Source organism: Microcebus murinus, unplaced genomic scaffold (genome assembly GCF_040939455.1).
Source record: "Microcebus murinus isolate Inina unplaced genomic scaffold, M.murinus_Inina_mat1.0 scaf014_hap2_Mmur4.0, whole genome shotgun sequence".
NCBI lineage: Eukaryota > Metazoa > Chordata > Mammalia > Primates > Cheirogaleidae > Microcebus > Microcebus murinus.
In genome coordinates, this window is record NW_027438960.1 from 160474 (window position 1) to 431045 (window position 270572).

The 270572-nt window shown below is 63.7% G+C and overlaps 77 pseudogenes; all 77 read left to right on the forward strand.

Moving 5' to 3' along the window:
• Positions 1–3091: 3091 nt before the first annotated feature.
• On the forward strand, positions 3092–3210 carry LOC142867189 (uncharacterized; annotated as a pseudogene).
• Positions 3211–6581: 3371 nt separating this feature from the next.
• Positions 6582–6700, forward strand: LOC142867190 (uncharacterized; annotated as a pseudogene).
• A 3370-nt stretch (positions 6701–10070) lies between these two features.
• Positions 10071–10189, forward strand: LOC142867191 (uncharacterized; annotated as a pseudogene).
• Positions 10190–13561: 3372 nt separating this feature from the next.
• On the forward strand, positions 13562–13680 carry LOC142867192 (uncharacterized; annotated as a pseudogene).
• A 3370-nt stretch (positions 13681–17050) lies between these two features.
• On the forward strand, positions 17051–17169 carry LOC142867193 (uncharacterized; annotated as a pseudogene).
• A 3372-nt stretch (positions 17170–20541) lies between these two features.
• On the forward strand, positions 20542–20660 carry LOC142867194 (uncharacterized; annotated as a pseudogene).
• A 3370-nt stretch (positions 20661–24030) lies between these two features.
• LOC142867195 (uncharacterized) lies at positions 24031–24149 on the forward strand (annotated as a pseudogene).
• A 3372-nt stretch (positions 24150–27521) lies between these two features.
• Positions 27522–27640, forward strand: LOC142867196 (uncharacterized; annotated as a pseudogene).
• A 3370-nt stretch (positions 27641–31010) lies between these two features.
• Positions 31011–31129, forward strand: LOC142867197 (uncharacterized; annotated as a pseudogene).
• A 3372-nt stretch (positions 31130–34501) lies between these two features.
• Positions 34502–34620, forward strand: LOC142867199 (uncharacterized; annotated as a pseudogene).
• A 3373-nt stretch (positions 34621–37993) lies between these two features.
• LOC142867200 (uncharacterized) lies at positions 37994–38112 on the forward strand (annotated as a pseudogene).
• Positions 38113–41484: 3372 nt separating this feature from the next.
• On the forward strand, positions 41485–41603 carry LOC142867201 (uncharacterized; annotated as a pseudogene).
• A 3372-nt stretch (positions 41604–44975) lies between these two features.
• Positions 44976–45094, forward strand: LOC142867202 (uncharacterized; annotated as a pseudogene).
• A 3366-nt stretch (positions 45095–48460) lies between these two features.
• LOC142867203 (uncharacterized) lies at positions 48461–48579 on the forward strand (annotated as a pseudogene).
• Positions 48580–51950: 3371 nt separating this feature from the next.
• On the forward strand, positions 51951–52069 carry LOC142867204 (uncharacterized; annotated as a pseudogene).
• Positions 52070–55448: 3379 nt separating this feature from the next.
• Positions 55449–55567, forward strand: LOC142867205 (uncharacterized; annotated as a pseudogene).
• Positions 55568–58939: 3372 nt separating this feature from the next.
• On the forward strand, positions 58940–59058 carry LOC142867206 (uncharacterized; annotated as a pseudogene).
• Positions 59059–62437: 3379 nt separating this feature from the next.
• LOC142867207 (uncharacterized) lies at positions 62438–62556 on the forward strand (annotated as a pseudogene).
• A 3372-nt stretch (positions 62557–65928) lies between these two features.
• Positions 65929–66047, forward strand: LOC142867208 (uncharacterized; annotated as a pseudogene).
• Positions 66048–69426: 3379 nt separating this feature from the next.
• On the forward strand, positions 69427–69545 carry LOC142867210 (uncharacterized; annotated as a pseudogene).
• Positions 69546–72916: 3371 nt separating this feature from the next.
• On the forward strand, positions 72917–73035 carry LOC142867211 (uncharacterized; annotated as a pseudogene).
• Positions 73036–76406: 3371 nt separating this feature from the next.
• On the forward strand, positions 76407–76525 carry LOC142867212 (uncharacterized; annotated as a pseudogene).
• Positions 76526–79896: 3371 nt separating this feature from the next.
• On the forward strand, positions 79897–80015 carry LOC142867213 (uncharacterized; annotated as a pseudogene).
• Positions 80016–83385: 3370 nt separating this feature from the next.
• Positions 83386–83503, forward strand: LOC142867283 (uncharacterized; annotated as a pseudogene).
• A 3372-nt stretch (positions 83504–86875) lies between these two features.
• Positions 86876–86994, forward strand: LOC142867214 (uncharacterized; annotated as a pseudogene).
• Positions 86995–90364: 3370 nt separating this feature from the next.
• On the forward strand, positions 90365–90482 carry LOC142867284 (uncharacterized; annotated as a pseudogene).
• Positions 90483–93852: 3370 nt separating this feature from the next.
• On the forward strand, positions 93853–93971 carry LOC142867215 (uncharacterized; annotated as a pseudogene).
• Positions 93972–97341: 3370 nt separating this feature from the next.
• LOC142867216 (uncharacterized) lies at positions 97342–97460 on the forward strand (annotated as a pseudogene).
• A 3370-nt stretch (positions 97461–100830) lies between these two features.
• On the forward strand, positions 100831–100949 carry LOC142867217 (uncharacterized; annotated as a pseudogene).
• Positions 100950–104319: 3370 nt separating this feature from the next.
• LOC142867285 (uncharacterized) lies at positions 104320–104437 on the forward strand (annotated as a pseudogene).
• Positions 104438–107807: 3370 nt separating this feature from the next.
• Positions 107808–107926, forward strand: LOC142867218 (uncharacterized; annotated as a pseudogene).
• Positions 107927–111296: 3370 nt separating this feature from the next.
• Positions 111297–111415, forward strand: LOC142867273 (uncharacterized; annotated as a pseudogene).
• A 3370-nt stretch (positions 111416–114785) lies between these two features.
• LOC142867219 (uncharacterized) lies at positions 114786–114904 on the forward strand (annotated as a pseudogene).
• A 3370-nt stretch (positions 114905–118274) lies between these two features.
• LOC142867221 (uncharacterized) lies at positions 118275–118393 on the forward strand (annotated as a pseudogene).
• A 3370-nt stretch (positions 118394–121763) lies between these two features.
• On the forward strand, positions 121764–121882 carry LOC142867274 (uncharacterized; annotated as a pseudogene).
• A 3370-nt stretch (positions 121883–125252) lies between these two features.
• LOC142867276 (uncharacterized) lies at positions 125253–125371 on the forward strand (annotated as a pseudogene).
• A 3370-nt stretch (positions 125372–128741) lies between these two features.
• Positions 128742–128860, forward strand: LOC142867222 (uncharacterized; annotated as a pseudogene).
• A 3370-nt stretch (positions 128861–132230) lies between these two features.
• Positions 132231–132349, forward strand: LOC142867277 (uncharacterized; annotated as a pseudogene).
• Positions 132350–135719: 3370 nt separating this feature from the next.
• On the forward strand, positions 135720–135838 carry LOC142867278 (uncharacterized; annotated as a pseudogene).
• A 3370-nt stretch (positions 135839–139208) lies between these two features.
• Positions 139209–139327, forward strand: LOC142867223 (uncharacterized; annotated as a pseudogene).
• A 3370-nt stretch (positions 139328–142697) lies between these two features.
• LOC142867224 (uncharacterized) lies at positions 142698–142816 on the forward strand (annotated as a pseudogene).
• A 3372-nt stretch (positions 142817–146188) lies between these two features.
• On the forward strand, positions 146189–146307 carry LOC142867225 (uncharacterized; annotated as a pseudogene).
• Positions 146308–149677: 3370 nt separating this feature from the next.
• On the forward strand, positions 149678–149795 carry LOC142867287 (uncharacterized; annotated as a pseudogene).
• A 3370-nt stretch (positions 149796–153165) lies between these two features.
• LOC142867226 (uncharacterized) lies at positions 153166–153284 on the forward strand (annotated as a pseudogene).
• Positions 153285–156654: 3370 nt separating this feature from the next.
• Positions 156655–156773, forward strand: LOC142867279 (uncharacterized; annotated as a pseudogene).
• Positions 156774–160143: 3370 nt separating this feature from the next.
• Positions 160144–160262, forward strand: LOC142867280 (uncharacterized; annotated as a pseudogene).
• Positions 160263–163632: 3370 nt separating this feature from the next.
• LOC142867227 (uncharacterized) lies at positions 163633–163751 on the forward strand (annotated as a pseudogene).
• Positions 163752–167123: 3372 nt separating this feature from the next.
• Positions 167124–167242, forward strand: LOC142867228 (uncharacterized; annotated as a pseudogene).
• Positions 167243–170612: 3370 nt separating this feature from the next.
• On the forward strand, positions 170613–170731 carry LOC142867229 (uncharacterized; annotated as a pseudogene).
• Positions 170732–174101: 3370 nt separating this feature from the next.
• Positions 174102–174220, forward strand: LOC142867230 (uncharacterized; annotated as a pseudogene).
• Positions 174221–177584: 3364 nt separating this feature from the next.
• Positions 177585–177703, forward strand: LOC142867232 (uncharacterized; annotated as a pseudogene).
• A 3370-nt stretch (positions 177704–181073) lies between these two features.
• Positions 181074–181192, forward strand: LOC142867233 (uncharacterized; annotated as a pseudogene).
• A 3364-nt stretch (positions 181193–184556) lies between these two features.
• On the forward strand, positions 184557–184675 carry LOC142867234 (uncharacterized; annotated as a pseudogene).
• Positions 184676–188045: 3370 nt separating this feature from the next.
• LOC142867235 (uncharacterized) lies at positions 188046–188164 on the forward strand (annotated as a pseudogene).
• Positions 188165–191534: 3370 nt separating this feature from the next.
• On the forward strand, positions 191535–191653 carry LOC142867236 (uncharacterized; annotated as a pseudogene).
• A 3370-nt stretch (positions 191654–195023) lies between these two features.
• On the forward strand, positions 195024–195141 carry LOC142867288 (uncharacterized; annotated as a pseudogene).
• A 3370-nt stretch (positions 195142–198511) lies between these two features.
• Positions 198512–198630, forward strand: LOC142867237 (uncharacterized; annotated as a pseudogene).
• A 3370-nt stretch (positions 198631–202000) lies between these two features.
• LOC142867238 (uncharacterized) lies at positions 202001–202119 on the forward strand (annotated as a pseudogene).
• Positions 202120–205489: 3370 nt separating this feature from the next.
• LOC142867289 (uncharacterized) lies at positions 205490–205607 on the forward strand (annotated as a pseudogene).
• Positions 205608–208977: 3370 nt separating this feature from the next.
• Positions 208978–209096, forward strand: LOC142867239 (uncharacterized; annotated as a pseudogene).
• A 3370-nt stretch (positions 209097–212466) lies between these two features.
• LOC142867290 (uncharacterized) lies at positions 212467–212584 on the forward strand (annotated as a pseudogene).
• Positions 212585–215954: 3370 nt separating this feature from the next.
• LOC142867240 (uncharacterized) lies at positions 215955–216073 on the forward strand (annotated as a pseudogene).
• Positions 216074–219443: 3370 nt separating this feature from the next.
• LOC142867241 (uncharacterized) lies at positions 219444–219562 on the forward strand (annotated as a pseudogene).
• A 3370-nt stretch (positions 219563–222932) lies between these two features.
• Positions 222933–223051, forward strand: LOC142867243 (uncharacterized; annotated as a pseudogene).
• A 3370-nt stretch (positions 223052–226421) lies between these two features.
• Positions 226422–226540, forward strand: LOC142867281 (uncharacterized; annotated as a pseudogene).
• A 3371-nt stretch (positions 226541–229911) lies between these two features.
• Positions 229912–230030, forward strand: LOC142867244 (uncharacterized; annotated as a pseudogene).
• Positions 230031–233402: 3372 nt separating this feature from the next.
• LOC142867245 (uncharacterized) lies at positions 233403–233521 on the forward strand (annotated as a pseudogene).
• Positions 233522–236891: 3370 nt separating this feature from the next.
• Positions 236892–237010, forward strand: LOC142867246 (uncharacterized; annotated as a pseudogene).
• A 3371-nt stretch (positions 237011–240381) lies between these two features.
• On the forward strand, positions 240382–240500 carry LOC142867247 (uncharacterized; annotated as a pseudogene).
• Positions 240501–243872: 3372 nt separating this feature from the next.
• On the forward strand, positions 243873–243991 carry LOC142867248 (uncharacterized; annotated as a pseudogene).
• Positions 243992–247361: 3370 nt separating this feature from the next.
• Positions 247362–247480, forward strand: LOC142867249 (uncharacterized; annotated as a pseudogene).
• Positions 247481–250851: 3371 nt separating this feature from the next.
• Positions 250852–250970, forward strand: LOC142867250 (uncharacterized; annotated as a pseudogene).
• A 3370-nt stretch (positions 250971–254340) lies between these two features.
• On the forward strand, positions 254341–254459 carry LOC142867251 (uncharacterized; annotated as a pseudogene).
• A 3371-nt stretch (positions 254460–257830) lies between these two features.
• LOC142867252 (uncharacterized) lies at positions 257831–257949 on the forward strand (annotated as a pseudogene).
• A 3370-nt stretch (positions 257950–261319) lies between these two features.
• Positions 261320–261438, forward strand: LOC142867254 (uncharacterized; annotated as a pseudogene).
• A 3371-nt stretch (positions 261439–264809) lies between these two features.
• Positions 264810–264928, forward strand: LOC142867255 (uncharacterized; annotated as a pseudogene).
• A 3370-nt stretch (positions 264929–268298) lies between these two features.
• On the forward strand, positions 268299–268417 carry LOC142867256 (uncharacterized; annotated as a pseudogene).
• Positions 268418–270572: the final 2155 nt, after the last annotated feature.

Sequence of the window (270572 nt, forward strand, 5' to 3'; positions counted from 1 at the left end):
AGGCCAGGATGTCATTTTGAGGGAGTATGTGACCAGAACTCGTCCCGTTGCTTTGGGGTACTATGGGCTACACGCAGGAATCTTTGGTGGTGGCACCTGATGTTGGGGGATCCGGAGTCACACCCAGACCTGCTCCACAGGCCTCCTTTTACTTTTCTCTTCGGATTCATTATTTTTAAAAAGTGTCTCTTACCTCTATTATTGCATTTCCTTTCCTCTCTCTTTTCAAGCAGATGATGGGAGTACAAGTATTCAGGTGACATGTGTTGCCCGTGCCCCCCTCCCCCCTGTGTTCTTATTCATATACCTCTCATGTTGTTCCAGCGTATTGTGGGGGTACCAATGTTAAGGTCGGGTACGTTGCCCTCTCCAAGCCTCCCCCCTCGGGTCAGAGCTTCAAGTGCGCCCATCCCCCAGTCGGTGCGCACCCACCCCATGCCTAATGGATGTGTATGCCCCTCCCCTCCCCCCACCCGCCCGACACCCACCCGATGAAGGTGATTCCTCTCTGTCCACTTAGGTGTCCATCCGTTCCTACCAGTTTGCTGGTGAGCGCGCTCACGTGGTGCTCGTGTGTCCATTCTTGGGATACTTGGCCTACTGGAACGGGTTCCAGCTCTGGCCAGGAGAACACGAGAGGTGCCCTCTCACCGCTGCTCCTCACAGCCGAATGGCACTCCGTGGTGTCCACGCGCCACATTTTATTAATGCACTCCTGGATGGATGGGCACTCGGGTCGCTTCCACGTCTTTGCGATTGTGAATTGTGCCCTAACTGTCACCCTAACCCTTACCCAGCCCGTCTCCTCTGCCCCTGCCTGACGCACTCCTCCCCGGCCAGGCCCGTCACTGTCCTGGGCCCCCGCCTGACCGGCTCCTCCCCGCCCGGCCTGTCACCGTCCTCTGCCCCTGCCTGACATGCTCCTTCCCGCCCGGCCTCTCACCGTCCTCGGCCCCTGCCTGACCGGCTCCTCCGTCGCCTGGGCCTTCCAAGGGCTTGGTGTGGACGCTGCTTCCAGGAAGCCCTCCAGAAACCCGGCAGCAGGGTGGCCGCAGCAGTCTCCAGCAGCCGTCCCTAAGTCGCGTGAGTGCGGGGGACGTGCCCCCGCTGTGCCCCCGCGGGGGCCCAGCCTGGTGTCTTCCCTGAGGCCCTGCGGCTGCCGGCTGCCGCTCCCGGCAAGGGGAGAGCCGCGGAGGTGGGGACCGCCTCCTCATGGGGACGTACACGCAGCTCTCCACGTCGGATTCCGGGGCTCTCTGTCCTGCCCGAAGGCCCAGCTGGCCTGCGGGTCCTTAGAGTGGCAAAAACATCCGAAAACTGAGACTGAGGGTCCGGTGGGTGTCTGCACTTTTGTGCTGGGCACCCCAGGGAGGCCCGGGGGCTGGCTGGACAACGTGGTCTGCTGGGCGGGGGGGTTGGAGGAGCAACTGATGCCCTTTGCACTTTGGGTAGCAAGAGTCTGAGGTGTCTCTGAGCCCTGTGCCATGTCGGGGGGGGGGCGGGGGGGGCGGGGGGGAGGAGGAGGAGGAGGAGGAGGAGGTGGGAAGGGCCGGGGCCTGCAGTCCTGTTCCCGGGGTGGCACGGCAAGTGGCTTCTTGCACAGGCTGCTTGGCCTGGGCTCCCCGCACCTGGGCCTTTGGAGGACTGGCCCTGTGCTTGCCAACACTTCCTGCAGGGACCCAGAGCTGGGAGGTTGCATCTCTCAGCCCTGGGTCGGGCAGAGCCCCAGCGGGCCATGCCCACCACCTCTCTCAGCACCGGTCCCCCAGAAGGCTCCTTTGGGACCAGGATTCTCTTGCGGTGACTCTTTAAGGTCTGGCCCCTGGATGGAGGGGCACCAGGAGTAGAGGAGCAGGAAGGGGAAGGGGGTGGCCATGCGAGGGGACACTTTGAGGCCAAGTCCCAGCTTCAGCCTGATCCTCCTGGGAACCCCGCTCTGAGACAAGGAGCCGGGCTTCGCATTCCCACAGCAGCCAGTCGTGGGCTGAGGACACCTGGGGCGTTGGGAACTCCCTGGCTTCTCCTTGGTTTAACATCTAGAGCTGCTTGGGAATCGCGCCGCCACACACACCCGAGTGCAGGTGTCTTCCGCACAGACTGCGGGCCTCGCTCTTCTGAAGGCCGCTAGCTCGCCACCCACCCACGGGTGAACCTGGTCAGGGTGCTTTCTCTAAGGGGCAGACTCTTTTCCGGGCGGGCTACCGGTGTCTCTGTTTGCTCGTTTCTTTCTTCCATTTCGGGAAAGTCTTCCTTGCTGGGTGTGGAAATCTCCTATGCCTTCCCTCGCCTATTCTGTCAGCTTGAAAATTCTCTTTCAGTTGCCACCCTCACAGATGGATTAGGAAACTCTTTCCGGTGCACTCATTAGTGAAATGACCTCAATGAAGCTGGAATCCAATATCTAATGGCCGATTTTTAGCGAGTCCACACGCCAGGGTGGTTGGGGGGCAATGCAGCCCCGGCCAGGCCCAGGCCCCTTGGACTGGGCCACAGGAGGACACAGAGGAGGGTCCCGGCCCCCACGAAGCGGTGCCGGCAGTTCTCCACGGGGTTGGGCGTTTTCCAGAGGTAGGAGATGGAGGGGACTGATTTCTTCAGCGCCCCCCAAACCACGCCACCCCACCCCACCCATGGGACACATCCCCAGAGAGAGACGCCCCATACACTGGCTGTGCCCCAGCCCTGGCCCGGGGGAATAGGCGGCAGCCCACCCACAGGGCGAGGGGGGGGGCGCAGCTGAAAGGGGTTGTGGGGGAGGGCGGCCCCTGGCTGGGGTCAAAGGGCGAGCGCCCCGCGCGTGCGCAGTCAGCGGCAGCGACGCGCCGGGGGTGGGCAGCGGGTAGGTGAAGGAGGCCGGGCGAGGAGACGAGGGGGGCTGGGAGGGCTCCACCTTGGCGAGTCCAGCCGTGGAGGCGTATCTTGTGTGAGTGAGTGTGAGTGTGTGTGTGTGTGTATAGAGAGACAGCCCCCCGCCCCGCCCCGCCCCGCCCCGCCCATCACCCCCGTCCCTGGGAGCCCGCGGGACCCGGCCGGCGAACTCAACAGGCCCGGCCCGCCGCGGGGCCTGGGGCGGGAGGCGGCGGCGGCCGCCGTCTAGGGCCACACCACCCTGAACGCCCCCGATCTCGTCTGGTCTCGGAAGCTAAGCAGGGTCGGGCCTGGCTAGTGCTTGGATGGGAGACCGCCTGGGAATACCGGGTGCCACAGGCTGCTTCTTTTTTTTTTTTTTTTGCCTCTTGTTCTGTCCCCTTTCTGGGAGCGCGGCGGCGGCCCGGGGTGGGGGTGACCCCAACCCTCAGCGCCCGCCGCGGTGCCTGGCGCCCCAGCCCGCACCGTGGGGCCTCCTCTTGTCCCAAGCCGCGACACCGCCGCCACGCGGCAGCATGCGTGGCATCTGGACTGTCAGGTCTCAGACCAAAGGTCTGCTCTGTGGGAACCGACACGCTGGAGGAAACCTTGAGAGTCTGAGAGGGGAGGGAGTTCCAGAAGAAGGCCAGGATGTCATTTTGAGGGAGTATGTGACCAGAACTCGTCCCGTTGCTTTGGGGTACTATGGGCTACACGCAGGAATCTTTGGTGGTGGCACCTGATGTTGGGGGATCCGGAGTCACACCCAGACCTGCTCCACAGGCCTCCTTTTACTTTTCTCTTCGGATTCATTATTTTTAAAAAGTGTCTCTTACCTCTATTATTGCATTTCCTTTCCTCTCTCTTTTCAAGCAGATGATGGGAGTACAAGTATTCAGGTGACATGTGTTGCCCGTGCCCCCCTCCCCCCTGTGTTCTTATTCATATACCTCTCATGTTGTTCCAGCGTATTGTGGGGGTACCAATGTTAAGGTCGGGTACGTTGCCCTCTCCAAGCCTCCCCCCTCGGGTCAGAGCTTCAAGTGCGCCCATCCCCCAGTCGGTGCGCACCCACCCCATGCCTAATGGATGTGTATGCCCCTCCCCTCCCCCCACCCGCCCGACACCCACCCGATGAAGGTGATTCCTCTCTGTCCACTTAGGTGTCCATCCGTTCCTACCAGTTTGCTGGTGAGCGCGCTCACGTGGTGCTCGTGTGTCCATTCTTGGGATACTTGGCCTACTGGAACGGGTTCCAGCTCTGGCCAGGAGAACACGAGAGGTGCCCTCTCACCGCTGCTCCTCACAGCCGAATGGCACTCCGTGGTGTCCACGCGCCACATTTTATTAATGCACTCCTGGATGGATGGGCACTCGGGTCGCTTCCACGTCTTTGCGATTGTGAATTGTGCCCTAACTGTCACCCTAACCCTTACCCAGCCCGTCTCCTCTGCCCCTGCCTGACGCACTCCTCCCCGGCCAGGCCCGTCACTGTCCTGGGCCCCCGCCTGACCGGCTCCTCCCCGCCCGGCCTGTCACCGTCCTCTGCCCCTGCCTGACATGCTCCTTCCCGCCCGGCCTCTCACCGTCCTCGGCCCCTGCCTGACCGGCTCCTCCGTCGCCTGGGCCTTCCAAGGGCTTGGTGTGGACGCTGCTTCCAGGAAGCCCTCCAGAAACCCGGCAGCAGGGTGGCCGCAGCAGTCTCCAGCAGCCGTCCCTAAGTCGCGTGAGTGCGGGGGACGTGCCCCCGCTGTGCCCCCGCGGGGGCCCAGCCTGGTGTCTTCCCTGAGGCCCTGCGGCTGCCGGCTGCCGCTCCCGGCAAGGGGAGAGCCGCGGAGGTGGGGACCGCCTCCTCATGGGGACGTACACGCAGCTCTCCACGTCGGATTCCGGGGCTCTCTGTCCTGCCCGAAGGCCCAGCTGGCCTGCGGGTCCTTAGAGTGGCAAAAACATCCGAAAACTGAGACTGAGGGTCCGGTGGGTGTCTGCACTTTTGTGCTGGGCACCCCAGGGAGGCCCGGGGGCTGGCTGGACAACGTGGTCTGCTGGGCGGGGGGGTTGGAGGAGCAACTGATGCCCTTTGCACTTTGGGTAGCAAGAGTCTGAGGTGTCTCTGAGCCCTGTGCCATGTCGGGGGGGGGCGGGGGGGGGCGGGGGGGAGGAGGAGGAGGAGGAGGAGGAGGTGGGAAGGGCCGGGGCCTGCAGTCCTGTTCCCGGGGTGGCACGGCAAGTGGCTTCTTGCACAGGCTGCTTGGCCTGGGCTCCCCGCACCTGGGCCTTTGGAGGACTGGCCCTGTGCTTGCCAACACTTCCTGCAGGGACCCAGAGCTGGGAGGTTGCATCTCTCAGCCCTGGGTCGGGCAGAGCCCCAGCGGGCCATGCCCACCACCTCTCTCAGCACCGGTCCCCCAGAAGGCTCCTTTGGGACCAGGATTCTCTTGCGGTGACTCTTTAAGGTCTGGCCCCTGGATGGAGGGGCACCAGGAGTAGAGGAGCAGGAAGGGGAAGGGGGTGGCCATGCGAGGGGACACTTTGAGGCCAAGTCCCAGCTTCAGCCTGATCCTCCTGGGAACCCCGCTCTGAGACAAGGAGCCGGGCTTCGCATTCCCACAGCAGCCAGTCGTGGGCTGAGGACACCTGGGGCGTTGGGAACTCCCTGGCTTCTCCTTGGTTTAACATCTAGAGCTGCTTGGGAATCGCGCCGCCACACACACCCGAGTGCAGGTGTCTTCCGCACAGACTGCGGGCCTCGCTCTTCTGAAGGCCGCTAGCTCGCCACCCACCCACGGGTGAACCTGGTCAGGGTGCTTTCTCTAAGGGGCAGACTCTTTTCCGGGCGGGCTACCGGTGTCTCTGTTTGCTCGTTTCTTTCTTCCATTTCGGGAAAGTCTTCCTTGCTGGGTGTGGAAATCTCCTATGCCTTCCCTCGCCTATTCTGTCAGCTTGAAAATTCTCTTTCAGTTGCCACCCTCACAGATGGATTAGGAAACTCTTTCCGGTGCACTCATTAGTGAAATGACCTCAATGAAGCTGGAATCCAATATCTAATGGCCGATTTTTAGCGAGTCCACACGCCAGGGTGGTTGGGGGGCAATGCAGCCCCGGCCAGGCCCAGGCCCCTTGGACTGGGCCACAGGAGGACACAGAGGAGGGTCCCGGCCCCCACGAAGCGGTGCCGGCAGTTCTCCACGGGGTTGGGCGTTTTCCAGAGGTAGGAGATGGAGGGGACTGATTTCTTCAGCGCCCCCCAAACCACGCCACCCCACCCCACCCATGGGACACATCCCCAGAGAGAGACGCCCCATACACTGGCTGTGCCCCAGCCCTGGCCCGGGGGAATAGGCGGCAGCCCACCCACAGGGCGAGGGGGGGGGCGCAGCTGAAAGGGGTTGTGGGGGAGGGCGGCCCCTGGCTGGGGTCAAAGGGCGAGCGCCCCGCGCGTGCGCAGTCAGCGGCAGCGACGCGCCGGGGGTGGGCAGCGGGTAGGTGAAGGAGGCCGGGCGAGGAGACGAGGGGGGCTGGGAGGGCTCCACCTTGGCGAGTCCAGCCGTGGAGGCGTATCTTGTGTGAGTGAGTGTGAGTGTGTGTGTGTGTGTATAGAGAGACAGCCCCCCGCCCCGCCCCGCCCCGCCCCGCCCATCACCCCCGTCCCTGGGAGCCCGCGGGACCCGGCCGGCGAACTCAACAGGCCCGGCCCGCCGCGGGGCCTGGGGCGGGAGGCGGCGGCGGCCGCCGTCTAGGGCCACACCACCCTGAACGCCCCCGATCTCGTCTGGTCTCGGAAGCTAAGCAGGGTCGGGCCTGGCTAGTGCTTGGATGGGAGACCGCCTGGGAATACCGGGTGCCACAGGCTGCTTCTTTTTTTTTTTTTTTTTGCCTCTTGTTCTGTCCCCTTTCTGGGAGCGCGGCGGCGGCCCGGGGTGGGGGTGACCCCAACCCTCAGCGCCCGCCGCGGTGCCTGGCGCCCCAGCCCGCACCGTGGGGCCTCCTCTTGTCCCAAGCCGCGACACCGCCGCCACGCGGCAGCATGCGTGGCATCTGGACTGTCAGGTCTCAGACCAAAGGTCTGCTCTGTGGGAACCGACACGCTGGAGGAAACCTTGAGAGTCTGAGAGGGGAGGGAGTTCCAGAAGAAGGCCAGGATGTCATTTTGAGGGAGTATGTGACCAGAACTCGTCCCGTTGCTTTGGGGTACTATGGGCTACACGCAGGAATCTTTGGTGGTGGCACCTGATGTTGGGGGATCCGGAGTCACACCCAGACCTGCTCCACAGGCCTCCTTTTACTTTTCTCTTCGGATTCATTATTTTTAAAAAGTGTCTCTTACCTCTATTATTGCATTTCCTTTCCTCTCTCTTTTCAAGCAGATGATGGGAGTACAAGTATTCAGGTGACATGTGTTGCCCGTGCCCCCCTCCCCCCTGTGTTCTTATTCATATACCTCTCATGTTGTTCCAGCGTATTGTGGGGGTACCAATGTTAAGGTCGGGTACGTTGCCCTCTCCAAGCCTCCCCCCTCGGGTCAGAGCTTCAAGTGCGCCCATCCCCCAGTCGGTGCGCACCCACCCCATGCCTAATGGATGTGTATGCCCCTCCCCTCCCCCCACCCGCCCGACACCCACCCGATGAAGGTGATTCCTCTCTGTCCACTTAGGTGTCCATCCGTTCCTACCAGTTTGCTGGTGAGCGCGCTCACGTGGTGCTCGTGTGTCCATTCTTGGGATACTTGGCCTACTGGAACGGGTTCCAGCTCTGGCCAGGAGAACACGAGAGGTGCCCTCTCACCGCTGCTCCTCACAGCCGAATGGCACTCCGTGGTGTCCACGCGCCACATTTTATTAATGCACTCCTGGATGGATGGGCACTCGGGTCGCTTCCACGTCTTTGCGATTGTGAATTGTGCCCTAACTGTCACCCTAACCCTTACCCAGCCCGTCTCCTCTGCCCCTGCCTGACGCACTCCTCCCCGGCCAGGCCCGTCACTGTCCTGGGCCCCCGCCTGACCGGCTCCTCCCCGCCCGGCCTGTCACCGTCCTCTGCCCCTGCCTGACATGCTCCTTCCCGCCCGGCCTCTCACCGTCCTCGGCCCCTGCCTGACCGGCTCCTCCGTCGCCTGGGCCTTCCAAGGGCTTGGTGTGGACGCTGCTTCCAGGAAGCCCTCCAGAAACCCGGCAGCAGGGTGGCCGCAGCAGTCTCCAGCAGCCGTCCCTAAGTCGCGTGAGTGCGGGGGACGTGCCCCCGCTGTGCCCCCGCGGGGGCCCAGCCTGGTGTCTTCCCTGAGGCCCTGCGGCTGCCGGCTGCCGCTCCCGGCAAGGGGAGAGCCGCGGAGGTGGGGACCGCCTCCTCATGGGGACGTACACGCAGCTCTCCACGTCGGATTCCGGGGCTCTCTGTCCTGCCCGAAGGCCCAGCTGGCCTGCGGGTCCTTAGAGTGGCAAAAACATCCGAAAACTGAGACTGAGGGTCCGGTGGGTGTCTGCACTTTTGTGCTGGGCACCCCAGGGAGGCCCGGGGGCTGGCTGGACAACGTGGTCTGCTGGGCGGGGGGGTTGGAGGAGCAACTGATGCCCTTTGCACTTTGGGTAGCAAGAGTCTGAGGTGTCTCTGAGCCCTGTGCCATGTCGGGGGGGGGCGGGGGGGGCGGGGGGGAGGAGGAGGAGGAGGAGGAGGAGGTGGGAAGGGCCGGGGCCTGCAGTCCTGTTCCCGGGGTGGCACGGCAAGTGGCTTCTTGCACAGGCTGCTTGGCCTGGGCTCCCCGCACCTGGGCCTTTGGAGGACTGGCCCTGTGCTTGCCAACACTTCCTGCAGGGACCCAGAGCTGGGAGGTTGCATCTCTCAGCCCTGGGTCGGGCAGAGCCCCAGCGGGCCATGCCCACCACCTCTCTCAGCACCGGTCCCCCAGAAGGCTCCTTTGGGACCAGGATTCTCTTGCGGTGACTCTTTAAGGTCTGGCCCCTGGATGGAGGGGCACCAGGAGTAGAGGAGCAGGAAGGGGAAGGGGGTGGCCATGCGAGGGGACACTTTGAGGCCAAGTCCCAGCTTCAGCCTGATCCTCCTGGGAACCCCGCTCTGAGACAAGGAGCCGGGCTTCGCATTCCCACAGCAGCCAGTCGTGGGCTGAGGACACCTGGGGCGTTGGGAACTCCCTGGCTTCTCCTTGGTTTAACATCTAGAGCTGCTTGGGAATCGCGCCGCCACACACACCCGAGTGCAGGTGTCTTCCGCACAGACTGCGGGCCTCGCTCTTCTGAAGGCCGCTAGCTCGCCACCCACCCACGGGTGAACCTGGTCAGGGTGCTTTCTCTAAGGGGCAGACTCTTTTCCGGGCGGGCTACCGGTGTCTCTGTTTGCTCGTTTCTTTCTTCCATTTCGGGAAAGTCTTCCTTGCTGGGTGTGGAAATCTCCTATGCCTTCCCTCGCCTATTCTGTCAGCTTGAAAATTCTCTTTCAGTTGCCACCCTCACAGATGGATTAGGAAACTCTTTCCGGTGCACTCATTAGTGAAATGACCTCAATGAAGCTGGAATCCAATATCTAATGGCCGATTTTTAGCGAGTCCACACGCCAGGGTGGTTGGGGGGCAATGCAGCCCCGGCCAGGCCCAGGCCCCTTGGACTGGGCCACAGGAGGACACAGAGGAGGGTCCCGGCCCCCACGAAGCGGTGCCGGCAGTTCTCCACGGGGTTGGGCGTTTTCCAGAGGTAGGAGATGGAGGGGACTGATTTCTTCAGCGCCCCCCAAACCACGCCACCCCACCCCACCCATGGGACACATCCCCAGAGAGAGACGCCCCATACACTGGCTGTGCCCCAGCCCTGGCCCGGGGGAATAGGCGGCAGCCCACCCACAGGGCGAGGGGGGGGGCGCAGCTGAAAGGGGTTGTGGGGGAGGGCGGCCCCTGGCTGGGGTCAAAGGGCGAGCGCCCCGCGCGTGCGCAGTCAGCGGCAGCGACGCGCCGGGGGTGGGCAGCGGGTAGGTGAAGGAGGCCGGGCGAGGAGACGAGGGGGGCTGGGAGGGCTCCACCTTGGCGAGTCCAGCCGTGGAGGCGTATCTTGTGTGAGTGAGTGTGAGTGTGTGTGTGTGTGTGTGTATAGAGAGACAGCCCCCCGCCCCGCCCCGCCCCGCCCATCACCCCCGTCCCTGGGAGCCCGCGGGACCCGGCCGGCGAACTCAACAGGCCCGGCCCGCCGCGGGGCCTGGGGCGGGAGGCGGCGGCGGCCGCCGTCTAGGGCCACACCACCCTGAACGCCCCCGATCTCGTCTGGTCTCGGAAGCTAAGCAGGGTCGGGCCTGGCTAGTGCTTGGATGGGAGACCGCCTGGGAATACCGGGTGCCACAGGCTGCTTCTTTTTTTTTTTTTTTTTGCCTCTTGTTCTGTCCCCTTTCTGGGAGCGCGGCGGCGGCCCGGGGTGGGGGTGACCCCAACCCTCAGCGCCCGCCGCGGTGCCTGGCGCCCCAGCCCGCACCGTGGGGCCTCCTCTTGTCCCAAGCCGCGACACCGCCGCCACGCGGCAGCATGCGTGGCATCTGGACTGTCAGGTCTCAGACCAAAGGTCTGCTCTGTGGGAACCGACACGCTGGAGGAAACCTTGAGAGTCTGAGAGGGGAGGGAGTTCCAGAAGAAGGCCAGGATGTCATTTTGAGGGAGTATGTGACCAGAACTCGTCCCGTTGCTTTTGGGGTACTATGGGCTACACGCAGGAATCTTTGGTGGTGGCACCTGATGTTGGGGGATCCGGAGTCACACCCAGACCTGCTCCACAGGCCTCCTTTTACTTTTCTCTTCGGATTCATTATTTTTAAAAAGTGTCTCTTACCTCTATTATTGCATTTCCTTTCCTCTCTCTTTTCAAGCAGATGATGGGAGTACAAGTATTCAGGTGACATGTGTTGCCCGTGCCCCCCTCCCCCCTGTGTTCTTATTCATATACCTCTCATGTTGTTCCAGCGTATTGTGGGGGTACCAATGTTAAGGTCGGGTACGTTGCCCTCTCCAAGCCTCCCCCCTCGGGTCAGAGCTTCAAGTGCGCCCATCCCCCAGTCGGTGCGCACCCACCCCATGCCTAATGGATGTGTATGCCCCTCCCCTCCCCCCACCCGCCCGACACCCACCCGATGAAGGTGATTCCTCTCTGTCCACTTAGGTGTCCATCCGTTCCTACCAGTTTGCTGGTGAGCGCGCTCACGTGGTGCTCGTGTGTCCATTCTTGGGATACTTGGCCTACTGGAACGGGTTCCAGCTCTGGCCAGGAGAACACGAGAGGTGCCCTCTCACCGCTGCTCCTCACAGCCGAATGGCACTCCGTGGTGTCCACGCGCCACATTTTATTAATGCACTCCTGGATGGATGGGCACTCGGGTCGCTTCCACGTCTTTGCGATTGTGAATTGTGCCCTAACTGTCACCCTAACCCTTACCCAGCCCGTCTCCTCTGCCCCTGCCTGACGCACTCCTCCCCGGCCAGGCCCGTCACTGTCCTGGGCCCCCGCCTGACCGGCTCCTCCCCGCCCGGCCTGTCACCGTCCTCTGCCCCTGCCTGACATGCTCCTTCCCGCCCGGCCTCTCACCGTCCTCGGCCCCTGCCTGACCGGCTCCTCCGTCGCCTGGGCCTTCCAAGGGCTTGGTGTGGACGCTGCTTCCAGGAAGCCCTCCAGAAACCCGGCAGCAGGGTGGCCGCAGCAGTCTCCAGCAGCCGTCCCTAAGTCGCGTGAGTGCGGGGGACGTGCCCCCGCTGTGCCCCCGCGGGGGCCCAGCCTGGTGTCTTCCCTGAGGCCCTGCGGCTGCCGGCTGCCGCTCCCCGCAAGGGGAGAGCCGCGGAGGTGGGGACCGCCTCCTCATGGGGACGTACACGCAGCTCTCCACGTCGGATTCCGGGGCTCTCTGTCCTGCCCGAAGGCCCAGCTGGCCTGCGGGTCCTTAGAGTGGCAAAAACATCCGAAAACTGAGACTGAGGGTCCGGTGGGTGTCTGCACTTTTGTGCTGGGCACCCCAGGGAGGCCCGGGGGCTGGCTGGACAACGTGGTCTGCTGGGCGGGGGGGTTGGAGGAGCAACTGATGCCCTTTGCACTTTGGGTAGCAAGAGTCTGAGGTGTCTCTGAGCCCTGTGCCATGTCGGGGGGGGGCGGGGGGGGCGGGGGGGAGGAGGAGGAGGAGGAGGAGGAGGTGGGAAGGGCCGGGGCCTGCAGTCCTGTTCCCGGGGTGGCACGGCAAGTGGCTTCTTGCACAGGCTGCTTGGCCTGGGCTCCCCGCACCTGGGCCTTTGGAGGACTGGCCCTGTGCTTGCCAACACTTCCTGCAGGGACCCAGAGCTGGGAGGTTGCATCTCTCAGCCCTGGGTCGGGCAGAGCCCCAGCGGGCCATGCCCACCACCTCTCTCAGCACCGGTCCCCCAGAAGGCTCCTTTGGGACCAGGATTCTCTTGCGGTGACTCTTTAAGGTCTGGCCCCTGGATGGAGGGGCACCAGGAGTAGAGGAGCAGGAAGGGGAAGGGGGTGGCCATGCGAGGGGACACTTTGAGGCCAAGTCCCAGCTTCAGCCTGATCCTCCTGGGAACCCCGCTCTGAGACAAGGAGCCGGGCTTCGCATTCCCACAGCAGCCAGTCGTGGGCTGAGGACACCTGGGGCGTTGGGAACTCCCTGGCTTCTCCTTGGTTTAACATCTAGAGCTGCTTGGGAATCGCGCCGCCACACACACCCGAGTGCAGGTGTCTTCCGCACAGACTGCGGGCCTCGCTCTTCTGAAGGCCGCTAGCTCGCCACCCACCCACGGGTGAACCTGGTCAGGGTGCTTTCTCTAAGGGGCAGACTCTTTTCCGGGCGGGCTACCGGTGTCTCTGTTTGCTCGTTTCTTTCTTCCATTTCGGGAAAGTCTTCCTTGCTGGGTGTGGAAATCTCCTATGCCTTCCCTCGCCTATTCTGTCAGCTTGAAAATTCTCTTTCAGTTGCCACCCTCACAGATGGATTAGGAAACTCTTTCCGGTGCACTCATTAGTGAAATGACCTCAATGAAGCTGGAATCCAATATCTAATGGCCGATTTTTAGCGAGTCCACACGCCAGGGTGGTTGGGGGGCAATGCAGCCCCGGCCAGGCCCAGGCCCCTTGGACTGGGCCACAGGAGGACACAGAGGAGGGTCCCGGCCCCCACGAAGCGGTGCCGGCAGTTCTCCACGGGGTTGGGCGTTTTCCAGAGGTAGGAGATGGAGGGGACTGATTTCTTCAGCGCCCCCCAAACCACGCCACCCCACCCCACCCATGGGACACATCCCCAGAGAGAGACGCCCCATACACTGGCTGTGCCCCAGCCCTGGCCCGGGGGAATAGGCGGCAGCCCACCCACAGGGCGAGGGGGGGGGCGCAGCTGAAAGGGGTTGTGGGGGAGGGCGGCCCCTGGCTGGGGTCAAAGGGCGAGCGCCCCGCGCGTGCGCAGTCAGCGGCAGCGACGCGCCGGGGGTGGGCAGCGGGTAGGTGAAGGAGGCCGGGCGAGGAGACGAGGGGGGCTGGGAGGGCTCCACCTTGGCGAGTCCAGCCGTGGAGGCGTATCTTGTGTGAGTGAGTGTGAGTGTGTGTGTGTGTGTATAGAGAGACAGCCCCCCGCCCCGCCCCGCCCCGCCCCGCCCATCACCCCCGTCCCTGGGAGCCCGCGGGACCCGGCCGGCGAACTCAACAGGCCCGGCCCGCCGCGGGGCCTGGGGCGGGAGGCGGCGGCGGCCGCCGTCTAGGGCCACACCACCCTGAACGCCCCCGATCTCGTCTGGTCTCGGAAGCTAAGCAGGGTCGGGCCTGGCTAGTGCTTGGATGGGAGACCGCCTGGGAATACCGGGTGCCACAGGCTGCTTCTTTTTTTTTTTTTTTTGCCTCTTGTTCTGTCCCCTTTCTGGGAGCGCGGCGGCGGCCCGGGGTGGGGGTGACCCCAACCCTCAGCGCCCGCCGCGGTGCCTGGCGCCCCAGCCCGCACCGTGGGGCCTCCTCTTGTCCCAAGCCGCGACACCGCCGCCACGCGGCAGCATGCGTGGCATCTGGACTGTCAGGTCTCAGACCAAAGGTCTGCTCTGTGGGAACCGACACGCTGGAGGAAACCTTGAGAGTCTGAGAGGGGAGGGAGTTCCAGAAGAAGGCCAGGATGTCATTTTGAGGGAGTATGTGACCAGAACTCGTCCCGTTGCTTTGGGGTACTATGGGCTACACGCAGGAATCTTTGGTGGTGGCACCTGATGTTGGGGGATCCGGAGTCACACCCAGACCTGCTCCACAGGCCTCCTTTTACTTTTCTCTTCGGATTCATTATTTTTAAAAAGTGTCTCTTACCTCTATTATTGCATTTCCTTTCCTCTCTCTTTTCAAGCAGATGATGGGAGTACAAGTATTCAGGTGACATGTGTTGCCCGTGCCCCCCTCCCCCCTGTGTTCTTATTCATATACCTCTCATGTTGTTCCAGCGTATTGTGGGGGTACCAATGTTAAGGTCGGGTACGTTGCCCTCTCCAAGCCTCCCCCCTCGGGTCAGAGCTTCAAGTGCGCCCATCCCCCAGTCGGTGCGCACCCACCCCATGCCTAATGGATGTGTATGCCCCTCCCCTCCCCCCACCCGCCCGACACCCACCCGATGAAGGTGATTCCTCTCTGTCCACTTAGGTGTCCATCCGTTCCTACCAGTTTGCTGGTGAGCGCGCTCACGTGGTGCTCGTGTGTCCATTCTTGGGATACTTGGCCTACTGGAACGGGTTCCAGCTCTGGCCAGGAGAACACGAGAGGTGCCCTCTCACCGCTGCTCCTCACAGCCGAATGGCACTCCGTGGTGTCCACGCGCCACATTTTATTAATGCACTCCTGGATGGATGGGCACTCGGGTCGCTTCCACGTCTTTGCGATTGTGAATTGTGCCCTAACTGTCACCCTAACCCTTACCCAGCCCGTCTCCTCTGCCCCTGCCTGACGCACTCCTCCCCGGCCAGGCCCGTCACTGTCCTGGGCCCCCGCCTGACCGGCTCCTCCCCGCCCGGCCTGTCACCGTCCTCTGCCCCTGCCTGACATGCTCCTTCCCGCCCGGCCTCTCACCGTCCTCGGCCCCTGCCTGACCGGCTCCTCCGTCGCCTGGGCCTTCCAAGGGCTTGGTGTGGACGCTGCTTCCAGGAAGCCCTCCAGAAACCCGGCAGCAGGGTGGCCGCAGCAGTCTCCAGCAGCCGTCCCTAAGTCGCGTGAGTGCGGGGGACGTGCCCCCGCTGTGCCCCCGCGGGGGCCCAGCCTGGTGTCTTCCCTGAGGCCCTGCGGCTGCCGGCTGCCGCTCCCCGCAAGGGGAGAGCCGCGGAGGTGGGGACCGCCTCCTCATGGGGACGTACACGCAGCTCTCCACGTCGGATTCCGGGGCTCTCTGTCCTGCCCGAAGGCCCAGCTGGCCTGCGGGTCCTTAGAGTGGCAAAAACATCCGAAAACTGAGACTGAGGGTCCGGTGGGTGTCTGCACTTTTGTGCTGGGCACCCCAGGGAGGCCCGGGGGCTGGCTGGACAACGTGGTCTGCTGGGCGGGGGGGTTGGAGGAGCAACTGATGCCCTTTGCACTTTGGGTAGCAAGAGTCTGAGGTGTCTCTGAGCCCTGTGCCATGTCGGGGGGGGGGCGGGGGGGGCGGGGGGGAGGAGGAGGAGGAGGAGGAGGAGGTGGGAAGGGCCGGGGCCTGCAGTCCTGTTCCCGGGGTGGCACGGCAAGTGGCTTCTTGCACAGGCTGCTTGGCCTGGGCTCCCCGCACCTGGGCCTTTGGAGGACTGGCCCTGTGCTTGCCAACACTTCCTGCAGGGACCCAGAGCTGGGAGGTTGCATCTCTCAGCCCTGGGTCGGGCAGAGCCCCAGCGGGCCATGCCCACCACCTCTCTCAGCACCGGTCCCCCAGAAGGCTCCTTTGGGACCAGGATTCTCTTGCGGTGACTCTTTAAGGTCTGGCCCCTGGATGGAGGGGCACCAGGAGTAGAGGAGCAGGAAGGGGAAGGGGGTGGCCATGCGAGGGGACACTTTGAGGCCAAGTCCCAGCTTCAGCCTGATCCTCCTGGGAACCCCGCTCTGAGACAAGGAGCCGGGCTTCGCATTCCCACAGCAGCCAGTCGTGGGCTGAGGACACCTGGGGCGTTGGGAACTCCCTGGCTTCTCCTTGGTTTAACATCTAGAGCTGCTTGGGAATCGCGCCGCCACACACACCCGAGTGCAGGTGTCTTCCGCACAGACTGCGGGCCTCGCTCTTCTGAAGGCCGCTAGCTCGCCACCCACCCACGGGTGAACCTGGTCAGGGTGCTTTCTCTAAGGGGCAGACTCTTTTCCGGGCGGGCTACCGGTGTCTCTGTTTGCTCGTTTCTTTCTTCCATTTCGGGAAAGTCTTCCTTGCTGGGTGTGGAAATCTCCTATGCCTTCCCTCGCCTATTCTGTCAGCTTGAAAATTCTCTTTCAGTTGCCACCCTCACAGATGGATTAGGAAACTCTTTCCGGTGCACTCATTAGTGAAATGACCTCAATGAAGCTGGAATCCAATATCTAATGGCCGATTTTTAGCGAGTCCACACGCCAGGGTGGTTGGGGGGCAATGCAGCCCCGGCCAGGCCCAGGCCCCTTGGACTGGGCCACAGGAGGACACAGAGGAGGGTCCCGGCCCCCACGAAGCGGTGCCGGCAGTTCTCCACGGGGTTGGGCGTTTTCCAGAGGTAGGAGATGGAGGGGACTGATTTCTTCAGCGCCCCCCAAACCACGCCACCCCACCCCACCCATGGGACACATCCCCAGAGAGAGACGCCCCATACACTGGCTGTGCCCCAGCCCTGGCCCGGGGGAATAGGCGGCAGCCCACCCACAGGGCGAGGGGGGGGGCGCAGCTGAAAGGGGTTGTGGGGGAGGGCGGCCCCTGGCTGGGGTCAAAGGGCGAGCGCCCCGCGCGTGCGCAGTCAGCGGCAGCGACGCGCCGGGGGTGGGCAGCGGGTAGGTGAAGGAGGCCGGGCGAGGAGACGAGGGGGGCTGGGAGGGCTCCACCTTGGCGAGTCCAGCCGTGGAGGCGTATCTTGTGTGAGTGAGTGTGAGTGTGTGTGTGTGTGTGTGTATAGAGAGACAGCCCCCCGCCCCGCCCCGCCCCGCCCATCACCCCCGTCCCTGGGAGCCCGCGGGACCCGGCCGGCGAACTCAACAGGCCCGGCCCGCCGCGGGGCCTGGGGCGGGAGGCGGCGGCGGCCGCCGTCTAGGGCCACACCACCCTGAACGCCCCCGATCTCGTCTGGTCTCGGAAGCTAAGCAGGGTCGGGCCTGGCTAGTGCTTGGATGGGAGACCGCCTGGGAATACCGGGTGCCACAGGCTGCTTCTTTTTTTTTTTTTTTTTGCCTCTTGTTCTGTCCCCTTTCTGGGAGCGCGGCGGCGGCCCGGGGTGGGGGTGACCCCAACCCTCAGCGCCCGCCGCGGTGCCTGGCGCCCCAGCCCGCACCGTGGGGCCTCCTCTTGTCCCAAGCCGCGACACCGCCGCCACGCGGCAGCATGCGTGGCATCTGGACTGTCAGGTCTCAGACCAAAGGTCTGCTCTGTGGGAACCGACACGCTGGAGGAAACCTTGAGAGTCTGAGAGGGGAGGGAGTTCCAGAAGAAGGCCAGGATGTCATTTTGAGGGAGTATGTGACCAGAACTCGTCCCGTTGCTTTTGGGGTACTATGGGCTACACGCAGGAATCTTTGGTGGTGGCACCTGATGTTGGGGGATCCGGAGTCACACCCAGACCTGCTCCACAGGCCTCCTTTTACTTTTCTCTTCGGATTCATTATTTTTAAAAAGTGTCTCTTACCTCTATTATTGCATTTCCTTTCCTCTCTCTTTTCAAGCAGATGATGGGAGTACAAGTATTCAGGTGACATGTGTTGCCCGTGCCCCCCTCCCCCCTGTGTTCTTATTCATATACCTCTCATGTTGTTCCAGCGTATTGTGGGGGTACCAATGTTAAGGTCGGGTACGTTGCCCTCTCCAAGCCTCCCCCCTCGGGTCAGAGCTTCAAGTGCGCCCATCCCCCAGTCGGTGCGCACCCACCCCATGCCTAATGGATGTGTATGCCCCTCCCCTCCCCCCACCCGCCCGACACCCACCCGATGAAGGTGATTCCTCTCTGTCCACTTAGGTGTCCATCCGTTCCTACCAGTTTGCTGGTGAGCGCGCTCACGTGGTGCTCGTGTGTCCATTCTTGGGATACTTGGCCTACTGGAACGGGTTCCAGCTCTGGCCAGGAGAACACGAGAGGTGCCCTCTCACCGCTGCTCCTCACAGCCGAATGGCACTCCGTGGTGTCCACGCGCCACATTTTATTAATGCACTCCTGGATGGATGGGCACTCGGGTCGCTTCCACGTCTTTGCGATTGTGAATTGTGCCCTAACTGTCACCCTAACCCTTACCCAGCCCGTCTCCTCTGCCCCTGCCTGACGCACTCCTCCCCGGCCAGGCCCGTCACTGTCCTGGGCCCCCGCCTGACCGGCTCCTCCCCGCCCGGCCTGTCACCGTCCTCTGCCCCTGCCTGACATGCTCCTTCCCGCCCGGCCTCTCACCGTCCTCGGCCCCTGCCTGACCGGCTCCTCCGTCGCCTGGGCCTTCCAAGGGCTTGGTGTGGACGCTGCTTCCAGGAAGCCCTCCAGAAACCCGGCAGCAGGGTGGCCGCAGCAGTCTCCAGCAGCCGTCCCTAAGTCGCGTGAGTGCGGGGGACGTGCCCCCGCTGTGCCCCCGCGGGGGCCCAGCCTGGTGTCTTCCCTGAGGCCCTGCGGCTGCCGGCTGCCGCTCCCCGCAAGGGGAGAGCCGCGGAGGTGGGGACCGCCTCCTCATGGGGACGTACACGCAGCTCTCCACGTCGGATTCCGGGGCTCTCTGTCCTGCCCGAAGGCCCAGCTGGCCTGCGGGTCCTTAGAGTGGCAAAAACATCCGAAAACTGAGACTGAGGGTCCGGTGGGTGTCTGCACTTTTGTGCTGGGCACCCCAGGGAGGCCCGGGGGCTGGCTGGACAACGTGGTCTGCTGGGCGGGGGGGTTGGAGGAGCAACTGATGCCCTTTGCACTTTGGGTAGCAAGAGTCTGAGGTGTCTCTGAGCCCTGTGCCATGTCGGGGGGGGGCGGGGGGGGCGGGGGGGAGGAGGAGGAGGAGGAGGAGGAGGTGGGAAGGGCCGGGGCCTGCAGTCCTGTTCCCGGGGTGGCACGGCAAGTGGCTTCTTGCACAGGCTGCTTGGCCTGGGCTCCCCGCACCTGGGCCTTTGGAGGACTGGCCCTGTGCTTGCCAACACTTCCTGCAGGGACCCAGAGCTGGGAGGTTGCATCTCTCAGCCCTGGGTCGGGCAGAGCCCCAGCGGGCCATGCCCACCACCTCTCTCAGCACCGGTCCCCCAGAAGGCTCCTTTGGGACCAGGATTCTCTTGCGGTGACTCTTTAAGGTCTGGCCCCTGGATGGAGGGGCACCAGGAGTAGAGGAGCAGGAAGGGGAAGGGGGTGGCCATGCGAGGGGACACTTTGAGGCCAAGTCCCAGCTTCAGCCTGATCCTCCTGGGAACCCCGCTCTGAGACAAGGAGCCGGGCTTCGCATTCCCACAGCAGCCAGTCGTGGGCTGAGGACACCTGGGGCGTTGGGAACTCCCTGGCTTCTCCTTGGTTTAACATCTAGAGCTGCTTGGGAATCGCGCCGCCACACACACCCGAGTGCAGGTGTCTTCCGCACAGACTGCGGGCCTCGCTCTTCTGAAGGCCGCTAGCTCGCCACCCACCCACGGGTGAACCTGGTCAGGGTGCTTTCTCTAAGGGGCAGACTCTTTTCCGGGCGGGCTACCGGTGTCTCTGTTTGCTCGTTTCTTTCTTCCATTTCGGGAAAGTCTTCCTTGCTGGGTGTGGAAATCTCCTATGCCTTCCCTCGCCTATTCTGTCAGCTTGAAAATTCTCTTTCAGTTGCCACCCTCACAGATGGATTAGGAAACTCTTTCCGGTGCACTCATTAGTGAAATGACCTCAATGAAGCTGGAATCCAATATCTAATGGCCGATTTTTAGCGAGTCCACACGCCAGGGTGGTTGGGGGGCAATGCAGCCCCGGCCAGGCCCAGGCCCCTTGGACTGGGCCACAGGAGGACACAGAGGAGGGTCCCGGCCCCCACGAAGCGGTGCCGGCAGTTCTCCACGGGGTTGGGCGTTTTCCAGAGGTAGGAGATGGAGGGGACTGATTTCTTCAGCGCCCCCCAAACCACGCCACCCCACCCCACCCATGGGACACATCCCCAGAGAGAGACGCCCCATACACTGGCTGTGCCCCAGCCCTGGCCCGGGGGAATAGGCGGCAGCCCACCCACAGGGCGAGGGGGGGGGCGCAGCTGAAAGGGGTTGTGGGGGAGGGCGGCCCCTGGCTGGGGTCAAAGGGCGAGCGCCCCGCGCGTGCGCAGTCAGCGGCAGCGACGCGCCGGGGGTGGGCAGCGGGTAGGTGAAGGAGGCCGGGCGAGGAGACGAGGGGGGCTGGGAGGGCTCCACCTTGGCGAGTCCAGCCGTGGAGGCGTATCTTGTGTGAGTGAGTGTGAGTGTGTGTGTGTGTGTATAGAGAGACAGCCCCCCGCCCCGCCCCGCCCCGCCCCGCCCATCACCCCCGTCCCTGGGAGCCCGCGGGACCCGGCCGGCGAACTCAACAGGCCCGGCCCGCCGCGGGGCCTGGGGCGGGAGGCGGCGGCGGCCGCCGTCTAGGGCCACACCACCCTGAACGCCCCCGATCTCGTCTGGTCTCGGAAGCTAAGCAGGGTCGGGCCTGGCTAGTGCTTGGATGGGAGACCGCCTGGGAATACCGGGTGCCACAGGCTGCTTCTTTTTTTTTTTTTTTTTGCCTCTTGTTCTGTCCCCTTTCTGGGAGCGCGGCGGCGGCCCGGGGTGGGGGTGACCCCAACCCTCAGCGCCCGCCGCGGTGCCTGGCGCCCCAGCCCGCACCGTGGGGCCTCCTCTTGTCCCAAGCCGCGACACCGCCGCCACGCGGCAGCATGCGTGGCATCTGGACTGTCAGGTCTCAGACCAAAGGTCTGCTCTGTGGGAACCGACACGCTGGAGGAAACCTTGAGAGTCTGAGAGGGGAGGGAGTTCCAGAAGAAGGCCAGGATGTCATTTTGAGGGAGTATGTGACCAGAACTCGTCCCGTTGCTTTGGGGTACTATGGGCTACACGCAGGAATCTTTGGTGGTGGCACCTGATGTTGGGGGATCCGGAGTCACACCCAGACCTGCTCCACAGGCCTCCTTTTACTTTTCTCTTCGGATTCATTATTTTTAAAAAGTGTCTCTTACCTCTATTATTGCATTTCCTTTCCTCTCTCTTTTCAAGCAGATGATGGGAGTACAAGTATTCAGGTGACATGTGTTGCCCGTGCCCCCCTCCCCCCTGTGTTCTTATTCATATACCTCTCATGTTGTTCCAGCGTATTGTGGGGGTACCAATGTTAAGGTCGGGTACGTTGCCCTCTCCAAGCCTCCCCCCTCGGGTCAGAGCTTCAAGTGCGCCCATCCCCCAGTCGGTGCGCACCCACCCCATGCCTAATGGATGTGTATGCCCCTCCCCTCCCCCCACCCGCCCGACACCCACCCGATGAAGGTGATTCCTCTCTGTCCACTTAGGTGTCCATCCGTTCCTACCAGTTTGCTGGTGAGCGCGCTCACGTGGTGCTCGTGTGTCCATTCTTGGGATACTTGGCCTACTGGAACGGGTTCCAGCTCTGGCCAGGAGAACACGAGAGGTGCCCTCTCACCGCTGCTCCTCACAGCCGAATGGCACTCCGTGGTGTCCACGCGCCACATTTTATTAATGCACTCCTGGATGGATGGGCACTCGGGTCGCTTCCACGTCTTTGCGATTGTGAATTGTGCCCTAACTGTCACCCTAACCCTTACCCAGCCCGTCTCCTCTGCCCCTGCCTGACGCACTCCTCCCCGGCCAGGCCCGTCACTGTCCTGGGCCCCCGCCTGACCGGCTCCTCCCCGCCCGGCCTGTCACCGTCCTCTGCCCCTGCCTGACATGCTCCTTCCCGCCCGGCCTCTCACCGTCCTCGGCCCCTGCCTGACCGGCTCCTCCGTCGCCTGGGCCTTCCAAGGGCTTGGTGTGGACGCTGCTTCCAGGAAGCCCTCCAGAAACCCGGCAGCAGGGTGGCCGCAGCAGTCTCCAGCAGCCGTCCCTAAGTCGCGTGAGTGCGGGGGACGTGCCCCCGCTGTGCCCCCGCGGGGGCCCAGCCTGGTGTCTTCCCTGAGGCCCTGCGGCTGCCGGCTGCCGCTCCCGGCAAGGGGAGAGCCGCGGAGGTGGGGACCGCCTCCTCATGGGGACGTACACGCAGCTCTCCACGTCGGATTCCGGGGCTCTCTGTCCTGCCCGAAGGCCCAGCTGGCCTGCGGGTCCTTAGAGTGGCAAAAACATCCGAAAACTGAGACTGAGGGTCCGGTGGGTGTCTGCACTTTTGTGCTGGGCACCCCAGGGAGGCCCGGGGGCTGGCTGGACAACGTGGTCTGCTGGGCGGGGGGGTTGGAGGAGCAACTGATGCCCTTTGCACTTTGGGTAGCAAGAGTCTGAGGTGTCTCTGAGCCCTGTGCCATGTCGGGGGGGGGCGGGGGGGGCGGGGGGGAGGAGGAGGAGGAGGAGGAGGAGGTGGGAAGGGCCGGGGCCTGCAGTCCTGTTCCCGGGGTGGCACGGCAAGTGGCTTCTTGCACAGGCTGCTTGGCCTGGGCTCCCCGCACCTGGGCCTTTGGAGGACTGGCCCTGTGCTTGCCAACACTTCCTGCAGGGACCCAGAGCTGGGAGGTTGCATCTCTCAGCCCTGGGTCGGGCAGAGCCCCAGCGGGCCATGCCCACCACCTCTCTCAGCACCGGTCCCCCAGAAGGCTCCTTTGGGACCAGGATTCTCTTGCGGTGACTCTTTAAGGTCTGGCCCCTGGATGGAGGGGCACCAGGAGTAGAGGAGCAGGAAGGGGAAGGGGGTGGCCATGCGAGGGGACACTTTGAGGCCAAGTCCCAGCTTCAGCCTGATCCTCCTGGGAACCCCGCTCTGAGACAAGGAGCCGGGCTTCGCATTCCCACAGCAGCCAGTCGTGGGCTGAGGACACCTGGGGCGTTGGGAACTCCCTGGCTTCTCCTTGGTTTAACATCTAGAGCTGCTTGGGAATCGCGCCGCCACACACACCCGAGTGCAGGTGTCTTCCGCACAGACTGCGGGCCTCGCTCTTCTGAAGGCCGCTAGCTCGCCACCCACCCACGGGTGAACCTGGTCAGGGTGCTTTCTCTAAGGGGCAGACTCTTTTCCGGGCGGGCTACCGGTGTCTCTGTTTGCTCGTTTCTTTCTTCCATTTCGGGAAAGTCTTCCTTGCTGGGTGTGGAAATCTCCTATGCCTTCCCTCGCCTATTCTGTCAGCTTGAAAATTCTCTTTCAGTTGCCACCCTCACAGATGGATTAGGAAACTCTTTCCGGTGCACTCATTAGTGAAATGACCTCAATGAAGCTGGAATCCAATATCTAATGGCCGATTTTTAGCGAGTCCACACGCCAGGGTGGTTGGGGGGCAATGCAGCCCCGGCCAGGCCCAGGCCCCTTGGACTGGGCCACAGGAGGACACAGAGGAGGGTCCCGGCCCCCACGAAGCGGTGCCGGCAGTTCTCCACGGGGTTGGGCGTTTTCCAGAGGTAGGAGATGGAGGGGACTGATTTCTTCAGCGCCCCCCAAACCACGCCACCCCACCCCACCCATGGGACACATCCCCAGAGAGAGACGCCCCATACACTGGCTGTGCCCCAGCCCTGGCCCGGGGGAATAGGCGGCAGCCCACCCACAGGGCGAGGGGGGGGGCGCAGCTGAAAGGGGTTGTGGGGGAGGGCGGCCCCTGGCTGGGGTCAAAGGGCGAGCGCCCCGCGCGTGCGCAGTCAGCGGCAGCGACGCGCCGGGGGTGGGCAGCGGGTAGGTGAAGGAGGCCGGGCGAGGAGACGAGGGGGGCTGGGAGGGCTCCACCTTGGCGAGTCCAGCCGTGGAGGCGTATCTTGTGTGAGTGAGTGTGAGTGTGTGTGTGTGTGTGTGTATAGAGAGACAGCCCCCCGCCCCGCCCCGCCCCGCCCATCACCCCCGTCCCTGGGAGCCCGCGGGACCCGGCCGGCGAACTCAACAGGCCCGGCCCGCCGCGGGGCCTGGGGCGGGAGGCGGCGGCGGCCGCCGTCTAGGGCCACACCACCCTGAACGCCCCCGATCTCGTCTGGTCTCGGAAGCTAAGCAGGGTCGGGCCTGGCTAGTGCTTGGATGGGAGACCGCCTGGGAATACCGGGTGCCACAGGCTGCTTCTTTTTTTTTTTTTTTTTGCCTCTTGTTCTGTCCCCTTTCTGGGAGCGCGGCGGCGGCCCGGGGTGGGGGTGACCCCAACCCTCAGCGCCCGCCGCGGTGCCTGGCGCCCCAGCCCGCACCGTGGGGCCTCCTCTTGTCCCAAGCCGCGACACCGCCGCCACGCGGCAGCATGCGTGGCATCTGGACTGTCAGGTCTCAGACCAAAGGTCTGCTCTGTGGGAACCGACACGCTGGAGGAAACCTTGAGAGTCTGAGAGGGGAGGGAGTTCCAGAAGAAGGCCAGGATGTCATTTTGAGGGAGTATGTGACCAGAACTCGTCCCGTTGCTTTTGGGGTACTATGGGCTACACGCAGGAATCTTTGGTGGTGGCACCTGATGTTGGGGGATCCGGAGTCACACCCAGACCTGCTCCACAGGCCTCCTTTTACTTTTCTCTTCGGATTCATTATTTTTAAAAAGTGTCTCTTACCTCTATTATTGCATTTCCTTTCCTCTCTCTTTTCAAGCAGATGATGGGAGTACAAGTATTCAGGTGACATGTGTTGCCCGTGCCCCCCTCCCCCCTGTGTTCTTATTCATATACCTCTCATGTTGTTCCAGCGTATTGTGGGGGTACCAATGTTAAGGTCGGGTACGTTGCCCTCTCCAAGCCTCCCCCCTCGGGTCAGAGCTTCAAGTGCGCCCATCCCCCAGTCGGTGCGCACCCACCCCATGCCTAATGGATGTGTATGCCCCTCCCCTCCCCCCACCCGCCCGACACCCACCCGATGAAGGTGATTCCTCTCTGTCCACTTAGGTGTCCATCCGTTCCTACCAGTTTGCTGGTGAGCGCGCTCACGTGGTGCTCGTGTGTCCATTCTTGGGATACTTGGCCTACTGGAACGGGTTCCAGCTCTGGCCAGGAGAACACGAGAGGTGCCCTCTCACCGCTGCTCCTCACAGCCGAATGGCACTCCGTGGTGTCCACGCGCCACATTTTATTAATGCACTCCTGGATGGATGGGCACTCGGGTCGCTTCCACGTCTTTGCGATTGTGAATTGTGCCCTAACTGTCACCCTAACCCTTACCCAGCCCGTCTCCTCTGCCCCTGCCTGACGCACTCCTCCCCGGCCAGGCCCGTCACTGTCCTGGGCCCCCGCCTGACCGGCTCCTCCCCGCCCGGCCTGTCACCGTCCTCTGCCCCTGCCTGACATGCTCCTTCCCGCCCGGCCTCTCACCGTCCTCGGCCCCTGCCTGACCGGCTCCTCCGTCGCCTGGGCCTTCCAAGGGCTTGGTGTGGACGCTGCTTCCAGGAAGCCCTCCAGAAACCCGGCAGCAGGGTGGCCGCAGCAGTCTCCAGCAGCCGTCCCTAAGTCGCGTGAGTGCGGGGGACGTGCCCCCGCTGTGCCCCCGCGGGGGCCCAGCCTGGTGTCTTCCCTGAGGCCCTGCGGCTGCCGGCTGCCGCTCCCCGCAAGGGGAGAGCCGCGGAGGTGGGGACCGCCTCCTCATGGGGACGTACACGCAGCTCTCCACGTCGGATTCCGGGGCTCTCTGTCCTGCCCGAAGGCCCAGCTGGCCTGCGGGTCCTTAGAGTGGCAAAAACATCCGAAAACTGAGACTGAGGGTCCGGTGGGTGTCTGCACTTTTGTGCTGGGCACCCCAGGGAGGCCCGGGGGCTGGCTGGACAACGTGGTCTGCTGGGCGGGGGGGTTGGAGGAGCAACTGATGCCCTTTGCACTTTGGGTAGCAAGAGTCTGAGGTGTCTCTGAGCCCTGTGCCATGTCGGGGGGGGGCGGGGGGGGCGGGGGGGAGGAGGAGGAGGAGGAGGAGGAGGTGGGAAGGGCCGGGGCCTGCAGTCCTGTTCCCGGGGTGGCACGGCAAGTGGCTTCTTGCACAGGCTGCTTGGCCTGGGCTCCCCGCACCTGGGCCTTTGGAGGACTGGCCCTGTGCTTGCCAACACTTCCTGCAGGGACCCAGAGCTGGGAGGTTGCATCTCTCAGCCCTGGGTCGGGCAGAGCCCCAGCGGGCCATGCCCACCACCTCTCTCAGCACCGGTCCCCCAGAAGGCTCCTTTGGGACCAGGATTCTCTTGCGGTGACTCTTTAAGGTCTGGCCCCTGGATGGAGGGGCACCAGGAGTAGAGGAGCAGGAAGGGGAAGGGGGTGGCCATGCGAGGGGACACTTTGAGGCCAAGTCCCAGCTTCAGCCTGATCCTCCTGGGAACCCCGCTCTGAGACAAGGAGCCGGGCTTCGCATTCCCACAGCAGCCAGTCGTGGGCTGAGGACACCTGGGGCGTTGGGAACTCCCTGGCTTCTCCTTGGTTTAACATCTAGAGCTGCTTGGGAATCGCGCCGCCACACACACCCGAGTGCAGGTGTCTTCCGCACAGACTGCGGGCCTCGCTCTTCTGAAGGCCGCTAGCTCGCCACCCACCCACGGGTGAACCTGGTCAGGGTGCTTTCTCTAAGGGGCAGACTCTTTTCCGGGCGGGCTACCGGTGTCTCTGTTTGCTCGTTTCTTTCTTCCATTTCGGGAAAGTCTTCCTTGCTGGGTGTGGAAATCTCCTATGCCTTCCCTCGCCTATTCTGTCAGCTTGAAAATTCTCTTTCAGTTGCCACCCTCACAGATGGATTAGGAAACTCTTTCCGGTGCACTCATTAGTGAAATGACCTCAATGAAGCTGGAATCCAATATCTAATGGCCGATTTTTAGCGAGTCCACACGCCAGGGTGGTTGGGGGGCAATGCAGCCCCGGCCAGGCCCAGGCCCCTTGGACTGGGCCACAGGAGGACACAGAGGAGGGTCCCGGCCCCCACGAAGCGGTGCCGGCAGTTCTCCACGGGGTTGGGCGTTTTCCAGAGGTAGGAGATGGAGGGGACTGATTTCTTCAGCGCCCCCCAAACCACGCCACCCCACCCCACCCATGGGACACATCCCCAGAGAGAGACGCCCCATACACTGGCTGTGCCCCAGCCCTGGCCCGGGGGAATAGGCGGCAGCCCACCCACAGGGCGAGGGGGGGGGCGCAGCTGAAAGGGGTTGTGGGGGAGGGCGGCCCCTGGCTGGGGTCAAAGGGCGAGCGCCCCGCGCGTGCGCAGTCAGCGGCAGCGACGCGCCGGGGGTGGGCAGCGGGTAGGTGAAGGAGGCCGGGCGAGGAGACGAGGGGGGCTGGGAGGGCTCCACCTTGGCGAGTCCAGCCGTGGAGGCGTATCTTGTGTGAGTGAGTGTGAGTGTGTGTGTGTGTGTATAGAGAGACAGCCCCCCGCCCCGCCCCGCCCCGCCCCGCCCATCACCCCCGTCCCTGGGAGCCCGCGGGACCCGGCCGGCGAACTCAACAGGCCCGGCCCGCCGCGGGGCCTGGGGCGGGAGGCGGCGGCGGCCGCCGTCTAGGGCCACACCACCCTGAACGCCCCCGATCTCGTCTGGTCTCGGAAGCTAAGCAGGGTCGGGCCTGGCTAGTGCTTGGATGGGAGACCGCCTGGGAATACCGGGTGCCACAGGCTGCTTCTTTTTTTTTTTTTTTTGCCTCTTGTTCTGTCCCCTTTCTGGGAGCGCGGCGGCGGCCCGGGGTGGGGGTGACCCCAACCCTCAGCGCCCGCCGCGGTGCCTGGCGCCCCAGCCCGCACCGTGGGGCCTCCTCTTGTCCCAAGCCGCGACACCGCCGCCACGCGGCAGCATGCGTGGCATCTGGACTGTCAGGTCTCAGACCAAAGGTCTGCTCTGTGGGAACCGACACGCTGGAGGAAACCTTGAGAGTCTGAGAGGGGAGGGAGTTCCAGAAGAAGGCCAGGATGTCATTTTGAGGGAGTATGTGACCAGAACTCGTCCCGTTGCTTTGGGGTACTATGGGCTACACGCAGGAATCTTTGGTGGTGGCACCTGATGTTGGGGGATCCGGAGTCACACCCAGACCTGCTCCACAGGCCTCCTTTTACTTTTCTCTTCGGATTCATTATTTTTAAAAAGTGTCTCTTACCTCTATTATTGCATTTCCTTTCCTCTCTCTTTTCAAGCAGATGATGGGAGTACAAGTATTCAGGTGACATGTGTTGCCCGTGCCCCCCTCCCCCCTGTGTTCTTATTCATATACCTCTCATGTTGTTCCAGCGTATTGTGGGGGTACCAATGTTAAGGTCGGGTACGTTGCCCTCTCCAAGCCTCCCCCCTCGGGTCAGAGCTTCAAGTGCGCCCATCCCCCAGTCGGTGCGCACCCACCCCATGCCTAATGGATGTGTATGCCCCTCCCCTCCCCCCACCCGCCCGACACCCACCCGATGAAGGTGATTCCTCTCTGTCCACTTAGGTGTCCATCCGTTCCTACCAGTTTGCTGGTGAGCGCGCTCACGTGGTGCTCGTGTGTCCATTCTTGGGATACTTGGCCTACTGGAACGGGTTCCAGCTCTGGCCAGGAGAACACGAGAGGTGCCCTCTCACCGCTGCTCCTCACAGCCGAATGGCACTCCGTGGTGTCCACGCGCCACATTTTATTAATGCACTCCTGGATGGATGGGCACTCGGGTCGCTTCCACGTCTTTGCGATTGTGAATTGTGCCCTAACTGTCACCCTAACCCTTACCCAGCCCGTCTCCTCTGCCCCTGCCTGACGCACTCCTCCCCGGCCAGGCCCGTCACTGTCCTGGGCCCCCGCCTGACCGGCTCCTCCCCGCCCGGCCTGTCACCGTCCTCTGCCCCTGCCTGACATGCTCCTTCCCGCCCGGCCTCTCACCGTCCTCGGCCCCTGCCTGACCGGCTCCTCCGTCGCCTGGGCCTTCCAAGGGCTTGGTGTGGACGCTGCTTCCAGGAAGCCCTCCAGAAACCCGGCAGCAGGGTGGCCGCAGCAGTCTCCAGCAGCCGTCCCTAAGTCGCGTGAGTGCGGGGGACGTGCCCCCGCTGTGCCCCCGCGGGGGCCCAGCCTGGTGTCTTCCCTGAGGCCCTGCGGCTGCCGGCTGCCGCTCCCCGCAAGGGGAGAGCCGCGGAGGTGGGGACCGCCTCCTCATGGGGACGTACACGCAGCTCTCCACGTCGGATTCCGGGGCTCTCTGTCCTGCCCGAAGGCCCAGCTGGCCTGCGGGTCCTTAGAGTGGCAAAAACATCCGAAAACTGAGACTGAGGGTCCGGTGGGTGTCTGCACTTTTGTGCTGGGCACCCCAGGGAGGCCCGGGGGCTGGCTGGACAACGTGGTCTGCTGGGCGGGGGGGTTGGAGGAGCAACTGATGCCCTTTGCACTTTGGGTAGCAAGAGTCTGAGGTGTCTCTGAGCCCTGTGCCATGTCGGGGGGGGGGCGGGGGGGGCGGGGGGGAGGAGGAGGAGGAGGAGGAGGAGGTGGGAAGGGCCGGGGCCTGCAGTCCTGTTCCCGGGGTGGCACGGCAAGTGGCTTCTTGCACAGGCTGCTTGGCCTGGGCTCCCCGCACCTGGGCCTTTGGAGGACTGGCCCTGTGCTTGCCAACACTTCCTGCAGGGACCCAGAGCTGGGAGGTTGCATCTCTCAGCCCTGGGTCGGGCAGAGCCCCAGCGGGCCATGCCCACCACCTCTCTCAGCACCGGTCCCCCAGAAGGCTCCTTTGGGACCAGGATTCTCTTGCGGTGACTCTTTAAGGTCTGGCCCCTGGATGGAGGGGCACCAGGAGTAGAGGAGCAGGAAGGGGAAGGGGGTGGCCATGCGAGGGGACACTTTGAGGCCAAGTCCCAGCTTCAGCCTGATCCTCCTGGGAACCCCGCTCTGAGACAAGGAGCCGGGCTTCGCATTCCCACAGCAGCCAGTCGTGGGCTGAGGACACCTGGGGCGTTGGGAACTCCCTGGCTTCTCCTTGGTTTAACATCTAGAGCTGCTTGGGAATCGCGCCGCCACACACACCCGAGTGCAGGTGTCTTCCGCACAGACTGCGGGCCTCGCTCTTCTGAAGGCCGCTAGCTCGCCACCCACCCACGGGTGAACCTGGTCAGGGTGCTTTCTCTAAGGGGCAGACTCTTTTCCGGGCGGGCTACCGGTGTCTCTGTTTGCTCGTTTCTTTCTTCCATTTCGGGAAAGTCTTCCTTGCTGGGTGTGGAAATCTCCTATGCCTTCCCTCGCCTATTCTGTCAGCTTGAAAATTCTCTTTCAGTTGCCACCCTCACAGATGGATTAGGAAACTCTTTCCGGTGCACTCATTAGTGAAATGACCTCAATGAAGCTGGAATCCAATATCTAATGGCCGATTTTTAGCGAGTCCACACGCCAGGGTGGTTGGGGGGCAATGCAGCCCCGGCCAGGCCCAGGCCCCTTGGACTGGGCCACAGGAGGACACAGAGGAGGGTCCCGGCCCCCACGAAGCGGTGCCGGCAGTTCTCCACGGGGTTGGGCGTTTTCCAGAGGTAGGAGATGGAGGGGACTGATTTCTTCAGCGCCCCCCAAACCACGCCACCCCACCCCACCCATGGGACACATCCCCAGAGAGAGACGCCCCATACACTGGCTGTGCCCCAGCCCTGGCCCGGGGGAATAGGCGGCAGCCCACCCACAGGGCGAGGGGGGGGGCGCAGCTGAAAGGGGTTGTGGGGGAGGGCGGCCCCTGGCTGGGGTCAAAGGGCGAGCGCCCCGCGCGTGCGCAGTCAGCGGCAGCGACGCGCCGGGGGTGGGCAGCGGGTAGGTGAAGGAGGCCGGGCGAGGAGACGAGGGGGGCTGGGAGGGCTCCACCTTGGCGAGTCCAGCCGTGGAGGCGTATCTTGTGTGAGTGAGTGTGAGTGTGTGTGTGTGTGTGTGTATAGAGAGACAGCCCCCCGCCCCGCCCCGCCCCGCCCATCACCCCCGTCCCTGGGAGCCCGCGGGACCCGGCCGGCGAACTCAACAGGCCCGGCCCGCCGCGGGGCCTGGGGCGGGAGGCGGCGGCGGCCGCCGTCTAGGGCCACACCACCCTGAACGCCCCCGATCTCGTCTGGTCTCGGAAGCTAAGCAGGGTCGGGCCTGGCTAGTGCTTGGATGGGAGACCGCCTGGGAATACCGGGTGCCACAGGCTGCTTCTTTTTTTTTTTTTTTTTGCCTCTTGTTCTGTCCCCTTTCTGGGAGCGCGGCGGCGGCCCGGGGTGGGGGTGACCCCAACCCTCAGCGCCCGCCGCGGTGCCTGGCGCCCCAGCCCGCACCGTGGGGCCTCCTCTTGTCCCAAGCCGCGACACCGCCGCCACGCGGCAGCATGCGTGGCATCTGGACTGTCAGGTCTCAGACCAAAGGTCTGCTCTGTGGGAACCGACACGCTGGAGGAAACCTTGAGAGTCTGAGAGGGGAGGGAGTTCCAGAAGAAGGCCAGGATGTCATTTTGAGGGAGTATGTGACCAGAACTCGTCCCGTTGCTTTTGGGGTACTATGGGCTACACGCAGGAATCTTTGGTGGTGGCACCTGATGTTGGGGGATCCGGAGTCACACCCAGACCTGCTCCACAGGCCTCCTTTTACTTTTCTCTTCGGATTCATTATTTTTAAAAAGTGTCTCTTACCTCTATTATTGCATTTCCTTTCCTCTCTCTTTTCAAGCAGATGATGGGAGTACAAGTATTCAGGTGACATGTGTTGCCCGTGCCCCCCTCCCCCCTGTGTTCTTATTCATATACCTCTCATGTTGTTCCAGCGTATTGTGGGGGTACCAATGTTAAGGTCGGGTACGTTGCCCTCTCCAAGCCTCCCCCCTCGGGTCAGAGCTTCAAGTGCGCCCATCCCCCAGTCGGTGCGCACCCACCCCATGCCTAATGGATGTGTATGCCCCTCCCCTCCCCCCACCCGCCCGACACCCACCCGATGAAGGTGATTCCTCTCTGTCCACTTAGGTGTCCATCCGTTCCTACCAGTTTGCTGGTGAGCGCGCTCACGTGGTGCTCGTGTGTCCATTCTTGGGATACTTGGCCTACTGGAACGGGTTCCAGCTCTGGCCAGGAGAACACGAGAGGTGCCCTCTCACCGCTGCTCCTCACAGCCGAATGGCACTCCGTGGTGTCCACGCGCCACATTTTATTAATGCACTCCTGGATGGATGGGCACTCGGGTCGCTTCCACGTCTTTGCGATTGTGAATTGTGCCCTAACTGTCACCCTAACCCTTACCCAGCCCGTCTCCTCTGCCCCTGCCTGACGCACTCCTCCCCGGCCAGGCCCGTCACTGTCCTGGGCCCCCGCCTGACCGGCTCCTCCCCGCCCGGCCTGTCACCGTCCTCTGCCCCTGCCTGACATGCTCCTTCCCGCCCGGCCTCTCACCGTCCTCGGCCCCTGCCTGACCGGCTCCTCCGTCGCCTGGGCCTTCCAAGGGCTTGGTGTGGACGCTGCTTCCAGGAAGCCCTCCAGAAACCCGGCAGCAGGGTGGCCGCAGCAGTCTCCAGCAGCCGTCCCTAAGTCGCGTGAGTGCGGGGGACGTGCCCCCGCTGTGCCCCCGCGGGGGCCCAGCCTGGTGTCTTCCCTGAGGCCCTGCGGCTGCCGGCTGCCGCTCCCCGCAAGGGGAGAGCCGCGGAGGTGGGGACCGCCTCCTCATGGGGACGTACACGCAGCTCTCCACGTCGGATTCCGGGGCTCTCTGTCCTGCCCGAAGGCCCAGCTGGCCTGCGGGTCCTTAGAGTGGCAAAAACATCCGAAAACTGAGACTGAGGGTCCGGTGGGTGTCTGCACTTTTGTGCTGGGCACCCCAGGGAGGCCCGGGGGCTGGCTGGACAACGTGGTCTGCTGGGCGGGGGGGTTGGAGGAGCAACTGATGCCCTTTGCACTTTGGGTAGCAAGAGTCTGAGGTGTCTCTGAGCCCTGTGCCATGTCGGGGGGGGGCGGGGGGGGCGGGGGGGAGGAGGAGGAGGAGGAGGAGGAGGTGGGAAGGGCCGGGGCCTGCAGTCCTGTTCCCGGGGTGGCACGGCAAGTGGCTTCTTGCACAGGCTGCTTGGCCTGGGCTCCCCGCACCTGGGCCTTTGGAGGACTGGCCCTGTGCTTGCCAACACTTCCTGCAGGGACCCAGAGCTGGGAGGTTGCATCTCTCAGCCCTGGGTCGGGCAGAGCCCCAGCGGGCCATGCCCACCACCTCTCTCAGCACCGGTCCCCCAGAAGGCTCCTTTGGGACCAGGATTCTCTTGCGGTGACTCTTTAAGGTCTGGCCCCTGGATGGAGGGGCACCAGGAGTAGAGGAGCAGGAAGGGGAAGGGGGTGGCCATGCGAGGGGACACTTTGAGGCCAAGTCCCAGCTTCAGCCTGATCCTCCTGGGAACCCCGCTCTGAGACAAGGAGCCGGGCTTCGCATTCCCACAGCAGCCAGTCGTGGGCTGAGGACACCTGGGGCGTTGGGAACTCCCTGGCTTCTCCTTGGTTTAACATCTAGAGCTGCTTGGGAATCGCGCCGCCACACACACCCGAGTGCAGGTGTCTTCCGCACAGACTGCGGGCCTCGCTCTTCTGAAGGCCGCTAGCTCGCCACCCACCCACGGGTGAACCTGGTCAGGGTGCTTTCTCTAAGGGGCAGACTCTTTTCCGGGCGGGCTACCGGTGTCTCTGTTTGCTCGTTTCTTTCTTCCATTTCGGGAAAGTCTTCCTTGCTGGGTGTGGAAATCTCCTATGCCTTCCCTCGCCTATTCTGTCAGCTTGAAAATTCTCTTTCAGTTGCCACCCTCACAGATGGATTAGGAAACTCTTTCCGGTGCACTCATTAGTGAAATGACCTCAATGAAGCTGGAATCCAATATCTAATGGCCGATTTTTAGCGAGTCCACACGCCAGGGTGGTTGGGGGGCAATGCAGCCCCGGCCAGGCCCAGGCCCCTTGGACTGGGCCACAGGAGGACACAGAGGAGGGTCCCGGCCCCCACGAAGCGGTGCCGGCAGTTCTCCACGGGGTTGGGCGTTTTCCAGAGGTAGGAGATGGAGGGGACTGATTTCTTCAGCGCCCCCCAAACCACGCCACCCCACCCCACCCATGGGACACATCCCCAGAGAGAGACGCCCCATACACTGGCTGTGCCCCAGCCCTGGCCCGGGGGAATAGGCGGCAGCCCACCCACAGGGCGAGGGGGGGGGCGCAGCTGAAAGGGGTTGTGGGGGAGGGCGGCCCCTGGCTGGGGTCAAAGGGCGAGCGCCCCGCGCGTGCGCAGTCAGCGGCAGCGACGCGCCGGGGGTGGGCAGCGGGTAGGTGAAGGAGGCCGGGCGAGGAGACGAGGGGGGCTGGGAGGGCTCCACCTTGGCGAGTCCAGCCGTGGAGGCGTATCTTGTGTGAGTGAGTGTGAGTGTGTGTGTGTGTGTATAGAGAGACAGCCCCCCGCCCCGCCCCGCCCCGCCCCGCCCATCACCCCCGTCCCTGGGAGCCCGCGGGACCCGGCCGGCGAACTCAACAGGCCCGGCCCGCCGCGGGGCCTGGGGCGGGAGGCGGCGGCGGCCGCCGTCTAGGGCCACACCACCCTGAACGCCCCCGATCTCGTCTGGTCTCGGAAGCTAAGCAGGGTCGGGCCTGGCTAGTGCTTGGATGGGAGACCGCCTGGGAATACCGGGTGCCACAGGCTGCTTCTTTTTTTTTTTTTTTTTGCCTCTTGTTCTGTCCCCTTTCTGGGAGCGCGGCGGCGGCCCGGGGTGGGGGTGACCCCAACCCTCAGCGCCCGCCGCGGTGCCTGGCGCCCCAGCCCGCACCGTGGGGCCTCCTCTTGTCCCAAGCCGCGACACCGCCGCCACGCGGCAGCATGCGTGGCATCTGGACTGTCAGGTCTCAGACCAAAGGTCTGCTCTGTGGGAACCGACACGCTGGAGGAAACCTTGAGAGTCTGAGAGGGGAGGGAGTTCCAGAAGAAGGCCAGGATGTCATTTTGAGGGAGTATGTGACCAGAACTCGTCCCGTTGCTTTGGGGTACTATGGGCTACACGCAGGAATCTTTGGTGGTGGCACCTGATGTTGGGGGATCCGGAGTCACACCCAGACCTGCTCCACAGGCCTCCTTTTACTTTTCTCTTCGGATTCATTATTTTTAAAAAGTGTCTCTTACCTCTATTATTGCATTTCCTTTCCTCTCTCTTTTCAAGCAGATGATGGGAGTACAAGTATTCAGGTGACATGTGTTGCCCGTGCCCCCCTCCCCCCTGTGTTCTTATTCATATACCTCTCATGTTGTTCCAGCGTATTGTGGGGGTACCAATGTTAAGGTCGGGTACGTTGCCCTCTCCAAGCCTCCCCCCTCGGGTCAGAGCTTCAAGTGCGCCCATCCCCCAGTCGGTGCGCACCCACCCCATGCCTAATGGATGTGTATGCCCCTCCCCTCCCCCCACCCGCCCGACACCCACCCGATGAAGGTGATTCCTCTCTGTCCACTTAGGTGTCCATCCGTTCCTACCAGTTTGCTGGTGAGCGCGCTCACGTGGTGCTCGTGTGTCCATTCTTGGGATACTTGGCCTACTGGAACGGGTTCCAGCTCTGGCCAGGAGAACACGAGAGGTGCCCTCTCACCGCTGCTCCTCACAGCCGAATGGCACTCCGTGGTGTCCACGCGCCACATTTTATTAATGCACTCCTGGATGGATGGGCACTCGGGTCGCTTCCACGTCTTTGCGATTGTGAATTGTGCCCTAACTGTCACCCTAACCCTTACCCAGCCCGTCTCCTCTGCCCCTGCCTGACGCACTCCTCCCCGGCCAGGCCCGTCACTGTCCTGGGCCCCCGCCTGACCGGCTCCTCCCCGCCCGGCCTGTCACCGTCCTCTGCCCCTGCCTGACATGCTCCTTCCCGCCCGGCCTCTCACCGTCCTCGGCCCCTGCCTGACCGGCTCCTCCGTCGCCTGGGCCTTCCAAGGGCTTGGTGTGGACGCTGCTTCCAGGAAGCCCTCCAGAAACCCGGCAGCAGGGTGGCCGCAGCAGTCTCCAGCAGCCGTCCCTAAGTCGCGTGAGTGCGGGGGACGTGCCCCCGCTGTGCCCCCGCGGGGGCCCAGCCTGGTGTCTTCCCTGAGGCCCTGCGGCTGCCGGCTGCCGCTCCCGGCAAGGGGAGAGCCGCGGAGGTGGGGACCGCCTCCTCATGGGGACGTACACGCAGCTCTCCACGTCGGATTCCGGGGCTCTCTGTCCTGCCCGAAGGCCCAGCTGGCCTGCGGGTCCTTAGAGTGGCAAAAACATCCGAAAACTGAGACTGAGGGTCCGGTGGGTGTCTGCACTTTTGTGCTGGGCACCCCAGGGAGGCCCGGGGGCTGGCTGGACAACGTGGTCTGCTGGGCGGGGGGGTTGGAGGAGCAACTGATGCCCTTTGCACTTTGGGTAGCAAGAGTCTGAGGTGTCTCTGAGCCCTGTGCCATGTCGGGGGGGGGGCGGGGGGGGGGCGGGGGGAGGAGGAGGAGGAGGAGGAGGAGGTGGGAAGGGCCGGGGCCTGCAGTCCTGTTCCCGGGGTGGCACGGCAAGTGGCTTCTTGCACAGGCTGCTTGGCCTGGGCTCCCCGCACCTGGGCCTTTGGAGGACTGGCCCTGTGCTTGCCAACACTTCCTGCAGGGACCCAGAGCTGGGAGGTTGCATCTCTCAGCCCTGGGTCGGGCAGAGCCCCAGCGGGCCATGCCCACCACCTCTCTCAGCACCGGTCCCCCAGAAGGCTCCTTTGGGACCAGGATTCTCTTGCGGTGACTCTTTAAGGTCTGGCCCCTGGATGGAGGGGCACCAGGAGTAGAGGAGCAGGAAGGGGAAGGGGGTGGCCATGCGAGGGGACACTTTGAGGCCAAGTCCCAGCTTCAGCCTGATCCTCCTGGGAACCCCGCTCTGAGACAAGGAGCCGGGCTTCGCATTCCCACAGCAGCCAGTCGTGGGCTGAGGACACCTGGGGCGTTGGGAACTCCCTGGCTTCTCCTTGGTTTAACATCTAGAGCTGCTTGGGAATCGCGCCGCCACACACACCCGAGTGCAGGTGTCTTCCGCACAGACTGCGGGCCTCGCTCTTCTGAAGGCCGCTAGCTCGCCACCCACCCACGGGTGAACCTGGTCAGGGTGCTTTCTCTAAGGGGCAGACTCTTTTCCGGGCGGGCTACCGGTGTCTCTGTTTGCTCGTTTCTTTCTTCCATTTCGGGAAAGTCTTCCTTGCTGGGTGTGGAAATCTCCTATGCCTTCCCTCGCCTATTCTGTCAGCTTGAAAATTCTCTTTCAGTTGCCACCCTCACAGATGGATTAGGAAACTCTTTCCGGTGCACTCATTAGTGAAATGACCTCAATGAAGCTGGAATCCAATATCTAATGGCCGATTTTTAGCGAGTCCACACGCCAGGGTGGTTGGGGGGCAATGCAGCCCCGGCCAGGCCCAGGCCCCTTGGACTGGGCCACAGGAGGACACAGAGGAGGGTCCCGGCCCCCACGAAGCGGTGCCGGCAGTTCTCCACGGGGTTGGGCGTTTTCCAGAGGTAGGAGATGGAGGGGACTGATTTCTTCAGCGCCCCCCAAACCACGCCACCCCACCCCACCCATGGGACACATCCCCAGAGAGAGACGCCCCATACACTGGCTGTGCCCCAGCCCTGGCCCGGGGGAATAGGCGGCAGCCCACCCACAGGGCGAGGGGGGGGGCGCAGCTGAAAGGGGTTGTGGGGGAGGGCGGCCCCTGGCTGGGGTCAAAGGGCGAGCGCCCCGCGCGTGCGCAGTCAGCGGCAGCGACGCGCCGGGGGTGGGCAGCGGGTAGGTGAAGGAGGCCGGGCGAGGAGACGAGGGGGGCTGGGAGGGCTCCACCTTGGCGAGTCCAGCCGTGGAGGCGTATCTTGTGTGAGTGAGTGTGAGTGTGTGTGTGTGTGTATAGAGAGACAGCCCCCCGCCCCGCCCCGCCCCGCCCATCACCCCCGTCCCTGGGAGCCCGCGGGACCCGGCCGGCGAACTCAACAGGCCCGGCCCGGCCCGGCGCGGGGCCTGGGGCGGGAGGCGGCGGCGGCCGCCGTCTAGGGCCACACCACCCTGAACGCCCCCGATCTCGTCTGGTCTCGGAAGCTAAGCAGGGTCGGGCCTGGCTAGTGCTTGGATGGGAGACCGCCTGGGAATACCGGGTGCCACAGGCTGCTTCTTTTTTTTTTTTTTTTTGCCTCTTGTTCTGTCCCCTTTCTGGGAGCGCGGCGGCGGCCCGGGGTGGGGGTGACCCCAACCCTCAGCGCCCGCCGCGGTGCCTGGCGCCCCAGCCCGCACCGTGGGGCCTCCTCTTGTCCCAAGCCGCGACACCGCCGCCACGCGGCAGCATGCGTGGCATCTGGACTGTCAGGTCTCAGACCAAAGGTCTGCTCTGTGGGAACCGACACGCTGGAGGAAACCTTGAGAGTCTGAGAGGGGAGGGAGTTCCAGAAGAAGGCCAGGATGTCATTTTGAGGGAGTATGTGACCAGAACTCGTCCCGTTGCTTTGGGGTACTATGGGCTACACGCAGGAATCTTTGGTGGTGGCACCTGATGTTGGGGGATCCGGAGTCACACCCAGACCTGCTCCACAGGCCTCCTTTTACTTTTCTCTTCGGATTCATTATTTTTAAAAAGTGTCTCTTACCTCTATTATTGCATTTCCTTTCCTCTCTCTTTTCAAGCAGATGATGGGAGTACAAGTATTCAGGTGACATGTGTTGCCCGTGCCCCCCTCCCCCCTGTGTTCTTATTCATATACCTCTCATGTTGTTCCAGCGTATTGTGGGGGTACCAATGTTAAGGTCGGGTACGTTGCCCTCTCCAAGCCTCCCCCCTCGGGTCAGAGCTTCAAGTGCGCCCATCCCCCAGTCGGTGCGCACCCACCCCATGCCTAATGGATGTGTATGCCCCTCCCCTCCCCCCACCCGCCCGACACCCACCCGATGAAGGTGATTCCTCTCTGTCCACTTAGGTGTCCATCCGTTCCTACCAGTTTGCTGGTGAGCGCGCTCACGTGGTGCTCGTGTGTCCATTCTTGGGATACTTGGCCTACTGGAACGGGTTCCAGCTCTGGCCAGGAGAACACGAGAGGTGCCCTCTCACCGCTGCTCCTCACAGCCGAATGGCACTCCGTGGTGTCCACGCGCCACATTTTATTAATGCACTCCTGGATGGATGGGCACTCGGGTCGCTTCCACGTCTTTGCGATTGTGAATTGTGCCCTAACTGTCACCCTAACCCTTACCCAGCCCGTCTCCTCTGCCCCTGCCTGACGCACTCCTCCCCGGCCAGGCCCGTCACTGTCCTGGGCCCCCGCCTGACCGGCTCCTCCCCGCCCGGCCTGTCACCGTCCTCTGCCCCTGCCTGACATGCTCCTTCCCGCCCGGCCTCTCACCGTCCTCGGCCCCTGCCTGACCGGCTCCTCCGTCGCCTGGGCCTTCCAAGGGCTTGGTGTGGACGCTGCTTCCAGGAAGCCCTCCAGAAACCCGGCAGCAGGGTGGCCGCAGCAGTCTCCAGCAGCCGTCCCTAAGTCGCGTGAGTGCGGGGGACGTGCCCCCGCTGTGCCCCCGCGGGGGCCCAGCCTGGTGTCTTCCCTGAGGCCCTGCGGCTGCCGGCTGCCGCTCCCCGCAAGGGGAGAGCCGCGGAGGTGGGGACCGCCTCCTCATGGGGACGTACACGCAGCTCTCCACGTCGGATTCCGGGGCTCTCTGTCCTGCCCGAAGGCCCAGCTGGCCTGCGGGTCCTTAGAGTGGCAAAAACATCCGAAAACTGAGACTGAGGGTCCGGTGGGTGTCTGCACTTTTGTGCTGGGCACCCCAGGGAGGCCCGGGGGCTGGCTGGACAACGTGGTCTGCTGGGCGGGGGGGTTGGAGGAGCAACTGATGCCCTTTGCACTTTGGGTAGCAAGAGTCTGAGGTGTCTCTGAGCCCTGTGCCATGTCGGGGGGGGGGGCGGGGGGGGCGGGGGGGAGGAGGAGGAGGAGGAGGAGGAGGTGGGAAGGGCCGGGGCCTGCAGTCCTGTTCCCGGGGTGGCACGGCAAGTGGCTTCTTGCACAGGCTGCTTGGCCTGGGCTCCCCGCACCTGGGCCTTTGGAGGACTGGCCCTGTGCTTGCCAACACTTCCTGCAGGGACCCAGAGCTGGGAGGTTGCATCTCTCAGCCCTGGGTCGGGCAGAGCCCCAGCGGGCCATGCCCACCACCTCTCTCAGCACCGGTCCCCCAGAAGGCTCCTTTGGGACCAGGATTCTCTTGCGGTGACTCTTTAAGGTCTGGCCCCTGGATGGAGGGGCACCAGGAGTAGAGGAGCAGGAAGGGGAAGGGGGTGGCCATGCGAGGGGACACTTTGAGGCCAAGTCCCAGCTTCAGCCTGATCCTCCTGGGAACCCCGCTCTGAGACAAGGAGCCGGGCTTCGCATTCCCACAGCAGCCAGTCGTGGGCTGAGGACACCTGGGGCGTTGGGAACTCCCTGGCTTCTCCTTGGTTTAACATCTAGAGCTGCTTGGGAATCGCGCCGCCACACACACCCGAGTGCAGGTGTCTTCCGCACAGACTGCGGGCCTCGCTCTTCTGAAGGCCGCTAGCTCGCCACCCACCCACGGGTGAACCTGGTCAGGGTGCTTTCTCTAAGGGGCAGACTCTTTTCCGGGCGGGCTACCGGTGTCTCTGTTTGCTCGTTTCTTTCTTCCATTTCGGGAAAGTCTTCCTTGCTGGGTGTGGAAATCTCCTATGCCTTCCCTCGCCTATTCTGTCAGCTTGAAAATTCTCTTTCAGTTGCCACCCTCACAGATGGATTAGGAAACTCTTTCCGGTGCACTCATTAGTGAAATGACCTCAATGAAGCTGGAATCCAATATCTAATGGCCGATTTTTAGCGAGTCCACACGCCAGGGTGGTTGGGGGGCAATGCAGCCCCGGCCAGGCCCAGGCCCCTTGGACTGGGCCACAGGAGGACACAGAGGAGGGTCCCGGCCCCCACGAAGCGGTGCCGGCAGTTCTCCACGGGGTTGGGCGTTTTCCAGAGGTAGGAGATGGAGGGGACTGATTTCTTCAGCGCCCCCCAAACCACGCCACCCCACCCCACCCATGGGACACATCCCCAGAGAGAGACGCCCCATACACTGGCTGTGCCCCAGCCCTGGCCCGGGGGAATAGGCGGCAGCCCACCCACAGGGCGAGGGGGGGGGCGCAGCTGAAAGGGGTTGTGGGGGAGGGCGGCCCCTGGCTGGGGTCAAAGGGCGAGCGCCCCGCGCGTGCGCAGTCAGCGGCAGCGACGCGCCGGGGGTGGGCAGCGGGTAGGTGAAGGAGGCCGGGCGAGGAGACGAGGGGGGCTGGGAGGGCTCCACCTTGGCGAGTCCAGCCGTGGAGGCGTATCTTGTGTGAGTGAGTGTGAGTGTGTGTGTGTGTGTGTGTATAGAGAGACAGCCCCCCGCCCCGCCCCGCCCCGCCCATCACCCCCGTCCCTGGGAGCCCGCGGGACCCGGCCGGCGAACTCAACAGGCCCGGCCCGCCGCGGGGCCTGGGGCGGGAGGCGGCGGCGGCCGCCGTCTAGGGCCACACCACCCTGAACGCCCCCGATCTCGTCTGGTCTCGGAAGCTAAGCAGGGTCGGGCCTGGCTAGTGCTTGGATGGGAGACCGCCTGGGAATACCGGGTGCCACAGGCTGCTTCTTTTTTTTTTTTTTTTTGCCTCTTGTTCTGTCCCCTTTCTGGGAGCGCGGCGGCGGCCCGGGGTGGGGGTGACCCCAACCCTCAGCGCCCGCCGCGGTGCCTGGCGCCCCAGCCCGCACCGTGGGGCCTCCTCTTGTCCCAAGCCGCGACACCGCCGCCACGCGGCAGCATGCGTGGCATCTGGACTGTCAGGTCTCAGACCAAAGGTCTGCTCTGTGGGAACCGACACGCTGGAGGAAACCTTGAGAGTCTGAGAGGGGAGGGAGTTCCAGAAGAAGGCCAGGATGTCATTTTGAGGGAGTATGTGACCAGAACTCGTCCCGTTGCTTTTGGGGTACTATGGGCTACACGCAGGAATCTTTGGTGGTGGCACCTGATGTTGGGGGATCCGGAGTCACACCCAGACCTGCTCCACAGGCCTCCTTTTACTTTTCTCTTCGGATTCATTATTTTTAAAAAGTGTCTCTTACCTCTATTATTGCATTTCCTTTCCTCTCTCTTTTCAAGCAGATGATGGGAGTACAAGTATTCAGGTGACATGTGTTGCCCGTGCCCCCCTCCCCCCTGTGTTCTTATTCATATACCTCTCATGTTGTTCCAGCGTATTGTGGGGGTACCAATGTTAAGGTCGGGTACGTTGCCCTCTCCAAGCCTCCCCCCTCGGGTCAGAGCTTCAAGTGCGCCCATCCCCCAGTCGGTGCGCACCCACCCCATGCCTAATGGATGTGTATGCCCCTCCCCTCCCCCCACCCGCCCGACACCCACCCGATGAAGGTGATTCCTCTCTGTCCACTTAGGTGTCCATCCGTTCCTACCAGTTTGCTGGTGAGCGCGCTCACGTGGTGCTCGTGTGTCCATTCTTGGGATACTTGGCCTACTGGAACGGGTTCCAGCTCTGGCCAGGAGAACACGAGAGGTGCCCTCTCACCGCTGCTCCTCACAGCCGAATGGCACTCCGTGGTGTCCACGCGCCACATTTTATTAATGCACTCCTGGATGGATGGGCACTCGGGTCGCTTCCACGTCTTTGCGATTGTGAATTGTGCCCTAACTGTCACCCTAACCCTTACCCAGCCCGTCTCCTCTGCCCCTGCCTGACGCACTCCTCCCCGGCCAGGCCCGTCACTGTCCTGGGCCCCCGCCTGACCGGCTCCTCCCCGCCCGGCCTGTCACCGTCCTCTGCCCCTGCCTGACATGCTCCTTCCCGCCCGGCCTCTCACCGTCCTCGGCCCCTGCCTGACCGGCTCCTCCGTCGCCTGGGCCTTCCAAGGGCTTGGTGTGGACGCTGCTTCCAGGAAGCCCTCCAGAAACCCGGCAGCAGGGTGGCCGCAGCAGTCTCCAGCAGCCGTCCCTAAGTCGCGTGAGTGCGGGGGACGTGCCCCCGCTGTGCCCCCGCGGGGGCCCAGCCTGGTGTCTTCCCTGAGGCCCTGCGGCTGCCGGCTGCCGCTCCCCGCAAGGGGAGAGCCGCGGAGGTGGGGACCGCCTCCTCATGGGGACGTACACGCAGCTCTCCACGTCGGATTCCGGGGCTCTCTGTCCTGCCCGAAGGCCCAGCTGGCCTGCGGGTCCTTAGAGTGGCAAAAACATCCGAAAACTGAGACTGAGGGTCCGGTGGGTGTCTGCACTTTTGTGCTGGGCACCCCAGGGAGGCCCGGGGGCTGGCTGGACAACGTGGTCTGCTGGGCGGGGGGGTTGGAGGAGCAACTGATGCCCTTTGCACTTTGGGTAGCAAGAGTCTGAGGTGTCTCTGAGCCCTGTGCCATGTCGGGGGGGGGCGGGGGGGGCGGGGGGGAGGAGGAGGAGGAGGAGGAGGAGGTGGGAAGGGCCGGGGCCTGCAGTCCTGTTCCCGGGGTGGCACGGCAAGTGGCTTCTTGCACAGGCTGCTTGGCCTGGGCTCCCCGCACCTGGGCCTTTGGAGGACTGGCCCTGTGCTTGCCAACACTTCCTGCAGGGACCCAGAGCTGGGAGGTTGCATCTCTCAGCCCTGGGTCGGGCAGAGCCCCAGCGGGCCATGCCCACCACCTCTCTCAGCACCGGTCCCCCAGAAGGCTCCTTTGGGACCAGGATTCTCTTGCGGTGACTCTTTAAGGTCTGGCCCCTGGATGGAGGGGCACCAGGAGTAGAGGAGCAGGAAGGGGAAGGGGGTGGCCATGCGAGGGGACACTTTGAGGCCAAGTCCCAGCTTCAGCCTGATCCTCCTGGGAACCCCGCTCTGAGACAAGGAGCCGGGCTTCGCATTCCCACAGCAGCCAGTCGTGGGCTGAGGACACCTGGGGCGTTGGGAACTCCCTGGCTTCTCCTTGGTTTAACATCTAGAGCTGCTTGGGAATCGCGCCGCCACACACACCCGAGTGCAGGTGTCTTCCGCACAGACTGCGGGCCTCGCTCTTCTGAAGGCCGCTAGCTCGCCACCCACCCACGGGTGAACCTGGTCAGGGTGCTTTCTCTAAGGGGCAGACTCTTTTCCGGGCGGGCTACCGGTGTCTCTGTTTGCTCGTTTCTTTCTTCCATTTCGGGAAAGTCTTCCTTGCTGGGTGTGGAAATCTCCTATGCCTTCCCTCGCCTATTCTGTCAGCTTGAAAATTCTCTTTCAGTTGCCACCCTCACAGATGGATTAGGAAACTCTTTCCGGTGCACTCATTAGTGAAATGACCTCAATGAAGCTGGAATCCAATATCTAATGGCCGATTTTTAGCGAGTCCACACGCCAGGGTGGTTGGGGGGCAATGCAGCCCCGGCCAGGCCCAGGCCCCTTGGACTGGGCCACAGGAGGACACAGAGGAGGGTCCCGGCCCCCACGAAGCGGTGCCGGCAGTTCTCCACGGGGTTGGGCGTTTTCCAGAGGTAGGAGATGGAGGGGACTGATTTCTTCAGCGCCCCCCAAACCACGCCACCCCACCCCACCCATGGGACACATCCCCAGAGAGAGACGCCCCATACACTGGCTGTGCCCCAGCCCTGGCCCGGGGGAATAGGCGGCAGCCCACCCACAGGGCGAGGGGGGGGGCGCAGCTGAAAGGGGTTGTGGGGGAGGGCGGCCCCTGGCTGGGGTCAAAGGGCGAGCGCCCCGCGCGTGCGCAGTCAGCGGCAGCGACGCGCCGGGGGTGGGCAGCGGGTAGGTGAAGGAGGCCGGGCGAGGAGACGAGGGGGGCTGGGAGGGCTCCACCTTGGCGAGTCCAGCCGTGGAGGCGTATCTTGTGTGAGTGAGTGTGAGTGTGTGTGTGTGTGTATAGAGAGACAGCCCCCCGCCCCGCCCCGCCCCGCCCCGCCCATCACCCCCGTCCCTGGGAGCCCGCGGGACCCGGCCGGCGAACTCAACAGGCCCGGCCCGCCGCGGGGCCTGGGGCGGGAGGCGGCGGCGGCCGCCGTCTAGGGCCACACCACCCTGAACGCCCCCGATCTCGTCTGGTCTCGGAAGCTAAGCAGGGTCGGGCCTGGCTAGTGCTTGGATGGGAGACCGCCTGGGAATACCGGGTGCCACAGGCTGCTTCTTTTTTTTTTTTTTTTGCCTCTTGTTCTGTCCCCTTTCTGGGAGCGCGGCGGCGGCCCGGGGTGGGGGTGACCCCAACCCTCAGCGCCCGCCGCGGTGCCTGGCGCCCCAGCCCGCACCGTGGGGCCTCCTCTTGTCCCAAGCCGCGACACCGCCGCCACGCGGCAGCATGCGTGGCATCTGGACTGTCAGGTCTCAGACCAAAGGTCTGCTCTGTGGGAACCGACACGCTGGAGGAAACCTTGAGAGTCTGAGAGGGGAGGGAGTTCCAGAAGAAGGCCAGGATGTCATTTTGAGGGAGTATGTGACCAGAACTCGTCCCGTTGCTTTGGGGTACTATGGGCTACACGCAGGAATCTTTGGTGGTGGCACCTGATGTTGGGGGATCCGGAGTCACACCCAGACCTGCTCCACAGGCCTCCTTTTACTTTTCTCTTCGGATTCATTATTTTTAAAAAGTGTCTCTTACCTCTATTATTGCATTTCCTTTCCTCTCTCTTTTCAAGCAGATGATGGGAGTACAAGTATTCAGGTGACATGTGTTGCCCGTGCCCCCCTCCCCCCTGTGTTCTTATTCATATACCTCTCATGTTGTTCCAGCGTATTGTGGGGGTACCAATGTTAAGGTCGGGTACGTTGCCCTCTCCAAGCCTCCCCCCTCGGGTCAGAGCTTCAAGTGCGCCCATCCCCCAGTCGGTGCGCACCCACCCCATGCCTAATGGATGTGTATGCCCCTCCCCTCCCCCCACCCGCCCGACACCCACCCGATGAAGGTGATTCCTCTCTGTCCACTTAGGTGTCCATCCGTTCCTACCAGTTTGCTGGTGAGCGCGCTCACGTGGTGCTCGTGTGTCCATTCTTGGGATACTTGGCCTACTGGAACGGGTTCCAGCTCTGGCCAGGAGAACACGAGAGGTGCCCTCTCACCGCTGCTCCTCACAGCCGAATGGCACTCCGTGGTGTCCACGCGCCACATTTTATTAATGCACTCCTGGATGGATGGGCACTCGGGTCGCTTCCACGTCTTTGCGATTGTGAATTGTGCCCTAACTGTCACCCTAACCCTTACCCAGCCCGTCTCCTCTGCCCCTGCCTGACGCACTCCTCCCCGGCCAGGCCCGTCACTGTCCTGGGCCCCCGCCTGACCGGCTCCTCCCCGCCCGGCCTGTCACCGTCCTCTGCCCCTGCCTGACATGCTCCTTCCCGCCCGGCCTCTCACCGTCCTCGGCCCCTGCCTGACCGGCTCCTCCGTCGCCTGGGCCTTCCAAGGGCTTGGTGTGGACGCTGCTTCCAGGAAGCCCTCCAGAAACCCGGCAGCAGGGTGGCCGCAGCAGTCTCCAGCAGCCGTCCCTAAGTCGCGTGAGTGCGGGGGACGTGCCCCCGCTGTGCCCCCGCGGGGGCCCAGCCTGGTGTCTTCCCTGAGGCCCTGCGGCTGCCGGCTGCCGCTCCCGGCAAGGGGAGAGCCGCGGAGGTGGGGACCGCCTCCTCATGGGGACGTACACGCAGCTCTCCACGTCGGATTCCGGGGCTCTCTGTCCTGCCCGAAGGCCCAGCTGGCCTGCGGGTCCTTAGAGTGGCAAAAACATCCGAAAACTGAGACTGAGGGTCCGGTGGGTGTCTGCACTTTTGTGCTGGGCACCCCAGGGAGGCCCGGGGGCTGGCTGGACAACGTGGTCTGCTGGGCGGGGGGGTTGGAGGAGCAACTGATGCCCTTTGCACTTTGGGTAGCAAGAGTCTGAGGTGTCTCTGAGCCCTGTGCCATGTCGGGGGGGGGCGGGGGGGGGCGGGGGGGAGGAGGAGGAGGAGGAGGAGGAGGTGGGAAGGGCCGGGGCCTGCAGTCCTGTTCCCGGGGTGGCACGGCAAGTGGCTTCTTGCACAGGCTGCTTGGCCTGGGCTCCCCGCACCTGGGCCTTTGGAGGACTGGCCCTGTGCTTGCCAACACTTCCTGCAGGGACCCAGAGCTGGGAGGTTGCATCTCTCAGCCCTGGGTCGGGCAGAGCCCCAGCGGGCCATGCCCACCACCTCTCTCAGCACCGGTCCCCCAGAAGGCTCCTTTGGGACCAGGATTCTCTTGCGGTGACTCTTTAAGGTCTGGCCCCTGGATGGAGGGGCACCAGGAGTAGAGGAGCAGGAAGGGGAAGGGGGTGGCCATGCGAGGGGACACTTTGAGGCCAAGTCCCAGCTTCAGCCTGATCCTCCTGGGAACCCCGCTCTGAGACAAGGAGCCGGGCTTCGCATTCCCACAGCAGCCAGTCGTGGGCTGAGGACACCTGGGGCGTTGGGAACTCCCTGGCTTCTCCTTGGTTTAACATCTAGAGCTGCTTGGGAATCGCGCCGCCACACACACCCGAGTGCAGGTGTCTTCCGCACAGACTGCGGGCCTCGCTCTTCTGAAGGCCGCTAGCTCGCCACCCACCCACGGGTGAACCTGGTCAGGGTGCTTTCTCTAAGGGGCAGACTCTTTTCCGGGCGGGCTACCGGTGTCTCTGTTTGCTCGTTTCTTTCTTCCATTTCGGGAAAGTCTTCCTTGCTGGGTGTGGAAATCTCCTATGCCTTCCCTCGCCTATTCTGTCAGCTTGAAAATTCTCTTTCAGTTGCCACCCTCACAGATGGATTAGGAAACTCTTTCCGGTGCACTCATTAGTGAAATGACCTCAATGAAGCTGGAATCCAATATCTAATGGCCGATTTTTAGCGAGTCCACACGCCAGGGTGGTTGGGGGGCAATGCAGCCCCGGCCAGGCCCAGGCCCCTTGGACTGGGCCACAGGAGGACACAGAGGAGGGTCCCGGCCCCCACGAAGCGGTGCCGGCAGTTCTCCACGGGGTTGGGCGTTTTCCAGAGGTAGGAGATGGAGGGGACTGATTTCTTCAGCGCCCCCCAAACCACGCCACCCCACCCCACCCATGGGACACATCCCCAGAGAGAGACGCCCCATACACTGGCTGTGCCCCAGCCCTGGCCCGGGGGAATAGGCGGCAGCCCACCCACAGGGCGAGGGGGGGGGCGCAGCTGAAAGGGGTTGTGGGGGAGGGCGGCCCCTGGCTGGGGTCAAAGGGCGAGCGCCCCGCGCGTGCCCAGTCAGCGGCAGCGACGCGCCGGGGGTGGGCAGCGGGTAGGTGAAGGAGGCCGGGCGAGGAGACGAGGGGGGCTGGGAGGGCTCCACCTTGGCGAGTCCAGCCGTGGAGGCGTATCTTGTGTGAGTGAGTGTGAGTGTGTGTGTGTGTGTATAGAGAGACAGCCCCCCGCCCCGCCCCGCCCCGCCCATCACCCCCGTCCCTGGGAGCCCGCGGGACCCGGCCGGCGAACTCAACAGGCCCGGCCCGCCGCGGGGCCTGGGGCGGGAGGCGGCGGCGGCCGCCGTCTAGGGCCACACCACCCTGAACGCCCCCGATCTCGTCTGGTCTCGGAAGCTAAGCAGGGTCGGGCCTGGCTAGTGCTTGGATGGGAGACCGCCTGGGAATACCGGGTGCCACAGGCTGCTTCTTTTTTTTTTTTTTTTTTGCCTCTTGTTCTGTCCCCTTTCTGGGAGCGCGGCGGCGGCCCGGGGTGGGGGTGACCCCAACCCTCAGCGCCCGCCGCGGTGCCTGGCGCCCCAGCCCGCACCGTGGGGCCTCCTCTTGTCCCAAGCCGCGACACCGCCGCCACGCGGCAGCATGCGTGGCATCTGGACTGTCAGGTCTCAGACCAAAGGTCTGCTCTGTGGGAACCGACACGCTGGAGGAAACCTTGAGAGTCTGAGAGGGGAGGGAGTTCCAGAAGAAGGCCAGGATGTCATTTTGAGGGAGTATGTGACCAGAACTCGTCCCGTTGCTTTGGGGTACTATGGGCTACACGCAGGAATCTTTGGTGGTGGCACCTGATGTTGGGGGATCCGGAGTCACACCCAGACCTGCTCCACAGGCCTCCTTTTACTTTTCTCTTCGGATTCATTATTTTTAAAAAGTGTCTCTTACCTCTATTATTGCATTTCCTTTCCTCTCTCTTTTCAAGCAGATGATGGGAGTACAAGTATTCAGGTGACATGTGTTGCCCGTGCCCCCCTCCCCCCTGTGTTCTTATTCATATACCTCTCATGTTGTTCCAGCGTATTGTGGGGGTACCAATGTTAAGGTCGGGTACGTTGCCCTCTCCAAGCCTCCCCCCTCGGGTCAGAGCTTCAAGTGCGCCCATCCCCCAGTCGGTGCGCACCCACCCCATGCCTAATGGATGTGTATGCCCCTCCCCTCCCCCCACCCGCCCGACACCCACCCGATGAAGGTGATTCCTCTCTGTCCACTTAGGTGTCCATCCGTTCCTACCAGTTTGCTGGTGAGCGCGCTCACGTGGTGCTCGTGTGTCCATTCTTGGGATACTTGGCCTACTGGAACGGGTTCCAGCTCTGGCCAGGAGAACACGAGAGGTGCCCTCTCACCGCTGCTCCTCACAGCCGAATGGCACTCCGTGGTGTCCACGCGCCACATTTTATTAATGCACTCCTGGATGGATGGGCACTCGGGTCGCTTCCACGTCTTTGCGATTGTGAATTGTGCCCTAACTGTCACCCTAACCCTTACCCAGCCCGTCTCCTCTGCCCCTGCCTGACGCACTCCTCCCCGGCCAGGCCCGTCACTGTCCTGGGCCCCCGCCTGACCGGCTCCTCCCCGCCCGGCCTGTCACCGTCCTCTGCCCCTGCCTGACATGCTCCTTCCCGCCCGGCCTCTCACCGTCCTCGGCCCCTGCCTGACCGGCTCCTCCGTCGCCTGGGCCTTCCAAGGGCTTGGTGTGGACGCTGCTTCCAGGAAGCCCTCCAGAAACCCGGCAGCAGGGTGGCCGCAGCAGTCTCCAGCAGCCGTCCCTAAGTCGCGTGAGTGCGGGGGACGTGCCCCCGCTGTGCCCCCGCGGGGGCCCAGCCTGGTGTCTTCCCTGAGGCCCTGCGGCTGCCGGCTGCCGCTCCCGGCAAGGGGAGAGCCGCGGAGGTGGGGACCGCCTCCTCATGGGGACGTACACGCAGCTCTCCACGTCGGATTCCGGGGCTCTCTGTCCTGCCCGAAGGCCCAGCTGGCCTGCGGGTCCTTAGAGTGGCAAAAACATCCGAAAACTGAGACTGAGGGTCCGGTGGGTGTCTGCACTTTTGTGCTGGGCACCCCAGGGAGGCCCGGGGGCTGGCTGGACAACGTGGTCTGCTGGGCGGGGGGGTTGGAGGAGCAACTGATGCCCTTTGCACTTTGGGTAGCAAGAGTCTGAGGTGTCTCTGAGCCCTGTGCCATGTCGGGGGGGGGCGGGGGGGGCGGGGGGGAGGAGGAGGAGGAGGAGGAGGAGGTGGGAAGGGCCGGGGCCTGCAGTCCTGTTCCCGGGGTGGCACGGCAAGTGGCTTCTTGCACAGGCTGCTTGGCCTGGGCTCCCCGCACCTGGGCCTTTGGAGGACTGGCCCTGTGCTTGCCAACACTTCCTGCAGGGACCCAGAGCTGGGAGGTTGCATCTCTCAGCCCTGGGTCGGGCAGAGCCCCAGCGGGCCATGCCCACCACCTCTCTCAGCACCGGTCCCCCAGAAGGCTCCTTTGGGACCAGGATTCTCTTGCGGTGACTCTTTAAGGTCTGGCCCCTGGATGGAGGGGCACCAGGAGTAGAGGAGCAGGAAGGGGAAGGGGGTGGCCATGCGAGGGGACACTTTGAGGCCAAGTCCCAGCTTCAGCCTGATCCTCCTGGGAACCCCGCTCTGAGACAAGGAGCCGGGCTTCGCATTCCCACAGCAGCCAGTCGTGGGCTGAGGACACCTGGGGCGTTGGGAACTCCCTGGCTTCTCCTTGGTTTAACATCTAGAGCTGCTTGGGAATCGCGCCGCCACACACACCCGAGTGCAGGTGTCTTCCGCACAGACTGCGGGCCTCGCTCTTCTGAAGGCCGCTAGCTCGCCACCCACCCACGGGTGAACCTGGTCAGGGTGCTTTCTCTAAGGGGCAGACTCTTTTCCGGGCGGGCTACCGGTGTCTCTGTTTGCTCGTTTCTTTCTTCCATTTCGGGAAAGTCTTCCTTGCTGGGTGTGGAAATCTCCTATGCCTTCCCTCGCCTATTCTGTCAGCTTGAAAATTCTCTTTCAGTTGCCACCCTCACAGATGGATTAGGAAACTCTTTCCGGTGCACTCATTAGTGAAATGACCTCAATGAAGCTGGAATCCAATATCTAATGGCCGATTTTTAGCGAGTCCACACGCCAGGGTGGTTGGGGGGCAATGCAGCCCCGGCCAGGCCCAGGCCCCTTGGACTGGGCCACAGGAGGACACAGAGGAGGGTCCCGGCCCCCACGAAGCGGTGCCGGCAGTTCTCCACGGGGTTGGGCGTTTTCCAGAGGTAGGAGATGGAGGGGACTGATTTCTTCAGCGCCCCCCAAACCACGCCACCCCACCCCACCCATGGGACACATCCCCAGAGAGAGACGCCCCATACACTGGCTGTGCCCCAGCCCTGGCCCGGGGGAATAGGCGGCAGCCCACCCACAGGGCGAGGGGGGGGGCGCAGCTGAAAGGGGTTGTGGGGGAGGGCGGCCCCTGGCTGGGGTCAAAGGGCGAGCGCCCCGCGCGTGCGCAGTCAGCGGCAGCGACGCGCCGGGGGTGGGCAGCGGGTAGGTGAAGGAGGCCGGGCGAGGAGACGAGGGGGGCTGGGAGGGCTCCACCTTGGCGAGTCCAGCCGTGGAGGCGTATCTTGTGTGAGTGAGTGTGAGTGTGTGTGTGTGTGTGTGTATAGAGAGACAGCCCCCCGCCCCGCCCCGCCCCGCCCATCACCCCCGTCCCTGGGAGCCCGCGGGACCCGGCCGGCGAACTCAACAGGCCCGGCCCGCCGCGGGGCCTGGGGCGGGAGGCGGCGGCGGCCGCCGTCTAGGGCCACACCACCCTGAACGCCCCCGATCTCGTCTGGTCTCGGAAGCTAAGCAGGGTCGGGCCTGGCTAGTGCTTGGATGGGAGACCGCCTGGGAATACCGGGTGCCACAGGCTGCTTCTTTTTTTTTTTTTTTTTTTTTTTTGCCTCTTGTTCTGTCCCCTTTCTGGGAGCGCGGCGGCGGCCCGGGGTGGGGGTGACCCCAACCCTCAGCGCCCGCCGCGGTGCCTGGCGCCCCAGCCCGCACCGTGGGGCCTCCTCTTGTCCCAAGCCGCGACACCGCCGCCACGCGGCAGCATGCGTGGCATCTGGACTGTCAGGTCTCAGACCAAAGGTCTGCTCTGTGGGAACCGACACGCTGGAGGAAACCTTGAGAGTCTGAGAGGGGAGGGAGTTCCAGAAGAAGGCCAGGATGTCATTTTGAGGGAGTATGTGACCAGAACTCGTCCCGTTGCTTTTGGGGTACTATGGGCTACACGCAGGAATCTTTGGTGGTGGCACCTGATGTTGGGGGATCCGGAGTCACACCCAGACCTGCTCCACAGGCCTCCTTTTACTTTTCTCTTCGGATTCATTATTTTTAAAAAGTGTCTCTTACCTCTATTATTGCATTTCCTTTCCTCTCTCTTTTCAAGCAGATGATGGGAGTACAAGTATTCAGGTGACATGTGTTGCCCGTGCCCCCCTCCCCCCTGTGTTCTTATTCATATACCTCTCATGTTGTTCCAGCGTATTGTGGGGGTACCAATGTTAAGGTCGGGTACGTTGCCCTCTCCAAGCCTCCCCCCTCGGGTCAGAGCTTCAAGTGCGCCCATCCCCCAGTCGGTGCGCACCCACCCCATGCCTAATGGATGTGTATGCCCCTCCCCTCCCCCCACCCGCCCGACACCCACCCGATGAAGGTGATTCCTCTCTGTCCACTTAGGTGTCCATCCGTTCCTACCAGTTTGCTGGTGAGCGCGCTCACGTGGTGCTCGTGTGTCCATTCTTGGGATACTTGGCCTACTGGAACGGGTTCCAGCTCTGGCCAGGAGAACACGAGAGGTGCCCTCTCACCGCTGCTCCTCACAGCCGAATGGCACTCCGTGGTGTCCACGCGCCACATTTTATTAATGCACTCCTGGATGGATGGGCACTCGGGTCGCTTCCACGTCTTTGCGATTGTGAATTGTGCCCTAACTGTCACCCTAACCCTTACCCAGCCCGTCTCCTCTGCCCCTGCCTGACGCACTCCTCCCCGGCCAGGCCCGTCACTGTCCTGGGCCCCCGCCTGACCGGCTCCTCCCCGCCCGGCCTGTCACCGTCCTCTGCCCCTGCCTGACATGCTCCTTCCCGCCCGGCCTCTCACCGTCCTCGGCCCCTGCCTGACCGGCTCCTCCGTCGCCTGGGCCTTCCAAGGGCTTGGTGTGGACGCTGCTTCCAGGAAGCCCTCCAGAAACCCGGCAGCAGGGTGGCCGCAGCAGTCTCCAGCAGCCGTCCCTAAGTCGCGTGAGTGCGGGGGACGTGCCCCCGCTGTGCCCCCGCGGGGGCCCAGCCTGGTGTCTTCCCTGAGGCCCTGCGGCTGCCGGCTGCCGCTCCCGGCAAGGGGAGAGCCGCGGAGGTGGGGACCGCCTCCTCATGGGGACGTACACGCAGCTCTCCACGTCGGATTCCGGGGCTCTCTGTCCTGCCCGAAGGCCCAGCTGGCCTGCGGGTCCTTAGAGTGGCAAAAACATCCGAAAACTGAGACTGAGGGTCCGGTGGGTGTCTGCACTTTTGTGCTGGGCACCCCAGGGAGGCCCGGGGGCTGGCTGGACAACGTGGTCTGCTGGGCGGGGGGGTTGGAGGAGCAACTGATGCCCTTTGCACTTTGGGTAGCAAGAGTCTGAGGTGTCTCTGAGCCCTGTGCCATGTCGGGGGGGGGCGGGGGGGGCGGGGGGGAGGAGGAGGAGGAGGAGGAGGAGGTGGGAAGGGCCGGGGCCTGCAGTCCTGTTCCCGGGGTGGCACGGCAAGTGGCTTCTTGCACAGGCTGCTTGGCCTGGGCTCCCCGCACCTGGGCCTTTGGAGGACTGGCCCTGTGCTTGCCAACACTTCCTGCAGGGACCCAGAGCTGGGAGGTTGCATCTCTCAGCCCTGGGTCGGGCAGAGCCCCAGCGGGCCATGCCCACCACCTCTCTCAGCACCGGTCCCCCAGAAGGCTCCTTTGGGACCAGGATTCTCTTGCGGTGACTCTTTAAGGTCTGGCCCCTGGATGGAGGGGCACCAGGAGTAGAGGAGCAGGAAGGGGAAGGGGGTGGCCATGCGAGGGGACACTTTGAGGCCAAGTCCCAGCTTCAGCCTGATCCTCCTGGGAACCCCGCTCTGAGACAAGGAGCCGGGCTTCGCATTCCCACAGCAGCCAGTCGTGGGCTGAGGACACCTGGGGCGTTGGGAACTCCCTGGCTTCTCCTTGGTTTAACATCTAGAGCTGCTTGGGAATCGCGCCGCCACACACACCCGAGTGCAGGTGTCTTCCGCACAGACTGCGGGCCTCGCTCTTCTGAAGGCCGCTAGCTCGCCACCCACCCACGGGTGAACCTGGTCAGGGTGCTTTCTCTAAGGGGCAGACTCTTTTCCGGGCGGGCTACCGGTGTCTCTGTTTGCTCGTTTCTTTCTTCCATTTCGGGAAAGTCTTCCTTGCTGGGTGTGGAAATCTCCTATGCCTTCCCTCGCCTATTCTGTCAGCTTGAAAATTCTCTTTCAGTTGCCACCCTCACAGATGGATTAGGAAACTCTTTCCGGTGCACTCATTAGTGAAATGACCTCAATGAAGCTGGAATCCAATATCTAATGGCCGATTTTTAGCGAGTCCACACGCCAGGGTGGTTGGGGGGCAATGCAGCCCCGGCCAGGCCCAGGCCCCTTGGACTGGGCCACAGGAGGACACAGAGGAGGGTCCCGGCCCCCACGAAGCGGTGCCGGCAGTTCTCCACGGGGTTGGGCGTTTTCCAGAGGTAGGAGATGGAGGGGACTGATTTCTTCAGCGCCCCCCAAACCACGCCACCCCACCCCACCCATGGGACACATCCCCAGAGAGAGACGCCCCATACACTGGCTGTGCCCCAGCCCTGGCCCGGGGGAATAGGCGGCAGCCCACCCACAGGGCGAGGGGGGGGGCGCAGCTGAAAGGGGTTGTGGGGGAGGGCGGCCCCTGGCTGGGGTCAAAGGGCGAGCGCCCCGCGCGTGCGCAGTCAGCGGCAGCGACGCGCCGGGGGTGGGCAGCGGGTAGGTGAAGGAGGCCGGGCGAGGAGACGAGGGGGGCTGGGAGGGCTCCACCTTGGCGAGTCCAGCCGTGGAGGCGTATCTTGTGTGAGTGAGTGTGAGTGTGTGTGTGTGTGTATAGAGAGACAGCCCCCCGCCCCGCCCCGCCCCGCCCCGCCCATCACCCCCGTCCCTGGGAGCCCGCGGGACCCGGCCGGCGAACTCAACAGGCCCGGCCCGCCGCGGGGCCTGGGGCGGGAGGCGGCGGCGGCCGCCGTCTAGGGCCACACCACCCTGAACGCCCCCGATCTCGTCTGGTCTCGGAAGCTAAGCAGGGTCGGGCCTGGCTAGTGCTTGGATGGGAGACCGCCTGGGAATACCGGGTGCCACAGGCTGCTTCTTTTTTTTTTTTTTTTGCCTCTTGTTCTGTCCCCTTTCTGGGAGCGCGGCGGCGGCCCGGGGTGGGGGTGACCCCAACCCTCAGCGCCCGCCGCGGTGCCTGGCGCCCCAGCCCGCACCGTGGGGCCTCCTCTTGTCCCAAGCCGCGACACCGCCGCCACGCGGCAGCATGCGTGGCATCTGGACTGTCAGGTCTCAGACCAAAGGTCTGCTCTGTGGGAACCGACACGCTGGAGGAAACCTTGAGAGTCTGAGAGGGGAGGGAGTTCCAGAAGAAGGCCAGGATGTCATTTTGAGGGAGTATGTGACCAGAACTCGTCCCGTTGCTTTTGGGGTACTATGGGCTACACGCAGGAATCTTTGGTGGTGGCACCTGATGTTGGGGGATCCGGAGTCACACCCAGACCTGCTCCACAGGCCTCCTTTTACTTTTCTCTTCGGATTCATTATTTTTAAAAAGTGTCTCTTACCTCTATTATTGCATTTCCTTTCCTCTCTCTTTTCAAGCAGATGATGGGAGTACAAGTATTCAGGTGACATGTGTTGCCCGTGCCCCCCTCCCCCCTGTGTTCTTATTCATATACCTCTCATGTTGTTCCAGCGTATTGTGGGGGTACCAATGTTAAGGTCGGGTACGTTGCCCTCTCCAAGCCTCCCCCCTCGGGTCAGAGCTTCAAGTGCGCCCATCCCCCAGTCGGTGCGCACCCACCCCATGCCTAATGGATGTGTATGCCCCTCCCCTCCCCCCACCCGCCCGACACCCACCCGATGAAGGTGATTCCTCTCTGTCCACTTAGGTGTCCATCCGTTCCTACCAGTTTGCTGGTGAGCGCGCTCACGTGGTGCTCGTGTGTCCATTCTTGGGATACTTGGCCTACTGGAACGGGTTCCAGCTCTGGCCAGGAGAACACGAGAGGTGCCCTCTCACCGCTGCTCCTCACAGCCGAATGGCACTCCGTGGTGTCCACGCGCCACATTTTATTAATGCACTCCTGGATGGATGGGCACTCGGGTCGCTTCCACGTCTTTGCGATTGTGAATTGTGCCCTAACTGTCACCCTAACCCTTACCCAGCCCGTCTCCTCTGCCCCTGCCTGACGCACTCCTCCCCGGCCAGGCCCGTCACTGTCCTGGGCCCCCGCCTGACCGGCTCCTCCCCGCCCGGCCTGTCACCGTCCTCTGCCCCTGCCTGACATGCTCCTTCCCGCCCGGCCTCTCACCGTCCTCGGCCCCTGCCTGACCGGCTCCTCCGTCGCCTGGGCCTTCCAAGGGCTTGGTGTGGACGCTGCTTCCAGGAAGCCCTCCAGAAACCCGGCAGCAGGGTGGCCGCAGCAGTCTCCAGCAGCCGTCCCTAAGTCGCGTGAGTGCGGGGGACGTGCCCCCGCTGTGCCCCCGCGGGGGCCCAGCCTGGTGTCTTCCCTGAGGCCCTGCGGCTGCCGGCTGCCGCTCCCGGCAAGGGGAGAGCCGCGGAGGTGGGGACCGCCTCCTCATGGGGACGTACACGCAGCTCTCCACGTCGGATTCCGGGGCTCTCTGTCCTGCCCGAAGGCCCAGCTGGCCTGCGGGTCCTTAGAGTGGCAAAAACATCCGAAAACTGAGACTGAGGGTCCGGTGGGTGTCTGCACTTTTGTGCTGGGCACCCCAGGGAGGCCCGGGGGCTGGCTGGACAACGTGGTCTGCTGGGCGGGGGGGTTGGAGGAGCAACTGATGCCCTTTGCACTTTGGGTAGCAAGAGTCTGAGGTGTCTCTGAGCCCTGTGCCATGTCGGGGGGGGGCGGGGGGGGGGCGGGGGGGAGGAGGAGGAGGAGGAGGAGGAGGTGGGAAGGGCCGGGGCCTGCAGTCCTGTTCCCGGGGTGGCACGGCAAGTGGCTTCTTGCACAGGCTGCTTGGCCTGGGCTCCCCGCACCTGGGCCTTTGGAGGACTGGCCCTGTGCTTGCCAACACTTCCTGCAGGGACCCAGAGCTGGGAGGTTGCATCTCTCAGCCCTGGGTCGGGCAGAGCCCCAGCGGGCCATGCCCACCACCTCTCTCAGCACCGGTCCCCCAGAAGGCTCCTTTGGGACCAGGATTCTCTTGCGGTGACTCTTTAAGGTCTGGCCCCTGGATGGAGGGGCACCAGGAGTAGAGGAGCAGGAAGGGGAAGGGGGTGGCCATGCGAGGGGACACTTTGAGGCCAAGTCCCAGCTTCAGCCTGATCCTCCTGGGAACCCCGCTCTGAGACAAGGAGCCGGGCTTCGCATTCCCACAGCAGCCAGTCGTGGGCTGAGGACACCTGGGGCGTTGGGAACTCCCTGGCTTCTCCTTGGTTTAACATCTAGAGCTGCTTGGGAATCGCGCCGCCACACACACCCGAGTGCAGGTGTCTTCCGCACAGACTGCGGGCCTCGCTCTTCTGAAGGCCGCTAGCTCGCCACCCACCCACGGGTGAACCTGGTCAGGGTGCTTTCTCTAAGGGGCAGACTCTTTTCCGGGCGGGCTACCGGTGTCTCTGTTTGCTCGTTTCTTTCTTCCATTTCGGGAAAGTCTTCCTTGCTGGGTGTGGAAATCTCCTATGCCTTCCCTCGCCTATTCTGTCAGCTTGAAAATTCTCTTTCAGTTGCCACCCTCACAGATGGATTAGGAAACTCTTTCCGGTGCACTCATTAGTGAAATGACCTCAATGAAGCTGGAATCCAATATCTAATGGCCGATTTTTAGCGAGTCCACACGCCAGGGTGGTTGGGGGGCAATGCAGCCCCGGCCAGGCCCAGGCCCCTTGGACTGGGCCACAGGAGGACACAGAGGAGGGTCCCGGCCCCCACGAAGCGGTGCCGGCAGTTCTCCACGGGGTTGGGCGTTTTCCAGAGGTAGGAGATGGAGGGGACTGATTTCTTCAGCGCCCCCCAAACCACGCCACCCCACCCCACCCATGGGACACATCCCCAGAGAGAGACGCCCCATACACTGGCTGTGCCCCAGCCCTGGCCCGGGGGAATAGGCGGCAGCCCACCCACAGGGCGAGGGGGGGGGCGCAGCTGAAAGGGGTTGTGGGGGAGGGCGGCCCCTGGCTGGGGTCAAAGGGCGAGCGCCCCGCGCGTGCGCAGTCAGCGGCAGCGACGCGCCGGGGGTGGGCAGCGGGTAGGTGAAGGAGGCCGGGCGAGGAGACGAGGGGGGCTGGGAGGGCTCCACCTTGGCGAGTCCAGCCGTGGAGGCGTATCTTGTGTGAGTGAGTGTGAGTGTGTGTGTGTGTGTGTGTATAGAGAGACAGCCCCCCGCCCCGCCCCGCCCCGCCCATCACCCCCGTCCCTGGGAGCCCGCGGGACCCGGCCGGCGAACTCAACAGGCCCGGCCCGCCGCGGGGCCTGGGGCGGGAGGCGGCGGCGGCCGCCGTCTAGGGCCACACCACCCTGAACGCCCCCGATCTCGTCTGGTCTCGGAAGCTAAGCAGGGTCGGGCCTGGCTAGTGCTTGGATGGGAGACCGCCTGGGAATACCGGGTGCCACAGGCTGCTTCTTTTTTTTTTTTTTTTTTTTTTTTGCCTCTTGTTCTGTCCCCTTTCTGGGAGCGCGGCGGCGGCCCGGGGTGGGGGTGACCCCAACCCTCAGCGCCCGCCGCGGTGCCTGGCGCCCCAGCCCGCACCGTGGGGCCTCCTCTTGTCCCAAGCCGCGACACCGCCGCCACGCGGCAGCATGCGTGGCATCTGGACTGTCAGGTCTCAGACCAAAGGTCTGCTCTGTGGGAACCGACACGCTGGAGGAAACCTTGAGAGTCTGAGAGGGGAGGGAGTTCCAGAAGAAGGCCAGGATGTCATTTTGAGGGAGTATGTGACCAGAACTCGTCCCGTTGCTTTTGGGGTACTATGGGCTACACGCAGGAATCTTTGGTGGTGGCACCTGATGTTGGGGGATCCGGAGTCACACCCAGACCTGCTCCACAGGCCTCCTTTTACTTTTCTCTTCGGATTCATTATTTTTAAAAAGTGTCTCTTACCTCTATTATTGCATTTCCTTTCCTCTCTCTTTTCAAGCAGATGATGGGAGTACAAGTATTCAGGTGACATGTGTTGCCCGTGCCCCCCTCCCCCCTGTGTTCTTATTCATATACCTCTCATGTTGTTCCAGCGTATTGTGGGGGTACCAATGTTAAGGTCGGGTACGTTGCCCTCTCCAAGCCTCCCCCCTCGGGTCAGAGCTTCAAGTGCGCCCATCCCCCAGTCGGTGCGCACCCACCCCATGCCTAATGGATGTGTATGCCCCTCCCCTCCCCCCACCCGCCCGACACCCACCCGATGAAGGTGATTCCTCTCTGTCCACTTAGGTGTCCATCCGTTCCTACCAGTTTGCTGGTGAGCGCGCTCACGTGGTGCTCGTGTGTCCATTCTTGGGATACTTGGCCTACTGGAACGGGTTCCAGCTCTGGCCAGGAGAACACGAGAGGTGCCCTCTCACCGCTGCTCCTCACAGCCGAATGGCACTCCGTGGTGTCCACGCGCCACATTTTATTAATGCACTCCTGGATGGATGGGCACTCGGGTCGCTTCCACGTCTTTGCGATTGTGAATTGTGCCCTAACTGTCACCCTAACCCTTACCCAGCCCGTCTCCTCTGCCCCTGCCTGACGCACTCCTCCCCGGCCAGGCCCGTCACTGTCCTGGGCCCCCGCCTGACCGGCTCCTCCCCGCCCGGCCTGTCACCGTCCTCTGCCCCTGCCTGACATGCTCCTTCCCGCCCGGCCTCTCACCGTCCTCGGCCCCTGCCTGACCGGCTCCTCCGTCGCCTGGGCCTTCCAAGGGCTTGGTGTGGACGCTGCTTCCAGGAAGCCCTCCAGAAACCCGGCAGCAGGGTGGCCGCAGCAGTCTCCAGCAGCCGTCCCTAAGTCGCGTGAGTGCGGGGGACGTGCCCCCGCTGTGCCCCCGCGGGGGCCCAGCCTGGTGTCTTCCCTGAGGCCCTGCGGCTGCCGGCTGCCGCTCCCCGCAAGGGGAGAGCCGCGGAGGTGGGGACCGCCTCCTCATGGGGACGTACACGCAGCTCTCCACGTCGGATTCCGGGGCTCTCTGTCCTGCCCGAAGGCCCAGCTGGCCTGCGGGTCCTTAGAGTGGCAAAAACATCCGAAAACTGAGACTGAGGGTCCGGTGGGTGTCTGCACTTTTGTGCTGGGCACCCCAGGGAGGCCCGGGGGCTGGCTGGACAACGTGGTCTGCTGGGCGGGGGGGTTGGAGGAGCAACTGATGCCCTTTGCACTTTGGGTAGCAAGAGTCTGAGGTGTCTCTGAGCCCTGTGCCATGTCGGGGGGGGGCGGGGGGGGCGGGGGGGAGGAGGAGGAGGAGGAGGAGGAGGTGGGAAGGGCCGGGGCCTGCAGTCCTGTTCCCGGGGTGGCACGGCAAGTGGCTTCTTGCACAGGCTGCTTGGCCTGGGCTCCCCGCACCTGGGCCTTTGGAGGACTGGCCCTGTGCTTGCCAACACTTCCTGCAGGGACCCAGAGCTGGGAGGTTGCATCTCTCAGCCCTGGGTCGGGCAGAGCCCCAGCGGGCCATGCCCACCACCTCTCTCAGCACCGGTCCCCCAGAAGGCTCCTTTGGGACCAGGATTCTCTTGCGGTGACTCTTTAAGGTCTGGCCCCTGGATGGAGGGGCACCAGGAGTAGAGGAGCAGGAAGGGGAAGGGGGTGGCCATGCGAGGGGACACTTTGAGGCCAAGTCCCAGCTTCAGCCTGATCCTCCTGGGAACCCCGCTCTGAGACAAGGAGCCGGGCTTCGCATTCCCACAGCAGCCAGTCGTGGGCTGAGGACACCTGGGGCGTTGGGAACTCCCTGGCTTCTCCTTGGTTTAACATCTAGAGCTGCTTGGGAATCGCGCCGCCACACACACCCGAGTGCAGGTGTCTTCCGCACAGACTGCGGGCCTCGCTCTTCTGAAGGCCGCTAGCTCGCCACCCACCCACGGGTGAACCTGGTCAGGGTGCTTTCTCTAAGGGGCAGACTCTTTTCCGGGCGGGCTACCGGTGTCTCTGTTTGCTCGTTTCTTTCTTCCATTTCGGGAAAGTCTTCCTTGCTGGGTGTGGAAATCTCCTATGCCTTCCCTCGCCTATTCTGTCAGCTTGAAAATTCTCTTTCAGTTGCCACCCTCACAGATGGATTAGGAAACTCTTTCCGGTGCACTCATTAGTGAAATGACCTCAATGAAGCTGGAATCCAATATCTAATGGCCGATTTTTAGCGAGTCCACACGCCAGGGTGGTTGGGGGGCAATGCAGCCCCGGCCAGGCCCAGGCCCCTTGGACTGGGCCACAGGAGGACACAGAGGAGGGTCCCGGCCCCCACGAAGCGGTGCCGGCAGTTCTCCACGGGGTTGGGCGTTTTCCAGAGGTAGGAGATGGAGGGGACTGATTTCTTCAGCGCCCCCCAAACCACGCCACCCCACCCCACCCATGGGACACATCCCCAGAGAGAGACGCCCCATACACTGGCTGTGCCCCAGCCCTGGCCCGGGGGAATAGGCGGCAGCCCACCCACAGGGCGAGGGGGGGGGCGCAGCTGAAAGGGGTTGTGGGGGAGGGCGGCCCCTGGCTGGGGTCAAAGGGCGAGCGCCCCGCGCGTGCGCAGTCAGCGGCAGCGACGCGCCGGGGGTGGGCAGCGGGTAGGTGAAGGAGGCCGGGCGAGGAGACGAGGGGGGCTGGGAGGGCTCCACCTTGGCGAGTCCAGCCGTGGAGGCGTATCTTGTGTGAGTGAGTGTGAGTGTGTGTGTGTGTGTATAGAGAGACAGCCCCCCGCCCCGCCCCGCCCCGCCCCGCCCATCACCCCCGTCCCTGGGAGCCCGCGGGACCCGGCCGGCGAACTCAACAGGCCCGGCCCGCCGCGGGGCCTGGGGCGGGAGGCGGCGGCGGCCGCCGTCTAGGGCCACACCACCCTGAACGCCCCCGATCTCGTCTGGTCTCGGAAGCTAAGCAGGGTCGGGCCTGGCTAGTGCTTGGATGGGAGACCGCCTGGGAATACCGGGTGCCACAGGCTGCTTCTTTTTTTTTTTTTTTTGCCTCTTGTTCTGTCCCCTTTCTGGGAGCGCGGCGGCGGCCCGGGGTGGGGGTGACCCCAACCCTCAGCGCCCGCCGCGGTGCCTGGCGCCCCAGCCCGCACCGTGGGGCCTCCTCTTGTCCCAAGCCGCGACACCGCCGCCACGCGGCAGCATGCGTGGCATCTGGACTGTCAGGTCTCAGACCAAAGGTCTGCTCTGTGGGAACCGACACGCTGGAGGAAACCTTGAGAGTCTGAGAGGGGAGGGAGTTCCAGAAGAAGGCCAGGATGTCATTTTGAGGGAGTATGTGACCAGAACTCGTCCCGTTGCTTTTGGGGTACTATGGGCTACACGCAGGAATCTTTGGTGGTGGCACCTGATGTTGGGGGATCCGGAGTCACACCCAGACCTGCTCCACAGGCCTCCTTTTACTTTTCTCTTCGGATTCATTATTTTTAAAAAGTGTCTCTTACCTCTATTATTGCATTTCCTTTCCTCTCTCTTTTCAAGCAGATGATGGGAGTACAAGTATTCAGGTGACATGTGTTGCCCGTGCCCCCCTCCCCCCTGTGTTCTTATTCATATACCTCTCATGTTGTTCCAGCGTATTGTGGGGGTACCAATGTTAAGGTCGGGTACGTTGCCCTCTCCAAGCCTCCCCCCTCGGGTCAGAGCTTCAAGTGCGCCCATCCCCCAGTCGGTGCGCACCCACCCCATGCCTAATGGATGTGTATGCCCCTCCCCTCCCCCCACCCGCCCGACACCCACCCGATGAAGGTGATTCCTCTCTGTCCACTTAGGTGTCCATCCGTTCCTACCAGTTTGCTGGTGAGCGCGCTCACGTGGTGCTCGTGTGTCCATTCTTGGGATACTTGGCCTACTGGAACGGGTTCCAGCTCTGGCCAGGAGAACACGAGAGGTGCCCTCTCACCGCTGCTCCTCACAGCCGAATGGCACTCCGTGGTGTCCACGCGCCACATTTTATTAATGCACTCCTGGATGGATGGGCACTCGGGTCGCTTCCACGTCTTTGCGATTGTGAATTGTGCCCTAACTGTCACCCTAACCCTTACCCAGCCCGTCTCCTCTGCCCCTGCCTGACGCACTCCTCCCCGGCCAGGCCCGTCACTGTCCTGGGCCCCCGCCTGACCGGCTCCTCCCCGCCCGGCCTGTCACCGTCCTCTGCCCCTGCCTGACATGCTCCTTCCCGCCCGGCCTCTCACCGTCCTCGGCCCCTGCCTGACCGGCTCCTCCGTCGCCTGGGCCTTCCAAGGGCTTGGTGTGGACGCTGCTTCCAGGAAGCCCTCCAGAAACCCGGCAGCAGGGTGGCCGCAGCAGTCTCCAGCAGCCGTCCCTAAGTCGCGTGAGTGCGGGGGACGTGCCCCCGCTGTGCCCCCGCGGGGGCCCAGCCTGGTGTCTTCCCTGAGGCCCTGCGGCTGCCGGCTGCCGCTCCCGGCAAGGGGAGAGCCGCGGAGGTGGGGACCGCCTCCTCATGGGGACGTACACGCAGCTCTCCACGTCGGATTCCGGGGCTCTCTGTCCTGCCCGAAGGCCCAGCTGGCCTGCGGGTCCTTAGAGTGGCAAAAACATCCGAAAACTGAGACTGAGGGTCCGGTGGGTGTCTGCACTTTTGTGCTGGGCACCCCAGGGAGGCCCGGGGGCTGGCTGGACAACGTGGTCTGCTGGGCGGGGGGGTTGGAGGAGCAACTGATGCCCTTTGCACTTTGGGTAGCAAGAGTCTGAGGTGTCTCTGAGCCCTGTGCCATGTCGGGGGGGGGCGGGGGGGGGGCGGGGGGGAGGAGGAGGAGGAGGAGGAGGAGGTGGGAAGGGCCGGGGCCTGCAGTCCTGTTCCCGGGGTGGCACGGCAAGTGGCTTCTTGCACAGGCTGCTTGGCCTGGGCTCCCCGCACCTGGGCCTTTGGAGGACTGGCCCTGTGCTTGCCAACACTTCCTGCAGGGACCCAGAGCTGGGAGGTTGCATCTCTCAGCCCTGGGTCGGGCAGAGCCCCAGCGGGCCATGCCCACCACCTCTCTCAGCACCGGTCCCCCAGAAGGCTCCTTTGGGACCAGGATTCTCTTGCGGTGACTCTTTAAGGTCTGGCCCCTGGATGGAGGGGCACCAGGAGTAGAGGAGCAGGAAGGGGAAGGGGGTGGCCATGCGAGGGGACACTTTGAGGCCAAGTCCCAGCTTCAGCCTGATCCTCCTGGGAACCCCGCTCTGAGACAAGGAGCCGGGCTTCGCATTCCCACAGCAGCCAGTCGTGGGCTGAGGACACCTGGGGCGTTGGGAACTCCCTGGCTTCTCCTTGGTTTAACATCTAGAGCTGCTTGGGAATCGCGCCGCCACACACACCCGAGTGCAGGTGTCTTCCGCACAGACTGCGGGCCTCGCTCTTCTGAAGGCCGCTAGCTCGCCACCCACCCACGGGTGAACCTGGTCAGGGTGCTTTCTCTAAGGGGCAGACTCTTTTCCGGGCGGGCTACCGGTGTCTCTGTTTGCTCGTTTCTTTCTTCCATTTCGGGAAAGTCTTCCTTGCTGGGTGTGGAAATCTCCTATGCCTTCCCTCGCCTATTCTGTCAGCTTGAAAATTCTCTTTCAGTTGCCACCCTCACAGATGGATTAGGAAACTCTTTCCGGTGCACTCATTAGTGAAATGACCTCAATGAAGCTGGAATCCAATATCTAATGGCCGATTTTTAGCGAGTCCACACGCCAGGGTGGTTGGGGGGCAATGCAGCCCCGGCCAGGCCCAGGCCCCTTGGACTGGGCCACAGGAGGACACAGAGGAGGGTCCCGGCCCCCACGAAGCGGTGCCGGCAGTTCTCCACGGGGTTGGGCGTTTTCCAGAGGTAGGAGATGGAGGGGACTGATTTCTTCAGCGCCCCCCAAACCACGCCACCCCACCCCACCCATGGGACACATCCCCAGAGAGAGACGCCCCATACACTGGCTGTGCCCCAGCCCTGGCCCGGGGGAATAGGCGGCAGCCCACCCACAGGGCGAGGGGGGGGGCGCAGCTGAAAGGGGTTGTGGGGGAGGGCGGCCCCTGGCTGGGGTCAAAGGGCGAGCGCCCCGCGCGTGCGCAGTCAGCGGCAGCGACGCGCCGGGGGTGGGCAGCGGGTAGGTGAAGGAGGCCGGGCGAGGAGACGAGGGGGGCTGGGAGGGCTCCACCTTGGCGAGTCCAGCCGTGGAGGCGTATCTTGTGTGAGTGAGTGTGAGTGTGTGTGTGTGTGTGTGTATAGAGAGACAGCCCCCCGCCCCGCCCCGCCCCGCCCATCACCCCCGTCCCTGGGAGCCCGCGGGACCCGGCCGGCGAACTCAACAGGCCCGGCCCGCCGCGGGGCCTGGGGCGGGAGGCGGCGGCGGCCGCCGTCTAGGGCCACACCACCCTGAACGCCCCCGATCTCGTCTGGTCTCGGAAGCTAAGCAGGGTCGGGCCTGGCTAGTGCTTGGATGGGAGACCGCCTGGGAATACCGGGTGCCACAGGCTGCTTCTTTTTTTTTTTTTTTTTTTTTTTTGCCTCTTGTTCTGTCCCCTTTCTGGGAGCGCGGCGGCGGCCCGGGGTGGGGGTGACCCCAACCCTCAGCGCCCGCCGCGGTGCCTGGCGCCCCAGCCCGCACCGTGGGGCCTCCTCTTGTCCCAAGCCGCGACACCGCCGCCACGCGGCAGCATGCGTGGCATCTGGACTGTCAGGTCTCAGACCAAAGGTCTGCTCTGTGGGAACCGACACGCTGGAGGAAACCTTGAGAGTCTGAGAGGGGAGGGAGTTCCAGAAGAAGGCCAGGATGTCATTTTGAGGGAGTATGTGACCAGAACTCGTCCCGTTGCTTTTGGGGTACTATGGGCTACACGCAGGAATCTTTGGTGGTGGCACCTGATGTTGGGGGATCCGGAGTCACACCCAGACCTGCTCCACAGGCCTCCTTTTACTTTTCTCTTCGGATTCATTATTTTTAAAAAGTGTCTCTTACCTCTATTATTGCATTTCCTTTCCTCTCTCTTTTCAAGCAGATGATGGGAGTACAAGTATTCAGGTGACATGTGTTGCCCGTGCCCCCCTCCCCCCTGTGTTCTTATTCATATACCTCTCATGTTGTTCCAGCGTATTGTGGGGGTACCAATGTTAAGGTCGGGTACGTTGCCCTCTCCAAGCCTCCCCCCTCGGGTCAGAGCTTCAAGTGCGCCCATCCCCCAGTCGGTGCGCACCCACCCCATGCCTAATGGATGTGTATGCCCCTCCCCTCCCCCCACCCGCCCGACACCCACCCGATGAAGGTGATTCCTCTCTGTCCACTTAGGTGTCCATCCGTTCCTACCAGTTTGCTGGTGAGCGCGCTCACGTGGTGCTCGTGTGTCCATTCTTGGGATACTTGGCCTACTGGAACGGGTTCCAGCTCTGGCCAGGAGAACACGAGAGGTGCCCTCTCACCGCTGCTCCTCACAGCCGAATGGCACTCCGTGGTGTCCACGCGCCACATTTTATTAATGCACTCCTGGATGGATGGGCACTCGGGTCGCTTCCACGTCTTTGCGATTGTGAATTGTGCCCTAACTGTCACCCTAACCCTTACCCAGCCCGTCTCCTCTGCCCCTGCCTGACGCACTCCTCCCCGGCCAGGCCCGTCACTGTCCTGGGCCCCCGCCTGACCGGCTCCTCCCCGCCCGGCCTGTCACCGTCCTCTGCCCCTGCCTGACATGCTCCTTCCCGCCCGGCCTCTCACCGTCCTCGGCCCCTGCCTGACCGGCTCCTCCGTCGCCTGGGCCTTCCAAGGGCTTGGTGTGGACGCTGCTTCCAGGAAGCCCTCCAGAAACCCGGCAGCAGGGTGGCCGCAGCAGTCTCCAGCAGCCGTCCCTAAGTCGCGTGAGTGCGGGGGACGTGCCCCCGCTGTGCCCCCGCGGGGGCCCAGCCTGGTGTCTTCCCTGAGGCCCTGCGGCTGCCGGCTGCCGCTCCCCGCAAGGGGAGAGCCGCGGAGGTGGGGACCGCCTCCTCATGGGGACGTACACGCAGCTCTCCACGTCGGATTCCGGGGCTCTCTGTCCTGCCCGAAGGCCCAGCTGGCCTGCGGGTCCTTAGAGTGGCAAAAACATCCGAAAACTGAGACTGAGGGTCCGGTGGGTGTCTGCACTTTTGTGCTGGGCACCCCAGGGAGGCCCGGGGGCTGGCTGGACAACGTGGTCTGCTGGGCGGGGGGGTTGGAGGAGCAACTGATGCCCTTTGCACTTTGGGTAGCAAGAGTCTGAGGTGTCTCTGAGCCCTGTGCCATGTCGGGGGGGGGCGGGGGGGGCGGGGGGGAGGAGGAGGAGGAGGAGGAGGAGGTGGGAAGGGCCGGGGCCTGCAGTCCTGTTCCCGGGGTGGCACGGCAAGTGGCTTCTTGCACAGGCTGCTTGGCCTGGGCTCCCCGCACCTGGGCCTTTGGAGGACTGGCCCTGTGCTTGCCAACACTTCCTGCAGGGACCCAGAGCTGGGAGGTTGCATCTCTCAGCCCTGGGTCGGGCAGAGCCCCAGCGGGCCATGCCCACCACCTCTCTCAGCACCGGTCCCCCAGAAGGCTCCTTTGGGACCAGGATTCTCTTGCGGTGACTCTTTAAGGTCTGGCCCCTGGATGGAGGGGCACCAGGAGTAGAGGAGCAGGAAGGGGAAGGGGGTGGCCATGCGAGGGGACACTTTGAGGCCAAGTCCCAGCTTCAGCCTGATCCTCCTGGGAACCCCGCTCTGAGACAAGGAGCCGGGCTTCGCATTCCCACAGCAGCCAGTCGTGGGCTGAGGACACCTGGGGCGTTGGGAACTCCCTGGCTTCTCCTTGGTTTAACATCTAGAGCTGCTTGGGAATCGCGCCGCCACACACACCCGAGTGCAGGTGTCTTCCGCACAGACTGCGGGCCTCGCTCTTCTGAAGGCCGCTAGCTCGCCACCCACCCACGGGTGAACCTGGTCAGGGTGCTTTCTCTAAGGGGCAGACTCTTTTCCGGGCGGGCTACCGGTGTCTCTGTTTGCTCGTTTCTTTCTTCCATTTCGGGAAAGTCTTCCTTGCTGGGTGTGGAAATCTCCTATGCCTTCCCTCGCCTATTCTGTCAGCTTGAAAATTCTCTTTCAGTTGCCACCCTCACAGATGGATTAGGAAACTCTTTCCGGTGCACTCATTAGTGAAATGACCTCAATGAAGCTGGAATCCAATATCTAATGGCCGATTTTTAGCGAGTCCACACGCCAGGGTGGTTGGGGGGCAATGCAGCCCCGGCCAGGCCCAGGCCCCTTGGACTGGGCCACAGGAGGACACAGAGGAGGGTCCCGGCCCCCACGAAGCGGTGCCGGCAGTTCTCCACGGGGTTGGGCGTTTTCCAGAGGTAGGAGATGGAGGGGACTGATTTCTTCAGCGCCCCCCAAACCACGCCACCCCACCCCACCCATGGGACACATCCCCAGAGAGAGACGCCCCATACACTGGCTGTGCCCCAGCCCTGGCCCGGGGGAATAGGCGGCAGCCCACCCACAGGGCGAGGGGGGGGGCGCAGCTGAAAGGGGTTGTGGGGGAGGGCGGCCCCTGGCTGGGGTCAAAGGGCGAGCGCCCCGCGCGTGCGCAGTCAGCGGCAGCGACGCGCCGGGGGTGGGCAGCGGGTAGGTGAAGGAGGCCGGGCGAGGAGACGAGGGGGGCTGGGAGGGCTCCACCTTGGCGAGTCCAGCCGTGGAGGCGTATCTTGTGTGAGTGAGTGTGAGTGTGTGTGTGTGTGTATAGAGAGACAGCCCCCCGCCCCGCCCCGCCCCGCCCCGCCCATCACCCCCGTCCCTGGGAGCCCGCGGGACCCGGCCGGCGAACTCAACAGGCCCGGCCCGCCGCGGGGCCTGGGGCGGGAGGCGGCGGCGGCCGCCGTCTAGGGCCACACCACCCTGAACGCCCCCGATCTCGTCTGGTCTCGGAAGCTAAGCAGGGTCGGGCCTGGCTAGTGCTTGGATGGGAGACCGCCTGGGAATACCGGGTGCCACAGGCTGCTTCTTTTTTTTTTTTTTTTGCCTCTTGTTCTGTCCCCTTTCTGGGAGCGCGGCGGCGGCCCGGGGTGGGGGTGACCCCAACCCTCAGCGCCCGCCGCGGTGCCTGGCGCCCCAGCCCGCACCGTGGGGCCTCCTCTTGTCCCAAGCCGCGACACCGCCGCCACGCGGCAGCATGCGTGGCATCTGGACTGTCAGGTCTCAGACCAAAGGTCTGCTCTGTGGGAACCGACACGCTGGAGGAAACCTTGAGAGTCTGAGAGGGGAGGGAGTTCCAGAAGAAGGCCAGGATGTCATTTTGAGGGAGTATGTGACCAGAACTCGTCCCGTTGCTTTTGGGGTACTATGGGCTACACGCAGGAATCTTTGGTGGTGGCACCTGATGTTGGGGGATCCGGAGTCACACCCAGACCTGCTCCACAGGCCTCCTTTTACTTTTCTCTTCGGATTCATTATTTTTAAAAAGTGTCTCTTACCTCTATTATTGCATTTCCTTTCCTCTCTCTTTTCAAGCAGATGATGGGAGTACAAGTATTCAGGTGACATGTGTTGCCCGTGCCCCCCTCCCCCCTGTGTTCTTATTCATATACCTCTCATGTTGTTCCAGCGTATTGTGGGGGTACCAATGTTAAGGTCGGGTACGTTGCCCTCTCCAAGCCTCCCCCCTCGGGTCAGAGCTTCAAGTGCGCCCATCCCCCAGTCGGTGCGCACCCACCCCATGCCTAATGGATGTGTATGCCCCTCCCCTCCCCCCACCCGCCCGACACCCACCCGATGAAGGTGATTCCTCTCTGTCCACTTAGGTGTCCATCCGTTCCTACCAGTTTGCTGGTGAGCGCGCTCACGTGGTGCTCGTGTGTCCATTCTTGGGATACTTGGCCTACTGGAACGGGTTCCAGCTCTGGCCAGGAGAACACGAGAGGTGCCCTCTCACCGCTGCTCCTCACAGCCGAATGGCACTCCGTGGTGTCCACGCGCCACATTTTATTAATGCACTCCTGGATGGATGGGCACTCGGGTCGCTTCCACGTCTTTGCGATTGTGAATTGTGCCCTAACTGTCACCCTAACCCTTACCCAGCCCGTCTCCTCTGCCCCTGCCTGACGCACTCCTCCCCGGCCAGGCCCGTCACTGTCCTGGGCCCCCGCCTGACCGGCTCCTCCCCGCCCGGCCTGTCACCGTCCTCTGCCCCTGCCTGACATGCTCCTTCCCGCCCGGCCTCTCACCGTCCTCGGCCCCTGCCTGACCGGCTCCTCCGTCGCCTGGGCCTTCCAAGGGCTTGGTGTGGACGCTGCTTCCAGGAAGCCCTCCAGAAACCCGGCAGCAGGGTGGCCGCAGCAGTCTCCAGCAGCCGTCCCTAAGTCGCGTGAGTGCGGGGGACGTGCCCCCGCTGTGCCCCCGCGGGGGCCCAGCCTGGTGTCTTCCCTGAGGCCCTGCGGCTGCCGGCTGCCGCTCCCGGCAAGGGGAGAGCCGCGGAGGTGGGGACCGCCTCCTCATGGGGACGTACACGCAGCTCTCCACGTCGGATTCCGGGGCTCTCTGTCCTGCCCGAAGGCCCAGCTGGCCTGCGGGTCCTTAGAGTGGCAAAAACATCCGAAAACTGAGACTGAGGGTCCGGTGGGTGTCTGCACTTTTGTGCTGGGCACCCCAGGGAGGCCCGGGGGCTGGCTGGACAACGTGGTCTGCTGGGCGGGGGGGTTGGAGGAGCAACTGATGCCCTTTGCACTTTGGGTAGCAAGAGTCTGAGGTGTCTCTGAGCCCTGTGCCATGTCGGGGGGGGGCGGGGGGGGGCGGGGGGGAGGAGGAGGAGGAGGAGGAGGAGGTGGGAAGGGCCGGGGCCTGCAGTCCTGTTCCCGGGGTGGCACGGCAAGTGGCTTCTTGCACAGGCTGCTTGGCCTGGGCTCCCCGCACCTGGGCCTTTGGAGGACTGGCCCTGTGCTTGCCAACACTTCCTGCAGGGACCCAGAGCTGGGAGGTTGCATCTCTCAGCCCTGGGTCGGGCAGAGCCCCAGCGGGCCATGCCCACCACCTCTCTCAGCACCGGTCCCCCAGAAGGCTCCTTTGGGACCAGGATTCTCTTGCGGTGACTCTTTAAGGTCTGGCCCCTGGATGGAGGGGCACCAGGAGTAGAGGAGCAGGAAGGGGAAGGGGGTGGCCATGCGAGGGGACACTTTGAGGCCAAGTCCCAGCTTCAGCCTGATCCTCCTGGGAACCCCGCTCTGAGACAAGGAGCCGGGCTTCGCATTCCCACAGCAGCCAGTCGTGGGCTGAGGACACCTGGGGCGTTGGGAACTCCCTGGCTTCTCCTTGGTTTAACATCTAGAGCTGCTTGGGAATCGCGCCGCCACACACACCCGAGTGCAGGTGTCTTCCGCACAGACTGCGGGCCTCGCTCTTCTGAAGGCCGCTAGCTCGCCACCCACCCACGGGTGAACCTGGTCAGGGTGCTTTCTCTAAGGGGCAGACTCTTTTCCGGGCGGGCTACCGGTGTCTCTGTTTGCTCGTTTCTTTCTTCCATTTCGGGAAAGTCTTCCTTGCTGGGTGTGGAAATCTCCTATGCCTTCCCTCGCCTATTCTGTCAGCTTTCAAATTCTCTTTCAGTTGCCACCCTCACAGATGGATTAGGAAACTCTTTCCGGTGCACTCATTAGTGAAATGACCTCAATGAAGCTGGAATCCAATATCTAATGGCCGATTTTTAGCGAGTCCACACGCCAGGGTGGTTGGGGGGCAATGCAGCCCCGGCCAGGCCCAGGCCCCTTGGACTGGGCCACAGGAGGACACAGAGGAGGGTCCCGGCCCCCACGAAGCGGTGCCGGCAGTTCTCCACGGGGTTGGGCGTTTTCCAGAGGTAGGAGATGGAGGGGACTGATTTCTTCAGCGCCCCCCAAACCACGCCACCCCACCCCACCCATGGGACACATCCCCAGAGAGAGACGCCCCATACACTGGCTGTGCCCCAGCCCTGGCCCGGGGGAATAGGCGGCAGCCCACCCACAGGGCGAGGGGGGGGCGCAGCTGAAAGGGGTTGTGGGGGAGGGCGGCCCCTGGCTGGGGTCAAAGGGCGAGCGCCCCGCGCGTGCGCAGTCAGCGGCAGCGACGCGCCGGGGGTGGGCAGCGGGTAGGTGAAGGAGGCCGGGCGAGGAGACGAGGGGGGCTGGGAGGGCTCCACCTTGGCGAGTCCAGCCGTGGAGGCGTATCTTGTGTGAGTGAGTGTGAGTGTGTGTGTGTGTGTATAGAGAGACAGCCCCCCGCCCCGCCCCGCCCCGCCCCGCCCATCACCCCCGTCCCTGGGAGCCCGCGGGACCCGGCCGGCGAACTCAACAGGCCCGGCCCGCCGCGGGGCCTGGGGCGGGAGGCGGCGGCGGCCGCCGTCTAGGGCCACACCACCCTGAACGCCCCCGATCTCGTCTGGTCTCGGAAGCTAAGCAGGGTCGGGCCTGGCTAGTGCTTGGATGGGAGACCGCCTGGGAATACCGGGTGCCACAGGCTGCTTCTTTTTTTTTTTTTTTTGCCTCTTGTTCTGTCCCCTTTCTGGGAGCGCGGCGGCGGCCCGGGGTGGGGGTGACCCCAACCCTCAGCGCCCGCCGCGGTGCCTGGAGCCCCAGCCCGCACCGTGGGGCCTCCTCTTGTCCCAAGCCGCGACACCGCCGCCACGCGGCAGCATGCGTGGCATCTGGACTGTCAGGTCTCAGACCAAAGGTCTGCTCTGTGGGAACCGACACGCTGGAGGAAACCTTGAGAGTCTGAGAGGGGAGGGAGTTCCAGAAGAAGGCCAGGATGTCATTTTGAGGGAGTATGTGACCAGAACTCGTCCCGTTGCTTTTGGGGTACTATGGGCTACACGCAGGAATCTTTGGTGGTGGCACCTGATGTTGGGGGATCCGGAGTCACACCCAGACCTGCTCCACAGGCCTCCTTTTACTTTTCTCTTCGGATTCATTATTTTTAAAAAGTGTCTCTTACCTCTATTATTGCATTTCCTTTCCTCTCTCTTTTCAAGCAGATGATGGGAGTACAAGTATTCAGGTGACATGTGTTGCCCGTGCCCCCCTCCCCCCTGTGTTCTTATTCATATACCTCTCATGTTGTTCCAGCGTATTGTGGGGGTACCAATGTTAAGGTCGGGTACGTTGCCCTCTCCAAGCCTCCCCCCTCGGGTCAGAGCTTCAAGTGCGCCCATCCCCCAGTCGGTGCGCACCCACCCCATGCCTAATGGATGTGATTGCCCCTCCCCTCCCCCCACCCGCCCGACACCCACCCGATGAAGGTGATTCCTCTCTGTCCACTTAGGTGTCCATCCGTTCCTACCAGTTTGCTGGTGAGCGCGCTCACGTGGTGCTCGTGTGTCCATTCTTGGGATACTTGGCCTACTGGAACGGGTTCCAGCTCTGGCCAGGAGAACACGAGAGGTGCCCTCTCACCGCTGCTCCTCACAGCCGAATGGCACTCCGTGGTGTCCACGCGCCACATTTTATTAATGCACTCCTGGATGGATGGGCACTCGGGTCGCTTCCACGTCTTTGCGATTGTGAATTGTGCCCTAACTGTAACCCTAACCCTTACCCAGCCCGTCTCCTCTGCCCCTGCCTGACGCACTCCTCCCCGGCCAGGCCCGTCACTGTCCTGGGCCCCCGCCTGACCGGCTCCTCCCCGCCCGGCCTGTCACCGTCCTCTGCCCCTGCCTGACATGCTCCTTCCCGCCCGGCCTCTCACCGTCCTCGGCCCCTGCCTGACCGGCTCCTCCGTCGCCTGGGCCTTCCAAGGGCTTGGTGTGGACGCTGCTTCCAGGAAGCCCTCCAGAAACCCGGCAGCAGGGTGGCCGCAGCAGTCTCCAGCAGCCGTCCCTAAGTCGCGTGAGTGCGGGGGACGTGCCCCCGCTGTGCCCCCGCGGGGGCCCAGCCTGGTGTCTTCCCTGAGGCCCTGCGGCTGCCGGCTGCCGCTCCCCGCAAGGGGAGAGCCGCGGAGGTGGGGACCGCCTCCTCATGGGGACGTACACGCAGCTCTCCACGTCGGATTCCGGGGCTCTCTGTCCTGCCCGAAGGCCCAGCTGGCCTGCGGGTCCTTAGAGTGGCAAAAACATCCGAAAACTGAGACTGAGGGTCCGGTGGGTGTCTGCACTTTTGTGCTGGGCACCCCAGGGAGGCCCGGGGGCTGGCTGGACAACGTGGTCTGCTGGGCGGGGGGGTTGGAGGAGCAACTGATGCCCTTTGCACTTTGGGTAGCAAGAGTCTGAGGTGTCTCTGAGCCCTGTGCCATGTCGGGGGGGGGGCGGGGGGGGCGGGGGGGAGGAGGAGGAGGAGGAGGAGGAGGTGGGAAGGGCCGGGGCCTGCAGTCCTGTTCCCGGGGTGGCACGGCAAGTGGCTTCTTGCACAGGCTGCTTGGCCTGGGCTCCCCGCACCTGGGCCTTTGGAGGACTGGCCCTGTGCTTGCCAACACTTCCTGCAGGGACCCAGAGCTGGGAGGTTGCATCTCTCAGCCCTGGGTCGGGCAGAGCCCCAGCGGGCCATGCCCACCACCTCTCTCAGCACCGGTCCCCCAGAAGGCTCCTTTGGGACCAGGATTCTCTTGCGGTGACTCTTTAAGGTCTGGCCCCTGGATGGAGGGGCACCAGGAGTAGAGGAGCAGGAAGGGGAAGGGGGTGGCCATGCGAGGGGACACTTTGAGGCCAAGTCCCAGCTTCAGCCTGATCCTCCTGGGAACCCCGCTCTGAGACAAGGAGCCGGGCTTCGCATTCCCACAGCAGCCAGTCGTGGGCTGAGGACACCTGGGGCGTTGGGAACTCCCTGGCTTCTCCTTGGTTTAACATCTAGAGCTGCTTGGGAATCGCGCCGCCACACACACCCGAGTGCAGGTGTCTTCCGCACAGACTGCGGGCCTCGCTCTTCTGAAGGCCGCTAGCTCGCCACCCACCCACGGGTGAACCTGGTCAGGGTGCTTTCTCTAAGGGGCAGACTCTTTTCCGGGCGGGCTACCGGTGTCTCTGTTTGCTCGTTTCTTTCTTCCATTTCGGGAAAGTCTTCCTTGCTGGGTGTGGAAATCTCCTATGCCTTCCCTCGCCTATTCTGTCAGCTTTCAAATTCTCTTTCAGTTGCCACCCTCACAGATGGATTAGGAAACTCTTTCCGGTGCACTCATTAGTGAAATGACCTCAATGAAGCTGGAATCCAATATCTAATGGCCGATTTTTAGCGAGTCCACACGCCAGGGTGGTTGGGGGGCAATGCAGCCCCGGCCAGGCCCAGGCCCCTTGGACTGGGCCACAGGAGGACACAGAGGAGGGTCCCGGCCCCCACGAAGCGGTGCCGGCAGTTCTCCACGGGGTTGGGCGTTTTCCAGAGGTAGGAGATGGAGGGGACTGATTTCTTCAGCGCCCCCCAAACCACGCCACCCCACCCCACCCATGGGACACATCCCCAGAGAGAGACGCCCCATACACTGGCTGTGCCCCAGCCCTGGCCCGGGGGAATAGGCGGCAGCCCACCCACAGGGCGAGGGGGGGGCGCAGCTGAAAGGGGTTGTGGGGGAGGGCGGCCCCTGGCTGGGGTCAAAGGGCGAGCGCCCCGCGCGTGCGCAGTCAGCGGCAGCGACGCGCCGGGGGTGGGCAGCGGGTAGGTGAAGGAGGCCGGGCGAGGAGACGAGGGGGGCTGGGAGGGCTCCACCTTGGCGAGTCCAGCCGTGGAGGCGTATCTTGTGTGAGTGAGTGTGAGTGTGTGTGTGTGTGTATAGAGAGACAGCCCCCCGCCCCGCCCCGCCCCGCCCCGCCCATCACCCCCGTCCCTGGGAGCCCGCGGGACCCGGCCGGCGAACTCAACAGGCCCGGCCCGCCGCGGGGCCTGGGGCGGGAGGCGGCGGCGGCCGCCGTCTAGGGCCACACCACCCTGAACGCCCCCGATCTCGTCTGGTCTCGGAAGCTAAGCAGGGTCGGGCCTGGCTAGTGCTTGGATGGGAGACCGCCTGGGAATACCGGGTGCCACAGGCTGCTTCTTTTTTTTTTTTTTTTGCCTCTTGTTCTGTCCCCTTTCTGGGAGCGCGGCGGCGGCCCGGGGTGGGGGTGACCCCAACCCTCAGCGCCCGCCGCGGTGCCTGGAGCCCCAGCCCGCACCGTGGGGCCTCCTCTTGTCCCAAGCCGCGACACCGCCGCCACGCGGCAGCATGCGTGGCATCTGGACTGTCAGGTCTCAGACCAAAGGTCTGCTCTGTGGGAACCGACACGCTGGAGGAAACCTTGAGAGTCTGAGAGGGGAGGGAGTTCCAGAAGAAGGCCAGGATGTCATTTTGAGGGAGTATGTGACCAGAACTCGTCCCGTTGCTTTTGGGGTACTATGGGCTACACGCAGGAATCTTTGGTGGTGGCACCTGATGTTGGGGGATCCGGAGTCACACCCAGACCTGCTCCACAGGCCTCCTTTTACTTTTCTCTTCGGATTCATTATTTTTAAAAAGTGTCTCTTACCTCTATTATTGCATTTCCTTTCCTCTCTCTTTTCAAGCAGATGATGGGAGTACAAGTATTCAGGTGACATGTGTTGCCCGTGCCCCCCTCCCCCCTGTGTTCTTATTCATATACCTCTCATGTTGTTCCAGCGTATTGTGGGGGTACCAATGTTAAGGTCGGGTACGTTGCCCTCTCCAAGCCTCCCCCCTCGGGTCAGAGCTTCAAGTGCGCCCATCCCCCAGTCGGTGCGCACCCACCCCATGCCTAATGGATGTGATTGCCCCTCCCCTCCCCCCACCCGCCCGACACCCACCCGATGAAGGTGATTCCTCTCTGTCCACTTAGGTGTCCATCCGTTCCTACCAGTTTGCTGGTGAGCGCGCTCACGTGGTGCTCGTGTGTCCATTCTTGGGATACTTGGCCTACTGGAACGGGTTCCAGCTCTGGCCAGGAGAACACGAGAGGTGCCCTCTCACCGCTGCTCCTCACAGCCGAATGGCACTCCGTGGTGTCCACGCGCCACATTTTATTAATGCACTCCTGGATGGATGGGCACTCGGGTCGCTTCCACGTCTTTGCGATTGTGAATTGTGCCCTAACTGTAACCCTAACCCTTACCCAGCCCGTCTCCTCTGCCCCTGCCTGACGCACTCCTCCCCGGCCAGGCCCGTCACTGTCCTGGGCCCCCGCCTGACCGGCTCCTCCCCGCCCGGCCTGTCACCGTCCTCTGCCCCTGCCTGACATGCTCCTTCCCGCCCGGCCTCTCACCGTCCTCGGCCCCTGCCTGACCGGCTCCTCCGTCGCCTGGGCCTTCCAAGGGCTTGGTGTGGACGCTGCTTCCAGGAAGCCCTCCAGAAACCCGGCAGCAGGGTGGCCGCAGCAGTCTCCAGCAGCCGTCCCTAAGTCGCGTGAGTGCGGGGGACGTGCCCCCGCTGTGCCCCCGCGGGGGCCCAGCCTGGTGTCTTCCCTGAGGCCCTGCGGCTGCCGGCTGCCGCTCCCCGCAAGGGGAGAGCCGCGGAGGTGGGGACCGCCTCCTCATGGGGACGTACACGCAGCTCTCCACGTCGGATTCCGGGGCTCTCTGTCCTGCCCGAAGGCCCAGCTGGCCTGCGGGTCCTTAGAGTGGCAAAAACATCCGAAAACTGAGACTGAGGGTCCGGTGGGTGTCTGCACTTTTGTGCTGGGCACCCCAGGGAGGCCCGGGGGCTGGCTGGACAACGTGGTCTGCTGGGCGGGGGGGTTGGAGGAGCAACTGATGCCCTTTGCACTTTGGGTAGCAAGAGTCTGAGGTGTCTCTGAGCCCTGTGCCATGTCGGGGGGGGGGCGGGGGGGGCGGGGGGGAGGAGGAGGAGGAGGAGGAGGAGGTGGGAAGGGCCGGGGCCTGCAGTCCTGTTCCCGGGGTGGCACGGCAAGTGGCTTCTTGCACAGGCTGCTTGGCCTGGGCTCCCCGCACCTGGGCCTTTGGAGGACTGGCCCTGTGCTTGCCAACACTTCCTGCAGGGACCCAGAGCTGGGAGGTTGCATCTCTCAGCCCTGGGTCGGGCAGAGCCCCAGCGGGCCATGCCCACCACCTCTCTCAGCACCGGTCCCCCAGAAGGCTCCTTTGGGACCAGGATTCTCTTGCGGTGACTCTTTAAGGTCTGGCCCCTGGATGGAGGGGCACCAGGAGTAGAGGAGCAGGAAGGGGAAGGGGGTGGCCATGCGAGGGGACACTTTGAGGCCAAGTCCCAGCTTCAGCCTGATCCTCCTGGGAACCCCGCTCTGAGACAAGGAGCCGGGCTTCGCATTCCCACAGCAGCCAGTCGTGGGCTGAGGACACCTGGGGCGTTGGGAACTCCCTGGCTTCTCCTTGGTTTAACATCTAGAGCTGCTTGGGAATCGCGCCGCCACACACACCCGAGTGCAGGTGTCTTCCGCACAGACTGCGGGCCTCGCTCTTCTGAAGGCCGCTAGCTCGCCACCCACCCACGGGTGAACCTGGTCAGGGTGCTTTCTCTAAGGGGCAGACTCTTTTCCGGGCGGGCTACCGGTGTCTCTGTTTGCTCGTTTCTTTCTTCCATTTCGGGAAAGGCTTCCTTGCTGGGTGTGGAAATCTCCTATGCCTTCCCTCGCCTATTCTGTCAGCTTTCAAATTCTCTTTCAGTTGCCACCCTCACAGATGGATTAGGAAACTCTTTCCGGTGCACTCATTAGTGAAATGACCTCAATGAAGCTGGAATCCAATATCTAATGGCCGATTTTTAGCGAGTCCACACGCCAGGGTGGTTGGGGGGCAATGCAGCCCCGGCCAGGCCCAGGCCCCTTGGACTGGGCCACAGGAGGACACAGAGGAGGGTCCCGGCCCCCACGAAGCGGTGCCGGCAGTTCTCCACGGGGTTGGGCGTTTTCCAGAGGTAGGAGATGGAGGGGACTGATTTCTTCAGCGCCCCCCAAACCACGCCACCCCACCCCACCCATGGGACACATCCCCAGAGAGAGACGCCCCATACACTGGCTGTGCCCCAGCCCTGGCCCGGGGGAATAGGCGGCAGCCCACCCACAGGGCGAGGGGGGGGCGCAGCTGAAAGGGGTTGTGGGGGAGGGCGGCCCCTGGCTGGGGTCAAAGGGCGAGCGCCCCGCGCGTGCGCAGTCAGCGGCAGCGACGCGCCGGGGGTGGGCAGCGGGTAGGTGAAGGAGGCCGGGCGAGGAGACGAGGGGGGCTGGGAGGGCTCCACCTTGGCGAGTCCAGCCGTGGAGGCGTATCTTGTGTGAGTGAGTGTGAGTGTGTGTGTGTGTGTATAGAGAGACAGCCCCCCGCCCCGCCCCGCCCCGCCCCGCCCATCACCCCCGTCCCTGGGAGCCCGCGGGACCCGGCCGGCGAACTCAACAGGCCCGGCCCGCCGCGGGGCCTGGGGCGGGAGGCGGCGGCGGCCGCCGTCTAGGGCCACACCACCCTGAACGCCCCCGATCTCGTCTGGTCTCGGAAGCTAAGCAGGGTCGGGCCTGGCTAGTGCTTGGATGGGAGACCGCCTGGGAATACCGGGTGCCACAGGCTGCTTCTTTTTTTTTTTTTTTTGCCTCTTGTTCTGTCCCCTTTCTGGGAGCGCGGCGGCGGCCCGGGGTGGGGGTGACCCCAACCCTCAGCGCCCGCCGCGGTGCCTGGAGCCCCAGCCCGCACCGTGGGGCCTCCTCTTGTCCCAAGCCGCGACACCGCCGCCACGCGGCAGCATGCGTGGCATCTGGACTGTCAGGTCTCAGACCAAAGGTCTGCTCTGTGGGAACCGACACGCTGGAGGAAACCTTGAGAGTCTGAGAGGGGAGGGAGTTCCAGAAGAAGGCCAGGATGTCATTTTGAGGGAGTATGTGACCAGAACTCGTCCCGTTGCTTTTGGGGTACTATGGGCTACACGCAGGAATCTTTGGTGGTGGCACCTGATGTTGGGGGATCCGGAGTCACACCCAGACCTGCTCCACAGGCCTCCTTTTACTTTTCTCTTCGGATTCATTATTTTTAAAAAGTGTCTCTTACCTCTATTATTGCATTTCCTTTCCTCTCTCTTTTCAAGCAGATGATGGGAGTACAAGTATTCAGGTGACATGTGTTGCCCGTGCCCCCCTCCCCCCTGTGTTCTTATTCATATACCTCTCATGTTGTTCCAGCGTATTGTGGGGGTACCAATGTTAAGGTCGGGTACGTTGCCCTCTCCAAGCCTCCCCCCTCGGGTCAGAGCTTCAAGTGCGCCCATCCCCCAGTCGGTGCGCACCCACCCCATGCCTAATGGATGTGTATGCCCCTCCCCTCCCCCCACCCGCCCGACACCCACCCGATGAAGGTGATTCCTCTCTGTCCACTTAGGTGTCCATCCGTTCCTACCAGTTTGCTGGTGAGCGCGCTCACGTGGTGCTCGTGTGTCCATTCTTGGGATACTTGGCCTACTGGAACGGGTTCCAGCTCTGGCCAGGAGAACACGAGAGGTGCCCTCTCACCGCTGCTCCTCACAGCCGAATGGCACTCCGTGGTGTCCACGCGCCACATTTTATTAATGCACTCCTGGATGGATGGGCACTCGGGTCGCTTCCACGTCTTTGCGATTGTGAATTGTGCCCTAACTGTCACCCTAACCCTTACCCAGCCCGTCTCCTCTGCCCCTGCCTGACGCACTCCTCCCCGGCCAGGCCCGTCACTGTCCTGGGCCCCCGCCTGACCGGCTCCTCCCCGCCCGGCCTGTCACCGTCCTCTGCCCCTGCCTGACATGCTCCTTCCCGCCCGGCCTCTCACCGTCCTCGGCCCCTGCCTGACCGGCTCCTCCGTCGCCTGGGCCTTCCAAGGGCTTGGTGTGGACGCTGCTTCCAGGAAGCCCTCCAGAAACCCGGCAGCAGGGTGGCCGCAGCAGTCTCCAGCAGCCGTCCCTAAGTCGCGTGAGTGCGGGGGACGTGCCCCCGCTGTGCCCCCGCGGGGGCCCAGCCTGGTGTCTTCCCTGAGGCCCTGCGGCTGCCGGCTGCCGCTCCCCGCAAGGGGAGAGCCGCGGAGGTGGGGACCGCCTCCTCATGGGGACGTACACGCAGCTCTCCACGTCGGATTCCGGGGCTCTCTGTCCTGCCCGAAGGCCCAGCTGGCCTGCGGGTCCTTAGAGTGGCAAAAACATCCGAAAACTGAGACTGAGGGTCCGGTGGGTGTCTGCACTTTTGTGCTGGGCACCCCAGGGAGGCCCGGGGGCTGGCTGGACAACGTGGTCTGCTGGGCGGGGGGGTTGGAGGAGCAACTGATGCCCTTTGCACTTTGGGTAGCAAGAGTCTGAGGTGTCTCTGAGCCCTGTGCCATGTCGGGGGGGGGCGGGGGGTGCGGGGGGGAGGAGGAGGAGGAGGAGGAGGAGGTGGGAAGGGCCGGGGCCTGCAGTCCTGTTCCCGGGGTGGCACGGCAAGTGGCTTCTTGCACAGGCTGCTTGGCCTGGGCTCCCCGCACCTGGGCCTTTGGAGGACTGGCCCTGTGCTTGCCAACACTTCCTGCAGGGACCCAGAGCTGGGAGGTTGCATCTCTCAGCCCTGGGTCGGGCAGAGCCCCAGCGGGCCATGCCCACCACCTCTCTCAGCACCGGTCCCCCAGAAGGCTCCTTTGGGACCAGGATTCTCTTGCGGTGACTCTTTAAGGTCTGGCCCCTGGATGGAGGGGCACCAGGAGTAGAGGAGCAGGAAGGGGAAGGGGGTGGCCATGCGAGGGGACACTTTGAGGCCAAGTCCCAGCTTCAGCCTGATCCTCCTGGGAACCCCGCTCTGAGACAAGGAGCCGGGCTTCGCATTCCCACAGCAGCCAGTCGTGGGCTGAGGACACCTGGGGCGTTGGGAACTCCCTGGCTTCTCCTTGGTTTAACATCTAGAGCTGCTTGGGAATCGCGCCGCCACACACACCCGAGTGCAGGTGTCTTCCGCACAGACTGCGGGCCTCGCTCTTCTGAAGGCCGCTAGCTCGCCACCCACCCACGGGTGAACCTGGTCAGGGTGCTTTCTCTAAGGGGCAGACTCTTTTCCGGGCGGGCTACCGGTGTCTCTGTTTGCTCGTTTCTTTCTTCCATTTCGGGAAAGTCTTCCTTGCTGGGTGTGGAAATCTCCTATGCCTTCCCTCGCCTATTCTGTCAGCTTGAAAATTCTCTTTCAGTTGCCACCCTCACAGATGGATTAGGAAACTCTTTCCGGTGCACTCATTAGTGAAATGACCTCAATGAAGCTGGAATCCAATATCTAATGGCCGATTTTTAGCGAGTCCACACGCCAGGGTGGTTGGGGGGCAATGCAGCCCCGGCCAGGCCCAGGCCCCTTGGACTGGGCCACAGGAGGACACAGAGGAGGGTCCCGGCCCCCACGAAGCGGTGCCGGCAGTTCTCCACGGGGTTGGGCGTTTTCCAGAGGTAGGAGATGGAGGGGACTGATTTCTTCAGCGCCCCCCAAACCACGCCACCCCACCCCACCCATGGGACACATCCCCAGAGAGAGACGCCCCATACACTGGCTGTGCCCCAGCCCTGGCCCGGGGGAATAGGCGGCAGCCCACCCACAGGGCGAGGGGGGGGCGCAGCTGAAAGGGGTTGTGGGGGAGGGCGGCCCCTGGCTGGGGTCAAAGGGCGAGCGCCCCGCGCGTGCGCAGTCAGCGGCAGCGACGCGCCGGGGGTGGGCAGCGGGTAGGTGAAGGAGGCCGGGCGAGGAGACGAGGGGGGCTGGGAGGGCTCCACCTTGGCGAGTCCAGCCGTGGAGGCGTATCTTGTGTGAGTGAGTGTGAGTGTGTGTGTGTGTGTATAGAGAGACAGCCCCCCGCCCCGCCCCGCCCCGCCCCGCCCATCACCCCCGTCCCTGGGAGCCCGCGGGACCCGGCCGGCGAACTCAACAGGCCCGGCCCGCCGCGGGGCCTGGGGCGGGAGGCGGCGGCGGCCGCCGTCTAGGGCCACACCACCCTGAACGCCCCGATCTCGTCTGGTCTCGGAAGCTAAGCAGGGTCGGGCCTGGCTAGTGCTTGGATGGGAGACCGCCTGGGAATACCGGGTGCCACAGGCTGCTTCTTTTTTTTTTTTTTTTGCCTCTTGTTCTGTCCCCTTTCTGGGAGCGCGGCGGCGGCCCGGGGTGGGGGTGACCCCAACCCTCAGCGCCCGCCGCGGTGCCTGGAGCCCCAGCCCGCACCGTGGGGCCTCCTCTTGTCCCAAGCCGCGACACCGCCGCCACGCGGCAGCATGCGTGGCATCTGGACTGTCAGGTCTCAGACCAAAGGTCTGCTCTGTGGGAACCGACACGCTGGAGGAAACCTTGAGAGTCTGAGAGGGGAGGGAGTTCCAGAAGAAGGCCAGGATGTCATTTTGAGGGAGTATGTGACCAGAACTCGTCCCGTTGCTTTTGGGGTACTATGGGCTACACGCAGGAATCTTTGGTGGTGGCACCTGATGTTGGGGGATCCGGAGTCACACCCAGACCTGCTCCACAGGCCTCCTTTTACTTTTCTCTTCGGATTCATTATTTTTAAAAAGTGTCTCTTACCTCTATTATTGCATTTCCTTTCCTCTCTCTTTTCAAGCAGATGATGGGAGTACAAGTATTCAGGTGACATGTGTTGCCCGTGCCCCCCTCCCCCCTGTGTTCTTATTCATATACCTCTCATGTTGTTCCAGCGTATTGTGGGGGTACCAATGTTAAGGTCGGGTACGTTGCCCTCTCCAAGCCTCCCCCCTCGGGTCAGAGCTTCAAGTGCGCCCATCCCCCAGTCGGTGCGCACCCACCCCATGCCTAATGGATGTGTATGCCCCTCCCCTCCCCCCACCCGCCCGACACCCACCCGATGAAGGTGATTCCTCTCTGTCCACTTAGGTGTCCATCCGTTCCTACCAGTTTGCTGGTGAGCGCGCTCACGTGGTGCTCGTGTGTCCATTCTTGGGATACTTGGCCTACTGGAACGGGTTCCAGCTCTGGCCAGGAGAACACGAGAGGTGCCCTCTCACCGCTGCTCCTCACAGCCGAATGGCACTCCGTGGTGTCCACGCGCCACATTTTATTAATGCACTCCTGGATGGATGGGCACTCGGGTCGCTTCCACGTCTTTGCGATTGTGAATTGTGCCCTAACTGTAACCCTAACCCTTACCCAGCCCGTCTCCTCTGCCCCTGCCTGACGCACTCCTCCCCGGCCAGGCCCGTCACTGTCCTGGGCCCCCGCCTGACCGGCTCCTCCCCGCCCGGCCTGTCACCGTCCTCTGCCCCTGCCTGACATGCTCCTTCCCGCCCGGCCTCTCACCGTCCTCGGCCCCTGCCTGACCGGCTCCTCCGTCGCCTGGGCCTTCCAAGGGCTTGGTGTGGACGCTGCTTCCAGGAAGCCCTCCAGAAACCCGGCAGCAGGGTGGCCGCAGCAGTCTCCAGCAGCCGTCCCTAAGTCGCGTGAGTGCGGGGGACGTGCCCCCGCTGTGCCCCCGCGGGGGCCCAGCCTGGTGTCTTCCCTGAGGCCCTGCGGCTGCCGGCTGCCGCTCCCCGCAAGGGGAGAGCCGCGGAGGTGGGGACCGCCTCCTCATGGGGACGTACACGCAGCTCTCCACGTCGGATTCCGGGGCTCTCTGTCCTGCCCGAAGGCCCAGCTGGCCTGCGGGTCCTTAGAGTGGCAAAAACATCCGAAAACTGAGATTGAGGGTCCGGTGGGTGTCTGCACTTTTGTGCTGGGCACCCCAGGGAGGCCCGGGGGCTGGCTGGACAACGTGGTCTGCTGGGCGGGGGGGTTGGAGGAGCAACTGATGCCCTTTGCACTTTGGGTAGCAAGAGTCTGAGGTGTCTCTGAGCCCTGTGCCATGTCGGGGGGGGGGGCGGGGGGGGCGGGGGGGAGGAGGAGGAGGAGGAGGAGGAGGTGGGAAGGGCCGGGGCCTGCAGTCCTGTTCCCGGGGTGGCACGGCAAGTGGCTTCTTGCACAGGCTGCTTGGCCTGGGCTCCCCGCACCTGGGCCTTTGGAGGACTGGCCCTGTGCTTGCCAACACTTCCTGCAGGGACCCAGAGCTGGGAGGTTGCATCTCTCAGCCCTGGGTCGGGCAGAGCCCCAGCGGGCCATGCCCACCACCTCTCTCAGCACCGGTCCCCCAGAAGGCTCCTTTGGGACCAGGATTCTCTTGCGGTGACTCTTTAAGGTCTGGCCCCTGGATGGAGGGGCACCAGGAGTAGAGGAGCAGGAAGGGGAAGGGGGTGGCCATGCGAGGGGACACTTTGAGGCCAAGTCCCAGCTTCAGCCTGATCCTCCTGGGAACCCCGCTCTGAGACAAGGAGCCGGGCTTCGCATTCCCACAGCAGCCAGTCGTGGGCTGAGGACACCTGGGGCGTTGGGAACTCCCTGGCTTCTCCTTGGTTTAACATCTAGAGCTGCTTGGGAATCGCGCCGCCACACACACCCGAGTGCAGGTGTCTTCCGCACAGACTGCGGGCCTCGCTCTTCTGAAGGCCGCTAGCTCGCCACCCACCCACGGGTGAACCTGGTCAGGGTGCTTTCTCTAAGGGGCAGACTCTTTTCCGGGCGGGCTACCGGTGTCTCTGTTTGCTCGTTTCTTTCTTCCATTTCGGGAAAGGCTTCCTTGCTGGGTGTGGAAATCTCCTATGCCTTCCCTCGCCTATTCTGTCAGCTTTCAAATTCTCTTTCAGTTGCCACCCTCACAGATGGATTAGGAAACTCTTTCCGGTGCACTCATTAGTGAAATGACCTCAATGAAGCTGGAATCCAATATCTAATGGCCGATTTTTAGCGAGTCCACACGCCAGGGTGGTTGGGGGGCAATGCAGCCCCGGCCAGGCCCAGGCCCCTTGGACTGGGCCACAGGAGGACACAGAGGAGGGTCCCGGCCCCCACGAAGCGGTGCCGGCAGTTCTCCACGGGGTTGGGCGTTTTCCAGAGGTAGGAGATGGAGGGGACTGATTTCTTCAGCGCCCCCCAAACCACGCCACCCCACCCCACCCATGGGACACATCCCCAGAGAGAGACGCCCCATACACTGGCTGTGCCCCAGCCCTGGCCCGGGGGAATAGGCGGCAGCCCACCCACAGGGCGAGGGGGGGGCGCAGCTGAAAGGGGTTGTGGGGGAGGGCGGCCCCTGGCTGGGGTCAAAGGGCGAGCGCCCCGCGCGTGCGCAGTCAGCGGCAGCGACGCGCCGGGGGTGGGCAGCGGGTAGGTGAAGGAGGCCGGGCGAGGAGACGAGGGGGGCTGGGAGGGCTCCACCTTGGCGAGTCCAGCCGTGGAGGCGTATCTTGTGTGAGTGAGTGTGAGTGTGTGTGTGTGTGTATAGAGAGACAGCCCCCCGCCCCGCCCCGCCCCGCCCCGCCCATCACCCCCGTCCCTGGGAGCCCGCGGGACCCGGCCGGCGAACTCAACAGGCCCGGCCCGCCGCGGGGCCTGGGGCGGGAGGCGGCGGCGGCCGCCGTCTAGGGCCACACCACCCTGAACGCCCCCGATCTCGTCTGGTCTCGGAAGCTAAGCAGGGTCGGGCCTGGCTAGTGCTTGGATGGGAGACCGCCTGGGAATACCGGGTGCCACAGGCTGCTTCTTTTTTTTTTTTTTTTGCCTCTTGTTCTGTCCCCTTTCTGGGAGCGCGGCGGCGGCCCGGGGTGGGGGTGACCCCAACCCTCAGCGCCCGCCGCGGTGCCTGGAGCCCCAGCCCGCACCGTGGGGCCTCCTCTTGTCCCAAGCCGCGACACCGCCGCCACGCGGCAGCATGCGTGGCATCTGGACTGTCAGGTCTCAGACCAAAGGTCTGCTCTGTGGGAACCGACACGCTGGAGGAAACCTTGAGAGTCTGAGAGGGGAGGGAGTTCCAGAAGAAGGCCAGGATGTCATTTTGAGGGAGTATGTGACCAGAACTCGTCCCGTTGCTTTTGGGGTACTATGGGCTACACGCAGGAATCTTTGGTGGTGGCACCTGATGTTGGGGGATCCGGAGTCACACCCAGACCTGCTCCACAGGCCTCCTTTTACTTTTCTCTTCGGATTCATTATTTTTAAAAAGTGTCTCTTACCTCTATTATTGCATTTCCTTTCCTCTCTCTTTTCAAGCAGATGATGGGAGTACAAGTATTCAGGTGACATGTGTTGCCCGTGCCCCCCTCCCCCCTGTGTTCTTATTCATATACCTCTCATGTTGTTCCAGCGTATTGTGGGGGTACCAATGTTAAGGTCGGGTACGTTGCCCTCTCCAAGCCTCCCCCCTCGGGTCAGAGCTTCAAGTGCGCCCATCCCCCAGTCGGTGCGCACCCACCCCATGCCTAATGGATGTGTATGCCCCTCCCCTCCCCCCACCCGCCCGACACCCACCCGATGAAGGTGATTCCTCTCTGTCCACTTAGGTGTCCATCCGTTCCTACCAGTTTGCTGGTGAGCGCGCTCACGTGGTGCTCGTGTGTCCATTCTTGGGATACTTGGCCTACTGGAACGGGTTCCAGCTCTGGCCAGGAGAACACGAGAGGTGCCCTCTCACCGCTGCTCCTCACAGCCGAATGGCACTCCGTGGTGTCCACGCGCCACATTTTATTAATGCACTCCTGGATGGATGGGCACTCGGGTCGCTTCCACGTCTTTGCGATTGTGAATTGTGCCCTAACTGTCACCCTAACCCTTACCCAGCCCGTCTCCTCTGCCCCTGCCTGACGCACTCCTCCCCGGCCAGGCCCGTCACTGTCCTGGGCCCCCGCCTGACCGGCTCCTCCCCGCCCGGCCTGTCACCGTCCTCTGCCCCTGCCTGACATGCTCCTTCCCGCCCGGCCTCTCACCGTCCTCGGCCCCTGCCTGACCGGCTCCTCCGTCGCCTGGGCCTTCCAAGGGCTTGGTGTGGACGCTGCTTCCAGGAAGCCCTCCAGAAACCCGGCAGCAGGGTGGCCGCAGCAGTCTCCAGCAGCCGTCCCTAAGTCGCGTGAGTGCGGGGGACGTGCCCCCGCTGTGCCCCCGCGGGGGCCCAGCCTGGTGTCTTCCCTGAGGCCCTGCGGCTGCCGGCTGCCGCTCCCCGCAAGGGGAGAGCCGCGGAGGTGGGGACCGCCTCCTCATGGGGACGTACACGCAGCTCTCCACGTCGGATTCCGGGGCTCTCTGTCCTGCCCGAAGGCCCAGCTGGCCTGCGGGTCCTTAGAGTGGCAAAAACATCCGAAAACTGAGACTGAGGGTCCGGTGGGTGTCTGCACTTTTGTGCTGGGCACCCCAGGGAGGCCCGGGGGCTGGCTGGACAACGTGGTCTGCTGGGCGGGGGGGTTGGAGGAGCAACTGATGCCCTTTGCACTTTGGGTAGCAAGAGTCTGAGGTGTCTCTGAGCCCTGTGCCATGTCGGGGGGGGGCGGGGGGTGCGGGGGGGAGGAGGAGGAGGAGGAGGAGGAGGTGGGAAGGGCCGGGGCCTGCAGTCCTGTTCCCGGGGTGGCACGGCAAGTGGCTTCTTGCACAGGCTGCTTGGCCTGGGCTCCCCGCACCTGGGCCTTTGGAGGACTGGCCCTGTGCTTGCCAACACTTCCTGCAGGGACCCAGAGCTGGGAGGTTGCATCTCTCAGCCCTGGGTCGGGCAGAGCCCCAGCGGGCCATGCCCACCACCTCTCTCAGCACCGGTCCCCCAGAAGGCTCCTTTGGGACCAGGATTCTCTTGCGGTGACTCTTTAAGGTCTGGCCCCTGGATGGAGGGGCACCAGGAGTAGAGGAGCAGGAAGGGGAAGGGGGTGGCCATGCGAGGGGACACTTTGAGGCCAAGTCCCAGCTTCAGCCTGATCCTCCTGGGAACCCCGCTCTGAGACAAGGAGCCGGGCTTCGCATTCCCACAGCAGCCAGTCGTGGGCTGAGGACACCTGGGGCGTTGGGAACTCCCTGGCTTCTCCTTGGTTTAACATCTAGAGCTGCTTGGGAATCGCGCCGCCACACACACCCGAGTGCAGGTGTCTTCCGCACAGACTGCGGGCCTCGCTCTTCTGAAGGCCGCTAGCTCGCCACCCACCCACGGGTGAACCTGGTCAGGGTGCTTTCTCTAAGGGGCAGACTCTTTTCCGGGCGGGCTACCGGTGTCTCTGTTTGCTCGTTTCTTTCTTCCATTTCGGGAAAGTCTTCCTTGCTGGGTGTGGAAATCTCCTATGCCTTCCCTCGCCTATTCTGTCAGCTTGAAAATTCTCTTTCAGTTGCCACCCTCACAGATGGATTAGGAAACTCTTTCCGGTGCACTCATTAGTGAAATGACCTCAATGAAGCTGGAATCCAATATCTAATGGCCGATTTTTAGCGAGTCCACACGCCAGGGTGGTTGGGGGGCAATGCAGCCCCGGCCAGGCCCAGGCCCCTTGGACTGGGCCACAGGAGGACACAGAGGAGGGTCCCGGCCCCCACGAAGCGGTGCCGGCAGTTCTCCACGGGGTTGGGCGTTTTCCAGAGGTAGGAGATGGAGGGGACTGATTTCTTCAGCGCCCCCCAAACCACGCCACCCCACCCCACCCATGGGACACATCCCCAGAGAGAGACGCCCCATACACTGGCTGTGCCCCAGCCCTGGCCCGGGGGAATAGGCGGCAGCCCACCCACAGGGCGAGGGGGGGGCGCAGCTGAAAGGGGTTGTGGGGGAGGGCGGCCCCTGGCTGGGGTCAAAGGGCGAGCGCCCCGCGCGTGCGCAGTCAGCGGCAGCGACGCGCCGGGGGTGGGCAGCGGGTAGGTGAAGGAGGCCGGGCGAGGAGACGAGGGGGGCTGGGAGGGCTCCACCTTGGCGAGTCCAGCCGTGGAGGCGTATCTTGTGTGAGTGAGTGTGAGTGTGTGTGTGTGTGTATAGAGAGACAGCCCCCCGCCCCGCCCCGCCCCGCCCCGCCCATCACCCCCGTCCCTGGGAGCCCGCGGGACCCGGCCGGCGAACTCAACAGGCCCGGCCCGCCGCGGGGCCTGGGGCGGGAGGCGGCGGCGGCCGCCGTCTAGGGCCACACCACCCTGAACGCCCCGATCTCGTCTGGTCTCGGAAGCTAAGCAGGGTCGGGCCTGGCTAGTGCTTGGATGGGAGACCGCCTGGGAATACCGGGTGCCACAGGCTGCTTCTTTTTTTTTTTTTTTTGCCTCTTGTTCTGTCCCCTTTCTGGGAGCGCGGCGGCGGCCCGGGGTGGGGGTGACCCCAACCCTCAGCGCCCGCCGCGGTGCCTGGAGCCCCAGCCCGCACCGTGGGGCCTCCTCTTGTCCCAAGCCGCGACACCGCCGCCACGCGGCAGCATGCGTGGCATCTGGACTGTCAGGTCTCAGACCAAAGGTCTGCTCTGTGGGAACCGACACGCTGGAGGAAACCTTGAGAGTCTGAGAGGGGAGGGAGTTCCAGAAGAAGGCCAGGATGTCATTTTGAGGGAGTATGTGACCAGAACTCGTCCCGTTGCTTTTGGGGTACTATGGGCTACACGCAGGAATCTTTGGTGGTGGCACCTGATGTTGGGGGATCCGGAGTCACACCCAGACCTGCTCCACAGGCCTCCTTTTACTTTTCTCTTCGGATTCATTATTTTTAAAAAGTGTCTCTTACCTCTATTATTGCATTTCCTTTCCTCTCTCTTTTCAAGCAGATGATGGGAGTACAAGTATTCAGGTGACATGTGTTGCCCGTGCCCCCCTCCCCCCTGTGTTCTTATTCATATACCTCTCATGTTGTTCCAGCGTATTGTGGGGGTACCAATGTTAAGGTCGGGTACGTTGCCCTCTCCAAGCCTCCCCCCTCGGGTCAGAGCTTCAAGTGCGCCCATCCCCCAGTCGGTGCGCACCCACCCCATGCCTAATGGATGTGTATGCCCCTCCCCTCCCCCCACCCGCCCGACACCCACCCGATGAAGGTGATTCCTCTCTGTCCACTTAGGTGTCCATCCGTTCCTACCAGTTTGCTGGTGAGCGCGCTCACGTGGTGCTCGTGTGTCCATTCTTGGGATACTTGGCCTACTGGAACGGGTTCCAGCTCTGGCCAGGAGAACACGAGAGGTGCCCTCTCACCGCTGCTCCTCACAGCCGAATGGCACTCCGTGGTGTCCACGCGCCACATTTTATTAATGCACTCCTGGATGGATGGGCACTCGGGTCGCTTCCACGTCTTTGCGATTGTGAATTGTGCCCTAACTGTAACCCTAACCCTTACCCAGCCCGTCTCCTCTGCCCCTGCCTGACGCACTCCTCCCCGGCCAGGCCCGTCACTGTCCTGGGCCCCCGCCTGACCGGCTCCTCCCCGCCCGGCCTGTCACCGTCCTCTGCCCCTGCCTGACATGCTCCTTCCCGCCCGGCCTCTCACCGTCCTCGGCCCCTGCCTGACCGGCTCCTCCGTCGCCTGGGCCTTCCAAGGGCTTGGTGTGGACGCTGCTTCCAGGAAGCCCTCCAGAAACCCGGCAGCAGGGTGGCCGCAGCAGTCTCCAGCAGCCGTCCCTAAGTCGCGTGAGTGCGGGGGACGTGCCCCCGCTGTGCCCCCGCGGGGGCCCAGCCTGGTGTCTTCCCTGAGGCCCTGCGGCTGCCGGCTGCCGCTCCCCGCAAGGGGAGAGCCGCGGAGGTGGGGACCGCCTCCTCATGGGGACGTACACGCAGCTCTCCACGTCGGATTCCGGGGCTCTCTGTCCTGCCCGAAGGCCCAGCTGGCCTGCGGGTCCTTAGAGTGGCAAAAACATCCGAAAACTGAGACTGAGGGTCCGGTGGGTGTCTGCACTTTTGTGCTGGGCACCCCAGGGAGGCCCGGGGGCTGGCTGGACAACGTGGTCTGCTGGGCGGGGGGGTTGGAGGAGCAACTGATGCCCTTTGCACTTTGGGTAGCAAGAGTCTGAGGTGTCTCTGAGCCCTGTGCCATGTCGGGGGGGGGCGGGGGGGGCGGGGGGGAGGAGGAGGAGGAGGAGGAGGAGGTGGGAAGGGCCGGGGCCTGCAGTCCTGTTCCCGGGGTGGCACGGCAAGTGGCTTCTTGCACAGGCTGCTTGGCCTGGGCTCCCCGCACCTGGGCCTTTGGAGGACTGGCCCTGTGCTTGCCAACACTTCCTGCAGGGACCCAGAGCTGGGAGGTTGCATCTCTCAGCCCTGGGTCGGGCAGAGCCCCAGCGGGCCATGCCCACCACCTCTCTCAGCACCGGTCCCCCAGAAGGCTCCTTTGGGACCAGGATTCTCTTGCGGTGACTCTTTAAGGTCTGGCCCCTGGATGGAGGGGCACCAGGAGTAGAGGAGCAGGAAGGGGAAGGGGGTGGCCATGCGAGGGGACACTTTGAGGCCAAGTCCCAGCTTCAGCCTGATCCTCCTGGGAACCCCGCTCTGAGACAAGGAGCCGGGCTTCGCATTCCCACAGCAGCCAGTCGTGGGCTGAGGACACCTGGGGCGTTGGGAACTCCCTGGCTTCTCCTTGGTTTAACATCTAGAGCTGCTTGGGAATCGCGCCGCCACACACACCCGAGTGCAGGTGTCTTCCGCACAGACTGCGGGCCTCGCTCTTCTGAAGGCCGCTAGCTCGCCACCCACCCACGGGTGAACCTGGTCAGGGTGCTTTCTCTAAGGGGCAGACTCTTTTCCGGGCGGGCTACCGGTGTCTCTGTTTGCTCGTTTCTTTCTTCCATTTCGGGAAAGTCTTCCTTGCTGGGTGTGGAAATCTCCTATGCCTTCCCTCGCCTATTCTGTCAGCTTTCAAATTCTCTTTCAGTTGCCACCCTCACAGATGGATTAGGAAACTCTTTCCGGTGCACTCATTAGTGAAATGACCTCAATGAAGCTGGAATCCAATATCTAATGGCCGATTTTTAGCGAGTCCACACGCCAGGGTGGTTGGGGGGCAATGCAGCCCCGGCCAGGCCCAGGCCCCTTGGACTGGGCCACAGGAGGACACAGAGGAGGGTCCCGGCCCCCACGAAGCGGTGCCGGCAGTTCTCCACGGGGTTGGGCGTTTTCCAGAGGTAGGAGATGGAGGGGACTGATTTCTTCAGCGCCCCCCAAACCACGCCACCCCACCCCACCCATGGGACACATCCCCAGAGAGAGACGCCCCATACACTGGCTGTGCCCCAGCCCTGGCCCGGGGGAATAGGCGGCAGCCCACCCACAGGGCGAGGGGGGGGCGCAGCTGAAAGGGGTTGTGGGGGAGGGCGGCCCCTGGCTGGGGTCAAAGGGCGAGCGCCCCGCGCGTGCGCAGTCAGCGGCAGCGACGCGCCGGGGGTGGGCAGCGGGTAGGTGAAGGAGGCCGGGCGAGGAGACGAGGGGGGCTGGGAGGGCTCCACCTTGGCGAGTCCAGCCGTGGAGGCGTATCTTGTGTGAGTGAGTGTGAGTGTGTGTGTGTGTGTATAGAGAGACAGCCCCCCGCCCCGCCCCGCCCCGCCCCGCCCATCACCCCCGTCCCTGGGAGCCCGCGGGACCCGGCCGGCGAACTCAACAGGCCCGGCCCGCCGCGGGGCCTGGGGCGGGAGGCGGCGGCGGCCGCCGTCTAGGGCCACACCACCCTGAACGCCCCCGATCTCGTCTGGTCTCGGAAGCTAAGCAGGGTCGGGCCTGGCTAGTGCTTGGATGGGAGACCGCCTGGGAATACCGGGTGCCACAGGCTGCTTCTTTTTTTTTTTTTTTTGCCTCTTGTTCTGTCCCCTTTCTGGGAGCGCGGCGGCGGCCCGGGGTGGGGGTGACCCCAACCCTCAGCGCCCGCCGCGGTGCCTGGAGCCCCAGCCCGCACCGTGGGGCCTCCTCTTGTCCCAAGCCGCGACACCGCCGCCACGCGGCAGCATGCGTGGCATCTGGACTGTCAGGTCTCAGACCAAAGGTCTGCTCTGTGGGAACCGACACGCTGGAGGAAACCTTGAGAGTCTGAGAGGGGAGGGAGTTCCAGAAGAAGGCCAGGATGTCATTTTGAGGGAGTATGTGACCAGAACTCGTCCCGTTGCTTTTGGGGTACTATGGGCTACACGCAGGAATCTTTGGTGGTGGCACCTGATGTTGGGGGATCCGGAGTCACACCCAGACCTGCTCCACAGGCCTCCTTTTACTTTTCTCTTCGGATTCATTATTTTTAAAAAGTGTCTCTTACCTCTATTATTGCATTTCCTTTCCTCTCTCTTTTCAAGCAGATGATGGGAGTACAAGTATTCAGGTGACATGTGTTGCCCGTGCCCCCCTCCCCCCTGTGTTCTTATTCATATACCTCTCATGTTGTTCCAGCGTATTGTGGGGGTACCAATGTTAAGGTCGGGTACGTTGCCCTCTCCAAGCCTCCCCCCTCGGGTCAGAGCTTCAAGTGCGCCCATCCCCCAGTCGGTGCGCACCCACCCCATGCCTAATGGATGTGTATGCCCCTCCCCTCCCCCCACCCGCCCGACACCCACCCGATGAAGGTGATTCCTCTCTGTCCACTTAGGTGTCCATCCGTTCCTACCAGTTTGCTGGTGAGCGCGCTCACGTGGTGCTCGTGTGTCCATTCTTGGGATACTTGGCCTACTGGAACGGGTTCCAGCTCTGGCCAGGAGAACACGAGAGGTGCCCTCTCACCGCTGCTCCTCACAGCCGAATGGCACTCCGTGGTGTCCACGCGCCACATTTTATTAATGCACTCCTGGATGGATGGGCACTCGGGTCGCTTCCACGTCTTTGCGATTGTGAATTGTGCCCTAACTGTAACCCTAACCCTTACCCAGCCCGTCTCCTCTGCCCCTGCCTGACGCACTCCTCCCCGGCCAGGCCCGTCACTGTCCTGGGCCCCCGCCTGACCGGCTCCTCCCCGCCCGGCCTGTCACCGTCCTCTGCCCCTGCCTGACATGCTCCTTCCCGCCCGGCCTCTCACCGTCCTCGGCCCCTGCCTGACCGGCTCCTCCGTCGCCTGGGCCTTCCAAGGGCTTGGTGTGGACGCTGCTTCCAGGAAGCCCTCCAGAAACCCGGCAGCAGGGTGGCCGCAGCAGTCTCCAGCAGCCGTCCCTAAGTCGCGTGAGTGCGGGGGACGTGCCCCCGCTGTGCCCCCGCGGGGGCCCAGCCTGGTGTCTTCCCTGAGGCCCTGCGGCTGCCGGCTGCCGCTCCCCGCAAGGGGAGAGCCGCGGAGGTGGGGACCGCCTCCTCATGGGGACGTACACGCAGCTCTCCACGTCGGATTCCGGGGCTCTCTGTCCTGCCCGAAGGCCCAGCTGGCCTGCGGGTCCTTAGAGTGGCAAAAACATCCGAAAACTGAGATTGAGGGTCCGGTGGGTGTCTGCACTTTTGTGCTGGGCACCCCAGGGAGGCCCGGGGGCTGGCTGGACAACGTGGTCTGCTGGGCGGGGGGGTTGGAGGAGCAACTGATGCCCTTTGCACTTTGGGTAGCAAGAGTCTGAGGTGTCTCTGAGCCCTGTGCCATGTCGGGAGGGGGCGGGGGGTGCGGGGGGGAGGAGGAGGAGGAGGAGGAGGAGGTGGGAAGGGCCGGGGCCTGCAGTCCTGTTCCCGGGGTGGCACGGCAAGTGGCTTCTTGCACAGGCTGCTTGGCCTGGGCTCCCCGCACCTGGGCCTTTGGAGGACTGGCCCTGTGCTTGCCAACACTTCCTGCAGGGACCCAGAGCTGGGAGGTTGCATCTCTCAGCCCTGGGTCGGGCAGAGCCCCAGCGGGCCATGCCCACCACCTCTCTCAGCACCGGTCCCCCAGAAGGCTCCTTTGGGACCAGGATTCTCTTGCGGTGACTCTTTAAGGTCTGGCCCCTGGATGGAGGGGCACCAGGAGTAGAGGAGCAGGAAGGGGAAGGGGGTGGCCATGCGAGGGGACACTTTGAGGCCAAGTCCCAGCTTCAGCCTGATCCTCCTGGGAACCCCGCTCTGAGACAAGGAGCCGGGCTTCGCATTCCCACAGCAGCCAGTCGTGGGCTGAGGACACCTGGGGCGTTGGGAACTCCCTGGCTTCTCCTTGGTTTAACATCTAGAGCTGCTTGGGAATCGCGCCGCCACACACACCCGAGTGCAGGTGTCTTCCGCACAGACTGCGGGCCTCGCTCTTCTGAAGGCCGCTAGCTCGCCACCCACCCACGGGTGAACCTGGTCAGGGTGCTTTCTCTAAGGGGCAGACTCTTTTCCGGGCGGGCTACCGGTGTCTCTGTTTGCTCGTTTCTTTCTTCCATTTCGGGAAAGTCTTCCTTGCTGGGTGTGGAAATCTCCTATGCCTTCCCTCGCCTATTCTGTCAGCTTTCAAATTCTCTTTCAGTTGCCACCCTCACAGATGGATTAGGAAACTCTTTCCGGTGCACTCATTAGTGAAATGACCTCAATGAAGCTGGAATCCAATATCTAATGGCCGATTTTTAGCGAGTCCACACGCCAGGGTGGTTGGGGGGCAATGCAGCCCCGGCCAGGCCCAGGCCCCTTGGACTGGGCCACAGGAGGACACAGAGGAGGGTCCCGGCCCCCACGAAGCGGTGCCGGCAGTTCTCCACGGGGTTGGGCGTTTTCCAGAGGTAGGAGATGGAGGGGACTGATTTCTTCAGCGCCCCCCAAACCACGCCACCCCACCCCACCCATGGGACACATCCCCAGAGAGAGACGCCCCATACACTGGCTGTGCCCCAGCCCTGGCCCGGGGGAATAGGCGGCAGCCCACCCACAGGGCGAGGGGGGGGCGCAGCTGAAAGGGGTTGTGGGGGAGGGCGGCCCCTGGCTGGGGTCAAAGGGCGAGCGCCCCGCGCGTGCGCAGTCAGCGGCAGCGACGCGCCGGGGGTGGGCAGCGGGTAGGTGAAGGAGGCCGGGCGAGGAGACGAGGGGGGCTGGGAGGGCTCCACCTTGGCGAGTCCAGCCGTGGAGGCGTATCTTGTGTGAGTGAGTGTGAGTGTGTGTGTGTGTGTATAGAGAGACAGCCCCCCGCCCCGCCCCGCCCCGCCCCGCCCATCACCCCCGTCCCTGGGAGCCCGCGGGACCCGGCCGGCGAACTCAACAGGCCCGGCCCGCCGCGGGGCCTGGGGCGGGAGGCGGCGGCGGCCGCCGTCTAGGGCCACACCACCCTGAACGCCCCCGATCTCGTCTGGTCTCGGAAGCTAAGCAGGGTCGGGCCTGGCTAGTGCTTGGATGGGAGACCGCCTGGGAATACCGGGTGCCACAGGCTGCTTCTTTTTTTTTTTTTTTTGCCTCTTGTTCTGTCCCCTTTCTGGGAGCGCGGCGGCGGCCCGGGGTGGGGGTGACCCCAACCCTCAGCGCCCGCCGCGGTGCCTGGAGCCCCAGCCCGCACCGTGGGGCCTCCTCTTGTCCCAAGCCGCGACACCGCCGCCACGCGGCAGCATGCGTGGCATCTGGACTGTCAGGTCTCAGACCAAAGGTCTGCTCTGTGGGAACCGACACGCTGGAGGAAACCTTGAGAGTCTGAGAGGGGAGGGAGTTCCAGAAGAAGGCCAGGATGTCATTTTGAGGGAGTATGTGACCAGAACTCGTCCCGTTGCTTTTGGGGTACTATGGGCTACACGCAGGAATCTTTGGTGGTGGCACCTGATGTTGGGGGATCCGGAGTCACACCCAGACCTGCTCCACAGGCCTCCTTTTACTTTTCTCTTCGGATTCATTATTTTTAAAAAGTGTCTCTTACCTCTATTATTGCATTTCCTTTCCTCTCTCTTTTCAAGCAGATGATGGGAGTACAAGTATTCAGGTGACATGTGTTGCCCGTGCCCCCCTCCCCCCTGTGTTCTTATTCATATACCTCTCATGTTGTTCCAGCGTATTGTGGGGGTACCAATGTTAAGGTCGGGTACGTTGCCCTCTCCAAGCCTCCCCCCTCGGGTCAGAGCTTCAAGTGCGCCCATCCCCCAGTCGGTGCGCACCCACCCCATGCCTAATGGATGTGTATGCCCCTCCCCTCCCCCCACCCGCCCGACACCCACCCGATGAAGGTGATTCCTCTCTGTCCACTTAGGTGTCCATCCGTTCCTACCAGTTTGCTGGTGAGCGCGCTCACGTGGTGCTCGTGTGTCCATTCTTGGGATACTTGGCCTACTGGAACGGGTTCCAGCTCTGGCCAGGAGAACACGAGAGGTGCCCTCTCACCGCTGCTCCTCACAGCCGAATGGCACTCCGTGGTGTCCACGCGCCACATTTTATTAATGCACTCCTGGATGGATGGGCACTCGGGTCGCTTCCACGTCTTTGCGATTGTGAATTGTGCCCTAACTGTCACCCTAACCCTTACCCAGCCCGTCTCCTCTGCCCCTGCCTGACGCACTCCTCCCCGGCCAGGCCCGTCACTGTCCTGGGCCCCCGCCTGACCGGCTCCTCCCCGCCCGGCCTGTCACCGTCCTCTGCCCCTGCCTGACATGCTCCTTCCCGCCCGGCCTCTCACCGTCCTCGGCCCCTGCCTGACCGGCTCCTCCGTCGCCTGGGCCTTCCAAGGGCTTGGTGTGGACGCTGCTTCCAGGAAGCCCTCCAGAAACCCGGCAGCAGGGTGGCCGCAGCAGTCTCCAGCAGCCGTCCCTAAGTCGCGTGAGTGCGGGGGACGTGCCCCCGCTGTGCCCCCGCGGGGGCCCAGCCTGGTGTCTTCCCTGAGGCCCTGCGGCTGCCGGCTGCCGCTCCCCGCAAGGGGAGAGCCGCGGAGGTGGGGACCGCCTCCTCATGGGGACGTACACGCAGCTCTCCACGTCGGATTCCGGGGCTCTCTGTCCTGCCCGAAGGCCCAGCTGGCCTGCGGGTCCTTAGAGTGGCAAAAACATCCGAAAACTGAGACTGAGGGTCCGGTGGGTGTCTGCACTTTTGTGCTGGGCACCCCAGGGAGGCCCGGGGGCTGGCTGGACAACGTGGTCTGCTGGGCGGGGGGGTTGGAGGAGCAACTGATGCCCTTTGCACTTTGGGTAGCAAGAGTCTGAGGTGTCTCTGAGCCCTGTGCCATGTCGGGGGGGGGCGGGGGGGGCGGGGGGGAGGAGGAGGAGGAGGAGGAGGAGGTGGGAAGGGCCGGGGCCTGCAGTCCTGTTCCCGGGGTGGCACGGCAAGTGGCTTCTTGCACAGGCTGCTTGGCCTGGGCTCCCCGCACCTGGGCCTTTGGAGGACTGGCCCTGTGCTTGCCAACACTTCCTGCAGGGACCCAGAGCTGGGAGGTTGCATCTCTCAGCCCTGGGTCGGGCAGAGCCCCAGCGGGCCATGCCCACCACCTCTCTCAGCACCGGTCCCCCAGAAGGCTCCTTTGGGACCAGGATTCTCTTGCGGTGACTCTTTAAGGTCTGGCCCCTGGATGGAGGGGCACCAGGAGTAGAGGAGCAGGAAGGGGAAGGGGGTGGCCATGCGAGGGGACACTTTGAGGCCAAGTCCCAGCTTCAGCCTGATCCTCCTGGGAACCCCGCTCTGAGACAAGGAGCCGGGCTTCGCATTCCCACAGCAGCCAGTCGTGGGCTGAGGACACCTGGGGCGTTGGGAACTCCCTGGCTTCTCCTTGGTTTAACATCTAGAGCTGCTTGGGAATCGCGCCGCCACACACACCCGAGTGCAGGTGTCTTCCGCACAGACTGCGGGCCTCGCTCTTCTGAAGGCCGCTAGCTCGCCACCCACCCACGGGTGAACCTGGTCAGGGTGCTTTCTCTAAGGGGCAGACTCTTTTCCGGGCGGGCTACCGGTGTCTCTGTTTGCTCGTTTCTTTCTTCCATTTCGGGAAAGTCTTCCTTGCTGGGTGTGGAAATCTCCTATGCCTTCCCTCGCCTATTCTGTCAGCTTTCAAATTCTCTTTCAGTTGCCACCCTCACAGATGGATTAGGAAACTCTTTCCGGTGCACTCATTAGTGAAATGACCTCAATGAAGCTGGAATCCAATATCTAATGGCCGATTTTTAGCGAGTCCACACGCCAGGGTGGTTGGGGGGCAATGCAGCCCCGGCCAGGCCCAGGCCCCTTGGACTGGGCCACAGGAGGACACAGAGGAGGGTCCCGGCCCCCACGAAGCGGTGCCGGCAGTTCTCCACGGGGTTGGGCGTTTTCCAGAGGTAGGAGATGGAGGGGACTGATTTCTTCAGCGCCCCCCAAACCACGCCACCCCACCCCACCCATGGGACACATCCCCAGAGAGAGACGCCCCATACACTGGCTGTGCCCCAGCCCTGGCCCGGGGGAATAGGCGGCAGCCCACCCACAGGGCGAGGGGGGGGCGCAGCTGAAAGGGGTTGTGGGGGAGGGCGGCCCCTGGCTGGGGTCAAAGGGCGAGCGCCCCGCGCGTGCGCAGTCAGCGGCAGCGACGCGCCGGGGGTGGGCAGCGGGTAGGTGAAGGAGGCCGGGCGAGGAGACGAGGGGGGCTGGGAGGGCTCCACCTTGGCGAGTCCAGCCGTGGAGGCGTATCTTGTGTGAGTGAGTGTGAGTGTGTGTGTGTGTGTATAGAGAGACAGCCCCCCGCCCCGCCCCGCCCCGCCCCGCCCATCACCCCCGTCCCTGGGAGCCCGCGGGACCCGGCCGGCGAACTCAACAGGCCCGGCCCGCCGCGGGGCCTGGGGCGGGAGGCGGCGGCGGCCGCCGTCTAGGGCCACACCACCCTGAACGCCCCCGATCTCGTCTGGTCTCGGAAGCTAAGCAGGGTCGGGCCTGGCTAGTGCTTGGATGGGAGACCGCCTGGGAATACCGGGTGCCACAGGCTGCTTCTTTTTTTTTTTTTTTTGCCTCTTGTTCTGTCCCCTTTCTGGGAGCGCGGCGGCGGCCCGGGGTGGGGGTGACCCCAACCCTCAGCGCCCGCCGCGGTGCCTGGAGCCCCAGCCCGCACCGTGGGGCCTCCTCTTGTCCCAAGCCGCGACACCGCCGCCACGCGGCAGCATGCGTGGCATCTGGACTGTCAGGTCTCAGACCAAAGGTCTGCTCTGTGGGAACCGACACGCTGGAGGAAACCTTGAGAGTCTGAGAGGGGAGGGAGTTCCAGAAGAAGGCCAGGATGTCATTTTGAGGGAGTATGTGACCAGAACTCGTCCCGTTGCTTTTGGGGTACTATGGGCTACACGCAGGAATCTTTGGTGGTGGCACCTGATGTTGGGGGATCCGGAGTCACACCCAGACCTGCTCCACAGGCCTCCTTTTACTTTTCTCTTCGGATTCATTATTTTTAAAAAGTGTCTCTTACCTCTATTATTGCATTTCCTTTCCTCTCTCTTTTCAAGCAGATGATGGGAGTACAAGTATTCAGGTGACATGTGTTGCCCGTGCCCCCCTCCCCCCTGTGTTCTTATTCATATACCTCTCATGTTGTTCCAGCGTATTGTGGGGGTACCAATGTTAAGGTCGGGTACGTTGCCCTCTCCAAGCCTCCCCCCTCGGGTCAGAGCTTCAAGTGCGCCCATCCCCCAGTCGGTGCGCACCCACCCCATGCCTAATGGATGTGTATGCCCCTCCCCTCCCCCCACCCGCCCGACACCCACCCGATGAAGGTGATTCCTCTCTGTCCACTTAGGTGTCCATCCGTTCCTACCAGTTTGCTGGTGAGCGCGCTCACGTGGTGCTCGTGTGTCCATTCTTGGGATACTTGGCCTACTGGAACGGGTTCCAGCTCTGGCCAGGAGAACACGAGAGGTGCCCTCTCACCGCTGCTCCTCACAGCCGAATGGCACTCCGTGGTGTCCACGCGCCACATTTTATTAATGCACTCCTGGATGGATGGGCACTCGGGTCGCTTCCACGTCTTTGCGATTGTGAATTGTGCCCTAACTGTAACCCTAACCCTTACCCAGCCCGTCTCCTCTGCCCCTGCCTGACGCACTCCTCCCCGGCCAGGCCCGTCACTGTCCTGGGCCCCCGCCTGACCGGCTCCTCCCCGCCCGGCCTGTCACCGTCCTCTGCCCCTGCCTGACATGCTCCTTCCCGCCCGGCCTCTCACCGTCCTCGGCCCCTGCCTGACCGGCTCCTCCGTCGCCTGGGCCTTCCAAGGGCTTGGTGTGGACGCTGCTTCCAGGAAGCCCTCCAGAAACCCGGCAGCAGGGTGGCCGCAGCAGTCTCCAGCAGCCGTCCCTAAGTCGCGTGAGTGCGGGGGACGTGCCCCCGCTGTGCCCCCGCGGGGGCCCAGCCTGGTGTCTTCCCTGAGGCCCTGCGGCTGCCGGCTGCCGCTCCCCGCAAGGGGAGAGCCGCGGAGGTGGGGACCGCCTCCTCATGGGGACGTACACGCAGCTCTCCACGTCGGATTCCGGGGCTCTCTGTCCTGCCCGAAGGCCCAGCTGGCCTGCGGGTCCTTAGAGTGGCAAAAACATCCGAAAACTGAGACTGAGGGTCCGGTGGGTGTCTGCACTTTTGTGCTGGGCACCCCAGGGAGGCCCGGGGGCTGGCTGGACAACGTGGTCTGCTGGGCGGGGGGGTTGGAGGAGCAACTGATGCCCTTTGCACTTTGGGTAGCAAGAGTCTGAGGTGTCTCTGAGCCCTGTGCCATGTCGGGGGGGGGCGGGGGGGGCGGGGGGGAGGAGGAGGAGGAGGAGGAGGAGGTGGGAAGGGCCGGGGCCTGCAGTCCTGTTCCCGGGGTGGCACGGCAAGTGGCTTCTTGCACAGGCTGCTTGGCCTGGGCTCCCCGCACCTGGGCCTTTGGAGGACTGGCCCTGTGCTTGCCAACACTTCCTGCAGGGACCCAGAGCTGGGAGGTTGCATCTCTCAGCCCTGGGTCGGGCAGAGCCCCAGCGGGCCATGCCCACCACCTCTCTCAGCACCGGTCCCCCAGAAGGCTCCTTTGGGACCAGGATTCTCTTGCGGTGACTCTTTAAGGTCTGGCCCCTGGATGGAGGGGCACCAGGAGTAGAGGAGCAGGAAGGGGAAGGGGGTGGCCATGCGAGGGGACACTTTGAGGCCAAGTCCCAGCTTCAGCCTGATCCTCCTGGGAACCCCGCTCTGAGACAAGGAGCCGGGCTTCGCATTCCCACAGCAGCCAGTCGTGGGCTGAGGACACCTGGGGCGTTGGGAACTCCCTGGCTTCTCCTTGGTTTAACATCTAGAGCTGCTTGGGAATCGCGCCGCCACACACACCCGAGTGCAGGTGTCTTCCGCACAGACTGCGGGCCTCGCTCTTCTGAAGGCCGCTAGCTCGCCACCCACCCACGGGTGAACCTGGTCAGGGTGCTTTCTCTAAGGGGCAGACTCTTTTCCGGGCGGGCTACCGGTGTCTCTGTTTGCTCGTTTCTTTCTTCCATTTCGGGAAAGTCTTCCTTGCTGGGTGTGGAAATCTCCTATGCCTTCCCTCGCCTATTCTGTCAGCTTTCAAATTCTCTTTCAGTTGCCACCCTCACAGATGGATTAGGAAACTCTTTCCGGTGCACTCATTAGTGAAATGACCTCAATGAAGCTGGAATCCAATATCTAATGGCCGATTTTTAGCGAGTCCACACGCCAGGGTGGTTGGGGGGCAATGCAGCCCCGGCCAGGCCCAGGCCCCTTGGACTGGGCCACAGGAGGACACAGAGGAGGGTCCCGGCCCCCACGAAGCGGTGCCGGCAGTTCTCCACGGGGTTGGGCGTTTTCCAGAGGTAGGAGATGGAGGGGACTGATTTCTTCAGCGCCCCCCAAACCACGCCACCCCACCCCACCCATGGGACACATCCCCAGAGAGAGACGCCCCATACACTGGCTGTGCCCCAGCCCTGGCCCGGGGGAATAGGCGGCAGCCCACCCACAGGGCGAGGGGGGGGCGCAGCTGAAAGGGGTTGTGGGGGAGGGCGGCCCCTGGCTGGGGTCAAAGGGCGAGCGCCCCGCGCGTGCGCAGTCAGCGGCAGCGACGCGCCGGGGGTGGGCAGCGGGTAGGTGAAGGAGGCCGGGCGAGGAGACGAGGGGGGCTGGGAGGGCTCCACCTTGGCGAGTCCAGCCGTGGAGGCGTATCTTGTGTGAGTGAGTGTGAGTGTGTGTGTGTGTGTATAGAGAGACAGCCCCCCGCCCCGCCCCGCCCCGCCCCGCCCATCACCCCCGTCCCTGGGAGCCCGCGGGACCCGGCCGGCGAACTCAACAGGCCCGGCCCGCCGCGGGGCCTGGGGCGGGAGGCGGCGGCGGCCGCCGTCTAGGGCCACACCACCCTGAACGCCCCGATCTCGTCTGGTCTCGGAAGCTAAGCAGGGTCGGGCCTGGCTAGTGCTTGGATGGGAGACCGCCTGGGAATACCGGGTGCCACAGGCTGCTTCTTTTTTTTTTTTTTTTGCCTCTTGTTCTGTCCCCTTTCTGGGAGCGCGGCGGCGGCCCGGGGTGGGGGTGACCCCAACCCTCAGCGCCCGCCGCGGTGCCTGGAGCCCCAGCCCGCACCGTGGGGCCTCCTCTTGTCCCAAGCCGCGACACCGCCGCCACGCGGCAGCATGCGTGGCATCTGGACTGTCAGGTCTCAGACCAAAGGTCTGCTCTGTGGGAACCGACACGCTGGAGGAAACCTTGAGAGTCTGAGAGGGGAGGGAGTTCCAGAAGAAGGCCAGGATGTCATTTTGAGGGAGTATGTGACCAGAACTCGTCCCGTTGCTTTTGGGGTACTATGGGCTACACGCAGGAATCTTTGGTGGTGGCACCTGATGTTGGGGGATCCGGAGTCACACCCAGACCTGCTCCACAGGCCTCCTTTTACTTTTCTCTTCGGATTCATTATTTTTAAAAAGTGTCTCTTACCTCTATTATTGCATTTCCTTTCCTCTCTCTTTTCAAGCAGATGATGGGAGTACAAGTATTCAGGTGACATGTGTTGCCCGTGCCCCCCTCCCCCCTGTGTTCTTATTCATATACCTCTCATGTTGTTCCAGCGTATTGTGGGGGTACCAATGTTAAGGTCGGGTACGTTGCCCTCTCCAAGCCTCCCCCCTCGGGTCAGAGCTTCAAGTGCGCCCATCCCCCAGTCGGTGCGCACCCACCCCATGCCTAATGGATGTGTATGCCCCTCCCCTCCCCCCACCCGCCCGACACCCACCCGATGAAGGTGATTCCTCTCTGTCCACTTAGGTGTCCATCCGTTCCTACCAGTTTGCTGGTGAGCGCGCTCACGTGGTGCTCGTGTGTCCATTCTTGGGATACTTGGCCTACTGGAACGGGTTCCAGCTCTGGCCAGGAGAACACGAGAGGTGCCCTCTCACCGCTGCTCCTCACAGCCGAATGGCACTCCGTGGTGTCCACGCGCCACATTTTATTAATGCACTCCTGGATGGATGGGCACTCGGGTCGCTTCCACGTCTTTGCGATTGTGAATTGTGCCCTAACTGTAACCCTAACCCTTACCCAGCCCGTCTCCTCTGCCCCTGCCTGACGCACTCCTCCCCGGCCAGGCCCGTCACTGTCCTGGGCCCCCGCCTGACCGGCTCCTCCCCGCCCGGCCTGTCACCGTCCTCTGCCCCTGCCTGACATGCTCCTTCCCGCCCGGCCTCTCACCGTCCTCGGCCCCTGCCTGACCGGCTCCTCCGTCGCCTGGGCCTTCCAAGGGCTTGGTGTGGACGCTGCTTCCAGGAAGCCCTCCAGAAACCCGGCAGCAGGGTGGCCGCAGCAGTCTCCAGCAGCCGTCCCTAAGTCGCGTGAGTGCGGGGGACGTGCCCCCGCTGTGCCCCCGCGGGGGCCCAGCCTGGTGTCTTCCCTGAGGCCCTGCGGCTGCCGGCTGCCGCTCCCCGCAAGGGGAGAGCCGCGGAGGTGGGGACCGCCTCCTCATGGGGACGTACACGCAGCTCTCCACGTCGGATTCCGGGGCTCTCTGTCCTGCCCGAAGGCCCAGCTGGCCTGCGGGTCCTTAGAGTGGCAAAAACATCCGAAAACTGAGATTGAGGGTCCGGTGGGTGTCTGCACTTTTGTGCTGGGCACCCCAGGGAGGCCCGGGGGCTGGCTGGACAACGTGGTCTGCTGGGCGGGGGGGTTGGAGGAGCAACTGATGCCCTTTGCACTTTGGGTAGCAAGAGTCTGAGGTGTCTCTGAGCCCTGTGCCATGTCGGGAGGGGGCGGGGGGTGCGGGGGGGAGGAGGAGGAGGAGGAGGAGGAGGTGGGAAGGGCCGGGGCCTGCAGTCCTGTTCCCGGGGTGGCACGGCAAGTGGCTTCTTGCACAGGCTGCTTGGCCTGGGCTCCCCGCACCTGGGCCTTTGGAGGACTGGCCCTGTGCTTGCCAACACTTCCTGCAGGGACCCAGAGCTGGGAGGTTGCATCTCTCAGCCCTGGGTCGGGCAGAGCCCCAGCGGGCCATGCCCACCACCTCTCTCAGCACCGGTCCCCCAGAAGGCTCCTTTGGGACCAGGATTCTCTTGCGGTGACTCTTTAAGGTCTGGCCCCTGGATGGAGGGGCACCAGGAGTAGAGGAGCAGGAAGGGGAAGGGGGTGGCCATGCGAGGGGACACTTTGAGGCCAAGTCCCAGCTTCAGCCTGATCCTCCTGGGAACCCCGCTCTGAGACAAGGAGCCGGGCTTCGCATTCCCACAGCAGCCAGTCGTGGGCTGAGGACACCTGGGGCGTTGGGAACTCCCTGGCTTCTCCTTGGTTTAACATCTAGAGCTGCTTGGGAATCGCGCCGCCACACACACCCGAGTGCAGGTGTCTTCCGCACAGACTGCGGGCCTCGCTCTTCTGAAGGCCGCTAGCTCGCCACCCACCCACGGGTGAACCTGGTCAGGGTGCTTTCTCTAAGGGGCAGACTCTTTTCCGGGCGGGCTACCGGTGTCTCTGTTTGCTCGTTTCTTTCTTCCATTTCGGGAAAGTCTTCCTTGCTGGGTGTGGAAATCTCCTATGCCTTCCCTCGCCTATTCTGTCAGCTTTCAAATTCTCTTTCAGTTGCCACCCTCACAGATGGATTAGGAAACTCTTTCCGGTGCACTCATTAGTGAAATGACCTCAATGAAGCTGGAATCCAATATCTAATGGCCGATTTTTAGCGAGTCCACACGCCAGGGTGGTTGGGGGGCAATGCAGCCCCGGCCAGGCCCAGGCCCCTTGGACTGGGCCACAGGAGGACACAGAGGAGGGTCCCGGCCCCCACGAAGCGGTGCCGGCAGTTCTCCACGGGGTTGGGCGTTTTCCAGAGGTAGGAGATGGAGGGGACTGATTTCTTCAGCGCCCCCCAAACCACGCCACCCCACCCCACCCATGGGACACATCCCCAGAGAGAGACGCCCCATACACTGGCTGTGCCCCAGCCCTGGCCCGGGGGAATAGGCGGCAGCCCACCCACAGGGCGAGGGGGGGGCGCAGCTGAAAGGGGTTGTGGGGGAGGGCGGCCCCTGGCTGGGGTCAAAGGGCGAGCGCCCCGCGCGTGCGCAGTCAGCGGCAGCGACGCGCCGGGGGTGGGCAGCGGGTAGGTGAAGGAGGCCGGGCGAGGAGACGAGGGGGGCTGGGAGGGCTCCACCTTGGCGAGTCCAGCCGTGGAGGCGTATCTTGTGTGAGTGAGTGTGAGTGTGTGTGTGTGTGTATAGAGAGACAGCCCCCCGCCCCGCCCCGCCCCGCCCCGCCCATCACCCCCGTCCCTGGGAGCCCGCGGGACCCGGCCGGCGAACTCAACAGGCCCGGCCCGCCGCGGGGCCTGGGGCGGGAGGCGGCGGCGGCCGCCGTCTAGGGCCACACCACCCTGAACGCCCCCGATCTCGTCTGGTCTCGGAAGCTAAGCAGGGTCGGGCCTGGCTAGTGCTTGGATGGGAGACCGCCTGGGAATACCGGGTGCCACAGGCTGCTTCTTTTTTTTTTTTTTTTGCCTCTTGTTCTGTCCCCTTTCTGGGAGCGCGGCGGCGGCCCGGGGTGGGGGTGACCCCAACCCTCAGCGCCCGCCGCGGTGCCTGGAGCCCCAGCCCGCACCGTGGGGCCTCCTCTTGTCCCAAGCCGCGACACCGCCGCCACGCGGCAGCATGCGTGGCATCTGGACTGTCAGGTCTCAGACCAAAGGTCTGCTCTGTGGGAACCGACACGCTGGAGGAAACCTTGAGAGTCTGAGAGGGGAGGGAGTTCCAGAAGAAGGCCAGGATGTCATTTTGAGGGAGTATGTGACCAGAACTCGTCCCGTTGCTTTTGGGGTACTATGGGCTACACGCAGGAATCTTTGGTGGTGGCACCTGATGTTGGGGGATCCGGAGTCACACCCAGACCTGCTCCACAGGCCTCCTTTTACTTTTCTCTTCGGATTCATTATTTTTAAAAAGTGTCTCTTACCTCTATTATTGCATTTCCTTTCCTCTCTCTTTTCAAGCAGATGATGGGAGTACAAGTATTCAGGTGACATGTGTTGCCCGTGCCCCCCTCCCCCCTGTGTTCTTATTCATATACCTCTCATGTTGTTCCAGCGTATTGTGGGGGTACCAATGTTAAGGTCGGGTACGTTGCCCTCTCCAAGCCTCCCCCCTCGGGTCAGAGCTTCAAGTGCGCCCATCCCCCAGTCGGTGCGCACCCACCCCATGCCTAATGGATGTGTATGCCCCTCCCCTCCCCCCACCCGCCCGACACCCACCCGATGAAGGTGATTCCTCTCTGTCCACTTAGGTGTCCATCCGTTCCTACCAGTTTGCTGGTGAGCGCGCTCACGTGGTGCTCGTGTGTCCATTCTTGGGATACTTGGCCTACTGGAACGGGTTCCAGCTCTGGCCAGGAGAACACGAGAGGTGCCCTCTCACCGCTGCTCCTCACAGCCGAATGGCACTCCGTGGTGTCCACGCGCCACATTTTATTAATGCACTCCTGGATGGATGGGCACTCGGGTCGCTTCCACGTCTTTGCGATTGTGAATTGTGCCCTAACTGTAACCCTAACCCTTACCCAGCCCGTCTCCTCTGCCCCTGCCTGACGCACTCCTCCCCGGCCAGGCCCGTCACTGTCCTGGGCCCCCGCCTGACCGGCTCCTCCCCGCCCGGCCTGTCACCGTCCTCTGCCCCTGCCTGACATGCTCCTTCCCGCCCGGCCTCTCACCGTCCTCGGCCCCTGCCTGACCGGCTCCTCCGTCGCCTGGGCCTTCCAAGGGCTTGGTGTGGACGCTGCTTCCAGGAAGCCCTCCAGAAACCCGGCAGCAGGGTGGCCGCAGCAGTCTCCAGCAGCCGTCCCTAAGTCGCGTGAGTGCGGGGGACGTGCCCCCGCTGTGCCCCCGCGGGGGCCCAGCCTGGTGTCTTCCCTGAGGCCCTGCGGCTGCCGGCTGCCGCTCCCCGCAAGGGGAGAGCCGCGGAGGTGGGGACCGCCTCCTCATGGGGACGTACACGCAGCTCTCCACGTCGGATTCCGGGGCTCTCTGTCCTGCCCGAAGGCCCAGCTGGCCTGCGGGTCCTTAGAGTGGCAAAAACATCCGAAAACTGAGACTGAGGGTCCGGTGGGTGTCTGCACTTTTGTGCTGGGCACCCCAGGGAGGCCCGGGGGCTGGCTGGACAACGTGGTCTGCTGGGCGGGGGGGTTGGAGGAGCAACTGATGCCCTTTGCACTTTGGGTAGCAAGAGTCTGAGGTGTCTCTGAGCCCTGTGCCATGTCGGGAGGGGGCGGGGGGTGCGGGGGGGAGGAGGAGGAGGAGGAGGAGGAGGTGGGAAGGGCCGGGGCCTGCAGTCCTGTTCCCGGGGTGGCACGGCAAGTGGCTTCTTGCACAGGCTGCTTGGCCTGGGCTCCCCGCACCTGGGCCTTTGGAGGACTGGCCCTGTGCTTGCCAACACTTCCTGCAGGGACCCAGAGCTGGGAGGTTGCATCTCTCAGCCCTGGGTCGGGCAGAGCCCCAGCGGGCCATGCCCACCACCTCTCTCAGCACCGGTCCCCCAGAAGGCTCCTTTGGGACCAGGATTCTCTTGCGGTGACTCTTTAAGGTCTGGCCCCTGGATGGAGGGGCACCAGGAGTAGAGGAGCAGGAAGGGGAAGGGGGTGGCCATGCGAGGGGACACTTTGAGGCCAAGTCCCAGCTTCAGCCTGATCCTCCTGGGAACCCCGCTCTGAGACAAGGAGCCGGGCTTCGCATTCCCACAGCAGCCAGTCGTGGGCTGAGGACACCTGGGGCGTTGGGAACTCCCTGGCTTCTCCTTGGTTTAACATCTAGAGCTGCTTGGGAATCGCGCCGCCACACACACCCGAGTGCAGGTGTCTTCCGCACAGACTGCGGGCCTCGCTCTTCTGAAGGCCGCTAGCTCGCCACCCACCCACGGGTGAACCTGGTCAGGGTGCTTTCTCTAAGGGGCAGACTCTTTTCCGGGCGGGCTACCGGTGTCTCTGTTTGCTCGTTTCTTTCTTCCATTTCGGGAAAGTCTTCCTTGCTGGGTGTGGAAATCTCCTATGCCTTCCCTCGCCTATTCTGTCAGCTTTCAAATTCTCTTTCAGTTGCCACCCTCACAGATGGATTAGGAAACTCTTTCCGGTGCACTCATTAGTGAAATGACCTCAATGAAGCTGGAATCCAATATCTAATGGCCGATTTTTAGCGAGTCCACACGCCAGGGTGGTTGGGGGGCAATGCAGCCCCGGCCAGGCCCAGGCCCCTTGGACTGGGCCACAGGAGGACACAGAGGAGGGTCCCGGCCCCCACGAAGCGGTGCCGGCAGTTCTCCACGGGGTTGGGCGTTTTCCAGAGGTAGGAGATGGAGGGGACTGATTTCTTCAGCGCCCCCCAAACCACGCCACCCCACCCCACCCATGGGACACATCCCCAGAGAGAGACGCCCCATACACTGGCTGTGCCCCAGCCCTGGCCCGGGGGAATAGGCGGCAGCCCACCCACAGGGCGAGGGGGGGGCGCAGCTGAAAGGGGTTGTGGGGGAGGGCGGCCCCTGGCTGGGGTCAAAGGGCGAGCGCCCCGCGCGTGCGCAGTCAGCGGCAGCGACGCGCCGGGGGTGGGCAGCGGGTAGGTGAAGGAGGCCGGGCGAGGAGACGAGGGGGGCTGGGAGGGCTCCACCTTGGCGAGTCCAGCCGTGGAGGCGTATCTTGTGTGAGTGAGTGTGAGTGTGTGTGTGTGTGTATAGAGAGACAGCCCCCCGCCCCGCCCCGCCCCGCCCCGCCCATCACCCCCGTCCCTGGGAGCCCGCGGGACCCGGCCGGCGAACTCAACAGGCCCGGCCCGCCGCGGGGCCTGGGGCGGGAGGCGGCGGCGGCCGCCGTCTAGGGCCACACCACCCTGAACGCCCCCGATCTCGTCTGGTCTCGGAAGCTAAGCAAGGTCGGGCCTGGCTAGTGCTTGGATGGGAGACCGCCTGGGAATACCGGGTGCCACAGGCTGCTTCTTTTTTTTTTTTTTTTGCCTCTTGTTCTGTCCCCTTTCTGGGAGCGCGGCGGCGGCCCGGGGTGGGGGTGACCCCAACCCTCAGCGCCCGCCGCGGTGCCTGGAGCCCCAGCCCGCACCGTGGGGCCTCCTCTTGTCCCAAGCCGCGACACCGCCGCCACGCGGCAGCATGCGTGGCATCTGGACTGTCAGGTCTCAGACCAAAGGTCTGCTCTGTGGGAACCGACACGCTGGAGGAAACCTTGAGAGTCTGAGAGGGGAGGGAGTTCCAGAAGAAGGCCAGGATGTCATTTTGAGGGAGTATGTGACCAGAACTCGTCCCGTTGCTTTTGGGGTACTATGGGCTACACGCAGGAATCTTTGGTGGTGGCACCTGATGTTGGGGGATCCGGAGTCACACCCAGACCTGCTCCACAGGCCTCCTTTTACTTTTCTCTTCGGATTCATTATTTTTAAAAAGTGTCTCTTACCTCTATTATTGCATTTCCTTTCCTCTCTCTTTTCAAGCAGATGATGGGAGTACAAGTATTCAGGTGACATGTGTTGCCCGTGCCCCCCTCCCCCCTGTGTTCTTATTCATATACCTCTCATGTTGTTCCAGCGTATTGTGGGGGTACCAATGTTAAGGTCGGGTACGTTGCCCTCTCCAAGCCTCCCCCCTCGGGTCAGAGCTTCAAGTGCGCCCATCCCCCAGTCGGTGCGCACCCACCCCATGCCTAATGGATGTGTATGCCCCTCCCCTCCCCCCACCCGCCCGACACCCACCCGATGAAGGTGATTCCTCTCTGTCCACTTAGGTGTCCATCCGTTCCTACCAGTTTGCTGGTGAGCGCGCTCACGTGGTGCTCGTGTGTCCATTCTTGGGATACTTGGCCTACTGGAACGGGTTCCAGCTCTGGCCAGGAGAACACGAGAGGTGCCCTCTCACCGCTGCTCCTCACAGCCGAATGGCACTCCGTGGTGTCCACGCGCCACATTTTATTAATGCACTCCTGGATGGATGGGCACTCGGGTCGCTTCCACGTCTTTGCGATTGTGAATTGTGCCCTAACTGTAACCCTAACCCTTACCCAGCCCGTCTCCTCTGCCCCTGCCTGACGCACTCCTCCCCGGCCAGGCCCGTCACTGTCCTGGGCCCCCGCCTGACCGGCTCCTCCCCGCCCGGCCTGTCACCGTCCTCTGCCCCTGCCTGACATGCTCCTTCCCGCCCGGCCTCTCACCGTCCTCGGCCCCTGCCTGACCGGCTCCTCCGTCGCCTGGGCCTTCCAAGGGCTTGGTGTGGACGCTGCTTCCAGGAAGCCCTCCAGAAACCCGGCAGCAGGGTGGCCGCAGCAGTCTCCAGCAGCCGTCCCTAAGTCGCGTGAGTGCGGGGGACGTGCCCCCGCTGTGCCCCCGCGGGGGCCCAGCCTGGTGTCTTCCCTGAGGCCCTGCGGCTGCCGGCTGCCGCTCCCCGCAAGGGGAGAGCCGCGGAGGTGGGGACCGCCTCCTCATGGGGACGTACACGCAGCTCTCCACGTCGGATTCCGGGGCTCTCTGTCCTGCCCGAAGGCCCAGCTGGCCTGCGGGTCCTTAGAGTGGCAAAAACATCCGAAAACTGAGACTGAGGGTCCGGTGGGTGTCTGCACTTTTGTGCTGGGCACCCCAGGGAGGCCCGGGGGCTGGCTGGACAACGTGGTCTGCTGGGCGGGGGGGTTGGAGGAGCAACTGATGCCCTTTGCACTTTGGGTAGCAAGAGTCTGAGGTGTCTCTGAGCCCTGTGCCATGTCGGGGGGGGGCGGGGGGGGCGGGGGGGAGGAGGAGGAGGAGGAGGAGGAGGTGGGAAGGGCCGGGGCCTGCAGTCCTGTTCCCGGGGTGGCACGGCAAGTGGCTTCTTGCACAGGCTGCTTGGCCTGGGCTCCCCGCACCTGGGCCTTTGGAGGACTGGCCCTGTGCTTGCCAACACTTCCTGCAGGGACCCAGAGCTGGGAGGTTGCATCTCTCAGCCCTGGGTCGGGCAGAGCCCCAGCGGGCCATGCCCACCACCTCTCTCAGCACCGGTCCCCCAGAAGGCTCCTTTGGGACCAGGATTCTCTTGCGGTGACTCTTTAAGGTCTGGCCCCTGGATGGAGGGGCACCAGGAGTAGAGGAGCAGGAAGGGGAAGGGGGTGGCCATGCGAGGGGACACTTTGAGGCCAAGTCCCAGCTTCAGCCTGATCCTCCTGGGAACCCCGCTCTGAGACAAGGAGCCGGGCTTCGCATTCCCACAGCAGCCAGTCGTGGGCTGAGGACACCTGGGGCGTTGGGAACTCCCTGGCTTCTCCTTGGTTTAACATCTAGAGCTGCTTGGGAATCGCGCCGCCACACACACCCGAGTGCAGGTGTCTTCCGCACAGACTGCGGGCCTCGCTCTTCTGAAGGCCGCTAGCTCGCCACCCACCCACGGGTGAACCTGGTCAGGGTGCTTTCTCTAAGGGGCAGACTCTTTTCCGGGCGGGCTACCGGTGTCTCTGTTTGCTCGTTTCTTTCTTCCATTTCGGGAAAGTCTTCCTTGCTGGGTGTGGAAATCTCCTATGCCTTCCCTCGCCTATTCTGTCAGCTTTCAAATTCTCTTTCAGTTGCCACCCTCACAGATGGATTAGGAAACTCTTTCCGGTGCACTCATTAGTGAAATGACCTCAATGAAGCTGGAATCCAATATCTAATGGCCGATTTTTAGCGAGTCCACACGCCAGGGTGGTTGGGGGGCAATGCAGCCCCGGCCAGGCCCAGGCCCCTTGGACTGGGCCACAGGAGGACACAGAGGAGGGTCCCGGCCCCCACGAAGCGGTGCCGGCAGTTCTCCACGGGGTTGGGCGTTTTCCAGAGGTAGGAGATGGAGGGGACTGATTTCTTCAGCGCCCCCCAAACCACGCCACCCCACCCCACCCATGGGACACATCCCCAGAGAGAGACGCCCCATACACTGGCTGTGCCCCAGCCCTGGCCCGGGGGAATAGGCGGCAGCCCACCCACAGGGCGAGGGGGGGGCGCAGCTGAAAGGGGTTGTGGGGGAGGGCGGCCCCTGGCTGGGGTCAAAGGGCGAGCGCCCCGCGCGTGCGCAGTCAGCGGCAGCGACGCGCCGGGGGTGGGCAGCGGGTAGGTGAAGGAGGCCGGGCGAGGAGACGAGGGGGGCTGGGAGGGCTCCACCTTGGCGAGTCCAGCCGTGGAGGCGTATCTTGTGTGAGTGAGTGTGAGTGTGTGTGTGTGTGTATAGAGAGACAGCCCCCCGCCCCGCCCCGCCCCGCCCCGCCCATCACCCCCGTCCCTGGGAGCCCGCGGGACCCGGCCGGCGAACTCAACAGGCCCGGCCCGCCGCGGGGCCTGGGGCGGGAGGCGGCGGCGGCCGCCGTCTAGGGCCACACCACCCTGAACGCCCCCGATCTCGTCTGGTCTCGGAAGCTAAGCAGGGTCGGGCCTGGCTAGTGCTTGGATGGGAGACCGCCTGGGAATACCGGGTGCCACAGGCTGCTTCTTTTTTTTTTTTTTTTGCCTCTTGTTCTGTCCCCTTTCTGGGAGCGCGGCGGCGGCCCGGGGTGGGGGTGACCCCAACCCTCAGCGCCCGCCGCGGTGCCTGGAGCCCCAGCCCGCACCGTGGGGCCTCCTCTTGTCCCAAGCCGCGACACCGCCGCCACGCGGCAGCATGCGTGGCATCTGGACTGTCAGGTCTCAGACCAAAGGTCTGCTCTGTGGGAACCGACACGCTGGAGGAAACCTTGAGAGTCTGAGAGGGGAGGGAGTTCCAGAAGAAGGCCAGGATGTCATTTTGAGGGAGTATGTGACCAGAACTCGTCCCGTTGCTTTTGGGGTACTATGGGCTACACGCAGGAATCTTTGGTGGTGGCACCTGATGTTGGGGGATCCGGAGTCACACCCAGACCTGCTCCACAGGCCTCCTTTTACTTTTCTCTTCGGATTCATTATTTTTAAAAAGTGTCTCTTACCTCTATTATTGCATTTCCTTTCCTCTCTCTTTTCAAGCAGATGATGGGAGTACAAGTATTCAGGTGACATGTGTTGCCCGTGCCCCCCTCCCCCCTGTGTTCTTATTCATATACCTCTCATGTTGTTCCAGCGTATTGTGGGGGTACCAATGTTAAGGTCGGGTACGTTGCCCTCTCCAAGCCTCCCCCCTCGGGTCAGAGCTTCAAGTGCGCCCATCCCCCAGTCGGTGCGCACCCACCCCATGCCTAATGGATGTGTATGCCCCTCCCCTCCCCCCACCCGCCCGACACCCACCCGATGAAGGTGATTCCTCTCTGTCCACTTAGGTGTCCATCCGTTCCTACCAGTTTGCTGGTGAGCGCGCTCACGTGGTGCTCGTGTGTCCATTCTTGGGATACTTGGCCTACTGGAACGGGTTCCAGCTCTGGCCAGGAGAACACGAGAGGTGCCCTCTCACCGCTGCTCCTCACAGCCGAATGGCACTCCGTGGTGTCCACGCGCCACATTTTATTAATGCACTCCTGGATGGATGGGCACTCGGGTCGCTTCCACGTCTTTGCGATTGTGAATTGTGCCCTAACTGTAACCCTAACCCTTACCCAGCCCGTCTCCTCTGCCCCTGCCTGACGCACTCCTCCCCGGCCAGGCCCGTCACTGTCCTGGGCCCCCGCCTGACCGGCTCCTCCCCGCCCGGCCTGTCACCGTCCTCTGCCCCTGCCTGACATGCTCCTTCCCGCCCGGCCTCTCACCGTCCTCGGCCCCTGCCTGACCGGCTCCTCCGTCGCCTGGGCCTTCCAAGGGCTTGGTGTGGACGCTGCTTCCAGGAAGCCCTCCAGAAACCCGGCAGCAGGGTGGCCGCAGCAGTCTCCAGCAGCCGTCCCTAAGTCGCGTGAGTGCGGGGGACGTGCCCCCGCTGTGCCCCCGCGGGGGCCCAGCCTGGTGTCTTCCCTGAGGCCCTGCGGCTGCCGGCTGCCGCTCCCCGCAAGGGGAGAGCCGCGGAGGTGGGGACCGCCTCCTCATGGGGACGTACACGCAGCTCTCCACGTCGGATTCCGGGGCTCTCTGTCCTGCCCGAAGGCCCAGCTGGCCTGCGGGTCCTTAGAGTGGCAAAAACATCCGAAAACTGAGATTGAGGGTCCGGTGGGTGTCTGCACTTTTGTGCTGGGCACCCCAGGGAGGCCCGGGGGCTGGCTGGACAACGTGGTCTGCTGGGCGGGGGGGTTGGAGGAGCAACTGATGCCCTTTGCACTTTGGGTAGCAAGAGTCTGAGGTGTCTCTGAGCCCTGTGCCATGTCGGGAGGGGGCGGGGGGTGCGGGGGGGAGGAGGAGGAGGAGGAGGAGGAGGTGGGAAGGGCCGGGGCCTGCAGTCCTGTTCCCGGGGTGGCACGGCAAGTGGCTTCTTGCACAGGCTGCTTGGCCTGGGCTCCCCGCACCTGGGCCTTTGGAGGACTGGCCCTGTGCTTGCCAACACTTCCTGCAGGGACCCAGAGCTGGGAGGTTGCATCTCTCAGCCCTGGGTCGGGCAGAGCCCCAGCGGGCCATGCCCACCACCTCTCTCAGCACCGGTCCCCCAGAAGGCTCCTTTGGGACCAGGATTCTCTTGCGGTGACTCTTTAAGGTCTGGCCCCTGGATGGAGGGGCACCAGGAGTAGAGGAGCAGGAAGGGGAAGGGGGTGGCCATGCGAGGGGACACTTTGAGGCCAAGTCCCAGCTTCAGCCTGATCCTCCTGGGAACCCCGCTCTGAGACAAGGAGCCGGGCTTCGCATTCCCACAGCAGCCAGTCGTGGGCTGAGGACACCTGGGGCGTTGGGAACTCCCTGGCTTCTCCTTGGTTTAACATCTAGAGCTGCTTGGGAATCGCGCCGCCACACACACCCGAGTGCAGGTGTCTTCCGCACAGACTGCGGGCCTCGCTCTTCTGAAGGCCGCTAGCTCGCCACCCACCCACGGGTGAACCTGGTCAGGGTGCTTTCTCTAAGGGGCAGACTCTTTTCCGGGCGGGCTACCGGTGTCTCTGTTTGCTCGTTTCTTTCTTCCATTTCGGGAAAGTCTTCCTTGCTGGGTGTGGAAATCTCCTATGCCTTCCCTCGCCTATTCTGTCAGCTTTCAAATTCTCTTTCAGTTGCCACCCTCACAGATGGATTAGGAAACTCTTTCCGGTGCACTCATTAGTGAAATGACCTCAATGAAGCTGGAATCCAATATCTAATGGCCGATTTTTAGCGAGTCCACACGCCAGGGTGGTTGGGGGGCAATGCAGCCCCGGCCAGGCCCAGGCCCCTTGGACTGGGCCACAGGAGGACACAGAGGAGGGTCCCGGCCCCCACGAAGCGGTGCCGGCAGTTCTCCACGGGGTTGGGCGTTTTCCAGAGGTAGGAGATGGAGGGGACTGATTTCTTCAGCGCCCCCCAAACCACGCCACCCCACCCCACCCATGGGACACATCCCCAGAGAGAGACGCCCCATACACTGGCTGTGCCCCAGCCCTGGCCCGGGGGAATAGGCGGCAGCCCACCCACAGGGCGAGGGGGGGGCGCAGCTGAAAGGGGTTGTGGGGGAGGGCGGCCCCTGGCTGGGGTCAAAGGGCGAGCGCCCCGCGCGTGCGCAGTCAGCGGCAGCGACGCGCCGGGGGTGGGCAGCGGGTAGGTGAAGGAGGCCGGGCGAGGAGACGAGGGGGGCTGGGAGGGCTCCACCTTGGCGAGTCCAGCCGTGGAGGCGTATCTTGTGTGAGTGAGTGTGAGTGTGTGTGTGTGTGTATAGAGAGACAGCCCCCCGCCCCGCCCCGCCCCGCCCCGCCCATCACCCCCGTCCCTGGGAGCCCGCGGGACCCGGCCGGCGAACTCAACAGGCCCGGCCCGCCGCGGGGCCTGGGGCGGGAGGCGGCGGCGGCCGCCGTCTAGGGCCACACCACCCTGAACGCCCCCGATCTCGTCTGGTCTCGGAAGCTAAGCAGGGTCGGGCCTGGCTAGTGCTTGGATGGGAGACCGCCTGGGAATACCGGGTGCCACAGGCTGCTTCTTTTTTTTTTTTTTTTGCCTCTTGTTCTGTCCCCTTTCTGGGAGCGCGGCGGCGGCCCGGGGTGGGGGTGACCCCAACCCTCAGCGCCCGCCGCGGTGCCTGGAGCCCCAGCCCGCACCGTGGGGCCTCCTCTTGTCCCAAGCCGCGACACCGCCGCCACGCGGCAGCATGCGTGGCATCTGGACTGTCAGGTCTCAGACCAAAGGTCTGCTCTGTGGGAACCGACACGCTGGAGGAAACCTTGAGAGTCTGAGAGGGGAGGGAGTTCCAGAAGAAGGCCAGGATGTCATTTTGAGGGAGTATGTGACCAGAACTCGTCCCGTTGCTTTTGGGGTACTATGGGCTACACGCAGGAATCTTTGGTGGTGGCACCTGATGTTGGGGGATCCGGAGTCACACCCAGACCTGCTCCACAGGCCTCCTTTTACTTTTCTCTTCGGATTCATTATTTTTAAAAAGTGTCTCTTACCTCTATTATTGCATTTCCTTTCCTCTCTCTTTTCAAGCAGATGATGGGAGTACAAGTATTCAGGTGACATGTGTTGCCCGTGCCCCCCTCCCCCCTGTGTTCTTATTCATATACCTCTCATGTTGTTCCAGCGTATTGTGGGGGTACCAATGTTAAGGTCGGGTACGTTGCCCTCTCCAAGCCTCCCCCCTCGGGTCAGAGCTTCAAGTGCGCCCATCCCCCAGTCGGTGCGCACCCACCCCATGCCTAATGGATGTGTATGCCCCTCCCCTCCCCCCACCCGCCCGACACCCACCCGATGAAGGTGATTCCTCTCTGTCCACTTAGGTGTCCATCCGTTCCTACCAGTTTGCTGGTGAGCGCGCTCACGTGGTGCTCGTGTGTCCATTCTTGGGATACTTGGCCTACTGGAACGGGTTCCAGCTCTGGCCAGGAGAACACGAGAGGTGCCCTCTCACCGCTGCTCCTCACAGCCGAATGGCACTCCGTGGTGTCCACGCGCCACATTTTATTAATGCACTCCTGGATGGATGGGCACTCGGGTCGCTTCCACGTCTTTGCGATTGTGAATTGTGCCCTAACTGTAACCCTAACCCTTACCCAGCCCGTCTCCTCTGCCCCTGCCTGACGCACTCCTCCCCGGCCAGGCCCGTCACTGTCCTGGGCCCCCGCCTGACCGGCTCCTCCCCGCCCGGCCTGTCACCGTCCTCTGCCCCTGCCTGACATGCTCCTTCCCGCCCGGCCTCTCACCGTCCTCGGCCCCTGCCTGACCGGCTCCTCCGTCGCCTGGGCCTTCCAAGGGCTTGGTGTGGACGCTGCTTCCAGGAAGCCCTCCAGAAACCCGGCAGCAGGGTGGCCGCAGCAGTCTCCAGCAGCCGTCCCTAAGTCGCGTGAGTGCGGGGGACGTGCCCCCGCTGTGCCCCCGCGGGGGCCCAGCCTGGTGTCTTCCCTGAGGCCCTGCGGCTGCCGGCTGCCGCTCCCCGCAAGGGGAGAGCCGCGGAGGTGGGGACCGCCTCCTCATGGGGACGTACACGCAGCTCTCCACGTCGGATTCCGGGGCTCTCTGTCCTGCCCGAAGGCCCAGCTGGCCTGCGGGTCCTTAGAGTGGCAAAAACATCCGAAAACTGAGACTGAGGGTCCGGTGGGTGTCTGCACTTTTGTGCTGGGCACCCCAGGGAGGCCCGGGGGCTGGCTGGACAACGTGGTCTGCTGGGCGGGGGGGTTGGAGGAGCAACTGATGCCCTTTGCACTTTGGGTAGCAAGAGTCTGAGGTGTCTCTGAGCCCTGTGCCATGTCGGGAGGGGGCGGGGGGTGCGGGGGGGAGGAGGAGGAGGAGGAGGAGGAGGTGGGAAGGGCCGGGGCCTGCAGTCCTGTTCCCGGGGTGGCACGGCAAGTGGCTTCTTGCACAGGCTGCTTGGCCTGGGCTCCCCGCACCTGGGCCTTTGGAGGACTGGCCCTGTGCTTGCCAACACTTCCTGCAGGGACCCAGAGCTGGGAGGTTGCATCTCTCAGCCCTGGGTCGGGCAGAGCCCCAGCGGGCCATGCCCACCACCTCTCTCAGCACCGGTCCCCCAGAAGGCTCCTTTGGGACCAGGATTCTCTTGCGGTGACTCTTTAAGGTCTGGCCCCTGGATGGAGGGGCACCAGGAGTAGAGGAGCAGGAAGGGGAAGGGGGTGGCCATGCGAGGGGACACTTTGAGGCCAAGTCCCAGCTTCAGCCTGATCCTCCTGGGAACCCCGCTCTGAGACAAGGAGCCGGGCTTCGCATTCCCACAGCAGCCAGTCGTGGGCTGAGGACACCTGGGGCGTTGGGAACTCCCTGGCTTCTCCTTGGTTTAACATCTAGAGCTGCTTGGGAATCGCGCCGCCACACACACCCGAGTGCAGGTGTCTTCCGCACAGACTGCGGGCCTCGCTCTTCTGAAGGCCGCTAGCTCGCCACCCACCCACGGGTGAACCTGGTCAGGGTGCTTTCTCTAAGGGGCAGACTCTTTTCCGGGCGGGCTACCGGTGTCTCTGTTTGCTCGTTTCTTTCTTCCATTTCGGGAAAGTCTTCCTTGCTGGGTGTGGAAATCTCCTATGCCTTCCCTCGCCTATTCTGTCAGCTTTCAAATTCTCTTTCAGTTGCCACCCTCACAGATGGATTAGGAAACTCTTTCCGGTGCACTCATTAGTGAAATGACCTCAATGAAGCTGGAATCCAATATCTAATGGCCGATTTTTAGCGAGTCCACACGCCAGGGTGGTTGGGGGGCAATGCAGCCCCGGCCAGGCCCAGGCCCCTTGGACTGGGCCACAGGAGGACACAGAGGAGGGTCCCGGCCCCCACGAAGCGGTGCCGGCAGTTCTCCACGGGGTTGGGCGTTTTCCAGAGGTAGGAGATGGAGGGGACTGATTTCTTCAGCGCCCCCCAAACCACGCCACCCCACCCCACCCATGGGACACATCCCCAGAGAGAGACGCCCCATACACTGGCTGTGCCCCAGCCCTGGCCCGGGGGAATAGGCGGCAGCCCACCCACAGGGCGAGGGGGGGGCGCAGCTGAAAGGGGTTGTGGGGGAGGGCGGCCCCTGGCTGGGGTCAAAGGGCGAGCGCCCCGCGCGTGCGCAGTCAGCGGCAGCGACGCGCCGGGGGTGGGCAGCGGGTAGGTGAAGGAGGCCGGGCGAGGAGACGAGGGGGGCTGGGAGGGCTCCACCTTGGCGAGTCCAGCCGTGGAGGCGTATCTTGTGTGAGTGAGTGTGAGTGTGTGTGTGTGTGTATAGAGAGACAGCCCCCCGCCCCGCCCCGCCCCGCCCCGCCCATCACCCCCGTCCCTGGGAGCCCGCGGGACCCGGCCGGCGAACTCAACAGGCCCGGCCCGCCGCGGGGCCTGGGGCGGGAGGCGGCGGCGGCCGCCGTCTAGGGCCACACCACCCTGAACGCCCCCGATCTCGTCTGGTCTCGGAAGCTAAGCAAGGTCGGGCCTGGCTAGTGCTTGGATGGGAGACCGCCTGGGAATACCGGGTGCCACAGGCTGCTTCTTTTTTTTTTTTTTTTGCCTCTTGTTCTGTCCCCTTTCTGGGAGCGCGGCGGCGGCCCGGGGTGGGGGTGACCCCAACCCTCAGCGCCCGCCGCGGTGCCTGGAGCCCCAGCCCGCACCGTGGGGCCTCCTCTTGTCCCAAGCCGCGACACCGCCGCCACGCGGCAGCATGCGTGGCATCTGGACTGTCAGGTCTCAGACCAAAGGTCTGCTCTGTGGGAACCGACACGCTGGAGGAAACCTTGAGAGTCTGAGAGGGGAGGGAGTTCCAGAAGAAGGCCAGGATGTCATTTTGAGGGAGTATGTGACCAGAACTCGTCCCGTTGCTTTTGGGGTACTATGGGCTACACGCAGGAATCTTTGGTGGTGGCACCTGATGTTGGGGGATCCGGAGTCACACCCAGACCTGCTCCACAGGCCTCCTTTTACTTTTCTCTTCGGATTCATTATTTTTAAAAAGTGTCTCTTACCTCTATTATTGCATTTCCTTTCCTCTCTCTTTTCAAGCAGATGATGGGAGTACAAGTATTCAGGTGACATGTGTTGCCCGTGCCCCCCTCCCCCCTGTGTTCTTATTCATATACCTCTCATGTTGTTCCAGCGTATTGTGGGGGTACCAATGTTAAGGTCGGGTACGTTGCCCTCTCCAAGCCTCCCCCCTCGGGTCAGAGCTTCAAGTGCGCCCATCCCCCAGTCGGTGCGCACCCACCCCATGCCTAATGGATGTGTATGCCCCTCCCCTCCCCCCACCCGCCCGACACCCACCCGATGAAGGTGATTCCTCTCTGTCCACTTAGGTGTCCATCCGTTCCTACCAGTTTGCTGGTGAGCGCGCTCACGTGGTGCTCGTGTGTCCATTCTTGGGATACTTGGCCTACTGGAACGGGTTCCAGCTCTGGCCAGGAGAACACGAGAGGTGCCCTCTCACCGCTGCTCCTCACAGCCGAATGGCACTCCGTGGTGTCCACGCGCCACATTTTATTAATGCACTCCTGGATGGATGGGCACTCGGGTCGCTTCCACGTCTTTGCGATTGTGAATTGTGCCCTAACTGTAACCCTAACCCTTACCCAGCCCGTCTCCTCTGCCCCTGCCTGACGCACTCCTCCCCGGCCAGGCCCGTCACTGTCCTGGGCCCCCGCCTGACCGGCTCCTCCCCGCCCGGCCTGTCACCGTCCTCTGCCCCTGCCTGACATGCTCCTTCCCGCCCGGCCTCTCACCGTCCTCGGCCCCTGCCTGACCGGCTCCTCCGTCGCCTGGGCCTTCCAAGGGCTTGGTGTGGACGCTGCTTCCAGGAAGCCCTCCAGAAACCCGGCAGCAGGGTGGCCGCAGCAGTCTCCAGCAGCCGTCCCTAAGTCGCGTGAGTGCGGGGGACGTGCCCCCGCTGTGCCCCCGCGGGGGCCCAGCCTGGTGTCTTCCCTGAGGCCCTGCGGCTGCCGGCTGCCGCTCCCCGCAAGGGGAGAGCCGCGGAGGTGGGGACCGCCTCCTCATGGGGACGTACACGCAGCTCTCCACGTCGGATTCCGGGGCTCTCTGTCCTGCCCGAAGGCCCAGCTGGCCTGCGGGTCCTTAGAGTGGCAAAAACATCCGAAAACTGAGACTGAGGGTCCGGTGGGTGTCTGCACTTTTGTGCTGGGCACCCCAGGGAGGCCCGGGGGCTGGCTGGACAACGTGGTCTGCTGGGCGGGGGGGTTGGAGGAGCAACTGATGCCCTTTGCACTTTGGGTAGCAAGAGTCTGAGGTGTCTCTGAGCCCTGTGCCATGTCGGGAGGGGGCGGGGGGTGCGGGGGGGAGGAGGAGGAGGAGGAGGAGGAGGTGGGAAGGGCCGGGGCCTGCAGTCCTGTTCCCGGGGTGGCACGGCAAGTGGCTTCTTGCACAGGCTGCTTGGCCTGGGCTCCCCGCACCTGGGCCTTTGGAGGACTGGCCCTGTGCTTGCCAACACTTCCTGCAGGGACCCAGAGCTGGGAGGTTGCATCTCTCAGCCCTGGGTCGGGCAGAGCCCCAGCGGGCCATGCCCACCACCTCTCTCAGCACCGGTCCCCCAGAAGGCTCCTTTGGGACCAGGATTCTCTTGCGGTGACTCTTTAAGGTCTGGCCCCTGGATGGAGGGGCACCAGGAGTAGAGGAGCAGGAAGGGGAAGGGGGTGGCCATGCGAGGGGACACTTTGAGGCCAAGTCCCAGCTTCAGCCTGATCCTCCTGGGAACCCCGCTCTGAGACAAGGAGCCGGGCTTCGCATTCCCACAGCAGCCAGTCGTGGGCTGAGGACACCTGGGGCGTTGGGAACTCCCTGGCTTCTCCTTGGTTTAACATCTAGAGCTGCTTGGGAATCGCGCCGCCACACACACCCGAGTGCAGGTGTCTTCCGCACAGACTGCGGGCCTCGCTCTTCTGAAGGCCGCTAGCTCGCCACCCACCCACGGGTGAACCTGGTCAGGGTGCTTTCTCTAAGGGGCAGACTCTTTTCCGGGCGGGCTACCGGTGTCTCTGTTTGCTCGTTTCTTTCTTCCATTTCGGGAAAGTCTTCCTTGCTGGGTGTGGAAATCTCCTATGCCTTCCCTCGCCTATTCTGTCAGCTTTCAAATTCTCTTTCAGTTGCCACCCTCACAGATGGATTAGGAAACTCTTTCCGGTGCACTCATTAGTGAAATGACCTCAATGAAGCTGGAATCCAATATCTAATGGCCGATTTTTAGCGAGTCCACACGCCAGGGTGGTTGGGGGGCAATGCAGCCCCGGCCAGGCCCAGGCCCCTTGGACTGGGCCACAGGAGGACACAGAGGAGGGTCCCGGCCCCCACGAAGCGGTGCCGGCAGTTCTCCACGGGGTTGGGCGTTTTCCAGAGGTAGGAGATGGAGGGGACTGATTTCTTCAGCGCCCCCCAAACCACGCCACCCCACCCCACCCATGGGACACATCCCCAGAGAGAGACGCCCCATACACTGGCTGTGCCCCAGCCCTGGCCCGGGGGAATAGGCGGCAGCCCACCCACAGGGCGAGGGGGGGGCGCAGCTGAAAGGGGTTGTGGGGGAGGGCGGCCCCTGGCTGGGGTCAAAGGGCGAGCGCCCCGCGCGTGCGCAGTCAGCGGCAGCGACGCGCCGGGGGTGGGCAGCGGGTAGGTGAAGGAGGCCGGGCGAGGAGACGAGGGGGGCTGGGAGGGCTCCACCTTGGCGAGTCCAGCCGTGGAGGCGTATCTTGTGTGAGTGAGTGTGAGTGTGTGTGTGTGTGTATAGAGAGACAGCCCCCCGCCCCGCCCCGCCCCGCCCCGCCCATCACCCCCGTCCCTGGGAGCCCGCGGGACCCGGCCGGCGAACTCAACAGGCCCGGCCCGCCGCGGGGCCTGGGGCGGGAGGCGGCGGCGGCCGCCGTCTAGGGCCACACCACCCTGAACGCCCCCGATCTCGTCTGGTCTCGGAAGCTAAGCAAGGTCGGGCCTGGCTAGTGCTTGGATGGGAGACCGCCTGGGAATACCGGGTGCCACAGGCTGCTTCTTTTTTTTTTTTTTTTGCCTCTTGTTCTGTCCCCTTTCTGGGAGCGCGGCGGCGGCCCGGGGTGGGGGTGACCCCAACCCTCAGCGCCCGCCGCGGTGCCTGGAGCCCCAGCCCGCACCGTGGGGCCTCCTCTTGTCCCAAGCCGCGACACCGCCGCCACGCGGCAGCATGCGTGGCATCTGGACTGTCAGGTCTCAGACCAAAGGTCTGCTCTGTGGGAACCGACACGCTGGAGGAAACCTTGAGAGTCTGAGAGGGGAGGGAGTTCCAGAAGAAGGCCAGGATGTCATTTTGAGGGAGTATGTGACCAGAACTCGTCCCGTTGCTTTTGGGGTACTATGGGCTACACGCAGGAATCTTTGGTGGTGGCACCTGATGTTGGGGGATCCGGAGTCACACCCAGACCTGCTCCACAGGCCTCCTTTTACTTTTCTCTTCGGATTCATTATTTTTAAAAAGTGTCTCTTACCTCTATTATTGCATTTCCTTTCCTCTCTCTTTTCAAGCAGATGATGGGAGTACAAGTATTCAGGTGACATGTGTTGCCCGTGCCCCCCTCCCCCCTGTGTTCTTATTCATATACCTCTCATGTTGTTCCAGCGTATTGTGGGGGTACCAATGTTAAGGTCGGGTACGTTGCCCTCTCCAAGCCTCCCCCCTCGGGTCAGAGCTTCAAGTGCGCCCATCCCCCAGTCGGTGCGCACCCACCCCATGCCTAATGGATGTGTATGCCCCTCCCCTCCCCCCACCCGCCCGACACCCACCCGATGAAGGTGATTCCTCTCTGTCCACTTAGGTGTCCATCCGTTCCTACCAGTTTGCTGGTGAGCGCGCTCACGTGGTGCTCGTGTGTCCATTCTTGGGATACTTGGCCTACTGGAACGGGTTCCAGCTCTGGCCAGGAGAACACGAGAGGTGCCCTCTCACCGCTGCTCCTCACAGCCGAATGGCACTCCGTGGTGTCCACGCGCCACATTTTATTAATGCACTCCTGGATGGATGGGCACTCGGGTCGCTTCCACGTCTTTGCGATTGTGAATTGTGCCCTAACTGTAACCCTAACCCTTACCCAGCCCGTCTCCTCTGCCCCTGCCTGACGCACTCCTCCCCGGCCAGGCCCGTCACTGTCCTGGGCCCCCGCCTGACCGGCTCCTCCCCGCCCGGCCTGTCACCGTCCTCTGCCCCTGCCTGACATGCTCCTTCCCGCCCGGCCTCTCACCGTCCTCGGCCCCTGCCTGACCGGCTCCTCCGTCGCCTGGGCCTTCCAAGGGCTTGGTGTGGACGCTGCTTCCAGGAAGCCCTCCAGAAACCCGGCAGCAGGGTGGCCGCAGCAGTCTCCAGCAGCCGTCCCTAAGTCGCGTGAGTGCGGGGGACGTGCCCCCGCTGTGCCCCCGCGGGGGCCCAGCCTGGTGTCTTCCCTGAGGCCCTGCGGCTGCCGGCTGCCGCTCCCCGCAAGGGGAGAGCCGCGGAGGTGGGGACCGCCTCCTCATGGGGACGTACACGCAGCTCTCCACGTCGGATTCCGGGGCTCTCTGTCCTGCCCGAAGGCCCAGCTGGCCTGCGGGTCCTTAGAGTGGCAAAAACATCCGAAAACTGAGACTGAGGGTCCGGTGGGTGTCTGCACTTTTGTGCTGGGCACCCCAGGGAGGCCCGGGGGCTGGCTGGACAACGTGGTCTGCTGGGCGGGGGGGTTGGAGGAGCAACTGATGCCCTTTGCACTTTGGGTAGCAAGAGTCTGAGGTGTCTCTGAGCCCTGTGCCATGTCGGGGGGGGGCGGGGGGGGCGGGGGGGAGGAGGAGGAGGAGGAGGAGGAGGTGGGAAGGGCCGGGGCCTGCAGTCCTGTTCCCGGGGTGGCACGGCAAGTGGCTTCTTGCACAGGCTGCTTGGCCTGGGCTCCCCGCACCTGGGCCTTTGGAGGACTGGCCCTGTGCTTGCCAACACTTCCTGCAGGGACCCAGAGCTGGGAGGTTGCATCTCTCAGCCCTGGGTCGGGCAGAGCCCCAGCGGGCCATGCCCACCACCTCTCTCAGCACCGGTCCCCCAGAAGGCTCCTTTGGGACCAGGATTCTCTTGCGGTGACTCTTTAAGGTCTGGCCCCTGGATGGAGGGGCACCAGGAGTAGAGGAGCAGGAAGGGGAAGGGGGTGGCCATGCGAGGGGACACTTTGAGGCCAAGTCCCAGCTTCAGCCTGATCCTCCTGGGAACCCCGCTCTGAGACAAGGAGCCGGGCTTCGCATTCCCACAGCAGCCAGTCGTGGGCTGAGGACACCTGGGGCGTTGGGAACTCCCTGGCTTCTCCTTGGTTTAACATCTAGAGCTGCTTGGGAATCGCGCCGCCACACACACCCGAGTGCAGGTGTCTTCCGCACAGACTGCGGGCCTCGCTCTTCTGAAGGCCGCTAGCTCGCCACCCACCCACGGGTGAACCTGGTCAGGGTGCTTTCTCTAAGGGGCAGACTCTTTTCCGGGCGGGCTACCGGTGTCTCTGTTTGCTCGTTTCTTTCTTCCATTTCGGGAAAGTCTTCCTTGCTGGGTGTGGAAATCTCCTATGCCTTCCCTCGCCTATTCTGTCAGCTTTCAAATTCTCTTTCAGTTGCCACCCTCACAGATGGATTAGGAAACTCTTTCCGGTGCACTCATTAGTGAAATGACCTCAATGAAGCTGGAATCCAATATCTAATGGCCGATTTTTAGCGAGTCCACACGCCAGGGTGGTTGGGGGGCAATGCAGCCCCGGCCAGGCCCAGGCCCCTTGGACTGGGCCACAGGAGGACACAGAGGAGGGTCCCGGCCCCCACGAAGCGGTGCCGGCAGTTCTCCACGGGGTTGGGCGTTTTCCAGAGGTAGGAGATGGAGGGGACTGATTTCTTCAGCGCCCCCCAAACCACGCCACCCCACCCCACCCATGGGACACATCCCCAGAGAGAGACGCCCCATACACTGGCTGTGCCCCAGCCCTGGCCCGGGGGAATAGGCGGCAGCCCACCCACAGGGCGAGGGGGGGGCGCAGCTGAAAGGGGTTGTGGGGGAGGGCGGCCCCTGGCTGGGGTCAAAGGGCGAGCGCCCCGCGCGTGCGCAGTCAGCGGCAGCGACGCGCCGGGGGTGGGCAGCGGGTAGGTGAAGGAGGCCGGGCGAGGAGACGAGGGGGGCTGGGAGGGCTCCACCTTGGCGAGTCCAGCCGTGGAGGCGTATCTTGTGTGAGTGAGTGTGAGTGTGTGTGTGTGTGTATAGAGAGACAGCCCCCCGCCCCGCCCCGCCCCGCCCCGCCCATCACCCCCGTCCCTGGGAGCCCGCGGGACCCGGCCGGCGAACTCAACAGGCCCGGCCCGCCGCGGGGCCTGGGGCGGGAGGCGGCGGCGGCCGCCGTCTAGGGCCACACCACCCTGAACGCCCCCGATCTCGTCTGGTCTCGGAAGCTAAGCAGGGTCGGGCCTGGCTAGTGCTTGGATGGGAGACCGCCTGGGAATACCGGGTGCCACAGGCTGCTTCTTTTTTTTTTTTTTTTGCCTCTTGTTCTGTCCCCTTTCTGGGAGCGCGGCGGCGGCCCGGGGTGGGGGTGACCCCAACCCTCAGCGCCCGCCGCGGTGCCTGGAGCCCCAGCCCGCACCGTGGGGCCTCCTCTTGTCCCAAGCCGCGACACCGCCGCCACGCGGCAGCATGCGTGGCATCTGGACTGTCAGGTCTCAGACCAAAGGTCTGCTCTGTGGGAACCGACACGCTGGAGGAAACCTTGAGAGTCTGAGAGGGGAGGGAGTTCCAGAAGAAGGCCAGGATGTCATTTTGAGGGAGTATGTGACCAGAACTCGTCCCGTTGCTTTTGGGGTACTATGGGCTACACGCAGGAATCTTTGGTGGTGGCACCTGATGTTGGGGGATCCGGAGTCACACCCAGACCTGCTCCACAGGCCTCCTTTTACTTTTCTCTTCGGATTCATTATTTTTAAAAAGTGTCTCTTACCTCTATTATTGCATTTCCTTTCCTCTCTCTTTTCAAGCAGATGATGGGAGTACAAGTATTCAGGTGACATGTGTTGCCCGTGCCCCCCTCCCCCCTGTGTTCTTATTCATATACCTCTCATGTTGTTCCAGCGTATTGTGGGGGTACCAATGTTAAGGTCGGGTACGTTGCCCTCTCCAAGCCTCCCCCCTCGGGTCAGAGCTTCAAGTGCGCCCATCCCCCAGTCGGTGCGCACCCACCCCATGCCTAATGGATGTGTATGCCCCTCCCCTCCCCCCACCCGCCCGACACCCACCCGATGAAGGTGATTCCTCTCTGTCCACTTAGGTGTCCATCCGTTCCTACCAGTTTGCTGGTGAGCGCGCTCACGTGGTGCTCGTGTGTCCATTCTTGGGATACTTGGCCTACTGGAACGGGTTCCAGCTCTGGCCAGGAGAACACGAGAGGTGCCCTCTCACCGCTGCTCCTCACAGCCGAATGGCACTCCGTGGTGTCCACGCGCCACATTTTATTAATGCACTCCTGGATGGATGGGCACTCGGGTCGCTTCCACGTCTTTGCGATTGTGAATTGTGCCCTAACTGTAACCCTAACCCTTACCCAGCCCGTCTCCTCTGCCCCTGCCTGACGCACTCCTCCCCGGCCAGGCCCGTCACTGTCCTGGGCCCCCGCCTGACCGGCTCCTCCCCGCCCGGCCTGTCACCGTCCTCTGCCCCTGCCTGACATGCTCCTTCCCGCCCGGCCTCTCACCGTCCTCGGCCCCTGCCTGACCGGCTCCTCCGTCGCCTGGGCCTTCCAAGGGCTTGGTGTGGACGCTGCTTCCAGGAAGCCCTCCAGAAACCCGGCAGCAGGGTGGCCGCAGCAGTCTCCAGCAGCCGTCCCTAAGTCGCGTGAGTGCGGGGGACGTGCCCCCGCTGTGCCCCCGCGGGGGCCCAGCCTGGTGTCTTCCCTGAGGCCCTGCGGCTGCCGGCTGCCGCTCCCCGCAAGGGGAGAGCCGCGGAGGTGGGGACCGCCTCCTCATGGGGACGTACACGCAGCTCTCCACGTCGGATTCCGGGGCTCTCTGTCCTGCCCGAAGGCCCAGCTGGCCTGCGGGTCCTTAGAGTGGCAAAAACATCCGAAAACTGAGACTGAGGGTCCGGTGGGTGTCTGCACTTTTGTGCTGGGCACCCCAGGGAGGCCCGGGGGCTGGCTGGACAACGTGGTCTGCTGGGCGGGGGGGTTGGAGGAGCAACTGATGCCCTTTGCACTTTGGGTAGCAAGAGTCTGAGGTGTCTCTGAGCCCTGTGCCATGTCGGGAGGGGGCGGGGGGTGCGGGGGGGAGGAGGAGGAGGAGGAGGAGGAGGTGGGAAGGGCCGGGGCCTGCAGTCCTGTTCCCGGGGTGGCACGGCAAGTGGCTTCTTGCACAGGCTGCTTGGCCTGGGCTCCCCGCACCTGGGCCTTTGGAGGACTGGCCCTGTGCTTGCCAACACTTCCTGCAGGGACCCAGAGCTGGGAGGTTGCATCTCTCAGCCCTGGGTCGGGCAGAGCCCCAGCGGGCCATGCCCACCACCTCTCTCAGCACCGGTCCCCCAGAAGGCTCCTTTGGGACCAGGATTCTCTTGCGGTGACTCTTTAAGGTCTGGCCCCTGGATGGAGGGGCACCAGGAGTAGAGGAGCAGGAAGGGGAAGGGGGTGGCCATGCGAGGGGACACTTTGAGGCCAAGTCCCAGCTTCAGCCTGATCCTCCTGGGAACCCCGCTCTGAGACAAGGAGCCGGGCTTCGCATTCCCACAGCAGCCAGTCGTGGGCTGAGGACACCTGGGGCGTTGGGAACTCCCTGGCTTCTCCTTGGTTTAACATCTAGAGCTGCTTGGGAATCGCGCCGCCACACACACCCGAGTGCAGGTGTCTTCCGCACAGACTGCGGGCCTCGCTCTTCTGAAGGCCGCTAGCTCGCCACCCACCCACGGGTGAACCTGGTCAGGGTGCTTTCTCTAAGGGGCAGACTCTTTTCCGGGCGGGCTACCGGTGTCTCTGTTTGCTCGTTTCTTTCTTCCATTTCGGGAAAGTCTTCCTTGCTGGGTGTGGAAATCTCCTATGCCTTCCCTCGCCTATTCTGTCAGCTTTCAAATTCTCTTTCAGTTGCCACCCTCACAGATGGATTAGGAAACTCTTTCCGGTGCACTCATTAGTGAAATGACCTCAATGAAGCTGGAATCCAATATCTAATGGCCGATTTTTAGCGAGTCCACACGCCAGGGTGGTTGGGGGGCAATGCAGCCCCGGCCAGGCCCAGGCCCCTTGGACTGGGCCACAGGAGGACACAGAGGAGGGTCCCGGCCCCCACGAAGCGGTGCCGGCAGTTCTCCACGGGGTTGGGCGTTTTCCAGAGGTAGGAGATGGAGGGGACTGATTTCTTCAGCGCCCCCCAAACCACGCCACCCCACCCCACCCATGGGACACATCCCCAGAGAGAGACGCCCCATACACTGGCTGTGCCCCAGCCCTGGCCCGGGGGAATAGGCGGCAGCCCACCCACAGGGCGAGGGGGGGGCGCAGCTGAAAGGGGTTGTGGGGGAGGGCGGCCCCTGGCTGGGGTCAAAGGGCGAGCGCCCCGCGCGTGCGCAGTCAGCGGCAGCGACGCGCCGGGGGTGGGCAGCGGGTAGGTGAAGGAGGCCGGGCGAGGAGACGAGGGGGGCTGGGAGGGCTCCACCTTGGCGAGTCCAGCCGTGGAGGCGTATCTTGTGTGAGTGAGTGTGAGTGTGTGTGTGTGTGTATAGAGAGACAGCCCCCCGCCCCGCCCCGCCCCGCCCCGCCCATCACCCCCGTCCCTGGGAGCCCGCGGGACCCGGCCGGCGAACTCAACAGGCCCGGCCCGCCGCGGGGCCTGGGGCGGGAGGCGGCGGCGGCCGCCGTCTAGGGCCACACCACCCTGAACGCCCCCGATCTCGTCTGGTCTCGGAAGCTAAGCAAGGTCGGGCCTGGCTAGTGCTTGGATGGGAGACCGCCTGGGAATACCGGGTGCCACAGGCTGCTTCTTTTTTTTTTTTTTTTGCCTCTTGTTCTGTCCCCTTTCTGGGAGCGCGGCGGCGGCCCGGGGTGGGGGTGACCCCAACCCTCAGCGCCCGCCGCGGTGCCTGGAGCCCCAGCCCGCACCGTGGGGCCTCCTCTTGTCCCAAGCCGCGACACCGCCGCCACGCGGCAGCATGCGTGGCATCTGGACTGTCAGGTCTCAGACCAAAGGTCTGCTCTGTGGGAACCGACACGCTGGAGGAAACCTTGAGAGTCTGAGAGGGGAGGGAGTTCCAGAAGAAGGCCAGGATGTCATTTTGAGGGAGTATGTGACCAGAACTCGTCCCGTTGCTTTTGGGGTACTATGGGCTACACGCAGGAATCTTTGGTGGTGGCACCTGATGTTGGGGGATCCGGAGTCACACCCAGACCTGCTCCACAGGCCTCCTTTTACTTTTCTCTTCGGATTCATTATTTTTAAAAAGTGTCTCTTACCTCTATTATTGCATTTCCTTTCCTCTCTCTTTTCAAGCAGATGATGGGAGTACAAGTATTCAGGTGACATGTGTTGCCCGTGCCCCCCTCCCCCCTGTGTTCTTATTCATATACCTCTCATGTTGTTCCAGCGTATTGTGGGGGTACCAATGTTAAGGTCGGGTACGTTGCCCTCTCCAAGCCTCCCCCCTCGGGTCAGAGCTTCAAGTGCGCCCATCCCCCAGTCGGTGCGCACCCACCCCATGCCTAATGGATGTGTATGCCCCTCCCCTCCCCCCACCCGCCCGACACCCACCCGATGAAGGTGATTCCTCTCTGTCCACTTAGGTGTCCATCCGTTCCTACCAGTTTGCTGGTGAGCGCGCTCACGTGGTGCTCGTGTGTCCATTCTTGGGATACTTGGCCTACTGGAACGGGTTCCAGCTCTGGCCAGGAGAACACGAGAGGTGCCCTCTCACCGCTGCTCCTCACAGCCGAATGGCACTCCGTGGTGTCCACGCGCCACATTTTATTAATGCACTCCTGGATGGATGGGCACTCGGGTCGCTTCCACGTCTTTGCGATTGTGAATTGTGCCCTAACTGTAACCCTAACCCTTACCCAGCCCGTCTCCTCTGCCCCTGCCTGACGCACTCCTCCCCGGCCAGGCCCGTCACTGTCCTGGGCCCCCGCCTGACCGGCTCCTCCCCGCCCGGCCTGTCACCGTCCTCTGCCCCTGCCTGACATGCTCCTTCCCGCCCGGCCTCTCACCGTCCTCGGCCCCTGCCTGACCGGCTCCTCCGTCGCCTGGGCCTTCCAAGGGCTTGGTGTGGACGCTGCTTCCAGGAAGCCCTCCAGAAACCCGGCAGCAGGGTGGCCGCAGCAGTCTCCAGCAGCCGTCCCTAAGTCGCGTGAGTGCGGGGGACGTGCCCCCGCTGTGCCCCCGCGGGGGCCCAGCCTGGTGTCTTCCCTGAGGCCCTGCGGCTGCCGGCTGCCGCTCCCCGCAAGGGGAGAGCCGCGGAGGTGGGGACCGCCTCCTCATGGGGACGTACACGCAGCTCTCCACGTCGGATTCCGGGGCTCTCTGTCCTGCCCGAAGGCCCAGCTGGCCTGCGGGTCCTTAGAGTGGCAAAAACATCCGAAAACTGAGACTGAGGGTCCGGTGGGTGTCTGCACTTTTGTGCTGGGCACCCCAGGGAGGCCCGGGGGCTGGCTGGACAACGTGGTCTGCTGGGCGGGGGGGTTGGAGGAGCAACTGATGCCCTTTGCACTTTGGGTAGCAAGAGTCTGAGGTGTCTCTGAGCCCTGTGCCATGTCGGGAGGGGGCGGGGGGTGCGGGGGGGAGGAGGAGGAGGAGGAGGAGGAGGTGGGAAGGGCCGGGGCCTGCAGTCCTGTTCCCGGGGTGGCACGGCAAGTGGCTTCTTGCACAGGCTGCTTGGCCTGGGCTCCCCGCACCTGGGCCTTTGGAGGACTGGCCCTGTGCTTGCCAACACTTCCTGCAGGGACCCAGAGCTGGGAGGTTGCATCTCTCAGCCCTGGGTCGGGCAGAGCCCCAGCGGGCCATGCCCACCACCTCTCTCAGCACCGGTCCCCCAGAAGGCTCCTTTGGGACCAGGATTCTCTTGCGGTGACTCTTTAAGGTCTGGCCCCTGGATGGAGGGGCACCAGGAGTAGAGGAGCAGGAAGGGGAAGGGGGTGGCCATGCGAGGGGACACTTTGAGGCCAAGTCCCAGCTTCAGCCTGATCCTCCTGGGAACCCCGCTCTGAGACAAGGAGCCGGGCTTCGCATTCCCACAGCAGCCAGTCGTGGGCTGAGGACACCTGGGGCGTTGGGAACTCCCTGGCTTCTCCTTGGTTTAACATCTAGAGCTGCTTGGGAATCGCGCCGCCACACACACCCGAGTGCAGGTGTCTTCCGCACAGACTGCGGGCCTCGCTCTTCTGAAGGCCGCTAGCTCGCCACCCACCCACGGGTGAACCTGGTCAGGGTGCTTTCTCTAAGGGGCAGACTCTTTTCCGGGCGGGCTACCGGTGTCTCTGTTTGCTCGTTTCTTTCTTCCATTTCGGGAAAGTCTTCCTTGCTGGGTGTGGAAATCTCCTATGCCTTCCCTCGCCTATTCTGTCAGCTTTCAAATTCTCTTTCAGTTGCCACCCTCACAGATGGATTAGGAAACTCTTTCCGGTGCACTCATTAGTGAAATGACCTCAATGAAGCTGGAATCCAATATCTAATGGCCGATTTTTAGCGAGTCCACACGCCAGGGTGGTTGGGGGGCAATGCAGCCCCGGCCAGGCCCAGGCCCCTTGGACTGGGCCACAGGAGGACACAGAGGAGGGTCCCGGCCCCCACGAAGCGGTGCCGGCAGTTCTCCACGGGGTTGGGCGTTTTCCAGAGGTAGGAGATGGAGGGGACTGATTTCTTCAGCGCCCCCCAAACCACGCCACCCCACCCCACCCATGGGACACATCCCCAGAGAGAGACGCCCCATACACTGGCTGTGCCCCAGCCCTGGCCCGGGGGAATAGGCGGCAGCCCACCCACAGGGCGAGGGGGGGGCGCAGCTGAAAGGGGTTGTGGGGGAGGGCGGCCCCTGGCTGGGGTCAAAGGGCGAGCGCCCCGCGCGTGCGCAGTCAGCGGCAGCGACGCGCCGGGGGTGGGCAGCGGGTAGGTGAAGGAGGCCGGGCGAGGAGACGAGGGGGGCTGGGAGGGCTCCACCTTGGCGAGTCCAGCCGTGGAGGCGTATCTTGTGTGAGTGAGTGTGAGTGTGTGTGTGTGTGTATAGAGAGACAGCCCCCCGCCCCGCCCCGCCCCGCCCCGCCCATCACCCCCGTCCCTGGGAGCCCGCGGGACCCGGCCGGCGAACTCAACAGGCCCGGCCCGCCGCGGGGCCTGGGGCGGGAGGCGGCGGCGGCCGCCGTCTAGGGCCACACCACCCTGAACGCCCCCGATCTCGTCTGGTCTCGGAAGCTAAGCAAGGTCGGGCCTGGCTAGTGCTTGGATGGGAGACCGCCTGGGAATACCGGGTGCCACAGGCTGCTTCTTTTTTTTTTTTTTTTGCCTCTTGTTCTGTCCCCTTTCTGGGAGCGCGGCGGCGGCCCGGGGTGGGGGTGACCCCAACCCTCAGCGCCCGCCGCGGTGCCTGGAGCCCCAGCCCGCACCGTGGGGCCTCCTCTTGTCCCAAGCCGCGACACCGCCGCCACGCGGCAGCATGCGTGGCATCTGGACTGTCAGGTCTCAGACCAAAGGTCTGCTCTGTGGGAACCGACACGCTGGAGGAAACCTTGAGAGTCTGAGAGGGGAGGGAGTTCCAGAAGAAGGCCAGGATGTCATTTTGAGGGAGTATGTGACCAGAACTCGTCCCGTTGCTTTTGGGGTACTATGGGCTACACGCAGGAATCTTTGGTGGTGGCACCTGATGTTGGGGGATCCGGAGTCACACCCAGACCTGCTCCACAGGCCTCCTTTTACTTTTCTCTTCGGATTCATTATTTTTAAAAAGTGTCTCTTACCTCTATTATTGCATTTCCTTTCCTCTCTCTTTTCAAGCAGATGATGGGAGTACAAGTATTCAGGTGACATGTGTTGCCCGTGCCCCCCTCCCCCCTGTGTTCTTATTCATATACCTCTCATGTTGTTCCAGCGTATTGTGGGGGTACCAATGTTAAGGTCGGGTACGTTGCCCTCTCCAAGCCTCCCCCCTCGGGTCAGAGCTTCAAGTGCGCCCATCCCCCAGTCGGTGCGCACCCACCCCATGCCTAATGGATGTGTATGCCCCTCCCCTCCCCCCACCCGCCCGACACCCACCCGATGAAGGTGATTCCTCTCTGTCCACTTAGGTGTCCATCCGTTCCTACCAGTTTGCTGGTGAGCGCGCTCACGTGGTGCTCGTGTGTCCATTCTTGGGATACTTGGCCTACTGGAACGGGTTCCAGCTCTGGCCAGGAGAACACGAGAGGTGCCCTCTCACCGCTGCTCCTCACAGCCGAATGGCACTCCGTGGTGTCCACGCGCCACATTTTATTAATGCACTCCTGGATGGATGGGCACTCGGGTCGCTTCCACGTCTTTGCGATTGTGAATTGTGCCCTAACTGTAACCCTAACCCTTACCCAGCCCGTCTCCTCTGCCCCTGCCTGACGCACTCCTCCCCGGCCAGGCCCGTCACTGTCCTGGGCCCCCGCCTGACCGGCTCCTCCCCGCCCGGCCTGTCACCGTCCTCTGCCCCTGCCTGACATGCTCCTTCCCGCCCGGCCTCTCACCGTCCTCGGCCCCTGCCTGACCGGCTCCTCCGTCGCCTGGGCCTTCCAAGGGCTTGGTGTGGACGCTGCTTCCAGGAAGCCCTCCAGAAACCCGGCAGCAGGGTGGCCGCAGCAGTCTCCAGCAGCCGTCCCTAAGTCGCGTGAGTGCGGGGGACGTGCCCCCGCTGTGCCCCCGCGGGGGCCCAGCCTGGTGTCTTCCCTGAGGCCCTGCGGCTGCCGGCTGCCGCTCCCCGCAAGGGGAGAGCCGCGGAGGTGGGGACCGCCTCCTCATGGGGACGTACACGCAGCTCTCCACGTCGGATTCCGGGGCTCTCTGTCCTGCCCGAAGGCCCAGCTGGCCTGCGGGTCCTTAGAGTGGCAAAAACATCCGAAAACTGAGACTGAGGGTCCGGTGGGTGTCTGCACTTTTGTGCTGGGCACCCCAGGGAGGCCCGGGGGCTGGCTGGACAACGTGGTCTGCTGGGCGGGGGGGTTGGAGGAGCAACTGATGCCCTTTGCACTTTGGGTAGCAAGAGTCTGAGGTGTCTCTGAGCCCTGTGCCATGTCGGGGGGGGGCGGGGGGGGCGGGGGGGAGGAGGAGGAGGAGGAGGAGGAGGTGGGAAGGGCCGGGGCCTGCAGTCCTGTTCCCGGGGTGGCACGGCAAGTGGCTTCTTGCACAGGCTGCTTGGCCTGGGCTCCCCGCACCTGGGCCTTTGGAGGACTGGCCCTGTGCTTGCCAACACTTCCTGCAGGGACCCAGAGCTGGGAGGTTGCATCTCTCAGCCCTGGGTCGGGCAGAGCCCCAGCGGGCCATGCCCACCACCTCTCTCAGCACCGGTCCCCCAGAAGGCTCCTTTGGGACCAGGATTCTCTTGCGGTGACTCTTTAAGGTCTGGCCCCTGGATGGAGGGGCACCAGGAGTAGAGGAGCAGGAAGGGGAAGGGGGTGGCCATGCGAGGGGACACTTTGAGGCCAAGTCCCAGCTTCAGCCTGATCCTCCTGGGAACCCCGCTCTGAGACAAGGAGCCGGGCTTCGCATTCCCACAGCAGCCAGTCGTGGGCTGAGGACACCTGGGGCGTTGGGAACTCCCTGGCTTCTCCTTGGTTTAACATCTAGAGCTGCTTGGGAATCGCGCCGCCACACACACCCGAGTGCAGGTGTCTTCCGCACAGACTGCGGGCCTCGCTCTTCTGAAGGCCGCTAGCTCGCCACCCACCCACGGGTGAACCTGGTCAGGGTGCTTTCTCTAAGGGGCAGACTCTTTTCCGGGCGGGCTACCGGTGTCTCTGTTTGCTCGTTTCTTTCTTCCATTTCGGGAAAGTCTTCCTTGCTGGGTGTGGAAATCTCCTATGCCTTCCCTCGCCTATTCTGTCAGCTTTCAAATTCTCTTTCAGTTGCCACCCTCACAGATGGATTAGGAAACTCTTTCCGGTGCACTCATTAGTGAAATGACCTCAATGAAGCTGGAATCCAATATCTAATGGCCGATTTTTAGCGAGTCCACACGCCAGGGTGGTTGGGGGGCAATGCAGCCCCGGCCAGGCCCAGGCCCCTTGGACTGGGCCACAGGAGGACACAGAGGAGGGTCCCGGCCCCCACGAAGCGGTGCCGGCAGTTCTCCACGGGGTTGGGCGTTTTCCAGAGGTAGGAGATGGAGGGGACTGATTTCTTCAGCGCCCCCCAAACCACGCCACCCCACCCCACCCATGGGACACATCCCCAGAGAGAGACGCCCCATACACTGGCTGTGCCCCAGCCCTGGCCCGGGGGAATAGGCGGCAGCCCACCCACAGGGCGAGGGGGGGGCGCAGCTGAAAGGGGTTGTGGGGGAGGGCGGCCCCTGGCTGGGGTCAAAGGGCGAGCGCCCCGCGCGTGCGCAGTCAGCGGCAGCGACGCGCCGGGGGTGGGCAGCGGGTAGGTGAAGGAGGCCGGGCGAGGAGACGAGGGGGGCTGGGAGGGCTCCACCTTGGCGAGTCCAGCCGTGGAGGCGTATCTTGTGTGAGTGAGTGTGAGTGTGTGTGTGTGTGTATAGAGAGACAGCCCCCCGCCCCGCCCCGCCCCGCCCCGCCCATCACCCCCGTCCCTGGGAGCCCGCGGGACCCGGCCGGCGAACTCAACAGGCCCGGCCCGCCGCGGGGCCTGGGGCGGGAGGCGGCGGCGGCCGCCGTCTAGGGCCACACCACCCTGAACGCCCCCGATCTCGTCTGGTCTCGGAAGCTAAGCAGGGTCGGGCCTGGCTAGTGCTTGGATGGGAGACCGCCTGGGAATACCGGGTGCCACAGGCTGCTTCTTTTTTTTTTTTTTTTGCCTCTTGTTCTGTCCCCTTTCTGGGAGCGCGGCGGCGGCCCGGGGTGGGGGTGACCCCAACCCTCAGCGCCCGCCGCGGTGCCTGGAGCCCCAGCCCGCACCGTGGGGCCTCCTCTTGTCCCAAGCCGCGACACCGCCGCCACGCGGCAGCATGCGTGGCATCTGGACTGTCAGGTCTCAGACCAAAGGTCTGCTCTGTGGGAACCGACACGCTGGAGGAAACCTTGAGAGTCTGAGAGGGGAGGGAGTTCCAGAAGAAGGCCAGGATGTCATTTTGAGGGAGTATGTGACCAGAACTCGTCCCGTTGCTTTTGGGGTACTATGGGCTACACGCAGGAATCTTTGGTGGTGGCACCTGATGTTGGGGGATCCGGAGTCACACCCAGACCTGCTCCACAGGCCTCCTTTTACTTTTCTCTTCGGATTCATTATTTTTAAAAAGTGTCTCTTACCTCTATTATTGCATTTCCTTTCCTCTCTCTTTTCAAGCAGATGATGGGAGTACAAGTATTCAGGTGACATGTGTTGCCCGTGCCCCCCTCCCCCCTGTGTTCTTATTCATATACCTCTCATGTTGTTCCAGCGTATTGTGGGGGTACCAATGTTAAGGTCGGGTACGTTGCCCTCTCCAAGCCTCCCCCCTCGGGTCAGAGCTTCAAGTGCGCCCATCCCCCAGTCGGTGCGCACCCACCCCATGCCTAATGGATGTGATTGCCCCTCCCCTCCCCCCACCCGCCCGACACCCACCCGATGAAGGTGATTCCTCTCTGTCCACTTAGGTGTCCATCCGTTCCTACCAGTTTGCTGGTGAGCGCGCTCACGTGGTGCTCGTGTGTCCATTCTTGGGATACTTGGCCTACTGGAACGGGTTCCAGCTCTGGCCAGGAGAACACGAGAGGTGCCCTCTCACCGCTGCTCCTCACAGCCGAATGGCACTCCGTGGTGTCCACGCGCCACATTTTATTAATGCACTCCTGGATGGATGGGCACTCGGGTCGCTTCCACGTCTTTGCGATTGTGAATTGTGCCCTAACTGTAACCCTAACCCTTACCCAGCCCGTCTCCTCTGCCCCTGCCTGACGCACTCCTCCCCGGCCAGGCCCGTCACTGTCCTGGGCCCCCGCCTGACCGGCTCCTCCCCGCCCGGCCTGTCACCGTCCTCTGCCCCTGCCTGACATGCTCCTTCCCGCCCGGCCTCTCACCGTCCTCGGCCCCTGCCTGACCGGCTCCTCCGTCGCCTGGGCCTTCCAAGGGCTTGGTGTGGACGCTGCTTCCAGGAAGCCCTCCAGAAACCCGGCAGCAGGGTGGCCGCAGCAGTCTCCAGCAGCCGTCCCTAAGTCGCGTGAGTGCGGGGGACGTGCCCCCGCTGTGCCCCCGCGGGGGCCCAGCCTGGTGTCTTCCCTGAGGCCCTGCGGCTGCCGGCTGCCGCTCCCCGCAAGGGGAGAGCCGCGGAGGTGGGGACCGCCTCCTCATGGGGACGTACACGCAGCTCTCCACGTCGGATTCCGGGGCTCTCTGTCCTGCCCGAAGGCCCAGCTGGCCTGCGGGTCCTTAGAGTGGCAAAAACATCCGAAAACTGAGACTGAGGGTCCGGTGGGTGTCTGCACTTTTGTGCTGGGCACCCCAGGGAGGCCCGGGGGCTGGCTGGACAACGTGGTCTGCTGGGCGGGGGGGTTGGAGGAGCAACTGATGCCCTTTGCACTTTGGGTAGCAAGAGTCTGAGGTGTCTCTGAGCCCTGTGCCATGTCGGGGGGGGGCGGGGGGGGCGGGGGGGAGGAGGAGGAGGAGGAGGAGGAGGTGGGAAGGGCCGGGGCCTGCAGTCCTGTTCCCGGGGTGGCACGGCAAGTGGCTTCTTGCACAGGCTGCTTGGCCTGGGCTCCCCGCACCTGGGCCTTTGGAGGACTGGCCCTGTGCTTGCCAACACTTCCTGCAGGGACCCAGAGCTGGGAGGTTGCATCTCTCAGCCCTGGGTCGGGCAGAGCCCCAGCGGGCCATGCCCACCACCTCTCTCAGCACCGGTCCCCCAGAAGGCTCCTTTGGGACCAGGATTCTCTTGCGGTGACTCTTTAAGGTCTGGCCCCTGGATGGAGGGGCACCAGGAGTAGAGGAGCAGGAAGGGGAAGGGGGTGGCCATGCGAGGGGACACTTTGAGGCCAAGTCCCAGCTTCAGCCTGATCCTCCTGGGAACCCCGCTCTGAGACAAGGAGCCGGGCTTCGCATTCCCACAGCAGCCAGTCGTGGGCTGAGGACACCTGGGGCGTTGGGAACTCCCTGGCTTCTCCTTGGTTTAACATCTAGAGCTGCTTGGGAATCGCGCCGCCACACACACCCGAGTGCAGGTGTCTTCCGCACAGACTGCGGGCCTCGCTCTTCTGAAGGCCGCTAGCTCGCCACCCACCCACGGGTGAACCTGGTCAGGGTGCTTTCTCTAAGGGGCAGACTCTTTTCCGGGCGGGCTACCGGTGTCTCTGTTTGCTCGTTTCTTTCTTCCATTTCGGGAAAGTCTTCCTTGCTGGGTGTGGAAATCTCCTATGCCTTCCCTCGCCTATTCTGTCAGCTTTCAAATTCTCTTTCAGTTGCCACCCTCACAGATGGATTAGGAAACTCTTTCCGGTGCACTCATTAGTGAAATGACCTCAATGAAGCTGGAATCCAATATCTAATGGCCGATTTTTAGCGAGTCCACACGCCAGGGTGGTTGGGGGGCAATGCAGCCCCGGCCAGGCCCAGGCCCCTTGGACTGGGCCACAGGAGGACACAGAGGAGGGTCCCGGCCCCCACGAAGCGGTGCCGGCAGTTCTCCACGGGGTTGGGCGTTTTCCAGAGGTAGGAGATGGAGGGGACTGATTTCTTCAGCGCCCCCCAAACCACGCCACCCCACCCCACCCATGGGACACATCCCCAGAGAGAGACGCCCCATACACTGGCTGTGCCCCAGCCCTGGCCCGGGGGAATAGGCGGCAGCCCACCCACAGGGCGAGGGGGGGGCGCAGCTGAAAGGGGTTGTGGGGGAGGGCGGCCCCTGGCTGGGGTCAAAGGGCGAGCGCCCCGCGCGTGCGCAGTCAGCGGCAGCGACGCGCCGGGGGTGGGCAGCGGGTAGGTGAAGGAGGCCGGGCGAGGAGACGAGGGGGGCTGGGAGGGCTCCACCTTGGCGAGTCCAGCCGTGGAGGCGTATCTTGTGTGAGTGAGTGTGAGTGTGTGTGTGTGTGTATAGAGAGACAGCCCCCCGCCCCGCCCCGCCCCGCCCCGCCCATCACCCCCGTCCCTGGGAGCCCGCGGGACCCGGCCGGCGAACTCAACAGGCCCGGCCCGCCGCGGGGCCTGGGGCGGGAGGCGGCGGCGGCCGCCGTCTAGGGCCACACCACCCTGAACGCCCCCGATCTCGTCTGGTCTCGGAAGCTAAGCAGGGTCGGGCCTGGCTAGTGCTTGGATGGGAGACCGCCTGGGAATACCGGGTGCCACAGGCTGCTTCTTTTTTTTTTTTTTTTGCCTCTTGTTCTGTCCCCTTTCTGGGAGCGCGGCGGCGGCCCGGGGTGGGGGTGACCCCAACCCTCAGCGCCCGCCGCGGTGCCTGGAGCCCCAGCCCGCACCGTGGGGCCTCCTCTTGTCCCAAGCCGCGACACCGCCGCCACGCGGCAGCATGCGTGGCATCTGGACTGTCAGGTCTCAGACCAAAGGTCTGCTCTGTGGGAACCGACACGCTGGAGGAAACCTTGAGAGTCTGAGAGGGGAGGGAGTTCCAGAAGAAGGCCAGGATGTCATTTTGAGGGAGTATGTGACCAGAACTCGTCCCGTTGCTTTTGGGGTACTATGGGCTACACGCAGGAATCTTTGGTGGTGGCACCTGATGTTGGGGGATCCGGAGTCACACCCAGACCTGCTCCACAGGCCTCCTTTTACTTTTCTCTTCGGATTCATTATTTTTAAAAAGTGTCTCTTACCTCTATTATTGCATTTCCTTTCCTCTCTCTTTTCAAGCAGATGATGGGAGTACAAGTATTCAGGTGACATGTGTTGCCCGTGCCCCCCTCCCCCCTGTGTTCTTATTCATATACCTCTCATGTTGTTCCAGCGTATTGTGGGGGTACCAATGTTAAGGTCGGGTACGTTGCCCTCTCCAAGCCTCCCCCCTCGGGTCAGAGCTTCAAGTGCGCCCATCCCCCAGTCGGTGCGCACCCACCCCATGCCTAATGGATGTGATTGCCCCTCCCCTCCCCCCACCCGCCCGACACCCACCCGATGAAGGTGATTCCTCTCTGTCCACTTAGGTGTCCATCCGTTCCTACCAGTTTGCTGGTGAGCGCGCTCACGTGGTGCTCGTGTGTCCATTCTTGGGATACTTGGCCTACTGGAACGGGTTCCAGCTCTGGCCAGGAGAACACGAGAGGTGCCCTCTCACCGCTGCTCCTCACAGCCGAATGGCACTCCGTGGTGTCCACGCGCCACATTTTATTAATGCACTCCTGGATGGATGGGCACTCGGGTCGCTTCCACGTCTTTGCGATTGTGAATTGTGCCCTAACTGTAACCCTAACCCTTACCCAGCCCGTCTCCTCTGCCCCTGCCTGACGCACTCCTCCCCGGCCAGGCCCGTCACTGTCCTGGGCCCCCGCCTGACCGGCTCCTCCCCGCCCGGCCTGTCACCGTCCTCTGCCCCTGCCTGACATGCTCCTTCCCGCCCGGCCTCTCACCGTCCTCGGCCCCTGCCTGACCGGCTCCTCCGTCGCCTGGGCCTTCCAAGGGCTTGGTGTGGACGCTGCTTCCAGGAAGCCCTCCAGAAACCCGGCAGCAGGGTGGCCGCAGCAGTCTCCAGCAGCCGTCCCTAAGTCGCGTGAGTGCGGGGGACGTGCCCCCGCTGTGCCCCCGCGGGGGCCCAGCCTGGTGTCTTCCCTGAGGCCCTGCGGCTGCCGGCTGCCGCTCCCCGCAAGGGGAGAGCCGCGGAGGTGGGGACCGCCTCCTCATGGGGACGTACACGCAGCTCTCCACGTCGGATTCCGGGGCTCTCTGTCCTGCCCGAAGGCCCAGCTGGCCTGCGGGTCCTTAGAGTGGCAAAAACATCCGAAAACTGAGACTGAGGGTCCGGTGGGTGTCTGCACTTTTGTGCTGGGCACCCCAGGGAGGCCCGGGGGCTGGCTGGACAACGTGGTCTGCTGGGCGGGGGGGTTGGAGGAGCAACTGATGCCCTTTGCACTTTGGGTAGCAAGAGTCTGAGGTGTCTCTGAGCCCTGTGCCATGTCGGGGGGGGGGGCGGGGGGGGCGGGGGGGAGGAGGAGGAGGAGGAGGAGGAGGTGGGAAGGGCCGGGGCCTGCAGTCCTGTTCCCGGGGTGGCACGGCAAGTGGCTTCTTGCACAGGCTGCTTGGCCTGGGCTCCCCGCACCTGGGCCTTTGGAGGACTGGCCCTGTGCTTGCCAACACTTCCTGCAGGGACCCAGAGCTGGGAGGTTGCATCTCTCAGCCCTGGGTCGGGCAGAGCCCCAGCGGGCCATGCCCACCACCTCTCTCAGCACCGGTCCCCCAGAAGGCTCCTTTGGGACCAGGATTCTCTTGCGGTGACTCTTTAAGGTCTGGCCCCTGGATGGAGGGGCACCAGGAGTAGAGGAGCAGGAAGGGGAAGGGGGTGGCCATGCGAGGGGACACTTTGAGGCCAAGTCCCAGCTTCAGCCTGATCCTCCTGGGAACCCCGCTCTGAGACAAGGAGCCGGGCTTCGCATTCCCACAGCAGCCAGTCGTGGGCTGAGGACACCTGGGGCGTTGGGAACTCCCTGGCTTCTCCTTGGTTTAACATCTAGAGCTGCTTGGGAATCGCGCCGCCACACACACCCGAGTGCAGGTGTCTTCCGCACAGACTGCGGGCCTCGCTCTTCTGAAGGCCGCTAGCTCGCCACCCACCCACGGGTGAACCTGGTCAGGGTGCTTTCTCTAAGGGGCAGACTCTTTTCCGGGCGGGCTACCGGTGTCTCTGTTTGCTCGTTTCTTTCTTCCATTTCGGGAAAGGCTTCCTTGCTGGGTGTGGAAATCTCCTATGCCTTCCCTCGCCTATTCTGTCAGCTTTCAAATTCTCTTTCAGTTGCCACCCTCACAGATGGATTAGGAAACTCTTTCCGGTGCACTCATTAGTGAAATGACCTCAATGAAGCTGGAATCCAATATCTAATGGCCGATTTTTAGCGAGTCCACACGCCAGGGTGGTTGGGGGGCAATGCAGCCCCGGCCAGGCCCAGGCCCCTTGGACTGGGCCACAGGAGGACACAGAGGAGGGTCCCGGCCCCCACGAAGCGGTGCCGGCAGTTCTCCACGGGGTTGGGCGTTTTCCAGAGGTAGGAGATGGAGGGGACTGATTTCTTCAGCGCCCCCCAAACCACGCCACCCCACCCCACCCATGGGACACATCCCCAGAGAGAGACGCCCCATACACTGGCTGTGCCCCAGCCCTGGCCCGGGGGAATAGGCGGCAGCCCACCCACAGGGCGAGGGGGGGGCGCAGCTGAAAGGGGTTGTGGGGGAGGGCGGCCCCTGGCTGGGGTCAAAGGGCGAGCGCCCCGCGCGTGCGCAGTCAGCGGCAGCGACGCGCCGGGGGTGGGCAGCGGGTAGGTGAAGGAGGCCGGGCGAGGAGACGAGGGGGGCTGGGAGGGCTCCACCTTGGCGAGTCCAGCCGTGGAGGCGTATCTTGTGTGAGTGAGTGTGAGTGTGTGTGTGTGTGTATAGAGAGACAGCCCCCCGCCCCGCCCCGCCCCGCCCCGCCCATCACCCCCGTCCCTGGGAGCCCGCGGGACCCGGCCGGCGAACTCAACAGGCCCGGCCCGCCGCGGGGCCTGGGGCGGGAGGCGGCGGCGGCCGCCGTCTAGGGCCACACCACCCTGAACGCCCCCGATCTCGTCTGGTCTCGGAAGCTAAGCAGGGTCGGGCCTGGCTAGTGCTTGGATGGGAGACCGCCTGGGAATACCGGGTGCCACAGGCTGCTTCTTTTTTTTTTTTTTTTGCCTCTTGTTCTGTCCCCTTTCTGGGAGCGCGGCGGCGGCCCGGGGTGGGGGTGACCCCAACCCTCAGCGCCCGCCGCGGTGCCTGGAGCCCCAGCCCGCACCGTGGGGCCTCCTCTTGTCCCAAGCCGCGACACCGCCGCCACGCGGCAGCATGCGTGGCATCTGGACTGTCAGGTCTCAGACCAAAGGTCTGCTCTGTGGGAACCGACACGCTGGAGGAAACCTTGAGAGTCTGAGAGGGGAGGGAGTTCCAGAAGAAGGCCAGGATGTCATTTTGAGGGAGTATGTGACCAGAACTCGTCCCGTTGCTTTTGGGGTACTATGGGCTACACGCAGGAATCTTTGGTGGTGGCACCTGATGTTGGGGGATCCGGAGTCACACCCAGACCTGCTCCACAGGCCTCCTTTTACTTTTCTCTTCGGATTCATTATTTTTAAAAAGTGTCTCTTACCTCTATTATTGCATTTCCTTTCCTCTCTCTTTTCAAGCAGATGATGGGAGTACAAGTATTCAGGTGACATGTGTTGCCCGTGCCCCCCTCCCCCCTGTGTTCTTATTCATATACCTCTCATGTTGTTCCAGCGTATTGTGGGGGTACCAATGTTAAGGTCGGGTACGTTGCCCTCTCCAAGCCTCCCCCCTCGGGTCAGAGCTTCAAGTGCGCCCATCCCCCAGTCGGTGCGCACCCACCCCATGCCTAATGGATGTGTATGCCCCTCCCCTCCCCCCACCCGCCCGACACCCACCCGATGAAGGTGATTCCTCTCTGTCCACTTAGGTGTCCATCCGTTCCTACCAGTTTGCTGGTGAGCGCGCTCACGTGGTGCTCGTGTGTCCATTCTTGGGATACTTGGCCTACTGGAACGGGTTCCAGCTCTGGCCAGGAGAACACGAGAGGTGCCCTCTCACCGCTGCTCCTCACAGCCGAATGGCACTCCGTGGTGTCCACGCGCCACATTTTATTAATGCACTCCTGGATGGATGGGCACTCGGGTCGCTTCCACGTCTTTGCGATTGTGAATTGTGCCCTAACTGTAACCCTAACCCTTACCCAGCCCGTCTCCTCTGCCCCTGCCTGACGCACTCCTCCCCGGCCAGGCCCGTCACTGTCCTGGGCCCCCGCCTGACCGGCTCCTCCCCGCCCGGCCTGTCACCGTCCTCTGCCCCTGCCTGACATGCTCCTTCCCGCCCGGCCTCTCACCGTCCTCGGCCCCTGCCTGACCGGCTCCTCCGTCGCCTGGGCCTTCCAAGGGCTTGGTGTGGACGCTGCTTCCAGGAAGCCCTCCAGAAACCCGGCAGCAGGGTGGCCGCAGCAGTCTCCAGCAGCCGTCCCTAAGTCGCGTGAGTGCGGGGGACGTGCCCCCGCTGTGCCCCCGCGGGGGCCCAGCCTGGTGTCTTCCCTGAGGCCCTGCGGCTGCCGGCTGCCGCTCCCCGCAAGGGGAGAGCCGCGGAGGTGGGGACCGCCTCCTCATGGGGACGTACACGCAGCTCTCCACGTCGGATTCCGGGGCTCTCTGTCCTGCCCGAAGGCCCAGCTGGCCTGCGGGTCCTTAGAGTGGCAAAAACATCCGAAAACTGAGACTGAGGGTCCGGTGGGTGTCTGCACTTTTGTGCTGGGCACCCCAGGGAGGCCCGGGGGCTGGCTGGACAACGTGGTCTGCTGGGCGGGGGGGTTGGAGGAGCAACTGATGCCCTTTGCACTTTGGGTAGCAAGAGTCTGAGGTGTCTCTGAGCCCTGTGCCATGTCGGGGGGGGGCGGGGGGGGCGGGGGGGAGGAGGAGGAGGAGGAGGAGGAGGTGGGAAGGGCCGGGGCCTGCAGTCCTGTTCCCGGGGTGGCACGGCAAGTGGCTTCTTGCACAGGCTGCTTGGCCTGGGCTCCCCGCACCTGGGCCTTTGGAGGACTGGCCCTGTGCTTGCCAACACTTCCTGCAGGGACCCAGAGCTGGGAGGTTGCATCTCTCAGCCCTGGGTCGGGCAGAGCCCCAGCGGGCCATGCCCACCACCTCTCTCAGCACCGGTCCCCCAGAAGGCTCCTTTGGGACCAGGATTCTCTTGCGGTGACTCTTTAAGGTCTGGCCCCTGGATGGAGGGGCACCAGGAGTAGAGGAGCAGGAAGGGGAAGGGGGTGGCCATGCGAGGGGACACTTTGAGGCCAAGTCCCAGCTTCAGCCTGATCCTCCTGGGAACCCCGCTCTGAGACAAGGAGCCGGGCTTCGCATTCCCACAGCAGCCAGTCGTGGGCTGAGGACACCTGGGGCGTTGGGAACTCCCTGGCTTCTCCTTGGTTTAACATCTAGAGCTGCTTGGGAATCGCGCCGCCACACACACCCGAGTGCAGGTGTCTTCCGCACAGACTGCGGGCCTCGCTCTTCTGAAGGCCGCTAGCTCGCCACCCACCCACGGGTGAACCTGGTCAGGGTGCTTTCTCTAAGGGGCAGACTCTTTTCCGGGCGGGCTACCGGTGTCTCTGTTTGCTCGTTTCTTTCTTCCATTTCGGGAAAGTCTTCCTTGCTGGGTGTGGAAATCTCCTATGCCTTCCCTCGCCTATTCTGTCAGCTTTCAAATTCTCTTTCAGTTGCCACCCTCACAGATGGATTAGGAAACTCTTTCCGGTGCACTCATTAGTGAAATGACCTCAATGAAGCTGGAATCCAATATCTAATGGCCGATTTTTAGCGAGTCCACACGCCAGGGTGGTTGGGGGGCAATGCAGCCCCGGCCAGGCCCAGGCCCCTTGGACTGGGCCACAGGAGGACACAGAGGAGGGTCCCGGCCCCCACGAAGCGGTGCCGGCAGTTCTCCACGGGGTTGGGCGTTTTCCAGAGGTAGGAGATGGAGGGGACTGATTTCTTCAGCGCCCCCCAAACCACGCCACCCCACCCCACCCATGGGACACATCCCCAGAGAGAGACGCCCCATACACTGGCTGTGCCCCAGCCCTGGCCCGGGGGAATAGGCGGCAGCCCACCCACAGGGCGAGGGGGGGGCGCAGCTGAAAGGGGTTGTGGGGGAGGGCGGCCCCTGGCTGGGGTCAAAGGGCGAGCGCCCCGCGCGTGCGCAGTCAGCGGCAGCGACGCGCCGGGGGTGGGCAGCGGGTAGGTGAAGGAGGCCGGGCGAGGAGACGAGGGGGGCTGGGAGGGCTCCACCTTGGCGAGTCCAGCCGTGGAGGCGTATCTTGTGTGAGTGAGTGTGAGTGTGTGTGTGTGTGTATAGAGAGACAGCCCCCCGCCCCGCCCCGCCCCGCCCCGCCCATCACCCCCGTCCCTGGGAGCCCGCGGGACCCGGCCGGCGAACTCAACAGGCCCGGCCCGCCGCGGGGCCTGGGGCGGGAGGCGGCGGCGGCCGCCGTCTAGGGCCACACCACCCTGAACGCCCCGATCTCGTCTGGTCTCGGAAGCTAAGCAGGGTCGGGCCTGGCTAGTGCTTGGATGGGAGACCGCCTGGGAATACCGGGTGCCACAGGCTGCTTCTTTTTTTTTTTTTTTTGCCTCTTGTTCTGTCCCCTTTCTGGGAGCGCGGCGGCGGCCCGGGGTGGGGGTGACCCCAACCCTCAGCGCCCGCCGCGGTGCCTGGAGCCCCAGCCCGCACCGTGGGGCCTCCTCTTGTCCCAAGCCGCGACACCGCCGCCACGCGGCAGCATGCGTGGCATCTGGACTGTCAGGTCTCAGACCAAAGGTCTGCTCTGTGGGAACCGACACGCTGGAGGAAACCTTGAGAGTCTGAGAGGGGAGGGAGTTCCAGAAGAAGGCCAGGATGTCATTTTGAGGGAGTATGTGACCAGAACTCGTCCCGTTGCTTTTGGGGTACTATGGGCTACACGCAGGAATCTTTGGTGGTGGCACCTGATGTTGGGGGATCCGGAGTCACACCCAGACCTGCTCCACAGGCCTCCTTTTACTTTTCTCTTCGGATTCATTATTTTTAAAAAGTGTCTCTTACCTCTATTATTGCATTTCCTTTCCTCTCTCTTTTCAAGCAGATGATGGGAGTACAAGTATTCAGGTGACATGTGTTGCCCGTGCCCCCCTCCCCCCTGTGTTCTTATTCATATACCTCTCATGTTGTTCCAGCGTATTGTGGGGGTACCAATGTTAAGGTCGGGTACGTTGCCCTCTCCAAGCCTCCCCCCTCGGGTCAGAGCTTCAAGTGCGCCCATCCCCCAGTCGGTGCGCACCCACCCCATGCCTAATGGATGTGTATGCCCCTCCCCTCCCCCCACCCGCCCGACACCCACCCGATGAAGGTGATTCCTCTCTGTCCACTTAGGTGTCCATCCGTTCCTACCAGTTTGCTGGTGAGCGCGCTCACGTGGTGCTCGTGTGTCCATTCTTGGGATACTTGGCCTACTGGAACGGGTTCCAGCTCTGGCCAGGAGAACACGAGAGGTGCCCTCTCACCGCTGCTCCTCACAGCCGAATGGCACTCCGTGGTGTCCACGCGCCACATTTTATTAATGCACTCCTGGATGGATGGGCACTCGGGTCGCTTCCACGTCTTTGCGATTGTGAATTGTGCCCTAACTGTAACCCTAACCCTTACCCAGCCCGTCTCCTCTGCCCCTGCCTGACGCACTCCTCCCCGGCCAGGCCCGTCACTGTCCTGGGCCCCCGCCTGACCGGCTCCTCCCCGCCCGGCCTGTCACCGTCCTCTGCCCCTGCCTGACATGCTCCTTCCCGCCCGGCCTCTCACCGTCCTCGGCCCCTGCCTGACCGGCTCCTCCGTCGCCTGGGCCTTCCAAGGGCTTGGTGTGGACGCTGCTTCCAGGAAGCCCTCCAGAAACCCGGCAGCAGGGTGGCCGCAGCAGTCTCCAGCAGCCGTCCCTAAGTCGCGTGAGTGCGGGGGACGTGCCCCCGCTGTGCCCCCGCGGGGGCCCAGCCTGGTGTCTTCCCTGAGGCCCTGCGGCTGCCGGCTGCCGCTCCCCGCAAGGGGAGAGCCGCGGAGGTGGGGACCGCCTCCTCATGGGGACGTACACGCAGCTCTCCACGTCGGATTCCGGGGCTCTCTGTCCTGCCCGAAGGCCCAGCTGGCCTGCGGGTCCTTAGAGTGGCAAAAACATCCGAAAACTGAGACTGAGGGTCCGGTGGGTGTCTGCACTTTTGTGCTGGGCACCCCAGGGAGGCCCGGGGGCTGGCTGGACAACGTGGTCTGCTGGGCGGGGGGGTTGGAGGAGCAACTGATGCCCTTTGCACTTTGGGTAGCAAGAGTCTGAGGTGTCTCTGAGCCCTGTGCCATGTCGGGAGGGGGCGGGGGGTGCGGGGGGGAGGAGGAGGAGGAGGAGGAGGAGGTGGGAAGGGCCGGGGCCTGCAGTCCTGTTCCCGGGGTGGCACGGCAAGTGGCTTCTTGCACAGGCTGCTTGGCCTGGGCTCCCCGCACCTGGGCCTTTGGAGGACTGGCCCTGTGCTTGCCAACACTTCCTGCAGGGACCCAGAGCTGGGAGGTTGCATCTCTCAGCCCTGGGTCGGGCAGAGCCCCAGCGGGCCATGCCCACCACCTCTCTCAGCACCGGTCCCCCAGAAGGCTCCTTTGGGACCAGGATTCTCTTGCGGTGACTCTTTAAGGTCTGGCCCCTGGATGGAGGGGCACCAGGAGTAGAGGAGCAGGAAGGGGAAGGGGGTGGCCATGCGAGGGGACACTTTGAGGCCAAGTCCCAGCTTCAGCCTGATCCTCCTGGGAACCCCGCTCTGAGACAAGGAGCCGGGCTTCGCATTCCCACAGCAGCCAGTCGTGGGCTGAGGACACCTGGGGCGTTGGGAACTCCCTGGCTTCTCCTTGGTTTAACATCTAGAGCTGCTTGGGAATCGCGCCGCCACACACACCCGAGTGCAGGTGTCTTCCGCACAGACTGCGGGCCTCGCTCTTCTGAAGGCCGCTAGCTCGCCACCCACCCACGGGTGAACCTGGTCAGGGTGCTTTCTCTAAGGGGCAGACTCTTTTCCGGGCGGGCTACCGGTGTCTCTGTTTGCTCGTTTCTTTCTTCCATTTCGGGAAAGTCTTCCTTGCTGGGTGTGGAAATCTCCTATGCCTTCCCTCGCCTATTCTGTCAGCTTTCAAATTCTCTTTCAGTTGCCACCCTCACAGATGGATTAGGAAACTCTTTCCGGTGCACTCATTAGTGAAATGACCTCAATGAAGCTGGAATCCAATATCTAATGGCCGATTTTTAGCGAGTCCACACGCCAGGGTGGTTGGGGGGCAATGCAGCCCCGGCCAGGCCCAGGCCCCTTGGACTGGGCCACAGGAGGACACAGAGGAGGGTCCCGGCCCCCACGAAGCGGTGCCGGCAGTTCTCCACGGGGTTGGGCGTTTTCCAGAGGTAGGAGATGGAGGGGACTGATTTCTTCAGCGCCCCCCAAACCACGCCACCCCACCCCACCCATGGGACACATCCCCAGAGAGAGACGCCCCATACACTGGCTGTGCCCCAGCCCTGGCCCGGGGGAATAGGCGGCAGCCCACCCACAGGGCGAGGGGGGGGCGCAGCTGAAAGGGGTTGTGGGGGAGGGCGGCCCCTGGCTGGGGTCAAAGGGCGAGCGCCCCGCGCGTGCGCAGTCAGCGGCAGCGACGCGCCGGGGGTGGGCAGCGGGTAGGTGAAGGAGGCCGGGCGAGGAGACGAGGGGGGCTGGGAGGGCTCCACCTTGGCGAGTCCAGCCGTGGAGGCGTATCTTGTGTGAGTGAGTGTGAGTGTGTGTGTGTGTGTATAGAGAGACAGCCCCCCGCCCCGCCCCGCCCCGCCCCGCCCATCACCCCCGTCCCTGGGAGCCCGCGGGACCCGGCCGGCGAACTCAACAGGCCCGGCCCGCCGCGGGGCCTGGGGCGGGAGGCGGCGGCGGCCGCCGTCTAGGGCCACACCACCCTGAACGCCCCCGATCTCGTCTGGTCTCGGAAGCTAAGCAGGGTCGGGCCTGGCTAGTGCTTGGATGGGAGACCGCCTGGGAATACCGGGTGCCACAGGCTGCTTCTTTTTTTTTTTTTTTTGCCTCTTGTTCTGTCCCCTTTCTGGGAGCGCGGCGGCGGCCCGGGGTGGGGGTGACCCCAACCCTCAGCGCCCGCCGCGGTGCCTGGAGCCCCAGCCCGCACCGTGGGGCCTCCTCTTGTCCCAAGCCGCGACACCGCCGCCACGCGGCAGCATGCGTGGCATCTGGACTGTCAGGTCTCAGACCAAAGGTCTGCTCTGTGGGAACCGACACGCTGGAGGAAACCTTGAGAGTCTGAGAGGGGAGGGAGTTCCAGAAGAAGGCCAGGATGTCATTTTGAGGGAGTATGTGACCAGAACTCGTCCCGTTGCTTTTGGGGTACTATGGGCTACACGCAGGAATCTTTGGTGGTGGCACCTGATGTTGGGGGATCCGGAGTCACACCCAGACCTGCTCCACAGGCCTCCTTTTACTTTTCTCTTCGGATTCATTATTTTTAAAAAGTGTCTCTTACCTCTATTATTGCATTTCCTTTCCTCTCTCTTTTCAAGCAGATGATGGGAGTACAAGTATTCAGGTGACATGTGTTGCCCGTGCCCCCCTCCCCCCTGTGTTCTTATTCATATACCTCTCATGTTGTTCCAGCGTATTGTGGGGGTACCAATGTTAAGGTCGGGTACGTTGCCCTCTCCAAGCCTCCCCCCTCGGGTCAGAGCTTCAAGTGCGCCCATCCCCCAGTCGGTGCGCACCCACCCCATGCCTAATGGATGTGTATGCCCCTCCCCTCCCCCCACCCGCCCGACACCCACCCGATGAAGGTGATTCCTCTCTGTCCACTTAGGTGTCCATCCGTTCCTACCAGTTTGCTGGTGAGCGCGCTCACGTGGTGCTCGTGTGTCCATTCTTGGGATACTTGGCCTACTGGAACGGGTTCCAGCTCTGGCCAGGAGAACACGAGAGGTGCCCTCTCACCGCTGCTCCTCACAGCCGAATGGCACTCCGTGGTGTCCACGCGCCACATTTTATTAATGCACTCCTGGATGGATGGGCACTCGGGTCGCTTCCACGTCTTTGCGATTGTGAATTGTGCCCTAACTGTAACCCTAACCCTTACCCAGCCCGTCTCCTCTGCCCCTGCCTGACGCACTCCTCCCCGGCCAGGCCCGTCACTGTCCTGGGCCCCCGCCTGACCGGCTCCTCCCCGCCCGGCCTGTCACCGTCCTCTGCCCCTGCCTGACATGCTCCTTCCCGCCCGGCCTCTCACCGTCCTCGGCCCCTGCCTGACCGGCTCCTCCGTCGCCTGGGCCTTCCAAGGGCTTGGTGTGGACGCTGCTTCCAGGAAGCCCTCCAGAAACCCGGCAGCAGGGTGGCCGCAGCAGTCTCCAGCAGCCGTCCCTAAGTCGCGTGAGTGCGGGGGACGTGCCCCCGCTGTGCCCCCGCGGGGGCCCAGCCTGGTGTCTTCCCTGAGGCCCTGCGGCTGCCGGCTGCCGCTCCCCGCAAGGGGAGAGCCGCGGAGGTGGGGACCGCCTCCTCATGGGGACGTACACGCAGCTCTCCACGTCGGATTCCGGGGCTCTCTGTCCTGCCCGAAGGCCCAGCTGGCCTGCGGGTCCTTAGAGTGGCAAAAACATCCGAAAACTGAGACTGAGGGTCCGGTGGGTGTCTGCACTTTTGTGCTGGGCACCCCAGGGAGGCCCGGGGGCTGGCTGGACAACGTGGTCTGCTGGGCGGGGGGGTTGGAGGAGCAACTGATGCCCTTTGCACTTTGGGTAGCAAGAGTCTGAGGTGTCTCTGAGCCCTGTGCCATGTCGGGGGGGGGCGGGGGGGGCGGGGGGGAGGAGGAGGAGGAGGAGGAGGAGGTGGGAAGGGCCGGGGCCTGCAGTCCTGTTCCCGGGGTGGCACGGCAAGTGGCTTCTTGCACAGGCTGCTTGGCCTGGGCTCCCCGCACCTGGGCCTTTGGAGGACTGGCCCTGTGCTTGCCAACACTTCCTGCAGGGACCCAGAGCTGGGAGGTTGCATCTCTCAGCCCTGGGTCGGGCAGAGCCCCAGCGGGCCATGCCCACCACCTCTCTCAGCACCGGTCCCCCAGAAGGCTCCTTTGGGACCAGGATTCTCTTGCGGTGACTCTTTAAGGTCTGGCCCCTGGATGGAGGGGCACCAGGAGTAGAGGAGCAGGAAGGGGAAGGGGGTGGCCATGCGAGGGGACACTTTGAGGCCAAGTCCCAGCTTCAGCCTGATCCTCCTGGGAACCCCGCTCTGAGACAAGGAGCCGGGCTTCGCATTCCCACAGCAGCCAGTCGTGGGCTGAGGACACCTGGGGCGTTGGGAACTCCCTGGCTTCTCCTTGGTTTAACATCTAGAGCTGCTTGGGAATCGCGCCGCCACACACACCCGAGTGCAGGTGTCTTCCGCACAGACTGCGGGCCTCGCTCTTCTGAAGGCCGCTAGCTCGCCACCCACCCACGGGTGAACCTGGTCAGGGTGCTTTCTCTAAGGGGCAGACTCTTTTCCGGGCGGGCTACCGGTGTCTCTGTTTGCTCGTTTCTTTCTTCCATTTCGGGAAAGTCTTCCTTGCTGGGTGTGGAAATCTCCTATGCCTTCCCTCGCCTATTCTGTCAGCTTTCAAATTCTCTTTCAGTTGCCACCCTCACAGATGGATTAGGAAACTCTTTCCGGTGCACTCATTAGTGAAATGACCTCAATGAAGCTGGAATCCAATATCTAATGGCCGATTTTTAGCGAGTCCACACGCCAGGGTGGTTGGGGGGCAATGCAGCCCCGGCCAGGCCCAGGCCCCTTGGACTGGGCCACAGGAGGACACAGAGGAGGGTCCCGGCCCCCACGAAGCGGTGCCGGCAGTTCTCCACGGGGTTGGGCGTTTTCCAGAGGTAGGAGATGGAGGGGACTGATTTCTTCAGCGCCCCCCAAACCACGCCACCCCACCCCACCCATGGGACACATCCCCAGAGAGAGACGCCCCATACACTGGCTGTGCCCCAGCCCTGGCCCGGGGGAATAGGCGGCAGCCCACCCACAGGGCGAGGGGGGGGCGCAGCTGAAAGGGGTTGTGGGGGAGGGCGGCCCCTGGCTGGGGTCAAAGGGCGAGCGCCCCGCGCGTGCGCAGTCAGCGGCAGCGACGCGCCGGGGGTGGGCAGCGGGTAGGTGAAGGAGGCCGGGCGAGGAGACGAGGGGGGCTGGGAGGGCTCCACCTTGGCGAGTCCAGCCGTGGAGGCGTATCTTGTGTGAGTGAGTGTGAGTGTGTGTGTGTGTGTATAGAGAGACAGCCCCCCGCCCCGCCCCGCCCCGCCCCGCCCATCACCCCCGTCCCTGGGAGCCCGCGGGACCCGGCCGGCGAACTCAACAGGCCCGGCCCGCCGCGGGGCCTGGGGCGGGAGGCGGCGGCGGCCGCCGTCTAGGGCCACACCACCCTGAACGCCCCCGATCTCGTCTGGTCTCGGAAGCTAAGCAAGGTCGGGCCTGGCTAGTGCTTGGATGGGAGACCGCCTGGGAATACCGGGTGCCACAGGCTGCTTCTTTTTTTTTTTTTTTTGCCTCTTGTTCTGTCCCCTTTCTGGGAGCGCGGCGGCGGCCCGGGGTGGGGGTGACCCCAACCCTCAGCGCCCGCCGCGGTGCCTGGAGCCCCAGCCCGCACCGTGGGGCCTCCTCTTGTCCCAAGCCGCGACACCGCCGCCACGCGGCAGCATGCGTGGCATCTGGACTGTCAGGTCTCAGACCAAAGGTCTGCTCTGTGGGAACCGACACGCTGGAGGAAACCTTGAGAGTCTGAGAGGGGAGGGAGTTCCAGAAGAAGGCCAGGATGTCATTTTGAGGGAGTATGTGACCAGAACTCGTCCCGTTGCTTTTGGGGTACTATGGGCTACACGCAGGAATCTTTGGTGGTGGCACCTGATGTTGGGGGATCCGGAGTCACACCCAGACCTGCTCCACAGGCCTCCTTTTACTTTTCTCTTCGGATTCATTATTTTTAAAAAGTGTCTCTTACCTCTATTATTGCATTTCCTTTCCTCTCTCTTTTCAAGCAGATGATGGGAGTACAAGTATTCAGGTGACATGTGTTGCCCGTGCCCCCCTCCCCCCTGTGTTCTTATTCATATACCTCTCATGTTGTTCCAGCGTATTGTGGGGGTACCAATGTTAAGGTCGGGTACGTTGCCCTCTCCAAGCCTCCCCCCTCGGGTCAGAGCTTCAAGTGCGCCCATCCCCCAGTCGGTGCGCACCCACCCCATGCCTAATGGATGTGTATGCCCCTCCCCTCCCCCCACCCGCCCGACACCCACCCGATGAAGGTGATTCCTCTCTGTCCACTTAGGTGTCCATCCGTTCCTACCAGTTTGCTGGTGAGCGCGCTCACGTGGTGCTCGTGTGTCCATTCTTGGGATACTTGGCCTACTGGAACGGGTTCCAGCTCTGGCCAGGAGAACACGAGAGGTGCCCTCTCACCGCTGCTCCTCACAGCCGAATGGCACTCCGTGGTGTCCACGCGCCACATTTTATTAATGCACTCCTGGATGGATGGGCACTCGGGTCGCTTCCACGTCTTTGCGATTGTGAATTGTGCCCTAACTGTAACCCTAACCCTTACCCAGCCCGTCTCCTCTGCCCCTGCCTGACGCACTCCTCCCCGGCCAGGCCCGTCACTGTCCTGGGCCCCCGCCTGACCGGCTCCTCCCCGCCCGGCCTGTCACCGTCCTCTGCCCCTGCCTGACATGCTCCTTCCCGCCCGGCCTCTCACCGTCCTCGGCCCCTGCCTGACCGGCTCCTCCGTCGCCTGGGCCTTCCAAGGGCTTGGTGTGGACGCTGCTTCCAGGAAGCCCTCCAGAAACCCGGCAGCAGGGTGGCCGCAGCAGTCTCCAGCAGCCGTCCCTAAGTCGCGTGAGTGCGGGGGACGTGCCCCCGCTGTGCCCCCGCGGGGGCCCAGCCTGGTGTCTTCCCTGAGGCCCTGCGGCTGCCGGCTGCCGCTCCCCGCAAGGGGAGAGCCGCGGAGGTGGGGACCGCCTCCTCATGGGGACGTACACGCAGCTCTCCACGTCGGATTCCGGGGCTCTCTGTCCTGCCCGAAGGCCCAGCTGGCCTGCGGGTCCTTAGAGTGGCAAAAACATCCGAAAACTGAGACTGAGGGTCCGGTGGGTGTCTGCACTTTTGTGCTGGGCACCCCAGGGAGGCCCGGGGGCTGGCTGGACAACGTGGTCTGCTGGGCGGGGGGGTTGGAGGAGCAACTGATGCCCTTTGCACTTTGGGTAGCAAGAGTCTGAGGTGTCTCTGAGCCCTGTGCCATGTCGGGAGGGGGCGGGGGGTGCGGGGGGGAGGAGGAGGAGGAGGAGGAGGAGGTGGGAAGGGCCGGGGCCTGCAGTCCTGTTCCCGGGGTGGCACGGCAAGTGGCTTCTTGCACAGGCTGCTTGGCCTGGGCTCCCCGCACCTGGGCCTTTGGAGGACTGGCCCTGTGCTTGCCAACACTTCCTGCAGGGACCCAGAGCTGGGAGGTTGCATCTCTCAGCCCTGGGTCGGGCAGAGCCCCAGCGGGCCATGCCCACCACCTCTCTCAGCACCGGTCCCCCAGAAGGCTCCTTTGGGACCAGGATTCTCTTGCGGTGACTCTTTAAGGTCTGGCCCCTGGATGGAGGGGCACCAGGAGTAGAGGAGCAGGAAGGGGAAGGGGGTGGCCATGCGAGGGGACACTTTGAGGCCAAGTCCCAGCTTCAGCCTGATCCTCCTGGGAACCCCGCTCTGAGACAAGGAGCCGGGCTTCGCATTCCCACAGCAGCCAGTCGTGGGCTGAGGACACCTGGGGCGTTGGGAACTCCCTGGCTTCTCCTTGGTTTAACATCTAGAGCTGCTTGGGAATCGCGCCGCCACACACACCCGAGTGCAGGTGTCTTCCGCACAGACTGCGGGCCTCGCTCTTCTGAAGGCCGCTAGCTCGCCACCCACCCACGGGTGAACCTGGTCAGGGTGCTTTCTCTAAGGGGCAGACTCTTTTCCGGGCGGGCTACCGGTGTCTCTGTTTGCTCGTTTCTTTCTTCCATTTCGGGAAAGTCTTCCTTGCTGGGTGTGGAAATCTCCTATGCCTTCCCTCGCCTATTCTGTCAGCTTTCAAATTCTCTTTCAGTTGCCACCCTCACAGATGGATTAGGAAACTCTTTCCGGTGCACTCATTAGTGAAATGACCTCAATGAAGCTGGAATCCAATATCTAATGGCCGATTTTTAGCGAGTCCACACGCCAGGGTGGTTGGGGGGCAATGCAGCCCCGGCCAGGCCCAGGCCCCTTGGACTGGGCCACAGGAGGACACAGAGGAGGGTCCCGGCCCCCACGAAGCGGTGCCGGCAGTTCTCCACGGGGTTGGGCGTTTTCCAGAGGTAGGAGATGGAGGGGACTGATTTCTTCAGCGCCCCCCAAACCACGCCACCCCACCCCACCCATGGGACACATCCCCAGAGAGAGACGCCCCATACACTGGCTGTGCCCCAGCCCTGGCCCGGGGGAATAGGCGGCAGCCCACCCACAGGGCGAGGGGGGGGCGCAGCTGAAAGGGGTTGTGGGGGAGGGCGGCCCCTGGCTGGGGTCAAAGGGCGAGCGCCCCGCGCGTGCGCAGTCAGCGGCAGCGACGCGCCGGGGGTGGGCAGCGGGTAGGTGAAGGAGGCCGGGCGAGGAGACGAGGGGGGCTGGGAGGGCTCCACCTTGGCGAGTCCAGCCGTGGAGGCGTATCTTGTGTGAGTGAGTGTGAGTGTGTGTGTGTGTGTATAGAGAGACAGCCCCCCGCCCCGCCCCGCCCCGCCCCGCCCATCACCCCCGTCCCTGGGAGCCCGCGGGACCCGGCCGGCGAACTCAACAGGCCCGGCCCGCCGCGGGGCCTGGGGCGGGAGGCGGCGGCGGCCGCCGTCTAGGGCCACACCACCCTGAACGCCCCCGATCTCGTCTGGTCTCGGAAGCTAAGCAAGGTCGGGCCTGGCTAGTGCTTGGATGGGAGACCGCCTGGGAATACCGGGTGCCACAGGCTGCTTCTTTTTTTTTTTTTTTTGCCTCTTGTTCTGTCCCCTTTCTGGGAGCGCGGCGGCGGCCCGGGGTGGGGGTGACCCCAACCCTCAGCGCCCGCCGCGGTGCCTGGAGCCCCAGCCCGCACCGTGGGGCCTCCTCTTGTCCCAAGCCGCGACACCGCCGCCACGCGGCAGCATGCGTGGCATCTGGACTGTCAGGTCTCAGACCAAAGGTCTGCTCTGTGGGAACCGACACGCTGGAGGAAACCTTGAGAGTCTGAGAGGGGAGGGAGTTCCAGAAGAAGGCCAGGATGTCATTTTGAGGGAGTATGTGACCAGAACTCGTCCCGTTGCTTTTGGGGTACTATGGGCTACACGCAGGAATCTTTGGTGGTGGCACCTGATGTTGGGGGATCCGGAGTCACACCCAGACCTGCTCCACAGGCCTCCTTTTACTTTTCTCTTCGGATTCATTATTTTTAAAAAGTGTCTCTTACCTCTATTATTGCATTTCCTTTCCTCTCTCTTTTCAAGCAGATGATGGGAGTACAAGTATTCAGGTGACATGTGTTGCCCGTGCCCCCCTCCCCCCTGTGTTCTTATTCATATACCTCTCATGTTGTTCCAGCGTATTGTGGGGGTACCAATGTTAAGGTCGGGTACGTTGCCCTCTCCAAGCCTCCCCCCTCGGGTCAGAGCTTCAAGTGCGCCCATCCCCCAGTCGGTGCGCACCCACCCCATGCCTAATGGATGTGTATGCCCCTCCCCTCCCCCCACCCGCCCGACACCCACCCGATGAAGGTGATTCCTCTCTGTCCACTTAGGTGTCCATCCGTTCCTACCAGTTTGCTGGTGAGCGCGCTCACGTGGTGCTCGTGTGTCCATTCTTGGGATACTTGGCCTACTGGAACGGGTTCCAGCTCTGGCCAGGAGAACACGAGAGGTGCCCTCTCACCGCTGCTCCTCACAGCCGAATGGCACTCCGTGGTGTCCACGCGCCACATTTTATTAATGCACTCCTGGATGGATGGGCACTCGGGTCGCTTCCACGTCTTTGCGATTGTGAATTGTGCCCTAACTGTAACCCTAACCCTTACCCAGCCCGTCTCCTCTGCCCCTGCCTGACGCACTCCTCCCCGGCCAGGCCCGTCACTGTCCTGGGCCCCCGCCTGACCGGCTCCTCCCCGCCCGGCCTGTCACCGTCCTCTGCCCCTGCCTGACATGCTCCTTCCCGCCCGGCCTCTCACCGTCCTCGGCCCCTGCCTGACCGGCTCCTCCGTCGCCTGGGCCTTCCAAGGGCTTGGTGTGGACGCTGCTTCCAGGAAGCCCTCCAGAAACCCGGCAGCAGGGTGGCCGCAGCAGTCTCCAGCAGCCGTCCCTAAGTCGCGTGAGTGCGGGGGACGTGCCCCCGCTGTGCCCCCGCGGGGGCCCAGCCTGGTGTCTTCCCTGAGGCCCTGCGGCTGCCGGCTGCCGCTCCCCGCAAGGGGAGAGCCGCGGAGGTGGGGACCGCCTCCTCATGGGGACGTACACGCAGCTCTCCACGTCGGATTCCGGGGCTCTCTGTCCTGCCCGAAGGCCCAGCTGGCCTGCGGGTCCTTAGAGTGGCAAAAACATCCGAAAACTGAGACTGAGGGTCCGGTGGGTGTCTGCACTTTTGTGCTGGGCACCCCAGGGAGGCCCGGGGGCTGGCTGGACAACGTGGTCTGCTGGGCGGGGGGGTTGGAGGAGCAACTGATGCCCTTTGCACTTTGGGTAGCAAGAGTCTGAGGTGTCTCTGAGCCCTGTGCCATGTCGGGGGGGGGCGGGGGGGGCGGGGGGGAGGAGGAGGAGGAGGAGGAGGAGGTGGGAAGGGCCGGGGCCTGCAGTCCTGTTCCCGGGGTGGCACGGCAAGTGGCTTCTTGCACAGGCTGCTTGGCCTGGGCTCCCCGCACCTGGGCCTTTGGAGGACTGGCCCTGTGCTTGCCAACACTTCCTGCAGGGACCCAGAGCTGGGAGGTTGCATCTCTCAGCCCTGGGTCGGGCAGAGCCCCAGCGGGCCATGCCCACCACCTCTCTCAGCACCGGTCCCCCAGAAGGCTCCTTTGGGACCAGGATTCTCTTGCGGTGACTCTTTAAGGTCTGGCCCCTGGATGGAGGGGCACCAGGAGTAGAGGAGCAGGAAGGGGAAGGGGGTGGCCATGCGAGGGGACACTTTGAGGCCAAGTCCCAGCTTCAGCCTGATCCTCCTGGGAACCCCGCTCTGAGACAAGGAGCCGGGCTTCGCATTCCCACAGCAGCCAGTCGTGGGCTGAGGACACCTGGGGCGTTGGGAACTCCCTGGCTTCTCCTTGGTTTAACATCTAGAGCTGCTTGGGAATCGCGCCGCCACACACACCCGAGTGCAGGTGTCTTCCGCACAGACTGCGGGCCTCGCTCTTCTGAAGGCCGCTAGCTCGCCACCCACCCACGGGTGAACCTGGTCAGGGTGCTTTCTCTAAGGGGCAGACTCTTTTCCGGGCGGGCTACCGGTGTCTCTGTTTGCTCGTTTCTTTCTTCCATTTCGGGAAAGTCTTCCTTGCTGGGTGTGGAAATCTCCTATGCCTTCCCTCGCCTATTCTGTCAGCTTTCAAATTCTCTTTCAGTTGCCACCCTCACAGATGGATTAGGAAACTCTTTCCGGTGCACTCATTAGTGAAATGACCTCAATGAAGCTGGAATCCAATATCTAATGGCCGATTTTTAGCGAGTCCACACGCCAGGGTGGTTGGGGGGCAATGCAGCCCCGGCCAGGCCCAGGCCCCTTGGACTGGGCCACAGGAGGACACAGAGGAGGGTCCCGGCCCCCACGAAGCGGTGCCGGCAGTTCTCCACGGGGTTGGGCGTTTTCCAGAGGTAGGAGATGGAGGGGACTGATTTCTTCAGCGCCCCCCAAACCACGCCACCCCACCCCACCCATGGGACACATCCCCAGAGAGAGACGCCCCATACACTGGCTGTGCCCCAGCCCTGGCCCGGGGGAATAGGCGGCAGCCCACCCACAGGGCGAGGGGGGGGCGCAGCTGAAAGGGGTTGTGGGGGAGGGCGGCCCCTGGCTGGGGTCAAAGGGCGAGCGCCCCGCGCGTGCGCAGTCAGCGGCAGCGACGCGCCGGGGGTGGGCAGTGGGTAGGTGAAGGAGGCCGGGCGAGGAGACGAGGGGGGCTGGGAGGGCTCCACCTTGGCGAGTCCAGCCGTGGAGGCGTATCTTGTGTGAGTGAGTGTGAGTGTGTGTGTGTGTGTATAGAGAGACAGCCCCCCGCCCCGCCCCGCCCCGCCCCGCCCATCACCCCCGTCCCTGGGAGCCCGCGGGACCCGGCCGGCGAACTCAACAGGCCCGGCCCGCCGCGGGGCCTGGGGCGGGAGGCGGCGGCGGCCGCCGTCTAGGGCCACACCACCCTGAACGCCCCCGATCTCGTCTGGTCTCGGAAGCTAAGCAGGGTCGGGCCTGGCTAGTGCTTGGATGGGAGACCGCCTGGGAATACCGGGTGCCACAGGCTGCTTCTTTTTTTTTTTTTTTTGCCTCTTGTTCTGTCCCCTTTCTGGGAGCGCGGCGGCGGCCCGGGGTGGGGGTGACCCCAACCCTCAGCGCCCGCCGCGGTGCCTGGAGCCCCAGCCCGCACCGTGGGGCCTCCTCTTGTCCCAAGCCGCGACACCGCCGCCACGCGGCAGCATGCGTGGCATCTGGACTGTCAGGTCTCAGACCAAAGGTCTGCTCTGTGGGAACCGACACGCTGGAGGAAACCTTGAGAGTCTGAGAGGGGAGGGAGTTCCAGAAGAAGGCCAGGATGTCATTTTGAGGGAGTATGTGACCAGAACTCGTCCCGTTGCTTTTGGGGTACTATGGGCTACACGCAGGAATCTTTGGTGGTGGCACCTGATGTTGGGGGATCCGGAGTCACACCCAGACCTGCTCCACAGGCCTCCTTTTACTTTTCTCTTCGGATTCATTATTTTTAAAAAGTGTCTCTTACCTCTATTATTGCATTTCCTTTCCTCTCTCTTTTCAAGCAGATGATGGGAGTACAAGTATTCAGGTGACATGTGTTGCCCGTGCCCCCCTCCCCCCTGTGTTCTTATTCATATACCTCTCATGTTGTTCCAGCGTATTGTGGGGGTACCAATGTTAAGGTCGGGTACGTTGCCCTCTCCAAGCCTCCCCCCTCGGGTCAGAGCTTCAAGTGCGCCCATCCCCCAGTCGGTGCGCACCCACCCCATGCCTAATGGATGTGTATGCCCCTCCCCTCCCCCCACCCGCCCGACACCCACCCGATGAAGGTGATTCCTCTCTGTCCACTTAGGTGTCCATCCGTTCCTACCAGTTTGCTGGTGAGCGCGCTCACGTGGTGCTCGTGTGTCCATTCTTGGGATACTTGGCCTACTGGAACGGGTTCCAGCTCTGGCCAGGAGAACACGAGAGGTGCCCTCTCACCGCTGCTCCTCACAGCCGAATGGCACTCCGTGGTGTCCACGCGCCACATTTTATTAATGCACTCCTGGATGGATGGGCACTCGGGTCGCTTCCACGTCTTTGCGATTGTGAATTGTGCCCTAACTGTCACCCTAACCCTTACCCAGCCCGTCTCCTCTGCCCCTGCCTGACGCACTCCTCCCCGGCCAGGCCCGTCACTGTCCTGGGCCCCCGCCTGACCGGCTCCTCCCCGCCCGGCCTGTCACCGTCCTCTGCCCCTGCCTGACATGCTCCTTCCCGCCCGGCCTCTCACCGTCCTCGGCCCCTGCCTGACCGGCTCCTCCGTCGCCTGGGCCTTCCAAGGGCTTGGTGTGGACGCTGCTTCCAGGAAGCCCTCCAGAAACCCGGCAGCAGGGTGGCCGCAGCAGTCTCCAGCAGCCGTCCCTAAGTCGCGTGAGTGCGGGGGACGTGCCCCCGCTGTGCCCCCGCGGGGGCCCAGCCTGGTGTCTTCCCTGAGGCCCTGCGGCTGCCGGCTGCCGCTCCCCGCAAGGGGAGAGCCGCGGAGGTGGGGACCGCCTCCTCATGGGGACGTACACGCAGCTCTCCACGTCGGATTCCGGGGCTCTCTGTCCTGCCCGAAGGCCCAGCTGGCCTGCGGGTCCTTAGAGTGGCAAAAACATCCGAAAACTGAGACTGAGGGTCCGGTGGGTGTCTGCACTTTTGTGCTGGGCACCCCAGGGAGGCCCGGGGGCTGGCTGGACAACGTGGTCTGCTGGGCGGGGGGGTTGGAGGAGCAACTGATGCCCTTTGCACTTTGGGTAGCAAGAGTCTGAGGTGTCTCTGAGCCCTGTGCCATGTCGGGGGGGGGGGCGGGGGGGGCGGGGGGGAGGAGGAGGAGGAGGAGGAGGAGGTGGGAAGGGCCGGGGCCTGCAGTCCTGTTCCCGGGGTGGCACGGCAAGTGGCTTCTTGCACAGGCTGCTTGGCCTGGGCTCCCCGCACCTGGGCCTTTGGAGGACTGGCCCTGTGCTTGCCAACACTTCCTGCAGGGACCCAGAGCTGGGAGGTTGCATCTCTCAGCCCTGGGTCGGGCAGAGCCCCAGCGGGCCATGCCCACCACCTCTCTCAGCACCGGTCCCCCAGAAGGCTCCTTTGGGACCAGGATTCTCTTGCGGTGACTCTTTAAGGTCTGGCCCCTGGATGGAGGGGCACCAGGAGTAGAGGAGCAGGAAGGGGAAGGGGGTGGCCATGCGAGGGGACACTTTGAGGCCAAGTCCCAGCTTCAGCCTGATCCTCCTGGGAACCCCGCTCTGAGACAAGGAGCCGGGCTTCGCATTCCCACAGCAGCCAGTCGTGGGCTGAGGACACCTGGGGCGTTGGGAACTCCCTGGCTTCTCCTTGGTTTAACATCTAGAGCTGCTTGGGAATCGCGCCGCCACACACACCCGAGTGCAGGTGTCTTCCGCACAGACTGCGGGCCTCGCTCTTCTGAAGGCCGCTAGCTCGCCACCCACCCACGGGTGAACCTGGTCAGGGTGCTTTCTCTAAGGGGCAGACTCTTTTCCGGGCGGGCTACCGGTGTCTCTGTTTGCTCGTTTCTTTCTTCCATTTCGGGAAAGTCTTCCTTGCTGGGTGTGGAAATCTCCTATGCCTTCCCTCGCCTATTCTGTCAGCTTTCAAATTCTCTTTCAGTTGCCACCCTCACAGATGGATTAGGAAACTCTTTCCGGTGCACTCATTAGTGAAATGACCTCAATGAAGCTGGAATCCAATATCTAATGGCCGATTTTTAGCGAGTCCACACGCCAGGGTGGTTGGGGGGCAATGCAGCCCCGGCCAGGCCCAGGCCCCTTGGACTGGGCCACAGGAGGACACAGAGGAGGGTCCCGGCCCCCACGAAGCGGTGCCGGCAGTTCTCCACGGGGTTGGGCGTTTTCCAGAGGTAGGAGATGGAGGGGACTGATTTCTTCAGCGCCCCCCAAACCACGCCACCCCACCCCACCCATGGGACACATCCCCAGAGAGAGACGCCCCATACACTGGCTGTGCCCCAGCCCTGGCCCGGGGGAATAGGCGGCAGCCCACCCACAGGGCGAGGGGGGGGCGCAGCTGAAAGGGGTTGTGGGGGAGGGCGGCCCCTGGCTGGGGTCAAAGGGCGAGCGCCCCGCGCGTGCGCAGTCAGCGGCAGCGACGCGCCGGGGGTGGGCAGCGGGTAGGTGAAGGAGGCCGGGCGAGGAGACGAGGGGGGCTGGGAGGGCTCCACCTTGGCGAGTCCAGCCGTGGAGGCGTATCTTGTGTGAGTGAGTGTGAGTGTGTGTGTGTGTGTATAGAGAGACAGCCCCCCGCCCCGCCCCGCCCCGCCCCGCCCATCACCCCCGTCCCTGGGAGCCCGCGGGACCCGGCCGGCGAACTCAACAGGCCCGGCCCGCCGCGGGGCCTGGGGCGGGAGGCGGCGGCGGCCGCCGTCTAGGGCCACACCACCCTGAACGCCCCCGATCTCGTCTGGTCTCGGAAGCTAAGCAGGGTCGGGCCTGGCTAGTGCTTGGATGGGAGACCGCCTGGGAATACCGGGTGCCACAGGCTGCTTCTTTTTTTTTTTTTTTTGCCTCTTGTTCTGTCCCCTTTCTGGGAGCGCGGCGGCGGCCCGGGGTGGGGGTGACCCCAACCCTCAGCGCCCGCCGCGGTGCCTGGAGCCCCAGCCCGCACCGTGGGGCCTCCTCTTGTCCCAAGCCGCGACACCGCCGCCACGCGGCAGCATGCGTGGCATCTGGACTGTCAGGTCTCAGACCAAAGGTCTGCTCTGTGGGAACCGACACGCTGGAGGAAACCTTGAGAGTCTGAGAGGGGAGGGAGTTCCAGAAGAAGGCCAGGATGTCATTTTGAGGGAGTATGTGACCAGAACTCGTCCCGTTGCTTTTGGGGTACTATGGGCTACACGCAGGAATCTTTGGTGGTGGCACCTGATGTTGGGGGATCCGGAGTCACACCCAGACCTGCTCCACAGGCCTCCTTTTACTTTTCTCTTCGGATTCATTATTTTTAAAAAGTGTCTCTTACCTCTATTATTGCATTTCCTTTCCTCTCTCTTTTCAAGCAGATGATGGGAGTACAAGTATTCAGGTGACATGTGTTGCCCGTGCCCCCCTCCCCCCTGTGTTCTTATTCATATACCTCTCATGTTGTTCCAGCGTATTGTGGGGGTACCAATGTTAAGGTCGGGTACGTTGCCCTCTCCAAGCCTCCCCCCTCGGGTCAGAGCTTCAAGTGCGCCCATCCCCCAGTCGGTGCGCACCCACCCCATGCCTAATGGATGTGTATGCCCCTCCCCTCCCCCCACCCGCCCGACACCCACCCGATGAAGGTGATTCCTCTCTGTCCACTTAGGTGTCCATCCGTTCCTACCAGTTTGCTGGTGAGCGCGCTCACGTGGTGCTCGTGTGTCCATTCTTGGGATACTTGGCCTACTGGAACGGGTTCCAGCTCTGGCCAGGAGAACACGAGAGGTGCCCTCTCACCGCTGCTCCTCACAGCCGAATGGCACTCCGTGGTGTCCACGCGCCACATTTTATTAATGCACTCCTGGATGGATGGGCACTCGGGTCGCTTCCACGTCTTTGCGATTGTGAATTGTGCCCTAACTGTCACCCTAACCCTTACCCAGCCCGTCTCCTCTGCCCCTGCCTGACGCACTCCTCCCCGGCCAGGCCCGTCACTGTCCTGGGCCCCCGCCTGACCGGCTCCTCCCCGCCCGGCCTGTCACCGTCCTCTGCCCCTGCCTGACATGCTCCTTCCCGCCCGGCCTCTCACCGTCCTCGGCCCCTGCCTGACCGGCTCCTCCGTCGCCTGGGCCTTCCAAGGGCTTGGTGTGGACGCTGCTTCCAGGAAGCCCTCCAGAAACCCGGCAGCAGGGTGGCCGCAGCAGTCTCCAGCAGCCGTCCCTAAGTCGCGTGAGTGCGGGGGACGTGCCCCCGCTGTGCCCCCGCGGGGGCCCAGCCTGGTGTCTTCCCTGAGGCCCTGCGGCTGCCGGCTGCCGCTCCCCGCAAGGGGAGAGCCGCGGAGGTGGGGACCGCCTCCTCATGGGGACGTACACGCAGCTCTCCACGTCGGATTCCGGGGCTCTCTGTCCTGCCCGAAGGCCCAGCTGGCCTGCGGGTCCTTAGAGTGGCAAAAACATCCGAAAACTGAGACTGAGGGTCCGGTGGGTGTCTGCACTTTTGTGCTGGGCACCCCAGGGAGGCCCGGGGGCTGGCTGGACAACGTGGTCTGCTGGGCGGGGGGGTTGGAGGAGCAACTGATGCCCTTTGCACTTTGGGTAGCAAGAGTCTGAGGTGTCTCTGAGCCCTGTGCCATGTCGGGGGGGGGCGGGGGGGGCGGGGGGGAGGAGGAGGAGGAGGAGGAGGAGGTGGGAAGGGCCGGGGCCTGCAGTCCTGTTCCCGGGGTGGCACGGCAAGTGGCTTCTTGCACAGGCTGCTTGGCCTGGGCTCCCCGCACCTGGGCCTTTGGAGGACTGGCCCTGTGCTTGCCAACACTTCCTGCAGGGACCCAGAGCTGGGAGGTTGCATCTCTCAGCCCTGGGTCGGGCAGAGCCCCAGCGGGCCATGCCCACCACCTCTCTCAGCACCGGTCCCCCAGAAGGCTCCTTTGGGACCAGGATTCTCTTGCGGTGACTCTTTAAGGTCTGGCCCCTGGATGGAGGGGCACCAGGAGTAGAGGAGCAGGAAGGGGAAGGGGGTGGCCATGCGAGGGGACACTTTGAGGCCAAGTCCCAGCTTCAGCCTGATCCTCCTGGGAACCCCGCTCTGAGACAAGGAGCCGGGCTTCGCATTCCCACAGCAGCCAGTCGTGGGCTGAGGACACCTGGGGCGTTGGGAACTCCCTGGCTTCTCCTTGGTTTAACATCTAGAGCTGCTTGGGAATCGCGCCGCCACACACACCCGAGTGCAGGTGTCTTCCGCACAGACTGCGGGCCTCGCTCTTCTGAAGGCCGCTAGCTCGCCACCCACCCACGGGTGAACCTGGTCAGGGTGCTTTCTCTAAGGGGCAGACTCTTTTCCGGGCGGGCTACCGGTGTCTCTGTTTGCTCGTTTCTTTCTTCCATTTCGGGAAAGTCTTCCTTGCTGGGTGTGGAAATCTCCTATGCCTTCCCTCGCCTATTCTGTCAGCTTTCAAATTCTCTTTCAGTTGCCACCCTCACAGATGGATTAGGAAACTCTTTCCGGTGCACTCATTAGTGAAATGACCTCAATGAAGCTGGAATCCAATATCTAATGGCCGATTTTTAGCGAGTCCACACGCCAGGGTGGTTGGGGGGCAATGCAGCCCCGGCCAGGCCCAGGCCCCTTGGACTGGGCCACAGGAGGACACAGAGGAGGGTCCCGGCCCCCACGAAGCGGTGCCGGCAGTTCTCCACGGGGTTGGGCGTTTTCCAGAGGTAGGAGATGGAGGGGACTGATTTCTTCAGCGCCCCCCAAACCACGCCACCCCACCCCACCCATGGGACACATCCCCAGAGAGAGACGCCCCATACACTGGCTGTGCCCCAGCCCTGGCCCGGGGGAATAGGCGGCAGCCCACCCACAGGGCGAGGGGGGGGCGCAGCTGAAAGGGGTTGTGGGGGAGGGCGGCCCCTGGCTGGGGTCAAAGGGCGAGCGCCCCGCGCGTGCGCAGTCAGCGGCAGCGACGCGCCGGGGGTGGGCAGCGGGTAGGTGAAGGAGGCCGGGCGAGGAGACGAGGGGGGCTGGGAGGGCTCCACCTTGGCGAGTCCAGCCGTGGAGGCGTATCTTGTGTGAGTGAGTGTGAGTGTGTGTGTGTGTGTATAGAGAGACAGCCCCCCGCCCCGCCCCGCCCCGCCCCGCCCATCACCCCCGTCCCTGGGAGCCCGCGGGACCCGGCCGGCGAACTCAACAGGCCCGGCCCGCCGCGGGGCCTGGGGCGGGAGGCGGCGGCGGCCGCCGTCTAGGGCCACACCACCCTGAACGCCCCCGATCTCGTCTGGTCTCGGAAGCTAAGCAGGGTCGGGCCTGGCTAGTGCTTGGATGGGAGACCGCCTGGGAATACCGGGTGCCACAGGCTGCTTCTTTTTTTTTTTTTTTTGCCTCTTGTTCTGTCCCCTTTCTGGGAGCGCGGCGGCGGCCCGGGGTGGGGGTGACCCCAACCCTCAGCGCCCGCCGCGGTGCCTGGAGCCCCAGCCCGCACCGTGGGGCCTCCTCTTGTCCCAAGCCGCGACACCGCCGCCACGCGGCAGCATGCGTGGCATCTGGACTGTCAGGTCTCAGACCAAAGGTCTGCTCTGTGGGAACCGACACGCTGGAGGAAACCTTGAGAGTCTGAGAGGGGAGGGAGTTCCAGAAGAAGGCCAGGATGTCATTTTGAGGGAGTATGTGACCAGAACTCGTCCCGTTGCTTTTGGGGTACTATGGGCTACACGCAGGAATCTTTGGTGGTGGCACCTGATGTTGGGGGATCCGGAGTCACACCCAGACCTGCTCCACAGGCCTCCTTTTACTTTTCTCTTCGGATTCATTATTTTTAAAAAGTGTCTCTTACCTCTATTATTGCATTTCCTTTCCTCTCTCTTTTCAAGCAGATGATGGGAGTACAAGTATTCAGGTGACATGTGTTGCCCGTGCCCCCCTCCCCCCTGTGTTCTTATTCATATACCTCTCATGTTGTTCCAGCGTATTGTGGGGGTACCAATGTTAAGGTCGGGTACGTTGCCCTCTCCAAGCCTCCCCCCTCGGGTCAGAGCTTCAAGTGCGCCCATCCCCCAGTCGGTGCGCACCCACCCCATGCCTAATGGATGTGTATGCCCCTCCCCTCCCCCCACCCGCCCGACACCCACCCGATGAAGGTGATTCCTCTCTGTCCACTTAGGTGTCCATCCGTTCCTACCAGTTTGCTGGTGAGCGCGCTCACGTGGTGCTCGTGTGTCCATTCTTGGGATACTTGGCCTACTGGAACGGGTTCCAGCTCTGGCCAGGAGAACACGAGAGGTGCCCTCTCACCGCTGCTCCTCACAGCCGAATGGCACTCCGTGGTGTCCACGCGCCACATTTTATTAATGCACTCCTGGATGGATGGGCACTCGGGTCGCTTCCACGTCTTTGCGATTGTGAATTGTGCCCTAACTGTAACCCTAACCCTTACCCAGCCCGTCTCCTCTGCCCCTGCCTGACGCACTCCTCCCCGGCCAGGCCCGTCACTGTCCTGGGCCCCCGCCTGACCGGCTCCTCCCCGCCCGGCCTGTCACCGTCCTCTGCCCCTGCCTGACATGCTCCTTCCCGCCCGGCCTCTCACCGTCCTCGGCCCCTGCCTGACCGGCTCCTCCGTCGCCTGGGCCTTCCAAGGGCTTGGTGTGGACGCTGCTTCCAGGAAGCCCTCCAGAAACCCGGCAGCAGGGTGGCCGCAGCAGTCTCCAGCAGCCGTCCCTAAGTCGCGTGAGTGCGGGGGACGTGCCCCCGCTGTGCCCCCGCGGGGGCCCAGCCTGGTGTCTTCCCTGAGGCCCTGCGGCTGCCGGCTGCCGCTCCCCGCAAGGGGAGAGCCGCGGAGGTGGGGACCGCCTCCTCATGGGGACGTACACGCAGCTCTCCACGTCGGATTCCGGGGCTCTCTGTCCTGCCCGAAGGCCCAGCTGGCCTGCGGGTCCTTAGAGTGGCAAAAACATCCGAAAACTGAGACTGAGGGTCCGGTGGGTGTCTGCACTTTTGTGCTGGGCACCCCAGGGAGGCCCGGGGGCTGGCTGGACAACGTGGTCTGCTGGGCGGGGGGGTTGGAGGAGCAACTGATGCCCTTTGCACTTTGGGTAGCAAGAGTCTGAGGTGTCTCTGAGCCCTGTGCCATGTCGGGGGGGGGCGGGGGGGGCGGGGGGGAGGAGGAGGAGGAGGAGGAGGAGGTGGGAAGGGCCGGGGCCTGCAGTCCTGTTCCCGGGGTGGCACGGCAAGTGGCTTCTTGCACAGGCTGCTTGGCCTGGGCTCCCCGCACCTGGGCCTTTGGAGGACTGGCCCTGTGCTTGCCAACACTTCCTGCAGGGACCCAGAGCTGGGAGGTTGCATCTCTCAGCCCTGGGTCGGGCAGAGCCCCAGCGGGCCATGCCCACCACCTCTCTCAGCACCGGTCCCCCAGAAGGCTCCTTTGGGACCAGGATTCTCTTGCGGTGACTCTTTAAGGTCTGGCCCCTGGATGGAGGGGCACCAGGAGTAGAGGAGCAGGAAGGGGAAGGGGGTGGCCATGCGAGGGGACACTTTGAGGCCAAGTCCCAGCTTCAGCCTGATCCTCCTGGGAACCCCGCTCTGAGACAAGGAGCCGGGCTTCGCATTCCCACAGCAGCCAGTCGTGGGCTGAGGACACCTGGGGCGTTGGGAACTCCCTGGCTTCTCCTTGGTTTAACATCTAGAGCTGCTTGGGAATCGCGCCGCCACACACACCCGAGTGCAGGTGTCTTCCGCACAGACTGCGGGCCTCGCTCTTCTGAAGGCCGCTAGCTCGCCACCCACCCACGGGTGAACCTGGTCAGGGTGCTTTCTCTAAGGGGCAGACTCTTTTCCGGGCGGGCTACCGGTGTCTCTGTTTGCTCGTTTCTTTCTTCCATTTCGGGAAAGTCTTCCTTGCTGGGTGTGGAAATCTCCTATGCCTTCCCTCGCCTATTCTGTCAGCTTTCAAATTCTCTTTCAGTTGCCACCCTCACAGATGGATTAGGAAACTCTTTCCGGTGCACTCATTAGTGAAATGACCTCAATGAAGCTGGAATCCAATATCTAATGGCCGATTTTTAGCGAGTCCACACGCCAGGGTGGTTGGGGGGCAATGCAGCCCCGGCCAGGCCCAGGCCCCTTGGACTGGGCCACAGGAGGACACAGAGGAGGGTCCCGGCCCCCACGAAGCGGTGCCGGCAGTTCTCCACGGGGTTGGGCGTTTTCCAGAGGTAGGAGATGGAGGGGACTGATTTCTTCAGCGCCCCCCAAACCACGCCACCCCACCCCACCCATGGGACACATCCCCAGAGAGAGACGCCCCATACACTGGCTGTGCCCCAGCCCTGGCCCGGGGGAATAGGCGGCAGCCCACCCACAGGGCGAGGGGGGGGCGCAGCTGAAAGGGGTTGTGGGGGAGGGCGGCCCCTGGCTGGGGTCAAAGGGCGAGCGCCCCGCGCGTGCGCAGTCAGCGGCAGCGACGCGCCGGGGGTGGGCAGCGGGTAGGTGAAGGAGGCCGGGCGAGGAGACGAGGGGGGCTGGGAGGGCTCCACCTTGGCGAGTCCAGCCGTGGAGGCGTATCTTGTGTGAGTGAGTGTGAGTGTGTGTGTGTGTGTATAGAGAGACAGCCCCCCGCCCCGCCCCGCCCCGCCCCGCCCATCACCCCCGTCCCTGGGAGCCCGCGGGACCCGGCCGGCGAACTCAACAGGCCCGGCCCGCCGCGGGGCCTGGGGCGGGAGGCGGCGGCGGCCGCCGTCTAGGGCCACACCACCCTGAACGCCCCCGATCTCGTCTGGTCTCGGAAGCTAAGCAGGGTCGGGCCTGGCTAGTGCTTGGATGGGAGACCGCCTGGGAATACCGGGTGCCACAGGCTGCTTCTTTTTTTTTTTTTTTTGCCTCTTGTTCTGTCCCCTTTCTGGGAGCGCGGCGGCGGCCCGGGGTGGGGGTGACCCCAACCCTCAGCGCCCGCCGCGGTGCCTGGAGCCCCAGCCCGCACCGTGGGGCCTCCTCTTGTCCCAAGCCGCGACACCGCCGCCACGCGGCAGCATGCGTGGCATCTGGACTGTCAGGTCTCAGACCAAAGGTCTGCTCTGTGGGAACCGACACGCTGGAGGAAACCTTGAGAGTCTGAGAGGGGAGGGAGTTCCAGAAGAAGGCCAGGATGTCATTTTGAGGGAGTATGTGACCAGAACTCGTCCCGTTGCTTTTGGGGTACTATGGGCTACACGCAGGAATCTTTGGTGGTGGCACCTGATGTTGGGGGATCCGGAGTCACACCCAGACCTGCTCCACAGGCCTCCTTTTACTTTTCTCTTCGGATTCATTATTTTTAAAAAGTGTCTCTTACCTCTATTATTGCATTTCCTTTCCTCTCTCTTTTCAAGCAGATGATGGGAGTACAAGTATTCAGGTGACATGTGTTGCCCGTGCCCCCCTCCCCCCTGTGTTCTTATTCATATACCTCTCATGTTGTTCCAGCGTATTGTGGGGGTACCAATGTTAAGGTCGGGTACGTTGCCCTCTCCAAGCCTCCCCCCTCGGGTCAGAGCTTCAAGTGCGCCCATCCCCCAGTCGGTGCGCACCCACCCCATGCCTAATGGATGTGTATGCCCCTCCCCTCCCCCCACCCGCCCGACACCCACCCGATGAAGGTGATTCCTCTCTGTCCACTTAGGTGTCCATCCGTTCCTACCAGTTTGCTGGTGAGCGCGCTCACGTGGTGCTCGTGTGTCCATTCTTGGGATACTTGGCCTACTGGAACGGGTTCCAGCTCTGGCCAGGAGAACACGAGAGGTGCCCTCTCACCGCTGCTCCTCACAGCCGAATGGCACTCCGTGGTGTCCACGCGCCACATTTTATTAATGCACTCCTGGATGGATGGGCACTCGGGTCGCTTCCACGTCTTTGCGATTGTGAATTGTGCCCTAACTGTCACCCTAACCCTTACCCAGCCCGTCTCCTCTGCCCCTGCCTGACGCACTCCTCCCCGGCCAGGCCCGTCACTGTCCTGGGCCCCCGCCTGACCGGCTCCTCCCCGCCCGGCCTGTCACCGTCCTCTGCCCCTGCCTGACATGCTCCTTCCCGCCCGGCCTCTCACCGTCCTCGGCCCCTGCCTGACCGGCTCCTCCGTCGCCTGGGCCTTCCAAGGGCTTGGTGTGGACGCTGCTTCCAGGAAGCCCTCCAGAAACCCGGCAGCAGGGTGGCCGCAGCAGTCTCCAGCAGCCGTCCCTAAGTCGCGTGAGTGCGGGGGACGTGCCCCCGCTGTGCCCCCGCGGGGGCCCAGCCTGGTGTCTTCCCTGAGGCCCTGCGGCTGCCGGCTGCCGCTCCCCGCAAGGGGAGAGCCGCGGAGGTGGGGACCGCCTCCTCATGGGGACGTACACGCAGCTCTCCACGTCGGATTCCGGGGCTCTCTGTCCTGCCCGAAGGCCCAGCTGGCCTGCGGGTCCTTAGAGTGGCAAAAACATCCGAAAACTGAGACTGAGGGTCCGGTGGGTGTCTGCACTTTTGTGCTGGGCACCCCAGGGAGGCCCGGGGGCTGGCTGGACAACGTGGTCTGCTGGGCGGGGGGGTTGGAGGAGCAACTGATGCCCTTTGCACTTTGGGTAGCAAGAGTCTGAGGTGTCTCTGAGCCCTGTGCCATGTCGGGGGGGGGCGGGGGGGGCGGGGGGGAGGAGGAGGAGGAGGAGGAGGAGGTGGGAAGGGCCGGGGCCTGCAGTCCTGTTCCCGGGGTGGCACGGCAAGTGGCTTCTTGCACAGGCTGCTTGGCCTGGGCTCCCCGCACCTGGGCCTTTGGAGGACTGGCCCTGTGCTTGCCAACACTTCCTGCAGGGACCCAGAGCTGGGAGGTTGCATCTCTCAGCCCTGGGTCGGGCAGAGCCCCAGCGGGCCATGCCCACCACCTCTCTCAGCACCGGTCCCCCAGAAGGCTCCTTTGGGACCAGGATTCTCTTGCGGTGACTCTTTAAGGTCTGGCCCCTGGATGGAGGGGCACCAGGAGTAGAGGAGCAGGAAGGGGAAGGGGGTGGCCATGCGAGGGGACACTTTGAGGCCAAGTCCCAGCTTCAGCCTGATCCTCCTGGGAACCCCGCTCTGAGACAAGGAGCCGGGCTTCGCATTCCCACAGCAGCCAGTCGTGGGCTGAGGACACCTGGGGCGTTGGGAACTCCCTGGCTTCTCCTTGGTTTAACATCTAGAGCTGCTTGGGAATCGCGCCGCCACACACACCCGAGTGCAGGTGTCTTCCGCACAGACTGCGGGCCTCGCTCTTCTGAAGGCCGCTAGCTCGCCACCCACCCACGGGTGAACCTGGTCAGGGTGCTTTCTCTAAGGGGCAGACTCTTTTCCGGGCGGGCTACCGGTGTCTCTGTTTGCTCGTTTCTTTCTTCCATTTCGGGAAAGTCTTCCTTGCTGGGTGTGGAAATCTCCTATGCCTTCCCTCGCCTATTCTGTCAGCTTTCAAATTCTCTTTCAGTTGCCACCCTCACAGATGGATTAGGAAACTCTTTCCGGTGCACTCATTAGTGAAATGACCTCAATGAAGCTGGAATCCAATATCTAATGGCCGATTTTTAGCGAGTCCACACGCCAGGGTGGTTGGGGGGCAATGCAGCCCCGGCCAGGCCCAGGCCCCTTGGACTGGGCCACAGGAGGACACAGAGGAGGGTCCCGGCCCCCACGAAGCGGTGCCGGCAGTTCTCCACGGGGTTGGGCGTTTTCCAGAGGTAGGAGATGGAGGGGACTGATTTCTTCAGCGCCCCCCAAACCACGCCACCCCACCCCACCCATGGGACACATCCCCAGAGAGAGACGCCCCATACACTGGCTGTGCCCCAGCCCTGGCCCGGGGGAATAGGCGGCAGCCCACCCACAGGGCGAGGGGGGGGCGCAGCTGAAAGGGGTTGTGGGGGAGGGCGGCACCTGGCTGGGGTCAAAGGGCGAGCGCCCCGCGCGTGCGCAGTCAGCGGCAGCGACGGCCGGGGGTGGGCAGCGGGTAGGTGAAGGAGGCCGGGCGAGGAGACGAGGGGGGCTGGGAGGGCTCCACCTTGGCGAGTCCAGCCGTGGAGGCGTATCTTGTGTGAGTGAGTGTGAGTGTGTGTGTGTGTGTATAGAGAGACAGCCCCCCGCCCCGCCCCGCCCCGCCCATCACCCCCGTCCCTGGGAGCCCGCGGGACCCGGCCGGCGAACTCAACAGGCCCGGCCCGCCGCGGGGCCTGGGGCGGGAGGCGGCGGCGGCCGCCGTCTAGGGCCACACCACCCTGAACGCCCCCGATCTCGTCTGGTCTCGGAAGCTAAGCAGGGTCGGGCCTGGCTAGTGCTTGGATGGGAGACCGCCTGGGAATACCGGGTGCCACAGGCTGCTTCTTTTTTTTTTTTTTTTGCCTCTTGTTCTGTCCCCTTTCTGGGAGCGCGGCGGCGGCCCGGGGTGGGGGTGACCCCAACCCTCAGCGCCCGCCGCGGTGCCTGGCGCCCCAGCCCGCACCGTGGGGCCTCCTCTTGTCCCAAGCCGCGACACCGCCGCCACGCGGCAGCATGCGTGGCATCTGGACTGTCAGGTCTCAGACCAAAGGTCTGCTCTGTGGGAACCGACACGCTGGAGGAAACCTTGAGAGTCTGAGAGGGGAGGGAGTTCCAGAAGAAGGCCAGGATGTCATTTTGAGGGAGTATGTGACCAGAACTCGTCCCGTTGCTTTTGGGGTACTATGGGCTACACGCAGGAATCTTTGGTGGTGGCACCTGATGTTGGGGGATCCGGAGTCACACCCAGACCTGCTCCACAGGCCTCCTTTTACTTTTCTCTTCGGATTCATTATTTTTAAAAAGTGTCTCTTACCTCTATTATTGCATTTCCTTTCCTCTCTCTTTTCAAGCAGATGATGGGAGTACAAGTATTCAGGTGACATGTGTTGCCCGTGCCCCCCTCCCCCCTGTGTTCTTATTCATATACCTCTCATGTTGTTCCAGCGTATTGTGGGGGTACCAATGTTAAGGTCGGGTACGTTGCCCTCTCCAAGCCTCCCCCCTCGGGTCAGAGCTTCAAGTGCGCCCATCCCCCAGTCGGTGCGCACCCACCCCATGCCTAATGGATGTGTATGCCCCTCCCCTCCCCCCACCCGCCCGACACCCACCCGATGAAGGTGATTCCTCTCTGTCCACTTAGGTGTCCATCCGTTCCTACCAGTTTGCTGGTGAGCGCGCTCACGTGGTGCTCGTGTGTCCATTCTTGGGATACTTGGCCTACTGGAACGGGTTCCAGCTCTGGCCAGGAGAACACGAGAGGTGCCCTCTCACCGCTGCTCCTCACAGCCGAATGGCACTCCGTGGTGTCCACGCGCCACATTTTATTAATGCACTCCTGGATGGATGGGCACTCGGGTCGCTTCCACGTCTTTGCGATTGTGAATTGTGCCCTAACTGTAACCCTAACCCTTACCCAGCCCGTCTCCTCTGCCCCTGCCTGACGCACTCCTCCCCGGCCAGGCCCGTCACTGTCCTGGGCCCCCGCCTGACCGGCTCCTCCCCGCCCGGCCTGTCACCGTCCTCTGCCCCTGCCTGACATGCTCCTTCCCGCCCGGCCTCTCACCGTCCTCGGCCCCTGCCTGACCGGCTCCTCCGTCGCCTGGGCCTTCCAAGGGCTTGGTGTGGACGCTGCTTCCAGGAAGCCCTCCAGAAACCCGGCAGCAGGGTGGCCGCAGCAGTCTCCAGCAGCCGTCCCTAAGTCGCGTGAGTGCGGGGGACGTGCCCCCGCTGTGCCCCCGCGGGGGCCCAGCCTGGTGTCTTCCCTGAGGCCCTGCGGCTGCCGGCTGCCGCTCCCCGCAAGGGGAGAGCCGCGGAGGTGGGGACCGCCTCCTCATGGGGACGTACACGCAGCTCTCCACGTCGGATTCCGGGGCTCTCTGTCCTGCCCGAAGGCCCAGCTGGCCTGCGGGTCCTTAGAGTGGCAAAAACATCCGAAAACTGAGATTGAGGGTCCGGTGGGTGTCTGCACTTTTGTGCTGGGCACCCCAGGGAGGCCCGGGGGCTGGCTGGACAACGTGGTCTGCTGGGCGGGGGGGTTGGAGGAGCAACTGATGCCCTTTGCACTTTGGGTAGCAAGAGTCTGAGGTGTCTCTGAGCCCTGTGCCATGTCGGGGGGGGGCGGGGGGTGCGGGGGGGAGGAGGAGGAGGAGGAGGAGGAGGTGGGAAGGGCCGGGGCCTGCAGTCCTGTTCCCGGGGTGGCACGGCAAGTGGCTTCTTGCACAGGCTGCTTGGCCTGGGCTCCCCGCACCTGGGCCTTTGGAGGACTGGCCCTGTGCTTGCCAACACTTCCTGCAGGGACCCAGAGCTGGGAGGTTGCATCTCTCAGCCCTGGGTCGGGCAGAGCCCCAGCGGGCCATGCCCACCACCTCTCTCAGCACCGGTCCCCCAGAAGGCTCCTTTGGGACCAGGATTCTCTTGCGGTGACTCTTTAAGGTCTGGCCCCTGGATGGAGGGGCACCAGGAGTAGAGGAGCAGGAAGGGGAAGGGGGTGGCCATGCGAGGGGACACTTTGAGGCCAAGTCCCAGCTTCAGCCTGATCCTCCTGGGAACCCCTCTCTGAGACAAGGAGCCGGGCTTCGCATTCCCACAGCAGCCAGTCGTGGGCTGAGGACACCTGGGGCGTTGGGAACTCCCTGGCTTCTCCTTGGTTTAACATCTAGAGCTGCTTGGGAATCGCGCCGCCACACACACCCGAGTGCAGGTGTCTTCCGCACAGACTGCGGGCCTCGCTCTTCTGAAGGCCGCTAGCTCGCCACCCACCCACGGGTGAACCTGGTCAGGGTGCTTTCTCTAAGGGGCAGACTCTTTTCCGGGCGGGCTACCGGTGTCTCTGTTTGCTCGTTTCTTTCTTCCATTTCGGGAAAGTCTTCCTTGCTGGGTGTGGAAATCTCCTATGCCTTCCCTCGCCTATTCTGTCAGCTTTCAAATTCTCTTTCAGTTGCCACCCTCACAGATGGATTAGGAAACTCTTTCCGGTGCACTCATTAGTGAAATGACCTCAATGAAGCTGGAATCCAATATCTAATGGCCGATTTTTAGCGAGTCCACACGCCAGGGTGGTTGGGGGGCAATGCAGCCCCGGCCAGGCCCAGGCCCCTTGGACTGGGCCACAGGAGGACACAGAGGAGGGTCCCGGCCCCCACGAAGCGGTGCCGGCAGTTCTCCACGGGGTTGGGCGTTTTCCAGAGGTAGGAGATGGAGGGGACTGATTTCTTCAGCGCCCCCCAAACCACGCCACCCCACCCCACCCATGGGACACATCCCCAGAGAGAGACGCCCCATACACTGGCTGTGCCCCAGCCCTGGCCCGGGGGAATAGGCGGCAGCCCACCCACAGGGCGAGGGGGGGGCGCAGCTGAAAGGGGTTGTGGGGGAGGGCGGCCCCTGGCTGGGGTCAAAGGGCGAGCGCCCCGCGCGTGCGCAGTCAGCGGCAGCGACGCGCCGGGGGTGGGCAGCGGGTAGGTGAAGGAGGCCGGGCGAGGAGACGAGGGGGGCTGGGAGGGCTCCACCTTGGCGAGTCCAGCCGTGGAGGCGTATCTTGTGTGAGTGAGTGTGAGTGTGTGTGTGTGTGTATAGAGAGACAGCCCCCCGCCCCGCCCCGCCCCGCCCCGCCCATCACCCCCGTCCCTGGGAGCCCGCGGGACCCGGCCGGCGAACTCAACAGGCCCGGCCCGCCGCGGGGCCTGGGGCGGGAGGCGGCGGCGGCCGCCGTCTAGGGCCACACCACCCTGAACGCCCCCGATCTCGTCTGGTCTCGGAAGCTAAGCAGGGTCGGGCCTGGCTAGTGCTTGGATGGGAGACCGCCTGGGAATACCGGGTGCCACAGGCTGCTTCTTTTTTTTTTTTTTTTGCCTCTTGTTCTGTCCCCTTTCTGGGAGCGCGGCGGCGGCCCGGGGTGGGGGTGACCCCAACCCTCAGCGCCCGCCGCGGTGCCTGGAGCCCCAGCCCGCACCGTGGGGCCTCCTCTTGTCCCAAGCCGCGACACCGCCGCCACGCGGCAGCATGCGTGGCATCTGGACTGTCAGGTCTCAGACCAAAGGTCTGCTCTGTGGGAACCGACACGCTGGAGGAAACCTTGAGAGTCTGAGAGGGGAGGGAGTTCCAGAAGAAGGCCAGGATGTCATTTTGAGGGAGTATGTGACCAGAACTCGTCCCGTTGCTTTTGGGGTACTATGGGCTACACGCAGGAATCTTTGGTGGTGGCACCTGATGTTGGGGGATCCGGAGTCACACCCAGACCTGCTCCACAGGCCTCCTTTTACTTTTCTCTTCGGATTCATTATTTTTAAAAAGTGTCTCTTACCTCTATTATTGCATTTCCTTTCCTCTCTCTTTTCAAGCAGATGATGGGAGTACAAGTATTCAGGTGACATGTGTTGCCCGTGCCCCCCTCCCCCCTGTGTTCTTATTCATATACCTCTCATGTTGTTCCAGCGTATTGTGGGGGTACCAATGTTAAGGTCGGGTACGTTGCCCTCTCCAAGCCTCCCCCCTCGGGTCAGAGCTTCAAGTGCGCCCATCCCCCAGTCGGTGCGCACCCACCCCATGCCTAATGGATGTGTATGCCCCTCCCCTCCCCCCACCCGCCCGACACCCACCCGATGAAGGTGATTCCTCTCTGTCCACTTAGGTGTCCATCCGTTCCTACCAGTTTGCTGGTGAGCGCGCTCACGTGGTGCTCGTGTGTCCATTCTTGGGATACTTGGCCTACTGGAACGGGTTCCAGCTCTGGCCAGGAGAACACGAGAGGTGCCCTCTCACCGCTGCTCCTCACAGCCGAATGGCACTCCGTGGTGTCCACGCGCCACATTTTATTAATGCACTCCTGGATGGATGGGCACTCGGGTCGCTTCCACGTCTTTGCGATTGTGAATTGTGCCCTAACTGTAACCCTAACCCTTACCCAGCCCGTCTCCTCTGCCCCTGCCTGACGCACTCCTCCCCGGCCAGGCCCGTCACTGTCCTGGGCCCCCGCCTGACCGGCTCCTCCCCGCCCGGCCTGTCACCGTCCTCTGCCCCTGCCTGACATGCTCCTTCCCGCCCGGCCTCTCACCGTCCTCGGCCCCTGCCTGACCGGCTCCTCCGTCGCCTGGGCCTTCCAAGGGCTTGGTGTGGACGCTGCTTCCAGGAAGCCCTCCAGAAACCCGGCAGCAGGGTGGCCGCAGCAGTCTCCAGCAGCCGTCCCTAAGTCGCGTGAGTGCGGGGGACGTGCCCCCGCTGTGCCCCCGCGGGGGCCCAGCCTGGTGTCTTCCCTGAGGCCCTGCGGCTGCCGGCTGCCGCTCCCCGCAAGGGGAGAGCCGCGGAGGTGGGGACCGCCTCCTCATGGGGACGTACACGCAGCTCTCCACGTCGGATTCCGGGGCTCTCTGTCCTGCCCGAAGGCCCAGCTGGCCTGCGGGTCCTTAGAGTGGCAAAAACATCCGAAAACTGAGACTGAGGGTCCGGTGGGTGTCTGCACTTTTGTGCTGGGCACCCCAGGGAGGCCCGGGGGCTGGCTGGACAACGTGGTCTGCTGGGCGGGGGGGTTGGAGGAGCAACTGATGCCCTTTGCACTTTGGGTAGCAAGAGTCTGAGGTGTCTCTGAGCCCTGTGCCATGTCGGGGGGGGGCGGGGGGGGCGGGGGGGAGGAGGAGGAGGAGGAGGAGGAGGTGGGAAGGGCCGGGGCCTGCAGTCCTGTTCCCGGGGTGGCACGGCAAGTGGCTTCTTGCACAGGCTGCTTGGCCTGGGCTCCCCGCACCTGGGCCTTTGGAGGACTGGCCCTGTGCTTGCCAACACTTCCTGCAGGGACCCAGAGCTGGGAGGTTGCATCTCTCAGCCCTGGGTCGGGCAGAGCCCCAGCGGGCCATGCCCACCACCTCTCTCAGCACCGGTCCCCCAGAAGGCTCCTTTGGGACCAGGATTCTCTTGCGGTGACTCTTTAAGGTCTGGCCCCTGGATGGAGGGGCACCAGGAGTAGAGGAGCAGGAAGGGGAAGGGGGTGGCCATGCGAGGGGACACTTTGAGGCCAAGTCCCAGCTTCAGCCTGATCCTCCTGGGAACCCCGCTCTGAGACAAGGAGCCGGGCTTCGCATTCCCACAGCAGCCAGTCGTGGGCTGAGGACACCTGGGGCGTTGGGAACTCCCTGGCTTCTCCTTGGTTTAACATCTAGAGCTGCTTGGGAATCGCGCCGCCACACACACCCGAGTGCAGGTGTCTTCCGCACAGACTGCGGGCCTCGCTCTTCTGAAGGCCGCTAGCTCGCCACCCACCCACGGGTGAACCTGGTCAGGGTGCTTTCTCTAAGGGGCAGACTCTTTTCCGGGCGGGCTACCGGTGTCTCTGTTTGCTCGTTTCTTTCTTCCATTTCGGGAAAGTCTTCCTTGCTGGGTGTGGAAATCTCCTATGCCTTCCCTCGCCTATTCTGTCAGCTTTCAAATTCTCTTTCAGTTGCCACCCTCACAGATGGATTAGGAAACTCTTTCCGGTGCACTCATTAGTGAAATGACCTCAATGAAGCTGGAATCCAATATCTAATGGCCGATTTTTAGCGAGTCCACACGCCAGGGTGGTTGGGGGGCAATGCAGCCCCGGCCAGGCCCAGGCCCCTTGGACTGGGCCACAGGAGGACACAGAGGAGGGTCCCGGCCCCCACGAAGCGGTGCCGGCAGTTCTCCACGGGGTTGGGCGTTTTCCAGAGGTAGGAGATGGAGGGGACTGATTTCTTCAGCGCCCCCCAAACCACGCCACCCCACCCCACCCATGGGACACATCCCCAGAGAGAGACGCCCCATACACTGGCTGTGCCCCAGCCCTGGCCCGGGGGAATAGGCGGCAGCCCACCCACAGGGCGAGGGGGGGGCGCAGCTGAAAGGGGTTGTGGGGGAGGGCGGCACCTGGCTGGGGTCAAAGGGCGAGCGCCCCGCGCGTGCGCAGTCAGCGGCAGCGACGGCCGGGGGTGGGCAGCGGGTAGGTGAAGGAGGCCGGGCGAGGAGACGAGGGGGGCTGGGAGGGCTCCACCTTGGCGAGTCCAGCCGTGGAGGCGTATCTTGTGTGAGTGAGTGTGAGTGTGTGTGTGTGTGTATAGAGAGACAGCCCCCCGCCCCGCCCCGCCCCGCCCATCACCCCCGTCCCTGGGAGCCCGCGGGACCCGGCCGGCGAACTCAACAGGCCCGGCCCGCCGCGGGGCCTGGGGCGGGAGGCGGCGGCGGCCGCCGTCTAGGGCCACACCACCCTGAACGCCCCCGATCTCGTCTGGTCTCGGAAGCTAAGCAGGGTCGGGCCTGGCTAGTGCTTGGATGGGAGACCGCCTGGGAATACCGGGTGCCACAGGCTGCTTCTTTTTTTTTTTTTTTTGCCTCTTGTTCTGTCCCCTTTCTGGGAGCGCGGCGGCGGCCCGGGGTGGGGGTGACCCCAACCCTCAGCGCCCGCCGCGGTGCCTGGCGCCCCAGCCCGCACCGTGGGGCCTCCTCTTGTCCCAAGCCGCGACACCGCCGCCACGCGGCAGCATGCGTGGCATCTGGACTGTCAGGTCTCAGACCAAAGGTCTGCTCTGTGGGAACCGACACGCTGGAGGAAACCTTGAGAGTCTGAGAGGGGAGGGAGTTCCAGAAGAAGGCCAGGATGTCATTTTGAGGGAGTATGTGACCAGAACTCGTCCCGTTGCTTTTGGGGTACTATGGGCTACACGCAGGAATCTTTGGTGGTGGCACCTGATGTTGGGGGATCCGGAGTCACACCCAGACCTGCTCCACAGGCCTCCTTTTACTTTTCTCTTCGGATTCATTATTTTTAAAAAGTGTCTCTTACCTCTATTATTGCATTTCCTTTCCTCTCTCTTTTCAAGCAGATGATGGGAGTACAAGTATTCAGGTGACATGTGTTGCCCGTGCCCCCCTCCCCCCTGTGTTCTTATTCATATACCTCTCATGTTGTTCCAGCGTATTGTGGGGGTACCAATGTTAAGGTCGGGTACGTTGCCCTCTCCAAGCCTCCCCCCTCGGGTCAGAGCTTCAAGTGCGCCCATCCCCCAGTCGGTGCGCACCCACCCCATGCCTAATGGATGTGTATGCCCCTCCCCTCCCCCCACCCGCCCGACACCCACCCGATGAAGGTGATTCCTCTCTGTCCACTTAGGTGTCCATCCGTTCCTACCAGTTTGCTGGTGAGCGCGCTCACGTGGTGCTCGTGTGTCCATTCTTGGGATACTTGGCCTACTGGAACGGGTTCCAGCTCTGGCCAGGAGAACACGAGAGGTGCCCTCTCACCGCTGCTCCTCACAGCCGAATGGCACTCCGTGGTGTCCACGCGCCACATTTTATTAATGCACTCCTGGATGGATGGGCACTCGGGTCGCTTCCACGTCTTTGCGATTGTGAATTGTGCCCTAACTGTCACCCTAACCCTTACCCAGCCCGTCTCCTCTGCCCCTGCCTGACGCACTCCTCCCCGGCCAGGCCCGTCACTGTCCTGGGCCCCCGCCTGACCGGCTCCTCCCCGCCCGGCCTGTCACCGTCCTCTGCCCCTGCCTGACATGCTCCTTCCCGCCCGGCCTCTCACCGTCCTCGGCCCCTGCCTGACCGGCTCCTCCGTCGCCTGGGCCTTCCAAGGGCTTGGTGTGGACGCTGCTTCCAGGAAGCCCTCCAGAAACCCGGCAGCAGGGTGGCCGCAGCAGTCTCCAGCAGCCGTCCCTAAGTCGCGTGAGTGCGGGGGACGTGCCCCCGCTGTGCCCCCGCGGGGGCCCAGCCTGGTGTCTTCCCTGAGGCCCTGCGGCTGCCGGCTGCCGCTCCCCGCAAGGGGAGAGCCGCGGAGGTGGGGACCGCCTCCTCATGGGGACGTACACGCAGCTCTCCACGTCGGATTCCGGGGCTCTCTGTCCTGCCCGAAGGCCCAGCTGGCCTGCGGGTCCTTAGAGTGGCAAAAACATCCGAAAACTGAGACTGAGGGTCCGGTGGGTGTCTGCACTTTTGTGCTGGGCACCCCAGGGAGGCCCGGGGGCTGGCTGGACAACGTGGTCTGCTGGGCGGGGGGGTTGGAGGAGCAACTGATGCCCTTTGCACTTTGGGTAGCAAGAGTCTGAGGTGTCTCTGAGCCCTGTGCCATGTCGGGGGGGGGCGGGGGGGGCGGGGGGGAGGAGGAGGAGGAGGAGGAGGAGGTGGGAAGGGCCGGGGCCTGCAGTCCTGTTCCCGGGGTGGCACGGCAAGTGGCTTCTTGCACAGGCTGCTTGGCCTGGGCTCCCCGCACCTGGGCCTTTGGAGGACTGGCCCTGTGCTTGCCAACACTTCCTGCAGGGACCCAGAGCTGGGAGGTTGCATCTCTCAGCCCTGGGTCGGGCAGAGCCCCAGCGGGCCATGCCCACCACCTCTCTCAGCACCGGTCCCCCAGAAGGCTCCTTTGGGACCAGGATTCTCTTGCGGTGACTCTTTAAGGTCTGGCCCCTGGATGGAGGGGCACCAGGAGTAGAGGAGCAGGAAGGGGAAGGGGGTGGCCATGCGAGGGGACACTTTGAGGCCAAGTCCCAGCTTCAGCCTGATCCTCCTGGGAACCCCTCTCTGAGACAAGGAGCCGGGCTTCGCATTCCCACAGCAGCCAGTCGTGGGCTGAGGACACCTGGGGCGTTGGGAACTCCCTGGCTTCTCCTTGGTTTAACATCTAGAGCTGCTTGGGAATCGCGCCGCCACACACACCCGAGTGCAGGTGTCTTCCGCACAGACTGCGGGCCTCGCTCTTCTGAAGGCCGCTAGCTCGCCACCCACCCACGGGTGAACCTGGTCAGGGTGCTTTCTCTCAGGGGCAGACTCTTTTCCGGGCGGGCTACCGGTGTCTCTGTTTGCTCGTTTCTTTCTTCCATTTCGGGAAAGTCTTCCTTGCTGGGTGTGGAAATCTCCTATGCCTTCCCTCGCCTATTCTGTCAGCTTGAAAATTCTCTTTCAGTTGCCACCCTCACAGATGGATTAGGAAACTCTTTCCGGTGCACTCATTAGTGAAATGACCTCAATGAAGCTGGAATCCAATATCTAATGGCCGATTTTTAGCGAGTCCACACGCCAGGGTGGTTGGGGGGCAATGCAGCCCCGGCCAGGCCCAGGCCCCTTGGACTGGGCCACAGGAGGACACAGAGGAGGGTCCCGGCCCCCACGAAGCGGTGCCGGCAGTTCTCCACGGGGTTGGGCGTTTTCCAGAGGTAGGAGATGGAGGGGACTGATTTCTTCAGCGCCCCCCAAACCACGCCACCCCACCCCACCCATGGGACACATCCCCAGAGAGAGACGCCCCATACACTGGCTGTGCCCCAGCCCTGGCCCGGGGGAATAGGCGGCAGCCCACCCACAGGGCGAGGGGGGGGCGCAGCTGAAAGGGGTTGTGGGGGAGGGCGGCCCCTGGCTGGGGTCAAAGGGCGAGCGCCCCGCGCGTGCGCAGTCAGCGGCAGCGACGCGCCGGGGGTGGGCAGCGGGTAGGTGAAGGAGGCCGGGCGAGGAGACGAGGGGGGCTGGGAGGGCTCCACCTTGGCGAGTCCAGCCGTGGAGGCGTATCTTGTGTGAGTGAGTGTGAGTGTGTGTGTGTGTGTATAGAGAGACAGCCCCCCGCCCCGCCCCGCCCCGCCCCGCCCATCACCCCCGTCCCTGGGAGCCCGCGGGACCCGGCCGGCGAACTCAACAGGCCCGGCCCGCCGCGGGGCCTGGGGCGGGAGGCGGCGGCGGCCGCCGTCTAGGGCCACACCACCCTGAACGCCCCCGATCTCGTCTGGTCTCGGAAGCTAAGCAGGGTCGGGCCTGGCTAGTGCTTGGATGGGAGACCGCCTGGGAATACCGGGTGCCACAGGCTGCTTCTTTTTTTTTTTTTTTTGCCTCTTGTTCTGTCCCCTTTCTGGGAGCGCGGCGGCGGCCCGGGGTGGGGGTGACCCCAACCCTCAGCGCCCGCCGCGGTGCCTGGAGCCCCAGCCCGCACCGTGGGGCCTCCTCTTGTCCCAAGCCGCGACACCGCCGCCACGCGGCAGCATGCGTGGCATCTGGACTGTCAGGTCTCAGACCAAAGGTCTGCTCTGTGGGAACCGACACGCTGGAGGAAACCTTGAGAGTCTGAGAGGGGAGGGAGTTCCAGAAGAAGGCCAGGATGTCATTTTGAGGGAGTATGTGACCAGAACTCGTCCCGTTGCTTTTGGGGTACTATGGGCTACACGCAGGAATCTTTGGTGGTGGCACCTGATGTTGGGGGATCCGGAGTCACACCCAGACCTGCTCCACAGGCCTCCTTTTACTTTTCTCTTCGGATTCATTATTTTTAAAAAGTGTCTCTTACCTCTATTATTGCATTTCCTTTCCTCTCTCTTTTCAAGCAGATGATGGGAGTACAAGTATTCAGGTGACATGTGTTGCCCGTGCCCCCCTCCCCCCTGTGTTCTTATTCATATACCTCTCATGTTGTTCCAGCGTATTGTGGGGGTACCAATGTTAAGGTCGGGTACGTTGCCCTCTCCAAGCCTCCCCCCTCGGGTCAGAGCTTCAAGTGCGCCCATCCCCCAGTCGGTGCGCACCCACCCCATGCCTAATGGATGTGTATGCCCCTCCCCTCCCCCCACCCGCCCGACACCCACCCGATGAAGGTGATTCCTCTCTGTCCACTTAGGTGTCCATCCGTTCCTACCAGTTTGCTGGTGAGCGCGCTCACGTGGTGCTCGTGTGTCCATTCTTGGGATACTTGGCCTACTGGAACGGGTTCCAGCTCTGGCCAGGAGAACACGAGAGGTGCCCTCTCACCGCTGCTCCTCACAGCCGAATGGCACTCCGTGGTGTCCACGCGCCACATTTTATTAATGCACTCCTGGATGGATGGGCACTCGGGTCGCTTCCACGTCTTTGCGATTGTGAATTGTGCCCTAACTGTCACCCTAACCCTTACCCAGCCCGTCTCCTCTGCCCCTGCCTGACGCACTCCTCCCCGGCCAGGCCCGTCACTGTCCTGGGCCCCCGCCTGACCGGCTCCTCCCCGCCCGGCCTGTCACCGTCCTCTGCCCCTGCCTGACATGCTCCTTCCCGCCCGGCCTCTCACCGTCCTCGGCCCCTGCCTGACCGGCTCCTCCGTCGCCTGGGCCTTCCAAGGGCTTGGTGTGGACGCTGCTTCCAGGAAGCCCTCCAGAAACCCGGCAGCAGGGTGGCCGCAGCAGTCTCCAGCAGCCGTCCCTAAGTCGCGTGAGTGCGGGGGACGTGCCCCCGCTGTGCCCCCGCGGGGGCCCAGCCTGGTGTCTTCCCTGAGGCCCTGCGGCTGCCGGCTGCCGCTCCCCGCAAGGGGAGAGCCGCGGAGGTGGGGACCGCCTCCTCATGGGGACGTACACGCAGCTCTCCACGTCGGATTCCGGGGCTCTCTGTCCTGCCCGAAGGCCCAGCTGGCCTGCGGGTCCTTAGAGTGGCAAAAACATCCGAAAACTGAGACTGAGGGTCCGGTGGGTGTCTGCACTTTTGTGCTGGGCACCCCAGGGAGGCCCGGGGGCTGGCTGGACAACGTGGTCTGCTGGGCGGGGGGGTTGGAGGAGCAACTGATGCCCTTTGCACTTTGGGTAGCAAGAGTCTGAGGTGTCTCTGAGCCCTGTGCCATGTCGGGGGGGGGCGGGGGGGGCGGGGGGGAGGAGGAGGAGGAGGAGGAGGAGGTGGGAAGGGCCGGGGCCTGCAGTCCTGTTCCCGGGGTGGCACGGCAAGTGGCTTCTTGCACAGGCTGCTTGGCCTGGGCTCCCCGCACCTGGGCCTTTGGAGGACTGGCCCTGTGCTTGCCAACACTTCCTGCAGGGACCCAGAGCTGGGAGGTTGCATCTCTCAGCCCTGGGTCGGGCAGAGCCCCAGCGGGCCATGCCCACCACCTCTCTCAGCACCGGTCCCCCAGAAGGCTCCTTTGGGACCAGGATTCTCTTGCGGTGACTCTTTAAGGTCTGGCCCCTGGATGGAGGGGCACCAGGAGTAGAGGAGCAGGAAGGGGAAGGGGGTGGCCATGCGAGGGGACACTTTGAGGCCAAGTCCCAGCTTCAGCCTGATCCTCCTGGGAACCCCTCTCTGAGACAAGGAGCCGGGCTTCGCATTCCCACAGCAGCCAGTCGTGGGCTGAGGACACCTGGGGCGTTGGGAACTCCCTGGCTTCTCCTTGGTTTAACATCTAGAGCTGCTTGGGAATCGCGCCGCCACACACACCCGAGTGCAGGTGTCTTCCGCACAGACTGCGGGCCTCGCTCTTCTGAAGGCCGCTAGCTCGCCACCCACCCACGGGTGAACCTGGTCAGGGTGCTTTCTCTAAGGGGCAGACTCTTTTCCGGGCGGGCTACCGGTGTCTCTGTTTGCTCGTTTCTTTCTTCCATTTCGGGAAAGTCTTCCTTGCTGGGTGTGGAAATCTCCTATGCCTTCCCTCGCCTATTCTGTCAGCTTTCAAATTCTCTTTCAGTTGCCACCCTCACAGATGGATTAGGAAACTCTTTCCGGTGCACTCATTAGTGAAATGACCTCAATGAAGCTGGAATCCAATATCTAATGGCCGATTTTTAGCGAGTCCACACGCCAGGGTGGTTGGGGGGCAATGCAGCCCCGGCCAGGCCCAGGCCCCTTGGACTGGGCCACAGGAGGACACAGAGGAGGGTCCCGGCCCCCACGAAGCGGTGCCGGCAGTTCTCCACGGGGTTGGGCGTTTTCCAGAGGTAGGAGATGGAGGGGACTGATTTCTTCAGCGCCCCCCAAACCACGCCACCCCACCCCACCCATGGGACACATCCCCAGAGAGAGACGCCCCATACACTGGCTGTGCCCCAGCCCTGGCCCGGGGGAATAGGCGGCAGCCCACCCACAGGGCGAGGGGGGGGCGCAGCTGAAAGGGGTTGTGGGGGAGGGCGGCCCCTGGCTGGGGTCAAAGGGCGAGCGCCCCGCGCGTGCGCAGTCAGCGGCAGCGACGCGCCGGGGGTGGGCAGCGGGTAGGTGAAGGAGGCCGGGCGAGGAGACGAGGGGGGCTGGGAGGGCTCCACCTTGGCGAGTCCAGCCGTGGAGGCGTATCTTGTGTGAGTGAGTGTGAGTGTGTGTGTGTGTGTATAGAGAGACAGCCCCCCGCCCCGCCCCGCCCCGCCCCGCCCATCACCCCCGTCCCTGGGAGCCCGCGGGACCCGGCCGGCGAACTCAACAGGCCCGGCCCGCCGCGGGGCCTGGGGCGGGAGGCGGCGGCGGCCGCCGTCTAGGGCCACACCACCCTGAACGCCCCCGATCTCGTCTGGTCTCGGAAGCTAAGCAGGGTCGGGCCTGGCTAGTGCTTGGATGGGAGACCGCCTGGGAATACCGGGTGCCACAGGCTGCTTCTTTTTTTTTTTTTTTTGCCTCTTGTTCTGTCCCCTTTCTGGGAGCGCGGCGGCGGCCCGGGGTGGGGGTGACCCCAACCCTCAGCGCCCGCCGCGGTGCCTGGAGCCCCAGCCCGCACCGTGGGGCCTCCTCTTGTCCCAAGCCGCGACACCGCCGCCACGCGGCAGCATGCGTGGCATCTGGACTGTCAGGTCTCAGACCAAAGGTCTGCTCTGTGGGAACCGACACGCTGGAGGAAACCTTGAGAGTCTGAGAGGGGAGGGAGTTCCAGAAGAAGGCCAGGATGTCATTTTGAGGGAGTATGTGACCAGAACTCGTCCCGTTGCTTTTGGGGTACTATGGGCTACACGCAGGAATCTTTGGTGGTGGCACCTGATGTTGGGGGATCCGGAGTCACACCCAGACCTGCTCCACAGGCCTCCTTTTACTTTTCTCTTCGGATTCATTATTTTTAAAAAGTGTCTCTTACCTCTATTATTGCATTTCCTTTCCTCTCTCTTTTCAAGCAGATGATGGGAGTACAAGTATTCAGGTGACATGTGTTGCCCGTGCCCCCCTCCCCCCTGTGTTCTTATTCATATACCTCTCATGTTGTTCCAGCGTATTGTGGGGGTACCAATGTTAAGGTCGGGTACGTTGCCCTCTCCAAGCCTCCCCCCTCGGGTCAGAGCTTCAAGTGCGCCCATCCCCCAGTCGGTGCGCACCCACCCCATGCCTAATGGATGTGTATGCCCCTCCCCTCCCCCCACCCGCCCGACACCCACCCGATGAAGGTGATTCCTCTCTGTCCACTTAGGTGTCCATCCGTTCCTACCAGTTTGCTGGTGAGCGCGCTCACGTGGTGCTCGTGTGTCCATTCTTGGGATACTTGGCCTACTGGAACGGGTTCCAGCTCTGGCCAGGAGAACACGAGAGGTGCCCTCTCACCGCTGCTCCTCACAGCCGAATGGCACTCCGTGGTGTCCACGCGCCACATTTTATTAATGCACTCCTGGATGGATGGGCACTCGGGTCGCTTCCACGTCTTTGCGATTGTGAATTGTGCCCTAACTGTAACCCTAACCCTTACCCAGCCCGTCTCCTCTGCCCCTGCCTGACGCACTCCTCCCCGGCCAGGCCCGTCACTGTCCTGGGCCCCCGCCTGACCGGCTCCTCCCCGCCCGGCCTGTCACCGTCCTCTGCCCCTGCCTGACATGCTCCTTCCCGCCCGGCCTCTCACCGTCCTCGGCCCCTGCCTGACCGGCTCCTCCGTCGCCTGGGCCTTCCAAGGGCTTGGTGTGGACGCTGCTTCCAGGAAGCCCTCCAGAAACCCGGCAGCAGGGTGGCCGCAGCAGTCTCCAGCAGCCGTCCCTAAGTCGCGTGAGTGCGGGGGACGTGCCCCCGCTGTGCCCCCGCGGGGGCCCAGCCTGGTGTCTTCCCTGAGGCCCTGCGGCTGCCGGCTGCCGCTCCCCGCAAGGGGAGAGCCGCGGAGGTGGGGACCGCCTCCTCATGGGGACGTACACGCAGCTCTCCACGTCGGATTCCGGGGCTCTCTGTCCTGCCCGAAGGCCCAGCTGGCCTGCGGGTCCTTAGAGTGGCAAAAACATCCGAAAACTGAGACTGAGGGTCCGGTGGGTGTCTGCACTTTTGTGCTGGGCACCCCAGGGAGGCCCGGGGGCTGGCTGGACAACGTGGTCTGCTGGGCGGGGGGGTTGGAGGAGCAACTGATGCCCTTTGCACTTTGGGTAGCAAGAGTCTGAGGTGTCTCTGAGCCCTGTGCCATGTCGGGGGGGGGCGGGGGGGGCGGGGGGGAGGAGGAGGAGGAGGAGGAGGAGGTGGGAAGGGCCGGGGCCTGCAGTCCTGTTCCCGGGGTGGCACGGCAAGTGGCTTCTTGCACAGGCTGCTTGGCCTGGGCTCCCCGCACCTGGGCCTTTGGAGGACTGGCCCTGTGCTTGCCAACACTTCCTGCAGGGACCCAGAGCTGGGAGGTTGCATCTCTCAGCCCTGGGTCGGGCAGAGCCCCAGCGGGCCATGCCCACCACCTCTCTCAGCACCGGTCCCCCAGAAGGCTCCTTTGGGACCAGGATTCTCTTGCGGTGACTCTTTAAGGTCTGGCCCCTGGATGGAGGGGCACCAGGAGTAGAGGAGCAGGAAGGGGAAGGGGGTGGCCATGCGAGGGGACACTTTGAGGCCAAGTCCCAGCTTCAGCCTGATCCTCCTGGGAACCCCGCTCTGAGACAAGGAGCCGGGCTTCGCATTCCCACAGCAGCCAGTCGTGGGCTGAGGACACCTGGGGCGTTGGGAACTCCCTGGCTTCTCCTTGGTTTAACATCTAGAGCTGCTTGGGAATCGCGCCGCCACACACACCCGAGTGCAGGTGTCTTCCGCACAGACTGCGGGCCTCGCTCTTCTGAAGGCCGCTAGCTCGCCACCCACCCACGGGTGAACCTGGTCAGGGTGCTTTCTCTAAGGGGCAGACTCTTTTCCGGGCGGGCTACCGGTGTCTCTGTTTGCTCGTTTCTTTCTTCCATTTCGGGAAAGTCTTCCTTGCTGGGTGTGGAAATCTCCTATGCCTTCCCTCGCCTATTCTGTCAGCTTTCAAATTCTCTTTCAGTTGCCACCCTCACAGATGGATTAGGAAACTCTTTCCGGTGCACTCATTAGTGAAATGACCTCAATGAAGCTGGAATCCAATATCTAATGGCCGATTTTTAGCGAGTCCACACGCCAGGGTGGTTGGGGGGCAATGCAGCCCCGGCCAGGCCCAGGCCCCTTGGACTGGGCCACAGGAGGACACAGAGGAGGGTCCCGGCCCCCACGAAGCGGTGCCGGCAGTTCTCCACGGGGTTGGGCGTTTTCCAGAGGTAGGAGATGGAGGGGACTGATTTCTTCAGCGCCCCCCAAACCACGCCACCCCACCCCACCCATGGGACACATCCCCAGAGAGAGACGCCCCATACACTGGCTGTGCCCCAGCCCTGGCCCGGGGGAATAGGCGGCAGCCCACCCACAGGGCGAGGGGGGGGCGCAGCTGAAAGGGGTTGTGGGGGAGGGCGGCCCCTGGCTGGGGTCAAAGGGCGAGCGCCCCGCGCGTGCGCAGTCAGCGGCAGCGACGCGCCGGGGGTGGGCAGCGGGTAGGTGAAGGAGGCCGGGCGAGGAGACGAGGGGGGCTGGGAGGGCTCCACCTTGGCGAGTCCAGCCGTGGAGGCGTATCTTGTGTGAGTGAGTGTGAGTGTGTGTGTGTGTGTATAGAGAGACAGCCCCCCGCCCCGCCCCGCCCCGCCCCGCCCATCACCCCCGTCCCTGGGAGCCCGCGGGACCCGGCCGGCGAACTCAACAGGCCCGGCCCGCCGCGGGGCCTGGGGCGGGAGGCGGCGGCGGCCGCCGTCTAGGGCCACACCACCCTGAACGCCCCGATCTCGTCTGGTCTCGGAAGCTAAGCAGGGTCGGGCCTGGCTAGTGCTTGGATGGGAGACCGCCTGGGAATACCGGGTGCCACAGGCTGCTTCTTTTTTTTTTTTTTTTGCCTCTTGTTCTGTCCCCTTTCTGGGAGCGCGGCGGCGGCCCGGGGTGGGGGTGACCCCAACCCTCAGCGCCCGCCGCGGTGCCTGGAGCCCCAGCCCGCACCGTGGGGCCTCCTCTTGTCCCAAGCCGCGACACCGCCGCCACGCGGCAGCATGCGTGGCATCTGGACTGTCAGGTCTCAGACCAAAGGTCTGCTCTGTGGGAACCGACACGCTGGAGGAAACCTTGAGAGTCTGAGAGGGGAGGGAGTTCCAGAAGAAGGCCAGGATGTCATTTTGAGGGAGTATGTGACCAGAACTCGTCCCGTTGCTTTTGGGGTACTATGGGCTACACGCAGGAATCTTTGGTGGTGGCACCTGATGTTGGGGGATCCGGAGTCACACCCAGACCTGCTCCACAGGCCTCCTTTTACTTTTCTCTTCGGATTCATTATTTTTAAAAAGTGTCTCTTACCTCTATTATTGCATTTCCTTTCCTCTCTCTTTTCAAGCAGATGATGGGAGTACAAGTATTCAGGTGACATGTGTTGCCCGTGCCCCCCTCCCCCCTGTGTTCTTATTCATATACCTCTCATGTTGTTCCAGCGTATTGTGGGGGTACCAATGTTAAGGTCGGGTACGTTGCCCTCTCCAAGCCTCCCCCCTCGGGTCAGAGCTTCAAGTGCGCCCATCCCCCAGTCGGTGCGCACCCACCCCATGCCTAATGGATGTGTATGCCCCTCCCCTCCCCCCACCCGCCCGACACCCACCCGATGAAGGTGATTCCTCTCTGTCCACTTAGGTGTCCATCCGTTCCTACCAGTTTGCTGGTGAGCGCGCTCACGTGGTGCTCGTGTGTCCATTCTTGGGATACTTGGCCTACTGGAACGGGTTCCAGCTCTGGCCAGGAGAACACGAGAGGTGCCCTCTCACCGCTGCTCCTCACAGCCGAATGGCACTCCGTGGTGTCCACGCGCCACATTTTATTAATGCACTCCTGGATGGATGGGCACTCGGGTCGCTTCCACGTCTTTGCGATTGTGAATTGTGCCCTAACTGTAACCCTAACCCTTACCCAGCCCGTCTCCTCTGCCCCTGCCTGACGCACTCCTCCCCGGCCAGGCCCGTCACTGTCCTGGGCCCCCGCCTGACCGGCTCCTCCCCGCCCGGCCTGTCACCGTCCTCTGCCCCTGCCTGACATGCTCCTTCCCGCCCGGCCTCTCACCGTCCTCGGCCCCTGCCTGACCGGCTCCTCCGTCGCCTGGGCCTTCCAAGGGCTTGGTGTGGACGCTGCTTCCAGGAAGCCCTCCAGAAACCCGGCAGCAGGGTGGCCGCAGCAGTCTCCAGCAGCCGTCCCTAAGTCGCGTGAGTGCGGGGGACGTGCCCCCGCTGTGCCCCCGCGGGGGCCCAGCCTGGTGTCTTCCCTGAGGCCCTGCGGCTGCCGGCTGCCGCTCCCCGCAAGGGGAGAGCCGCGGAGGTGGGGACCGCCTCCTCATGGGGACGTACACGCAGCTCTCCACGTCGGATTCCGGGGCTCTCTGTCCTGCCCGAAGGCCCAGCTGGCCTGCGGGTCCTTAGAGTGGCAAAAACATCCGAAAACTGAGATTGAGGGTCCGGTGGGTGTCTGCACTTTTGTGCTGGGCACCCCAGGGAGGCCCGGGGGCTGGCTGGACAACGTGGTCTGCTGGGCGGGGGGGTTGGAGGAGCAACTGATGCCCTTTGCACTTTGGGTAGCAAGAGTCTGAGGTGTCTCTGAGCCCTGTGCCATGTCGGGAGGGGGCGGGGGGTGCGGGGGGGAGGAGGAGGAGGAGGAGGAGGAGGTGGGAAGGGCCGGGGCCTGCAGTCCTGTTCCCGGGGTGGCACGGCAAGTGGCTTCTTGCACAGGCTGCTTGGCCTGGGCTCCCCGCACCTGGGCCTTTGGAGGACTGGCCCTGTGCTTGCCAACACTTCCTGCAGGGACCCAGAGCTGGGAGGTTGCATCTCTCAGCCCTGGGTCGGGCAGAGCCCCAGCGGGCCATGCCCACCACCTCTCTCAGCACCGGTCCCCCAGAAGGCTCCTTTGGGACCAGGATTCTCTTGCGGTGACTCTTTAAGGTCTGGCCCCTGGATGGAGGGGCACCAGGAGTAGAGGAGCAGGAAGGGGAAGGGGGTGGCCATGCGAGGGGACACTTTGAGGCCAAGTCCCAGCTTCAGCCTGATCCTCCTGGGAACCCCGCTCTGAGACAAGGAGCCGGGCTTCGCATTCCCACAGCAGCCAGTCGTGGGCTGAGGACACCTGGGGCGTTGGGAACTCCCTGGCTTCTCCTTGGTTTAACATCTAGAGCTGCTTGGGAATCGCGCCGCCACACACACCCGAGTGCAGGTGTCTTCCGCACAGACTGCGGGCCTCGCTCTTCTGAAGGCCGCTAGCTCGCCACCCACCCACGGGTGAACCTGGTCAGGGTGCTTTCTCTAAGGGGCAGACTCTTTTCCGGGCGGGCTACCGGTGTCTCTGTTTGCTCGTTTCTTTCTTCCATTTCGGGAAAGTCTTCCTTGCTGGGTGTGGAAATCTCCTATGCCTTCCCTCGCCTATTCTGTCAGCTTTCAAATTCTCTTTCAGTTGCCACCCTCACAGATGGATTAGGAAACTCTTTCCGGTGCACTCATTAGTGAAATGACCTCAATGAAGCTGGAATCCAATATCTAATGGCCGATTTTTAGCGAGTCCACACGCCAGGGTGGTTGGGGGGCAATGCAGCCCCGGCCAGGCCCAGGCCCCTTGGACTGGGCCACAGGAGGACACAGAGGAGGGTCCCGGCCCCCACGAAGCGGTGCCGGCAGTTCTCCACGGGGTTGGGCGTTTTCCAGAGGTAGGAGATGGAGGGGACTGATTTCTTCAGCGCCCCCCAAACCACGCCACCCCACCCCACCCATGGGACACATCCCCAGAGAGAGACGCCCCATACACTGGCTGTGCCCCAGCCCTGGCCCGGGGGAATAGGCGGCAGCCCACCCACAGGGCGAGGGGGGGGCGCAGCTGAAAGGGGTTGTGGGGGAGGGCGGCCCCTGGCTGGGGTCAAAGGGCGAGCGCCCCGCGCGTGCGCAGTCAGCGGCAGCGACGCGCCGGGGGTGGGCAGCGGGTAGGTGAAGGAGGCCGGGCGAGGAGACGAGGGGGGCTGGGAGGGCTCCACCTTGGCGAGTCCAGCCGTGGAGGCGTATCTTGTGTGAGTGAGTGTGAGTGTGTGTGTGTGTGTATAGAGAGACAGCCCCCCGCCCCGCCCCGCCCCGCCCCGCCCATCACCCCCGTCCCTGGGAGCCCGCGGGACCCGGCCGGCGAACTCAACAGGCCCGGCCCGCCGCGGGGCCTGGGGCGGGAGGCGGCGGCGGCCGCCGTCTAGGGCCACACCACCCTGAACGCCCCCGATCTCGTCTGGTCTCGGAAGCTAAGCAGGGTCGGGCCTGGCTAGTGCTTGGATGGGAGACCGCCTGGGAATACCGGGTGCCACAGGCTGCTTCTTTTTTTTTTTTTTTTGCCTCTTGTTCTGTCCCCTTTCTGGGAGCGCGGCGGCGGCCCGGGGTGGGGGTGACCCCAACCCTCAGCGCCCGCCGCGGTGCCTGGAGCCCCAGCCCGCACCGTGGGGCCTCCTCTTGTCCCAAGCCGCGACACCGCCGCCACGCGGCAGCATGCGTGGCATCTGGACTGTCAGGTCTCAGACCAAAGGTCTGCTCTGTGGGAACCGACACGCTGGAGGAAACCTTGAGAGTCTGAGAGGGGAGGGAGTTCCAGAAGAAGGCCAGGATGTCATTTTGAGGGAGTATGTGACCAGAACTCGTCCCGTTGCTTTTGGGGTACTATGGGCTACACGCAGGAATCTTTGGTGGTGGCACCTGATGTTGGGGGATCCGGAGTCACACCCAGACCTGCTCCACAGGCCTCCTTTTACTTTTCTCTTCGGATTCATTATTTTTAAAAAGTGTCTCTTACCTCTATTATTGCATTTCCTTTCCTCTCTCTTTTCAAGCAGATGATGGGAGTACAAGTATTCAGGTGACATGTGTTGCCCGTGCCCCCCTCCCCCCTGTGTTCTTATTCATATACCTCTCATGTTGTTCCAGCGTATTGTGGGGGTACCAATGTTAAGGTCGGGTACGTTGCCCTCTCCAAGCCTCCCCCCTCGGGTCAGAGCTTCAAGTGCGCCCATCCCCCAGTCGGTGCGCACCCACCCCATGCCTAATGGATGTGTATGCCCCTCCCCTCCCCCCACCCGCCCGACACCCACCCGATGAAGGTGATTCCTCTCTGTCCACTTAGGTGTCCATCCGTTCCTACCAGTTTGCTGGTGAGCGCGCTCACGTGGTGCTCGTGTGTCCATTCTTGGGATACTTGGCCTACTGGAACGGGTTCCAGCTCTGGCCAGGAGAACACGAGAGGTGCCCTCTCACCGCTGCTCCTCACAGCCGAATGGCACTCCGTGGTGTCCACGCGCCACATTTTATTAATGCACTCCTGGATGGATGGGCACTCGGGTCGCTTCCACGTCTTTGCGATTGTGAATTGTGCCCTAACTGTCACCCTAACCCTTACCCAGCCCGTCTCCTCTGCCCCTGCCTGACGCACTCCTCCCCGGCCAGGCCCGTCACTGTCCTGGGCCCCCGCCTGACCGGCTCCTCCCCGCCCGGCCTGTCACCGTCCTCTGCCCCTGCCTGACATGCTCCTTCCCGCCCGGCCTCTCACCGTCCTCGGCCCCTGCCTGACCGGCTCCTCCGTCGCCTGGGCCTTCCAAGGGCTTGGTGTGGACGCTGCTTCCAGGAAGCCCTCCAGAAACCCGGCAGCAGGGTGGCCGCAGCAGTCTCCAGCAGCCGTCCCTAAGTCGCGTGAGTGCGGGGGACGTGCCCCCGCTGTGCCCCCGCGGGGGCCCAGCCTGGTGTCTTCCCTGAGGCCCTGCGGCTGCCGGCTGCCGCTCCCCGCAAGGGGAGAGCCGCGGAGGTGGGGACCGCCTCCTCATGGGGACGTACACGCAGCTCTCCACGTCGGATTCCGGGGCTCTCTGTCCTGCCCGAAGGCCCAGCTGGCCTGCGGGTCCTTAGAGTGGCAAAAACATCCGAAAACTGAGACTGAGGGTCCGGTGGGTGTCTGCACTTTTGTGCTGGGCACCCCAGGGAGGCCCGGGGGCTGGCTGGACAACGTGGTCTGCTGGGCGGGGGGGTTGGAGGAGCAACTGATGCCCTTTGCACTTTGGGTAGCAAGAGTCTGAGGTGTCTCTGAGCCCTGTGCCATGTCGGGGGGGGGCGGGGGGGGCGGGGGGGAGGAGGAGGAGGAGGAGGAGGAGGTGGGAAGGGCCGGGGCCTGCAGTCCTGTTCCCGGGGTGGCACGGCAAGTGGCTTCTTGCACAGGCTGCTTGGCCTGGGCTCCCCGCACCTGGGCCTTTGGAGGACTGGCCCTGTGCTTGCCAACACTTCCTGCAGGGACCCAGAGCTGGGAGGTTGCATCTCTCAGCCCTGGGTCGGGCAGAGCCCCAGCGGGCCATGCCCACCACCTCTCTCAGCACCGGTCCCCCAGAAGGCTCCTTTGGGACCAGGATTCTCTTGCGGTGACTCTTTAAGGTCTGGCCCCTGGATGGAGGGGCACCAGGAGTAGAGGAGCAGGAAGGGGAAGGGGGTGGCCATGCGAGGGGACACTTTGAGGCCAAGTCCCAGCTTCAGCCTGATCCTCCTGGGAACCCCTCTCTGAGACAAGGAGCCGGGCTTCGCATTCCCACAGCAGCCAGTCGTGGGCTGAGGACACCTGGGGCGTTGGGAACTCCCTGGCTTCTCCTTGGTTTAACATCTAGAGCTGCTTGGGAATCGCGCCGCCACACACACCCGAGTGCAGGTGTCTTCCGCACAGACTGCGGGCCTCGCTCTTCTGAAGGCCGCTAGCTCGCCACCCACCCACGGGTGAACCTGGTCAGGGTGCTTTCTCTAAGGGGCAGACTCTTTTCCGGGCGGGCTACCGGTGTCTCTGTTTGCTCGTTTCTTTCTTCCATTTCGGGAAAGTCTTCCTTGCTGGGTGTGGAAATCTCCTATGCCTTCCCTCGCCTATTCTGTCAGCTTTCAAATTCTCTTTCAGTTGCCACCCTCACAGATGGATTAGGAAACTCTTTCCGGTGCACTCATTAGTGAAATGACCTCAATGAAGCTGGAATCCAATATCTAATGGCCGATTTTTAGCGAGTCCACACGCCAGGGTGGTTGGGGGGCAATGCAGCCCCGGCCAGGCCCAGGCCCCTTGGACTGGGCCACAGGAGGACACAGAGGAGGGTCCCGGCCCCCACGAAGCGGTGCCGGCAGTTCTCCACGGGGTTGGGCGTTTTCCAGAGGTAGGAGATGGAGGGGACTGATTTCTTCAGCGCCCCCCAAACCACGCCACCCCACCCCACCCATGGGACACATCCCCAGAGAGAGACGCCCCATACACTGGCTGTGCCCCAGCCCTGGCCCGGGGGAATAGGCGGCAGCCCACCCACAGGGCGAGGGGGGGGCGCAGCTGAAAGGGGTTGTGGGGGAGGGCGGCCCCTGGCTGGGGTCAAAGGGCGAGCGCCCCGCGCGTGCGCAGTCAGCGGCAGCGACGCGCCGGGGGTGGGCAGCGGGTAGGTGAAGGAGGCCGGGCGAGGAGACGAGGGGGGCTGGGAGGGCTCCACCTTGGCGAGTCCAGCCGTGGAGGCGTATCTTGTGTGAGTGAGTGTGAGTGTGTGTGTGTGTGTATAGAGAGACAGCCCCCCGCCCCGCCCCGCCCCGCCCCGCCCATCACCCCCGTCCCTGGGAGCCCGCGGGACCCGGCCGGCGAACTCAACAGGCCCGGCCCGCCGCGGGGCCTGGGGCGGGAGGCGGCGGCGGCCGCCGTCTAGGGCCACACCACCCTGAACGCCCCCGATCTCGTCTGGTCTCGGAAGCTAAGCAGGGTCGGGCCTGGCTAGTGCTTGGATGGGAGACCGCCTGGGAATACCGGGTGCCACAGGCTGCTTCTTTTTTTTTTTTTTTTGCCTCTTGTTCTGTCCCCTTTCTGGGAGCGCGGCGGCGGCCCGGGGTGGGGGTGACCCCAACCCTCAGCGCCCGCCGCGGTGCCTGGAGCCCCAGCCCGCACCGTGGGGCCTCCTCTTGTCCCAAGCCGCGACACCGCCGCCACGCGGCAGCATGCGTGGCATCTGGACTGTCAGGTCTCAGACCAAAGGTCTGCTCTGTGGGAACCGACACGCTGGAGGAAACCTTGAGAGTCTGAGAGGGGAGGGAGTTCCAGAAGAAGGCCAGGATGTCATTTTGAGGGAGTATGTGACCAGAACTCGTCCCGTTGCTTTTGGGGTACTATGGGCTACACGCAGGAATCTTTGGTGGTGGCACCTGATGTTGGGGGATCCGGAGTCACACCCAGACCTGCTCCACAGGCCTCCTTTTACTTTTCTCTTCGGATTCATTATTTTTAAAAAGTGTCTCTTACCTCTATTATTGCATTTCCTTTCCTCTCTCTTTTCAAGCAGATGATGGGAGTACAAGTATTCAGGTGACATGTGTTGCCCGTGCCCCCCTCCCCCCTGTGTTCTTATTCATATACCTCTCATGTTGTTCCAGCGTATTGTGGGGGTACCAATGTTAAGGTCGGGTACGTTGCCCTCTCCAAGCCTCCCCCCTCGGGTCAGAGCTTCAAGTGCGCCCATCCCCCAGTCGGTGCGCACCCACCCCATGCCTAATGGATGTGTATGCCCCTCCCCTCCCCCCACCCGCCCGACACCCACCCGATGAAGGTGATTCCTCTCTGTCCACTTAGGTGTCCATCCGTTCCTACCAGTTTGCTGGTGAGCGCGCTCACGTGGTGCTCGTGTGTCCATTCTTGGGATACTTGGCCTACTGGAACGGGTTCCAGCTCTGGCCAGGAGAACACGAGAGGTGCCCTCTCACCGCTGCTCCTCACAGCCGAATGGCACTCCGTGGTGTCCACGCGCCACATTTTATTAATGCACTCCTGGATGGATGGGCACTCGGGTCGCTTCCACGTCTTTGCGATTGTGAATTGTGCCCTAACTGTAACCCTAACCCTTACCCAGCCCGTCTCCTCTGCCCCTGCCTGACGCACTCCTCCCCGGCCAGGCCCGTCACTGTCCTGGGCCCCCGCCTGACCGGCTCCTCCCCGCCCGGCCTGTCACCGTCCTCTGCCCCTGCCTGACATGCTCCTTCCCGCCCGGCCTCTCACCGTCCTCGGCCCCTGCCTGACCGGCTCCTCCGTCGCCTGGGCCTTCCAAGGGCTTGGTGTGGACGCTGCTTCCAGGAAGCCCTCCAGAAACCCGGCAGCAGGGTGGCCGCAGCAGTCTCCAGCAGCCGTCCCTAAGTCGCGTGAGTGCGGGGGACGTGCCCCCGCTGTGCCCCCGCGGGGGCCCAGCCTGGTGTCTTCCCTGAGGCCCTGCGGCTGCCGGCTGCCGCTCCCCGCAAGGGGAGAGCCGCGGAGGTGGGGACCGCCTCCTCATGGGGACGTACACGCAGCTCTCCACGTCGGATTCCGGGGCTCTCTGTCCTGCCCGAAGGCCCAGCTGGCCTGCGGGTCCTTAGAGTGGCAAAAACATCCGAAAACTGAGACTGAGGGTCCGGTGGGTGTCTGCACTTTTGTGCTGGGCACCCCAGGGAGGCCCGGGGGCTGGCTGGACAACGTGGTCTGCTGGGCGGGGGGGTTGGAGGAGCAACTGATGCCCTTTGCACTTTGGGTAGCAAGAGTCTGAGGTGTCTCTGAGCCCTGTGCCATGTCGGGGGGGGGCGGGGGGGGCGGGGGGGAGGAGGAGGAGGAGGAGGAGGAGGTGGGAAGGGCCGGGGCCTGCAGTCCTGTTCCCGGGGTGGCACGGCAAGTGGCTTCTTGCACAGGCTGCTTGGCCTGGGCTCCCCGCACCTGGGCCTTTGGAGGACTGGCCCTGTGCTTGCCAACACTTCCTGCAGGGACCCAGAGCTGGGAGGTTGCATCTCTCAGCCCTGGGTCGGGCAGAGCCCCAGCGGGCCATGCCCACCACCTCTCTCAGCACCGGTCCCCCAGAAGGCTCCTTTGGGACCAGGATTCTCTTGCGGTGACTCTTTAAGGTCTGGCCCCTGGATGGAGGGGCACCAGGAGTAGAGGAGCAGGAAGGGGAAGGGGGTGGCCATGCGAGGGGACACTTTGAGGCCAAGTCCCAGCTTCAGCCTGATCCTCCTGGGAACCCCGCTCTGAGACAAGGAGCCGGGCTTCGCATTCCCACAGCAGCCAGTCGTGGGCTGAGGACACCTGGGGCGTTGGGAACTCCCTGGCTTCTCCTTGGTTTAACATCTAGAGCTGCTTGGGAATCGCGCCGCCACACACACCCGAGTGCAGGTGTCTTCCGCACAGACTGCGGGCCTCGCTCTTCTGAAGGCCGCTAGCTCGCCACCCACCCACGGGTGAACCTGGTCAGGGTGCTTTCTCTAAGGGGCAGACTCTTTTCCGGGCGGGCTACCGGTGTCTCTGTTTGCTCGTTTCTTTCTTCCATTTCGGGAAAGTCTTCCTTGCTGGGTGTGGAAATCTCCTATGCCTTCCCTCGCCTATTCTGTCAGCTTTCAAATTCTCTTTCAGTTGCCACCCTCACAGATGGATTAGGAAACTCTTTCCGGTGCACTCATTAGTGAAATGACCTCAATGAAGCTGGAATCCAATATCTAATGGCCGATTTTTAGCGAGTCCACACGCCAGGGTGGTTGGGGGGCAATGCAGCCCCGGCCAGGCCCAGGCCCCTTGGACTGGGCCACAGGAGGACACAGAGGAGGGTCCCGGCCCCCACGAAGCGGTGCCGGCAGTTCTCCACGGGGTTGGGCGTTTTCCAGAGGTAGGAGATGGAGGGGACTGATTTCTTCAGCGCCCCCCAAACCACGCCACCCCACCCCACCCATGGGACACATCCCCAGAGAGAGACGCCCCATACACTGGCTGTGCCCCAGCCCTGGCCCGGGGGAATAGGCGGCAGCCCACCCACAGGGCGAGGGGGGGGCGCAGCTGAAAGGGGTTGTGGGGGAGGGCGGCCCCTGGCTGGGGTCAAAGGGCGAGCGCCCCGCGCGTGCGCAGTCAGCGGCAGCGACGCGCCGGGGGTGGGCAGCGGGTAGGTGAAGGAGGCCGGGCGAGGAGACGAGGGGGGCTGGGAGGGCTCCACCTTGGCGAGTCCAGCCGTGGAGGCGTATCTTGTGTGAGTGAGTGTGAGTGTGTGTGTGTGTGTATAGAGAGACAGCCCCCCGCCCCGCCCCGCCCCGCCCCGCCCATCACCCCCGTCCCTGGGAGCCCGCGGGACCCGGCCGGCGAACTCAACAGGCCCGGCCCGCCGCGGGGCCTGGGGCGGGAGGCGGCGGCGGCCGCCGTCTAGGGCCACACCACCCTGAACGCCCCGATCTCGTCTGGTCTCGGAAGCTAAGCAGGGTCGGGCCTGGCTAGTGCTTGGATGGGAGACCGCCTGGGAATACCGGGTGCCACAGGCTGCTTCTTTTTTTTTTTTTTTTGCCTCTTGTTCTGTCCCCTTTCTGGGAGCGCGGCGGCGGCCCGGGGTGGGGGTGACCCCAACCCTCAGCGCCCGCCGTGGTGCCTGGAGCCCCAGCCCGCACCGTGGGGCCTCCTCTTGTCCCAAGCCGCGACACCGCCGCCACGCGGCAGCATGCGTGGCATCTGGACTGTCAGGTCTCAGACCAAAGGTCTGCTCTGTGGGAACCGACACGCTGGAGGAAACCTTGAGAGTCTGAGAGGGGAGGGAGTTCCAGAAGAAGGCCAGGATGTCATTTTGAGGGAGTATGTGACCAGAACTCGTCCCGTTGCTTTTGGGGTACTATGGGCTACACGCAGGAATCTTTGGTGGTGGCACCTGATGTTGGGGGATCCGGAGTCACACCCAGACCTGCTCCACAGGCCTCCTTTTACTTTTCTCTTCGGATTCATTATTTTTAAAAAGTGTCTCTTACCTCTATTATTGCATTTCCTTTCCTCTCTCTTTTCAAGCAGATGATGGGAGTACAAGTATTCAGGTGACATGTGTTGCCCGTGCCCCCCTCCCCCCTGTGTTCTTATTCATATACCTCTCATGTTGTTCCAGCGTATTGTGGGGGTACCAATGTTAAGGTCGGGTACGTTGCCCTCTCCAAGCCTCCCCCCTCGGGTCAGAGCTTCAAGTGCGCCCATCCCCCAGTCGGTGCGCACCCACCCCATGCCTAATGGATGTGTATGCCCCTCCCCTCCCCCCACCCGCCCGACACCCACCCGATGAAGGTGATTCCTCTCTGTCCACTTAGGTGTCCATCCGTTCCTACCAGTTTGCTGGTGAGCGCGCTCACGTGGTGCTCGTGTGTCCATTCTTGGGATACTTGGCCTACTGGAACGGGTTCCAGCTCTGGCCAGGAGAACACGAGAGGTGCCCTCTCACCGCTGCTCCTCACAGCCGAATGGCACTCCGTGGTGTCCACGCGCCACATTTTATTAATGCACTCCTGGATGGATGGGCACTCGGGTCGCTTCCACGTCTTTGCGATTGTGAATTGTGCCCTAACTGTAACCCTAACCCTTACCCAGCCCGTCTCCTCTGCCCCTGCCTGACGCACTCCTCCCCGGCCAGGCCCGTCACTGTCCTGGGCCCCCGCCTGACCGGCTCCTCCCCGCCCGGCCTGTCACCGTCCTCTGCCCCTGCCTGACATGCTCCTTCCCGCCCGGCCTCTCACCGTCCTCGGCCCCTGCCTGACCGGCTCCTCCGTCGCCTGGGCCTTCCAAGGGCTTGGTGTGGACGCTGCTTCCAGGAAGCCCTCCAGAAACCCGGCAGCAGGGTGGCCGCAGCAGTCTCCAGCAGCCGTCCCTAAGTCGCGTGAGTGCGGGGGACGTGCCCCCGCTGTGCCCCCGCGGGGGCCCAGCCTGGTGTCTTCCCTGAGGCCCTGCGGCTGCCGGCTGCCGCTCCCCGCAAGGGGAGAGCCGCGGAGGTGGGGACCGCCTCCTCATGGGGACGTACACGCAGCTCTCCACGTCGGATTCCGGGGCTCTCTGTCCTGCCCGAAGGCCCAGCTGGCCTGCGGGTCCTTAGAGTGGCAAAAACATCCGAAAACTGAGATTGAGGGTCCGGTGGGTGTCTGCACTTTTGTGCTGGGCACCCCAGGGAGGCCCGGGGGCTGGCTGGACAACGTGGTCTGCTGGGCGGGGGGGTTGGAGGAGCAACTGATGCCCTTTGCACTTTGGGTAGCAAGAGTCTGAGGTGTCTCTGAGCCCTGTGCCATGTCGGGAGGGGGCGGGGGGTGCGGGGGGGAGGAGGAGGAGGAGGAGGAGGAGGTGGGAAGGGCCGGGGCCTGCAGTCCTGTTCCCGGGGTGGCACGGCAAGTGGCTTCTTGCACAGGCTGCTTGGCCTGGGCTCCCCGCACCTGGGCCTTTGGAGGACTGGCCCTGTGCTTGCCAACACTTCCTGCAGGGACCCAGAGCTGGGAGGTTGCATCTCTCAGCCCTGGGTCGGGCAGAGCCCCAGCGGGCCATGCCCACCACCTCTCTCAGCACCGGTCCCCCAGAAGGCTCCTTTGGGACCAGGATTCTCTTGCGGTGACTCTTTAAGGTCTGGCCCCTGGATGGAGGGGCACCAGGAGTAGAGGAGCAGGAAGGGGAAGGGGGTGGCCATGCGAGGGGACACTTTGAGGCCAAGTCCCAGCTTCAGCCTGATCCTCCTGGGAACCCCGCTCTGAGACAAGGAGCCGGGCTTCGCATTCCCACAGCAGCCAGTCGTGGGCTGAGGACACCTGGGGCGTTGGGAACTCCCTGGCTTCTCCTTGGTTTAACATCTAGAGCTGCTTGGGAATCGCGCCGCCACACACACCCGAGTGCAGGTGTCTTCCGCACAGACTGCGGGCCTCGCTCTTCTGAAGGCCGCTAGCTCGCCACCCACCCACGGGTGAACCTGGTCAGGGTGCTTTCTCTAAGGGGCAGACTCTTTTCCGGGCGGGCTACCGGTGTCTCTGTTTGCTCGTTTCTTTCTTCCATTTCGGGAAAGTCTTCCTTGCTGGGTGTGGAAATCTCCTATGCCTTCCCTCGCCTATTCTGTCAGCTTTCAAATTCTCTTTCAGTTGCCACCCTCACAGATGGATTAGGAAACTCTTTCCGGTGCACTCATTAGTGAAATGACCTCAATGAAGCTGGAATCCAATATCTAATGGCCGATTTTTAGCGAGTCCACACGCCAGGGTGGTTGGGGGGCAATGCAGCCCCGGCCAGGCCCAGGCCCCTTGGACTGGGCCACAGGAGGACACAGAGGAGGGTCCCGGCCCCCACGAAGCGGTGCCGGCAGTTCTCCACGGGGTTGGGCGTTTTCCAGAGGTAGGAGATGGAGGGGACTGATTTCTTCAGCGCCCCCCAAACCACGCCACCCCACCCCACCCATGGGACACATCCCCAGAGAGAGACGCCCCATACACTGGCTGTGCCCCAGCCCTGGCCCGGGGGAATAGGCGGCAGCCCACCCACAGGGCGAGGGGGGGGCGCAGCTGAAAGGGGTTGTGGGGGAGGGCGGCCCCTGGCTGGGGTCAAAGGGCGAGCGCCCCGCGCGTGCGCAGTCAGCGGCAGCGACGCGCCGGGGGTGGGCAGCGGGTAGGTGAAGGAGGCCGGGCGAGGAGACGAGGGGGGCTGGGAGGGCTCCACCTTGGCGAGTCCAGCCGTGGAGGCGTATCTTGTGTGAGTGAGTGTGAGTGTGTGTGTGTGTGTATAGAGAGACAGCCCCCCGCCCCGCCCCGCCCCGCCCCGCCCATCACCCCCGTCCCTGGGAGCCCGCGGGACCCGGCCGGCGAACTCAACAGGCCCGGCCCGCCGCGGGGCCTGGGGCGGGAGGCGGCGGCGGCCGCCGTCTAGGGCCACACCACCCTGAACGCCCCCGATCTCGTCTGGTCTCGGAAGCTAAGCAGGGTCGGGCCTGGCTAGTGCTTGGATGGGAGACCGCCTGGGAATACCGGGTGCCACAGGCTGCTTCTTTTTTTTTTTTTTTTGCCTCTTGTTCTGTCCCCTTTCTGGGAGCGCGGCGGCGGCCCGGGGTGGGGGTGACCCCAACCCTCAGCGCCCGCCGCGGTGCCTGGAGCCCCAGCCCGCACCGTGGGGCCTCCTCTTGTCCCAAGCCGCGACACCGCCGCCACGCGGCAGCATGCGTGGCATCTGGACTGTCAGGTCTCAGACCAAAGGTCTGCTCTGTGGGAACCGACACGCTGGAGGAAACCTTGAGAGTCTGAGAGGGGAGGGAGTTCCAGAAGAAGGCCAGGATGTCATTTTGAGGGAGTATGTGACCAGAACTCGTCCCGTTGCTTTTGGGGTACTATGGGCTACACGCAGGAATCTTTGGTGGTGGCACCTGATGTTGGGGGATCCGGAGTCACACCCAGACCTGCTCCACAGGCCTCCTTTTACTTTTCTCTTCGGATTCATTATTTTTAAAAAGTGTCTCTTACCTCTATTATTGCATTTCCTTTCCTCTCTCTTTTCAAGCAGATGATGGGAGTACAAGTATTCAGGTGACATGTGTTGCCCGTGCCCCCCTCCCCCCTGTGTTCTTATTCATATACCTCTCATGTTGTTCCAGCGTATTGTGGGGGTACCAATGTTAAGGTCGGGTACGTTGCCCTCTCCAAGCCTCCCCCCTCGGGTCAGAGCTTCAAGTGCGCCCATCCCCCAGTCGGTGCGCACCCACCCCATGCCTAATGGATGTGTATGCCCCTCCCCTCCCCCCACCCGCCCGACACCCACCCGATGAAGGTGATTCCTCTCTGTCCACTTAGGTGTCCATCCGTTCCTACCAGTTTGCTGGTGAGCGCGCTCACGTGGTGCTCGTGTGTCCATTCTTGGGATACTTGGCCTACTGGAACGGGTTCCAGCTCTGGCCAGGAGAACACGAGAGGTGCCCTCTCACCGCTGCTCCTCACAGCCGAATGGCACTCCGTGGTGTCCACGCGCCACATTTTATTAATGCACTCCTGGATGGATGGGCACTCGGGTCGCTTCCACGTCTTTGCGATTGTGAATTGTGCCCTAACTGTAACCCTAACCCTTACCCAGCCCGTCTCCTCTGCCCCTGCCTGACGCACTCCTCCCCGGCCAGGCCCGTCACTGTCCTGGGCCCCCGCCTGACCGGCTCCTCCCCGCCCGGCCTGTCACCGTCCTCTGCCCCTGCCTGACATGCTCCTTCCCGCCCGGCCTCTCACCGTCCTCGGCCCCTGCCTGACCGGCTCCTCCGTCGCCTGGGCCTTCCAAGGGCTTGGTGTGGACGCTGCTTCCAGGAAGCCCTCCAGAAACCCGGCAGCAGGGTGGCCGCAGCAGTCTCCAGCAGCCGTCCCTAAGTCGCGTGAGTGCGGGGGACGTGCCCCCGCTGTGCCCCCGCGGGGGCCCAGCCTGGTGTCTTCCCTGAGGCCCTGCGGCTGCCGGCTGCCGCTCCCCGCAAGGGGAGAGCCGCGGAGGTGGGGACCGCCTCCTCATGGGGACGTACACGCAGCTCTCCACGTCGGATTCCGGGGCTCTCTGTCCTGCCCGAAGGCCCAGCTGGCCTGCGGGTCCTTAGAGTGGCAAAAACATCCGAAAACTGAGACTGAGGGTCCGGTGGGTGTCTGCACTTTTGTGCTGGGCACCCCAGGGAGGCCCGGGGGCTGGCTGGACAACGTGGTCTGCTGGGCGGGGGGGTTGGAGGAGCAACTGATGCCCTTTGCACTTTGGGTAGCAAGAGTCTGAGGTGTCTCTGAGCCCTGTGCCATGTCGGGGGGGGGCGGGGGGGGCGGGGGGGAGGAGGAGGAGGAGGAGGAGGAGGTGGGAAGGGCCGGGGCCTGCAGTCCTGTTCCCGGGGTGGCACGGCAAGTGGCTTCTTGCACAGGCTGCTTGGCCTGGGCTCCCCGCACCTGGGCCTTTGGAGGACTGGCCCTGTGCTTGCCAACACTTCCTGCAGGGACCCAGAGCTGGGAGGTTGCATCTCTCAGCCCTGGGTCGGGCAGAGCCCCAGCGGGCCATGCCCACCACCTCTCTCAGCACCGGTCCCCCAGAAGGCTCCTTTGGGACCAGGATTCTCTTGCGGTGACTCTTTAAGGTCTGGCCCCTGGATGGAGGGGCACCAGGAGTAGAGGAGCAGGAAGGGGAAGGGGGTGGCCATGCGAGGGGACACTTTGAGGCCAAGTCCCAGCTTCAGCCTGATCCTCCTGGGAACCCCGCTCTGAGACAAGGAGCCGGGCTTCGCATTCCCACAGCAGCCAGTCGTGGGCTGAGGACACCTGGGGCGTTGGGAACTCCCTGGCTTCTCCTTGGTTTAACATCTAGAGCTGCTTGGGAATCGCGCCGCCACACACACCCGAGTGCAGGTGTCTTCCGCACAGACTGCGGGCCTCGCTCTTCTGAAGGCCGCTAGCTCGCCACCCACCCACGGGTGAACCTGGTCAGGGTGCTTTCTCTAAGGGGCAGACTCTTTTCCGGGCGGGCTACCGGTGTCTCTGTTTGCTCGTTTCTTTCTTCCATTTCGGGAAAGTCTTCCTTGCTGGGTGTGGAAATCTCCTATGCCTTCCCTCGCCTATTCTGTCAGCTTTCAAATTCTCTTTCAGTTGCCACCCTCACAGATGGATTAGGAAACTCTTTCCGGTGCACTCATTAGTGAAATGACCTCAATGAAGCTGGAATCCAATATCTAATGGCCGATTTTTAGCGAGTCCACACGCCAGGGTGGTTGGGGGGCAATGCAGCCCCGGCCAGGCCCAGGCCCCTTGGACTGGGCCACAGGAGGACACAGAGGAGGGTCCCGGCCCCCACGAAGCGGTGCCGGCAGTTCTCCACGGGGTTGGGCGTTTTCCAGAGGTAGGAGATGGAGGGGACTGATTTCTTCAGCGCCCCCCAAACCACGCCACCCCACCCCACCCATGGGACACATCCCCAGAGAGAGACGCCCCATACACTGGCTGTGCCCCAGCCCTGGCCCGGGGGAATAGGCGGCAGCCCACCCACAGGGCGAGGGGGGGGCGCAGCTGAAAGGGGTTGTGGGGGAGGGCGGCCCCTGGCTGGGGTCAAAGGGCGAGCGCCCCGCGCGTGCGCAGTCAGCGGCAGCGACGCGCCGGGGGTGGGCAGCGGGTAGGTGAAGGAGGCCGGGCGAGGAGACGAGGGGGGCTGGGAGGGCTCCACCTTGGCGAGTCCAGCCGTGGAGGCGTATCTTGTGTGAGTGAGTGTGAGTGTGTGTGTGTGTGTATAGAGAGACAGCCCCCCGCCCCGCCCCGCCCCGCCCCGCCCATCACCCCCGTCCCTGGGAGCCCGCGGGACCCGGCCGGCGAACTCAACAGGCCCGGCCCGCCGCGGGGCCTGGGGCGGGAGGCGGCGGCGGCCGCCGTCTAGGGCCACACCACCCTGAACGCCCCGATCTCGTCTGGTCTCGGAAGCTAAGCAGGGTCGGGCCTGGCTAGTGCTTGGATGGGAGACCGCCTGGGAATACCGGGTGCCACAGGCTGCTTCTTTTTTTTTTTTTTTTGCCTCTTGTTCTGTCCCCTTTCTGGGAGCGCGGCGGCGGCCCGGGGTGGGGGTGACCCCAACCCTCAGCGCCCGCCGCGGTGCCTGGAGCCCCAGCCCGCACCGTGGGGCCTCCTCTTGTCCCAAGCCGCGACACCGCCGCCACGCGGCAGCATGCGTGGCATCTGGACTGTCAGGTCTCAGACCAAAGGTCTGCTCTGTGGGAACCGACACGCTGGAGGAAACCTTGAGAGTCTGAGAGGGGAGGGAGTTCCAGAAGAAGGCCAGGATGTCATTTTGAGGGAGTATGTGACCAGAACTCGTCCCGTTGCTTTTGGGGTACTATGGGCTACACGCAGGAATCTTTGGTGGTGGCACCTGATGTTGGGGGATCCGGAGTCACACCCAGACCTGCTCCACAGGCCTCCTTTTACTTTTCTCTTCGGATTCATTATTTTTAAAAAGTGTCTCTTACCTCTATTATTGCATTTCCTTTCCTCTCTCTTTTCAAGCAGATGATGGGAGTACAAGTATTCAGGTGACATGTGTTGCCCGTGCCCCCCTCCCCCCTGTGTTCTTATTCATATACCTCTCATGTTGTTCCAGCGTATTGTGGGGGTACCAATGTTAAGGTCGGGTACGTTGCCCTCTCCAAGCCTCCCCCCTCGGGTCAGAGCTTCAAGTGCGCCCATCCCCCAGTCGGTGCGCACCCACCCCATGCCTAATGGATGTGTATGCCCCTCCCCTCCCCCCACCCGCCCGACACCCACCCGATGAAGGTGATTCCTCTCTGTCCACTTAGGTGTCCATCCGTTCCTACCAGTTTGCTGGTGAGCGCGCTCACGTGGTGCTCGTGTGTCCATTCTTGGGATACTTGGCCTACTGGAACGGGTTCCAGCTCTGGCCAGGAGAACACGAGAGGTGCCCTCTCACCGCTGCTCCTCACAGCCGAATGGCACTCCGTGGTGTCCACGCGCCACATTTTATTAATGCACTCCTGGATGGATGGGCACTCGGGTCGCTTCCACGTCTTTGCGATTGTGAATTGTGCCCTAACTGTAACCCTAACCCTTACCCAGCCCGTCTCCTCTGCCCCTGCCTGACGCACTCCTCCCCGGCCAGGCCCGTCACTGTCCTGGGCCCCCGCCTGACCGGCTCCTCCCCGCCCGGCCTGTCACCGTCCTCTGCCCCTGCCTGACATGCTCCTTCCCGCCCGGCCTCTCACCGTCCTCGGCCCCTGCCTGACCGGCTCCTCCGTCGCCTGGGCCTTCCAAGGGCTTGGTGTGGACGCTGCTTCCAGGAAGCCCTCCAGAAACCCGGCAGCAGGGTGGCCGCAGCAGTCTCCAGCAGCCGTCCCTAAGTCGCGTGAGTGCGGGGGACGTGCCCCCGCTGTGCCCCCGCGGGGGCCCAGCCTGGTGTCTTCCCTGAGGCCCTGCGGCTGCCGGCTGCCGCTCCCCGCAAGGGGAGAGCCGCGGAGGTGGGGACCGCCTCCTCATGGGGACGTACACGCAGCTCTCCACGTCGGATTCCGGGGCTCTCTGTCCTGCCCGAAGGCCCAGCTGGCCTGCGGGTCCTTAGAGTGGCAAAAACATCCGAAAACTGAGATTGAGGGTCCGGTGGGTGTCTGCACTTTTGTGCTGGGCACCCCAGGGAGGCCCGGGGGCTGGCTGGACAACGTGGTCTGCTGGGCGGGGGGGTTGGAGGAGCAACTGATGCCCTTTGCACTTTGGGTAGCAAGAGTCTGAGGTGTCTCTGAGCCCTGTGCCATGTCGGGAGGGGGCGGGGGGTGCGGGGGGGAGGAGGAGGAGGAGGAGGAGGAGGTGGGAAGGGCCGGGGCCTGCAGTCCTGTTCCCGGGGTGGCACGGCAAGTGGCTTCTTGCACAGGCTGCTTGGCCTGGGCTCCCCGCACCTGGGCCTTTGGAGGACTGGCCCTGTGCTTGCCAACACTTCCTGCAGGGACCCAGAGCTGGGAGGTTGCATCTCTCAGCCCTGGGTCGGGCAGAGCCCCAGCGGGCCATGCCCACCACCTCTCTCAGCACCGGTCCCCCAGAAGGCTCCTTTGGGACCAGGATTCTCTTGCGGTGACTCTTTAAGGTCTGGCCCCTGGATGGAGGGGCACCAGGAGTAGAGGAGCAGGAAGGGGAAGGGGGTGGCCATGCGAGGGGACACTTTGAGGCCAAGTCCCAGCTTCAGCCTGATCCTCCTGGGAACCCCGCTCTGAGACAAGGAGCCGGGCTTCGCATTCCCACAGCAGCCAGTCGTGGGCTGAGGACACCTGGGGCGTTGGGAACTCCCTGGCTTCTCCTTGGTTTAACATCTAGAGCTGCTTGGGAATCGCGCCGCCACACACACCCGAGTGCAGGTGTCTTCCGCACAGACTGCGGGCCTCGCTCTTCTGAAGGCCGCTAGCTCGCCACCCACCCACGGGTGAACCTGGTCAGGGTGCTTTCTCTAAGGGGCAGACTCTTTTCCGGGCGGGCTACCGGTGTCTCTGTTTGCTCGTTTCTTTCTTCCATTTCGGGAAAGTCTTCCTTGCTGGGTGTGGAAATCTCCTATGCCTTCCCTCGCCTATTCTGTCAGCTTTCAAATTCTCTTTCAGTTGCCACCCTCACAGATGGATTAGGAAACTCTTTCCGGTGCACTCATTAGTGAAATGACCTCAATGAAGCTGGAATCCAATATCTAATGGCCGATTTTTAGCGAGTCCACACGCCAGGGTGGTTGGGGGGCAATGCAGCCCCGGCCAGGCCCAGGCCCCTTGGACTGGGCCACAGGAGGACACAGAGGAGGGTCCCGGCCCCCACGAAGCGGTGCCGGCAGTTCTCCACGGGGTTGGGCGTTTTCCAGAGGTAGGAGATGGAGGGGACTGATTTCTTCAGCGCCCCCCAAACCACGCCACCCCACCCCACCCATGGGACACATCCCCAGAGAGAGACGCCCCATACACTGGCTGTGCCCCAGCCCTGGCCCGGGGGAATAGGCGGCAGCCCACCCACAGGGCGAGGGGGGGGCGCAGCTGAAAGGGGTTGTGGGGGAGGGCGGCCCCTGGCTGGGGTCAAAGGGCGAGCGCCCCGCGCGTGCGCAGTCAGCGGCAGCGACGCGCCGGGGGTGGGCAGCGGGTAGGTGAAGGAGGCCGGGCGAGGAGACGAGGGGGGCTGGGAGGGCTCCACCTTGGCGAGTCCAGCCGTGGAGGCGTATCTTGTGTGAGTGAGTGTGAGTGTGTGTGTGTGTGTATAGAGAGACAGCCCCCCGCCCCGCCCCGCCCCGCCCCGCCCATCACCCCCGTCCCTGGGAGCCCGCGGGACCCGGCCGGCGAACTCAACAGGCCCGGCCCGCCGCGGGGCCTGGGGCGGGAGGCGGCGGCGGCCGCCGTCTAGGGCCACACCACCCTGAACGCCCCCGATCTCGTCTGGTCTCGGAAGCTAAGCAGGGTCGGGCCTGGCTAGTGCTTGGATGGGAGACCGCCTGGGAATACCGGGTGCCACAGGCTGCTTCTTTTTTTTTTTTTTTTGCCTCTTGTTCTGTCCCCTTTCTGGGAGCGCGGCGGCGGCCCGGGGTGGGGGTGACCCCAACCCTCAGCGCCCGCCGCGGTGCCTGGAGCCCCAGCCCGCACCGTGGGGCCTCCTCTTGTCCCAAGCCGCGACACCGCCGCCACGCGGCAGCATGCGTGGCATCTGGACTGTCAGGTCTCAGACCAAAGGTCTGCTCTGTGGGAACCGACACGCTGGAGGAAACCTTGAGAGTCTGAGAGGGGAGGGAGTTCCAGAAGAAGGCCAGGATGTCATTTTGAGGGAGTATGTGACCAGAACTCGTCCCGTTGCTTTTGGGGTACTATGGGCTACACGCAGGAATCTTTGGTGGTGGCACCTGATGTTGGGGGATCCGGAGTCACACCCAGACCTGCTCCACAGGCCTCCTTTTACTTTTCTCTTCGGATTCATTATTTTTAAAAAGTGTCTCTTACCTCTATTATTGCATTTCCTTTCCTCTCTCTTTTCAAGCAGATGATGGGAGTACAAGTATTCAGGTGACATGTGTTGCCCGTGCCCCCCTCCCCCCTGTGTTCTTATTCATATACCTCTCATGTTGTTCCAGCGTATTGTGGGGGTACCAATGTTAAGGTCGGGTACGTTGCCCTCTCCAAGCCTCCCCCCTCGGGTCAGAGCTTCAAGTGCGCCCATCCCCCAGTCGGTGCGCACCCACCCCATGCCTAATGGATGTGTATGCCCCTCCCCTCCCCCCACCCGCCCGACACCCACCCGATGAAGGTGATTCCTCTCTGTCCACTTAGGTGTCCATCCGTTCCTACCAGTTTGCTGGTGAGCGCGCTCACGTGGTGCTCGTGTGTCCATTCTTGGGATACTTGGCCTACTGGAACGGGTTCCAGCTCTGGCCAGGAGAACACGAGAGGTGCCCTCTCACCGCTGCTCCTCACAGCCGAATGGCACTCCGTGGTGTCCACGCGCCACATTTTATTAATGCACTCCTGGATGGATGGGCACTCGGGTCGCTTCCACGTCTTTGCGATTGTGAATTGTGCCCTAACTGTAACCCTAACCCTTACCCAGCCCGTCTCCTCTGCCCCTGCCTGACGCACTCCTCCCCGGCCAGGCCCGTCACTGTCCTGGGCCCCCGCCTGACCGGCTCCTCCCCGCCCGGCCTGTCACCGTCCTCTGCCCCTGCCTGACATGCTCCTTCCCGCCCGGCCTCTCACCGTCCTCGGCCCCTGCCTGACCGGCTCCTCCGTCGCCTGGGCCTTCCAAGGGCTTGGTGTGGACGCTGCTTCCAGGAAGCCCTCCAGAAACCCGGCAGCAGGGTGGCCGCAGCAGTCTCCAGCAGCCGTCCCTAAGTCGCGTGAGTGCGGGGGACGTGCCCCCGCTGTGCCCCCGCGGGGGCCCAGCCTGGTGTCTTCCCTGAGGCCCTGCGGCTGCCGGCTGCCGCTCCCCGCAAGGGGAGAGCCGCGGAGGTGGGGACCGCCTCCTCATGGGGACGTACACGCAGCTCTCCACGTCGGATTCCGGGGCTCTCTGTCCTGCCCGAAGGCCCAGCTGGCCTGCGGGTCCTTAGAGTGGCAAAAACATCCGAAAACTGAGACTGAGGGTCCGGTGGGTGTCTGCACTTTTGTGCTGGGCACCCCAGGGAGGCCCGGGGGCTGGCTGGACAACGTGGTCTGCTGGGCGGGGGGGTTGGAGGAGCAACTGATGCCCTTTGCACTTTGGGTAGCAAGAGTCTGAGGTGTCTCTGAGCCCTGTGCCATGTCGGGGGGGGGCGGGGGGGGCGGGGGGGAGGAGGAGGAGGAGGAGGAGGAGGTGGGAAGGGCCGGGGCCTGCAGTCCTGTTCCCGGGGTGGCACGGCAAGTGGCTTCTTGCACAGGCTGCTTGGCCTGGGCTCCCCGCACCTGGGCCTTTGGAGGACTGGCCCTGTGCTTGCCAACACTTCCTGCAGGGACCCAGAGCTGGGAGGTTGCATCTCTCAGCCCTGGGTCGGGCAGAGCCCCAGCGGGCCATGCCCACCACCTCTCTCAGCACCGGTCCCCCAGAAGGCTCCTTTGGGACCAGGATTCTCTTGCGGTGACTCTTTAAGGTCTGGCCCCTGGATGGAGGGGCACCAGGAGTAGAGGAGCAGGAAGGGGAAGGGGGTGGCCATGCGAGGGGACACTTTGAGGCCAAGTCCCAGCTTCAGCCTGATCCTCCTGGGAACCCCGCTCTGAGACAAGGAGCCGGGCTTCGCATTCCCACAGCAGCCAGTCGTGGGCTGAGGACACCTGGGGCGTTGGGAACTCCCTGGCTTCTCCTTGGTTTAACATCTAGAGCTGCTTGGGAATCGCGCCGCCACACACACCCGAGTGCAGGTGTCTTCCGCACAGACTGCGGGCCTCGCTCTTCTGAAGGCCGCTAGCTCGCCACCCACCCACGGGTGAACCTGGTCAGGGTGCTTTCTCTAAGGGGCAGACTCTTTTCCGGGCGGGCTACCGGTGTCTCTGTTTGCTCGTTTCTTTCTTCCATTTCGGGAAAGTCTTCCTTGCTGGGTGTGGAAATCTCCTATGCCTTCCCTCGCCTATTCTGTCAGCTTTCAAATTCTCTTTCAGTTGCCACCCTCACAGATGGATTAGGAAACTCTTTCCGGTGCACTCATTAGTGAAATGACCTCAATGAAGCTGGAATCCAATATCTAATGGCCGATTTTTAGCGAGTCCACACGCCAGGGTGGTTGGGGGGCAATGCAGCCCCGGCCAGGCCCAGGCCCCTTGGACTGGGCCACAGGAGGACACAGAGGAGGGTCCCGGCCCCCACGAAGCGGTGCCGGCAGTTCTCCACGGGGTTGGGCGTTTTCCAGAGGTAGGAGATGGAGGGGACTGATTTCTTCAGCGCCCCCCAAACCACGCCACCCCACCCCACCCATGGGACACATCCCCAGAGAGAGACGCCCCATACACTGGCTGTGCCCCAGCCCTGGCCCGGGGGAATAGGCGGCAGCCCACCCACAGGGCGAGGGGGGGGCGCAGCTGAAAGGGGTTGTGGGGGAGGGCGGCCCCTGGCTGGGGTCAAAGGGCGAGCGCCCCGCGCGTGCGCAGTCAGCGGCAGCGACGCGCCGGGGGTGGGCAGCGGGTAGGTGAAGGAGGCCGGGCGAGGAGACGAGGGGGGCTGGGAGGGCTCCACCTTGGCGAGTCCAGCCGTGGAGGCGTATCTTGTGTGAGTGAGTGTGAGTGTGTGTGTGTGTGTATAGAGAGACAGCCCCCCGCCCCGCCCCGCCCCGCCCCGCCCATCACCCCCGTCCCTGGGAGCCCGCGGGACCCGGCCGGCGAACTCAACAGGCCCGGCCCGCCGCGGGGCCTGGGGCGGGAGGCGGCGGCGGCCGCCGTCTAGGGCCACACCACCCTGAACGCCCCCGATCTCGTCTGGTCTCGGAAGCTAAGCAGGGTCGGGCCTGGCTAGTGCTTGGATGGGAGACCGCCTGGGAATACCGGGTGCCACAGGCTGCTTCTTTTTTTTTTTTTTTTGCCTCTTGTTCTGTCCCCTTTCTGGGAGCGTGGCGGCGGCCCGGGGTGGGGGTGACCCCAACCCTCAGCGCCCGCCGCGGTGCCTGGAGCCCCAGCCCGCACCGTGGGGCCTCCTCTTGTCCCAAGCCGCGACACCGCCGCCACGCGGCAGCATGCGTGGCATCTGGACTGTCAGGTCTCAGACCAAAGGTCTGCTCTGTGGGAACCGACACGCTGGAGGAAACCTTGAGAGTCTGAGAGGGGAGGGAGTTCCAGAAGAAGGCCAGGATGTCATTTTGAGGGAGTATGTGACCAGAACTCGTCCCGTTGCTTTTGGGGTACTATGGGCTACACGCAGGAATCTTTGGTGGTGGCACCTGATGTTGGGGGATCCGGAGTCACACCCAGACCTGCTCCACAGGCCTCCTTTTACTTTTCTCTTCGGATTCATTATTTTTAAAAAGTGTCTCTTACCTCTATTATTGCATTTCCTTTCCTCTCTCTTTTCAAGCAGATGATGGGAGTACAAGTATTCAGGTGACATGTGTTGCCCGTGCCCCCCTCCCCCCTGTGTTCTTATTCATATACCTCTCATGTTGTTCCAGCGTATTGTGGGGGTACCAATGTTAAGGTCGGGTACGTTGCCCTCTCCAAGCCTCCCCCCTCGGGTCAGAGCTTCAAGTGCGCCCATCCCCCAGTCGGTGCGCACCCACCCCATGCCTAATGGATGTGTATGCCCCTCCCCTCCCCCCACCCGCCCGACACCCACCCGATGAAGGTGATTCCTCTCTGTCCACTTAGGTGTCCATCCGTTCCTACCAGTTTGCTGGTGAGCGCGCTCACGTGGTGCTCGTGTGTCCATTCTTGGGATACTTGGCCTACTGGAACGGGTTCCAGCTCTGGCCAGGAGAACACGAGAGGTGCCCTCTCACCGCTGCTCCTCACAGCCGAATGGCACTCCGTGGTGTCCACGCGCCACATTTTATTAATGCACTCCTGGATGGATGGGCACTCGGGTCGCTTCCACGTCTTTGCGATTGTGAATTGTGCCCTAACTGTAACCCTAACCCTTACCCAGCCCGTCTCCTCTGCCCCTGCCTGACGCACTCCTCCCCGGCCAGGCCCGTCACTGTCCTGGGCCCCCGCCTGACCGGCTCCTCCCCGCCCGGCCTGTCACCGTCCTCTGCCCCTGCCTGACATGCTCCTTCCCGCCCGGCCTCTCACCGTCCTCGGCCCCTGCCTGACCGGCTCCTCCGTCGCCTGGGCCTTCCAAGGGCTTGGTGTGGACGCTGCTTCCAGGAAGCCCTCCAGAAACCCGGCAGCAGGGTGGCCGCAGCAGTCTCCAGCAGCCGTCCCTAAGTCGCGTGAGTGCGGGGGACGTGCCCCCGCTGTGCCCCCGCGGGGGCCCAGCCTGGTGTCTTCCCTGAGGCCCTGCGGCTGCCGGCTGCCGCTCCCCGCAAGGGGAGAGCCGCGGAGGTGGGGACCGCCTCCTCATGGGGACGTACACGCAGCTCTCCACGTCGGATTCCGGGGCTCTCTGTCCTGCCCGAAGGCCCAGCTGGCCTGCGGGTCCTTAGAGTGGCAAAAACATCCGAAAACTGAGATTGAGGGTCCGGTGGGTGTCTGCACTTTTGTGCTGGGCACCCCAGGGAGGCCCGGGGGCTGGCTGGACAACGTGGTCTGCTGGGCGGGGGGGTTGGAGGAGCAACTGATGCCCTTTGCACTTTGGGTAGCAAGAGTCTGAGGTGTCTCTGAGCCCTGTGCCATGTCGGGAGGGGGCGGGGGGTGCGGGGGGGAGGAGGAGGAGGAGGAGGAGGAGGTGGGAAGGGCCGGGGCCTGCAGTCCTGTTCCCGGGGTGGCACGGCAAGTGGCTTCTTGCACAGGCTGCTTGGCCTGGGCTCCCCGCACCTGGGCCTTTGGAGGACTGGCCCTGTGCTTGCCAACACTTCCTGCAGGGACCCAGAGCTGGGAGGTTGCATCTCTCAGCCCTGGGTCGGGCAGAGCCCCAGCGGGCCATGCCCACCACCTCTCTCAGCACCGGTCCCCCAGAAGGCTCCTTTGGGACCAGGATTCTCTTGCGGTGACTCTTTAAGGTCTGGCCCCTGGATGGAGGGGCACCAGGAGTAGAGGAGCAGGAAGGGGAAGGGGGTGGCCATGCGAGGGGACACTTTGAGGCCAAGTCCCAGCTTCAGCCTGATCCTCCTGGGAACCCCGCTCTGAGACAAGGAGCCGGGCTTCGCATTCCCACAGCAGCCAGTCGTGGGCTGAGGACACCTGGGGCGTTGGGAACTCCCTGGCTTCTCCTTGGTTTAACATCTAGAGCTGCTTGGGAATCGCGCCGCCACACACACCCGAGTGCAGGTGTCTTCCGCACAGACTGCGGGCCTCGCTCTTCTGAAGGCCGCTAGCTCGCCACCCACCCACGGGTGAACCTGGTCAGGGTGCTTTCTCTAAGGGGCAGACTCTTTTCCGGGCGGGCTACCGGTGTCTCTGTTTGCTCGTTTCTTTCTTCCATTTCGGGAAAGTCTTCCTTGCTGGGTGTGGAAATCTCCTATGCCTTCCCTCGCCTATTCTGTCAGCTTTCAAATTCTCTTTCAGTTGCCACCCTCACAGATAGATTAGGAAACTCTTTCCGGTGCACTCATTAGTGAAATGACCTCAATGAAGCTGGAATCCAATATCTAATGGCCGATTTTTAGCGAGTCCACACGCCAGGGTGGTTGGGGGGCAATGCAGCCCCGGCCAGGCCCAGGCCCCTTGGACTGGGCCACAGGAGGACACAGAGGAGGGTCCCGGCCCCCACGAAGCGGTGCCGGCAGTTCTCCACGGGGTTGGGCGTTTTCCAGAGGTAGGAGATGGAGGGGACTGATTTCTTCAGCGCCCCCCAAACCACGCCACCCCACCCCACCCATGGGACACATCCCCAGAGAGAGACGCCCCATACACTGGCTGTGCCCCAGCCCTGGCCCGGGGGAATAGGCGGCAGCCCACCCACAGGGCGAGGGGGGGGCGCAGCTGAAAGGGGTTGTGGGGGAGGGCGGCCCCTGGCTGGGGTCAAAGGGCGAGCGCCCCGCGCGTGCGCAGTCAGCGGCAGCGACGCGCCGGGGGTGGGCAGCGGGTAGGTGAAGGAGGCCGGGCGAGGAGACGAGGGGGGCTGGGAGGGCTCCACCTTGGCGAGTCCAGCCGTGGAGGCGTATCTTGTGTGAGTGAGTGTGAGTGTGTGTGTGTGTGTATAGAGAGACAGCCCCCCGCCCCGCCCCGCCCCGCCCCGCCCATCACCCCCGTCCCTGGGAGCCCGCGGGACCCGGCCGGCGAACTCAACAGGCCCGGCCCGCCGCGGGGCCTGGGGCGGGAGGCGGCGGCGGCCGCCGTCTAGGGCCACACCACCCTGAACGCCCCCGATCTCGTCTGGTCTCGGAAGCTAAGCAGGGTCGGGCCTGGCTAGTGCTTGGATGGGAGACCGCCTGGGAATACCGGGTGCCACAGGCTGCTTCTTTTTTTTTTTTTTTTGCCTCTTGTTCTGTCCCCTTTCTGGGAGCGCGGCGGCGGCCCGGGGTGGGGGTGACCCCAACCCTCAGCGCCCGCCGCGGTGCCTGGAGCCCCAGCCCGCACCGTGGGGCCTCCTCTTGTCCCAAGCCGCGACACCGCCGCCACGCGGCAGCATGCGTGGCATCTGGACTGTCAGGTCTCAGACCAAAGGTCTGCTCTGTGGGAACCGACACGCTGGAGGAAACCTTGAGAGTCTGAGAGGGGAGGGAGTTCCAGAAGAAGGCCAGGATGTCATTTTGAGGGAGTATGTGACCAGAACTCGTCCCGTTGCTTTTGGGGTACTATGGGCTACACGCAGGAATCTTTGGTGGTGGCACCTGATGTTGGGGGATCCGGAGTCACACCCAGACCTGCTCCACAGGCCTCCTTTTACTTTTCTCTTCGGATTCATTATTTTTAAAAAGTGTCTCTTACCTCTATTATTGCATTTCCTTTCCTCTCTCTTTTCAAGCAGATGATGGGAGTACAAGTATTCAGGTGACATGTGTTGCCCGTGCCCCCCTCCCCCCTGTGTTCTTATTCATATACCTCTCATGTTGTTCCAGCGTATTGTGGGGGTACCAATGTTAAGGTCGGGTACGTTGCCCTCTCCAAGCCTCCCCCCTCGGGTCAGAGCTTCAAGTGCGCCCATCCCCCAGTCGGTGCGCACCCACCCCATGCCTAATGGATGTGATTGCCCCTCCCCTCCCCCCACCCGCCCGACACCCACCCGATGAAGGTGATTCCTCTCTGTCCACTTAGGTGTCCATCCGTTCCTACCAGTTTGCTGGTGAGCGCGCTCACGTGGTGCTCGTGTGTCCATTCTTGGGATACTTGGCCTACTGGAACGGGTTCCAGCTCTGGCCAGGAGAACACGAGAGGTGCCCTCTCACCGCTGCTCCTCACAGCCGAATGGCACTCCGTGGTGTCCACGCGCCACATTTTATTAATGCACTCCTGGATGGATGGGCACTCGGGTCGCTTCCACGTCTTTGCGATTGTGAATTGTGCCCTAACTGTAACCCTAACCCTTACCCAGCCCGTCTCCTCTGCCCCTGCCTGACGCACTCCTCCCCGGCCAGGCCCGTCACTGTCCTGGGCCCCCGCCTGACCGGCTCCTCCCCGCCCGGCCTGTCACCGTCCTCTGCCCCTGCCTGACATGCTCCTTCCCGCCCGGCCTCTCACCGTCCTCGGCCCCTGCCTGACCGGCTCCTCCGTCGCCTGGGCCTTCCAAGGGCTTGGTGTGGACGCTGCTTCCAGGAAGCCCTCCAGAAACCCGGCAGCAGGGTGGCCGCAGCAGTCTCCAGCAGCCGTCCCTAAGTCGCGTGAGTGCGGGGGACGTGCCCCCGCTGTGCCCCCGCGGGGGCCCAGCCTGGTGTCTTCCCTGAGGCCCTGCGGCTGCCGGCTGCCGCTCCCCGCAAGGGGAGAGCCGCGGAGGTGGGGACCGCCTCCTCATGGGGACGTACACGCAGCTCTCCACGTCGGATTCCGGGGCTCTCTGTCCTGCCCGAAGGCCCAGCTGGCCTGCGGGTCCTTAGAGTGGCAAAAACATCCGAAAACTGAGACTGAGGGTCCGGTGGGTGTCTGCACTTTTGTGCTGGGCACCCCAGGGAGGCCCGGGGGCTGGCTGGACAACGTGGTCTGCTGGGCGGGGGGGTTGGAGGAGCAACTGATGCCCTTTGCACTTTGGGTAGCAAGAGTCTGAGGTGTCTCTGAGCCCTGTGCCATGTCGGGAGGGGGCGGGGGGTGCGGGGGGGAGGAGGAGGAGGAGGAGGAGGAGGTGGGAAGGGCCGGGGCCTGCAGTCCTGTTCCCGGGGTGGCACGGCAAGTGGCTTCTTGCACAGGCTGCTTGGCCTGGGCTCCCCGCACCTGGGCCTTTGGAGGACTGGCCCTGTGCTTGCCAACACTTCCTGCAGGGACCCAGAGCTGGGAGGTTGCATCTCTCAGCCCTGGGTCGGGCAGAGCCCCAGCGGGCCATGCCCACCACCTCTCTCAGCACCGGTCCCCCAGAAGGCTCCTTTGGGACCAGGATTCTCTTGCGGTGACTCTTTAAGGTCTGGCCCCTGGATGGAGGGGCACCAGGAGTAGAGGAGCAGGAAGGGGAAGGGGGTGGCCATGCGAGGGGACACTTTGAGGCCAAGTCCCAGCTTCAGCCTGATCCTCCTGGGAACCCCGCTCTGAGACAAGGAGCCGGGCTTCGCATTCCCACAGCAGCCAGTCGTGGGCTGAGGACACCTGGGGCGTTGGGAACTCCCTGGCTTCTCCTTGGTTTAACATCTAGAGCTGCTTGGGAATCGCGCCGCCACACACACCCGAGTGCAGGTGTCTTCCGCACAGACTGCGGGCCTCGCTCTTCTGAAGGCCGCTAGCTCGCCACCCACCCACGGGTGAACCTGGTCAGGGTGCTTTCTCTAAGGGGCAGACTCTTTTCCGGGCGGGCTACCGGTGTCTCTGTTTGCTCGTTTCTTTCTTCCATTTCGGGAAAGGCTTCCTTGCTGGGTGTGGAAATCTCCTATGCCTTCCCTCGCCTATTCTGTCAGCTTTCAAATTCTCTTTCAGTTGCCACCCTCACAGATGGATTAGGAAACTCTTTCCGGTGCACTCATTAGTGAAATGACCTCAATGAAGCTGGAATCCAATATCTAATGGCCGATTTTTAGCGAGTCCACACGCCAGGGTGGTTGGGGGGCAATGCAGCCCCGGCCAGGCCCAGGCCCCTTGGACTGGGCCACAGGAGGACACAGAGGAGGGTCCCGGCCCCCACGAAGCGGTGCCGGCAGTTCTCCACGGGGTTGGGCGTTTTCCAGAGGTAGGAGATGGAGGGGACTGATTTCTTCAGCGCCCCCCAAACCACGCCACCCCACCCCACCCATGGGACACATCCCCAGAGAGAGACGCCCCATACACTGGCTGTGCCCCAGCCCTGGCCCGGGGGAATAGGCGGCAGCCCACCCACAGGGCGAGGGGGGGGCGCAGCTGAAAGGGGTTGTGGGGGAGGGCGGCCCCTGGCTGGGGTCAAAGGGCGAGCGCCCCGCGCGTGCGCAGTCAGCGGCAGCGACGCGCCGGGGGTGGGCAGCGGGTAGGTGAAGGAGGCCGGGCGAGGAGACGAGGGGGGCTGGGAGGGCTCCACCTTGGCGAGTCCAGCCGTGGAGGCGTATCTTGTGTGAGTGAGTGTGAGTGTGTGTGTGTGTGTATAGAGAGACAGCCCCCCGCCCCGCCCCGCCCCGCCCCGCCCATCACCCCCGTCCCTGGGAGCCCGCGGGACCCGGCCGGCGAACTCAACAGGCCCGGCCCGCCGCGGGGCCTGGGGCGGGAGGCGGCGGCGGCCGCCGTCTAGGGCCACACCACCCTGAACGCCCCCGATCTCGTCTGGTCTCGGAAGCTAAGCAAGGTCGGGCCTGGCTAGTGCTTGGATGGGAGACCGCCTGGGAATACCGGGTGCCACAGGCTGCTTCTTTTTTTTTTTTTTTTGCCTCTTGTTCTGTCCCCTTTCTGGGAGCGCGGCGGCGGCCCGGGGTGGGGGTGACCCCAACCCTCAGCGCCCGCCGCGGTGCCTGGAGCCCCAGCCCGCACCGTGGGGCCTCCTCTTGTCCCAAGCCGCGACACCGCCGCCACGCGGCAGCATGCGTGGCATCTGGACTGTCAGGTCTCAGACCAAAGGTCTGCTCTGTGGGAACCGACACGCTGGAGGAAACCTTGAGAGTCTGAGAGGGGAGGGAGTTCCAGAAGAAGGCCAGGATGTCATTTTGAGGGAGTATGTGACCAGAACTCGTCCCGTTGCTTTTGGGGTACTATGGGCTACACGCAGGAATCTTTGGTGGTGGCACCTGATGTTGGGGGATCCGGAGTCACACCCAGACCTGCTCCACAGGCCTCCTTTTACTTTTCTCTTCGGATTCATTATTTTTAAAAAGTGTCTCTTACCTCTATTATTGCATTTCCTTTCCTCTCTCTTTTCAAGCAGATGATGGGAGTACAAGTATTCAGGTGACATGTGTTGCCCGTGCCCCCCTCCCCCCTGTGTTCTTATTCATATACCTCTCATGTTGTTCCAGCGTATTGTGGGGGTACCAATGTTAAGGTCGGGTACGTTGCCCTCTCCAAGCCTCCCCCCTCGGGTCAGAGCTTCAAGTGCGCCCATCCCCCAGTCGGTGCGCACCCACCCCATGCCTAATGGATGTGATTGCCCCTCCCCTCCCCCCACCCGCCCGACACCCACCCGATGAAGGTGATTCCTCTCTGTCCACTTAGGTGTCCATCCGTTCCTACCAGTTTGCTGGTGAGCGCGCTCACGTGGTGCTCGTGTGTCCATTCTTGGGATACTTGGCCTACTGGAACGGGTTCCAGCTCTGGCCAGGAGAACACGAGAGGTGCCCTCTCACCGCTGCTCCTCACAGCCGAATGGCACTCCGTGGTGTCCACGCGCCACATTTTATTAATGCACTCCTGGATGGATGGGCACTCGGGTCGCTTCCACGTCTTTGCGATTGTGAATTGTGCCCTAACTGTAACCCTAACCCTTACCCAGCCCGTCTCCTCTGCCCCTGCCTGACGCACTCCTCCCCGGCCAGGCCCGTCACTGTCCTGGGCCCCCGCCTGACCGGCTCCTCCCCGCCCGGCCTGTCACCGTCCTCTGCCCCTGCCTGACATGCTCCTTCCCGCCCGGCCTCTCACCGTCCTCGGCCCCTGCCTGACCGGCTCCTCCGTCGCCTGGGCCTTCCAAGGGCTTGGTGTGGACGCTGCTTCCAGGAAGCCCTCCAGAAACCCGGCAGCAGGGTGGCCGCAGCAGTCTCCAGCAGCCGTCCCTAAGTCGCGTGAGTGCGGGGGACGTGCCCCCGCTGTGCCCCCGCGGGGGCCCAGCCTGGTGTCTTCCCTGAGGCCCTGCGGCTGCCGGCTGCCGCTCCCCGCAAGGGGAGAGCCGCGGAGGTGGGGACCGCCTCCTCATGGGGACGTACACGCAGCTCTCCACGTCGGATTCCGGGGCTCTCTGTCCTGCCCGAAGGCCCAGCTGGCCTGCGGGTCCTTAGAGTGGCAAAAACATCCGAAAACTGAGACTGAGGGTCCGGTGGGTGTCTGCACTTTTGTGCTGGGCACCCCAGGGAGGCCCGGGGGCTGGCTGGACAACGTGGTCTGCTGGGCGGGGGGGTTGGAGGAGCAACTGATGCCCTTTGCACTTTGGGTAGCAAGAGTCTGAGGTGTCTCTGAGCCCTGTGCCATGTCGGGGGGGGGGCGGGGGGGGCGGGGGGGAGGAGGAGGAGGAGGAGGAGGAGGTGGGAAGGGCCGGGGCCTGCAGTCCTGTTCCCGGGGTGGCACGGCAAGTGGCTTCTTGCACAGGCTGCTTGGCCTGGGCTCCCCGCACCTGGGCCTTTGGAGGACTGGCCCTGTGCTTGCCAACACTTCCTGCAGGGACCCAGAGCTGGGAGGTTGCATCTCTCAGCCCTGGGTCGGGCAGAGCCCCAGCGGGCCATGCCCACCACCTCTCTCAGCACCGGTCCCCCAGAAGGCTCCTTTGGGACCAGGATTCTCTTGCGGTGACTCTTTAAGGTCTGGCCCCTGGATGGAGGGGCACCAGGAGTAGAGGAGCAGGAAGGGGAAGGGGGTGGCCATGCGAGGGGACACTTTGAGGCCAAGTCCCAGCTTCAGCCTGATCCTCCTGGGAACCCCGCTCTGAGACAAGGAGCCGGGCTTCGCATTCCCACAGCAGCCAGTCGTGGGCTGAGGACACCTGGGGCGTTGGGAACTCCCTGGCTTCTCCTTGGTTTAACATCTAGAGCTGCTTGGGAATCGCGCCGCCACACACACCCGAGTGCAGGTGTCTTCCGCACAGACTGCGGGCCTCGCTCTTCTGAAGGCCGCTAGCTCGCCACCCACCCACGGGTGAACCTGGTCAGGGTGCTTTCTCTAAGGGGCAGACTCTTTTCCGGGCGGGCTACCGGTGTCTCTGTTTGCTCGTTTCTTTCTTCCATTTCGGGAAAGTCTTCCTTGCTGGGTGTGGAAATCTCCTATGCCTTCCCTCGCCTATTCTGTCAGCTTTCAAATTCTCTTTCAGTTGCCACCCTCACAGATGGATTAGGAAACTCTTTCCGGTGCACTCATTAGTGAAATGACCTCAATGAAGCTGGAATCCAATATCTAATGGCCGATTTTTAGCGAGTCCACACGCCAGGGTGGTTGGGGGGCAATGCAGCCCCGGCCAGGCCCAGGCCCCTTGGACTGGGCCACAGGAGGACACAGAGGAGGGTCCCGGCCCCCACGAAGCGGTGCCGGCAGTTCTCCACGGGGTTGGGCGTTTTCCAGAGGTAGGAGATGGAGGGGACTGATTTCTTCAGCGCCCCCCAAACCACGCCACCCCACCCCACCCATGGGACACATCCCCAGAGAGAGACGCCCCATACACTGGCTGTGCCCCAGCCCTGGCCCGGGGGAATAGGCGGCAGCCCACCCACAGGGCGAGGGGGGGGCGCAGCTGAAAGGGGTTGTGGGGGAGGGCGGCCCCTGGCTGGGGTCAAAGGGCGAGCGCCCCGCGCGTGCGCAGTCAGCGGCAGCGACGCGCCGGGGGTGGGCAGCGGGTAGGTGAAGGAGGCCGGGCGAGGAGACGAGGGGGGCTGGGAGGGCTCCACCTTGGCGAGTCCAGCCGTGGAGGCGTATCTTGTGTGAGTGAGTGTGAGTGTGTGTGTGTGTGTATAGAGAGACAGCCCCCCGCCCCGCCCCGCCCCGCCCCGCCCATCACCCCCGTCCCTGGGAGCCCGCGGGACCCGGCCGGCGAACTCAACAGGCCCGGCCCGCCGCGGGGCCTGGGGCGGGAGGCGGCGGCGGCCGCCGTCTAGGGCCACACCACCCTGAACGCCCCCGATCTCGTCTGGTCTCGGAAGCTAAGCAGGGTCGGGCCTGGCTAGTGCTTGGATGGGAGACCGCCTGGGAATACCGGGTGCCACAGGCTGCTTCTTTTTTTTTTTTTTTTGCCTCTTGTTCTGTCCCCTTTCTGGGAGCGCGGCGGCGGCCCGGGGTGGGGGTGACCCCAACCCTCAGCGCCCGCCGCGGTGCCTGGAGCCCCAGCCCGCACCGTGGGGCCTCCTCTTGTCCCAAGCCGCGACACCGCCGCCACGCGGCAGCATGCGTGGCATCTGGACTGTCAGGTCTCAGACCAAAGGTCTGCTCTGTGGGAACCGACACGCTGGAGGAAACCTTGAGAGTCTGAGAGGGGAGGGAGTTCCAGAAGAAGGCCAGGATGTCATTTTGAGGGAGTATGTGACCAGAACTCGTCCCGTTGCTTTTGGGGTACTATGGGCTACACGCAGGAATCTTTGGTGGTGGCACCTGATGTTGGGGGATCCGGAGTCACACCCAGACCTGCTCCACAGGCCTCCTTTTACTTTTCTCTTCGGATTCATTATTTTTAAAAAGTGTCTCTTACCTCTATTATTGCATTTCCTTTCCTCTCTCTTTTCAAGCAGATGATGGGAGTACAAGTATTCAGGTGACATGTGTTGCCCGTGCCCCCCTCCCCCCTGTGTTCTTATTCATATACCTCTCATGTTGTTCCAGCGTATTGTGGGGGTACCAATGTTAAGGTCGGGTACGTTGCCCTCTCCAAGCCTCCCCCCTCGGGTCAGAGCTTCAAGTGCGCCCATCCCCCAGTCGGTGCGCACCCACCCCATGCCTAATGGATGTGATTGCCCCTCCCCTCCCCCCACCCGCCCGACACCCACCCGATGAAGGTGATTCCTCTCTGTCCACTTAGGTGTCCATCCGTTCCTACCAGTTTGCTGGTGAGCGCGCTCACGTGGTGCTCGTGTGTCCATTCTTGGGATACTTGGCCTACTGGAACGGGTTCCAGCTCTGGCCAGGAGAACACGAGAGGTGCCCTCTCACCGCTGCTCCTCACAGCCGAATGGCACTCCGTGGTGTCCACGCGCCACATTTTATTAATGCACTCCTGGATGGATGGGCACTCGGGTCGCTTCCACGTCTTTGCGATTGTGAATTGTGCCCTAACTGTAACCCTAACCCTTACCCAGCCCGTCTCCTCTGCCCCTGCCTGACGCACTCCTCCCCGGCCAGGCCCGTCACTGTCCTGGGCCCCCGCCTGACCGGCTCCTCCCCGCCCGGCCTGTCACCGTCCTCTGCCCCTGCCTGACATGCTCCTTCCCGCCCGGCCTCTCACCGTCCTCGGCCCCTGCCTGACCGGCTCCTCCGTCGCCTGGGCCTTCCAAGGGCTTGGTGTGGACGCTGCTTCCAGGAAGCCCTCCAGAAACCCGGCAGCAGGGTGGCCGCAGCAGTCTCCAGCAGCCGTCCCTAAGTCGCGTGAGTGCGGGGGACGTGCCCCCGCTGTGCCCCCGCGGGGGCCCAGCCTGGTGTCTTCCCTGAGGCCCTGCGGCTGCCGGCTGCCGCTCCCCGCAAGGGGAGAGCCGCGGAGGTGGGGACCGCCTCCTCATGGGGACGTACACGCAGCTCTCCACGTCGGATTCCGGGGCTCTCTGTCCTGCCCGAAGGCCCAGCTGGCCTGCGGGTCCTTAGAGTGGCAAAAACATCCGAAAACTGAGACTGAGGGTCCGGTGGGTGTCTGCACTTTTGTGCTGGGCACCCCAGGGAGGCCCGGGGGCTGGCTGGACAACGTGGTCTGCTGGGCGGGGGGGTTGGAGGAGCAACTGATGCCCTTTGCACTTTGGGTAGCAAGAGTCTGAGGTGTCTCTGAGCCCTGTGCCATGTCGGGGGGGGGGGCGGGGGGGGCGGGGGGGAGGAGGAGGAGGAGGAGGAGGAGGTGGGAAGGGCCGGGGCCTGCAGTCCTGTTCCCGGGGTGGCACGGCAAGTGGCTTCTTGCACAGGCTGCTTGGCCTGGGCTCCCCGCACCTGGGCCTTTGGAGGACTGGCCCTGTGCTTGCCAACACTTCCTGCAGGGACCCAGAGCTGGGAGGTTGCATCTCTCAGCCCTGGGTCGGGCAGAGCCCCAGCGGGCCATGCCCACCACCTCTCTCAGCACCGGTCCCCCAGAAGGCTCCTTTGGGACCAGGATTCTCTTGCGGTGACTCTTTAAGGTCTGGCCCCTGGATGGAGGGGCACCAGGAGTAGAGGAGCAGGAAGGGGAAGGGGGTGGCCATGCGAGGGGACACTTTGAGGCCAAGTCCCAGCTTCAGCCTGATCCTCCTGGGAACCCCGCTCTGAGACAAGGAGCCGGGCTTCGCATTCCCACAGCAGCCAGTCGTGGGCTGAGGACACCTGGGGCGTTGGGAACTCCCTGGCTTCTCCTTGGTTTAACATCTAGAGCTGCTTGGGAATCGCGCCGCCACACACACCCGAGTGCAGGTGTCTTCCGCACAGACTGCGGGCCTCGCTCTTCTGAAGGCCGCTAGCTCGCCACCCACCCACGGGTGAACCTGGTCAGGGTGCTTTCTCTAAGGGGCAGACTCTTTTCCGGGCGGGCTACCGGTGTCTCTGTTTGCTCGTTTCTTTCTTCCATTTCGGGAAAGGCTTCCTTGCTGGGTGTGGAAATCTCCTATGCCTTCCCTCGCCTATTCTGTCAGCTTTCAAATTCTCTTTCAGTTGCCACCCTCACAGATGGATTAGGAAACTCTTTCCGGTGCACTCATTAGTGAAATGACCTCAATGAAGCTGGAATCCAATATCTAATGGCCGATTTTTAGCGAGTCCACACGCCAGGGTGGTTGGGGGGCAATGCAGCCCCGGCCAGGCCCAGGCCCCTTGGACTGGGCCACAGGAGGACACAGAGGAGGGTCCCGGCCCCCACGAAGCGGTGCCGGCAGTTCTCCACGGGGTTGGGCGTTTTCCAGAGGTAGGAGATGGAGGGGACTGATTTCTTCAGCGCCCCCCAAACCACGCCACCCCACCCCACCCATGGGACACATCCCCAGAGAGAGACGCCCCATACACTGGCTGTGCCCCAGCCCTGGCCCGGGGGAATAGGCGGCAGCCCACCCACAGGGCGAGGGGGGGGCGCAGCTGAAAGGGGTTGTGGGGGAGGGCGGCCCCTGGCTGGGGTCAAAGGGCGAGCGCCCCGCGCGTGCGCAGTCAGCGGCAGCGACGCGCCGGGGGTGGGCAGCGGGTAGGTGAAGGAGGCCGGGCGAGGAGACGAGGGGGGCTGGGAGGGCTCCACCTTGGCGAGTCCAGCCGTGGAGGCGTATCTTGTGTGAGTGAGTGTGAGTGTGTGTGTGTGTGTATAGAGAGACAGCCCCCCGCCCCGCCCCGCCCCGCCCCGCCCATCACCCCCGTCCCTGGGAGCCCGCGGGACCCGGCCGGCGAACTCAACAGGCCCGGCCCGCCGCGGGGCCTGGGGCGGGAGGCGGCGGCGGCCGCCGTCTAGGGCCACACCACCCTGAACGCCCCCGATCTCGTCTGGTCTCGGAAGCTAAGCAGGGTCGGGCCTGGCTAGTGCTTGGATGGGAGACCGCCTGGGAATACCGGGTGCCACAGGCTGCTTCTTTTTTTTTTTTTTTTGCCTCTTGTTCTGTCCCCTTTCTGGGAGCGCGGCGGCGGCCCGGGGTGGGGGTGACCCCAACCCTCAGCGCCCGCCGCGGTGCCTGGAGCCCCAGCCCGCACCGTGGGGCCTCCTCTTGTCCCAAGCCGCGACACCGCCGCCACGCGGCAGCATGCGTGGCATCTGGACTGTCAGGTCTCAGACCAAAGGTCTGCTCTGTGGGAACCGACACGCTGGAGGAAACCTTGAGAGTCTGAGAGGGGAGGGAGTTCCAGAAGAAGGCCAGGATGTCATTTTGAGGGAGTATGTGACCAGAACTCGTCCCGTTGCTTTTGGGGTACTATGGGCTACACGCAGGAATCTTTGGTGGTGGCACCTGATGTTGGGGGATCCGGAGTCACACCCAGACCTGCTCCACAGGCCTCCTTTTACTTTTCTCTTCGGATTCATTATTTTTAAAAAGTGTCTCTTACCTCTATTATTGCATTTCCTTTCCTCTCTCTTTTCAAGCAGATGATGGGAGTACAAGTATTCAGGTGACATGTGTTGCCCGTGCCCCCCTCCCCCCTGTGTTCTTATTCATATACCTCTCATGTTGTTCCAGCGTATTGTGGGGGTACCAATGTTAAGGTCGGGTACGTTGCCCTCTCCAAGCCTCCCCCCTCGGGTCAGAGCTTCAAGTGCGCCCATCCCCCAGTCGGTGCGCACCCACCCCATGCCTAATGGATGTGATTGCCCCTCCCCTCCCCCCACCCGCCCGACACCCACCCGATGAAGGTGATTCCTCTCTGTCCACTTAGGTGTCCATCCGTTCCTACCAGTTTGCTGGTGAGCGCGCTCACGTGGTGCTCGTGTGTCCATTCTTGGGATACTTGGCCTACTGGAACGGGTTCCAGCTCTGGCCAGGAGAACACGAGAGGTGCCCTCTCACCGCTGCTCCTCACAGCCGAATGGCACTCCGTGGTGTCCACGCGCCACATTTTATTAATGCACTCCTGGATGGATGGGCACTCGGGTCGCTTCCACGTCTTTGCGATTGTGAATTGTGCCCTAACTGTAACCCTAACCCTTACCCAGCCCGTCTCCTCTGCCCCTGCCTGACGCACTCCTCCCCGGCCAGGCCCGTCACTGTCCTGGGCCCCCGCCTGACCGGCTCCTCCCCGCCCGGCCTGTCACCGTCCTCTGCCCCTGCCTGACATGCTCCTTCCCGCCCGGCCTCTCACCGTCCTCGGCCCCTGCCTGACCGGCTCCTCCGTCGCCTGGGCCTTCCAAGGGCTTGGTGTGGACGCTGCTTCCAGGAAGCCCTCCAGAAACCCGGCAGCAGGGTGGCCGCAGCAGTCTCCAGCAGCCGTCCCTAAGTCGCGTGAGTGCGGGGGACGTGCCCCCGCTGTGCCCCCGCGGGGGCCCAGCCTGGTGTCTTCCCTGAGGCCCTGCGGCTGCCGGCTGCCGCTCCCCGCAAGGGGAGAGCCGCGGAGGTGGGGACCGCCTCCTCATGGGGACGTACACGCAGCTCTCCACGTCGGATTCCGGGGCTCTCTGTCCTGCCCGAAGGCCCAGCTGGCCTGCGGGTCCTTAGAGTGGCAAAAACATCCGAAAACTGAGATTGAGGGTCCGGTGGGTGTCTGCACTTTTGTGCTGGGCACCCCAGGGAGGCCCGGGGGCTGGCTGGACAACGTGGTCTGCTGGGCGGGGGGGTTGGAGGAGCAACTGATGCCCTTTGCACTTTGGGTAGCAAGAGTCTGAGGTGTCTCTGAGCCCTGTGCCATGTCGGGAGGGGGCGGGGGGGGCGGGGGGGAGGAGGAGGAGGAGGAGGAGGAGGTGGGAAGGGCCGGGGCCTGCAGTCCTGTTCCCGGGGTGGCACGGCAAGTGGCTTCTTGCACAGGCTTCTTGGCCTGGGCTCCCCGCACCTGGGCCTTTGGAGGACTGGCCCTGTGCTTGCCAACACTTCCTGCAGGGACCCAGAGCTGGGAGGTTGCATCTCTCAGCCCTGGGTCGGGCAGAGCCCCAGCGGGCCATGCCCACCACCTCTCTCAGCACCGGTCCCCCAGAAGGCTCCTTTGGAACCAGGATTCTCTTGCGGTGACTCTTTAAGGTCTGGCCCCTGGATGGAGGGGCACCAGGAGTAGAGGAGCAGGAAGGGGAAGGGGGTGGCCATGCGAGGGGACACTTTGAGGCCAAGTCCCAGCTTCAGCCTGATCCTCCTGGGAACCCCGCTCTGAGACAAGGAGCCGGGCTTCGCATTCCCACAGCAGCCAGTCGTGGGCTGAGGACACCTGGGGCGTTGGGAACTCCCTGGCTTCTCCTTGGTTTAACATCTAGAGCTGCTTGGGAATCGCGCCGCCACACACACCCGAGTGCAGGTGTCTTCCGCACAGACTGCGGGCCTCGCTCTTCTGAAGGCCGCTAGCTCGCCACCCACCCACGGGTGAACCTGGTCAGGGTGCTTTCTCTAAGGGGCAGACTCTTTTCCGGGCGGGCTACCGGTGTCTCTGTTTGCTCGTTTCTTTCTTCCATTTCGGGAAAGGCTTCCTTGCTGGGTGTGGAAATCTCCTATGCCTTCCCTCGCCTATTCTGTCAGCTTTCAAATTCTCTTTCAGTTGCCACCCTCACAGATGGATTAGGAAACTCTTTCCGGTGCACTCATTAGTGAAATGACCTCAATGAAGCTGGAATCCAATATCTAATGGCCGATTTTTAGCGAGTCCACACGCCAGGGTGGTTGGGGGGCAATGCAGCCCCGGCCAGGCCCAGGCCCCTTGGACTGGGCCACAGGAGGACACAGAGGAGGGTCCCGGCCCCCACGAAGCGGTGCCGGCAGTTCTCCACGGGGTTGGGCGTTTTCCAGAGGTAGGAGATGGAGGGGACTGATTTCTTCAGCGCCCCCCAAACCACGCCACCCCACCCCACCCATGGGACACATCCCCAGAGAGAGACGCCCCATACACTGGCTGTGCCCCAGCCCTGGCCCGGGGGAATAGGCGGCAGCCCACCCACAGGGCGAGGGGGGGGCGCAGCTGAAAGGGGTTGTGGGGGAGGGCGGCCCCTGGCTGGGGTCAAAGGGCGAGCGCCCCGCGCGTGCGCAGTCAGCGGCAGCGACGCGCCGGGGGTGGGCAGCGGGTAGGTGAAGGAGGCCGGGCGAGGAGACGAGGGGGGCTGGGAGGGCTCCACCTTGGCGAGTCCAGCCGTGGAGGCGTATCTTGTGTGAGTGAGTGTGAGTGTGTGTGTGTGTGTATAGAGAGACAGCCCCCCGCCCCGCCCCGCCCCGCCCCGCCCATCACCCCCGTCCCTGGGAGCCCGCGGGACCCGGCCGGCGAACTCAACAGGCCCGGCCCGCCGCGGGGCCTGGGGCGGGAGGCGGCGGCGGCCGCCGTCTAGGGCCACACCACCCTGAACGCCCCCGATCTCGTCTGGTCTCGGAAGCTAAGCAGGGTCGGGCCTGGCTAGTGCTTGGATGGGAGACCGCCTGGGAATACCGGGTGCCACAGGCTGCTTCTTTTTTTTTTTTTTTTGCCTCTTGTTCTGTCCCCTTTCTGGGAGCGCGGCGGCGGCCCGGGGTGGGGGTGACCCCAACCCTCAGCGCCCGCCGCGGTGCCTGGAGCCCCAGCCCGCACCGTGGGGCCTCCTCTTGTCCCAAGCCGCGACACCGCCGCCACGCGGCAGCATGCGTGGCATCTGGACTGTCAGGTCTCAGACCAAAGGTCTGCTCTGTGGGAACCGACACGCTGGAGGAAACCTTGAGAGTCTGAGAGGGGAGGGAGTTCCAGAAGAAGGCCAGGATGTCATTTTGAGGGAGTATGTGACCAGAACTCGTCCCGTTGCTTTTGGGGTACTATGGGCTACACGCAGGAATCTTTGGTGGTGGCACCTGATGTTGGGGGATCCGGAGTCACACCCAGACCTGCTCCACAGGCCTCCTTTTACTTTTCTCTTCGGATTCATTATTTTTAAAAAGTGTCTCTTACCTCTATTATTGCATTTCCTTTCCTCTCTCTTTTCAAGCAGATGATGGGAGTACAAGTATTCAGGTGACATGTGTTGCCCGTGCCCCCCTCCCCCCTGTGTTCTTATTCATATACCTCTCATGTTGTTCCAGCGTATTGTGGGGGTACCAATGTTAAGGTCGGGTACGTTGCCCTCTCCAAGCCTCCCCCCTCGGGTCAGAGCTTCAAGTGCGCCCATCCCCCAGTCGGTGCGCACCCACCCCATGCCTAATGGATGTGATTGCCCCTCCCCTCCCCCCACCCGCCCGACACCCACCCGATGAAGGTGATTCCTCTCTGTCCACTTAGGTGTCCATCCGTTCCTACCAGTTTGCTGGTGAGCGCGCTCACGTGGTGCTCGTGTGTCCATTCTTGGGATACTTGGCCTACTGGAACGGGTTCCAGCTCTGGCCAGGAGAACACGAGAGGTGCCCTCTCACCGCTGCTCCTCACAGCCGAATGGCACTCCGTGGTGTCCACGCGCCACATTTTATTAATGCACTCCTGGATGGATGGGCACTCGGGTCGCTTCCACGTCTTTGCGATTGTGAATTGTGCCCTAACTGTAACCCTAACCCTTACCCAGCCCGTCTCCTCTGCCCCTGCCTGACGCACTCCTCCCCGGCCAGGCCCGTCACTGTCCTGGGCCCCCGCCTGACCGGCTCCTCCCCGCCCGGCCTGTCACCGTCCTCTGCCCCTGCCTGACATGCTCCTTCCCGCCCGGCCTCTCACCGTCCTCGGCCCCTGCCTGACCGGCTCCTCCGTCGCCTGGGCCTTCCAAGGGCTTGGTGTGGACGCTGCTTCCAGGAAGCCCTCCAGAAACCCGGCAGCAGGGTGGCCGCAGCAGTCTCCAGCAGCCGTCCCTAAGTCGCGTGAGTGCGGGGGACGTGCCCCCGCTGTGCCCCCGCGGGGGCCCAGCCTGGTGTCTTCCCTGAGGCCCTGCGGCTGCCGGCTGCCGCTCCCCGCAAGGGGAGAGCCGCGGAGGTGGGGACCGCCTCCTCATGGGGACGTACACGCAGCTCTCCACGTCGGATTCCGGGGCTCTCTGTCCTGCCCGAAGGCCCAGCTGGCCTGCGGGTCCTTAGAGTGGCAAAAACATCCGAAAACTGAGACTGAGGGTCCGGTGGGTGTCTGCACTTTTGTGCTGGGCACCCCAGGGAGGCCCGGGGGCTGGCTGGACAACGTGGTCTGCTGGGCGGGGGGGTTGGAGGAGCAACTGATGCCCTTTGCACTTTGGGTAGCAAGAGTCTGAGGTGTCTCTGAGCCCTGTGCCATGTCGGGGGGGGGGCGGGGGGGGCGGGGGGGAGGAGGAGGAGGAGGAGGAGGAGGTGGGAAGGGCCGGGGCCTGCAGTCCTGTTCCCGGGGTGGCACGGCAAGTGGCTTCTTGCACAGGCTGCTTGGCCTGGGCTCCCCGCACCTGGGCCTTTGGAGGACTGGCCCTGTGCTTGCCAACACTTCCTGCAGGGACCCAGAGCTGGGAGGTTGCATCTCTCAGCCCTGGGTCGGGCAGAGCCCCAGCGGGCCATGCCCACCACCTCTCTCAGCACCGGTCCCCCAGAAGGCTCCTTTGGGACCAGGATTCTCTTGCGGTGACTCTTTAAGGTCTGGCCCCTGGATGGAGGGGCACCAGGAGTAGAGGAGCAGGAAGGGGAAGGGGGTGGCCATGCGAGGGGACACTTTGAGGCCAAGTCCCAGCTTCAGCCTGATCCTCCTGGGAACCCCGCTCTGAGACAAGGAGCCGGGCTTCGCATTCCCACAGCAGCCAGTCGTGGGCTGAGGACACCTGGGGCGTTGGGAACTCCCTGGCTTCTCCTTGGTTTAACATCTAGAGCTGCTTGGGAATCGCGCCGCCACACACACCCGAGTGCAGGTGTCTTCCGCACAGACTGCGGGCCTCGCTCTTCTGAAGGCCGCTAGCTCGCCACCCACCCACGGGTGAACCTGGTCAGGGTGCTTTCTCTAAGGGGCAGACTCTTTTCCGGGCGGGCTACCGGTGTCTCTGTTTGCTCGTTTCTTTCTTCCATTTCGGGAAAGTCTTCCTTGCTGGGTGTGGAAATCTCCTATGCCTTCCCTCGCCTATTCTGTCAGCTTTCAAATTCTCTTTCAGTTGCCACCCTCACAGATGGATTAGGAAACTCTTTCCGGTGCACTCATTAGTGAAATGACCTCAATGAAGCTGGAATCCAATATCTAATGGCCGATTTTTAGCGAGTCCACACGCCAGGGTGGTTGGGGGGCAATGCAGCCCCGGCCAGGCCCAGGCCCCTTGGACTGGGCCACAGGAGGACACAGAGGAGGGTCCCGGCCCCCACGAAGCGGTGCCGGCAGTTCTCCACGGGGTTGGGCGTTTTCCAGAGGTAGGAGATGGAGGGGACTGATTTCTTCAGCGCCCCCCAAACCACGCCACCCCACCCCACCCATGGGACACATCCCCAGAGAGAGACGCCCCATACACTGGCTGTGCCCCAGCCCTGGCCCGGGGGAATAGGCGGCAGCCCACCCACAGGGCGAGGGGGGGGCGCAGCTGAAAGGGGTTGTGGGGGAGGGCGGCCCCTGGCTGGGGTCAAAGGGCGAGCGCCCCGCGCGTGCGCAGTCAGCGGCAGCGACGCGCCGGGGGTGGGCAGCGGGTAGGTGAAGGAGGCCGGGCGAGGAGACGAGGGGGGCTGGGAGGGCTCCACCTTGGCGAGTCCAGCCGTGGAGGCGTATCTTGTGTGAGTGAGTGTGAGTGTGTGTGTGTGTGTATAGAGAGACAGCCCCCCGCCCCGCCCCGCCCCGCCCCGCCCATCACCCCCGTCCCTGGGAGCCCGCGGGACCCGGCCGGCGAACTCAACAGGCCCGGCCCGCCGCGGGGCCTGGGGCGGGAGGCGGCGGCGGCCGCCGTCTAGGGCCACACCACCCTGAACGCCCCCGATCTCGTCTGGTCTCGGAAGCTAAGCAGGGTCGGGCCTGGCTAGTGCTTGGATGGGAGACCGCCTGGGAATACCGGGTGCCACAGGCTGCTTCTTTTTTTTTTTTTTTTGCCTCTTGTTCTGTCCCCTTTCTGGGAGCGCGGCGGCGGCCCGGGGTGGGGGTGACCCCAACCCTCAGCGCCCGCCGCGGTGCCTGGAGCCCCAGCCCGCACCGTGGGGCCTCCTCTTGTCCCAAGCCGCGACACCGCCGCCACGCGGCAGCATGCGTGGCATCTGGACTGTCAGGTCTCAGACCAAAGGTCTGCTCTGTGGGAACCGACACGCTGGAGGAAACCTTGAGAGTCTGAGAGGGGAGGGAGTTCCAGAAGAAGGCCAGGATGTCATTTTGAGGGAGTATGTGACCAGAACTCGTCCCGTTGCTTTTGGGGTACTATGGGCTACACGCAGGAATCTTTGGTGGTGGCACCTGATGTTGGGGGATCCGGAGTCACACCCAGACCTGCTCCACAGGCCTCCTTTTACTTTTCTCTTCGGATTCATTATTTTTAAAAAGTGTCTCTTACCTCTATTATTGCATTTCCTTTCCTCTCTCTTTTCAAGCAGATGATGGGAGTACAAGTATTCAGGTGACATGTGTTGCCCGTGCCCCCCTCCCCCCTGTGTTCTTATTCATATACCTCTCATGTTGTTCCAGCGTATTGTGGGGGTACCAATGTTAAGGTCGGGTACGTTGCCCTCTCCAAGCCTCCCCCCTCGGGTCAGAGCTTCAAGTGCGCCCATCCCCCAGTCGGTGCGCACCCACCCCATGCCTAATGGATGTGATTGCCCCTCCCCTCCCCCCACCCGCCCGACACCCACCCGATGAAGGTGATTCCTCTCTGTCCACTTAGGTGTCCATCCGTTCCTACCAGTTTGCTGGTGAGCGCGCTCACGTGGTGCTCGTGTGTCCATTCTTGGGATACTTGGCCTACTGGAACGGGTTCCAGCTCTGGCCAGGAGAACACGAGAGGTGCCCTCTCACCGCTGCTCCTCACAGCCGAATGGCACTCCGTGGTGTCCACGCGCCACATTTTATTAATGCACTCCTGGATGGATGGGCACTCGGGTCGCTTCCACGTCTTTGCGATTGTGAATTGTGCCCTAACTGTAACCCTAACCCTTACCCAGCCCGTCTCCTCTGCCCCTGCCTGACGCACTCCTCCCCGGCCAGGCCCGTCACTGTCCTGGGCCCCCGCCTGACCGGCTCCTCCCCGCCCGGCCTGTCACCGTCCTCTGCCCCTGCCTGACATGCTCCTTCCCGCCCGGCCTCTCACCGTCCTCGGCCCCTGCCTGACCGGCTCCTCCGTCGCCTGGGCCTTCCAAGGGCTTGGTGTGGACGCTGCTTCCAGGAAGCCCTCCAGAAACCCGGCAGCAGGGTGGCCGCAGCAGTCTCCAGCAGCCGTCCCTAAGTCGCGTGAGTGCGGGGGACGTGCCCCCGCTGTGCCCCCGCGGGGGCCCAGCCTGGTGTCTTCCCTGAGGCCCTGCGGCTGCCGGCTGCCGCTCCCCGCAAGGGGAGAGCCGCGGAGGTGGGGACCGCCTCCTCATGGGGACGTACACGCAGCTCTCCACGTCGGATTCCGGGGCTCTCTGTCCTGCCCGAAGGCCCAGCTGGCCTGCGGGTCCTTAGAGTGGCAAAAACATCCGAAAACTGAGACTGAGGGTCCGGTGGGTGTCTGCACTTTTGTGCTGGGCACCCCAGGGAGGCCCGGGGGCTGGCTGGACAACGTGGTCTGCTGGGCGGGGGGGTTGGAGGAGCAACTGATGCCCTTTGCACTTTGGGTAGCAAGAGTCTGAGGTGTCTCTGAGCCCTGTGCCATGTCGGGGGGGGGGGCGGGGGGGGCGGGGGGGAGGAGGAGGAGGAGGAGGAGGAGGTGGGAAGGGCCGGGGCCTGCAGTCCTGTTCCCGGGGTGGCACGGCAAGTGGCTTCTTGCACAGGCTGCTTGGCCTGGGCTCCCCGCACCTGGGCCTTTGGAGGACTGGCCCTGTGCTTGCCAACACTTCCTGCAGGGACCCAGAGCTGGGAGGTTGCATCTCTCAGCCCTGGGTCGGGCAGAGCCCCAGCGGGCCATGCCCACCACCTCTCTCAGCACCGGTCCCCCAGAAGGCTCCTTTGGGACCAGGATTCTCTTGCGGTGACTCTTTAAGGTCTGGCCCCTGGATGGAGGGGCACCAGGAGTAGAGGAGCAGGAAGGGGAAGGGGGTGGCCATGCGAGGGGACACTTTGAGGCCAAGTCCCAGCTTCAGCCTGATCCTCCTGGGAACCCCGCTCTGAGACAAGGAGCCGGGCTTCGCATTCCCACAGCAGCCAGTCGTGGGCTGAGGACACCTGGGGCGTTGGGAACTCCCTGGCTTCTCCTTGGTTTAACATCTAGAGCTGCTTGGGAATCGCGCCGCCACACACACCCGAGTGCAGGTGTCTTCCGCACAGACTGCGGGCCTCGCTCTTCTGAAGGCCGCTAGCTCGCCACCCACCCACGGGTGAACCTGGTCAGGGTGCTTTCTCTAAGGGGCAGACTCTTTTCCGGGCGGGCTACCGGTGTCTCTGTTTGCTCGTTTCTTTCTTCCATTTCGGGAAAGGCTTCCTTGCTGGGTGTGGAAATCTCCTATGCCTTCCCTCGCCTATTCTGTCAGCTTTCAAATTCTCTTTCAGTTGCCACCCTCACAGATGGATTAGGAAACTCTTTCCGGTGCACTCATTAGTGAAATGACCTCAATGAAGCTGGAATCCAATATCTAATGGCCGATTTTTAGCGAGTCCACACGCCAGGGTGGTTGGGGGGCAATGCAGCCCCGGCCAGGCCCAGGCCCCTTGGACTGGGCCACAGGAGGACACAGAGGAGGGTCCCGGCCCCCACGAAGCGGTGCCGGCAGTTCTCCACGGGGTTGGGCGTTTTCCAGAGGTAGGAGATGGAGGGGACTGATTTCTTCAGCGCCCCCCAAACCACGCCACCCCACCCCACCCATGGGACACATCCCCAGAGAGAGACGCCCCATACACTGGCTGTGCCCCAGCCCTGGCCCGGGGGAATAGGCGGCAGCCCACCCACAGGGCGAGGGGGGGGCGCAGCTGAAAGGGGTTGTGGGGGAGGGCGGCCCCTGGCTGGGGTCAAAGGGCGAGCGCCCCGCGCGTGCGCAGTCAGCGGCAGCGACGCGCCGGGGGTGGGCAGCGGGTAGGTGAAGGAGGCCGGGCGAGGAGACGAGGGGGGCTGGGAGGGCTCCACCTTGGCGAGTCCAGCCGTGGAGGCGTATCTTGTGTGAGTGAGTGTGAGTGTGTGTGTGTGTGTATAGAGAGACAGCCCCCCGCCCCGCCCCGCCCCGCCCCGCCCATCACCCCCGTCCCTGGGAGCCCGCGGGACCCGGCCGGCGAACTCAACAGGCCCGGCCCGCCGCGGGGCCTGGGGCGGGAGGCGGCGGCGGCCGCCGTCTAGGGCCACACCACCCTGAACGCCCCCGATCTCGTCTGGTCTCGGAAGCTAAGCAGGGTCGGGCCTGGCTAGTGCTTGGATGGGAGACCGCCTGGGAATACCGGGTGCCACAGGCTGCTTCTTTTTTTTTTTTTTTTGCCTCTTGTTCTGTCCCCTTTCTGGGAGCGCGGCGGCGGCCCGGGGTGGGGGTGACCCCAACCCTCAGCGCCCGCCGCGGTGCCTGGAGCCCCAGCCCGCACCGTGGGGCCTCCTCTTGTCCCAAGCCGCGACACCGCCGCCACGCGGCAGCATGCGTGGCATCTGGACTGTCAGGTCTCAGACCAAAGGTCTGCTCTGTGGGAACCGACACGCTGGAGGAAACCTTGAGAGTCTGAGAGGGGAGGGAGTTCCAGAAGAAGGCCAGGATGTCATTTTGAGGGAGTATGTGACCAGAACTCGTCCCGTTGCTTTTGGGGTACTATGGGCTACACGCAGGAATCTTTGGTGGTGGCACCTGATGTTGGGGGATCCGGAGTCACACCCAGACCTGCTCCACAGGCCTCCTTTTACTTTTCTCTTCGGATTCATTATTTTTAAAAAGTGTCTCTTACCTCTATTATTGCATTTCCTTTCCTCTCTCTTTTCAAGCAGATGATGGGAGTACAAGTATTCAGGTGACATGTGTTGCCCGTGCCCCCCTCCCCCCTGTGTTCTTATTCATATACCTCTCATGTTGTTCCAGCGTATTGTGGGGGTACCAATGTTAAGGTCGGGTACGTTGCCCTCTCCAAGCCTCCCCCCTCGGGTCAGAGCTTCAAGTGCGCCCATCCCCCAGTCGGTGCGCACCCACCCCATGCCTAATGGATGTGATTGCCCCTCCCCTCCCCCCACCCGCCCGACACCCACCCGATGAAGGTGATTCCTCTCTGTCCACTTAGGTGTCCATCCGTTCCTACCAGTTTGCTGGTGAGCGCGCTCACGTGGTGCTCGTGTGTCCATTCTTGGGATACTTGGCCTACTGGAACGGGTTCCAGCTCTGGCCAGGAGAACACGAGAGGTGCCCTCTCACCGCTGCTCCTCACAGCCGAATGGCACTCCGTGGTGTCCACGCGCCACATTTTATTAATGCACTCCTGGATGGATGGGCACTCGGGTCGCTTCCACGTCTTTGCGATTGTGAATTGTGCCCTAACTGTAACCCTAACCCTTACCCAGCCCGTCTCCTCTGCCCCTGCCTGACGCACTCCTCCCCGGCCAGGCCCGTCACTGTCCTGGGCCCCCGCCTGACCGGCTCCTCCCCGCCCGGCCTGTCACCGTCCTCTGCCCCTGCCTGACATGCTCCTTCCCGCCCGGCCTCTCACCGTCCTCGGCCCCTGCCTGACCGGCTCCTCCGTCGCCTGGGCCTTCCAAGGGCTTGGTGTGGACGCTGCTTCCAGGAAGCCCTCCAGAAACCCGGCAGCAGGGTGGCCGCAGCAGTCTCCAGCAGCCGTCCCTAAGTCGCGTGAGTGCGGGGGACGTGCCCCCGCTGTGCCCCCGCGGGGGCCCAGCCTGGTGTCTTCCCTGAGGCCCTGCGGCTGCCGGCTGCCGCTCCCCGCAAGGGGAGAGCCGCGGAGGTGGGGACCGCCTCCTCATGGGGACGTACACGCAGCTCTCCACGTCGGATTCCGGGGCTCTCTGTCCTGCCCGAAGGCCCAGCTGGCCTGCGGGTCCTTAGAGTGGCAAAAACATCCGAAAACTGAGATTGAGGGTCCGGTGGGTGTCTGCACTTTTGTGCTGGGCACCCCAGGGAGGCCCGGGGGCTGGCTGGACAACGTGGTCTGCTGGGCGGGGGGGTTGGAGGAGCAACTGATGCCCTTTGCACTTTGGGTAGCAAGAGTCTGAGGTGTCTCTGAGCCCTGTGCCATGTCGGGAGGGGGCGGGGGGGGCGGGGGGGAGGAGGAGGAGGAGGAGGAGGAGGTGGGAAGGGCCGGGGCCTGCAGTCCTGTTCCCGGGGTGGCACGGCAAGTGGCTTCTTGCACAGGCTTCTTGGCCTGGGCTCCCCGCACCTGGGCCTTTGGAGGACTGGCCCTGTGCTTGCCAACACTTCCTGCAGGGACCCAGAGCTGGGAGGTTGCATCTCTCAGCCCTGGGTCGGGCAGAGCCCCAGCGGGCCATGCCCACCACCTCTCTCAGCACCGGTCCCCCAGAAGGCTCCTTTGGAACCAGGATTCTCTTGCGGTGACTCTTTAAGGTCTGGCCCCTGGATGGAGGGGCACCAGGAGTAGAGGAGCAGGAAGGGGAAGGGGGTGGCCATGCGAGGGGACACTTTGAGGCCAAGTCCCAGCTTCAGCCTGATCCTCCTGGGAACCCCGCTCTGAGACAAGGAGCCGGGCTTCGCATTCCCACAGCAGCCAGTCGTGGGCTGAGGACACCTGGGGCGTTGGGAACTCCCTGGCTTCTCCTTGGTTTAACATCTAGAGCTGCTTGGGAATCGCGCCGCCACACACACCCGAGTGCAGGTGTCTTCCGCACAGACTGCGGGCCTCGCTCTTCTGAAGGCCGCTAGCTCGCCACCCACCCACGGGTGAACCTGGTCAGGGTGCTTTCTCTAAGGGGCAGACTCTTTTCCGGGCGGGCTACCGGTGTCTCTGTTTGCTCGTTTCTTTCTTCCATTTCGGGAAAGGCTTCCTTGCTGGGTGTGGAAATCTCCTATGCCTTCCCTCGCCTATTCTGTCAGCTTTCAAATTCTCTTTCAGTTGCCACCCTCACAGATGGATTAGGAAACTCTTTCCGGTGCACTCATTAGTGAAATGACCTCAATGAAGCTGGAATCCAATATCTAATGGCCGATTTTTAGCGAGTCCACACGCCAGGGTGGTTGGGGGGCAATGCAGCCCCGGCCAGGCCCAGGCCCCTTGGACTGGGCCACAGGAGGACACAGAGGAGGGTCCCGGCCCCCACGAAGCGGTGCCGGCAGTTCTCCACGGGGTTGGGCGTTTTCCAGAGGTAGGAGATGGAGGGGACTGATTTCTTCAGCGCCCCCCAAACCACGCCACCCCACCCCACCCATGGGACACATCCCCAGAGAGAGACGCCCCATACACTGGCTGTGCCCCAGCCCTGGCCCGGGGGAATAGGCGGCAGCCCACCCACAGGGCGAGGGGGGGGCGCAGCTGAAAGGGGTTGTGGGGGAGGGCGGCCCCTGGCTGGGGTCAAAGGGCGAGCGCCCCGCGCGTGCGCAGTCAGCGGCAGCGACGCGCCGGGGGTGGGCAGCGGGTAGGTGAAGGAGGCCGGGCGAGGAGACGAGGGGGGCTGGGAGGGCTCCACCTTGGCGAGTCCAGCCGTGGAGGCGTATCTTGTGTGAGTGAGTGTGAGTGTGTGTGTGTGTGTATAGAGAGACAGCCCCCCGCCCCGCCCCGCCCCGCCCCGCCCATCACCCCCGTCCCTGGGAGCCCGCGGGACCCGGCCGGCGAACTCAACAGGCCCGGCCCGCCGCGGGGCCTGGGGCGGGAGGCGGCGGCGGCCGCCGTCTAGGGCCACACCACCCTGAACGCCCCCGATCTCGTCTGGTCTCGGAAGCTAAGCAGGGTCGGGCCTGGCTAGTGCTTGGATGGGAGACCGCCTGGGAATACCGGGTGCCACAGGCTGCTTCTTTTTTTTTTTTTTTTGCCTCTTGTTCTGTCCCCTTTCTGGGAGCGCGGCGGCGGCCCGGGGTGGGGGTGACCCCAACCCTCAGCGCCCGCCGCGGTGCCTGGAGCCCCAGCCCGCACCGTGGGGCCTCCTCTTGTCCCAAGCCGCGACACCGCCGCCACGCGGCAGCATGCGTGGCATCTGGACTGTCAGGTCTCAGACCAAAGGTCTGCTCTGTGGGAACCGACACGCTGGAGGAAACCTTGAGAGTCTGAGAGGGGAGGGAGTTCCAGAAGAAGGCCAGGATGTCATTTTGAGGGAGTATGTGACCAGAACTCGTCCCGTTGCTTTTGGGGTACTATGGGCTACACGCAGGAATCTTTGGTGGTGGCACCTGATGTTGGGGGATCCGGAGTCACACCCAGACCTGCTCCACAGGCCTCCTTTTACTTTTCTCTTCGGATTCATTATTTTTAAAAAGTGTCTCTTACCTCTATTATTGCATTTCCTTTCCTCTCTCTTTTCAAGCAGATGATGGGAGTACAAGTATTCAGGTGACATGTGTTGCCCGTGCCCCCCTCCCCCCTGTGTTCTTATTCATATACCTCTCATGTTGTTCCAGCGTATTGTGGGGGTACCAATGTTAAGGTCGGGTACGTTGCCCTCTCCAAGCCTCCCCCCTCGGGTCAGAGCTTCAAGTGCGCCCATCCCCCAGTCGGTGCGCACCCACCCCATGCCTAATGGATGTGTATGCCCCTCCCCTCCCCCCACCCGCCCGACACCCACCCGATGAAGGTGATTCCTCTCTGTCCACTTAGGTGTCCATCCGTTCCTACCAGTTTGCTGGTGAGCGCGCTCACGTGGTGCTCGTGTGTCCATTCTTGGGATACTTGGCCTACTGGAACGGGTTCCAGCTCTGGCCAGGAGAACACGAGAGGTGCCCTCTCACCGCTGCTCCTCACAGCCGAATGGCACTCCGTGGTGTCCACGCGCCACATTTTATTAATGCACTCCTGGATGGATGGGCACTCGGGTCGCTTCCACGTCTTTGCGATTGTGAATTGTGCCCTAACTGTAACCCTAACCCTTACCCAGCCCGTCTCCTCTGCCCCTGCCTGACGCACTCCTCCCCGGCCAGGCCCGTCACTGTCCTGGGCCCCCGCCTGACCGGCTCCTCCCCGCCCGGCCTGTCACCGTCCTCTGCCCCTGCCTGACATGCTCCTTCCCGCCCGGCCTCTCACCGTCCTCGGCCCCTGCCTGACCGGCTCCTCCGTCGCCTGGGCCTTCCAAGGGCTTGGTGTGGACGCTGCTTCCAGGAAGCCCTCCAGAAACCCGGCAGCAGGGTGGCCGCAGCAGTCTCCAGCAGCCGTCCCTAAGTCGCGTGAGTGCGGGGGACGTGCCCCCGCTGTGCCCCCGCGGGGGCCCAGCCTGGTGTCTTCCCTGAGGCCCTGCGGCTGCCGGCTGCCGCTCCCCGCAAGGGGAGAGCCGCGGAGGTGGGGACCGCCTCCTCATGGGGACGTACACGCAGCTCTCCACGTCGGATTCCGGGGCTCTCTGTCCTGCCCGAAGGCCCAGCTGGCCTGCGGGTCCTTAGAGTGGCAAAAACATCCGAAAACTGAGACTGAGGGTCCGGTGGGTGTCTGCACTTTTGTGCTGGGCACCCCAGGGAGGCCCGGGGGCTGGCTGGACAACGTGGTCTGCTGGGCGGGGGGGTTGGAGGAGCAACTGATGCCCTTTGCACTTTGGGTAGCAAGAGTCTGAGGTGTCTCTGAGCCCTGTGCCATGTCGGGGGGGGGGCGGGGGGGGCGGGGGGGAGGAGGAGGAGGAGGAGGAGGAGGTGGGAAGGGCCGGGGCCTGCAGTCCTGTTCCCGGGGTGGCACGGCAAGTGGCTTCTTGCACAGGCTGCTTGGCCTGGGCTCCCCGCACCTGGGCCTTTGGAGGACTGGCCCTGTGCTTGCCAACACTTCCTGCAGGGACCCAGAGCTGGGAGGTTGCATCTCTCAGCCCTGGGTCGGGCAGAGCCCCAGCGGGCCATGCCCACCACCTCTCTCAGCACCGGTCCCCCAGAAGGCTCCTTTGGAACCAGGATTCTCTTGCGGTGACTCTTTAAGGTCTGGCCCCTGGATGGAGGGGCACCAGGAGTAGAGGAGCAGGAAGGGGAAGGGGGTGGCCATGCGAGGGGACACTTTGAGGCCAAGTCCCAGCTTCAGCCTGATCCTCCTGGGAACCCCGCTCTGAGACAAGGAGCCGGGCTTCGCATTCCCACAGCAGCCAGTCGTGGGCTGAGGACACCTGGGGCGTTGGGAACTCCCTGGCTTCTCCTTGGTTTAACATCTAGAGCTGCTTGGGAATCGCGCCGCCACACACACCCGAGTGCAGGTGTCTTCCGCACAGACTGCGGGCCTCGCTCTTCTGAAGGCCGCTAGCTCGCCACCCACCCACGGGTGAACCTGGTCAGGGTGCTTTCTCTAAGGGGCAGACTCTTTTCCGGGCGGGCTACCGGTGTCTCTGTTTGCTCGTTTCTTTCTTCCATTTCGGGAAAGTCTTCCTTGCTGGGTGTGGAAATCTCCTATGCCTTCCCTCGCCTATTCTGTCAGCTTTCAAATTCTCTTTCAGTTGCCACCCTCACAGATGGATTAGGAAACTCTTTCCGGTGCACTCATTAGTGAAATGACCTCAATGAAGCTGGAATCCAATATCTAATGGCCGATTTTTAGCGAGTCCACACGCCAGGGTGGTTGGGGGGCAATGCAGCCCCGGCCAGGCCCAGGCCCCTTGGACTGGGCCACAGGAGGACACAGAGGAGGGTCCCGGCCCCCACGAAGCGGTGCCGGCAGTTCTCCACGGGGTTGGGCGTTTTCCAGAGGTAGGAGATGGAGGGGACTGATTTCTTCAGCGCCCCCCAAACCACGCCACCCCACCCCACCCATGGGACACATCCCCAGAGAGAGACGCCCCATACACTGGCTGTGCCCCAGCCCTGGCCCGGGGGAATAGGCGGCAGCCCACCCACAGGGCGAGGGGGGGGCGCAGCTGAAAGGGGTTGTGGGGGAGGGCGGCCCCTGGCTGGGGTCAAAGGGCGAGCGCCCCGCGCGTGCGCAGTCAGCGGCAGCGACGCGCCGGGGGTGGGCAGCGGGTAGGTGAAGGAGGCCGGGCGAGGAGACGAGGGGGGCTGGGAGGGCTCCACCTTGGCGAGTCCAGCCGTGGAGGCGTATCTTGTGTGAGTGAGTGTGAGTGTGTGTGTGTGTGTATAGAGAGACAGCCCCCCGCCCCGCCCCGCCCCGCCCCGCCCATCACCCCCGTCCCTGGGAGCCCGCGGGACCCGGCCGGCGAACTCAACAGGCCCGGCCCGCCGCGGGGCCTGGGGCGGGAGGCGGCGGCGGCCGCCGTCTAGGGCCACACCACCCTGAACGCCCCCGATCTCGTCTGGTCTCGGAAGCTAAGCAGGGTCGGGCCTGGCTAGTGCTTGGATGGGAGACCGCCTGGGAATACCGGGTGCCACAGGCTGCTTCTTTTTTTTTTTTTTTTGCCTCTTGTTCTGTCCCCTTTCTGGGAGCGCGGCGGCGGCCCGGGGTGGGGGTGACCCCAACCCTCAGCGCCCGCCGCGGTGCCTGGAGCCCCAGCCCGCACCGTGGGGCCTCCTCTTGTCCCAAGCCGCGACACCGCCGCCACGCGGCAGCATGCGTGGCATCTGGACTGTCAGGTCTCAGACCAAAGGTCTGCTCTGTGGGAACCGACACGCTGGAGGAAACCTTGAGAGTCTGAGAGGGGAGGGAGTTCCAGAAGAAGGCCAGGATGTCATTTTGAGGGAGTATGTGACCAGAACTCGTCCCGTTGCTTTTGGGGTACTATGGGCTACACGCAGGAATCTTTGGTGGTGGCACCTGATGTTGGGGGATCCGGAGTCACACCCAGACCTGCTCCACAGGCCTCCTTTTACTTTTCTCTTCGGATTCATTATTTTTAAAAAGTGTCTCTTACCTCTATTATTGCATTTCCTTTCCTCTCTCTTTTCAAGCAGATGATGGGAGTACAAGTATTCAGGTGACATGTGTTGCCCGTGCCCCCCTCCCCCCTGTGTTCTTATTCATATACCTCTCATGTTGTTCCAGCGTATTGTGGGGGTACCAATGTTAAGGTCGGGTACGTTGCCCTCTCCAAGCCTCCCCCCTCGGGTCAGAGCTTCAAGTGCGCCCATCCCCCAGTCGGTGCGCACCCACCCCATGCCTAATGGATGTGTATGCCCCTCCCCTCCCCCCACCCGCCCGACACCCACCCGATGAAGGTGATTCCTCTCTGTCCACTTAGGTGTCCATCCGTTCCTACCAGTTTGCTGGTGAGCGCGCTCACGTGGTGCTCGTGTGTCCATTCTTGGGATACTTGGCCTACTGGAACGGGTTCCAGCTCTGGCCAGGAGAACACGAGAGGTGCCCTCTCACCGCTGCTCCTCACAGCCGAATGGCACTCCGTGGTGTCCACGCGCCACATTTTATTAATGCACTCCTGGATGGATGGGCACTCGGGTCGCTTCCACGTCTTTGCGATTGTGAATTGTGCCCTAACTGTAACCCTAACCCTTACCCAGCCCGTCTCCTCTGCCCCTGCCTGACGCACTCCTCCCCGGCCAGGCCCGTCACTGTCCTGGGCCCCCGCCTGACCGGCTCCTCCCCGCCCGGCCTGTCACCGTCCTCTGCCCCTGCCTGACATGCTCCTTCCCGCCCGGCCTCTCACCGTCCTCGGCCCCTGCCTGACCGGCTCCTCCGTCGCCTGGGCCTTCCAAGGGCTTGGTGTGGACGCTGCTTCCAGGAAGCCCTCCAGAAACCCGGCAGCAGGGTGGCCGCAGCAGTCTCCAGCAGCCGTCCCTAAGTCGCGTGAGTGCGGGGGACGTGCCCCCGCTGTGCCCCCGCGGGGGCCCAGCCTGGTGTCTTCCCTGAGGCCCTGCGGCTGCCGGCTGCCGCTCCCCGCAAGGGGAGAGCCGCGGAGGTGGGGACCGCCTCCTCATGGGGACGTACACGCAGCTCTCCACGTCGGATTCCGGGGCTCTCTGTCCTGCCCGAAGGCCCAGCTGGCCTGCGGGTCCTTAGAGTGGCAAAAACATCCGAAAACTGAGATTGAGGGTCCGGTGGGTGTCTGCACTTTTGTGCTGGGCACCCCAGGGAGGCCCGGGGGCTGGCTGGACAACGTGGTCTGCTGGGCGGGGGGGTTGGAGGAGCAACTGATGCCCTTTGCACTTTGGGTAGCAAGAGTCTGAGGTGTCTCTGAGCCCTGTGCCATGTCGGGGGGGGGCGGGGGGTGCGGGGGGGAGGAGGAGGAGGAGGAGGAGGAGGTGGGAAGGGCCGGGGCCTGCAGTCCTGTTCCCGGGGTGGCACGGCAAGTGGCTTCTTGCACAGGCTGCTTGGCCTGGGCTCCCCGCACCTGGGCCTTTGGAGGACTGGCCCTGTGCTTGCCAACACTTCCTGCAGGGACCCAGAGCTGGGAGGTTGCATCTCTCAGCCCTGGGTCGGGCAGAGCCCCAGCGGGCCATGCCCACCACCTCTCTCAGCACCGGTCCCCCAGAAGGCTCCTTTGGGACCAGGATTCTCTTGCGGTGACTCTTTAAGGTCTGGCCCCTGGATGGAGGGGCACCAGGAGTAGAGGAGCAGGAAGGGGAAGGGGGTGGCCATGCGAGGGGACACTTTGAGGCCAAGTCCCAGCTTCAGCCTGATCCTCCTGGGAACCCCTCTCTGAGACAAGGAGCCGGGCTTCGCATTCCCACAGCAGCCAGTCGTGGGCTGAGGACACCTGGGGCGTTGGGAACTCCCTGGCTTCTCCTTGGTTTAACATCTAGAGCTGCTTGGGAATCGCGCCGCCACACACACCCGAGTGCAGGTGTCTTCCGCACAGACTGCGGGCCTCGCTCTTCTGAAGGCCGCTAGCTCGCCACCCACCCACGGGTGAACCTGGTCAGGGTGCTTTCTCTAAGGGGCAGACTCTTTTCCGGGCGGGCTACCGGTGTCTCTGTTTGCTCGTTTCTTTCTTCCATTTCGGGAAAGTCTTCCTTGCTGGGTGTGGAAATCTCCTATGCCTTCCCTCGCCTATTCTGTCAGCTTTCAAATTCTCTTTCAGTTGCCACCCTCACAGATGGATTAGGAAACTCTTTCCGGTGCACTCATTAGTGAAATGACCTCAATGAAGCTGGAATCCAATATCTAATGGCCGATTTTTAGCGAGTCCACACGCCAGGGTGGTTGGGGGGCAATGCAGCCCCGGCCAGGCCCAGGCCCCTTGGACTGGGCCACAGGAGGACACAGAGGAGGGTCCCGGCCCCCACGAAGCGGTGCCGGCAGTTCTCCACGGGGTTGGGCGTTTTCCAGAGGTAGGAGATGGAGGGGACTGATTTCTTCAGCGCCCCCCAAACCACGCCACCCCACCCCACCCATGGGACACATCCCCAGAGAGAGACGCCCCATACACTGGCTGTGCCCCAGCCCTGGCCCGGGGGAATAGGCGGCAGCCCACCCACAGGGCGAGGGGGGGGCGCAGCTGAAAGGGGTTGTGGGGGAGGGCGGCCCCTGGCTGGGGTCAAAGGGCGAGCGCCCCGCGCGTGCGCAGTCAGCGGCAGCGACGCGCCGGGGGTGGGCAGCGGGTAGGTGAAGGAGGCCGGGCGAGGAGACGAGGGGGGCTGGGAGGGCTCCACCTTGGCGAGTCCAGCCGTGGAGGCGTATCTTGTGTGAGTGAGTGTGAGTGTGTGTGTGTGTGTATAGAGAGACAGCCCCCCGCCCCGCCCCGCCCCGCCCCGCCCATCACCCCCGTCCCTGGGAGCCCGCGGGACCCGGCCGGCGAACTCAACAGGCCCGGCCCGCCGCGGGGCCTGGGGCGGGAGGCGGCGGCGGCCGCCGTCTAGGGCCACACCACCCTGAACGCCCCCGATCTCGTCTGGTCTCGGAAGCTAAGCAGGGTCGGGCCTGGCTAGTGCTTGGATGGGAGACCGCCTGGGAATACCGGGTGCCACAGGCTGCTTCTTTTTTTTTTTTTTTTGCCTCTTGTTCTGTCCCCTTTCTGGGAGCGCGGCGGCGGCCCGGGGTGGGGGTGACCCCAACCCTCAGCGCCCGCCGCGGTGCCTGGAGCCCCAGCCCGCACCGTGGGGCCTCCTCTTGTCCCAAGCCGCGACACCGCCGCCACGCGGCAGCATGCGTGGCATCTGGACTGTCAGGTCTCAGACCAAAGGTCTGCTCTGTGGGAACCGACACGCTGGAGGAAACCTTGAGAGTCTGAGAGGGGAGGGAGTTCCAGAAGAAGGCCAGGATGTCATTTTGAGGGAGTATGTGACCAGAACTCGTCCCGTTGCTTTTGGGGTACTATGGGCTACACGCAGGAATCTTTGGTGGTGGCACCTGATGTTGGGGGATCCGGAGTCACACCCAGACCTGCTCCACAGGCCTCCTTTTACTTTTCTCTTCGGATTCATTATTTTTAAAAAGTGTCTCTTACCTCTATTATTGCATTTCCTTTCCTCTCTCTTTTCAAGCAGATGATGGGAGTACAAGTATTCAGGTGACATGTGTTGCCCGTGCCCCCCTCCCCCCTGTGTTCTTATTCATATACCTCTCATGTTGTTCCAGCGTATTGTGGGGGTACCAATGTTAAGGTCGGGTACGTTGCCCTCTCCAAGCCTCCCCCCTCGGGTCAGAGCTTCAAGTGCGCCCATCCCCCAGTCGGTGCGCACCCACCCCATGCCTAATGGATGTGTATGCCCCTCCCCTCCCCCCACCCGCCCGACACCCACCCGATGAAGGTGATTCCTCTCTGTCCACTTAGGTGTCCATCCGTTCCTACCAGTTTGCTGGTGAGCGCGCTCACGTGGTGCTCGTGTGTCCATTCTTGGGATACTTGGCCTACTGGAACGGGTTCCAGCTCTGGCCAGGAGAACACGAGAGGTGCCCTCTCACCGCTGCTCCTCACAGCCGAATGGCACTCCGTGGTGTCCACGCGCCACATTTTATTAATGCACTCCTGGATGGATGGGCACTCGGGTCGCTTCCACGTCTTTGCGATTGTGAATTGTGCCCTAACTGTAACCCTAACCCTTACCCAGCCCGTCTCCTCTGCCCCTGCCTGACGCACTCCTCCCCGGCCAGGCCCGTCACTGTCCTGGGCCCCCGCCTGACCGGCTCCTCCCCGCCCGGCCTGTCACCGTCCTCTGCCCCTGCCTGACATGCTCCTTCCCGCCCGGCCTCTCACCGTCCTCGGCCCCTGCCTGACCGGCTCCTCCGTCGCCTGGGCCTTCCAAGGGCTTGGTGTGGACGCTGCTTCCAGGAAGCCCTCCAGAAACCCGGCAGCAGGGTGGCCGCAGCAGTCTCCAGCAGCCGTCCCTAAGTCGCGTGAGTGCGGGGGACGTGCCCCCGCTGTGCCCCCGCGGGGGCCCAGCCTGGTGTCTTCCCTGAGGCCCTGCGGCTGCCGGCTGCCGCTCCCCGCAAGGGGAGAGCCGCGGAGGTGGGGACCGCCTCCTCATGGGGACGTACACGCAGCTCTCCACGTCGGATTCCGGGGCTCTCTGTCCTGCCCGAAGGCCCAGCTGGCCTGCGGGTCCTTAGAGTGGCAAAAACATCCGAAAACTGAGACTGAGGGTCCGGTGGGTGTCTGCACTTTTGTGCTGGGCACCCCAGGGAGGCCCGGGGGCTGGCTGGACAACGTGGTCTGCTGGGCGGGGGGGTTGGAGGAGCAACTGATGCCCTTTGCACTTTGGGTAGCAAGAGTCTGAGGTGTCTCTGAGCCCTGTGCCATGTCGGGGGGGGGGCGGGGGGGGCGGGGGGGAGGAGGAGGAGGAGGAGGAGGAGGTGGGAAGGGCCGGGGCCTGCAGTCCTGTTCCCGGGGTGGCACGGCAAGTGGCTTCTTGCACAGGCTGCTTGGCCTGGGCTCCCCGCACCTGGGCCTTTGGAGGACTGGCCCTGTGCTTGCCAACACTTCCTGCAGGGACCCAGAGCTGGGAGGTTGCATCTCTCAGCCCTGGGTCGGGCAGAGCCCCAGCGGGCCATGCCCACCACCTCTCTCAGCACCGGTCCCCCAGAAGGCTCCTTTGGAACCAGGATTCTCTTGCGGTGACTCTTTAAGGTCTGGCCCCTGGATGGAGGGGCACCAGGAGTAGAGGAGCAGGAAGGGGAAGGGGGTGGCCATGCGAGGGGACACTTTGAGGCCAAGTCCCAGCTTCAGCCTGATCCTCCTGGGAACCCCGCTCTGAGACAAGGAGCCGGGCTTCGCATTCCCACAGCAGCCAGTCGTGGGCTGAGGACACCTGGGGCGTTGGGAACTCCCTGGCTTCTCCTTGGTTTAACATCTAGAGCTGCTTGGGAATCGCGCCGCCACACACACCCGAGTGCAGGTGTCTTCCGCACAGACTGCGGGCCTCGCTCTTCTGAAGGCCGCTAGCTCGCCACCCACCCACGGGTGAACCTGGTCAGGGTGCTTTCTCTAAGGGGCAGACTCTTTTCCGGGCGGGCTACCGGTGTCTCTGTTTGCTCGTTTCTTTCTTCCATTTCGGGAAAGGCTTCCTTGCTGGGTGTGGAAATCTCCTATGCCTTCCCTCGCCTATTCTGTCAGCTTTCAAATTCTCTTTCAGTTGCCACCCTCACAGATGGATTAGGAAACTCTTTCCGGTGCACTCATTAGTGAAATGACCTCAATGAAGCTGGAATCCAATATCTAATGGCCGATTTTTAGCGAGTCCACACGCCAGGGTGGTTGGGGGGCAATGCAGCCCCGGCCAGGCCCAGGCCCCTTGGACTGGGCCACAGGAGGACACAGAGGAGGGTCCCGGCCCCCACGAAGCGGTGCCGGCAGTTCTCCACGGGGTTGGGCGTTTTCCAGAGGTAGGAGATGGAGGGGACTGATTTCTTCAGCGCCCCCCAAACCACGCCACCCCACCCCACCCATGGGACACATCCCCAGAGAGAGACGCCCCATACACTGGCTGTGCCCCAGCCCTGGCCCGGGGGAATAGGCGGCAGCCCACCCACAGGGCGAGGGGGGGGCGCAGCTGAAAGGGGTTGTGGGGGAGGGCGGCCCCTGGCTGGGGTCAAAGGGCGAGCGCCCCGCGCGTGCGCAGTCAGCGGCAGCGACGCGCCGGGGGTGGGCAGCGGGTAGGTGAAGGAGGCCGGGCGAGGAGACGAGGGGGGCTGGGAGGGCTCCACCTTGGCGAGTCCAGCCGTGGAGGCGTATCTTGTGTGAGTGAGTGTGAGTGTGTGTGTGTGTGTATAGAGAGACAGCCCCCCGCCCCGCCCCGCCCCGCCCCGCCCATCACCCCCGTCCCTGGGAGCCCGCGGGACCCGGCCGGCGAACTCAACAGGCCCGGCCCGCCGCGGGGCCTGGGGCGGGAGGCGGCGGCGGCCGCCGTCTAGGGCCACACCACCCTGAACGCCCCCGATCTCGTCTGGTCTCGGAAGCTAAGCAGGGTCGGGCCTGGCTAGTGCTTGGATGGGAGACCGCCTGGGAATACCGGGTGCCACAGGCTGCTTCTTTTTTTTTTTTTTTTGCCTCTTGTTCTGTCCCCTTTCTGGGAGCGCGGCGGCGGCCCGGGGTGGGGGTGACCCCAACCCTCAGCGCCCGCCGCGGTGCCTGGAGCCCCAGCCCGCACCGTGGGGCCTCCTCTTGTCCCAAGCCGCGACACCGCCGCCACGCGGCAGCATGCGTGGCATCTGGACTGTCAGGTCTCAGACCAAAGGTCTGCTCTGTGGGAACCGACACGCTGGAGGAAACCTTGAGAGTCTGAGAGGGGAGGGAGTTCCAGAAGAAGGCCAGGATGTCATTTTGAGGGAGTATGTGACCAGAACTCGTCCCGTTGCTTTTGGGGTACTATGGGCTACACGCAGGAATCTTTGGTGGTGGCACCTGATGTTGGGGGATCCGGAGTCACACCCAGACCTGCTCCACAGGCCTCCTTTTACTTTTCTCTTCGGATTCATTATTTTTAAAAAGTGTCTCTTACCTCTATTATTGCATTTCCTTTCCTCTCTCTTTTCAAGCAGATGATGGGAGTACAAGTATTCAGGTGACATGTGTTGCCCGTGCCCCCCTCCCCCCTGTGTTCTTATTCATATACCTCTCATGTTGTTCCAGCGTATTGTGGGGGTACCAATGTTAAGGTCGGGTACGTTGCCCTCTCCAAGCCTCCCCCCTCGGGTCAGAGCTTCAAGTGCGCCCATCCCCCAGTCGGTGCGCACCCACCCCATGCCTAATGGATGTGATTGCCCCTCCCCTCCCCCCACCCGCCCGACACCCACCCGATGAAGGTGATTCCTCTCTGTCCACTTAGGTGTCCATCCGTTCCTACCAGTTTGCTGGTGAGCGCGCTCACGTGGTGCTCGTGTGTCCATTCTTGGGATACTTGGCCTACTGGAACGGGTTCCAGCTCTGGCCAGGAGAACACGAGAGGTGCCCTCTCACCGCTGCTCCTCACAGCCGAATGGCACTCCGTGGTGTCCACGCGCCACATTTTATTAATGCACTCCTGGATGGATGGGCACTCGGGTCGCTTCCACGTCTTTGCGATTGTGAATTGTGCCCTAACTGTAACCCTAACCCTTACCCAGCCCGTCTCCTCTGCCCCTGCCTGACGCACTCCTCCCCGGCCAGGCCCGTCACTGTCCTGGGCCCCCGCCTGACCGGCTCCTCCCCGCCCGGCCTGTCACCGTCCTCTGCCCCTGCCTGACATGCTCCTTCCCGCCCGGCCTCTCACCGTCCTCGGCCCCTGCCTGACCGGCTCCTCCGTCGCCTGGGCCTTCCAAGGGCTTGGTGTGGACGCTGCTTCCAGGAAGCCCTCCAGAAACCCGGCAGCAGGGTGGCCGCAGCAGTCTCCAGCAGCCGTCCCTAAGTCGCGTGAGTGCGGGGGACGTGCCCCCGCTGTGCCCCCGCGGGGGCCCAGCCTGGTGTCTTCCCTGAGGCCCTGCGGCTGCCGGCTGCCGCTCCCCGCAAGGGGAGAGCCGCGGAGGTGGGGACCGCCTCCTCATGGGGACGTACACGCAGCTCTCCACGTCGGATTCCGGGGCTCTCTGTCCTGCCCGAAGGCCCAGCTGGCCTGCGGGTCCTTAGAGTGGCAAAAACATCCGAAAACTGAGATTGAGGGTCCGGTGGGTGTCTGCACTTTTGTGCTGGGCACCCCAGGGAGGCCCGGGGGCTGGCTGGACAACGTGGTCTGCTGGGCGGGGGGGTTGGAGGAGCAACTGATGCCCTTTGCACTTTGGGTAGCAAGAGTCTGAGGTGTCTCTGAGCCCTGTGCCATGTCGGGAGGGGGCGGGGGGGGCGGGGGGGAGGAGGAGGAGGAGGAGGAGGAGGTGGGAAGGGCCGGGGCCTGCAGTCCTGTTCCCGGGGTGGCACGGCAAGTGGCTTCTTGCACAGGCTTCTTGGCCTGGGCTCCCCGCACCTGGGCCTTTGGAGGACTGGCCCTGTGCTTGCCAACACTTCCTGCAGGGACCCAGAGCTGGGAGGTTGCATCTCTCAGCCCTGGGTCGGGCAGAGCCCCAGCGGGCCATGCCCACCACCTCTCTCAGCACCGGTCCCCCAGAAGGCTCCTTTGGAACCAGGATTCTCTTGCGGTGACTCTTTAAGGTCTGGCCCCTGGATGGAGGGGCACCAGGAGTAGAGGAGCAGGAAGGGGAAGGGGGTGGCCATGCGAGGGGACACTTTGAGGCCAAGTCCCAGCTTCAGCCTGATCCTCCTGGGAACCCCGCTCTGAGACAAGGAGCCGGGCTTCGCATTCCCACAGCAGCCAGTCGTGGGCTGAGGACACCTGGGGCGTTGGGAACTCCCTGGCTTCTCCTTGGTTTAACATCTAGAGCTGCTTGGGAATCGCGCCGCCACACACACCCGAGTGCAGGTGTCTTCCGCACAGACTGCGGGCCTCGCTCTTCTGAAGGCCGCTAGCTCGCCACCCACCCACGGGTGAACCTGGTCAGGGTGCTTTCTCTAAGGGGCAGACTCTTTTCCGGGCGGGCTACCGGTGTCTCTGTTTGCTCGTTTCTTTCTTCCATTTCGGGAAAGGCTTCCTTGCTGGGTGTGGAAATCTCCTATGCCTTCCCTCGCCTATTCTGTCAGCTTTCAAATTCTCTTTCAGTTGCCACCCTCACAGATGGATTAGGAAACTCTTTCCGGTGCACTCATTAGTGAAATGACCTCAATGAAGCTGGAATCCAATATCTAATGGCCGATTTTTAGCGAGTCCACACGCCAGGGTGGTTGGGGGGCAATGCAGCCCCGGCCAGGCCCAGGCCCCTTGGACTGGGCCACAGGAGGACACAGAGGAGGGTCCCGGCCCCCACGAAGCGGTGCCGGCAGTTCTCCACGGGGTTGGGCGTTTTCCAGAGGTAGGAGATGGAGGGGACTGATTTCTTCAGCGCCCCCCAAACCACGCCACCCCACCCCACCCATGGGACACATCCCCAGAGAGAGACGCCCCATACACTGGCTGTGCCCCAGCCCTGGCCCGGGGGAATAGGCGGCAGCCCACCCACAGGGCGAGGGGGGGGCGCAGCTGAAAGGGGTTGTGGGGGAGGGCGGCCCCTGGCTGGGGTCAAAGGGCGAGCGCCCCGCGCGTGCGCAGTCAGCGGCAGCGACGCGCCGGGGGTGGGCAGCGGGTAGGTGAAGGAGGCCGGGCGAGGAGACGAGGGGGGCTGGGAGGGCTCCACCTTGGCGAGTCCAGCCGTGGAGGCGTATCTTGTGTGAGTGAGTGTGAGTGTGTGTGTGTGTGTATAGAGAGACAGCCCCCCGCCCCGCCCCGCCCCGCCCCGCCCATCACCCCCGTCCCTGGGAGCCCGCGGGACCCGGCCGGCGAACTCAACAGGCCCGGCCCGCCGCGGGGCCTGGGGCGGGAGGCGGCGGCGGCCGCCGTCTAGGGCCACACCACCCTGAACGCCCCCGATCTCGTCTGGTCTCGGAAGCTAAGCAGGGTCGGGCCTGGCTAGTGCTTGGATGGGAGACCGCCTGGGAATACCGGGTGCCACAGGCTGCTTCTTTTTTTTTTTTTTTTGCCTCTTGTTCTGTCCCCTTTCTGGGAGCGCGGCGGCGGCCCGGGGTGGGGGTGACCCCAACCCTCAGCGCCCGCCGCGGTGCCTGGAGCCCCAGCCCGCACCGTGGGGCCTCCTCTTGTCCCAAGCCGCGACACCGCCGCCACGCGGCAGCATGCGTGGCATCTGGACTGTCAGGTCTCAGACCAAAGGTCTGCTCTGTGGGAACCGACACGCTGGAGGAAACCTTGAGAGTCTGAGAGGGGAGGGAGTTCCAGAAGAAGGCCAGGATGTCATTTTGAGGGAGTATGTGACCAGAACTCGTCCCGTTGCTTTTGGGGTACTATGGGCTACACGCAGGAATCTTTGGTGGTGGCACCTGATGTTGGGGGATCCGGAGTCACACCCAGACCTGCTCCACAGGCCTCCTTTTACTTTTCTCTTCGGATTCATTATTTTTAAAAAGTGTCTCTTACCTCTATTATTGCATTTCCTTTCCTCTCTCTTTTCAAGCAGATGATGGGAGTACAAGTATTCAGGTGACATGTGTTGCCCGTGCCCCCCTCCCCCCTGTGTTCTTATTCATATACCTCTCATGTTGTTCCAGCGTATTGTGGGGGTACCAATGTTAAGGTCGGGTACGTTGCCCTCTCCAAGCCTCCCCCCTCGGGTCAGAGCTTCAAGTGCGCCCATCCCCCAGTCGGTGCGCACCCACCCCATGCCTAATGGATGTGTATGCCCCTCCCCTCCCCCCACCCGCCCGACACCCACCCGATGAAGGTGATTCCTCTCTGTCCACTTAGGTGTCCATCCGTTCCTACCAGTTTGCTGGTGAGCGCGCTCACGTGGTGCTCGTGTGTCCATTCTTGGGATACTTGGCCTACTGGAACGGGTTCCAGCTCTGGCCAGGAGAACACGAGAGGTGCCCTCTCACCGCTGCTCCTCACAGCCGAATGGCACTCCGTGGTGTCCACGCGCCACATTTTATTAATGCACTCCTGGATGGATGGGCACTCGGGTCGCTTCCACGTCTTTGCGATTGTGAATTGTGCCCTAACTGTAACCCTAACCCTTACCCAGCCCGTCTCCTCTGCCCCTGCCTGACGCACTCCTCCCCGGCCAGGCCCGTCACTGTCCTGGGCCCCCGCCTGACCGGCTCCTCCCCGCCCGGCCTGTCACCGTCCTCTGCCCCTGCCTGACATGCTCCTTCCCGCCCGGCCTCTCACCGTCCTCGGCCCCTGCCTGACCGGCTCCTCCGTCGCCTGGGCCTTCCAAGGGCTTGGTGTGGACGCTGCTTCCAGGAAGCCCTCCAGAAACCCGGCAGCAGGGTGGCCGCAGCAGTCTCCAGCAGCCGTCCCTAAGTCGCGTGAGTGCGGGGGACGTGCCCCCGCTGTGCCCCCGCGGGGGCCCAGCCTGGTGTCTTCCCTGAGGCCCTGCGGCTGCCGGCTGCCGCTCCCCGCAAGGGGAGAGCCGCGGAGGTGGGGACCGCCTCCTCATGGGGACGTACACGCAGCTCTCCACGTCGGATTCCGGGGCTCTCTGTCCTGCCCGAAGGCCCAGCTGGCCTGCGGGTCCTTAGAGTGGCAAAAACATCCGAAAACTGAGACTGAGGGTCCGGTGGGTGTCTGCACTTTTGTGCTGGGCACCCCAGGGAGGCCCGGGGGCTGGCTGGACAACGTGGTCTGCTGGGCGGGGGGGTTGGAGGAGCAACTGATGCCCTTTGCACTTTGGGTAGCAAGAGTCTGAGGTGTCTCTGAGCCCTGTGCCATGTCGGGGGGGGGGCGGGGGGGGCGGGGGGGAGGAGGAGGAGGAGGAGGAGGAGGTGGGAAGGGCCGGGGCCTGCAGTCCTGTTCCCGGGGTGGCACGGCAAGTGGCTTCTTGCACAGGCTGCTTGGCCTGGGCTCCCCGCACCTGGGCCTTTGGAGGACTGGCCCTGTGCTTGCCAACACTTCCTGCAGGGACCCAGAGCTGGGAGGTTGCATCTCTCAGCCCTGGGTCGGGCAGAGCCCCAGCGGGCCATGCCCACCACCTCTCTCAGCACCGGTCCCCCAGAAGGCTCCTTTGGAACCAGGATTCTCTTGCGGTGACTCTTTAAGGTCTGGCCCCTGGATGGAGGGGCACCAGGAGTAGAGGAGCAGGAAGGGGAAGGGGGTGGCCATGCGAGGGGACACTTTGAGGCCAAGTCCCAGCTTCAGCCTGATCCTCCTGGGAACCCCGCTCTGAGACAAGGAGCCGGGCTTCGCATTCCCACAGCAGCCAGTCGTGGGCTGAGGACACCTGGGGCGTTGGGAACTCCCTGGCTTCTCCTTGGTTTAACATCTAGAGCTGCTTGGGAATCGCGCCGCCACACACACCCGAGTGCAGGTGTCTTCCGCACAGACTGCGGGCCTCGCTCTTCTGAAGGCCGCTAGCTCGCCACCCACCCACGGGTGAACCTGGTCAGGGTGCTTTCTCTAAGGGGCAGACTCTTTTCCGGGCGGGCTACCGGTGTCTCTGTTTGCTCGTTTCTTTCTTCCATTTCGGGAAAGTCTTCCTTGCTGGGTGTGGAAATCTCCTATGCCTTCCCTCGCCTATTCTGTCAGCTTTCAAATTCTCTTTCAGTTGCCACCCTCACAGATGGATTAGGAAACTCTTTCCGGTGCACTCATTAGTGAAATGACCTCAATGAAGCTGGAATCCAATATCTAATGGCCGATTTTTAGCGAGTCCACACGCCAGGGTGGTTGGGGGGCAATGCAGCCCCGGCCAGGCCCAGGCCCCTTGGACTGGGCCACAGGAGGACACAGAGGAGGGTCCCGGCCCCCACGAAGCGGTGCCGGCAGTTCTCCACGGGGTTGGGCGTTTTCCAGAGGTAGGAGATGGAGGGGACTGATTTCTTCAGCGCCCCCCAAACCACGCCACCCCACCCCACCCATGGGACACATCCCCAGAGAGAGACGCCCCATACACTGGCTGTGCCCCAGCCCTGGCCCGGGGGAATAGGCGGCAGCCCACCCACAGGGCGAGGGGGGGGCGCAGCTGAAAGGGGTTGTGGGGGAGGGCGGCCCCTGGCTGGGGTCAAAGGGCGAGCGCCCCGCGCGTGCGCAGTCAGCGGCAGCGACGCGCCGGGGGTGGGCAGCGGGTAGGTGAAGGAGGCCGGGCGAGGAGACGAGGGGGGCTGGGAGGGCTCCACCTTGGCGAGTCCAGCCGTGGAGGCGTATCTTGTGTGAGTGAGTGTGAGTGTGTGTGTGTGTGTATAGAGAGACAGCCCCCCGCCCCGCCCCGCCCCGCCCCGCCCATCACCCCCGTCCCTGGGAGCCCGCGGGACCCGGCCGGCGAACTCAACAGGCCCGGCCCGCCGCGGGGCCTGGGGCGGGAGGCGGCGGCGGCCGCCGTCTAGGGCCACACCACCCTGAACGCCCCCGATCTCGTCTGGTCTCGGAAGCTAAGCAGGGTCGGGCCTGGCTAGTGCTTGGATGGGAGACCGCCTGGGAATACCGGGTGCCACAGGCTGCTTCTTTTTTTTTTTTTTTTGCCTCTTGTTCTGTCCCCTTTCTGGGAGCGCGGCGGCGGCCCGGGGTGGGGGTGACCCCAACCCTCAGCGCCCGCCGCGGTGCCTGGAGCCCCAGCCCGCACCGTGGGGCCTCCTCTTGTCCCAAGCCGCGACACCGCCGCCACGCGGCAGCATGCGTGGCATCTGGACTGTCAGGTCTCAGACCAAAGGTCTGCTCTGTGGGAACCGACACGCTGGAGGAAACCTTGAGAGTCTGAGAGGGGAGGGAGTTCCAGAAGAAGGCCAGGATGTCATTTTGAGGGAGTATGTGACCAGAACTCGTCCCGTTGCTTTTGGGGTACTATGGGCTACACGCAGGAATCTTTGGTGGTGGCACCTGATGTTGGGGGATCCGGAGTCACACCCAGACCTGCTCCACAGGCCTCCTTTTACTTTTCTCTTCGGATTCATTATTTTTAAAAAGTGTCTCTTACCTCTATTATTGCATTTCCTTTCCTCTCTCTTTTCAAGCAGATGATGGGAGTACAAGTATTCAGGTGACATGTGTTGCCCGTGCCCCCCTCCCCCCTGTGTTCTTATTCATATACCTCTCATGTTGTTCCAGCGTATTGTGGGGGTACCAATGTTAAGGTCGGGTACGTTGCCCTCTCCAAGCCTCCCCCCTCGGGTCAGAGCTTCAAGTGCGCCCATCCCCCAGTCGGTGCGCACCCACCCCATGCCTAATGGATGTGTATGCCCCTCCCCTCCCCCCACCCGCCCGACACCCACCCGATGAAGGTGATTCCTCTCTGTCCACTTAGGTGTCCATCCGTTCCTACCAGTTTGCTGGTGAGCGCGCTCACGTGGTGCTCGTGTGTCCATTCTTGGGATACTTGGCCTACTGGAACGGGTTCCAGCTCTGGCCAGGAGAACACGAGAGGTGCCCTCTCACCGCTGCTCCTCACAGCCGAATGGCACTCCGTGGTGTCCACGCGCCACATTTTATTAATGCACTCCTGGATGGATGGGCACTCGGGTCGCTTCCACGTCTTTGCGATTGTGAATTGTGCCCTAACTGTAACCCTAACCCTTACCCAGCCCGTCTCCTCTGCCCCTGCCTGACGCACTCCTCCCCGGCCAGGCCCGTCACTGTCCTGGGCCCCCGCCTGACCGGCTCCTCCCCGCCCGGCCTGTCACCGTCCTCTGCCCCTGCCTGACATGCTCCTTCCCGCCCGGCCTCTCACCGTCCTCGGCCCCTGCCTGACCGGCTCCTCCGTCGCCTGGGCCTTCCAAGGGCTTGGTGTGGACGCTGCTTCCAGGAAGCCCTCCAGAAACCCGGCAGCAGGGTGGCCGCAGCAGTCTCCAGCAGCCGTCCCTAAGTCGCGTGAGTGCGGGGGACGTGCCCCCGCTGTGCCCCCGCGGGGGCCCAGCCTGGTGTCTTCCCTGAGGCCCTGCGGCTGCCGGCTGCCGCTCCCCGCAAGGGGAGAGCCGCGGAGGTGGGGACCGCCTCCTCATGGGGACGTACACGCAGCTCTCCACGTCGGATTCCGGGGCTCTCTGTCCTGCCCGAAGGCCCAGCTGGCCTGCGGGTCCTTAGAGTGGCAAAAACATCCGAAAACTGAGATTGAGGGTCCGGTGGGTGTCTGCACTTTTGTGCTGGGCACCCCAGGGAGGCCCGGGGGCTGGCTGGACAACGTGGTCTGCTGGGCGGGGGGGTTGGAGGAGCAACTGATGCCCTTTGCACTTTGGGTAGCAAGAGTCTGAGGTGTCTCTGAGCCCTGTGCCATGTCGGGGGGGGGCGGGGGGTGCGGGGGGGAGGAGGAGGAGGAGGAGGAGGAGGTGGGAAGGGCCGGGGCCTGCAGTCCTGTTCCCGGGGTGGCACGGCAAGTGGCTTCTTGCACAGGCTGCTTGGCCTGGGCTCCCCGCACCTGGGCCTTTGGAGGACTGGCCCTGTGCTTGCCAACACTTCCTGCAGGGACCCAGAGCTGGGAGGTTGCATCTCTCAGCCCTGGGTCGGGCAGAGCCCCAGCGGGCCATGCCCACCACCTCTCTCAGCACCGGTCCCCCAGAAGGCTCCTTTGGGACCAGGATTCTCTTGCGGTGACTCTTTAAGGTCTGGCCCCTGGATGGAGGGGCACCAGGAGTAGAGGAGCAGGAAGGGGAAGGGGGTGGCCATGCGAGGGGACACTTTGAGGCCAAGTCCCAGCTTCAGCCTGATCCTCCTGGGAACCCCTCTCTGAGACAAGGAGCCGGGCTTCGCATTCCCACAGCAGCCAGTCGTGGGCTGAGGACACCTGGGGCGTTGGGAACTCCCTGGCTTCTCCTTGGTTTAACATCTAGAGCTGCTTGGGAATCGCGCCGCCACACACACCCGAGTGCAGGTGTCTTCCGCACAGACTGCGGGCCTCGCTCTTCTGAAGGCCGCTAGCTCGCCACCCACCCACGGGTGAACCTGGTCAGGGTGCTTTCTCTAAGGGGCAGACTCTTTTCCGGGCGGGCTACCGGTGTCTCTGTTTGCTCGTTTCTTTCTTCCATTTCGGGAAAGTCTTCCTTGCTGGGTGTGGAAATCTCCTATGCCTTCCCTCGCCTATTCTGTCAGCTTTCAAATTCTCTTTCAGTTGCCACCCTCACAGATGGATTAGGAAACTCTTTCCGGTGCACTCATTAGTGAAATGACCTCAATGAAGCTGGAATCCAATATCTAATGGCCGATTTTTAGCGAGTCCACACGCCAGGGTGGTTGGGGGGCAATGCAGCCCCGGCCAGGCCCAGGCCCCTTGGACTGGGCCACAGGAGGACACAGAGGAGGGTCCCGGCCCCCACGAAGCGGTGCCGGCAGTTCTCCACGGGGTTGGGCGTTTTCCAGAGGTAGGAGATGGAGGGGACTGATTTCTTCAGCGCCCCCCAAACCACGCCACCCCACCCCACCCATGGGACACATCCCCAGAGAGAGACGCCCCATACACTGGCTGTGCCCCAGCCCTGGCCCGGGGGAATAGGCGGCAGCCCACCCACAGGGCGAGGGGGGGGCGCAGCTGAAAGGGGTTGTGGGGGAGGGCGGCCCCTGGCTGGGGTCAAAGGGCGAGCGCCCCGCGCGTGCGCAGTCAGCGGCAGCGACGCGCCGGGGGTGGGCAGCGGGTAGGTGAAGGAGGCCGGGCGAGGAGACGAGGGGGGCTGGGAGGGCTCCACCTTGGCGAGTCCAGCCGTGGAGGCGTATCTTGTGTGAGTGAGTGTGAGTGTGTGTGTGTGTGTATAGAGAGACAGCCCCCCGCCCCGCCCCGCCCCGCCCCGCCCATCACCCCCGTCCCTGGGAGCCCGCGGGACCCGGCCGGCGAACTCAACAGGCCCGGCCCGCCGCGGGGCCTGGGGCGGGAGGCGGCGGCGGCCGCCGTCTAGGGCCACACCACCCTGAACGCCCCCGATCTCGTCTGGTCTCGGAAGCTAAGCAGGGTCGGGCCTGGCTAGTGCTTGGATGGGAGACCGCCTGGGAATACCGGGTGCCACAGGCTGCTTCTTTTTTTTTTTTTTTTGCCTCTTGTTCTGTCCCCTTTCTGGGAGCGCGGCGGCGGCCCGGGGTGGGGGTGACCCCAACCCTCAGCGCCCGCCGCGGTGCCTGGAGCCCCAGCCCGCACCGTGGGGCCTCCTCTTGTCCCAAGCCGCGACACCGCCGCCACGCGGCAGCATGCGTGGCATCTGGACTGTCAGGTCTCAGACCAAAGGTCTGCTCTGTGGGAACCGACACGCTGGAGGAAACCTTGAGAGTCTGAGAGGGGAGGGAGTTCCAGAAGAAGGCCAGGATGTCATTTTGAGGGAGTATGTGACCAGAACTCGTCCCGTTGCTTTTGGGGTACTATGGGCTACACGCAGGAATCTTTGGTGGTGGCACCTGATGTTGGGGGATCCGGAGTCACACCCAGACCTGCTCCACAGGCCTCCTTTTACTTTTCTCTTCGGATTCATTATTTTTAAAAAGTGTCTCTTACCTCTATTATTGCATTTCCTTTCCTCTCTCTTTTCAAGCAGATGATGGGAGTACAAGTATTCAGGTGACATGTGTTGCCCGTGCCCCCCTCCCCCCTGTGTTCTTATTCATATACCTCTCATGTTGTTCCAGCGTATTGTGGGGGTACCAATGTTAAGGTCGGGTACGTTGCCCTCTCCAAGCCTCCCCCCTCGGGTCAGAGCTTCAAGTGCGCCCATCCCCCAGTCGGTGCGCACCCACCCCATGCCTAATGGATGTGTATGCCCCTCCCCTCCCCCCACCCGCCCGACACCCACCCGATGAAGGTGATTCCTCTCTGTCCACTTAGGTGTCCATCCGTTCCTACCAGTTTGCTGGTGAGCGCGCTCACGTGGTGCTCGTGTGTCCATTCTTGGGATACTTGGCCTACTGGAACGGGTTCCAGCTCTGGCCAGGAGAACACGAGAGGTGCCCTCTCACCGCTGCTCCTCACAGCCGAATGGCACTCCGTGGTGTCCACGCGCCACATTTTATTAATGCACTCCTGGATGGATGGGCACTCGGGTCGCTTCCACGTCTTTGCGATTGTGAATTGTGCCCTAACTGTAACCCTAACCCTTACCCAGCCCGTCTCCTCTGCCCCTGCCTGACGCACTCCTCCCCGGCCAGGCCCGTCACTGTCCTGGGCCCCCGCCTGACCGGCTCCTCCCCGCCCGGCCTGTCACCGTCCTCTGCCCCTGCCTGACATGCTCCTTCCCGCCCGGCCTCTCACCGTCCTCGGCCCCTGCCTGACCGGCTCCTCCGTCGCCTGGGCCTTCCAAGGGCTTGGTGTGGACGCTGCTTCCAGGAAGCCCTCCAGAAACCCGGCAGCAGGGTGGCCGCAGCAGTCTCCAGCAGCCGTCCCTAAGTCGCGTGAGTGCGGGGGACGTGCCCCCGCTGTGCCCCCGCGGGGGCCCAGCCTGGTGTCTTCCCTGAGGCCCTGCGGCTGCCGGCTGCCGCTCCCCGCAAGGGGAGAGCCGCGGAGGTGGGGACCGCCTCCTCATGGGGACGTACACGCAGCTCTCCACGTCGGATTCCGGGGCTCTCTGTCCTGCCCGAAGGCCCAGCTGGCCTGCGGGTCCTTAGAGTGGCAAAAACATCCGAAAACTGAGACTGAGGGTCCGGTGGGTGTCTGCACTTTTGTGCTGGGCACCCCAGGGAGGCCCGGGGGCTGGCTGGACAACGTGGTCTGCTGGGCGGGGGGGTTGGAGGAGCAACTGATGCCCTTTGCACTTTGGGTAGCAAGAGTCTGAGGTGTCTCTGAGCCCTGTGCCATGTCGGGGGGGGGCGGGGGGGGCGGGGGGGAGGAGGAGGAGGAGGAGGAGGAGGTGGGAAGGGCCGGGGCCTGCAGTCCTGTTCCCGGGGTGGCACGGCAAGTGGCTTCTTGCACAGGCTGCTTGGCCTGGGCTCCCCGCACCTGGGCCTTTGGAGGACTGGCCCTGTGCTTGCCAACACTTCCTGCAGGGACCCAGAGCTGGGAGGTTGCATCTCTCAGCCCTGGGTCGGGCAGAGCCCCAGCGGGCCATGCCCACCACCTCTCTCAGCACCGGTCCCCCAGAAGGCTCCTTTGGGACCAGGATTCTCTTGCGGTGACTCTTTAAGGTCTGGCCCCTGGATGGAGGGGCACCAGGAGTAGAGGAGCAGGAAGGGGAAGGGGGTGGCCA